At 46.5% G+C, this 275,844-nt stretch overlaps 2 protein-coding genes across 8 annotated transcripts; one reads left to right on the top strand and one right to left on the bottom strand.

Annotated features, from left to right (window-relative positions):
• Positions 1-24,365: 24,365 nt before the first annotated feature.
• FAM149B1 (family with sequence similarity 149 member B1) lies at positions 24,366-169,891 on the bottom strand. Of its 5 annotated transcripts, XM_063961474.1 has the most exons (16): positions 169,760-169,889; positions 166,851-166,935; positions 160,515-160,622; positions 147,651-147,774; positions 127,608-127,750; positions 125,153-125,272; positions 98,841-99,005; positions 96,219-96,406; positions 58,083-58,216; positions 56,196-56,249; positions 55,775-55,887; positions 51,592-51,807; positions 45,847-45,967; positions 43,081-43,153; positions 35,598-35,717; positions 24,366-25,214 (listed from the first exon to the last, which is right to left on the bottom strand). In XM_063961474.1, the coding sequence occupies exons 2-16, from the start codon at positions 166,895-166,897 to the stop codon at positions 25,141-25,143; spliced, it is 1,800 nt and encodes a 599-aa protein (XP_063817544.1). In that variant the 5' UTR covers positions 166,898-166,935; positions 169,760-169,889; the 3' UTR covers positions 24,366-25,140. The 5 variants fall into 5 exon arrangements, 3 of the variants coding, with proteins under 3 accessions (XP_063817544.1, XP_063817545.1, XP_063817546.1); XM_063961475.1 differs by lacking the exon at positions 56,196-56,249 and having other exon boundaries at positions 169,760-169,886; XM_063961476.1 differs by lacking the exon at positions 24,366-25,214 and having other exon boundaries at positions 35,630-35,717; positions 43,081-43,149; positions 169,760-169,891.
• ECD (ecdysoneless cell cycle regulator) lies at positions 169,824-238,930 on the top strand. 3 transcript variants are annotated; one of them, XM_063961473.1, is made up of 14 exons: positions 169,824-169,961; positions 170,987-171,203; positions 172,074-172,191; positions 182,519-182,606; positions 191,580-191,755; positions 208,893-209,085; positions 209,218-209,346; positions 209,706-209,831; positions 210,634-210,719; positions 211,074-211,180; positions 236,320-236,506; positions 237,003-237,070; positions 237,824-238,029; positions 238,232-238,930. In XM_063961473.1, the coding sequence occupies exons 2-14, from the start codon at positions 170,999-171,001 to the stop codon at positions 238,475-238,477; spliced, it is 1,935 nt and encodes a 644-aa protein (XP_063817543.1). In that variant the 5' UTR covers positions 169,824-169,961; positions 170,987-170,998; the 3' UTR covers positions 238,478-238,930. The 3 variants fall into 3 exon arrangements, with proteins under 3 accessions (XP_063817543.1, XP_063817540.1, XP_063817542.1); XM_063961470.1 differs by lacking the exon at positions 169,824-169,961 and adding an exon at positions 169,968-170,238; XM_063961472.1 differs by lacking the exon at positions 169,824-169,961 and adding an exon at positions 169,968-170,238 and having other exon boundaries at positions 238,235-238,930.
• The last annotated feature ends 36,914 nt before the right edge of the window (positions 238,931-275,844 follow it).

Here is a 275,844-nt window from a genome sequence, read left to right on the forward strand (position 1 = left end):
TTTTTTATTTTTCAGTGAGACCTGCTGGCAACAGGCTCACTGCAACGAGGGACTAAGGGGAGAAGAAGCGAACCTACCTGCTTGCAGCTAGCTTGGGCTTCTTAGGCTACTGGACACCATTAGCTCCAGAGGGATCGACCGCATGGAACTGGCCTTGGTGTTCGGTCCCGGAGCCGCGCCGCCGTCCCCCTTACAGAGCCAGAAGCAAGAAGAAGTCCGGAAAATCGGCGGCATGAAGACTTCTGTCTTCACCAAGGTAGCGCACAGCACTGCAGCTGTGCGCCATTGCTCCTCATACACACTTCACACTCCGGTCACTGAGGGTGCAGGGCGCTGGGGGGGGGGGGCGCCCTGAGCAGCAATAAACACACCTTGGCTGGCAAAACAATCACAATATATAGCCCCAGAGGCTATATATGTGATAATTACCCCTGCCAGAATCCTTAAAAAAGCGGGAGAAAAGTCCGCGAAAAAGGGGCGGAGCTATCTCTCAGCACACTGGCGCCATTTCTCCCTCACAGTTCCGCTGGAAGGAAGCTCCCTGGCTCTCCCCTGCAGTCTACACTACAGAAAAAAAAAGAGAGGGGGGGCACTAAATTTAGGCGCAGTAAATATTATAGCAGCTATAGGGGACATAATTCAGTTAGTCCCTGCATTATATAGCGCTCTGGTGTGTGCTGGCATACTCTCTCTCTGTCTCCCCAAAGGGCTTCTGTGGGGTCCTGTCCTCTATTAGAGCATTCCCGGTGTGTGCGCGGTGTGTCGGTACGGCTGTGTCGACATGTTTGATGAGGAAAATTATGTGGAGGCGGAGCAGATGCCCATAGAAGTGATGTCACCTCCTGCGGGGCAGACACCTGAGTGGATGGTTTTATGGAAGGAATTACGTGCAAGTGTCGACTCCTTACACAAAATTTTTTACGACATGTCAAATGCGGGACAGCCGGCTTCTCAGCTTGTGCCTGCCCAGGTGTCTCAAAGGCCATCAGGGGCTCTAAAACGCCCGCTACCTCAGATGGGAGACGCAGCTGTCGACACGGATACTGATACCAGTGTCGACGACGATGAGTCAAATCTAATGTCCACTAGGGCCATTCGTTGCATGATTGAGGCAATGAAGGAGGTATTACACATTTCGGATATAAACCCAGGTACCACTAAAAAGGGTATTATGTTTGGGGAGAAAAAACTACCCGTAGTTTTTCCCTCATCTGAAGAATTAAATGAAGTGTGTGAAGAAGCGTGGGCTTTCCCCGATAAAAGATTGGTAATCCCTAAAAAATTACTAATGGCGTTCCCTTTCCCGCCAGAGGATAGGGCACGTTGGGAAACACCTCCTAGGGTGGATAAAGCGCTCACATGTTTGTCTAAAAAGGTGGCACTTCCGTCTCCGGATACGGCCGCCCTAAAGGAGCCTGCGGATAGAAAGCAGGAGGCGATCCTGAAGTCTGTATATACACACTCAGGCATTATACTTAGACCAGCTATTGCGTCAGCATGGATGTGCAGTGCTGCCGCTGCATGGTCAGATTCCCTGTCAGAAAATATTGACACCCTAGACAGGGACACTATTCTCCTAACCATAGAGCATATAAAAGACTCAGTCTTATACATGAGAGATGCACAGAGGAAGATCTGCCGGCTGGCATCTAAAATAAGTGCATTGTCCATTTCTGCTAGGAGAGGCTTATGGACTCGGCAGTGGACAGGGGATGCAGATTCCAAAAGGCACATGGAAGTTTTGCCTTATAAGGGTGAGGAGTTATTCGGGGATGGTCTCTCAGACCTAGTTTCCACAGCGGAAGCTGGGAAATCAGCATTTTTACCCCAGGTTCCCTCACAGCCTAAAAAAGCGCCATTTTATCAAGTACAGTCCTTTCGGACCCAGAGAAACAGGCGAGGAAAAGGCGGGTCCTTTCTGTCCAGAGGCAGAGGTAGGGGAAAAAGGCTGCAACAAACAGCAGGTTCCCAGGAGCAAAAGTCCTCCCCCGCTTCTTCCAAGTCCGCCGCATGACGGTGGGGCTCCACAGGCGGAGCCAGGTACGGTGGGGGGCCGCCTCAAAAATTTCAGCGATCAGTGGGCTCGCTCACAGGTGGATCCCTGGATCTTGCAAGTAGTATCTCAGGGGTACAAACTGGAATTAGAGGCGTCTCCCCCCCGCCGTTTCCTCAAATCTGCCTTGCCAATGACTCCCTCAGGCAGGGAGGCTGTGCTAGAGGCAATTCACAAGCTGTATTCCCAGCAGGTGATAGTCAAGGTGCCCCTACTTCAACAAGGACGGGTTACTATTCCACACTGCTTGTGGTACCGAAAGCAGACGGTTCGGTGAGACCCATTTTAAATTTGAAATCCTTGAACACATACATAAAAAAGTTCAAGTTCAAGATGGAATCGCTCAGGGCGGTTATTGCAAGCCTGGACGAGGGGGATTACATGGTATCCCTGGACATCAAGGATGCTTACCTGCATGTCCCCATTTATCATCTTCACCAGGAGTACCTCAGATTTGCGGTACAAAATTGCCATTACCAATTCCAGACGCTGCCGTTTGGACTGTCCATGGCACCGAGGGTGTTTACCAAGGTAATGGCGGAAATGATGATACTCCTTCGGAAAAAGGGAGTTTTAAGTATCCCGTACTTGGACGATCTCCTAATAAAGGCGAGATCCAGGGAGCAGTTGTTGGTAGGAGTAGCACTATCTCAGGAGGTGCTACACCAGCACGGTTGGATTCTGAATATTCCAAAGTCACAGCTGGTTCCGACGACACGTCTACTGTTCCTGGGAATGATTTTGGACACAGTCCAGAAAAAAGTGTTTCTCCCGGAGGAGAAAGCCCAGGAGCTGTCATCTCTAGTCAGAGACCTCCTGAAACCAAAACAGGTGTCGGTGCATCACTGCACGCGAGTCCTGGGAAAGATGGTGGCTTCTTACGAAGCAATTCCTTTCGGCAGGTTCCATGCCAGAATCTTTCAGTGGGACCTGTTGGACCAATGTTCCGGATCGCATCTTCAGATGCATCGGCTAATAACCCTGTCTCCAAGAACCAGGGTGTCTCTGCTGTGGTGGCTGCAGAGTGCTCATCTCCTAGAGGGCCGCAGATTCGGCATACAGGACTGGGTCCTGGTGACCACGGATGCCAGCCTTCGAGGCTGGGGGGCAGTCACACAGGGAAGAATCTTCCAAGGACTATGGTCGAGTCAGGAGACTTCCTTGCACATAAATATTCTAGAACTAAGGGCCATTTACAATGCCCTAAGTCAGGCAAAACCCCTGCTTCTACACCAGCCGGTACTGATCCAGTCAGACAACATCACGGCGGTCGCCCATGTAAACCGACAGGGCGGCACAAGAAGCAGGACGGCAATGGCAGAAGCCACAAGGATTCTCCGATGGGCGGAAAATCACGTGCTAGCACTGTCAGCAGTGTTCATTCCGGGAGTGGACAACTGGGAAGCAGACTTCCTCAGCAGGCACGACCTCCACCCGGGAGAGTGGGGACTTCATCCAGAAGTCTTCACACTGATTGTAAATCGTTGGGAACGGCCACAGGTGGACATGATGGCGTCCCGCCTAAACAAAAAACTGGAGAGATATTGCGCCAGGTCAAGGGACCCTCAGGCGATAGCGGTGGACGCTCTAGTGACACCGTGGGTGTACCAGTCAGTTTATGTGTTCCCTCCTCTGCCTCTCATACCAAAGGTACTGAGAATAATAAGAAAACGAGGAGTAAGGACAATACTCGTGGTTCCGGATTGGCCAAGAAGAGCTTGGTACCCGGAACTCCAAGACTTACCGCGGCTGCGTTTGACGGCATGGCGGTTGAACGCCGGATCCTAAAGGAAAAGGGCATTCCGGAGGATGTCATTCCTACGCTGATTAAAGCCAGGAAAGATGTAACGGTAAAACATTATCACCGCATATGGCGGAAATATGTTGCTTGGTGTGAGGCCAATAAGGCCCCAACAGAGGAATTTCAGCTGGGTCGATTTCTGCACTTCCTACAGGCAGGAGCGACTATGGGCCTAAAATTAGGCTCCATTAAGGTACAGATATCGGCTCTGTCGATTTTTTTCCAAAAAGAACTAGCTTCACTACCTGAAGTTCAGACATTTGTAAAAGGAGTGCTGCATATTCAGCCTCCCTTTGTGCCTCCAGTGGCACCCTGGGATCTCAACGTGGTGTTGAATTTCCTAAAATCACATTGGTTTGAGCCACTAAAGACCGTGGATCTAAAATATCTCACGTGGAAAGTGGTCATGTTATTGGCCTTGGCTTCGGCCAGGCGTGTATCAGAATTGGCGGCTTTGTCATTTAAAAGTCCTTATCTGATTTTCCATATGGATAGGGCAGAATTGAGGACTCGTCCCCAGTTTCTCCCTAAGGTGGTATCTGCTTTTCACTTGAACCAACCTATTGTAGTGCCTGCGGCTACTAGCGACTTGGAGGATTCCAAGTTACTGGACGTAGTCAGGGCCTTGAAAATTTATGTTTCCAGGACGGCTGGAGTCAGGAAAACTGACTCGCTATTTATCCTGTATGCACCCAACAAACTGGGTGCTCCTGCTTCTAAGCAGACTATTGCTCGCTGGATTTGTAGCACAATTCAGCTGGCGCATTCTGCGGCTGGACTGCCGCATCCTAAATCAGTAAAAGCCCATTCTACAAGGAAGGTGGGCTCATCTTGGGCGGCTGCACGAGGGGTCTCGGCTTTACAACTTTGCCGAGCTGCTACTTGGTCAGGGGCAAACACGTTTGCAAAATTCTACAAATTTGATACCCTGGCTGAGGAGGACCTTGAGTTCTCTCATTCGGTGCTGCAGAGTCATCCGCACTCTCCCGTCCGTTTGGGAGCTTTGGTATAATCCCCTTGGTCCTTTCGGAGTTCCCAGCATCCACTAGGACGTCAGAGAAAATAAGAATTTACTCACCGGTAATTCTATTTCTCGTAGTCCGTAGTGGATGCTGGGCGCCCGTCCCAAGTGCGGATTGTCTGCAATACTTGTACATAGTTGTTGTTCACAAAAGGGTTATTGTTATGAGCCATCTGTTGAGAGGCTCAGTTAAATTTCATACTGTTAACTGGATATGGTATCACGAGTTATACGGTGTGATTGGTGTGGCTGGTATGAGTCTTACCCGGGATTCAAAATCCTTCCTTATTGTGTCAGCTCTTCCGGGCACAGTATCCTAACTGAGGCTTGGAGGAGGGTCATAGTGGGAGGAGCCAGTGCACACCAGGTAGTCTAAAAGCTTTCTTTTAGTTGTGCCCAGACTCCTGCGGAGCCGCTATTCCCCATGGTCCTTTCGGAGTTCCCAGCATCCACTACGGACTACGAGAAATAGAATTACCGGTGAGTAAATTCTTATTTTAAATTGCATTATTAGCATGTCAGCATGCTGTGTACAACATGCTGTAAATATTGCAATTCTGATTAAGAATGTTATTTACATACTGAATCTGAAAACGTATGTCAAGCTAATAGCCACTTGTATAAGCCCCAGTATCCTGCGACTGGTACATCCAGAGCAGAGTATGTAGGATTAGTGACAGATAGGCATAAAAACAGACTCGTAGGGTCCTCAATATGAATAAAATGAAATTTGTTCTCCTTTCCCTTTACACAGAAAAAGACTTTGATAGGCTATGCTAGCAATAGTTCTGAGAGCTCTTCAGAGAGCAGATAGTGAACTTAATTATTGCTTTCTATGGGGACCTGTTTGCAAGGGTTTTTAGTAATGGCTTTCTGCTTGACACACTTTACATTACAAAATGGCACTTGGCAGGATTGCCCACTTTCCCTTTTAATTTTTGTTTCGACACCCTTTGCAGACAAAACTCTGCCTCTGTGAATTACTTTTGATGGTCTTTTAAAAATTACGTTTAAAATTTGTAGACCTCTTTTTGTATGTTACTAAAGGGGGGTACATAGGGAGGGGGATACATGGGGAGATGTGTGCTGAGCGATCTATTACAGACCACTCAGCACGCATCTCTCTCCCCACTCAGCACAGCACGATGTGTGCTGAGTGGAGGAAGGGGCGGGGGGGGGCACTCACTTCACACAGTGGTGAAGTGAGCAATGTACTAGATTGGCCAATCTAGTACCGGCGATAGCGACGCGTGGGGCCGCACATCTAGTCAGATTGCTTAGAAATTAAACACGGATCTCTCCTTGTGTACCCCCCTTAATCCAGAGACATCACAGACAGACTTGCATGTTTTGTTTGACAAGTACTCTCTATAACTCAATGCTTCCAAATGTGAAGTTATCCAGATTAAAGATTATTTCCAACCATCCAACTAGTTAGTAATGTATGAGAGCAAATTACAATCAGCCATTTAAACCCCGGAAAACAGACAAAAACAGTTGTTCAGACAAACTGGTTAAATCAAACAGATGGGAGCAAATTCATTTGTGTGTAGTCCCATAGACGCTGCCTCTACTATTTACTTTAGATACAGACAGATCGGGGCCTGCAGGACTCTGCTCCGACACTCTGGAATTCACTTCCCGCACTCTCGTTTTCATTACCCTTGCTCATCTTTTACTAGGCTCTCTCATCGGCGAATTTGGTAGAAAACAGCCATGCAATGTCTCTTTGACAACATTGCAACTCTAACCATCTAACACAGACAGCAAAACGGCTACTTTATCTCCTACATACTTTGTTTATATAACATCAATTATAGAACTCTGATACACTTGCAATTCCTGACTGCCATCATTCTGCTAATAAGATGTTTTAAATACTTTGATCTTAATAGTATTTATTATTACTGCTTTATTTCTCTTGACCGTTCATCTTTGGTAATAAGGCCGCTCAAAGTTAATTTATGTATGTATTGGACACATTGTCAAAGTACAGTTTTGATACAAGATACCTGACACAATCTGTTACTGACCATTGTATTTACTGTATAACAGGGCTACCATTCTTCACTCTAACACTAAGGGGTCAAATCCAATTAGTCGCGATGATCTCACGGGTGTAATTCATCGCAGCAGCGGCCGCACTTTACGGCAGTCCGAATTCACACAAAAGTGCTCGCCGTCCTATAGAGGTCAGAGCAGTTTCGAGTGAAACCAGGAAGAATCCAGGCTGCGAAGGGTGCGAGATCGAGCACTTTGCACCCATCGCAGCTAATTGGATTGACCCCCATCAGTGCTGCATCATCTCTCTTAACCCCTTAATTGGGTTATAAGGCTGTATTTATACAACGGTCTAAGGTGAATTTATTCATCTATTTATTAACCATCTCGGCATAGCAGTGTCTTCAGCTCTACGTTTTCATATACCTGACACAGAATCTGTTATAGAACATTGAGGCAGATGCATTACGCCTTGAGAAGGGATAAAGAAGTGATAAGTGCAAGGTGATAATGCATCAGCCTATCAGCTCCTGTCATTTTTCAAATCCATAATGACTGGTTGGTGCGTTATCACCTTGCGCTTATCACTTCTGTATCCCTTCTTCAGGTTAATACAACTGCCCCAATGTATCAACAGTGTTACTGAATTAACTTGCTGTAAGTATGAGCTTACCAACTTCAGCTAAGAAACTTTCTGACGCTATCATAGAATTTGATGCATCAAATTATTATTATTGATTAATATTATCTATTTTGCGTCATTGGAACTGGGTGCGATCGGATCCCTATACATCCATTTTAAATATGTCGAATTATTGTTGTTTCTTAAAATGTCTGGTCTCAGCCAGACTACACAAATCAGTGCCTATTCAGTATCAGTATATATAATATTGACACAAGATCAGTGTGGTAATTGATTACTATTTATATGTATTGATATTCCTTTCTTTCGAACGTTGGTCCACAAATTATACTATATAATATATCTATCTAAAGATCTAAAGGGTTTCCTCTTTTTAAATAAAAGTTGATTTAAACTTTTCCATTACGCATGTCTGAATATATTACTTTTTAAACTTAGGAGTGCCCCCCAAAAAGAGTATTATTCTCTCTCTATTGTATATCATAGTAAAGTAACAAAACATCTTAAGATATTCAGAATAAATAACTTTTTAGCTGGACAAAACTTCAGAATGTTGTGTGATGCTCCTGGTCTGTATCACCACCAGATGTCACTGTTGCTACAGGTGTAAACACTGTCACATGAAAGTATATCTAGTCTAAAGTATTTTTTAGCTAAATATTCTGCAGGGTCCAATTATGCCTATATTTATACATTTTGAAAAACACATTCAGACAGTTATACCATCTGTTTAACTAAAGTTCACTAATAGAGTTTCTTTTTAATGTATTTTTCTGTACATTAATAAGCAACACTGCTTCCACAAAAGGAAAGCTTCATTTGTCTGCATATTTGTATATTTCAGGGTTTGTGGGAGGCATCAAATTGTCAAAGACAAACGATATAAGCCACAAATAGTGAAACAGCACCATGGGCAGGCAAATAATGTTGAATAATGCCTTTGGAAGGCAATAAACTATGAGGAAAGCATATCAGCGATGGTTTGGCACTTTTTTCATTCTGGAAAAAGTGAGCTCTATAAAACAAGTTGTAATGTTTAAATAGGATTTTAATTACCTACCGGTAAATCCTTTTCTTGTAGTCCATAAGGGATAGTGGGGAGACTTAGGGACATATGCAATTGCGGTCGAATTGCCGCAAATGTCAGAAAACGGGGCATTTTCGACACAAAAAAATGATTCGACAATACAGTCATTCAGTACTTTTTGACAGAAAAACGGCCGTTTCAAATTCGACTTTTTGCAATTCGACAGTTGTCAAATTCGACATGTCTGCAATGGTAAAAATGCGGCTTTTCGACAAAAGTATATTCAATTGAAGAATGTCGATTCGACAATAGTGCTTTTCGACAGTCATTTCTTCAATTTCAGTCTGCCTCATTTTGCTGGCGGGATCTAATAAAATTTTTTAAAAACATGTTTTTTTTTTGTTTTTTTTTTAAATTGCTAATAGCATATCTATTTATATTAGAAGGGATTATCTACTTGGTTTGTCTATTAGGAGCCACAAGTATTATTGAATATATTTTATACCATATATTTTTTAAAAGAATATTATTTTTTTTACTGACTAAAATAATATGGAGAGATCAGAGCATGTTTTTCAGTGGGAAGGGGTGGGAATGGGTTAAAAATCATGAAAAAAATGCGTGGGGTCTCCCCTCCTAAGCATAACCAGCCTCGGGCTCTTTGAGCCGGTCCTGGTTGTAAAAATACGGGGGGAAAAATGACAGGGGATCCCCCGTATTTTCACAACCAGCACCGGGCTCTGCGTCCGGTTCTGGTGCCAAAAATACGGGGGACAAAAAATTTAGGGGTCCGTCGTATTTTTAACACCAGCACCAGGCTCCACTAGTCAGAGAGATAATGCCACAGCCGGGGGACACTTTTATATCGGTCCCTGCGGCCGTGGCATTAAATCACTAAGTAGTCAACCCTGGCCGGGGGACCCCTTAAATCAAGGGGTCCCCCCTCTCCAGCCACCCAAGGGCCAGGGGTGAAGCCCGAGGCTGTCCCCCCCATCCAAGGGCTGCGGATGGGAGGCTGATAGCCAAGTGACAAAATAAAGAATATTGTTTTTTGTAGCAGAACTACAAGTCCCAGCAAGCCTCCCACGCAAGCTGGTACTTGGAGAACCACAAGTACCAGCATGCAGGGGGGGGGGGAAACGGGCCCGCTGGTACCTGTAGTTCTACTGCAAAAAAAATACCCAAATAAAAACAGTACACACACCGTGATGGTAAAACTTTATTACATACATGCACACAGACACACACATACCTATGTTGACACGCCGACTCGGTCCCCTTCTCCACGTAGAATCCATGGGTTGTAAATAAAATTATACTCACAAAAATCCAGTGTAGATCTGTCCTCTTCTTGTTTGTAATCCACGGACTTGGCAAAATAATAAAATGCAAAACACGGACCACGCACTGAAAGGGGTCCCATGTTTACACATGGGACCCCTTTCCCCGACTGCGGAGACCCCCCGTGACTCCTGTCACAGAGGGTCCCTTCAGCCAATCAGGGAGCGCCACGTTGTGGCACTCTCCTGATTGGCTGTGCGCGTCTGAGCTGTCAGGCGGCGCATAGCACTATGCCGCTCCATTATAGTCAATGGTGGGAACTTTGCGGTCAGCGGTTGACCGCGAGTAACCTCAACCGCTGACGCAAAGTTCCCACCATTGAATATAATGGAGCGGCATAGTGCATCTTAGCTTAGCAGAATAGCGAACGAAAGATTCGCAGAATTGCGAATAGAAAATTCTTAGCAGTTTCTGAGTAGCTCCAGACCTACTCACAGATTGCGATCAGCTCAGGCCATTTCATTCCTGGTTTGACTTCACACACACGCCCAGCGTTCGGTCAGCCACTCCCCCGTTTCTCCAGACACTCCCGTGTTTTTCCCTGACACGCCTGCGTTTTTCTGCACACTCCCTGAAAACGGTCAGTTTCCGCCCAGAAACACCCACTTCCTGTCAATCACACTACGATCACTTCAACAATGAAAATTCTTCATTCGGACGCGAGTAAATCTACTAAGTTTTGAGCAAAAATACTTAGCGCATTCGCACTGTGTACCATGCGCATTTTTGCCTTAATCGCTCCGTTGCAAAAATCGGCAACGAGCGAACAACTCGGAATGACCCCCATTGGGGAGACTTAGTACGATGGGGACGTCCCAAAGCTTCCAGAACGGGCGGGAATGTGCAGATACTGCTGCAGCACCGCCTGCCCAAACAGGGTATCAAACTTGAAGAACTTCACAAAGGTGTTCTTCCCTGAGCAGGTAGCAGCTCGGCATAGTTGCAAGGCCGAGATTCCTCGGGCAGCCGCCCAGGAAGAGCCCACCGTTCTTGCAGAGTGGGCCTTCAGAGACTTAGGAACAGGTAAGGCTGCCGATACATAGGCCTGTTGGATAGTTGGCCTAAGCCAACGAGCAATGGAATGCTTCGAAGCAGGACAACCCTTCTGTGTATCATAAAGTACGAACAAGGAATCAGTCTTTCTGATCTGAGCCTTCCGCTTGACATAGATCTTCAAGGCTCGTACCACATCCAATGCCTCCGGAGGAGCAGAAGTGTCAGAACTGGACGGAACCACAATAGGCTGATTCAGGTGAAACGCAGAGACAACCTTCGTCAGGAATTCTGCCTAGTCCTGAGCTCCGCTTTGTCCTCGTAAAAAAACAAGTATGGACTTTTACACGATAAGGCCCCCAATTCTGAGGCACGTCTAGCAGAAGCCAGGGCCAGTAAAATCACTGTCTTCCACGTGAGGTACTTATCTTCTACCATAATCAGAGGCTCAAACCAGGAGGACTGTAGAAATTCAAACACCACATTCAAATCCCAGGGCGCCGTAGGCGGCACAAAAGGAGGTTGTATGTGGAGTACCCCTTGCAAGAAGGTCTGAACTTCTGGCAACATGCCAATTTCTTCTGGAAGAAAATGGAGAGAGCTGAAATCGACCTTAATGGAACTCAGACGCAAGCTCTTATCCACACCAGCCTGCACAAAATGTCCCAAGTGGAACTCTGCAGGTGGACAGGTGCGTTCCTCGCACCAAGAGACATATCTTCTCCAGATATGATGATAAGTGTTTTGACATCACAGGTTTCCTGGCCTGAACCATGGTAGCAATAACCTTTTTGGAAATGCCCTTGCGAGCTAGGATGTTCCACTCAACCTCCATGTCGTCAAACGAAGTCGCCGTAAGTCCGGGTAGATGAACGGTCCCTGTTGAAGAAGATCGCTTCTTAGTGGTAGAGACCAAGGGTCTTTGACGGACATGTCCAGAAGATCTGCGTACCATGACCTCCGTGTCCAATCTGGGGCAATCAGAATTGCCAGGACTCCCTTATTTCTGATTCGCTAGAGCACCCTTGGGAGCAATGGAATTGGAGGAAACAGGTAGACCAGCCGGTAAGGCCAAGGCGACGTCAGTGTATCCACTGCCCTCGCCTGAGGGTCCCTGGTTCGAGAGCAATACCAGCAAAGCTTCTTGTTGAGATGAGAAGCCATCAAGTCTATCTGCGGCCAGCCCCACCGGTGGGTGATCTACTGAAACACCTGAGGGTGGAGTCCCCATTCTCCCGGGTGGAGGTCGTGACGACTGAGGAAATCCGCTTCCCAGTTGTTCACTCCCGGAATGGAGATTGCTGACATTGCTCTTGCATTCCTTTCCGCCCAGAGGAGTATCTTTGACACCTCTCGCATGCAGGCTCTGCTTTTTGTCCCTCCTTGTTGATTGATGTACGCTACTGCTGTGGCGTTGTCCGACTGAACTTGGATTGCGAGATTCGCGAGCAGAGGAGAGGCCTGAAGCAGAGCATTGTAGATCGCCCGAAGTTCCAGAATGTTGATCGGAAGGAGGGCTTCATGGGATGACTACCTGCCCTGGAACTGCGCCCCCTAGGTGACAGCATCCCATCCTCGCAGAATCACACCTGTCATGAGTAGGGTCCAATCCTGAAGCCCGAAACTCCGGCCTTTCAGGAGATTGGAGGACTGCAGCCACCACAGGAGGAAAATCCTGGCCTGAGGTGACAGCCGAATCATCCGGTGCATCTGTAGATGTGATCCGGACCATTTGCTCAGGAGATCCAATTGAAATGTTCTGGCATGGAACCTCCCATATTGTGATCATCTTTCCCAGCAATCTGATGCAAAGATAGATGGATACACGAGCAGATCGGAGCCCCATGTGGACCATCTCCTGAAGTGTTCTCGCCTTGTCCTCTGGGAGGAACATCTTCTGGGCCACCGATACCAGTAACATCCCCAAGAACAAGAGCTGCTGAGTCGGTTCCAGGTGGGACTTCTGTAGATTGAGAATCCACCCATGGCGTGACAGAAGTTGGATACTGTGGTCGATATGGAGCAATAAAAGCTCCTTGGATCTTGCTTTTATCAGAAGATCGCCCAGGTAAGAGCCAACATTGACCCCCTGGACCCGGAATTGGAACATCATCACTGCCATCACCTTCGTGAACACCCTCGGAGCCATGGACAGGCTAAAGGGTAATGCCTGGAACTGGTAGTGATCATCCAGTAGGGTAAACTTCAGAAAAGCCTAATGAGGTGGTCAAATTGGAATATGAAGGTAGGCATCCTTGATATCCATGGAAACCATGAACTCCTGTTCTTCCAGACTCGCAATCACTGCCCTCAGGGATTCCATTTTGAACTTGAAAACCTTTAGGTAAAGATTCAGGGACTTTAGGTTCAAAATGGACCGTACCGAGCTGTCCGGCTTTGGAACCACAAACAGGTCAGAGTAATAACCCCTGCCTCGTTGTGGTAGCAGTACTGGGACAATGACATGGGACTGGACCAACTTTCGGATGGCCTGTTGCAACTTAACCTGCATATCCTCCAAAGCTTTGACTTACCTCTGGTGCCTCTATTTGCATTAGAGGCACCTCTGGCCCTAGAACGAAATCTGTTAGACCGAAAGGACTGAACTGACGGCCCCGGGTAGGAACGCCTAGCCAGCGGGGCCCCAGAGAGGAGAAACGTGGATTTCACAGCAGTGGCTTTGGAAATCCACGTATCCAACTCAACCGCAAAGAGCCACTCCCCTGAAAGAGAGAGGGATTCCACACTGCGTTTGATTCTGCATCCGCTATCCACTGAAGCAACCCACAAAGCCCTGTGCATTAATATTCCCCATCTCCTTGAGTGAATCACACAGGACAGGTGCAGTGTCCTGAATGTGCCTTAGGAGGGTCACTGTAGTGACCAGAGGCATAGCCCCAGAGAGGCCCTCCTGAATTTGAGTGGCCCATAAATGTATAGCATGGGTCATCCAGCAACCCGCTATGACCGGCCTTTGCAATACACCTGCTGCCATGTAAATAGATTTGAGTGTAGCCTCTATTTTTCTGTCCCGAGGATCTTTTATAGTAAAGGAGCTCGGGGAAGGTAGCACCGCCTTTTTGGACAGTCGAGAGACTGATACATCAACCCAATTCTTCCCAAAATTTCCTACCTTCAGGAGCAAATGGGAAACTGCGCAAAAACTTTTTTGACACTTGGAATTTTTTGTCTGCATTTTTCCAGGCTAATTTGAATAAGTCATCTATAGGGCCCCATACACTAAGCCAATTTTGCCCGATTTCTGCCCAATTCTGGCATTTGGCCCGATATATTGGATGAAATCTGGCATTTTTGGGGTGCTTGAAAAGCCGTTCCGATCCGATGCGCGTTCCCGTGTGCACTGGATCAGAACCCCCTAGATCGGACATATCACAAGTGCTGCACTCGCTATATGTCGGATCCCGCAGTAAATAGATAGGATAGTAAAAGATACATCGTATGCAAAAAAAACTGCATACGATATATCTAAGACTATCCAGCCAACAGGGAGGCTGCCGGGAGGTTGGACGAAATTTTATATGACATGACGGACCGTCATGTCGTATAAGTGTATGGGGCCCTTAACTCTACAGAATCAGGGAAAGTTCCATTAGGCTGTTTTGTGTAAAGAAAAATGACTGCTGTAACGCAGCGTCCTCTAGAGGGAGCTTTAACACGTCCCGTATAGCCAGTATGAGGGGTTCAACACCCTGAGCAGAATCGGAATCCCCACTAACGGTATCCAAGTCCTCCCCATCTTCCTGTATTTCCTCATCTGAATCAGTGAGTAGAGCAGGCAAACCACGCTTCTGTGGTGCTGCATTGGAGGGGGGGAGGGGGCTGTGTAACATCTGCCCTTGAAGCTAAATCTGCAATAGCCTGTTGTAGTAGCTGAGTTTTCTGTACATTTGCAGTGAGCTGGGATGACATAACCGGCGGACCTCCCTAGCGGGGCCCCTGGTTTGTACTCACCACAGTCGTCACCTTCAGGCATATGTTAGGGGTGCTGCGGTTGTGATAGCTAAGGCGCAGTGCCCCGCTGAACAACAACCCTGGTGGTCCTGCAGCATGGAAGCAGCTCTGCACCTCGCAAGGCCGGTGACCGCCCCCCCCCAACTCCCAAGGTGCAGGTATGCTGATGCCCAAAGAGCATACCGAAATAACAAATGTTTAGAAGAAATAGAAGAAACTCACTGGAGCTGCAGAGATGTGCATCTTCTCCTGAGAGCACTTTTTTTTTTTTAAACTGCCTGTGGGAGGGGGCATAGAGGGGAAGAGCCAGCACACCCAGTGAAGAAATTTAAAGTGCACCGCCTCCTTTGGAACCCGTCTATACCCCATCGTACTAAGTCTCCCCAATATCCCTTATGGATGCTAGAGAAAAGGAGATTTATGGTAAGAACTACCTTTGTTAAATCTCTTTCTGCGAGGTACACTGGGTTCCACAGGGATAACATTGGGGTGTAGAGTAAGATCTTGATCCGAGGCACCAACAGGCTAAAAGCTTTGACTGTTCCCAAGATGCTCAGCGCCGCCTCCTCTGTAACCCCGCTTCCATGCACAGGAGCTTAAAATGCACATCGTCTCCCTGTTTCTACAAACGCCTTTATTTCTCATTATAGTCAGGTGTCCAGACCTGTTAGGTGGCAAAACTATGTAGTTTCTGCATAGAGCCCCAATACTTGCAACAGAGCATGATCATTCCTCCACATGCTTGACCACACCCCTGTGTGTCAGCCCTGACTGCAGTGACACAATACAGGGAAAGCTAAGCAGGTTGGCAAATATTATCTAACTATATATATTATAGATTATATGACAAAAGACAGCAATTTGATTTGCCACACTAGAGTAAAAAGTAAGCAATTTAAGGTCAGCTGTACAATACTAAAGCCATCCATGTGCTGTGTAAGTTTAAGACTGCCAACATACCACTCCATGCTGTCTCCCTAGTGAAGAGTTCGCAGGACAGCACCTGTGTTGCCATCATGGAAATACATTGAAGCTGCCATCAGCAAGAAGGTTTTGTTAGTGACATCAACACTTAGCCACCTTTTTATCCAGCACAGAGACTGTAGCATCTCTGCGGCTTTCAAGACCCTCAATGTATTTTTATAGTGCCATTATATATCCAATAAAAGTTAACTTTGAATCTTGTAAACCTGCAAGTGGATATATAGGGCACCTTGTTTCAGTACTGTACTGTGCATTTTTACATTACCTTTTCATTTTGAGACCAATTATTGTAACTCGTGTTCCCACCCCCTCTCCCCTACTACATATTATGAATATATTATACAGGGAGGGATCTTCCTTAGTTGGAAATGAGACGGACTCCGAGACACTAGTTTTTGCTGGATCGAACCCTCAACTTTAAAATACCACATGGTCCGTATTTATTGCTTTATAGTAGATTATAAAAACTGTCATCCTGTATTTGTATATGTAATTGTTACTTGCTTTCTCCATCCCTCTTGTTTTCTGTAACCCTACAGGTGTGTCCTCATACACCGTGGCTTCAGTTGCGCCAAATAGCCGCTCTTGGTGCACCAGGTACTGGTCGACTTGGCCGCACCAATAGGATCTCTCACTCTCTGTGCACTAATTCCTGGGTGTTGGCCGCACCAATAGCCTCGATCGCTCCCGGCGCACCAGGTCCTGTGACTCAGCCGCACCAATAGTATCTCTCACTCTCGGTGCACCAATTCCTGGGCGCTGGCCGCAACAACAGTCTCTCTCGCTCCCGGTGCATAAATAAAAACAAGAGGAAGCAACTAAACCACACCGCTAGATTACATTGATCAATTTGATGTGCAACATGGGTACATCTGTGTGTGACTTGAGTCTGAATCTGTGCAAATAGGGCACTGATACGAGCAGCCGCGGCTTCTCACACCAATCTCTTTTGTGTTTAATCTGGGACTTGGTACATGTGTGCCCAGCATCTCCAGTACACATAGTGGCCTTGTGCTACATATAAAATACAAAATATAAAGAAAAGTACAGTAACCTACTCCTATCGGGGTGTCTCAGGGCATATGGCGTATATGTGCTAGGTGTATGAGGACACATCTGTAGATGATTGATGTTAAAAAGCAAAAAATAGGATTTTAATACCTACCGGTAAATCCTTTTCTCCTAGTCCGTAGAGGATGCTGGGGACTCCAAAAGGACCATGGGGTATAGACGGGATCCGCAGGAGCTTGGGCACACTAAAAAGACTTTGACTGGGTGTGAACTGGCTCCTCCCTCTATGCCCCTCCTCCAGACCTCAGTTATAGGAACTGTGCCCAGGAGAGACGGACATTTCGAGGAAAGGATTTTTGTTTAAACTAAGGGCGAGAAATATACCAGCCCACACCACAAACATACCGTACAACCGGAGTAGCAGCAAACCAGAATTAACAACAGCAACAAGCTGAATATAACTAATACACAACCCACATGTAATCAAATATAACCAGTAATAATACAACTGCAAGTAACAGTCCGCAGTGGGATGGGCGCCCAGCATCCTCTACGGACTAGGAGAAAAGAATTTACCGGTAGGTATTAAAATCCTATTTTCTCTTACGTCCTAGAGGATGCTGGGGACTCCAAAAGGACCATGGGGTCTATACCAAAGCTCCAGAACGGGCGGGAGAGTGCGGACGACTATGCAGCACCGATTGAGCAAACATGAGGTCCTCATCAGCCAGGGTATCAAACTTGTAAAACTTAGCAAAGGTGTTTGAACCCGACCATGTAGCTGCTCGGCAAAGCTGAAGTGCCGAGACCCCTCGGGCAGCCGCCCCAGATGAGCCCACTTTTCGGGTAGAATGGGCCTTTACTGACTTCGGCAACGGTAGCCCAGCCGAAGAATGAGCTTGCTGAATCGTATTACAAATCCAGCGAGCAATAGTCTGTTTAGAAGCAGGATTTCCAATCTTGTTGGAAGCATACAGGACAAACAAAGCCTCTGTTTTCCTGGTAAGAGCCGTTCTGGCGACGTAAATTTTCAAAGCTCTTTCAACATCAAGATACCTTGGAACCGCCACAGCATCCGTAGCCACAGGCACCACAATAGGTTGGTTAATGTGAAACAAAGAAACCACCTTCGGCAGAAATTGTTGACGAGTTCTCAATTCCGCTCTATCCGAATGGAAGATCAAATAAGGGCTCTTGTGAGACAAGGCCGCCAACCTCTGACACTCGCCTGGCAGACGCCAGAGCCAAAAGCATGACCACTTTCCAAGTGAGAAACTTTAACTCAACCTTACGCAAAGGTTCAAACCAGTGAGACATAAGGAACTGCAACACCACTTCAAGATCCCACGGCGCCACAAATGGAGGATGGATATGCAGCACTCCCTTCACGAAAGTCTGAACCTCTGGAAGGACGGACAATTCTTTCTGAAAGAAAATAGATAAAGCCGAAATCTGCACTTTGATGGAACCCAATTTCAGGCCTGCGTCCACGACTGCCTGCAAAAAATGGAAAAACCGACCCAAGTGAAACTCCTCCGCAGGAGCTGCTTTGGTTTCACACCACAAAACATACCTTCTCCAAATACGGTGATAATGTTTCGCCGTAACCTCTTTCCTAGCTTTAAGGAGAGTGGGGATGACCTCCCCGGGAATACCTTTCCGAGCTAAGATTTGGCGCTCAACTTCCACGCCGTCAAACGCAGCCGCGGTAAGTCCAGAAACACGCAGGGCCCCTGCAGTAACAGGTCCTCTCTTAGAGGAAGCGGCCAAGGATCTTCCACAAGCAATTCCCGAAGATCCGGATACCAGGCCCTGCGTGGCCGATCTGGAACGACGAGAATCGCCTGAACCCTTGTTCGACGTATGATCCTCAGCACCTTTGGAATGAGAAGAAACAGAGGGAACATATACACCGACTGAAACACCCACGGAGTCACCAGGGTGTCCACTGCACTGGCTTGGGGGTCCCGTGACCTGGAACAATACCTTGGAAGCTTCTTGTTGAGGCGAGACGCCATCATGTCTATCAGAGGAATTCCCCAACGCCTTGTCACTTCTGCAAATACCTCTTGATGAAGGGCCCACTCTCCCGGATGGAGATCGTTTCTGCTGAGGAAGTCTGCTTCCCAGTTGTCCATGCCCGGGAGGAAGACTGCCGACAGGGCGCTCACGTGCTGTTCCGCCCAGCGAAGGATTCTTGTAGCCTCCGCCATAGCCGCCCTGCTCCTTGTTCCGCCTTAGCGGTTTACGTACACCACCGCTGTTATGTTGTCCGACTGGATCAGGACAGGAAGACCCTGAAGAAGGTTCTTCGCTTGCAGCAGGCCGTTGTAAATGGCTCTTAACTCGAGAACATTTATGTGGAGACATGATTCCTGGTTTGACCATTTTCCCTGGAAATTTCTTCCTTGCGTGACTGCGCCCCAGCCTCGGAGACTTGCATCTGTTGTCAGCAGGACCCAGTCCTGGATTCCGAATCCGCATCCCTCTTGAAGGTGAGAGCTTTGCAGCCACCACAGGAGAGAAATCCTGGCCCTGGAAGATAGACTTATTTTCCAGTGCATGTGCAGGTGAGACCCGGACCATTTGTTCAGCAGATCCCACTGAAACACCCGGGCATGAAACCTGCCAAACGGAATGGCCTCGTAAGCCGCAACCATCTTCCCAAGAACCCGAGTGCATTGATGAATCAACACACTTGCCGGCCTCAGAAGCTCCCTGACCATTGTCTGGATTTCCAGAGCTTTGTCTTCCGGAAGAAACACACTCTGTAGCTCCGGGTCTAGAATCATGCTCAGAAAGGGTAGCCAAGTGGCCGGGATCAACTGAGACTTTGGCAAATTTAGAACCCAACCGTGTTGTCGCAGAACGGACAGGGAAAGATCCACATTTCTTAACAACTGTTCCTTGGACCTCGCCTTTATCAGGAGATCGTCCAAGTATGGGATAATTGTAACCCCTTGCTTGCGAAGGAGAACCATCATTTCTGCCATGACCTTGGTGAAAACCATTGGGGCCGTGGAAAGCCCAAACGGCAACATCTGAAATTGGTAATGACAATCCTGCACCGCAAATCTCAGGAAGGCCTGATGCGGAGGATATATCGGGACGTGTAAGTAGGCATCTTTTATGTCGACAGACGCCATAAAATCCCCCCCTTCTAGGCTAGAGATCACAGCTCGAAGAGATTCCATCTTGAACTTGAAAGTTTTCAAGTATGGATTGAGAGATTTTAGGTTCAGAATTGGTCTGACCGAACCGTCCGGCTTCGGTACGACAAAGAGGCTTGAATAGAACCCTTCCCCCCGTTGGGACGGGGGAACGGGAACAATGACCCTCTGTTGACACAACTTTTGTATCGCAGCATTTACCACTTCTCTTTCCGGAAAAGACACTGGCAAGGCCGAAATGAAAAAGCGGTGAGGGGGCATCTCCTGAAACTTCAGCCTGTACCCCTGAGACACTATGTCTAAGACCCAAGGATCCAGGGCTGATTGAACCCAGACCTGACTGAAGATCCGGAGACGGCCCCCCACCGGCCCGGTTTCCCGCACTGGAGCCCCAGCGTCATGCAGTGGACTTGGTAGAGGCGGGGGAGGACTTTTGGTCCTGGGTGCCTGATCCTGCAGGCGACCTCTTTCCCCTTCCTCTACCCTTTGAAGCGAGGAAGGACGCGCCTTTTCCTCTTTTGTATTTATTAGGTCGAAAGGACTGCATCTGTTGATGTGGTGCCTTTTTCTGTTGTGTGGGAACATAAGAAAGAAAAGATGACTTACCCGCAAGTAGAGGTAGACACCAGGTCAGCCAGGCCGTCACCAAACAAGACACTACCTTTGAAGGGGAGAGCTTCCATATTTTTCTTGGAGTCGGCATCAGCATTCCATTGATGGATCCACAGCGCCCTCCTGGCCGAGACCGCCATGGCATTGGCTCTTGATCCAAGAGGCCAACAGCCCTCGCCGCATCCTTGAGGTAATCAGCAGCGTCCTTGATATAACCAAGAGTCAAAAGAATATTATCTTTATCAAGGGTATCCATATCAGAAGCTAAATTATCAGCCCATTTAGCAATAGCACTACTCACCCATACCGACGCCACAGCAGGACGTTTCCAGCTTGCGATCCGCCGGATCCTTGAGAGCCGCCGTGTCAGGGGACGGCAGCGCCACCTTCTTGGACAAACGGAAAAGAGCCTTGTCGACATTCGGAGACGACTCCCATTTTTCCCTGTCATCAGAGGGGAAAGGATACGCCATAAAAATTCTCTTGGGAATCTGCCACCTATTATTCGGCGACTCCCAAGCTTTTTCACAAAGAGCATTCATTTCATGAGAGGGGGGAAACTTCACCTCAGGTTTTTTCCATTTAAATAGGCAAATCCTTAGTATTCATGTACTGAATACTCTTAACTACCCTTGGGTGTAAAGTAGCCTCATTAAAATCGACATCGGAATCTGAGTCCGTGTCGGCCTCTGTATCTACCATCTGGGTAAAAGAACGTTTTTGTGACCCTGAGGGGGTCTTGCACCTGAGCCAAAGCATCCACCATGGATTTTCTCCATGTCTGTGTCTGAGAATCAGATTTATCCAACCTCTTAGACAACAAAGCAACATTAGCATTAAGTGTACTCAACACAGCAACCCAATCAGTAGTCGACTGTGTCGACAGAGCCATTTCCAGCTCCTTTTCTGCGCCCCCAGTAACTTCATCCGGGGAGGAACACTCAGCCTCAGACATGCCGACACGAAGTACCGACACCCAACACATACACTGGCCAATAAAGGGGACAGCCTACAGGGAAGCCCAGAGAGAGAAACACAGAGGAAGTATGCCAGCTCACACCCCAGCGCCCATATATTACACCACACTAATATATGTCAGCAGCGCTGTACCAATAATAAGAAAAGCACCAAAAAATTTGTCCCCCCCCCCCCCGTTTTGCACCCTTTTACGTGTGAGGAGCCTGGAGGTCCGGGCCAGCGTTCTCTGCAGCGGCTGTGGAGAGAAGAAAATGGCGCTGGTGAGCTGTGCGGCTAAGCCCCGCCCCTTCCCGGCGTGCTTCAGTCCCGCCTGAATTTGAATTTTTTATACTGGCGGGGGTTTGCTATATGGTGCCCGGGCACCGAATAATGTCTTTTACCAGTCTAAAACACTTCAGTAACTGCTGCCCAGGGCGCCCTCCCCAGCGCCCTGCACCCTGTGAGTGCCGTTAGTGGTATGTGTGGGAGCATGGAGCGCAGCGCTGCCGCTGCGCTGTACCTCCGTTACTGAAGTCTTCTGCCGTCTGAAGTCTTCGGTTCTTCTAATACTCACCCGGCTTCTGTCTTCTGTCTTCTGTGAGGGGGGTGACGGCGCGGCTCCGGGAACAAGCAGCTAGGCGATCCAAGTGATCGAACCCTCTGGAGCTAATGGTGTCCAGTAGCCTAAGAAGCAGAGCCCTTAACTAAGCAGAAGTAGGTCTGACTTCTCTCCCCTCAGTCCCTTGATGCAGGGAGCCTGTAGCCAAGCAGGTCTCCCTGAAAATAAAAAACCTAACAAAAGTCTTTTTCCAGAGAAACTCAGTAGAGCTCCCCTAGTGTGTGTCCAGTCACTCCTGGGCACAAAGTCTAACTGAGGTCTGGAGGAGGGGCATAGAGGGAGGAGCCAGTTCACACCCAAAGTCTTTTTAGTGTGCCCAAGCTCCTGCGGATCCCGTCTATACCCCATGGTCCTTTTGGAGTCCCCAGCATCCTCTAGGACATAAGAAAAATATTGATACAGTGATTATTACTCAGTGTGAGTGCAACAATTGGTGCTATGGGGTTTGTGTTTAGAGTCCTTGGAATACCTCCACTTGGCATATACTCTGATTTTTTTTCTAGGAATATAGGTTCAGGAACTGGGAGCGGGACAGAGGTAGGCGGTGATATGGGTGTAGCTACCACAGAGGTCAATTGGCGCATAAACTTTTTTTTTTTAATCACAGTTTCGGCTATGTGGATGGCACCCCTTGATAGTAGGTGACTGGGGAGGCAGGGGTGACAGGGAGATATAGGGTGACTGGGGGAGGCAGGGGTGACAGGTAGATAGTAGGTTACTGAGGAGGCAGGGGTGACAGGGAGATAGTAATAATAATATATAATAGCCAGGCAGGTAACAGTTAACAGTGTGGATGCTCACACTGTAACTCTGTGTCCTCACGCTGTACCCCCATCATTTTATAGCCACCAATAGTGGCCATTTCTTTATAACTCTGTCGCCAAGCAACATAGGCCCTCATTCCGAGTTGTTTGCTCGGTAATTTTCTTCGCATCGCAGCGATTTTCCGCTAATTGCGCATGCGCAATGTTCGCACTGCGACTGCGCCAAGTAAATTTGCTAAGAAGTTTGGTATTTTACTCACGGCATTACGAGGTTTTTTCTTCGTTCTGGTGATCGTAATGTGATTGACAGGGAGTGGGTGTTTCTGGGCGGAAACTGGCCGTTTTATGGGAGTGTGTGAAAAAACGCTGCCGTTTCTGGGAAAAACGCGGGAGTGGCTGGAGAAACGGGGGAGTGTCTGGGCGAACGCTGGGTGTGTTTGTGACGTCAAACCAGGAACGAAACTGACTGAACTGATCGCAGTGGCAGAGTAAGTCTCGAGCTACTCAGAAACTGCAAAGAAATTTCTAATCGCAATTTAGAGAATCTTTCGTTTGCAATTTTGCTAAGCTAAGATACACTCCCAGTAGGCGGCGGCTTAGCGTGTGCAATGCTGCTAAAAGCAGCTTGCGAGCGAACAACTCGGAATGAGGGCCATAGTCTTGCTCAGCCGCACCTCCTCCTTTTCTAGAGGATCAGTATGAAATACCTTCAATCGAAATCCCGACAGCAATTGACCAACGGTCAAAATCTCGACAAGATCAAAATCCCGACATGTAAAATGCTGACAGGTCAAAATACCGACATGTGTTTTTCATTGTTTTTTTTTGTGTGTCGACATGGACACCATATAAGTGTACCGTGTCCCCTCGCATGGCTCGCCATGCTTCGGGCACGGTGCGTCGCTGCGCTCGACACACTATTGTATTCCCCCTCCAGGTCCACTGGGATGGTAAAGTATGAACAAGTCGGTTTCAATGAAAAAATCACGAAAAACTCATGTCGGCATTTTCCATGTCAGTATTTTGATTGGAGGTAAACTGACTGCATCCCCTTTTCTAGGGCTGCTGGGAGCATGGTGGCATCATCATGCTCCCTCGGCTGGTGCGAAGAGGACCCTGGGGGCTGGGTGGCGTTGGTGCACTACTCTCGTCTCCTGTCTGCGCTGAGAAACCGTGATGGTGACAGTTGCTGCTCATTACAAAGCATCTAGCCCAGGTTTGAGATACTATATATATCAAATTTAATTTTATAATTCTTGCGGCCCACGCATTCTTAGACCTTAAATATTCGGCGTGGTGGGGATCTTGAGTTTGACAAGACTGGCATAGAGACTGAAGTGTTTACCACTAATAAAAATGTTTTTTTGTTGTAAACAGGTTCCAGTAATACAACGAATTCTGAAGCATTTTCTTTAATCTTAATGTACAAAAATACATATTTACAGAGATGAGGGTACAAAACAATGTTTTTAAATTGTCAAAAAATAAAAGAATGACAAGAATAATAAAGGAGCGACATAAGTCTGACATTGCTTTCTGTTTGTAATGTGGCAGACATTACTTGGCTTGAATATGAAGTTTTACTACAGTAATAGTAAATGGCAGGTTACATGAAAGCCCGTCCATTTAATAGGATGAGGGCTCCCACAATTACACAACAGTTTTGTGTTGGGTGGCAATGGGCATGTGTTGTTGATTTTGTAGCAATATTAGGATATAACCTGAAATACCATTTGCCTTTGATTTCGGAGCAGTCTGTGATTGCGATTCCTAGCATCCCTCAAACAAGTAATTACATTTTACACTGGCATTAGATGACACTATTGTTAAGGTAAATGTACAACTGAATATAAAATGTAAATTAAATATAAAAAAAGCTAATCTAGGTGGCCCATATTGCTAATGTTTTCTAACTTTGAAAATATACCTTAACTTCACCTCCCTGAAACTACCGACATACCTGAGTACATACCTGAGTAATGCAGCTAGTGGTTGAGGTTTGTGATCAGAGAGGCTTTCTACAATAGTCCTGGTTCAACATTTCAGCCAATAACAGACAATGTTGTAGGCCACAGATTAGGTGTCACAGTCCTAGAAATTTCTTGTATTACAACCTGTACACATTATCCTCTGAAGGACTTTCACCACATACTGTAACATACACAAACATTTTAAAGTACATGTCTGCTTCTTGAGAAGGCTCCACCACGACTATGGGATTTTAATGTTGAATGTAGTAATATACCTAAACAAAGAGGCATACAAAAATATGTTAGATTGCGGATTACATACGTTACCCTATCGGACGGGATTCCGGCTGCCCATATCCTGACAGCGGCATCCCGCCCGCGAGAATGCCGGCAACGGGGCAATCGGTAAGAGTCCCCTTGTGGGCTTGTTGCGCTTGCCACGCTGCACGGCTCGGTGGCTTGCTGCGCTAGCCACAGGATCTATTCCCACTCTATGGGTGTCGTGGAAACAAGTTTGTCCACCTGGCAGACTACAGAAAAATGAATGTGTGAAATCTGTGTAATGCTAGTCACTAACTATGGTTGTAGAAAGTATGTTTGGGAGAGTGTGGAAAACTGACCCTAAGAGAATTCTTTATAGATAAAACTGGCTATATGCCGTTGTCTGACCAGGGCACATTATATAACATTAAAAGGTGTTTGTACATTTGCAGAAAAATATTAGCATTGCAATTGGTTGCTTCGTTTTGGAGTTATGTAGCAAAACGACCATCTGCCATTTACAATGCATCTTCATTGTGCTCTTTGAAAAGATGACAGTTGGTAAACTCTCCCTGTGCACCTGCAGGTTGACCTGGAACATGTGACCTGCTGGGTGGTCTGAAAACTGTGACCGTTATTTGCAGCCACCCACTAAGCATGGATTTTTCGACTCATAAAGGGGTGTAAAGGGGTATAATGTTCCACCCAGCAAGACTGACACATCAGCTAGCATGGCTTTATTCACAAAGGGCAGTACAATTTTGTTATATGTAAAAAATCTTACGTAGGGAATAGTAAGTAATAAGTTTAGGATCCAGACAGCCCTATTGTATCCTATTGGTTATGCTTGTAAGATAGAAACATATAACTTAATGGCAGGTAAGAACGACTTGAACCATCTAGCCTGCCCTACACACATATACATGCACACGCTTACAGACTAGGATTGGGAGACAGTTTTTGGATTATGGAAGGAAACCGGTTTCCCTGGAGGAAACCCATGCAAACATGTGGGGAACATACAAACTCCACACAGTTAGGGCCATGGTGGGAATTGAACCCATGATCTCAGTGCTGTAAGAAAGTAATAATAACCATTACATCAGATTGTAATATCGGAGCCATTCCACGTTGTAGGTCTGTCATATATCATCTTCACCTTTGCCTCATATTCTTCTATTACATTTATGTGACTCTTAAAATGTATTATTTCCATGTCATGTATTCTTAGTTGTATTATCCCACTGAAATTTTTTATCATTGTCTTACATTGCCTGCAGTATGTAATGTATTGTTCTATTTTTGACTGGCTACTGCTGCATTACATGTTACTTCAATAGAAATGTATTTAAAAAAAAAGGTAAAAGGTTTGCCCTATTACACTCTTATCAATTATATTGCAGATGATTCCTGCGATCTAGTGCATGCACATGCCGCATTTACGTTAGCTCCAAGATCATGTATTTTAACATGTCCCTTATGGGGCTGCAAACAAAACTATGCAATTTCAGGACGATTCAGTGTGCTGTTGCAGGCATTCCAATGCTGTTGCGATGACACATTGTGTCAATTGAATTGTGGATGCTGCCAACAAAGTGTTCTTGGTACACCATTATATATTTGCACTCCGTTGCTGAAATGAGAGTATATTACTATACACCACCCTTAGAGCCCTTAAAGAGCCAGGGTTCGCAAACTAGGGGTATAACTTAACGTTCACTTAGAACAGGGTTTTTTCTGTGAGGAGAGTAAATTAATATTTGAGATTGACCAATATATAAGAGAGAGAATATCTAAAAGTTTATTTATATAGTTCTGCAACATCTGGGTGTTAAGTAGAGATGTGCACTTGAAATTTTTCGGGTTTTGTGTTTTGGTTTTGGGTTCGGTTCCGCGGCCGTGTTTTGGGTTCGACCGCGTTTTGGCAAAACCTCACCGAATTTTTTTTTGTCGGATTCGGGTGTGTTTTGGATTCGGGTGTTTTTTTCAAAAAACACTAAAAAACAGCTTAAATCATAGAATTTGGGGGTCATTTTGATCCCAAAGTATTATTAACCTTAAAAACCATAATTTCCACTCATTTTCAGTCTATTCTGAATACCTCACACCTCACAATATTATTTTTAGTCCTAAAATTTGCACCCAGGTCGCTGGATGACTAAGCTAAGCGACCCTAGTGGCCGACACAAACACCTGGCCCATCTAGGAGTGTCACTGCAGTGTCACGCAGGATGGCCCTTCCAAAAAACCCTCCCCAAACAGCACATGACGCAAAGAAAAAAAGAGGCGCAATGAGGTAGCTGTGTGAGTAAGATAAGCGACCCTAGTGGCCGACACAAACACCGGGCCCATCTAGGAGTGGCACTGCAGTGTCACGCAGGATGTCCCTTCCAAAAAACCCTCCCCAAACAGCACATGACGCAAAGAAAAAAAGAGGCGCAATGAGGTAGCTGTGTGAGTAAGATAAGCGACCCTAGTGGCCGACACAAACACCTGGCCCATCTAGGAGTGGCACTGCAGTGTCACGCAGGATGTCCCTTCCAAAAAACCCTCCCCAAACAGCACATGACGCAAAGAAAAAAAGAGGCGCAATGAGGTAGCTGTGTGAGTAAGATAAGCGACCCTAGTGGCCGACACAAACACCGGGCCCATCTAGGAGTGGCACTGCAGTGTCACGCAGGATGTCCCTTCCAAAAAACCCTCCCCAAACAGCACATGACGCAAAGAAAAAAAGAGGCGCAATGAGGTAGCTGTGTGAGTAAGATAAGCGACCCTAGTGGCCGACACAAACACCGGGCTTATCTAGGAGTGGCACTGCAGTGTCACGCAGGATGTCCCTTCCAAAAAACCCTCCCCAAACAGCACATGACGCAAAGAAAAAAAGAGGCGCAATGAGGTAGCTGTGTGAGTAAGATAAGCGACCCTAGTGGCCGACACAAACACCGGGCCCATCTAGGAGTGGCACTGCAGTGTCACGCAGGATGTCCCTTCCAAAAAACCCTCCCCAAACAGCACATGACGCAAAGAAAAAAAGAGGCGCAATGAGGTAGCTGTGTGAGTAAGATAAGCGACCCTAGTGGCCGACACAAACACCTGGCCCATCTAGGAGTGGCACTGCAGTGTCACGCAGGATGGCCCTTCCAAAAAACCCTCCCCAAACAGCACATGACGCAAAGAAAAAAAAGAGGCGCAATGAGGTAGCTGTGTGAGTAAGATAAGCGACCCTAGTGGCCGACACAAACACCGGGCCCATCTAGGAGTGGCACTGCAGTGTCACGCAGGATGTCCCTTCCAAAAAACCCTCCCCAAACAGCACATGACGCAAAGAAAAAAAGAGGCGCAATGAGGTAGCTGTGTGAGTAAGATAAGCGACCCTAGTGGCCGACACAAACACCGGGCCCATCTAGGAGTGGCACTGCAGTGTCACGCAGGATGGCCCTTCCAAAAAACCCTCCCCAAACAGCACATGACGCAAAGAAAAAAAGAGGCGCAATGAGGTAGCTGTGTGAGTAAGATAAGCGACCCTAGTGGCCGACACAAACACCGGGTCCATCTAGGAGTGGCACTGCAGTGTCACGCAGGATGGCCCTTCCAAAAAATACTCCCCAAACAGCACATGACGCAAAGAAAAATTAAAGAAAAAAGAGGTGCAAGATGGAATTGTCCTTGGGCCCTCCCACCCACCCTTATGTTGTATAAACAGGACATGCACACTTTAACCAACCCATAATTTCAGTGACAGGGTCTGCCACACGACTGTGACTGAAATGACGGGTTGGTTTGGACCCCCACCTAAAAAGAAGCAATTAATCTCTCCTTGCACAAACTGGCTCTACAGAGGCAAGATGTCCACCTCATCATCATCCTCCGATATATCACCGTGTACATCCCCCTCCTCACAGATTATCAATTCGTCCCCACTGGAATCCACCATCTCAGCTCCCTGTGTACTTTGTGGAGGCAATTGCTGCTGGTCAATGTCTCCACGGAGGAATTGATTATAATTCATTTTAATGAACATCATCTTCTCTACATTTTCTGGATGTAACCTCGTACGCCGATTGCTGACAAGGTGTGCGGCGGCACTAAACACTCTTTCGGAGTACACACTTGTGGGAGGGCAACTTAGGTAGAATAAAGCCAGTTTGTGCAAGGGCCTCCAAATTGCCTCTTTTTCCTGCCAGTATAAGTACGGACTGTGTGACGTGCCTACTTGGATGCGGTCACTCATATAATCCTCCACCATTCTTTCAATGGTGAGAGAATCATATGCAGTGACAGTAGACGACATGTCCGTAATCGTTGTCAGGTCCTTCAGTCCGGACCAGATGTCAGCATCAGCAGTCGCTCCAGACTGCCCTGCATCACCGCCAGCGGGTGGGCTCGGAATTCTGAGCCTTTTCCTCGCACCCCCAGTTGCGGGAGAATGTGAAGGAGGAGATGTTGACAGGTCGCGTTCCGCTTGACTTGACAATTTTCTCACCAGCAGGTCTTTGAACCCCAGCAGACTTGTGTCTGCCGGAAAGAGAGATCCAAGGTAGGCTATAAATCTAGGATCGAGCATGGTGGCCAAAATGTAGTGCTCTGATTTCAACAGATTGACCACCCGTGAATCCTTGTTAAGCGAATTAAGGGCTCCATCCACAAGTCCCACATGCCTAGCGGAATTGCTCTGTGTTAGCTCCTCCTTCAATGTCTCCAGCTTCTTCTGCAAAAGCCTGATGAGGGGAATGACCTGACTCAGGCTGGCAGTGTCTGAACTGACTTCACGTGTCTCAAGTTCAAAGGGCATCAGAACCTTGCACAATGTTGAAATCATTCTCCACTGCGCTTGAGACAGGTGCATTCCACCTCCTATATCGTGCTGAATTGTATAGGCTTGAATGGCCTTTTGCTGCTCCTCCAACCTCTGAAGCATATAGAGGGTTGAATTCCACCTCGTTACCACTTCTTGCTTCAGATGATGGCAGGGCAGGTTCAGTTGTTTTTGGTGGTGCTCCAGTCTTCTGTACGTGGTGCCTGTACGCCGAAAGTGTCCCGCAATTCTTCTGGCCACCGACAGCATCTCTTGCACACCCCTGTCGTTTTTTAAAAAATTCTGCACCACCAAATTCAAGGTATGTGCAAAACATGGGACGTGCTGGAATTTGCCCATATTTAATGCACACACAATATTGCTGGCGTTGTCCGATGCCACAAATCCACAGGAGAGTCCAATTGGGGTAAGCCATTCCGCGATGATCTTCCTCAGTTGCCGTAAGAGGTTTTCAGCTGTGTGCGTATTCTGGAAAGCGGTGATACAAAGCGTAGCCTGCCTAGGAAAGAGTTGGCGTTTGCGAGATGCTGCTACTGGTGCCGCCGCTGCTGTTCTTGCGGCGGGAGTCCATACATCTACCCAGTGGGCTGTCACAGTCATATAGTCCTGACCCTGCCCAGCTCCACTTGTCCACATGTCCGTGGTTAAGTGGACATTGGGTACAACTGCATTTTTTAGGACACTGGTGAGTCTTTTTCTGACGTCCGTGTACATTCTCGGTATCGCCTGCCTAGAGAAGTGGAACCTAGATGGTATTTGGTAACGGGGGCACACTGCCTCAATAAATTGTCTAGTTCCCTGTGAACTAACGGCGGATACCGGACGCACGTCTAACACCAACATAGTTGTCAAGGCCTCAGTTATCCGCTTTGCAGCAGGATGACTGCTGTGATATTTCATCTTCCTCGCAAAGGACTGTTGGACAGTCAATTGCTTACTGGAAGTAGTACAAGTGGGCTTACGACTTCCCCTCTGGGATGACGATCGACTCCCAGCAGCAACAACAGCAGCGCCAGCAGCAGTAGGCATTACACTCAAGGATGCATCGGAGGAATCCCAGGCAGGAGAGGACTCGTCAGAATTGCCAGTGTCATGGCCTGCAGGACTATTGGCATTCCTGGGTAAGGAGGAAATTGACACTGAGGGAGTTGGTGGGGTGGTTTGCGTGAGCTTGGTTACAAGAGGAAGGGATTTACTGGTCAGTGGACTGCTTCCGCTGTCACCCAAAGTTTTTGAACTCGTCACTGACTTATTATGAATGCGCTGCAGGTGACGTATAAGGGAGGATGTTCCGAGGTGGTTAACGTCCTTACCCCTACTTATTACAGCTTGACAAAGGCAACACACGGCTTGACACCTGTTGTCCGCATTTCTGTTGAAATACTTCCACACCGAAGAGCTGATTTTTTTGGTATTTTCACCAGGCATGTCAATGGCCATATTCCTCCCACGGACAACAGGTGTCTCCCCGGGTGCCTGACTTAAACAAACCACCTCACCATCAGAATCCTCCTGGTCAATTTCCTCCCCAGCGCCAGCAACACCCATATCCTCCTCATCCTGGTGTACTTCAACACTGACATCTTCAATCTGACTATCAGGAACTGGACTGCGGGTGCTCCTTCCAGCACTTGCAGGGGGCGTGCAAATGGTGGAAGGCGCATGCTCTTCACGTCCAGTGTTGGGAAGGTCAGGCATCGCAACCGACACAATTGGACTCTCCTTGTGGATTTGGGATTTCGAAGAACGCACAGTTCTTTGCGGTGCTTTTGCCAGCTTGAGTCTTTTCATTTTTCTAGCGAGAGGCTGAGTGCTTCCATCCTCATGTGAAGCTGAACCACTAGCCATGAACATAGGCCAGGGCCTCAGCCGTTCCTTGCCACTCCGTGTGGTAAATGGCATATTGGCAAGTTTACGCTTCTCCTCCGACAATTTTATTTTAGGTTTTGGAGTCCTTTTTTTACTGATATTTGGTGTTTTGGATTTTACATGCTCTGTACTATGACATTGGGCATCGGCCTTGGCAGACGACGTTGCTGGCATTTCATCGTCTCGGCCATGACTAGTGGCAGCAGCTTCAGCACGAGGTGGAAGTGGATCTTGATCTTTCCCTAATTTTGGAACCTCAACATTTTTGTTCTCCATATTTTAATAGGCACAACTAAAAGGCACCTCAGGTAAACAATGGAGATGGATGGATACTAGTATACTTATGGATGGACTGCCGAGTGCCGACACAGAGGTAGCTACAGCCGTGGACTACCGTACTGTGTCTGCTGCTAATATAGACTGGATGATAATGAGATGAAATCAATATATATGTATATATAATATCACTAGTACTGCAGCCGGACAGGTATATATTATATATTTATTATGTAATGACTGATGACGGACCTGCTGGACACTGTCAGCTCAGCAGCACCGCAGACTGCTACAGTAAGCTACTATAGTAGTATGTATAAAGAAGAAAGAAAAAAAAACAACCACGGGTAGGTGGTATACAATTATGGATGGACTGCCGAGTGCCGACACAGAGGTAGCTACAGCCGTGGACTACCGTACTGTGTCTGCTGATAATATAGACTGGATGATAATGAGATGAAATCAATATATATGTATATATAATATCACTAGTACTGCAGCCGGACAGGTATATATTATATATTTATTATGTAATGACTGATGACGGACCTGCTGGACACTGTCATCTCAGCAGCACCGCAGACTGCTACAGTAAGCTACTATAGTAGTATGTATAAAGAAGAAAGAAAAAAAAAACAACCACGGGTAGGTGGTATACAATTATGGATGGACTGCCGAGTGCCGACACAGAGGTAGCTACAGCCGTGGACTAACGTACTGTGTCTGCTGATAATATAGACTGGATGATAATGAGATGAAATCAATATATATGTATATATAATATCACTAGTACTGCAGCCGGACAGGTATATATTATATATTTATTATGTAATGACTGATGACGGACCTGCTGGACACTGTCAGCTCAGCAGCACCGCAGACTGCTACAGTAAGCTACTATAGTAGTATGTATAAAGAAGAAAGAAAAAAAAAACAACCACGGGTAGTTGGTATACAATTATGGATGGACTGCCGAGTGCCGACACAGAGGTAGCTACAGCCGTGGACTAACGTACTGTGTCTGCTGATAATATAGACTGGATGATAATGAGATGAAATCAATATATATGTATATATAATATCACTAGTACTGCAGCCGGACAGGTATATATTATATATTTATTATGTAATGACTGATGACGGACCTGCTGGACACTGTCAGCTCAGCAGCACCGCAGACTGCTACAGTAAGCTACTATAGTAGTATGTATAAAGAAGAAAGAAAAAAAAAACAACCACGGGTAGGTGGTATACAATTATGGATGGACTGCCGAGTGCCGACACAGAGGTAGCTACAGCCGTGGACTAACGTACTGTGTCTGCTGATAATATAGACTGGATGATAATGAGATGAAATCAATATATATGTATATATAATATCACTAGTACTGCAGCCGGACAGGTATATATTATATATTTATTATGTAATGACTGATGACGGACCTGCTGGACACTGTCAGCTCAGCAGCACCGCAGACTGCTACAGTAAGCTACTATAGTAGTATGTATAAAGAAGAAAGAAAAAAAAAACAACCACGGGTAGGTGCTAGGTGGTATACAATATTATATAAATATTATATACAATTATATATATATATATATATATAATATATATTAAACTCATAAACTGGTGGTGATTATTAAACTGGTGGTCAGGTCACTGGTCACACTATCAGCAACTTGCAAGTAGTACTCCTGAGTCCTAAGCAGACAATCACAATATATATTATACTGGTGGTCAGTGTGGTCACAAACAATGGCAGTGTGGCTGGCACTCTGGCAGCAAAAGTGTGCACTGTACGTTATATGTACTCCTGAGTCCTGCTCTCAGACTCTAACTGCTCCCCACTGTCAGTGTCTCCCCCACAAGTCAGATAATACAGTCACACTATCTCTCTCTATCACTTCAGCAAGTACTAGTAGTAGTAGTACTCCTCCTAATGCTCCCCAAATTACTACTGTGTCTCTCTCTGTCTCACTCTCTTCTCGAATCTCTATAAACGGAGAGGACGCCAGCCACGTCCTCTCCCTATGAATCTCAATGCACGTGTGAAAAATGGCGGCGACGCGCGGCTCCTTATATAGAATCCGAGTCTCGCGATAGAATCCGAGCCTCGCGAGAATCCGACAGCGTGATGATGACGTTCGGGCGCGCTCGGGTTAACCGAGCAAGGCGGGAAGATCCGAGTCGCTCGGACCCGTGTAAAAAAAACTGAAGTTCGGGCGGGTTCGGATTCCGAGGAACCGAACCCGCTCATCTCTAGTGTTAAGTCCTTCACTCCAGAACAGTTGGTATAATGCTTTGTCTGCTGAGTGTTAATTTCCTGACTTGAAGAACAAATACACATTTATATAATTAGTGGGAATAATTAATTGCAAAGATATAAGGTAAAACAAAGATGTTTATACATCTAAAAAATGCTTGTGAACTTGCTAAATATCTAGCAGCATCCAGAAATACAAATTTAAATAGTTATAAATAGTCACATACAATAAAAAAAAAAAACTTTTGCTGAAGAAAATTGCAGAACTCTTTCCCTTTCCAATGGGCACGCTCAACATTTACATATTTACGTATCAACATCCCTGTCAACCTGTTCAATATCCGTACAGTTAATTTTCACAGTTTAACAGGCAGCATCTTGGCTATGTAGGTATCATTTGGTTAAGATGATCTCCTTCCCAAGGTTGTTATACACAATTCAAATGCTGCCTTTATTGTTTTAAGATGCAGACTTAAAGATGATAAACAGGGCTATTAGACTCATGTGGGGGATAAAAAGCCTAGAATATCCTTGCTTAAATTATGCCAATCTCCTACATTAGGAGGAGGCAATCTTCCCTGTATCAAAACGTACGCATTAGCGGAAAATTACTGTTATGCTATTGGCTGGCTCAGAAATTTGGAGCAATTTGCTAATACAGCGTTGGTACAAGCTTTTTGCCCTGATGTACCCTTGAATGCGGAACACTCAGTGTTTGCCTGCTGAGAAAATGAACAATGAGCAGACAGACAAAGCATTATACCAACTGTTCTGGAGTGAAGGACTAAACAAAAGGATATTGCTGAACTATTTAAATTAACTTTTATATACTCTCTCTTATGTCTTGGTCAATCATAAATATTTGTTTACTCTCCTACACAAAATGAGAGTATATCACTATTCACCACCCATAATTAGAGCTCCTAATAAACCCGGGTTCGCAAACTAGGGGTATATCTTAATGTTCACTAAGCACACAGGCATTTTTTCCAGCTCCATAATACAAATATCTCATCCACCAGCATTACTTGGAAGGTTCCTTATTTTCCAGGCTGCAGGATAATTTAACCTCCACACCTACCACATGGTTTCACTCTAAAAGGCGCCAGTCAGACCATTTGCGGTCACTGTTCCTGGTACAGTTGCAACCCTAAGGGGGTGTTATTACTTACCCGAGTGCTGATCTTCCCTGTCTTCTTTCCTTTCACTCAGTGGATGGGCCAGATGAACTGAACTGGCTGATGAGCTGGCAATACTTAAACCGATTCCAGTCACACCAATAATAATGGAGTCTGCATGCAGAAGAAGATTCAAAACAACATTATTATAATCCAGTATTATATGATTTATTGTATGCCACTTACATTTAAACATATTTTACTGTTTTGACCTCTCGATTTGTGGAAATAATAATTTTCTGCTGTCATGGCCAAATTTAAAGTGTAGACCAGAGGTTCTCAAAAGTGGTCCTCAAGACACCCCAATGGCCCAGGTTTAAGGTATATCCATGGCTGAGCACAGATGGTTAAATAAAATTGACTGAGGTGCTAATTAAGTCCCCTGTGGGGGCGTGGCCTAGCGGGACATGGAGTAGCAGCTCGGCGTGAGTGCTCTCCGCTCTCATCCATCCGATTATAATATCCTGTGGGGTCCCCCCCGAGCCCAATCTACCTTGTCTGGTGTGGGAAGGAGCCGAGCCGCCGTGGAGCTATAGCGGACCGCCGGACGGGTCCTGACCGCGGAGGATTTGAGCGCCGCGTCTCCTCTCCCCTGGCCTCCTAAGATGGCGCCGTGACTTACGGTCCCGGCTCTCCAGCGCGCCCTTACAGTGCACGCCGCGCGGGACCCGTTCTCTCACTGGGAACTGCTGTACAAGCCTGCCGGAGCCTGCACACCACTCTCCCACACTAACCCAGCGCTGCTGTGAGCTGTAACACCCGCGACTCCCCCTCTCCTGTGCTGCCTGTATGCAAAAGGACCTGGGGCTGCCTGGGGGCCCTATATAAACTAGGGGTCGTGCTCCTTCTTTCTGGGTCCCTGTTATACGTTCTCCTGGATCTGCTCTGGACTGTTATATGGTCTTATGAGGGGCTGTGATTGTATCCTCCTGCTTTGAGTGTGTGCATACATCTATATCATTCTGGGCTCTACAATTTCTGTGCTGCTGACTGGTCTTCACTGAGCTACCGATCCTGATTTATTCTAATAAATCTAAAAATGGTGAAGAATCACCACAAATCTGCTGCTTGCCCGGTACTCGCATACCCCTGGAAGGCATGCAGCGTCGCCAGCTGGGGGTGAGGATACCCCTCCACCGGTGTCCCCCAGTCAATCATCCTCCTCTGGTGATGCTTCTGATGATGTGCTGCAAAAAGTGTTGGAAGCCCTGGCGGCTAGCGACTCCCGTCTCTCTGACAAGATTGGCCAGGTACAGGCTGACCTGACCATAATCCATCACGATATCCAAAAGGTTAGAGAACGGGTCGGGGAAGTCGAGACCTGAACATCCACGCTGGAGGATAAGATCTCTCCGCTTAGCTCCCGTGTTACTGCCATTGATGGTCAGCTGTCCGCTATAAAAGGCAAGATGCTGGATATGGAAGGCAGACTGAGGAGGAATAATGTCCGCTTTGTGGGGCTCCCGGAGAAGGAGGAGGGCACTGCCCCGGAGCAGTTCGTTGAATCTTGGCTGAAAAATTCTTTTGGGGCTGACTCCTTTACGCCTTTCTTCACAGTTGAACGGGCTCACAGAATCCCTTTCAGGCCGCTGCCGCCGGGTGCGCCACTGCGCACAGTCATAGCGAAATTTCTCCACTACCGAGATCGGGATGCTGTTCTATCTCTGGCGCGCACCAAGGGTCTCCTGTTGTGGAATGGCTCCAAAATTTCCGTGTTTCCTGACTTTACGCTGGAGGTGCAAAAGGACCGTGCACAATTTGTTCCGATTAAAAGACGCCTCAGGGAACTTAATCTACAGTATGCAATGCTTTTTCCTTCTAGGCTACAGGTGGTGGCGGACGGAGAAACAAAATTCTTTGCTACACCTCGGGACGCTGCCCTGTGGCTGGATCGATGGGCCCCGGCCAGGCGGGCGCTTGCTCCTGATCCTTAATGTCTGATATATTCTTACGTTTAGGCTGGTATTTCTTGCTGATATCCGCGTTGCAGTATGTTACCCGGATAATACTACATTGCCTCTGCTAATGTTTATTTTTTCACTTAACTGATGTTTATATTTAGGGCTCGGGGTGGGGTCTCCTCACTTTTCTTAGGTGAGGGTGGGGGACCTACGCCTTTTGTCTTTGGGTCATTTTATTCATTGCCCTTTTATGTTGGTATAGTTTGTTTTTTCTTTGTTAAAGGGGAACAGTTTATTGGGATAAGGTATGCCTCAGTTCGGGTGGGTATACAGGGAGGGGGGGCAGGATGGGAGGGATTGTATTTTGTTGTTTGTTTTCTTTTTTTCTTTTCTTGCATGTGTTGCAGACGCTATGGGTTCATTGATTTTTTTCAACTACATCTAGTGTTGGTGCTGATGGCCTGTCAGGGATACGCGGGACCGATCATATATTTTTGTTTTGTCTTGACTTATGGCCTCTAATCAACTTAAATTTTTATCCTGGAATGTCCGGTGGCTGAACGATAAAGTCAAACGTTCACTAGTGCTTCGTCACTTTAAACAATATGGTGCAGATATTATTTGCCTCATGGAGACCCATCTGGTGGGGGCAAAAGTCCTGGCTCTTAAGAAACCATGGGTGGGCTGGGCTTACCACTCCACCCATACGTCGCATTCACGGGGTGTGTCAATTCTAGTTAGAAGATCGGTCCCGTTTGTCCTTGATCAGGTCCAATTGGACCAGTGGGGCAGATATGTTTTTCTAAAATGTCAAGTTTATTCTATGTCTTTACTTATCCTGGCTGTTTATATACCGCCCCCTTATTCCCCGGAGGTTCTCAGAAAGGCTGCCGAGTTTATCACGTTATATCCAAATGTTGCCATAGTTTGTCTTGGTGACTTTAATAACGTCATCGACCATGCTTTAGATAGAACTAGATGGTCCCCTGATGCCCCGGTGGTGCGCAGGAAGGACTTTGCACTGCTGGTGGACAGTCTGCGCTTGGTCGATGCGTGGAGGGTCCGTCATCCTGGCATACGACAGTATACATGCTTTCTCCTACCTACTTATCCTTCTCCAGGATAGATTTGGCCCTCACCTCTAAAGGCTTGCTGCCAAGGTTGGTTGATGTTCAGTATGCTACTAGGGGCATATCAGATCATTCCCCGGTAATTCTCTGTTTAGACATGGGAGATGTTAGGGGGGCACGGTTTTAGAGGTTTAATTCCTTTTGGCTGACTCAGATGGGCACCGGTGCGGAGTTGGTGGAGATGTGGGAGGCCTTTTTGCTGGAAAATCAGGGCTCGGTGTCTGACACAGTTTTATGGGATGCCTTCAACGCATACGTCCGTGGGACCCTCATCAAAACAGTGGCTGGCTTGAAATTTGGTTATGCCCAGGGTGAGCGTGATCTTGAGTCAGGATGTAGGAGGCTGGAGCTGCAGTATATGGCCGATGGTCTTGACACTTCGAGGGAGAGGTGGTTGCTTGCGCAGGCTGAATGGCGTGATTGCTTGGCTATTAAGGCTAAGTACCGTCTACTTTATGCTCAACACACGTACTATGCAACGGGTGATAGGCCTGGTAGCTTTATGGAAACATTGGCGGGTGCGGACAGGGCATCTAATACGGTGCCTGCAATTTGTACCAATGACAATGTGACTCATTTTAATACTCCCGATATCGTGGGGGACTTTGTAGATTACTATAGACAGCTGTATAGTTCTAGGCTTACTCACACTGAGACGGAAATAGAGATGTACTTAGCTGATATTCCATTGCCCACGCTGTCCCAGGACGCTATAACGTTTTTGGACTCCCCCTTAACGCTGACTGAGGTGGAATCCGCTGTTAACTCTTTTCCTGGAGGCAAGACTCCGGGTCTTGATGGAATGCCCCTGGAACTTTATAAAAAGCACTTACCTTTTTATGGCCCTAAACTCCTTGATATATATAATAATTTATTTGCGCAGGGTAGGCTGCCTGACTCTATGGCTGAGGCCCTAATTATAGTTCTCCTTAAGCCGGATAAAGACCCAACACGGGTCGAATCTTTTCGTCCGATTTCCTTGTTAACAACTGACGTTAAGATTTTAGCTAAAATACTAGCGACAAGGCTTATCGCTGTGATTCTACAATTGATACATGAGGACCAATCAGGGTTCATGCCGGGCCGGTCCACTTTACCTAATCTACGTAGACTCTATACGCATCTCCAGGCCCCTCACGAGGAGTCCTGCTCCTCAGCTATAGTTTCCCTGGATGCTGCTAAGGCGTTTGATTCTGTGGGGCTTCTTGTGGGGGACACTGGACCGATTTGGTATTGGATCTATTTTTAAATAGTGGGTCCAACTGCTTTATTAAGCACCCCAGGCTAGGGTTTCTGTTAACGGCCATATATCCTCCACTTTATCTCTACAGAGAGGGACGAGACAGGGTTGCCCGTTGTCCCTGATCCTATTTGCTCTGGCCATACAGCCTTTGGCCTGTATTGTTAGATCCTCCTCGCGGGTGGCGGGCTTCCGGTTGGGTGGCAGGACAGACAAAATTGCTCTTTATGCAGACGATATTCTGTTGTTTGTACCTGATTACTTTACCACTATGCCTCATATCTTGGAAGTAATTGACACTTTTAGGGGATTCTCTGGTTTGTCCATCAACTGGGACAAGTCCTGTGTCCTTCCGCTTAGAGGCCTATGTCCTGTCTGCCCTCCCGGGGACCTGCCGCTTCGCTGGGTGGACTCCTTTAAATACCTGGGGATATGGGTTACCAACCGGTCCTCGCAATTTATTGATCTGAATATACGCCCACAAATGGACTATCTACGGTCTCGTGTCAGGGTGTGGAGTAAACTGCCACTTACTGTTACGGGTAGGATAAACCTAATTAAAATGGTTGTATTACCTAAAATGCTGTATGTCCTCCAACATTCCCCTGTCTATCTCCCCCAGAGATTATTTGGTATCATAGATGGTCTCTTGTCCACACTGGTTTGGTCCAACCGTAGAGCTCGGATTAAACTAGATACTCTAACTAGACCTCGGGACTCGGGTGGTCTGGCCCTCCCTAAACTTAGATTCTATTACTTAGCGGCTCAGTTATTCCATCTAATTCCTTGGGTCTCCAACTCGTCTGGGGATTTATTAATCTCTACTGTATTACTAACATCTAAAATCAATTTGTCACCCCTCCAGCTCCTACTTAGTGATAATGTTGCACTCCTTAAGATGCCGTTGGTTAAACAAGCGATTATGGTTTGGAGGCAGATACATTCTATGTTGGGGGGGGGGGGGAGGGATAGGATCCTAACACCCCATTGATGCACACTCGTGCTCTCACTCATTTCACGTCCCTACAAATGGGATCGGTGTGGGGACGCTGGGGTGTTTGTTCCCTCAATCAATTGTACTCCTCGGGCACGTTTATTTCTTTTGGACAAATGCAGACTGAGTTTAATATACCCGCATCCTATTATTATAGATATATTCAGCTTCGCCACACCTGCGCGTCTCAGTTTAGTGATGCTCCACCTCTCCTTCGGAAGTCACCGGTTCACCTGCTCCTGAATGATACGCTAGGCTCCGGGACTGTTTCTGCTCTCTACTCCGCTCTGCTCGGTGCCCATCACTCTGACAGTCTCTCACACCTTAAATCTAAATGGGAGGCTGACTTGGGACCGGTCTCCCTAGATGTATGGGAGGAGGCCTTGGGGACTTCACGTACCGCTACCACCTCGGCTCGTTTTCAACAGATACACTTGTTTATATTACACCGAGTCTACATTACTCCCACCCGTCTTGTCAACATAGGGGGACGGAGTGACTCTAGGTGCCCAAAGTGTGCCTCTCTGTACGGTTCCTTCTGGCATTTATTGTGGGCCTGTCCGGTGGTGCAGGACTTTTGGCAGGCGGTGATACGGATAATAGCATCTACGGGAATCCCCTTTGACGTGTTTACCCCCCTTGTGTGTATCCTTGGGGTCATAGATGAGGAGATATTGGATGCTCATTCTAGAAGATATATTCTTAATTTATGCGCTTTGGCCAAAGTATTGATAGCACGCTCATGGATGGCGACTGCAGGCCCTGACATTAATAAATGGATCCCGTTAGTGAACTCTGTTGTGTCCCATGAAAAGTTTGTTTACATTTCTAGGAAAGCCCCGGATACATTTTTACAAGATATGGGATAGGTGGTTATCGTCTCCTCCATACCAGTGTACCCGTGCTTCTGCCTCGCATTGATATCTGGTCATTTCATGTACCACCATTGTATGAACAAATGAAAAGAAATCACGACACTCGTTATGTATAACTTGTAGCTGTTCGCAACTTTATTTATGTTGTTCTGTTGATTCATACAACATTCGTTGGTTTTGTCTCTGTGTACATATAGTGCATACCTTTTTATTCAATGTTATGGTTTGTCTGTTTGTCTAGAAAACTCAATAAAAACGTATTGAAATTAAAAAAATAAATAAAAATTATGTCCCCTGTGGCCAAGCATGGATATGCTTAAAACCTGGACCGTTTGAGTGCCTTGAGGACCGCGTTTTTAGAACCTTTGGTGTAGGCCAGTGGTTCTAAAACGCAGTCCTCAGGACCCCACATTGTCCACGTTTTCTATGTCACCCAGCAGGTGCACTGTGTATCATCAACTGTCACATTTTATAAATCTGCAGGTGACCTGCAAAACATGTACCATGTGGGGTCCTGAGGACCGAGTTTGAGAACCTGTGGTGTAGGCGTACAGTCCCATAACTTGGACTAAGGCATGTGCTCCCAAATGGTACTAGGATAGTAACATTATTTCTAGGCTAGTGTTTCTCAAACTTGGTCCCTAAAGAATCCTAACAGTGCATGTTTTCAAGGTATCCTCAGAAATAATTACTGCCACCTGTATATCTATTGTGTTCATAGGGGTATCTATAATGGGTGCATTGTGTGCAGTGCACACTGGCCCCTGGGTCCAAGAGGGCCCACACATTACATTAATGTTCAATTACTTACCTCTCCGGAGTCCCATGTCAGCGCTACTGCTGCAGCAGAAATCAATGGGAAAAAGGCACGGTGGCCATTTTCCTGGTGATTCACTCGTGCACAGTAGTGATCTGTTGCCGGGAACATAGCGAGCGCCATGTTTCCAGAGACCTGCTCTCGCGCATTAGAGATTAGTTGCCAGGAACATGGTGGGCACACTGTTTCTAGAGACCTGCGCATCAGCAGAGACTACTGCACCGCAGAGAAGTGACACACACGAAGTGTGGACACAGACCCCCTCCTCCCTTATACTGCCCCTGATTGTGTTGGTCTACTAACACACCTGTGCTCCAGCCAGATGATCTGGAAAACATGCGCTGTTAGGGCTCCATGAAGGTCGGGTTTTAGAAACACTGCTCTAAGCCATAGATTGTGCTGGTACTTAGTGAATAAGACATCCCACACATGAAAACATAATACTGATATCTAAATGCAATAGATCTGAGTGATAGATCTGCAATCATTCAGGCACCCTGGGATGTGCGTTTTACATTACCTATTCCTTCAGACCCTCTTCTATATCGAAGCTGTTCCGAAATGACAAAGGATCTTCCAAGGGGGTTATCTGGCTGAAAGATATATATAGTATGTTACAATTTATGGACTGTATAATGGTGTAAATGCTTGAAATCACAACAGTGACAGGACACATACATCAGAGCTACTACATGCACATGTAAAGAACACATTCCAAATGAGAAAGTGGGAATGGAAAGACACACATGCACACACCTTTGTACTGAGACTCCGAAAACGCAAAAAGTTGTAGCCAGCAGCTGTGCATGGGGAGGAATCTTCCTCCCAGCCTGTGAAAGGTTCAATAAATCTGCCTATGGATATCCCTGTGTGAACACGTGAGTCAAAGATTAATTAGTCGCAAATTAAGAAGTATCTGCAAAACTTCATGAAATTCCATGAAATCACGTCAGCTAAAAATAACCCTATCATGGTAACAGAGTCAGTTGTGTTCAAGCAGGTATACCCATAACTGTACACCCCTGTAATAGTCATTAGACAGAGTGACCATGTGATTCTCTGCAGAAGTGTTCTTTACTGTGTGAATGGCACAAGTGACAATTACAGATATTAGCTACTAGTTGTGGCATGCCTATATAAATTATATTTACACACTTTGTAGCAGTGCTCCTCACAGTGACTGTAGGAGGTATTCTGTGTGTATGACATTATCACATAGAAATTTCAGTGCATGCGTTTCTATATGGAAATGCTCACCTTTAAAATGACATACAATGGGCCGGATTCAGTTAGGAACATATTAATAAAAAGAAGCAAATCGGAAGCAATACTTTAGCAAGCAGGGAAAACACGGTCAGCTTTTGCATGTAGCAAATAAATACTAGTCAGCTTTACTTTTACAATGAAATTTAGAATTCGGGTTGGGCACATCTCTTCCCAATCATAAGTCTCTGCATATGTTACATCTGCACCACCGGCAGTGCAACATGGTTTTTCCATTGTGTACAATGTATACATTTCTCCTTTTTTAGTTCCAATGCCAGAAAACCCATGAAGTATTCTCTTCTCAGTCCTCCTGTGGGGACTTAAATATTTTATTTTTTTCACCAAGATTTGTATTACTTATCTTTATGTCAATGAAATATCTTCTCCTTGGTTATAAAGATAAGTCCCATGAATCATTTGCATATGAACAGTTCTATGCATTTTATTATGCTAAACCTCACACAACATACAGAAAGACTGCATTGGTAGGCATGTGACCTGCAACAGAATTTAGACTTCTGGGAGATTTATTTACTAAGCATCGGGTTCTAAAACCTGGCGCTTCCGATCGTGTTGTGCTCAAAATCTAAAAGGGCAATGCTTTTACTAGCCGTGCTAGTAACATTTTTACCCTTTTAAACTCCTGGCATAAATGCAATAAATGCAATCAAAAGCTCAGGGTTTTAGAACCTAACGCTTAGTAATCGAAACCCCCAGGAATCCAAACAATAGATCATAATTAGTTTCTATGCACATCCACTAAAGCATCTTATTCTTTAAGATGGGGAAAGGGGGCAGCATACCTGGGGGGTTACCCTGCTGGTTACTTAGGGGATCATCAGCATTGTGTGTAGCATCCAGGATTTTCTTCTCTTTCCTGTGATACACACAGCGGTGCTGATCCTTGGGATGACCAGCCAGCACATATATTACATACAGCATAACATGAATGTTTATATGTGCTATGCGCCTCCCCCTGCACTGTCTGGTTAGCGCTGCAGCCACCGCTGTTTACAACCACAGGACTGCAAGGGGACACATGAGAGCAGCAAGTCCTTCTGGGGCCAATACCAAGATCCCACCAACACCCTACATGGTGCTGGTGGCTTACAGCAGAACCCATATAAATAACGAGTACCAAGCTTAACGTGCTTGTTTCATTCCATATTTGCGGCTACTTCAGCTGCAAGTTTTAGGTAACACCCAAATGTAAGAAGGTGGAACCATAGCAGGTACCCTCCATTCCCGCAGCAGACGTTTCCCCCATAGGTTTCTATGGGAGATGTGATGCTGCCCGATTTACCAATATCAGGAATGCAAATTGGTCCACACAGCTACTGTACCATTGTAGCCTATGGGCTACACATCACAACTGTAGCCGGCGGTGGGTTCCTCCGGAACCTTCCCCAGAAGTGGCCACCCGGCAGCCCTCCCAGCACCTCCTTTCATAGTCCCTGTCCCTGCCTGTGCTGCATGATACATCAGCACAATCTGATCGCATATTGCAATGCAATCCTGGGTGATAAGATCCCCTCCAGACCACATTGAATATGTGATCAATGATAAATTCAAATGTTTGAAAGGCAGTTGGGCATCTGTTTTTTCCTATCTAGTAGACAGGAAATAACAGACACCCAACTGACTTTTCAAACATTTGAATTCCCCCTTAAATGTCTTTACCTTTCTCTTCTATATCCCTAGCGGGTATGGGTCATTAGGTCGACATGTACTAGGTCGACAGTCATTAGGTCGACATGTACTAGGTCGACATGAGTTTTTTTTTACTTTAGTGGTCGACCTAATGACTGTCGACCTATCTCTTGTCGACCTAATCAGTGTAAGCCTCCCTAGCAATGGGGGACGTAATTATTAAAACCTGGTGTTTTACATTTCAAACATTAATATCTTGTCAACTGCACAAATGGCATTATTAGAGATGGGTTTTCCCTAAGAGATACAGAGCCATTTCCAGCAGCTTTAGCCAAACAATAAAAAGTGAACGGAGCGCTTCATTATTTACCGTTTGTCTCTGTGAGCCAGGCAAGTAGTGGTATTCTGTGTCTGAGGTACCAATAGGTGGGAGGAGATTGTTGCGGTTGAATGGAACAGGGGAGCAGGATAGCTGGTCATTTGCAGTCTGTCTGTCCGCACCAAAACAGAAAAAGCTGGTCTTACTAACAGTGACAACACTACAAATGGATGCACTCACCCAATCAAATTATAAATGATAGTTGTTCATTAATATTGCTGGCAAAACAAAATCTCCTACCTAAAATAAAATGCCTCTGGCAAGATTGTATTTTAAAGCTACTATTTTGGTAAATTCACTAAATTGGTCGCTATAGGGGGCCAATAATAGGATTTTAATACCTACCGGTAAATCCTTTTCTCTTAGTCCGTAGAGGATGCTGGGGACTCCGTAAGGACCATGGGTATAGACGGGATCCGCAGGAGACATGGGCACACTATAAGACTTTGAATGGGTGTGAACTGGCTCCTCCCTCTATGCCCCTCCTCCAGACTCCAGTTAGAGAACTGTGCCCAGGGAGACGGACATTTCGAGGAAAGAATTTATTGTTTAAACACGGTGAGTGTCATACCAGCTCACACCTCGAACATACTGCAGAACGTGGCATTCAATAGAATACCAGCCAACGGCATGAACAATACACAGCCACATGCTGAGAGAATATGTAACGCAACTTGTGTTTCAACACAACCAATAATAAGACACCGCATGCCATGGCATGAACGTCAGCAACAGCCTGACAGAAAAGAAACACCACAAGAGTATAACCATAACCAATAACTGCAGACACAGTACGCACTGGGATGGGCGCCCAGCATCCTCTACGGACTAAGAGAAAAGGATTTACCGGTAGGTATTAAAATCCTATTTTCTCATACGTCCTAGAGGATGCTGGGGACTCCGTAAGAACCATGGGGTTTATACCAAAGCTCCAGACCGGGCGGGAGAGTGCGGACGACTCTGCAGCACCAAATGTGAGCAAACATGAGGTCCCCATCAGCCAGGGTATCAAACTTGTAGAGCTTAGCAAAAGTGTTTGAACCAGACCAAGTAGCCGCTCGGCAAAGTTGAACTGCCGAGACTCCTCAGGCATCCGCCCAAGAAGAGCCCATCTTTCTAGTAGAATGGGTCTCCACCGACTTCGGTAACGGCAATCCAGCCATAGAACGAGCACACCGAATCATATCACAGATCTAGCGTGTAACAGACTGCAGAGACGCAGGCGCCCCAATCACGCTGGGAGCATACCGGACAAACAGAGCCTCTGTTTTCCCAATCTGAGCCAAATTGGCGACATAAATATTCAAAGCCCTGACTACTTCGAGAGACTTTGAATCAGCCAATGCTTAAGTAACCACAGGCATCAAATAGGCTGGTTTCTGCGAAACACCGAAACCACTTTTGGCAGAACTATTATCCGAGTTCTCAATTCCGCAGTATCCACCTGGAAGATCAAACAGGGGCTCTTGTGAGACCCAAGCCGCTACTTCCAACATCCGCCTTGCGGACGCCAAAGCCAAAAGCATGACCACTCTCCAAGAGAGAAATTTTAACACAACCTTTCATAAAGGTTCCAATCAGTGTGACACAAGAAAACGCAACACCATGTCAAGGTCTCACGGTGCCAATGATGGCACAAATGGAGGTTGGATGTGCAGTACTCCTTTCACGAAGGTCCGAACTTCCGGAAAGGTTGCCAATTCTTTCTTGAAAGAAAATTTATAAGGCCAAAACCGCACTTAAATGGAGCCTAACTTTAGGCCTGCACCCACACCTGCTTGAAAAGAATGGAGAAGAAAGACCCAGCAGAAAGTCTTCCGTAGTAGCCTTCTTGGATTCACACCAAGACACATATTTTCTCCATACACGGTGGTAAGGCTTTGTCGTTACTTCTTTTCTAGCCTGAAGAAGTGTGGAAATGAGTTCACTGGGAATACCCTTTCTGGCTAGGACATTGCGTTCAACCGCCACGCCGTCAAACGCAGCCGCGGTAAGTCTTGATACACGCCCGGATCTTACTGTAACAGTTCCTCACGTAGAGGAAGAGGCCAGGGATCTTCTATGAGTAAATCTTGAAGAACTGGATACCAAGCCCTCCTTGGTTAGACCAGAACAATGAGGATTGCCTGAACCTTTGTTCTTCTTACGTTTATCACCTTCAGAAGAGTGAAAACGGAGGGGACACATAGTCCGACTGAAAACACCCAAGGTGTCCCGAGGACGTCCACTGCTATAGCTTGAGTGTCCCTAGACCTGGAACAATATCCCTGAGATCTCTCGTTGAGGCGAGGCGCCAACATGTCCAATTGAGGCACTCCTCAAAGACTTGTCACTTCAGTAAAAACTTCTCGATGACGACTGTATTTCTCCCGGATGGAGATCGCGTCTGCAGAGGAATCTATTTCTCCGTCGTTCACATCCGGAACGAAGACTGCTAATATAGCGTTTACCAGTTTTTCCACCCAGCGGAAAACTTTTTTGGCTTCTGCCATTGCGGCTTTGCTCCTTGTTCCGCCCTAGCGGCTTACTTACACCACTGCTGTCAAATCGTCCGACAGACTTAACACGGGCAGATCATGAAGCATATGTTCATTGAAAATAGCTCTTAATTCAAGAAAGCTTATTGCAGACAAGCTTCCCAGCTTGACCTTTTCCTCTGGAAACACTTCCCTTGCAAGGACTGATCCCCAGTCTCGGAGATCTGCATGCATGGACACCAGGATCTCATCCTGGATTCCGAACCTTCGTCCCTCTAGGAGGTGAGAACTGAGCAGACACCACAGGAGCGATATCCTGCCATTAGGATTATATTCCGGCGTATGTGCAGGTGAGACCCGGACCACATTTCCAACTGGTCCCGTGAAAACCACTTTGACCTGCTCACCTAAAAGGCCTCTTAGGCCGCACCCATCTTCTTCATCAACGGAACATATTGATGGATTGTGACTGCAAATCTGAAAACGACATCCGCTTCTGCGAACCTAACAAGGCTGCAGAACTCTTACCCTTTCACCTTCCACTATCTGCACCGAAAGGGAAAAAAGAACGGTATCGAACCGGTTAAAATTACTGCATCCCACAACAAAATGCGTCACCAACCGTTGTGAGGGAATCTAACTCACGAAGTTAGATTTACCAGTGGTATCCACCGAGATTGACTGAACTGAGGCCTCCCCAAACAGCGGTACACCGTCCCAGGGAAACACTCCAGTATCTCTCGGGAGTCAGCTCAGCATTACCCCGGCTACAACTCCTGCCGTCGCACGGCAGCTTGCCGCAATGTTATAGAGAAGAATCAACATAGGAAACATCCCCTACTCTCTTTAGGGTAATTCTATCGGATGCCATTCCGAATACAAACTCTCCCCCATGTGCATGTAATACAAACAACTCCAAAGCATATAAATAAAATATCACTTAGCTTCCTGTGTACAATCCTTTGTGACAGGGCCCCGTGTCGACCAGGAGTTGACTTTCACAGTATTCTATCCGCGGCGGGAAAAGAATAAACATTCGGACTCCTTGTGAGGATCTGAGACCAACTCGTCACGGCCGACCTAGAGCTTTATCAACAGAGCGACCAGCACATGAGAAGGAATACTTTTACTTCAGCATTAATTAGAAATCGTAATATGAATATACATAATGTAATACACATATACACCATATCCTATATATATATATATATATATATATATAGCCCACAGTCGGCGGCACTCACGGCTCCCTCAGCGGGGAATAAGACGAGACCAAGTCACGTAGGAAGTCAACGTTTCAATGTTATAAATAAAACATTTTCATCAGGACATTGTCCTGATGAAAATTTTTTATTTATAACATTGAAACGTTGACTTCCTACGTGACTTGGTCTCGTCTTATTCCCCGCTGAGGGAGCCGTGAGTGCCGCCGACTGTGGGCTATGTTTGGAGACATCCTTGTTGGGGATGCCATACGGAGGGCACCGGCCTAATAGACTTGTACTACATAGTATGGAGTGCTGCTGATTACTATAGAGATTATATATATATATATATATATACACACACACACACACACACACACACACACACACACACACATAATCGGATTGTCCGGAACCGTCGGGTCCCTAGTGACATTAATGTGTTCTGAATGTGTATGACCATGTACTGAATACCCCAGTTGTGGATCTAGCAGGAAACCTTATGGTCGACAGAAAACCTAGTATTCGTCGACAGCAGGAAGTAGTAACCAGGCAAAATAACATTCTTGCGACCCCGAGGGGTCCGAGGGAAGTATATATATATATAATTTTAATAACACTCCCCCACACATACTACCATGTCTGTGCTCGAGCTACAGGCCCATGGAACCGTACCATACATATACATATAAATATATATACCGGCATAAGGCAGTTACAGCATGTTAATTTACACCCAGTAATAACAGTTGGTGCTGACAGGGTCACCCACATACTACTGTGTCTCCCATACAGTGTTTACTTTTGAAAAGCATAAAAACTACCGACCTGCTGACACTGCATCTACTGAATCAAGTACCAACAGGCGTCGGCGATGCCGACAGGGATCCCCATAGCTGTTTGTGACAGAGCACTCCCGCATGTCGACACGTGGACTAAAAAGCTATAGTGGGTATATCTGACAGGGAACACACAGACATATATGCACAACACCATGATTACATGCCCATTATCTAAAATAGTGCTATATTTCCCTCTATATAGCACTAAAACACTGTGCCCCCCCTCGTTTGCACTATACACATGCTTTGGCGGGGACATGGAGAAAATGGCACTGAATCCTGTTGTGAGGGCTAAGCCCCGCCCCTTCTCGGTGCGCTTCAGCCCCGCTATTAATCTAGCTTTTTATGCTGGCAGGGGTCCGTATACAGTGCTTATGCACGGTATACATGTTTAGCCAGACTCACTTGAGGTATATATTGCTGCCCAGGGCACCCCGCCTGCGCCCTGCACCCTTGTAGAGCCGTTGGTGTGCGGTAGCAATGGCGCGCAGCGCGACCGCTGCGCGGTACCTCTGAGACTCGGAAGTCTTCTGCCGTCACTGAAGTCTTCTATTCTTCTCATACTCACCCGGCTTCTTTCTTCTGGCTTCTGTGAGGGGGTGACGGCGCAGCTCCGGGAACAAGCAGCTAGACGCACCAAGTGATCGAACCCTCTGGAGCTAATGGTGTCCAGTAGCCTAAGAAGCAGAGCCTTTAACTCACAGAAGTAGGTCTGACTTCTCTCCCCTCAGTCCCACGAAGCAGAGAGCCTGTGGCCAGCAGGTCTCTCTGAAAATAAAAACACAAACATAAAGTCTTTTAGAGAAACTCAGTAGAGCTCCCCTAGTGTGTGTCCAGTCAGTCCTGGGCACAGAATCTAACTGGAGTCTGGAGGAGGGGCATAGAGGGAGGAGCCAGTTCATACCCATTCAAAGTCTTATAGTGTGCCCATGTCTCCTCCGGATCCCGTCTATTCCCCATGGTCCTTACGGAGTCCCCAGCATCCTCTAGGACGTATGAGAAATCTCATTAACAGAGCAATATTAAAAGGGCTATCATTAGATAAAAGCATACACAAGTCCTTCTGTTACACTGGAGAGAGTGGGTTAGTTTCTTGATAAAGACATTTAATTGAATTTCAAACTGATGAGCCAAACACTGGTAATTCCTACTAAAAACTCATCAGTAACCAAATCACAAAATCAGAATAAAAGTAGTACGATTCATACGTACAGTCGTGTTCCCCTGATGACTTCTTCCATCTTTGGTGTCCCAGAGCGAGAGGGATTGTTATTGATAGGGTGCAGCGTACGTGGGGGGTTACGTCGTCTCGCAGAAGGAACATTATGAGACAATGAGGAGGAACTGTGCTCCAGTGATCGGCCTGGCCATGGTTTCCCAGAGAGTAGGGCAGACGTGGGCCTCATGGGTGACTTGTCACCAGAATCTCTTTAGGACAGTTAAAAGAAAATAATAAAATTTTATATCCAGCATGGAAGATACCTAGCATGCAGTGACATTACCATCTGCACCACTCTTCTCAACACAAATGTTTACATGCAATAGTGTACCTAGCATCAGGGAGTGCCTCGGTGCAGTATCTGCTCCCGCCCCCCTCCCCCCCACACCCTTCCATGGGGGTAATTCCAAATTGATCGCAGCAGGAAATTTTTTAGCAGTTGGGCAAAACCATGTGCACTGCAGGTGTGGCAGATATAACATTTGCAGAGAGAGTTAGATTTGGGTGGGTTATTTTATTTCTGTGCAGGGTAAATACTGGCTGCTTTATTTTTACACTGCAAATTAGATTGCAGATTGAACACACCACACCCAAATCTAACTCTCTCTGCACATGTTATATCTGCCTCCCCTGCAGTGCACATGGTTTTGCCCAATTGCTAACAGAATTCCTGCTGCGATCAACTTGGAATTACCCCCCATGTGTTCTACTGAGAGCAGCTATATGGACAGTGGGCCTGACTCAGACCATACTTGCCTACCTGACCCTCTCCATGAGGGAGAAAATGCTCTGTTTCTGGACTTTCCTGGTAATGTATGATTGCCATCACCTGTGGTGAAACACCTTTCTTATCAATTAACTAGCTCACCACAGGTGATGGCAATCATACATTACCAGGAAAGTCCAGGAACAGAGCATTTTCTCCCTCATGGAGAGGGTCAGGTAGGCAAGTATGACTCAGACCTGATCGCAGCAGCAAATTTGTTAGCGAACGGGCAAAACCATGTGCACTGCAGAGGGGGCAGATATAACATTTGCAGAGAGAGTTAGATTTGGGTGGGTTATTTTGTTTCTGTGCAGGGTAAATACTGGCTGCTTAATTTTTACACTGCAATTTCGATTTCAGTTTGAACACACCCCACTCAATTCTAACTCTATCTGCACATGTTATATCTGCCCCCCTGCAGTGCACATGGTTTTGCCCGTTAGCTAACAAATTTGCTGCTGCGATCAGGTCTGAATTAGGCCCAGTGTCCCTAGCATAGCATTGTAATTGTCAGATTCATTTTGCTGCAGGACACAAGATGATACCCCATGAAGCTGCCATCGATGTAGCACAGTGGTTAGCATGGTTATCTTGCAGCACTGGAGTCATGAGTTTGATTCCAACCTGGGATATATGTGTAGATTACATGTTCTCCCAATGGGTTGTGTACATTACATTGATAGTCACTATGTATATACATACACTGGGATCCGGTCTGAAGATCGACAGTGTCTAGGTCGACAATGTTTAGATCGACCACTATAGGTCTACAGTCACTAGGTCGACAGGGTCAGAAGGTCGACATGCTCTAGGTCGACAGGTCAAAAGGTCGACCTCTGGGGCCATCATCCCTGTCCAATACAGCCGGAAAAAACGGTGGATCCTTCCTACTGTAAAGCCCTGCAGATTTACTTTTACGAGTCAGGGGATCACACTTATAGGCTGATTGGACACAGCCAACATTTCAGATCTGTCAATAATGAACTGATGGCAACAAGTATACTTGTGTATAAGGTTACAATAGCTCTCTAGCTAGATATTATTCCATTATACGACTGGTATACTTTCCTCTGATATATGTGCAACAGTGTATTACCATCGAGAAACAACTATCTCAAGTACCCCAGCCTAGTGGATATTTTATCCTATGTGATGGGAGATATAAATATTGAGAATTTTATATTTCCATGTTATTTTATTTCCAAACATCATTAGGTTCCCATTTTATGATTCAAGATATCTATCAAGTGCAACTCTGCTACACCACCATTCTCCTGCTAATGACCCAATTGGTCATTTTGATAATGGCAATCACTAGCAACAGTAACTATTGCTCATCCAATAACATGCCTCACCAGAATGCCTCCCAAATATAAACAATTTTACCCTGATCTATCCCTTTGAAATACAACTATCCCTATATAAAACATTGCAGTATACTTGTAAAGGTAGCTAGGAGCTCCGTCTCTCAGTACACTGGCTTTATGCTCATCACTAAACAATAAACAGGTGTGAGACCTCAAGTGACATCTAATGCAATGGTAGTTATGTTCCTCACTGGAGCCTTACTAGAACTCCGTTACAAAGAAGCAACTGACCAGTTTCACCTTTATGCCTTCTCTTCTCACTTCATCCAGTCTCAAGCATTATTATCTTTCCAAATCTCCCTACATGATTTTTGACTTTCCAACCCTCCCCATACGCTTCTGATCTTTCCAATCCTCCCTACACACTTCCTGGCCATATGTAATAGCCTGCAAGGTTCTGTGAGTCTGCCTGTATTTTTAAAGCGACAATCATTTTCAAGGCAAAACCAGGTCGCTTTTGCCTTGTGAATGATTGCCACTTTAAAAATAAAGGCAGACTCACACAAATTCCCGAAGAGCCTGCACCTTGCAGGCTATTACATATTGTCCCTGATCATTCCAAGCTTTCACACACGCTTCTTGTCTTTCCAACCCTACTAACACACTTTTCTAAACCTTACAACATGTTTCTGGTATTTCCAACCCTCCCAATATGCTTCCTTTACAAACCTCAAAATACATTTGTTATCTTTTCAACCCTCCCCATAGGAAGCAGAATCAACTTCTAGTAACCTGGAACAACTATTTTAAGACCTATAGGGGTATATTTAATAACATTCGGAAGCTGTCGTCTTGTTGGAAAGATGGCAGCCTCCGACAGTTTTAGGTCGGAAGGGGTTCCGACCTATTCATTACGGCCCCGTTTTTTCCGACAAGTCGGGAAACCCAACTTGTCGGAATGCACGCTGATCAGCTACTTCAGCCGCCGATTAGCGTGCATTGTCGGAAGCTGGGTTTTAGCCCCGTTTCCGACAAACTCAATCCGACTTGAAAACAAGTCGGATTGAGGTGAGGAGACGGGGATCAGTGCGGCGGGTTACGGGGATGAGAGGTACCTTGACAGCCATCCCCTGGCCAGGCACCGCTCTTCCTGCAACACCTCCCCCGCAGACATCACCTCCCGCCGGCCGTCGTGGCAGCTCCCCTCCGCCGCATGCTGCTGCCAAGCTCCCCCCGCCGCCACAGACATCACCTCCACCGCCCGCCGTGGCAGCTCCCACCACCGCACGCAGCCTCCCAACTCCCCCCTCCGCTGCTGTCAGCGCACCCGCGGCAGCACAGGACCCCCGGTACGGCCAAATCCGACAGTCGGATTTTGCCGTCCATTGAATATGGGTTGTCGGGTCCATTCCGACAACTGCATGTCGGAATGGACCAGACTCTTATTGAATATACCCCATAATCACTTTTTGAATCTCTTTGTTGAGTCTTAACTATTTCTTATACTGTAAAAGAGCTAAATAGCCTTAAGAATCAGTCAGCAGTATTAACATAAAGCCATAAACAAAATCAGTCTTTCTATTCAAAGGGCCTTCTGCTCCTAAACTTACTAACCATGTCTTTAAAGGGGCTTAAATTCTTAACACAAACTATGGTAAGGCTAAAGAGGTAGCCGTCCTCCTTGAAAATGAGTGTCAAAGAGTATACTGGCTGTCTTATGCTTAAAGGTTAAAATAACTTGAGAACACATATCTACCTAACACAACTGAAATTATCTTTCTTTATTCCTTTCCTGAATGGGTAAATGAAACTAGGTGGTAACCTCCTAGTTACATTTACTAAAGCTGGTAATGTAGCTTTAAGTGACATTAGGACTTGGATTGTTGAACTATGAGTTGGTACTCATGCCATGAAATTTCCCTTTCTTGCATATGCAGAAGCAATAGTGTTCTTGAATATAAAAAGCAATGCAATTAAATAGAAGTTCTATTTTAAAAACAGAGCCATGGTTTGCAAGACCATATATGTAATCTGAGTCTTGGAATAGAAAAGGTTAAAATATTCTGTTGTAGAAGAAAGCCAAACCTAGCAATTCACACTCACAGCACTTTCTCCATCAGATGTAGATTCCTCTGTTGTAAGGGTATTCCATGAATCATCATCAAGTCATTCAGATTCCGCTGCGTCACAATGTTTCCCCCTTGGGAACGATTTGCCTGCGAAACCATTGATGTGAAAAATAAGAAATAAAAAAATGAATACTCTTCCAAGAAACCAAGGAGTTTTCTATTTCAGCAGGTGGAAACAAACTGTAGGGTGAATATTAGAAAATATCAGTGTAGGAAAAAATTAGATAGTATATAAGGAATATGTTGAAGTGATATATACTGTACAGGTTACTTTGAAGTGTGTGTGTACGTCCTTTATGAAAAATATATGGAAGAAAAATTGCACATTGGTCAGTCTATCATATGGGAACAGTCTCCAATTAACGAGACTACATAATTTTTTCACTTATACGTACGTGAATGAGTTTTCCTCTCTTTTTATTCTTGAGGAGGTGGTTGCATTTTAAGCACTAGCAGATTTAAGAACCCAAAGTAAAGACAGTAAGTAGGAAAAGAACAGAAGAGATTAGAGTTAAAAAAAAATTATAGGGGAAGGAAGAAAAATAAGAAGAAACAGTACCAGATTGTTGTCACGAGGGTCTTTTTTGTTGCAAAAAAGATGTAGACCTCTGAGGCCATACTAATAACAATCATTCAACCATTAACCTACAGAAGATCTGTATGTAAGATTATTATATATTAAAAACCAACGGTTTGTCCTATTGGAAAATAAACTAAACTATTAACTGTCCCAGCAGTTTAACAGCATAGATTGTGCCCCTGCATTTAATGGGAATCTTTATGAAACGTTATTAAACAGTCTAAAAAACAGACAGGACAAGTAGGACTTGTCCTTAGCATCTCTGAAGGCTACAATGGTGGCAGTGTAATTGGTTAAAACATTAAAAGCTTAACTACACTCTGGGCCCGATTCTGCGCTGGGAATAAAGTTAGAAAAAGCAGGTAACCGTGCACCTGGACAAACCATGTGCAATGCAAGGTGTGCCAATACATACATTTTTTGCATGCAGGGTAAATACTGGCTGATTTTCCATGTAGCCCCAAATGCTGGACAGCTTAATTTTTACACTAATTTACATATCGGTTAGGATACGCCCCTCTGAAATCTAAATCTCTCTGCACAATTTAAATCTGTGCCACCTACAGTGCAACATGGATAACCCAGGGTGCACAGTTACTTACTCTTTTTTACTTTATTCCCAAACCAGAATCAGGACCATTATATAAATAGGTTTTCTAAATGCATTGACACTGCAAGTCATTTCTATACATTTCTTATAGTTATCACTCTTTATTGTATTTAAACTGTAAATGTTATTAGTCACTGTTTCTATAAGGCATTTAGGGGCAGATGTATTAAGCCTGGAGAAGTGATAAAGCAGTGATAAGTGGAAGGTGATAACGCACCACTAAATCAACTCCTAACTGTCATTTTTCAAACCCGTAAAACCCGATTGGCTGGTGCGTTATCACTTTCCACTTATCACTGCTTTATCTCTTCTACAGGCTTAATACATCTGCCCCATAAGGTTTAAGGGCATTAAGATTCTTTAATAACTGCTTAGGTAAAGTGTAACTCTGAACTGGACACACTATAGTGAGAGAAGTAGTTACTAGTCTCATCTGTTATTGTAAGTAGAACATAAAACTACTAGATTAAGAGCTTGGTTTCTGATTTTCCCAATATTAATTTTATAGCAAGACACGCCAATACAGTGGTCCAAAGTTTAAACAGGTTGGGAATGGAAACAGTTGGGGGCTCTATCCCAAGGGCTACAACCAGAGGACAGCCCTGCAGCGCAATTGCTGACAGTGAGGTCATCATAAGGAGAACCACTGACCCTCAATGAGGGTCAGACCACTTTGGTCAATGGCAAGACCAAAGTGCATTAGAGTCTGAGACATGAATAACCTGTCGGAAGGCCTTCTGTGTGCCTAGAGGTAAAAGAATGGAAGGACTTTTCTTGATGCACAGAATGTGAATAAGGTCAATAGTTCTCAGTTTATTGTCCCGTGCCTGGCTACCTGGGATGAAACCTACAGGGTCATAGTGGTCCAGAAAGGGAAGTACAGAATTAAATCTGTTAGCTAGGATCTTGGCATAGATCTTAACATTGCAACTGAGCAGTAACTGGAAAACTACAGAGTCACCAAGAACTTATAAATAATGAAATATGTAACAAATAATAAACAAGAAATTAGTCCTAAAGGAGTATTAAAATTAAGATGAATGCTCAGAACAATTTAGTTACTTGAAGGGAACCCAAAAGGTCATTATTTACCAGGTTAGGCGAGAGGACAGGAATTTTGGAATGTAGAACAGGAGGTAGACCCAATGGAAGGCGCTGGAGTGGTGCATATGGATTGAGAGACTCCAATCTAGTGGTTTTAATGGCTATATCATGCCGGTTATCATCTGAAAAAGAAAATATATTGTCTATTATACATATATATATATATATATCCTGTTATATGTTTACAGAGGACATATCCCTAATAAATAAAGCCTTTCCCTACACAGAGACATTGTATTATAATGGCTCATTTATTATACTGCAATAGTCAATAAAGCGTATATATGTAATGTAACGGAGCAGATTTCCATGTTACACTTCTAATTATTTGGTCCCAATACCCTGCATCTACCTAATCATGTAATAATAGGCATTAAAGGAACCATGACAAAATACAACCAGTACGCAACACAACTATTATACAATGCATGCATTTACTTCTGTACGTTATTAAATGTGTTTTTGTTTTTAGTTAACTGTTTTTTTAATCCTATATAATAAAAGACTAACACTGCTCCTCACCTCTATGAAGGTAATTAAAGTCTCTTGCGAGCCGGCGGCCACTAGATGGCTTTGACGGAGCAATTAGAGAGTTGCTCCGTCCGTGCGCGCATGCTGTCAGAGCGGACATTACTGTTATGTTGTTCCAGTATTTTGATAGCCTGGTAACTAGTGGGAGTATAAACACTGGGTTTCTCAGGCTATTTCTTTAATATGGAAGGCTATTAATGGCCCTATAAATAAAAGGTAAAAGGTCTGATAGTCTATCAACTGATTACTCTATATTCTGTATCATTTTTACTGTAATCAACCCAAGACAATCTAGCTGAAGCAGACATGTGTCCTACTCATACCAATCTGCTGGCTGCCATGTCACACTTCAGCTAACAGCCTGGAGAGACTAGAAATTAATCCAGTTTACTTCCAAAGAAGTAACATTTTGGGGGGAATTCAAATGTTTGAAAAGTCGGTTGGGTGTCTGGTTTTCCCTATTAGATAGGAAAAAACAGACACCCACCTGACTTTTCAAACATTTGAATTCCCCCCACTGAACTGCAATTCATAGACTGGAAGCATACAGTCCTCGTCTACTACGAGTTGTGGAATGATATAGGGAATTCCTTTAATGTATGGCAATCCTGGCTAGAAAGTGCATTTATGGTCTTCCATCACCTCATCTTTATCTTGAGCAGTGTACTGTATATCACTGTCCGCAAAAAGTAAGTAGTAGAGTTTATAGTTTCACTGGCTGTACTAGCTCTATATAGCATTTTTTCTATATGCGGAGCTGCTATGCATTGTTATATATGAAAAATCAAGAAAAGGTAATGTCCTAATTAAAACGCTAATACCAATTACAAATTAACTATATTTTAGCAGGTTTTATAAAACAATTAAAATCTGGCATTTATTTCACAAGTGTTCTATATTTTTCTTATGTTTACTGTCAAATACAGACTGTATAATGAGAGAGCAAAAGGATCAATGATGCTTCCAGACTACAGTATAGCATTGGTGGGTTAGGTACGAAATCCCGGGAGTCAAGATCTCAACAGTCAGAGGACAGACAGAGGAAACCCGAAAGATACTGGTAAGTATTTGAACCCTACTTCTAAGACTAATCCATTCTTCCCGCAGCCTAACCATAACTGCCCCCTCCCACAGCCTAAGCCTAGCCCCCCCCCCTAGTGCCTAACTCCAGTGCTTACCAATGGGATCTGTCGGGACTCTGTCCATCGGGATTGCGTTGTTGGTCTTCTGACTGTTGGTATCCCGACTGAGGTTTTTGACTTTATCCTGTATAGGCTAACTGTACTGGTTTGTGCATAATGTTTAACATGGATATAGCAAGCATTAACATGGAACTCTGTACATAATGCTGTTATTATGTAAGACACTGTGATGCTTCATGGAAACACATGCATGGTGTTGTCGAAGGTTTTGCAAAGAATTACAATTCTATTAAATAGATAATAGGCAATACTCTAAAGCTATGTACACAAACAACGATATCCGCACGATGCAACATCACTTGCGACGGGACCCCGGCACGCAGGCGCCGCCACAGACGACCCGCGGAAGTGCGTATAGTGTGATATATCGTCTGTACACAGTAGATTATATCGTTCTGAAACTGCAGATATCGGCCAGATTGTATACGCACCCTTAAGGCCAGTACACACTATATATATTGCGGGTCCGTTGGCCAGTGTGTACGGCCGATACGTCTGTGATCTCCGTTGTTCACAGACGTATCGCGTCGGTCCCGCAGCACAGCCGACGGCCAATATATCTACCGATATATTGGCGCGTCGCTGTGTGTGTACAGGCGGTCGGCCAACCACCCGTACACATGCTGCGGCGACCGGCGGTGATTGACAGCTGAACTGGGCGGGCGTGCCAGTTCATGACGTCAGTCCCCGACGGATCAGGCAGTGTGTACGCTCAACACACTGCCCGATCCATCCATAGATATATCTGCCGATCAATTGATCGGCAGATATATCTTCCAGTGTGTACCCACCTTTAGTCTAGCGACAGATGTGCAGATGACGGGAAACACACTCATTATAGGGATGGCCATCAAAGAGACTATCATCGATGGTCCCATTGGTGGTTTACATGAACAGCAATAAATCATTGAATGGTAACTATCGTTGCGCATCTATGCTCTCGGTTATGGAAAGATGGTAGACCAATTAGGGAAGTGGTTGGCTGCTATGCAACTGATGGGGAGCAGGCTGTGGGTTTGGGGAGTGAGGAACTAGCTCATCTCTAAGACCTCTGGCATCTATAGCAAACCAACTATTCTGGATAGAACGTTTAAATGGTGGAGGAGTCCTATAAGATTAAGAACAGGTGCAGTCTTCTGGAAGAAAATATTCAACACACCATATAAGCTCTCTGACATCCTTCTTGGTGTATGTATTCCGTGTGCCTTTTATAAATAAAAGTGTGCGTTTAAATATACTATGAGGATTTGTTTTGTTTTTACCTGTGATAAGATGTAGATGACATCACCTCTGAATATATATTATTACCAGTTATTTATATAGTGCACACATATTCCGCAGCGCTTTACAGAGAAAATTTGGCCATTCACATCAGTTCCTGCCCCAGTGGAGCTTACAATCTATATTCCCTACCACATGTATACACACACACACACACACACACACACACACACACACACACACACACACATTCACGCTAGGGTTAATTTTGTTGAGAGCCAATAAACTTACTGGTATATTTTTGGAGTGTGGGAGGAAACCGGAGTGCTCAGAGGAAACCCATGCAAGCACGGGGAGAATATACAAACTCCACACAGTTAGGGCCATGGTAGGAATCAAACACTTGACCACAGTGCTGTGAGACAGTAATGCTAACCATTACACCATCCGTACTGAATAGGTTTGATAAGGACCCCAAGTAAAAATCACATAAGCAAAACTTTCAAATTACTCTTGTCCGCAGTTTGTCACATTGTGATTACAATTTAAACATATCTTGATTGAACCCACTTTTATGCAGTATCACATTATTCTATGCCACTCTTTTGGGAATGACAAGGATATACTGCATTTCTGACTTCCAATCATACATATTATTCTGTGAAGGGCTAATAAATCAACATGAACAGTTTTTCTTTTTTTGAATATATGGTGCTTATCACTTTAGATATACCTAAAAACGATATACTCAGGCACTTGTCCCTTCCCATTTTTTCGTTTTAAACACATACATCATATAAGTGTGAGTGTGTGTACTTACTGTATATATTACACATTGGGAACTTAATAGGTATAAATTAACTGTAGAATTGCATAATGTGTATCCTGGATACACCTTCAAAATGTAAGCGCACTATATATTTATATATATTTGGTTGGGTGTGTGAAAGTATTTCATATGGCTGGATGAGGCTCCGCTGTCCTCATGAGCTGGCAAAGAATGTGGGACTATGCCAATGCAATAATAAAAAACAAAACAGAATTTGCTATTGGTCATTGATATCAAAGGTTCCATGAAGTTCTGTAATAAATAGCACTTGCACATTACAGTGGGTATAATTTACCCTCTCATTCATCTCTTGGATACAAAATACAAAACCGACGGAAAACTTGATCTATAAATAATATCTACCAGTACTTGATTAACTTACAGGGCCAACTGGGGGGCAGCACTAAAGCTGCTAGCACAGTAATAATGATGTCTCCGAAAGAGACTTTCTTATTTTACTTAAGACTGGCGGCTATGGATTCTATAAGCTGTGGTCGCCATTCTCGTACTTGTCAGACTGTGACATGTCTTATGTCTCAGTCAGACAGCAACTGATAAGTGCAGAGCAGCCAGCAGTAGCAGTACTTCATGCCCACCCCTTTCCCTCTGTATGCTGGCTGCTCCCTCCCCCTGGAACCAACCACCAATGTACTGTTGTTTTTCTGTCCATTCTCCCTCCCCTCCTGAGGCTCCACTCATTTCTGCTCCTCTGCTCATGTGCATATCTGGTTCCTTCCCAGCCATCTCCATGAGGTGAAACGGGGAATATGAAGAGACCACAACCTCCTGTAATCACAGGTATCTGTGGAGGGATGGATGCTTTTTAGTGTTATATGGGGGTGTATTAATGCAGCGCTGCTCCCGGGTGTCACCCTTCCAGGGGGTGACACCAAAATGCTGACTCCGCAGCGAGAGGAGCAGAGTGCTGCAGTGTGACATTAACCTGCAGCACTCGGCTCCCGTCACCGATAAGGAGCAAGTAGTGCTGGAATAGTCTCCGATAGGGCAGCCAACACACTCCTGGAGAGAGGAAACAGAGGCCTTTCCCCTCAAAGACACACTCTCTTTAGAGATGTCAGTGGTGCTCCATGAGGCTATGCCCATTATGTGAAGCCGCGCCTCCTATTAAGCCGCACCAGCCGTCACGTCCTAGCTTCAGTCCCTTGACAATGAATTTGTCTATGCAGTAATAGATGCCTTGGTGTACCATTGGAACAAATGCTTAGACAAATATGGGGACTATGTGGAAAAATAATCTGTACCGATATCATACTATTGACTATATGTATATAGGTTTGAGCTGAATAAAGTTATGCAATGAGAGGTCTTGTTACCTTATTAACAGCACCACCCTCTCATATAAATAATAGGATTTTATTTACCTACCGGTAAATCCTTTTCTCGTAGTCCATAAGGGATATTAGGGAGACTTAGTATGATGAGGGTATAGACGGGGTCCAAAGGAGCCGGTGCACTTTAAATGACTTCACTGGGTGTGCTGGCTCCTCCCCTCTATGCCCCCTCCCACAGGCAGTTATAGGTAAAACAGTGCCCGAAGGAGAAAGGACATATATGAGTCTCCCCAATATCCCTTATGGACTACGAGAAATGGATTTACTGGTAGGTAATTAAAATCCTATTTTCTCTAGCATCCATAAGGGATATTGGGGAGACTTAGTACGATGGGGACGTCCCAAAGCTTCCAGAACGGGCGGGAATGTGCAGAGACTGCTGCAGCACCGCCTGCCCAAACTGGATATCCTCTTTGGCCAGGGTAACAAACTTGTAGAACTTCACAAAGGTGTTCTTCCCCGACCAGGTAGCAGCTCGACATAGCTGCAAAGCCGAGACTCATCGGGCAGCCGCCCAGGAAGATCCCACAGATTTTGTACAGTGGGCTTTCAGAGACTTAGGAACAGGTAAGGCTGCCAATACATAGGTCTGTTGGATAGTAAGCCTAAGCCAACGAGCAATGGACTGCTTCAAAGCAGGACAACCCTTTTTCTGCGCATCGTAGAGCATGAACAAGGAATCCGTCTTTCTGATCCGAGCCGTTCGCTTGACATAGATCTTCAAGGCACGCACAGCATCCAATGCCTCCGGAGGAGCAGAAGTGTCAGAACTGGACGGAACCACAATAGGTTGATTCAGGTGAAACGCAGAGACAACCTTCGGCAGGAACAGCTGCCTAGTCCTGAACTCCGCTCTTTCCTCGTAAAAGACCAAGTATTGACTTTTACACGATAAGGCCCCCAATTCTGAGACACGTCTAGCAGAAGCCAGGGCCAGTAACATCACTGTCTTCCACGTGAGGTACTTATCTTCTACCGTCATCAGAGCGTGCGTTCCTTGATGATAGTGTTTTGATGTCACAGGTTTCCTGGCCTGAACCATGGTAGCAATAACCTTTTTGGAAAGGCCCTTGTGAGCTAGGATGTTCCACTTAACCTCCATGCCGTCAAACAAAGTCGCCTTAAGTCCGGGTAGACGAATGGGCCTTGTTGAAGAAGATCGCTTCTTAGTGGTAGAGGCCAAGGGTCTTTGACGGACATGGCCAGAAGATCCGTGTACCATGCCCTCCGAAGCCAGTCTGGGGCAATCAGCATTGCCTGGACTCCTTGATTTCTGATTCGCTTGAGCAGCCTTGGTAGCAACGGAATCGGAGGAAACAGGTAGACCAACTGGTAAGGCCAAAGCGACGTCAGTGCGTCCACTGCCCTCGCCTGAGGGACCCTGGTTCCCTGGTTTGAAAGCAATACCAGTGAAGCTTCTTGTTGAGATGAAAAGCCATCATGTCCATCTGCGGGCAGCCCCACCGGTGGATGATCCGCTGGAACACCTGATGGTGGAGTCCCCACTCTCACGGGTGGAGGTCGTGACGACTGAGGAAGTCCGCTTCCCAGTTGTCTACACCCAGAATGAAGATTGTCGACATTGCTCTTGCATTTCTTTCTGTCCAGAAGAGTATCTTTGACACCTCTCGCATGCAGGTTCTGCTTTTTGTCCCTCCTTGCCTATTGATGTACGCCACTGCAGTGGCATTGTCTGACTGAACCTGGATCGCGTGTTTCGTGAGCAGAGGAGAGGCCTGAAGCAGAGCATTGTAGATCGCCCGAAGTTCCAGAATGTTGATCGGAAGGAGGGCTTCGTGGGCTGACCACCTGCCCTGGAACTGTGCCCCCTAGGTGACAGCATCCCATCCTCGCACACTCACACCTGTCATGAGTAGGGTCCAATCCTGAAGCCCGAAACTCCGGCCTTCCAGGAGATTAGAGGACTGCAGCCACCACAGGAGGGAAAACCTGGCCTGAGGTGACAGCCGAATCATCCGGTGCATCTGTAGATTTGATCCGGACCACTTACTCAGGAGATCCAATTGAAATGTTCTGGCATGGAACCTCCCATATTGGATCGCATTGTAGGAGGCGACCATCTTCCCCAACAATATGATGCAAAGATGGATGGATACACGAGCAGGTCGGAGCACCATGCAGACCATCTCCTGAAGTGTTCTCGCCTTGTCCTCCGGGAGGAACACCTTCTGGGCCACCGTATCCAGTAACATCCCCAAGAACAGGAGCCGCTGAGTCGGCTCTAGGTGGGACTTCTGTAGATTGAGAATCCACCCATGGCGTGACAGAAGTTGGATAGTGTGGTCGATACGGAGCAATAACAGCTCCCTGGATCTTACTTTTATCAGAAGATCGTCCAGGTAAGGGACAACATTGACCCCCTGGATCCGGAGTTGGAACATCATCTCCGCCATCACCTTGGTGAATACCTTCGGAGCTGTGGACAGTGCAAAGGGTAGTGCCTGCAACTAGTAGATATCGTCCAGTGGGGCAAACCTCAGATAAGCCTGATGAGGTGGCCAAATTGAAATATGAGGGGTAGGCGTCCTTGATATCCAGGGAAACCAGGAATTCCTGTTCTTCCAGACCCGCAATCTCTGCCCTCAGGGATTCCATTTTGAACTTGAAAACCTTTAGGTAAGGATTCAAGGACCTTAGATTCAAAATGGGCCGTACCGAGCCGTCCGGCTTTAGTACCACAAACAGGTTGGAGTAATAACCCCTGCCTCGTCGTGGGATCGGTACTGGAACAATGAAGTGGGACTGGACCAACTTTCGGATGGCCTGTTGCAACGTAACTTGTGTATCCTCCAAAGCTAGTAAGCTGGATTTGAAAAATTGTTGGGGAGGAGCACCGTCGAACTCCAGCTTGCAGCCCTGAGAAATGAGGTCCCTTACCTAGGTATCCTGGCAGGAGCTTTCCCAGATGCCGCTGAAGTGATGGAGTCGAGCTTCCACCTCAAGATCCCCTCGGGGTGGGTGGGCACAGTCATGCTGAGGACTTAGTGGAAGCAGACCTGTGCGCTGTTCCTGAGAACTGGTGGTTGCAGGTCTTTTTTGACTTACCTCTGGCGCCTCTATTTGCATTGGAGGCACCTCTGGCCCTCGAACGAAATTTGTTAGACCGAAAGGACTGAACAGACGGCCCGGGTAGGAACGCCTAGCTGGCGGGGCCCCAGAGGGGAGAAAAGTGGATTTCCCAGCAGTGACTTTGGAAATCCTCGTATCCAACTCAACCCCAAAGAGCCATTACCCCGAAAAGGGGAGGGATTGCATACTGCACTTTGATTCTGCGTCCGCTACCCACTGACGCAACCACAAAGCCCAAATATGCCATGGCGTGTAGTGTCCTGAATGTGCTTGAGGAGTCACCACCATAGTGAACAGAAGCATAGCCCCGGAGAGGCCCTCCTGAATCTGAGTAGCCCACGTATGAATGGCATGGGTCATCCAGCAACCTATGACCGGCCTCTGCGATATACCAGCTGCCATTTAAATATATTTGAGTGTAGACTCTATCTTTCTGTCCCCAGGATCCTTCATGGTAAAGGAGCCCGGGGCAGGCACTACCGCCTTTTTGGACAGTCGAGAGACTGCTACGTCACCCCCCCGGGGGTTCTTCCCAGCATTTCCTACCTTCAGGAGCAAATTGCAAAGAGTGCAAAACCTTTTTTGACACTTGGAGGTTTATTTACTAAGATGGGAGTTCTATTTAAGATGGGATGTTGTCCATAGCAACCAATCAGATTCTATTTCTCATTTATCTAGCACCTTCTAGAAGATAATACCTGGAATCTGATTGGTTGCTATGGGCAACATCCCATCTTAAATACAACTCCCATTTTAGTAAATTTACCCCTTGGATTTTTGTGTGTGTATTTTTCCAGGCCAACTTAAATAGGTCATTTAACTCTGCAGAATCAGGGAAAGTGACAATAGGCTTATTTTGTGTAAAGAAAAATGACTGCTGTGACGCAGCGTCCTCTAGAGGGAGCTGTAACACGTCCCGTATAGCCATCCTCCTGTATATCCTCCTCAAAATCAGAGAGTAGGGCAGGTAAACCACGCTTTTGTGGACCTGCATGAAAGATGGAGGGCTGTATAACATCTGCCCTAGCAGCTAAGTCTGCAACAGCCTAGTAACTGAGTTTTCTGAACATTAGCAGACAGTTGTGATGACATATCAGACATCATAGTTTTAAAAGCCCCCAGCCAAGAGGGATCTGGACCTTCTCCCCCAGCCCCTTCACGGAGTTGTAAAGATTGGCTGCATTGTTGACGTGAAACAGAATCAGTAGATAAGGGAGAGAATCTAGTGTGGCATACACTGCAGAGCTTGTGTTTACAGTAATCACGACATACACATACACACAGACAGTAATACTGATCAAGCCTGCCCTTACTGTATGTGAGAGGAGACACAGAGAGAGAGAGACACCAGCACACCCCTAGCTGTACAGCCCCAGTGAGGCTGTCAGCTAATTATATTACAGTGAAACACTAGTAAATTCTGTCCTGTAGAGGATCCAGTTTGTGTACAATAGCGGCTCTCCCCCTCTGCTAAACCCTGTACCAGTTTTCCAGCGTGTCTTTGGGAGTCAGGAAGAGCTGTGTGTGCTGATAGCTGCTGCAGTAAGCAGACTAAGGCGGCAAAATGCCTCTGGTCCCGCTCTGAAGTAGCTTCGCCCACCCCAATGGCGCCGGAGCTACAGCATTTTTTATACTGGCAATGTCTCTAATCCAGCTTAAAAAATAGGATTTTAATACCTACCGGTAAATCCTTTTCTCTTAGTCCGTAGAGGATGCTGGGGACTCCGTAAGGACCATGGGGTATAGACGGGATCCGCAGGAGACATGGGCACACTATAAGACTTTGAATGGGTGTCAACTGGCTCCTCCATCTATGATCCTCCTCCAGACTCCAGTTAGAGAACTGTGCCCAGGGAGACGGACATTTCGAGGAAAGAATTTATTGTTTAAACACGGTGAGTGTCGTACCAGCTCACACCTCGAACACGCCGCTGAACGTGGCATTCAATAGAACACCAGCCAACAGCATGAAAAAAAACACAGCCATATGCTGCGATAATATGTAACACAACCTGTGTGTCAATACAACCAATAAGAAGATACCACATGCCATGGCATGAACAACGTCAGCAACAGCCTGACTGAAAGGAAACACCACAAAAGTGTATCCATAATCAATAACTGCAGATACAGTACGCACTGGGACGGGCACCCAGCATCCTCTACGGACTAAGAGAAAAGGATTTACCGGTAGGTATTAAATTCCTATTTTCTCATACGTCCTAGAGGATGCTGGGGACTCCGTAAGACCACGGGGTGTATACCAAAGCTCCAGACCGGGCGGGAGAGTGTGGACGACTCTGCAGCACCGATTGAGCAAACATGAGGTCCCCATCAGCCAGGGTATCAAACTTGTAGAGCTTAGCAAAAGTGTTTGAACCCGACCAAGTAGTCGCTCGGCAAAGTTGAACCGCAGAGAGTCCTTGGGCATCCACCCAAGAAGAGCCCATCTTCCTAGTAGAATGTGTCTCCACCGACTTCGGTAACGGCAATCCGTCCGTAGAAACGAAGAAACCGAATCGTATCACAGATCCAGCGTGTAACAGACTGCATAGAAGCAGGTGCCCCAATTTAGCTGGGAGCATACAGGATAAACAGAGCCTCTGTTTCTCCAATCTGAACCGATCTGGCGACCTAAAAAAAATTCAAAGCCCTGACTACCTCAAGAGTCTTTGAAACAGCCAATGCTTAAGTAACCACAGGCATCAAAATAGGGAGGTTTTCTGTGAAACACAGAAACCACTTATGGCAGAACTATTTTCGGAGTTCTCAATTCCGCTCTATCCACATAGAAGATCAACTAGGGGCTCTTGTGAGACAAAGCCGCTACTTCCGACACCCGCCATGCGGACGCCAAGGCCAATAACCTGACCACCATCCAAGAGAGAAATTTCAACACAACCTTTCATAAAGGTTTCAACCCTTATGACAATAAGAAAACTGCAACACCACGTTAAGGACCCACGCTGCCAGTGGAGGCCCAACAGAGGGTGGATGTGCAGCACTCCTTTCACAAAAGTCTGGACTTCCGGAAAGGTGGGCGATTCTTTTTTTTTTTTTGAAAGAAATTTTATAAGGCCGAAAGGTGTACTGAAATGGAGCCTAACTTTAGGCCTGTATCCACACCTGCTCGCAAAGAATGGAGAAAACAGAGCCAGCTGAAATTTTTCCGTAGGAGCCTTCCAGGATTCACACCAAGACACCTACTCCCTCCAAATATGGATATAAAGCTTCACTGTTACTCCTTTCCTAGCTTGAAGCCAAGTGGAAATGACATCACCAGAAATACCCTTTCGGCTAGAATATGGCGCACAAACGCCCAGTCATCAACCGCAGCCGCGGTAAGTCTTGATACACGGCCGGTCCCTGCCGCAACAGGTCCTCTCGTATGAGAAAGAAAGCCACGGATCTTCTATGAGTAAGTCTTGAAGATCTAGATACCAAGTTATCCTTGACTAGACCGGAACAATGAGTATCGCCTAAACCCTTGTACTTCCTATGTGTATCACCTTCGGAAAGAGTGAAAATGGAGGGGACACATAGACCGACTGCAAACACCCAAGGTGTCACGAGGGCGGCCACAGCTGTAGCTTGAGTGTTTCTAGACCTGGACCACTATCCTTGAGGTCTCTCGTTGAAGCGAGACGCCATCCTGTCCCATTGAGGCACTCATCAAAAATTTGTCACTTCTGTGAAAACTTCTCGATGACGACAACATTTCTCCCTGATGGAGATCGGAGCTGCAGAGGAAATCTATTTCTCCGTCGGTTACATCCGGACCGAAGACTGCTAAAATAGCGTTTTCCTGCCCTTCCGCTCAGCGGAAACTTATGCGACTTCTGCTATTGCGGCCTCACTCCTTGTTCCGCCCTAGTGGCTTACTCACGCGACTGCCGTTAAGTCGTCCTACAAAACTAAAATGGGCAGATGTCGAAGAAAATATTCATTGAAAATAGCTCTTAATTCAAGAATGCTTATTGCCGACAAGCTTCCCAGCTTGACCTCTTTCCCCCTGGAAATTCTTCTCTCGGAAAGACTGCTCCCTAGCCTTGGGAGACCTGCATGTTCGGACACCAGAATCTAAACCTGGTTCGCGAACCTTCGACCCTCTAAGAGGTTAGAATGCAGACACCACAGGAGCGATATTTCCCGGTTCTTAGGATTATTTTCCGGTGCATGTGCAGGTGATACCCAGAACACGTCCAACTGGTCCCGTGAAAACCTTGACATTTGACCTGCTCACCGAAAAGGCCTCGTAGGCCGCAACCACCTTCTTCAGCAATGGAACCTATTGATGGTTTGTCACTGCAAATCTTATCTGATTCTGGATCCTCAGATCTCTTTCCACAGGAAAAAACAAACTCTGAACAGTTCAGTATCTAACCTTATACCCACACAGACATCTGCGTCGTTGGGAGCAACAGCGATTCCTTGTGTTCAACAACTGTTAGAGAGAACCATGATTTGTACCACTTGTTTCTTAACCTCGACGTAGTCAGGAGAGCGTCTCAGTACAGAACAATAATGGCTCTTACTATCGCAGGAAACCCATCATCCTGCCATCACTCCGGTGAAATGGCCAAGACAATCCTGGATAGCAAAACCAGGCAAGGTTAATGCAGATGAACCTCACTTAAAATAAGAATTTACTTACCGATAATTCTATTTCTCATAGTCCGTAGTGGATGCTGGGACTCCGTAAGGACCATGGGGAATAGCGGCTCCGCAGGAGACTGGGCACAAAAGTAAAAGCTTGAACTAGCTGGTGTGCACTGGCTCCTCCCCCTATGACCCTCCTCCAAGCCTCAGTTAGGATACTGTGCCCGGACGAGCGTACATAATAAGGAAGGATATTGAATCCCGGGTAAGACTCATACCAGCCACACCAATCACACCGTACAACCTGTGATCTGAACCCAGTTAACAGTATGATAAACGAAGGAGCCTCTGAAAAGATGGCTCACAACAATAATAACCCGAATTTTGTAACAATAACTATATACAAGTATTGCAGACAATCCGCACTTGGGATGGGCGCCCAGCATCCACTACGGACTATGAGAAATAGAATTATCGGTAAGTAAATTCTTATTTTCTCTAACGTCCTAAGTGGATGCTGGGACTCCGTAAGGACCATGGGGATTATACCAAAGCTCCCAAACGGGCGGGAGAGTGCGGATGACTCTGCAGCACCGAATGAGAGAACTCCAGGTCCTCCTCAGCCAGGGTATCAAATTTGTAGAATTTAGCAAACGTGTTTGCCCCTGACCAAGTAGCTGCTCGGCAAAGTTGTAAAGCCGAGACCCCTCGGGCAGCCGCCCAAGATGAGCCCACCTTCCTTGTGGAATGGGCTTTTACAGATTTTGGCTGTGGCAGGCCTGCCACAGAATGTGCAAGCTGAATTGTACTACAAATCCAACGAGCAATCGTCTGCTTAGAAGCAGGAGCACCCAGCTTGTTGGGTGCATACAGGATAAACAGCGAGTCAGATTTCCTGACTCCAGCCGTCCTGGAAATATATATTTTCAGGGCCCTGACTACGTCCAGTAACTTGGAGTCCTCCAAGTCCCTAGTAGCCGCAGGCACCACAATAGGCTGGTTCACGTGAAACGCTGAAACCACCTTTGGGAGAAATTGAGGACGAGTCCTCAATTCTGCCCTATCCGTGTGAAAAATCAGGTAAGGGCTTTTATAAGATAAAGCCGCCAATTCTGAGACACGCCTGGCTGAAGCCAGGGCTAACAGCATTACCACCTTCCATGTGAGATATTTTAATTCCACAGTGGTGAGTGGTTCAAACCAATGTGATTTTAGGAACCCCAAAACCACATTGAGATCCCAAGGTGCCACCGGGGGCACAAAAGGAGGCTGTATATGCAGTACCCCTTTGACAAACGTCTGGACTTCAGGCACTGAAGCCAGTTCTTTTTGGAAGAAAATCGACAGGGCCGAAATTTGAACCTTAATGGACCCTAATTTTAGGCCCATAGACAGTCCTGTTTGCAGGAAATGTAGGAAGCGACCCAGTTGAAATTCCTCTGTAGGGGCCTCTTTGGCCTCACACCACGCAACATATTTTCGCCAAATGCGGTGATAATGTTTTGCGGTTACATCCTTCCTGGCCTTTATCAGGGTAGGGATGACTTCTTCTGGAATGCCTTTTTCCTTCAGGATCCGGCGTTCAACCGCCATGCAGTCAAACGCAGCCGCGGTAAGTCTTGGAACAGACAAGGTCCCTGCTGGAGCAGGTCCTTTCTTAGAGGTAGAGGCCACGGGTCCTCCGTGAGCATCTCTTGAAGTTCCGGGTACCAAGTCCTTCTTGGCCAATCCGGAACCACGAGTATAGTTCTTACTCCTCTCCTTTTTATGATTCTCAGTACTTTTGGTATGAGAGGCAGAGGAGGGAACACATACACTGACTGGTACACCCATGGTGTTACCAGAGCGTCCACCGCTATTGCCTGAGGGTCCCTTGACCTGGCGCAATATCTGTCTAGTTTTTTGTTGAGACGGGACGCCATCATGTCCACCTTTGGTTTTTCCCAACGGTTTACCATCTCTTGGAAGACTTCTGGATGAAGTCCCCACTCCCCCGGGTGAAGGTCGTGTCTGCTGAGGAAGTCCGCTTCCCAGTTGTCCACTCCCGGAATGAACACTGCTGACAGTGCTATCACATGATTCTCCGCCCAGCGAAGAATCCTTGCAGCTTCTGCCATCGCCCTCCTGCTTCTCGTGCCGCCCTGTCTGTTTACGTGGGCGACTGACGTGATGTTGTCCGATTGGATCAATACCGCCTGACCCTGAAGCAGGGGTTTTGCTTGACTTAGGGCATTGTAAATGGCCCTTAGTTCCAGAATGTTTATATGAAGAGATGTTTCCATGCTTGACCACAAGCCCTGGAAATTTTGTCCCTGTGTGACTGCTCCCCAGCCTCTCAGGCTGGCATCTGTGGTCACCAGGATCCAATCCTGAATGCCGAATCTGCGGCCCTCTAGTAGATGAGCACTCTGCAGCCACCACAGAAGAGACACCCTTGTCCTTGGCGACAGGGTTATCCGCTGATGCATCTGAAGATGCGATCCGGACCATTTGTCCAGAAGATCCCACTGAAACGTTCTTGCATGGAATCTTCCGAATGGAATCGCTTCGTAAGAAGCCACCATTTTTCCCAGGACCCTCGTGCACTGATGCACTGACACCTGGCCTGGTTTTAGGAGATTCCTGACTAGCTCGGATAACTCCCTGGCCTTCTCCTCTGGGAGAAACACCTTTTTCTGGACTGTGTCCAGAATCATTCCTAGGAACAGGAGACGTGTCGTTGGAATCAGCTGCGATTTTGGAATATTTAGAATCCACCCGTGCTGACGTAACACTAACTGAGATAGTGCTACTCCGACTTCTAACTGTTCCCTGGACCTTGCCCTTATCAGGAGATCGTCCAAGTAAGGGATAATTGAAACGCCTTTTCTTCGAAGAAGAATCATCATTTCGGCCATTATCTTGGTAAAGACCCGAGGTGCCGTGGACAACCCAAACGGCAGCGTCTGAAACTGATAATGACAGTTTTGTACTACAAACCTGAGGTACCCTTGGTGAGAAGGGTAGATTGGGACGTGGAGATAAGCATCTTTGATGTCAAGAGACACCATATAGTCCCCTTCTTCCAGGTTTGCTATCACTGCTCTGAGTGACTCCATCTTGAATTTGAACCTCTTTATGTAAGTGTTCAAGGATTTTAGATTTAAAATTGGTCTCACCGAGCCGTCCGGCTTCGGTACCACAAACAGCGTGGAATAATACCCCTTTCCCTGTTGTAGGAGAGGTAGCTTGATTATCACCTGCTGGGAATACAGCTTGTGAATGGCTTCCAAAACTGCCTCCCTATCGGAGGGAGACTTTGGTAGAGCAGACTTCAGGAACCGGCGAGGGGGAGACGTCTCGAATTCCAGTTTGTACCCCTGTGATACTACCTGCAGAATCCAGGGGTCCACTTGCGAGTGAGCCCACTGCGCGTTGAAATTTTTGAGATGGGCCCCCACCGTGTCCGAGTCCGCTTGTAAAGCCCCAGCGTCATGCTGAAGACTTGGCAGAAGCAGAGGAGGGCTTCTGCTCCTGGGAAGAGGCTGCCTGGTGCAGTCTTTTTCCTCTTCCTCTGCCCCGGGGCAGAAATGAGTGGCCTTTCGCCCGCTTGTACTTATGGGAACGAAAGGACTGAGTTTGAAAAGACGGTGTCTTTTTCTGCTGAGAGGTGACCTGGGGTAAAAAGGTGGACTTTCCGGCCGTTGCCGTGGCCACCAGGTCCGATAGACCGGCCCCAAATAACTCCTCCCCTTTATACGACAATACTTCCATATGCCGTTTGGAATCCGCATCCCCTGACCACTGTCGCGTCCATAACGCTCTTCTGGCAGAAATGGACATAGCACTCACTCTTGATGCCAGGGTGCAAATATCCCTCTGTGCATCACGCATATATAGTAATGCATCCTTCAAATGCTCTATAGTTAGTAATATACTGTCCCTATCCAGGGTATCAATATTTTCAGTCAGGGTATCCGACCACGCCACTCCAGCACTGCACATCCAGGCTGAGGCGATTGCTGGTCGCAGTATAACACCAGTATGTGTGTATATACCCTTCAGGATATTTTCCAGCCTTCTATCCGCTGGTTCTTTGAGGGCGGCCGTATCAGGAGACGGTAACGCTACTTGTTTAGATAAACGTGTGAGCGCTTTATCTACTCTAGGGGGTGTTTCCCAACGCGCCCTAACCTCTGGCGGGAAAGGGTATAGTGCCAATAATTTATTAGAAATTAGCACTTTTTTATTGGGGGAAACCCACGCTTTATCACACACCTCATTTAATTCATCTGACTCAGGAAAAGCTACTGGTAGTTTTTTCACTCCCCACATAATACCCTTCTTTGTGGTACTTGTAGTGTCAGAAATGTTCAATGCCTCCTTCATTGCCGTGATCATGTAACGTGTGGCCCTACTGGACATTACGTTTGTCTCCTCACCGTCGACACTGGACTCAGTATCCGTGTCTGGGTCTGTGTCGACCCACTGAGGTAACGGGCGTTTTATCGCCCCTGACGGTGTCTGAGACGCCTGGACAGGCACTAATTGATTTGTCGGCTGTCTCATGTCGTCAACAGTTTTTTGTAAAGTGCTGACATTGTCACGTAGTTCTTTAAATACAACCATCCAGTCAGGTGTCGACTCCCTAGGGGGTGACATCACTAACACAGGCAATTGCTCTGCTTCCTTTTCCTCATTTTCCTCCTCATACATGTCGACACAATCGTACCGACACCCAGCACACACACAGGGAATGCTCTGATAGAGGACAGGACCCCACTAGCCCTTTGGGGAGACAGAGGGAGAGTTTGCCAGCACACACCAGAGCGCTATATATATATATATATATATATAGGGATAACCTTATATAAGTGTTACTCCCTTTTATAGCTGCTGTTTATAATTTAGCTGCCAATAGTGCCCCCCCTCTCTCGTTTTTACCCTGATTCTGTAGGGACTGCAGGGGAGAGTCAGGGAGCCGTCCTTCCAGCGGAACTGTGAGGGAAAATGGCGCTTGTGTGCTGAGGAGATAGGCTCCGCCCCTTCACGACGGCCTTATCTCCCGCTTTTTTCTGGAAAACTGGCAGGGGTTAAATACATCCATATAGCCCAGGAGCTATATGTGATGTATTTCTTTTGCCATCCTAAGGTATTTCTGTTTTTATTGCGTCTCAGGGCGCTCCCCCCCAGCGCCCTGCACCCTCAGTGACCGGAGTGTGAAGTGTGCTGAGAGCAATGGCGCACAGCTGCAGTGCTGTGCGCTACCTTAGTTGAAGACAGGAACGTCTTCTGCCGCCGATTTCACCGGACCTCTTCGTTCTTCTGGCTCTGTAAGGGGGCCGGCGGCGCGGCTCCGGGACCCATCCAGGCTGAACCTGTGATCGTCCCTCTGGAGCTAATGTCCAGTAGCCTAAGAAACCCAATCCACTCTGCACGCAGGTGAGTTCGTTTCTTCTCCCCTTAGTCCCACGATGCAGTGAGCCTGTTGCCAGCAGGACTCACTGAAAATAAAAAACCTAAAATAAACTTTTACTCTAAGCAGCTCAGGAGAGCCACCTAGCATGCACCCTTCTCGGCCGGGCACAAAAATCTAACTGAGGCTTGGAGGAGGGTCATAGGGGGAGGAGCCAGTGCACACCAGCTAGTTCAAGCTTTTACTTTTGTGCCCAGTCTCCTGCGGAGCCGCTATTCCCCATGGTCCTTACGGAGTCCCAGCATCCACTTAGGACGTTAGAGAAATTCTAATTATATGTGTTGGAGATCCCAGGCCTGAGAGATTCCACCATGTAGGTCAACATTGACAGGAACAGCAGGACAATGTCCTGATCCCAACGCAACTCTGGTATGGCGTCGCATACTACCTCCCCTTCCCGGGGAGAATCGGTAAGATCTATCTGAAAAAACAGAGCGGGGTATCATCTGGAACTACAGTATGTCCCCCCTTTGGATTCTATTAGTAACTCACTGTTCCAAGTCCATAGCAGGACTGACTGAAGAGCACCAGACGAGTTCCCACCGAAGTGGGCTCCAGCAAGATAGAACATGTGTAGGATGCGGTAGAAACAGAAGACGATATCTGCTTCTGCAACCTTGAAAAGGCTGCAGACCTCTTACCTTTCCACCTTCCACTATCTGCAAAGAAAGGGAAAAAACAAACGGTATCCAACTGTTAAAACGACTGCATCCCACTAAAGGATGCGTCATCAAACGTTGTGAGGAAACCTATCTCTCAAGAAGGTAGACGTACCAGTGGTATCTGCCGAGAGTAACTTAACCAAGGCATCCCCAAACCCCGGTTACACCTTCATAGGGAAGATACTCCAGTATCCCTCAGAGTCAACTTCAGCATTCCCTTGGTGAATCCACAATGCCCTCCCAGCAGAGAGAGCCATGGAAGTGGTCCTTGCACCCAAGAGTCCTAGTCTCACGGCAGCCTGTCGTAATGTTATAGAGAAGACCCAACCTAAGAAACGTCCCCTCTCTCTAGGGTAATTTTATCGGATGCCAAGGTAACCGACCATTTCTGAATACAAGCACTCCCCCATGCGTATGCAATGCAAATAACATCAAAGCATATAATTAAAAAATCACTTAGCTTCCTGTATACGATCCATTGTGACAGGGGTCGACTCTCACTGTATTCTGTCCGCGGCGGGCAAAGAATAAACACTCGGACTCCTCATGAGGATCTGAGGCCATCTCGTCACGGCTGACCTAGAGCTTTATCAACAGAGCGACCCGCACATGAGAAGGAAAAATTTTACTTCAGCATTCATTAGGATTTGTAATATGAATATACACATTTAAATACACATATACACACATATCCTATATACAGATGTAGCCACCTTTATCTTGACCGATTCTCCACCTAGATAGGCGTTTAGTCACGCTAAGGCGATAGCTTAGCTTGCTGAGTTTAATCACAGGCAGGCGCGTTGAGGCGATTCTAGATACTCAGCATGCATTACACATCTCCACCACTGGGTGGCTTATGCTCCACTAATCAAGTACTTTCGATCGTATAGCGGCGGATTGATCTACAGCTCTGGCAAATGGTCAGTGAGGACTGTAATGTTAATAGATGGTGACCAATGGTCAGACGGTGAGAGTTCTCAATATGTATAAAAAGTTTATACAGACACAAACGAACATGTTAAAAAACTTGTGTATGCAGACGCAAGATTGTGTATGGAGACGCAACTAGTTGTGTAAAATGAAGTATGTACAATGCATAAACACCGTGCTTTTGAAATACATGTACAGTATGAGCGTAAGAGTTCCCGTGACATTCACTTTATTATAATATTTTACTTTGTTATACATTCAAAGGAAGGGTGCACACAGGTTTCACATAAATCTTGCCTTGTAACCTGATCGGAACTCCCTACCTGTCTACTGCATGAACTGTGCAGGCTCCCAGGGGAAAAGGGGAAAGTGGGATGGGGGTAGGGCGAGGCAGTGGAAAATACCGCGTTCAAAGAACGGGCCAATGCTGAAGGAGTGTCAGAATCCCCTAGCTAAAATACACAGGGTCGATAGGGATAAGCGAGGTTTATGCACATAACGGTACACCAGACCCCATCGCATCACAAAGTGACAAAATGTCTGAGGCACATGAACCCCCGCCTTGTAGCATTATCTGCATAGACCTTGCTTAACCCTATCGCCCCTGTGTATTTAGCTAGGGGATTCCGACGCTCCTTCCGCACTGCCCCGTAGCCTGCAAAACCTATGCCGTCACTCGCTCCATAGCTGAGTGCTGACACAAGGCGGATGTTCATGTGCCTTGGACATTTTGTCAGTTTGTGATGCGATGGGGTCTGGGGTATCGTCAAGTGCATAGACCTCGCTTATCCCTATCACCCCTGTGTATTTTAGCTAGGGGATTCTGACGCTCCTTCAGCATTGCCCTGTGACCTACCAAATCAATGCTGTTACTTGCTCCATAGCCGAGGGCCTCCATTGGGCGAGAAGTCACAGGCGGTAGCCATTTCAATTGAGTCTGCCCTGCTACAGAATTGTATGTATACCGTATGGTGCATAGAACCTTAACAGTACAACCGCTCCTGCAGCTTTGCCCTGGTTTATGTGAATAACTCCCTCCATGTCTACTGCATGACCTGTGCAGGCTCCCAGGGGAAAAGGGCGATGGGCTAGCGGGAGGCGGTTGAAAATACTGTGCTTTTGAAATGCAAGTACTGTATGAGTCCAAGTCCCCAGTATGTTCTACTAGTGTACTAATTAGCACAAACAGCTTGTAACGTACAGTGGCAAGTTTAATCTTTCTATGTAAAATGGAGAGATAAAAGCTCCTCCCTAAGTTCCTGGATGCCAAATCACCGTCCTTAGTATCTCTGTACAATGGTGGTCATTCCGAGTTGTTCGCTCGCAAGCTGTTTTTAGCAGATTTACTCACGCTAAGCCGCCGCCTACTGGGAGTGAATCTTAGCATCTTAAAATTGCGAACGAAAGATTCGCAATATTGCGATAAGACATCTCTGTGCAGTTTCTGAGTAGCTCGAGACTTACTCTGCCAGTGCGATCAGTTCAGTGCTTGTCGTTCCTGGTTTGACGTCACAAACACACCCAGCGTTCGCCCAGACACTCCCCCGTTTCTCCAGCCACTCCCGCGTTTTTCCCAGAAACGGTAGCGTTTTTTCCCACACGCCCCTAAAACGGCCTGTTTCCGCCCAGAAACACCCACTTCCTGTCAATCACATTACGATCAACAGAACAATGAAAAAACCGTGAGTAATATTCCTAACTGCATAGCAAATTTACTTGGCGCAGTCGCAGTGCGAACATTGCGCATGCGCATTAAGCAGAAAATCGCTGCGATGCGAAGAAAATTACCGAGCGAACAACTCGGAATGACCACCAATATGTTCTACTAGTGTACTAATTAGCATGAACAGCTTTTAACTGGATGCCAAATCACCGTACTTTGTATCTCTGTACAGTATGTTCTATTAGGGTACTAATTAGCACGAACAGCGGCAAGTTTAATCTTTCTATGTATAATGGAGAGAGATAAAAGCTCCTCAGTAAGTTCCTGGATGCCAAATCACCGTCCTTAGTATCTATGTATAGTATTTTCTATTAGGGTACTAATTAGCACGAACAGCTAATTAGTACCCTAATAGAATATACTGTACAGAGATACTAAGTACGGTAATTTGGCATCCAGGAACTTAGGGAGGAGCTTTTATCTCTCTCCTATATACATAGAAAGAATAAACTTGCCGCTGTACGTTACAAGCTGTTCGTGCTAATTAGTACCCTAATAGAACATACTGTACAGAGATACTAAGTACGGTGATTTGGCATCCGGTAAAAAAGCTGTTCATGCTAATTAGTACACTAGTAGAACATACTGTACAGAGATACTAAGGATGGTGATTTGGAATCTAGGAACTTCCAGAAGAGCTTTTATCTCTCTCCATTATACATAGAAAGATTAAACTTGCAACTGTACGTTACAAGCTGTTCGTGCTAATTAATACACTAGTAGAACATACTGTACAGAGATACTAAGGACGGTGATTTGGCATCTAGGAACTCACAGAGGAGCTTTTATATCTCTCCATTATACATAGAAAGATTAAACTTGCCACTGGACGTTACAAGCTGTTCGTGCTAATTAGTACACTAGTAGAACATAGAGTACAGAGATACTAAGGACGGTAATTTGGCATCCAGGAACTGAGGGAGGAGCTTTTATCTCTCTCCATTATACTTCGAAAGATTACAATGGAGAGATTAAAGCTCCTCCCTAAATTTGTGGATGCCAAATCACTGTACTTAGTATCTCTGTACAGTATGTTCTACTAGTGTACTAATTAGCACGAACAGCTTGTAACGTACAGTGGCAAGTTTAATCTTTCTATGTAAAATGGAGAGATAAAAGCTCCTCAGTAAGCTCCTGGATGCCAAATCACCGTCCTTAGTATCTCTGTACAATATGTTCTACTAGTGTACTAATTAGCATGAACAGCTTTTAACTGGATGCCAAATCACCGTACTTCGTATCTCTGTACAGTATGTTCTATTAGGGTACTAATTAGCACAAACAGCTTGTAACGTACAGTGGCAAGTTTAATCTTTCTATGTATAATGGAGAGAGATAAAAGCTCCTCAGTAAGTTCCTGGATGCCAAATCACCGTCCTTAGTATCTCTGTATAGTATTTTCTATTAGGGTACTAATTAGCACGAACAGCTAATTAGTACCCTAATAGAACATACTGTACAGAGATACTAAGTACGGTGATTTGGCATCCAGGAACTTAGGGAGGAGCTTTTATCTCTCTCCTATATACATAGAAAGAATAAACTTGCTGCTGTACGTTACAAGCTGTTTGTGCTAATTAGTACCCTAATAGAACATAGTGTACAGAGATACTAAGTACGGTGATTTGGCATTCAGTTAAAAGCTGTTCGTGCTAATTAGTACCCTAATAGAAAATACTATACAGAGATACTAAGGACAGTGATTTGGCAACCAGGAACTTAGGGAGGAGCTTTTATCTCTCTATATTATACTAGAAAGGTTAAACTTGCCACTGTACGTTACAAGCTGTTTGTGCTAATTAGTACACTAGTAGAACATACTGTACAGAGATACTAAGTACAGTGATTTGGCATCCAGGAACTCAGGGAGGAGCTTTTATCTCTCTCCAATGTAATAGTATAATGGAGAGAGATAAAAGCTCCTCCCTAAGTTCGTGGATGCCAAATCACTGTCCGTAGTATCTCTGTACAGCATGTTCTTCTAGTGTACTAATTAGCACGAGCAGCTTGTAACGTACAGTGGCAGGTTTGATCTTTCTATGTATAAAGTAGAGAGATAAAAGCTCCTCCGTAAGTTCCTGGTTGCCAAATCACTGTCTTTAGTATCTCTGTATAGTATTTTTTATTAGGGTACTAATTAGCACGAACAGCTAATTAGTACCCTAATAGAACATACTGTACAGAGATACCAAGTACGGTGATTTGGCATCCAGGAACTTACTGAGAAGCTTTTATCTCTCTCCATTATACATAGAAAGATTAAACCTGCCATGTACGTTACAAGCTGTTCGTGCTAATTAGTACCCTAATAGGACATACTGGCCCTCATTCCGAGTTGTTCGCTCGGTATTTTTCATCGCATCGCAGTGAAATTCCGCTTAGTGCGCATGCGCAATATTCGCACTGCGACTGCGCCAAGTATCTTTGCTATGAAGAAAGTATTTTTACTCACGGCTTTCTCATCGCTCCGGCGAACGTAATGTGATTGACAGGAAATGGGTGTTACTGGGCGGAAACACGGCGTTTTATGGGCGTGTGGCTGAAAACGCTACCGTTTCCGGAAAAACCGCAGGAGTGGCCGGAGAAACGGGGGAGTGGTTTGGCGAACGCTGGGTGTGTTTGTGACGTCAAACCAGGAACGACAAGCACTGAACTGATCGCACAGGCAGAGTAAGTCTGGAGCTACTCTAAAACTGCTAAGTAGTTTGTGCTCGCAATATTGCGAATACATCGGTCGCAATTTTAAGATGCTAAGATACACTCCCAGTAGGCGGCGGCTTAGCGTGTGTAACTCTGCTAAATTCGCCTTGCGACCGATCAACTCGGAATGAGGGCCACTGTACAGATACTAAAGACGGTAATTTGGCACCCAGGAACTTAGGGAGGAGTTTTTATCTCTCTCCATTATACTTAGAAAGATTACAATGGAGAGAGATTAAAGCTCCTCCCTAAGTTCGTGGATGCCAAATCACTGTTCTTAGTATCTCTGTACAGTATGTTCTACCAGTGTACTAATTAGCACGAACAGCTTGTGTACAGTGGCAAGTGTAATTTTTCTAAGTATAATGGAGAGAGATAAAATCTCCTCCGTAAGTTCCTGGTTGCCAAATCACTGTCTTTATTATCTCTGTATAGTATTTTTTATTAGGGTACTAATTAGCACGAACAGCTAATTAGTACCCTAATAGAACATACTGTACAGAGATACTAAGTACGGTGATTTGGCATCCAGGAACTTACTGAGGAGCTTTTATCTCTCTCCATTATACATAGAAAGATTAAACCTGCCATGTACGTTACAAGCTGTTCGTGCTAATTAGTACCCTAATAGGACATACTGTACAGATACTAAAGACGGTAATTTGGCACCCAGGAACTTAGGGAGGAGCTTTTATCTCTCTCCATTATACTTAGAAAGATTACAATGGAGAGAGATTAAAGCTCCTCCCTAAGTTCGTGGATGCCAAATCACTGTTCTTAGTATCTCTGTACAGTATGTTCTACTAGTGTACTAATTAGCACGAACAGCTTGTGTACAGTGGCAAGTGTAATTTTTCTAAGTATAATGGAGAGAGATAAAAACTCCTCCCTATGTTCCTGGATGTCAAATTACCATGCTTAGCATTTCTGTACAGTATTTCCTATCTAGCCAGAAACCCTGCATCCTGTGCAAGCTAGGCGGCCAACAGGAGGGGACCCGAAGCACGGTTGATTCCCATTTCCCTTTCCAGTGTCACATAAACTAGTGTTTGGTCTGCCCCGAAAGCCAAGAGTCTCCTCTTGTGTATGGTACCAGTCCTGAGTCTCTGGGACACGCAGAACCAGAGATATCAGTACGCAAGGTGGACCCATTTTCCCATAGACTATAATGGGCCCGTTAATTTAGACCCACCATGGGTTCCGACGCTTGCCATGAGCCTTGTGGGGGTCACAGAAACTTGGGGTTGGTACCCTCTGGTAGCTAATTGTCTCCCCTTCCATACCAACCTAGCGATGAAGGCTCCCACCTCCCATGCTGAGAGTCCCAAAGTGCCAACCTTTTTTTTTTTTATATGTTCCCGTGACATTCACTTTATTATTTTTTTTTCTTTGTTATTCATTCAATGAAAGGGTGCACACAGGTTTCACATAAATCAAAGTAAATCTGCAGCAGCGATTCATTCCGCTATATACAAATACACAGCGGTAATGTGTATAAATTAGTGTATTCCGACGCAACTAACTGAGCAACACAGTACTGTAGATCGTCGGCATTTGTGTATTGTACCTGACCTGAACTCCCTCCCTGTCCACTGCATGACCTGTGCAGGCTCCCAGGGGGGAAGGGCGATGGGGGTAGGGAGAGGCAGTGGAAAATACCGTGCTCTTGAAATACAAGTATTAGCGTCCGAGTCCCCTAAGGCATAAACCAACACCAATGGGAAGGAAGTGCCAACCTTTTTTTAATGTGTTCCTGTAACATTCACTTTATTATTATTATTTTTCTTTGTTATACATTCAATGGAAGGGTGCACACAGGTTTCACATAAATCAGAGTGGGCTGTTGCACATGTCTTATAACCTGATCGGAACTCCCTCCCTGTCTACTGCATGTACTTTGCAGGCTCCCAGGGGGGGGAAGGGGAAAGTGGGATGGGGGTAGGGCGAGGCAGTGGAAAATACCGTGTTCAAAGAAAAGGCATAATCAAAACCATGGGGAACTTTGCAGTGTATCGTTATGTGCATTGACCTCGCTTATGCCTATCACCCCTGTGTATTTTAGCTAGGGGATTCTGACGCTCCTTCAGCATTGCCCGTAGCCTGCAAAATCTTTGCTGTTACTTGCTCCATAGCCGAGTGCCTCCATGGAGCTAGGAGTCACAGGCGGTAGCCATTTCAATTGAGTCTGCCCTGCTATAGAATTGTATGTGTACCGTACGGTGCATAGAACCTTGACAGTAGAAACTCTCCTGCAGCTTTGCCCTGCTTTATGTAAAACTTGTGTTTTGTCAGTTTGCTATGTGATCGAGCCCGGTGTAACGTAATGTGCATAGACCTCGCTTATCTCTATCGCCCCTGTGTATTTTGGCTAGGGGATTGTGACGCTCCTTCAGCATTGCCCCGTAGCCTGCAAAACTTATACCATCTCTCACTCCATATCCGAGCGCTGCCTGCCACATGGTGGGGGTTCAGGGGCGGTGGCCATTTTGCCAGTGTGCTATGCGATCGAGTCTGGTGTACCGTAATGTGCATAGACCTCACTTATTCCTATCGCCCCTGTGTATTTTAGCTAGGGGATTGTGACGCTCCTTCAGCATTGCCCCATAGCCTGCAAAATCTGGACTGTTACTTGCTCTGTAGCCTAGGGCCTCCATGGGGCAAGGAGTCATAGGTGGTAGCCATTTCTATTGAGTTTACCCTGCTACAGAATTGTATGTGTACTGTACGGTGCATAGAACCTTAACAGTAGAACCGCTCCTGCAGCTTTGCCCTGGTTTATGTGAATAAAAAAAATAATAAAGTGTCTGGAAAAAACTAACATGCATTCGTACTTTAGGAATCGAACCCGGGACTCTGAGTATAGGAAGTGGAACACTTCACCACTTTGCCGCAGACAGATGAATAAATCCATTGGTTTTGATTATGCTGTAATGGCTACGGGATTAGGACGCTAACATACTGTACAAAATTCCTAATCTCCAGAGGCAATAGTGAACTTCTAACACGTTCATTTGCGACAGTGTACACTACTGGTTTTATGTTGTTTTGTCTGCGGGACTTGGACGCTCACATATTAATAAAGTACTGTAGATGGATCATATACTGTATGCTGTACTATTTGCATCTGTACCGTATATACTGTATTAAATAATGCAGCGTAATGAGTATTTACTGTATTAAATAATGCAGCGTAATGAGTATTTACTGTATGCAGCGTAATGAGACGCCTTAGTAAAGTAGTCCTTATTATATATTTCAGTATTGTATTTTACGGGAGACCACACGCATGCGCAGTGGTGATTGTAAAAAGCGACATCTGGTGGATGATCACAGGTATTACATGTAAAGGTAACGCCAAAGGCTCTCCATGCGTTTAGGTACGCCTCTTTGTGACTAGGCGCACCTCCCTACACCCCGGGACGCTGCGTATGCTCGATCGGGACAAACGCCTCAGCCAGTCAAGATAAAGGTGGCTACATCTGTATATATAGGATTTTGTCTAGAACCCCAGGGTCCCTAGTGACATTAATGTGTGCTGAATGTGTACGACCATGTACTGAATGCCCAAGTTGTGGATCTGACCAGGAAACCTTAAGGTCGACATAAAACAGAGTATTCGTCGACAACAGGGAGTAGTCACTAGGTAAAAATAACATGCTTGCGACCCCGAGGGGTTCGAGGGAAGTATATACACATAAATTTAATATCATTTCCCCACAAATAAAACCACGTCTGTGCTAGAGCTACAGGCCCATGGAACCGTATCCTATACAAGTATAGGTTATTTACTTCATGTTAATTTACACCCAGTAACAACAGTTGGTGCCGACAGGTCACCCACATACTACTGTGTCACCCATACAGTGTCTACTTTTGAAAAAAGCATACAACTACCGACCTGCTGACACTTGATCTACAGACCCAAGTACCATCAGGAGTCGGCAATGCCTACAGAGGGATTCCCATAGCCATTTTGTGTCAGAGCACTCACACATGTCGACACGTGTACTATAAAAGCTATAATGGGTATATGTGACAGGGAAAACACAGAGCACAATCACCACTCATCAACTAACACGCACATTATATATATATATATATATATATATATATATACAAACAAAAAACCCAGCACTCACCAAAGTAAGCTCACTTATCCTCAACAATTCAATAAATAAATGATGGGGGTTTAGTTAGTGGATTGGCCAATGCACGGAAGCCTGCATACCGATCTCCAAGGTACCCCACCTTCATGCAGGTCCTACACTATCACAGAGTCTCAAAACCTGACTACTTCACTGCTGTTACACACATCATCTGCCTGCTAATTTAAGGTGTACCTGCCACACCCTTTATGGCTTTTAAAGGTACACTAGTCACCTTGCACTGGCTCAGAGATGATTGCTAAGGAACAGCTGAGACAGGTTCAGGATAATAGAGTCCACACAGGGGTGCATGAGAAAGCTAGTGGCCACGGTTAATAAGAGTTAACCATAGATTAACCCCATCGTATACACACAGAGAGAAAACCACAGCACTCGCCACCCCAGAAGCGGGCTACATGCACCCCGCCCTGTGAGTGGTAAGTACGGCTGTGTACCCCGCTTTTGTGGTGGAGAGTGCTGTGTTACATGCACCCCACCCTGTGAGTGGTAAGTGCATAGCTGTACCCCGCTTCTGGGGTGGCGAGTGCTGTGGTTTTCTCTGTGTGTGTGTGTGTATATATATATATATATATATATATATATATATATATATAGTGCTATATATTACTATTTAGCACTAAAATCACTGTGTCCCTCCCTCGTTTTTCACTTTTAGCTGCCTAACAGTGCTTTTGGCGGGGACAGGAGGGAAAATGGCGCTGTAACGAGTAGTGAGGGCTAAGCTCCGCCCCCTTTCTGCACGCTTCAGCCCCGCTAATAGATTTCATATTTATACTGGCGGGGGTCCGTATACAGTGCCTTTGCCAATGTCAGGAAGAGGTATATTGCTACCCAGGGCGCACCACCTGCGCCCTGCACCCTTGTAGTGCCGCTCGCGAGTGGGAGCAATGGCGCGCAGCGCGACCGCTGCGTGGTACCTCCGGGACCTGAAGTCTTCTGCCGTCACTTGAAGTCTTCTTTTCTTCCAATACTCACCAGGCTTCTTTCTTCTGGCTTCTGTGAGGGGGTTGACGGCGCAGCTCCGGGAACAAGCAGCTAGGCGCACCAAGTGATCGAACCCTCTAGAGCTAATGGTGTCCAGTAGCCTAAGAAGCAGAGCCTTTAACTCACAGAAGTAGGTCTGACTTCTATCCCCTCAGTCCCAAGAAGCAGAGAGCCTGTAGCCAGCAGGTCTCTCTGAAAATAAAAAACCTAGCATAAAGTCTTTCCAGAGAAACTCAGTAGAGCTCCCCTAGTGTGTGACCAGTCTCTCCTGGACACGGAATCTAACTGGAGTCTGGAGGAGGGGCATAGAGGGAGGAGCCAGTTCACACCCATTCAAAGTCTTTTAGTTTGCCCATGTCTCCTGCGGATCCCGTCTATACCCCATGGTCCTTACGGAGTCCCCAGCATCCTCTAGGACGTATGAGAAACATTGCACCAGTGCTAGTTTAAGCCATCCTGAGCCAGTTTACATGAGAGGGTCTAGCGAGTCGCCCCAGGAGGGTCCCGTATGCCGCACCCGCATTCAGCCGTACTTTGAGCCGGGGGACCCCCCTAGTGGGGCCCCCGGATTGTACTCATCACAGACGTCACCTTCAGGCTAGTGTTAGGGGTGTGCGGCGTGCTGCGATTGCGACAGCCAAGGCGCAGTGCCCCGCTGAACAAACAACCTCTCAGGACGGTGGTCCTGCAGCGGGGAAGCGGCTCTGCACCTCGCAAAGTGTGCATCCTCTCCTGAGGGCACTTTTTTCTAAACTGCCTGTGCGAGGGGGCATAGAGGGGAGAAACCAGCACACCCAGTGAAGAAATTAAAAGTGAACCGGCTCCTTTGGACCCCGTCTATACCCCCATCGTACCAAGTCTCCCCAATATCCCTTATGGATGCTAGAGAAAGTATAGATTGTAAATTTAATTAAGCCGTCTCTATGTATTTGTTGGTACCTTTTCATGCATTTTACCATGTACAGGGCAGATTTTAGAACTATTTTTCTACTTGACTGAATCCTCCCTATGCCTTGAATAGAAAACGTAATGAATTTGGTGGCATTACAGCTATTAGTCAGAGCTACGGACAGCTCTGAATAGGGAAACTTAAAATGATGGCCACATTATACCTTATTTAAATGGAGTATTTAATTGAGATTAGTACAAGGACAACAAGTTTTAGAGTTATGTCATATTAAAGCTGTACTGCCATGTGCAGCTTATTAGCCATGCACCCTTTCTAAAGACTGGACTTTGCTCCTTAAGAACATTTTTCCTTGGCTGCTGTAGTTAGTGTCATGGCTGAAAACCATGTTTCTATGGCTGTCATTTTCGGGACAAGCAATATCAATTTGCAATAATAGATTATAGGGAGCGCTTGAATAATAAATTAACAACTGTGGATATATGCAGTAAATGTGATGTATATAGGGTTAATATCTACTGCAATACCTGTAAGGAAAAAAAGGTTGTTTAGTAAAATGTTTATGCTCCTTTAGGCGTGTTTAGTGATAGCAGTCCGTGCGGGTTAAATGACAGCGGCGGGTCCCGGTAATTGCCGGTGACTGGAGCCGCAAAGGTAGTAGCTAAGTCCAGTGCTCTCTGTCTGTCCCTAGCTGACTAACCTTTGATTGTAGATCCTGTCCTCTCCGGCCGGCTGATTCCCTTGATGTTTCCTATGGGCAGGTGCTTCACCGCGCGCTGCTTGAAAACTGCGGCGCTGGTGTTTGAAGTCACTTTCTTCTGTCTCCACAACGGGCACAGCTATCAGAGCGACCAACGCGTTTTGGGCTATTTCCAGCCCTTTGTGTGGGTTCTCTCCCCAACGGAGCTCCAGACCAAGTAACAATGAAGACGCCAGCAGCGTGTAGGGGGCAGGCTTGGTCCACTTGTCAGGAGAGAGCAGCAGCTTCAAACACTAGCGTCGCAGTTTTCAAACAGCGCGTGGTGAAGCACCTGCCAGTAGGAAACCCTATTCGTTTGATAGATAGACAGTGTCTAGTTAGACAGTCAATAGATAGACACCATATATTAGACAGACATTAGGTCGACAGGGTCAAAAGGTCGACAGGGTCAAAATGTCGACATGGAAAAGGTCGACATGGTCAAAAGGTCGACATGAAAATGGTCGACATAAAAAAGATAGACAAATGTTGTTTTTTTTAAATGTAACATGTTTTTGGATTATTTCATACTTTCTCTATCCATGTCGGCATAGAGCTGGTTATAAACCTTGTGGCGAGCGCAGCGAGCCACCGTGCCCGAAGCGTGGCGAGCGAAGCGAGCCCCGCGAGGGTATGCCTTTCTACAATTGGGGGTCCCAGATGACAAAACTATCCACACAAACCACAAAAATGCAAAAAACATGGTGTCTACCTTTTTCATGTCGACCATTTTCACGTCGACCTTTTGACCCAGTCGACCTTTTGACCTGTCGACCTTTTGACCCTGTCGACCTTTTGACCTTTTGACCCTGTCGACCTAATGTCCATCTAACATATGGTGTCTATCTATTGACTGTCTAACTAGACACTATCTATCTTTCATACCGGAACCGTAGGAAACATCAAGGGAACCAGGCGGCCGGAGAGGACAAGATCTACAACCAAAGGTTAGTCAGCTAGGGACAGACAGAGAGCACTGGACTTAGCTACTACCTTTGCGGCTCCAGTCACCGGTAATTACCGGGACCCGCCGCTGTCATTTAACCCGCACGGACTGCTATCACTAAACACGCCTAAAGGAGCGTAAACATTTTACTAAACAACCTTTTTTTTCTTACAGGTATTGCAGTAGATATTAACCCTATATACATCACATTTACTGCATATATTCACAGTTAATAATTTATTATTCAAGCACTCCCTATAATCTATTATTACTATTATCTTTTTAATATGAGCTGCTAAAATAAGAATTTACTTACCGATAATTCTATTTCTCGGAGTCCGTAGTGGATGCTGGGGTTCCTGAAAGGACCATGGGGAATAGCGGCTCCGCAGGAGACAGGGCACAAAAAGTAAAGCTTTCCGATCAGGTGGTGTGCACTGGCTCCTCCCCCTATGACCCTCCTCCAGACTCCAGTTAGGTACTGTGCCCGGACGAGCGTACACAATAAGGGAGGAATTCTGAATCCCGGGTAAGACTCATACCAGCCACACCAATCACACTGTACAACCTGTGATCTGAACCCAGTTAACAGTATGATAACAGCGGAGCCTCTGAAAAGATGGCTCACAACAACAATAACCCGATTTAGTTAGCAATAACTATGTACAAGTATTGCAGATAATCCGCACTTGGGATGGGCGCCCAGCATCCACTACGGACTCCGAGAAATAGAATTATCGGTAAGTAAATTCTTATTTTCTCTATCGTCCTTGTGGATGCTGGGGTTCCTGAAAGGACCATGGGGATTATACCAAAGCTCCCAAACGGGCGGGAGAGTGCGGATGACTCTGCAGCACCGAATGAGAGAACTCCAGGTCCTCTTTTGCCAGGGTATCAAATTTGTAGAATTTTACAAACGTGTTCTCCCCCGACCACGTAGCTGCTCGGCAAAGTTGTAATGCCGAGACCCCTCGGGCAGCCGCCCAAGATGAGCCCACATTCCTTGTGGAATGGGCCTTAACAGATTTAGACTGTGGCAGGCCTGCCACAGAATGTGCAAGTTGAATTGTGCTACCAATCCCACGAGCAATCGACTGCTTAGAAGCAGAAGCACCCAGCATTGTTGGGTGCATACAGGATAAACAGCAAGTCAGATTTCCTGACTCCAGCCAACCTGGAAACTATATTTTCAGGGCCCTGATAACATCCAGCAACTTGGAGTCCTCCAAGTCCCTAGTAGCCGCAGGTACCACAATAAGCTGGTTCAGGTGAAACGCTGACACCACCTTAAGGAGAAACTGGGGACGAGTCCGCAGCTTTGCTCTGTCCGAATGGACAATCAGATATGGCTTTGTGAGATAAAGCCGCCAATTCTGACACTCGCCTGGCCGAGGCCAGGACCAACAGCATGGTCATTTTCCATGTGAGATATATCAAATCCACAGATTTGAGTTGTTTAAACCAATGTGATTTTTTAGGAATCCCAAAACTACGTTGAGATCGCCCAGTGCCACTGGAGACATCAAAGGGGCTGTATATGCAGTACTCCCTTAACAACTTCTGGACTTCAGGAACTGAAGCCAATTTCTTTCTGGAAGAAAATCAACAGGCCGAAATTTGAACCTTAATGGACCCAATTTGAGACCCATAGACACTCCTGTTTGCAGGAAATGTAGAAATTAACCTAGTTGAAATTCTTCCGTGGAGCCTTCCTGGACTCACACCCTGGCACATATTTTCACCTAAGTGGTGATAATGTTGTGCGGTCACCTCCTTCCTGGCTCTGACCAGGGTAGGGATGACCTCTTCCGGAATGCCTCTTTCCCTTAGGATCCGGCGTTCACCCGCCTTGGCGTCAACGCAGCTGCGGTAAGTCCCGGAACAGACACGGTTCTTGCCGAATCAAGACCCTTCTTAGTATCTCTTGAAGTTCCGGGAACCAAGTCCTTCTTGGCCAAACCGGAGCCACGAGTATAGTTCTTACTCCTCTCCTTCCTATCATTTTCAATACATTGGGTATGAAAAGCAGAGGATGGAACACATACACCGACTGGTACACCGACGGTGTTACCAGAGCGTCCCAGCTATTGCCTGAGTGTCTCTTGACCTGGCGCTTCAGGTGGGACGCCATCATAACCACCTTTGGTTTTTCCCAACGGTTTACAATCATGTGGAAACTTCCAGATTAAGTTTCCACTTTTCCGGGTGGAATTCATTTATGCTGAGGAAATCTTCCCAGTTGCCCACTCCCGGAATGAACACTGCTGACAGTGTTATCACATGATTTTCCGCCCAGCGAAGAATCCTTGCTGTCATTGCCCTCCTGCTTCTTGTGTCGCCCCGTCTGATAACGTGGGCGACCGCCATGATGATGTCCTACTGGATCAGCACCGGTTGACTTTGAAGCAGGAGTCTTCCTAGGCTCAGAGCATTGTAAATTGCCCTTAGCTCCAGTATATTCATGTGGAGAGAAGTCTCCAGACTTGACCACACTTCCTTGGAAATTTTTTCCCTGTGTGACTACTCCCCAGCCTCTCAGGCTGGTATCCGTGGTCCCCAGAACACAGTCCTGAATGCTGAGTGTGCTGCCCTCTAAAAGATGAGCACTCTGCAGCCCCCACAGAAGAGACACCCTTGTCCTTGGAGACAGGATTATCCGCTGATGCATCTGAAAATGCGATCCGGACCATTCGTCCAGCAAATCCCCTGAGATCTGCCGAATGGAATCGCTTCGTAAGAAGCCACCATTTTTCCCAGGACTCCTGTGCATTGATGCACTGATACTTGGCCTGGTTTTAGGAGGTTTCTGACTAGGTCGAATAACTCCTTGGCTTTTTCCTCCCGGAGGAACACCTTTTTCTGGACTATGCCCAGAATCATTCCTAGGAACAGCAGACGTATCGTCGGAAAACAGCTGCGATTCTTGGAATATTTAGAATCCAGTCGTGCTGTCGTAGAACTACTTTAGATAGTGCTCTTCCGACCTCCAACTGTTCTCTGGAACTTGCCCTTTTCAGGATATCGTCCAAGTAAGGGATAATTTAGATGCCTTTTTTCTTTGAAGAAACATCTTTTCGGCCATTACCGTGGTAAAAGGCCCGGGGTGCCGTGGATAATTCAAACGGCATCGTCTGAAACTGATATTGACAGTTCTGTACCACGAACCAGAGGTACCCTTGTTGAGAAGGGCAAATTTGGACATGGAGGTAATCCTTGATGTCCAGGGACACCATATAGTCCCCTTTTTTCCGGTTCGCTATCACTGCTCTGAGTGACTCCATCTCGATTTGAACCTTTTATGTAAGTGTTCAAAGATTTCAGTTTAGACTATGTCTCACCAAGCCGTCTGGCTTCAGTACCACAATATAGTGTGGAAAAATAATACCCTTTTCCTTGTTGTAGGAGGGGTACTTTGATTATCACCTGCTGGATATACAGCTTGTGAATTGTTTCCAATGCTGCCTCCCTGTCGGAGGGAGCCGTTGGTAAAGCAGACTTCAGAAACCTGCGAGGAGAAGATGTCTCGACTCTCCAATCTGTACCCCTGGGATAATACTTGTACTATCTAGGGGTCAACCTGCGAGTGATCCCACTGCGCGCTGAGACTCTTGAGACTACCCCCCCACCTTGAGTCCGCTTGCACGGCCCCAGCGTCATGCTGAGGACTTGGCAGACGCGGTGGAGGGCTTCTTTTCCTGGGAAGGGGCTGCCTGCTGCAGTCTACTTCCCTTACCTCTATGTCTGGGCAGATATGACTGGCCTTTTGCCTGCATGCCCTCATGGGAAAGGAAGGATTGAGGCTGAAAAGACGGTGTCTTTTTCAGCTGAGATGTAACTTGGGGTAAAAAGGTTGGATTTCCCAGCTGTTGCCGTGGTCCCCAGGTCCGATGGACCGACCCCAACTAACTCCTTCCCTTTATACGGCAATACTTCCATGTGCCGTATGGGATCTGTATCACCTGACCACTGTCGTGTCCATGACATCTTCTGGGTGATATGGACAACGTACTTATCTTGATGCCAGAGAGCAAATATCCCTCTGTGTATCTCACGTACATATATATAGAATGCATCCTATTAAATGCTCTATATGAATAAAATATTTTCAGTCAGGGAATCCGACCAAGCCAACCCAGCACTGCATCTCCAGGCTGATGGCGATCGCTGGTCGCAGTATAACCACCGTATGTGTGTATATACTTTTTAGGATATCTTTCCAGCTTCCTATCAGCTGGCTCCTTGAGGGCGGCCGTATCTGGAGACGGTAACGCCACTTGATAAGCGTGTGAGCGCCTTATCACCCTAAGGGGTGTTTCCCAACGCGCCCTAATTTCTGGCGGGAAAGGGTATAACGCCAATATTTGCTATCGGGGTAACCCCACGCATCATCATCACACACTTCATTTTATTTTATCTGATTCAGGAAAAACTACAGGTAGTTTTTTCACTCCCACATAATACCCTTTTTTGTGGTACTTGTAGTATCAGAAATATGCAACACCTCCTTCATTGCCCTTAACGTGTGGCCCTAATGAGAAATACGTTTGTTTATTCACCGTCGACACTGGATTCAGTGTCCGTGTCTGTGTCTGTGTCGACCGACTGAGGTAAATGGGCGTTTTTAACGCCCCTGACGGTGTTTCTGAGACGCCTGGACCGGTACTAATAGTTTGTCGGCCGTCTCACGTCGTCAACCGACCTTGCAGCGTGTTGACATTCTCACGTAATTCCCTAAATAAGCCATCCATTCCGGTGTCGACTCCCTAGAGAGTGACATCACCATTACAGGCAATTTCTCCGCCTCCTCACCAACATCGTCCTCATACATGTCGACACACACGTACCGACACACAGCACACACACCGGGAATGCTCTGACAGAGGACAGGACCCACACTAGCCCTTTGGGGAGACAGAGGGAGAGTTTGCCAGCACACACCAAAACGCTATAATTATATAGGGACAACCTTATATAAGTGTTTTCCCTTATAGCATCTTTATATATATCTCAATATCGCCAAAATCAGTGCCCCCCCTCTCTGTTTTAACCCTGTTTCTGTAGTGCAGTGCAGGGGAGAGCCTGGGAGCCTTCTCTCCAGGCTTTCTGTGAGAGAAAATGGCGCTGTGTGCTGAGGAGATAGGCCCCGCCCCTTTTTCGGCGGGCTCGTCTCCCGCTATTTAGTGAATCTTGGCAGGGGTTAAATATCTCCATATAGCCTCTGGGGGCTATATGTGAGGTATTTTTCGCCAAAAAAGGTTTTCATTTGCCTCCCAGGGCGCCCCCCTCCCAGCGCCCTGCACCCTCAGTGACTGCCGTGTGAAGTGTGCTGAGAGGAAAATGGCGCACAGCTGCAGTGCTGTGCGCTACCTTTAGAAGACTGCAGGAGTCTTCAGCCGCCGATTCTGGACCTCTTCTTACTTCAGCATCTGCAAGGGGGCCGGCGGCGCGGCTCCGGTGACCATCCAGGCTGTACCTGTGATCGTCCCTCTGGAGCTGATGTCCAGTAGCCAAGAAGCCAATCCATCCTGCACGCAGGTGAGTTCACTCCTTCTCCCCTAAGTCCCTCGTTGCAGTGATCCTGTTGCCAGCAGGACTCACTGTAAAATAAAAAACCTAAGCTAAACTTTCTCTAAGCAGCTCTTTAGGAGAGCCACCTAGATTGCACCCTTCTCGGCCGGGCACAAAAATCTAACTGGAGTCTGGAGGAGGGTCATAGGGGGAGGAGCCAGTGCACACCACCTGATCGGAAAGCTTTACTTTTTGTGCCCTGTCTCCTGCGGAGCCGCTATTCCCCATGGTCCTTTCAGGAACCCCAGCATCCACAAGGACGATAGAGAAAACATTTTTCTCAGCGCAGCACTAGTCTATATTTATTATTAATATCAATTTGCCATCACCAACATCATAACTTCTGTTAGACCTCCTTCTGCAGCCAATGTAGCAATTTCCTTGTACAGTACAGAGCTCTACATCTATCCATCACACTCATGCAATGCTCATCATATCAAGTATATATATTATAGCTACTATAGAACTGGAATATTGTTGAAATATTTGTATAGTGTTTTGGTGTCACTGCTCTTACCTGTGATTGACTCTTCCCAGTGTCGGCAAATGAGTTCCTCCAGACACCCAACGACTTCTCTCCACACATCATCAAACACACAAGCCACCACAGCCTCCTTCTTGCAGTACTGTGGAGAAATTGGGGGATAGCCCATCTTCAGGCTGTCCAAGGACATAGCCCTAGTCCACTCAAAGAATTCATCATCTCTATGAAGACAAAGGTGTCATTTTGGCAAGTGTAACAAATGCAAAAGTCAAATCACTATTAAATTGTCCGTTCAATATGTACAGAATGCCGTCATTTACTTGGTGAGCAGGCTATAAGTTAATAGATTAATCAAACAAATGTAATTCTTCACACACCTCTGGATGCTGAGAATCTTTTTCTCTGATTCTCAAGTCTTTAATTAGTTGTGAAAGGCAATATTATTCATACTTATTTTTAAGCATAGTGTATACTATTATATTATACTAGCATATGGGAAAACAACGCGATATGAATGGAATACATTTTAACAGCTAGTTAAGAGAAAAAATATATATACAGCAAGCTTCCAGCGGTCAGTGGTTACATGTACTGTACAACACTCAATCACACTAACAACACTACTGCTGGCTTCATTTTAATAGTGATATTATCGGGTTCGGTATGGGATCCCAGCTGTCAGGATGCCGGCGGTCACATGACCGACACCCCGACATTAAGAATGCAGCCTGGTGGTGGGGTAACTATTTTACCCCTCCCCTGTACCCTACCCTAACCCTCTTGGTGTGGCGGCTAGGGCTAATACTCCGGGGCTGTCGGATAGGGTTAAGACTCAGGGGTGTCGGCTACAGCTAACCCCCGTATAGTGCCTAACCCTAAACCCCCCGTCCTGGGCCCTAATCCTAACAGTGACCCAGATACTTACCTTCGTATGTTGGCAGTCAATGTTCCAGCGCCGGGATTCTGAGTGGTGCCGGGATTCCAGCGCTGGTCACATGACCGCCGGGATGCTAAATGCATCCCGTATTACCTAGTGTAGATTATATTGCTAGCATTGGTGTTTAGTAACATAAACCCCTTAAGTGTTCCTTATTAGCAACACTGCTACAAGTGCTAGAAGGATTATAATAGATTGTGACCTTTATTGTATCACTTAGTCTGTGGTCTTAACCATACAATGGTCACAGCAATCCTTTGTGACTGGGAAAGGATGAGCTCAAGCCTCTACCCTGCTTACAGCCACCAGTTTCCTTCATTGTCATTATGGACCTCTCCTACCGGCTGTACTCCACCACCAGACACACAATGACTGGGACTGCCAAATGCGCACTAGCTGTAGGAGAGTAGTCGCTGCTGCTACTACTAGAATTTTTCCTGGGATATGGACCTGCTTATGTCTGAGTGAGGCTGGGTATAGGTGACTGGTGCTCGGGATCCCACTGGTCACCATACCGACGCCGGGATCCTGGGGAGTAGTATGCCGGAGCAGGGGGGGGGGGGGGGTAGTCATGAGCACAACGAAGCCCCTTGTGGGCTCAGCGCGAGCGCTCCTTGGGTGTCGTGTGGAAACAGTCCCTGTTAGTCGGCATGCCAACTGTCGAGACTTAGAGGGGGGCGGGAAGTAGCCATCGGTACTGTGGAGACCACCGGTCACATAACTACATCCCATTGAATGTGTTTGGTATAGCTTCTTCTGCTGCGTCTCTTTGCTGGTAACTGTTGCCGATTCCTTCTGACCACTTCTCATCAGGAGTGCAGGGCAGAAGGCAGAGTGTGAATAGGGATGCAGAGTTCCACACAGACGGTTGGGGAACAAATTACAGCGTTAGGCCTTATTTGTGGTGACATGTTATAGCAGACAATATGAAGTATATTGAAGCAGAAGATTTGTGATACTGGCGATAATCCAGAAGTGAAGATGATACAGACTCATGTGGGCTCTACTGCATGGTTTTTATGCTGTTTTCCCACACTGGGAATCCAGTCCTTTGATCTGATATTGCTGAGCTGGGGTATTATAAAATAGCACTAATATGTGACAGGAATTCATGCACATTAGATAAATACATTCTTCTCTACACTCCGCACAGTGACGTGACTTAACACTTTATGGCGCCACAGCGTTGGGCATTGGGCTTATTATATTTATTATTTTAAGACTTTTGTATATTTAAAAATGTATTCCTTTTCTTTTCTTTATGGTTTTCTAGGCTCACTTAGGCTAGGACACTACTGTCGTACTTTTACGTCCATTCCACTCTACCTCCCTATTCTCTCCCTGCTCATTCTATTTCATTGGACTAAATTATTTACTTGTACATTTTTGTCCAAATCTACTAGTATTGAATCTTTTGTGATGGTATCCATTTCATCATCTTGGCCACATACAGGAAGACTCCAGGTCTGCAACGTCATTCCAGACATCATTCTACACTCTGGTATGTGTGTTCCCACAAGTTGACAGCCAAGAGAATCTTCTTTACTTGTTACATATGTGAACAACCCTGTTATCATAAAGATTGCTCTCATAGTAGACATCACGAGTATCACACTTGTGAGGAAGGTGATTTACTAATGAAGTTGATAATTGGATTTTTACAGGTTTTTAATCAATCAGTTGCAAATACATCTTTTTTTTCAAATATGACGACTCACTTATCCCGGCTGTCAAAAGCCAAGTATTCCTCCATGACACCATCTGACAAGATTACACTGACGCCATCTTTTACTTCATCCTCGTCACCATAGAGGGAAAAGGAGACTGCAGCGCTGGCTTCACTCGCTGCGGAGAGGGGAAATCTTGTACCAAAAATGCCCATCCTGTTAAATACATAATAACTACTGAGTAACGGAAATATATAAACCCAGAGACTCTTGCACTAAGCCAGGCATGTCCAAACTGCGGCCCTCCAGCTGTTGTGAAACTACATATCCCAGCATGCCCTGACACAGTTTTGCTGTCAGAGAATGCTAAAGCTGTGTCAGGGCATGCTGGGATGTGTAGTTTCTCAACAGCTGGAGGGCCGCAGTTTGGACATGCCTGCATTAAGCAAACAATTAAATATGTTGTTACTGGTCCAGAAGCTGTGGTCACATGTGGGGGGAGGTTGCTGGACTGCACACCCTAATTCTAAACATAATAAGAGATGCTACCAGGCTGCCAACACTAAGGGCTCAGCAATCAGAACAATTATAATAAACTCTGCAATTTAACATGGGAGTAAAATTGAGGTTCTTAGCATAAGTTTTGGCATAAAATATGCACCCACCTACCACTCCCAGGTGACCTAGGGTCCCTAATAGTCCTAATGTTCAAGTCCAGAGAAAAGGAGCCCCCAGGCCAGTACAACCCAACGGCCCCAAGGCATCACACTAGTGAGAAGTAGAAAACTGTGGTCACAGGAAAAAGATAATACCCTACTTATAGTTGACCTCATTCACAGTATTTACTGTGAATGTAGTACTGTAAATACTATGTAGATGTATATACAGTCATTTTCTACAATCTAAATGTATAATAATCCATAGCTAATTTAACCAAAATCCCAAAAGGGGGCTATATAAGTGTGTTTCAAAATTATTTGGAGCCATACTCTCTTGTGAAGCAGGATTGTACTGGAGAAAACAGTTATACTGTCTGGAGTTATAACATCAGTATCTGCAAGTTTACATTTGTGGTGCCTGGGACAGGGCATGTCTGTAACTGTTCCCAGACTGCTGGGGGAATTTATATATACATACCTCCCAACATTCTGTGGGCTCAAATAGGGACTCCTGCGCGCGTCTGAAAAGGGGGCGTGGTATCGCGGCACTGCCGCGATCGCGAGTCACGCCCCCGTTTTTCATCACTAAAGGGGGCATGACCAGCACTCTGTGAGCCGCTGGCATGCCCCCTCTCCTTGTCTTCACTGAATAGACGCTGTGCGCACGCGCACAGCGTCTATTCAAGCGATGACAGGAGCCTCCCAACTTCCCCTTCCACACCGCGGGACACTGCGGCCCGCGGGTGGGACAGCGGGACAGTCCCAAAAAAACGGGACTGTTCCGCGAAAATCGGGACAGTTGGGAGGTATGTATATAGTCTGTGGTTTTTGGTGAAAATCCTTATTTAATTGGACATCCAAACATTTGTACCGCTAGAACCCTTTAATGCCAGAATTACCGACATTCTAAATGCTTTGGGTTCTAAATCTTAAAAACTAAATATTTGCAGTTTCATAAGTAGTTTCTGCTTTATTTTTCCTCAGATACTCAAACACTTTAAATGTATATGTTATTCTACATATATATCATTATTCCCAGCATTTTTGCCTCAAAGGGATCAATCATATCTATTGATCAGCCAATACTTCAAACTAAACAACAGTATAAAACCATGAAATATGAAGTGCGCTGTCAATTATACCGCTTTCACACTACACAAATAACCCGGTATCGACCCGGCATATCTCATCTCCCAGCGCCGCCTCCACCTCCGCCCCCCACTGCTATGGCAACCCACCCGGCATATTGCCGGGTCGGGGAAGCCTGCAGCAGCGGCCAATGCCGGATCCCACCCGGGAAGGACCCGTTTCCAATTCCCGGGTGGGATCCGGCATTGGCAGTGTGAAAGGGGTATTAGCAGCTGGTATAAGAGTTGCCAGGCCCTTAGGTTATTAAACCAGAATATAAATAATAACAATGTGTATACCAGTGCTCGCTGTATTAAATTTATATACAAAATTGGACAGTTTTGAAAATGATAAAACAAACTATTAATACAATAAGAAATAAATGAAAAATTAGCTAATTCATATATATATATATATATACACAGCCACATTCATATAAAATCAATAATTGATGCAGAAGTGTGTATTGTCAGAATTCATGTGGCATATATCCGAGGCGTCATGCGCTGGAGGAGACGTAAGGCTAACCAAAATCTGGAAAACAACTACGGCTCCAATAGGATATGAGGCTATCAGGAATAGCAAATGGGAAGAGGTAATAGGATTAATGTTTTTATTTTTATTTTATATATTCTCACATTATGCGTTTCGATGTTGTGTAGCTGTTCTCTCAAAGCTCCTGTGCACCCATTGTCACACATGGCAGTCAACATACCTGCTAGCACCCAGCATTTTCAACCTTCTGTTACACCCAACTAATGCACCCTTTTTCTCTTTGGTCTCCCCCTCACCCACCTCTATATGCATGTAATTGTGATTCTGCTTAGAATTAGGAATTGGTTAAACCTACTGTAAGTTTAAACTGTTTGCATCATTGCTCTGCATGCATTTGTGGGACTTTACGGTGCCTTATAAAAAATAGGAATTTAATACCTACCGGTAATTCTTTTTCTCGTAGTCCGTAGGGGAATACTGGGATGTCCTTAGTACCATGGGGTATATATGGGTCCTTTGGAGCCTTGGCACATTAAACTCTTCAGAGTGTGTGCTGGCTTCTCCCCTCTATGCCCCTCCTAGCAGACTCAGTCTAGGAAACTGTGCCCGAGGAGACGGACATACTTTGAGAGAAAGAAAATAGCAGAGTAAAGTGGTGAGGCTCCGAACCAGCACACAACAAAACAAGAGGATAACAATGCTAACCACAACTTGAAAAATAGGGACAGCAACAGCTGACCCAAACAACAAAGCTACAAGAACTTGCAGTAAAACCGAATCACAGAGGCAGGCGCCCAGTATCCTCTACGGACTACGAGAAAGGAATTACTGGTAGGTATTAAATTCCTATTTTCTCTAACGTCCTAGAGGATACTGGGATGTCCTTAGTACCATGGGAAGTCCCAAAGCTCCCAAACTGGGTGGGAGAGTGCGGAGACTCCTGCAAAACTGAGAGACCAACTGAAGGACCTCAGCAGCCAAGGTATCGAACTTGTAAAACTTAACAAACGTATTCGAACCTGACCAATAGCAGCTCGGCCTAGCTGTGAAACAGAAACTCCAAGGCAAGCCACCCAGGAAGAACCCACCGACCTAGTGGAGTGGTCTTGAAGTGACTTAGGACTCTGTAAGGCTGTAGAGGAATAAGCCTGTTGGATAGCAAGCCTGATCGACTGCTTTGAACGTGCAATCGACTGCTTCGAAGCAAAGCAACCAATCTTGTTGGCCTCACACAAGAACAGAAAGTCCGACTGTCTCGGCGAGCAGCAGTCCTTTCGACATACATCATCAAAACCCATACGACATCCAAGGACTTAGGAGTAGCGGACGTGACAATAATAACCGGAACCACTATTGGCTGGTTGATATGAAACGCTGATACCACCTTAGGCAGAAACTGCTGACGAGTCCTGAGCTCCGCTTTGTCCTCATGAAATACAAGGTAGGGGCCCCTTACAAGAAAAGGCCCCTAGCTCCGAAACAAGTTATGCCGAAGCCAAGACCAACAGTGTGACAGTCTTACAAGTAAGATACTTTACTTCAACCGCGTGTAATGGTTCAAACCAGTCAGACTGGAGGAAAGTTAGAACCAAATTGAGAACCCAAGGTGCCGTGGGAGGCATACAGGGTGGTTGTATATGAAAGACACCAATCAAGAATGTCCGGATGTCTGGGAGAGCAGTCAATTGTCTCTGAAGGAAAACAGACAAGGCTGAAATCTGAACTTTTATGGAGCCGAAACGTAGGCCCATATCCACTCCTGACTGAAGGAAGTACAAGAAACGTCACAGCTCAAATTCCACAGTGCAATATTGTCGAATTACACACCAAGAAACATATCCCATCCAAATATGATGGTAATGTATAGACGTGACCACCTCCCGGCTTGGATCATAGTTGACATAACCTTGCCCGGAATTCCTTTCCCTGGCTAAAAACTCCCCTTCAACTTCCATGCCGTAAACCGTAGCCGTAAGTCAGGATAGACGAACAACCCCTATTGGATAAGATCTTCCCGTAGGGACAGAGGCCAAGGATCTTCGATTGACAAGGCCAGGAGGTCTGCATACCAGGCTCTGCGTGGTCAGTCTGGGCAATTAGGATTGCCAGAATTCTGTCCCTTTGTATTCTTTAGAGAACTCTGGGAATTAGAGGATTTGGAGGGAACAACTACACCAACTTGTAAATCCACGGCGCCATCAGAGCGTCTACTGCTGCGGCCAGTGGATCCCTTGTCCTGGAGCAATAGCGCAGGAGCTTCTTGTTGAGTCGAGAAGCCATCATGTCGAACTGCCGACAACCACACTGACATGTTATCAGATGAAACACTTGCAGGCGGTGGCCCCAGTCCCCTAGGCACAGATCGTGTCTGCTGAGGAAGTCTGCTTCCCAGATGTCTACTCCCGGGATGAAGATGGCCGATATGGCTTTGGCATTCTGCTCTGCCCAGAGGAGTATCTTGGACACCTCTCTCATTTCCGCCCTGCTTTTAATTCTCCTCCTTGACGGTTTAAGTACGCCACTGTCGGTGCGTAGTCCGACTGTACCTGTATGCCGGATCCTGAAGCAGGTAAGAGGCCAGCAGAAGGGCATAGTAGATCGCCTTGAGTTCCGGGACATTTATTGGAAGGGTGTCATCTTGATTTGACCACCTTTCCAGGAACGGAGCCCCCTGGATTACTGCTCCCAACCTCCGAGGTTTGCATCCATGAAGTGTAGAATCCAAATCAAAAAACCCAAAGGTTCGAGCCTCCACCAGGTGAGAAGTCTGTAAACCCCACAGCAGGGATATTCTGGCTTTTGGCGAGAGGCGAATCGTCTGATGCATGTGCAGATGAGACCCTGATCATACGTCCAACAGAACTAGCTGGAAAGGTCAGGCATGGACTCTTCCGTACTGAATTGCCATCATCTTTCCCAGAAGGCGTAGGCAAAGATGTACTGAGATCCTGATTGGCGTCAGGATGGAATGAACCATTGTCTGAATTGTCTTTGCTGTTTCCAGAGACACTTTACTGAGACACTGTGTCCAGTAGCATTCCCAGGAACTGAAACCTCTGTGTCGGTTCCAGGTGGAATTTCTACCGAATTAGAACCAGCCCTGAGACATGAGTAGTCAAGGCGTGAGGCTGATGCTTACCATCAACTGTTCTCCGAACATAGCCATTAGCAGGAGATTGTCCAGGTATGGTACGAAGTTCACTCCCAGATTGCGGCATAGTAGCATCATCTAAGCCATCACCTTTGTGAACACAGTCAATGTCATTGAGAGACCGAGTGATAGGGCCTGGAATTGGTAGTGACTGTCCTGCACTACAAACCGTAGATAAGCCCGATGAGGCGGCCAGAGAGGGATGTGAAGTACGTATTCCTAACGTCCAGAGACACTATATGCAAAAAGGAAATAAGAGCGGCTAAAGTAGAAACTGAAAAACTAGTAGCAAAGGAAAGCAAAGCGAATCCCAAAAAATTCTTTAAATACATTAATAGCAAGAGATTAAGGAAGGAGAGTATAGGCCCTTTAAAAGACAAGTTGGGAGTCTTAAGCAAAAATGATAATGACATAGCGGACACACTAAATGAGTTTTTTCAACAGTATTTACTAGAGAGGACCCAATTCAGGGACTAACACATAATCTCAATAATGAGAATATCCAACTGATAGGTACTTATTTATGCGAGGAAGTAGTCTGTGACCGATTAAAACATTTAAAGATTAATAAGTCACCAGGTCCCGATGGTATTCCCCCAAGGGTTCTAATGGAGCTTCACTCTGAACTTGCAAAACCGCTATTTTTGATCTTTAAGGATTCAGTAATATCAGGTATGGTTCCCAAAGACTGGCGTATAGCGGAAGTAGTGCCTATATTCAAAAAGGGAAGTAAAGCTGAACCAGGTAATTATAGACCAGTTAGTCTTACATCTATAGTGGGGAAAGTATTGGAAGGTATTCTAAGAGATAGTATTCAGAAGTTCCTTGAAGTCAATAAGGTCATTAAAAGGAATCAACATGGGTTTATGAAGGACAGATCCTGTCAAACCAATTTACTTGGCTTTTATGAAACAGTAAGCGCAAACCTAGATCAGGGTAAAGAGGTGGATGTAATCTTTTTAGATTTTGCCAAAGCATTCGACACTGTACCACACATGAGACTTATCTACAAGCTACAAGAATCAGGGCTAGGAAGCACAATATGCACTTGGGTCAAAAACTGGTTAGATAATAGGGAGCAGCGCGTTGTGGTTAATGGATCTTTTTCAACTTGGCTGAAGTGCTAAGTGGTGTGCCGCAAGGCTCAGTATTAGGACCGCTATTGTTCAATATTTTCATTAACGACCTAACAGAAGGTCTAGAGAGCATGGTGTCAATTTTTGCAGATGATACCAAATTGTGTAAAGTTATAAATGCGGGGGGGGGGGGGGGGGATGCTGAGTCGCTTCAGAGCGACTTCGTTAAGTTAGAAGCTTGGGCAGCGAAATGGAGAATGCGCTTCAATACAGACAAGTGTAAGGTAATGCACTGTGGTAACAAGAACAAAAGTAACACCTACCTACTAAATGGGGTAAAATTAGGGGATTCTGTACTGGAAAAGGACTTAGGTGTCCTCATAGCAAACTAAGCAGTAGTACCCAAAGTAGGACTGCAGCAAAGAAGGCTAATAAGATATTAGCATGCATAAAACGGGGAATTGATGCTAGGGACAAGAGTATTATACTCCCGTTATATAAATCACTTGTGAGGCCACACCTTGAATACTGTGTACAATTCTGGGCACCTTACTACAAAAAGGATATCCTGGAGCTAGAAAAGGTTCAAAGGCGGGCGACCAAACTAATTAAGGGTATGGAGACGCTGGAATACGAGGAAAGGCTTGCAAGACTAGGCATGTTTACACTGGAAAAGAGGAGATTAAGAGGGGACATGATCAAAATTGACAAATATATAAGGGGACATTATACAGATCTTGCGCAGGACCTGTTTTTGGTTAGATCAACACAGAGAACTCGTGGACACTCGCTCAGGTTAGAGGAGAGGAGATTTCGCACAATACGGCGTAAAGGCTTTTTTACGGAAAGGACGATACGTGTTTGGAATTCCCTGCCTGAGGGAGTTGTAATGGCAGACTCAGTCAACACCTTTAAGAATGGGTTAAATAAATTCCTAATGGATAAGGATATCCAGGGTTACGGGGCATAGTCACGCACTATGGTTATTATAAAAAAGAGGGGTAAAACGTAAAGGCAGTCATCAACTTCAGTCAAAATTTTCTACAAAATAATCGTGCATAGGAGACCACAAATAGGTTGAACTCGATGGACAATTGTCTTTTTTCAACCTTAGATACTATGTTACTAGGAATTCCCCTTTTTTAGACCCGAGACCACCACTCTCAGAGACCCCAACTTGAAGTTGAACACTCGTAAGATTGGGTTCAGTGATTGGAGGTATAAGATTGGTCTTACCGAACGTCTGGGTACGACACCACAACAGGCTGGAATAATAACCCCTACTTTGGGGTCGAGACAGGACTGGAACAATGACCGGAGTCCGTAACAGTTTTTGAATAGCTTCCTGTAAGGTTACTCAAGTTTCTAGTGCAACTGGCAAGCCTGACTAGAAGAATCTGAGAGGTGGGAGATATTGGAACACTGACCTGTAGCCCCAGGATATCATTATTGACCCAGGAGTCCTGGCAGGAAACCTGCCAAGACGTGGCAGAAATATTTTAGGCAAGCTCCCACCAGCAGGTCCCCCCCAGCCATTGCGGCTAGCTGTCATGTGGAGGCTGCGTTGCAGCTCAGCTCCTATAAACGAGCGGCTGCTGGTTTGCAAGGTTTTCCTCTTTTTCCCCAGCAGCATCCCCCCCATCAGCGTCTGCTGTCCACTGACGTAGCCATAAACCACTGCGTGCTGACCCTGCCCTAGTTGTAGAGTGTGCACAAATTATGTGTGTGTCTCTTGGGAATAGAACCTAGGGTCCAGTGTGTGTACTTTATGTATATGCTGCAGGAGGGTGACCATTTTGTCCTGATACACAGTGATAAAACCTGTGAGTAGAGGACCTGACCATGTAGTGATGGCTCCAGTAACCCAACCACATGCTAAAATGTGGGCCCCTGAGCAACTCCAACTGCCGTATAAGCGATTTGAGAGTACACTCAATTTATTTGGTCGGCAGAGTATTTTAGGGCGATCGCACCAGGTACAGATAGTACCATCTTCTGTGACAGCCTGGACACAGAAGTACTCTCCGCATCTACATCACCTCCCCTCCTACCAGATCTGGCCTCTCCCCTGAGTCATATTGGAGGCGTTCTTGTGGAATAAGAAGGGAAGTTGAGACGCTGGGCCGTGGTCTGATAAATTATCATAAAATCAGCCATAGAATTCTTAAGTCCTGCGTCACTTGCTTGGGCGCAGCCAGCTCAGTTTGGAAGCATTAATGGAGTCCAGCCACGCTTGTTCCCCTGTACTGCCCCCCTCCCCCTGAGAAGGGACACTGCACTATGTACACACTAGTGATCCCCCTGTTGCCACATTTTCCATCTGTTTGGAATGTGGAATTTTGTGTCAGGATTACCCACGGATGTGTAAAAAGCAGGCGAGTCCATGCGTTTGCAGGGAGTGTTACTGACGTCAGTTCCGGTTCGGGACAGGCTGATGTGATCGCAGCAGCTGAGTAAGTCCTGGGCTGTTTGTACAGCTGGAATGTGGCAGTATATTTTGGCTTTATTGGAAAAACATTCTCTTGCTGTATTTTTCTCCATATCAGGGATATTGAAGATCTCTTTGATAAAGAATAACAGATCTTCCACACTCTGAGACAGAGTACCATCACCCATATGTTCCCTCCACCAAGATGAAAATAGGATTTTAATACCTACCGGTAAATCCTTTTCTCTTAGTCCGTAGAGGATGCTGGGGACACTTCATAGACCATGGGGTATAGACAGGATCTGCAGGAGACATGGGCACTCTAAGACTTTTACTGGGTGTGAACTGGCTCCTCCCTCTATGCCCCTCCTCCAGACCTCAGTTATAGGAACTGTGCCCAGGGAGACAGACATTTCCAGGAAAAGGACATGGCATTTGTAAGTAAACCCAGTCAACAGCATGAACAAAAAACCAGCAACAGGCTGATTATAACCAAACACAACCAATGTGTAAAACAACCAAAACCTACAACCACTACTGCAGATAGAGTCCGCACAAGGACGGGCGCCCAGCATCCTCTACGGACTAAGAGAAAAGGATTTACCGGTAGGTATTAAAATCCTATTTTCTCATACGTCCTAGAGGATGCTGGGGACACTTCATAGACCATGGGGTTTATACCAAAGCTTCAGATCGGGCGGGAGAGTGCGGATGACTCTGCAGCACCGAATGACCAAACAAGAGGTCCTCATCAGCCAGGGTATCAAACTTGTAGAACTTCGCAAAAGTGTTTGAACCCGACCAAGTAGCCGCTCGGCAAAGCTGTAACGCCGAAACCGCACGGGCAGCAGCCCAAGATGAGCCCACCTTCCTGGTAGAATGGGCATTAACCGATTTCGGTAACGGCAATCCAGCCGTAGAATGAGCCTGTTGAATCGTGTTACAGATCCAACGCGCAATAGTCTGCTTGGAAGCCGGTGTCCCAATCTTATTGAGAGCATATAAGACAAACAGAGCCTCCGTTTTCCTAATCTGAGCCATTCTGGCCATATAGATTTTCAAAGCCCTGACCACATCCAGAGACTTTGAGTCCACGAGGGCGCCAATAGCCACTGGCACCACAATAGGTTGGTTCATGTAAAAAGCTGAAACCACCTTTGGCAGAAACAGCTGCCGAGTCCTCAACTCTGCTCTATCTTCATGGAAGATCAAATAGGGGCTCTTGTGAGACAAGGCCGCCAACTCAGATACTCGCCTTGCTGACGCCAAGGCCAACAAAATGACCACTTTCCAAGTGAGGAATTTTAATTCAACCTTCTGTAAAGGTTCAAACCAAGGAGATTGCTGGAATCGTAACACCACGTTGAGATCCCACGGTGCCAACGGGGGCACAAAAGGAGGCTGGATATGCAGCACCCCCTTCACGAAAGTCTGAACCTCAGGGAGGGAAGCCAATTCCTTTTGAAAAAATATTGATAAGGCCGAAATTTGTACCTTAATGGAGCCTAGCTTAAGGCCCGCATCTACACCAGCTTGTAGGAAATGGAGAAAACGCCCCAGCTGAAATTCCTCCGTAGGGGCCTTCTTGGATTCACACCAAGACACATATTTTCTCCAAATACGGTGGTAATGCTTCACCGTTACTTCTTTTCTAGCCTGAAGTAGAGTGGGGATAACTTCACTGGGGATCCCCTTTCGGGCTAGAATACGGCGTTCAACCGCCATGCCGTCAAACGCAGCCGCGGTAAGTCCTGGAACACGCACGGACCTTGCTGTAACAGGTCCTCTCGCAGAGGAAGAGGCCACGGATCTCCTATGATCAACTCCTGAAGATCCGGATACCAGGCTCTCTACGGCCAGTCTGGGACAATGAGTATCGCCGGAACACTTGTTCTTCTTACGATCCTTATCACCTTCGGTATGAGTGGAAGCGGCGGGAACACGTAGACCGACGGAAACACCCACGGTGTCACCAGGGCGTCCACCGCTATTGCTTGAGGGTCCCTTGACCTGGAACAATACCTCCGAAGTTTCTTGTTGAGGCGAGACGCCATCATGTCTACATGAGGAATTCCCCAGTGACTTGTCACTTCTGCAAAGACCTCTTGATGAAGACCCCACTCCCCTGGATGGAGATCGTGTCTGCTGAGGAAATCTGCTTCCCAGTTGTCCACTCCTGGGATAAAGACCGCCGCCAGAGCGCTTACATGTCTTTCCGCCCAGCGGAGAACTTTTGTGGCCTCTGCCATTGCCGCTCTGCTCTTTGTTCCGCCCTGACAGTTTATGTACGCCACTGCTGTTATGTTGTCCGACTGAATCAAGACGGGCAGATCTTGAAGAAGATTTTCTGCTTGTCGAAGGCCGTTGTAAATGGCTCTCAACTCCAGAATGTTTATGTGCAGACAAGCCTCCTGACTTGACCATTTTCCCTGGAAATTTTCCCCTTGTGTGACTGCTCCCCATCCCCGGAGACTTGCATCCGTGGTTACCAGGACCCAATCCTGGATCCCGAACCTGCGTCCCTCTAGAAGGTGAGGACTGTGCAGCCACCACAGGAGAGAGATTCTGGTCCTGGAAGATAGGACTATTTTCCGGTGCATGAGCAGGTGAGACCCGGACCACTTGTCCAGCAGGTCCCACTGAAACACCCTGGCATGAAACCTGCCAAACGGAACGGCCTCATAGGCCGCCACCATCTTTCCCAGCAACCGAGTGCACTGATGAATCGACACTCTCGCCGGTTTCAGAATCCCTTTTACCATGTTCTGGATTTCCAGAGTTTTCTCCACCGGCAGAAAAACTCTCTGTAACTCCGTGTCCAGAATCATGCCAAGGAACGACAGCCACGTTGTCGGAACCAACTGTGATTTTTGCAAATTTAGGAGCCAACCATGTTGCTGTAGAATCTTCAGGGAGAGCGCGATGTGTTCTAATAATTTCTCCCTTGATCTCACCTTTATCAGGAGATCGTCCAAGTACGGGATAATTGTGACTCCTCACTTGCGCAAGAGGACCATCATTTCCGCCATCACTTTTGTGAAGATCCTTGGAGCTGTGGAAAGCCCAAACGGCAACGTCTGAAATTGGTAATGACAATCCTGAACCGCAAACCTCAGGTACGCCTGATGCGGAGGGTAAATGGGGACGTGTAAGTACGCGTCCTTTATGTCTACTGATACCATAAAATCTCCTCCCTCGAGACTGGAGATAACTGCCCAAAGAAATTCCATTTTGAATTTGAATCTCTTCAGATAGAAATTGAGAGACTTTAAGTTCAGAATCGGTCTGACCGAGCCATCCGGCTTCGGTACCATGAACAGGCTTGAATAAAAGCCTTTTCCTTGTTGTGACAGTGGTACTGTGACAATGACCTGATGTAGACACAGCTTTTGTATGGCCGCGCATACCACTTCCCTTTCCGGGAGAGAAGCTGGCAAGGCTGACTTGAAAAAAAATTTAAGGGGGCACGTGACCTTGGGTTACAATGTCTAAAACCCAAGGATCTAGGCCCGAGCGAACCCAGACCTGACTGAAGAGCTTGAGACGTGCCCCCACTGGAGCGGACTCCTGTAGAGGAGCCCCAGCGTCATGCGGAGGGTTTTGCAGCAGCCGTGGAGGGCTTCTGCTCCTGGGAACCTGCCACCGCAGGGGAGATCTTTTTCCCCTTCCCCTACCTCTAGTAGTGAGGAAGGAGCCCCCTCGCCCTCTTTTGTACTTATTGGGCTGAAAGGATTGCATCTGATAGTGAGGCATTTTCTTCTGCTGTGCAGGGACATAGGGTAGAAATGATGACTTACCGGCAGTAGCCGTGGATACCAGGTCCGCGAGGCCGTCACCAAACAAGACACCACCTTTATACGGCAGAGTCTCCATATTTTTCTTTGAATCAGCATTCCATTGTTGAATCCACAATGCCCTCCTAGCCGAGACTGACATGGCATTGGCCTTTGATCCCAAAATGCCAATATCCCTTGCAGCGTCTTTCAGATACCCTGCAGCGTCGCTTATGTAACTTAAAGTTACGAGAATGCTATCCCTGTCCCTGTTCAGAGGATAAATTATCCGCCCATTTTTCAATAGCGCTACTCACCCATGCCGATGCCACGGTAGGTCTGAGCAGCGTACCTGTAGCGACATAGATCGATTTCAATGTGCTTTCCTGTCGACAATCCGCAGGATCCTTCAGGGCTGCCGTGTCCAGACGCGGAAGAGCCACCTTTTTGGACAGTCGGGATAAGGCCTTGTCCACAGAGGGGGTTGATTCCCACACTTTCCGGTCCCCCGAGGGAAAAGGATGTGTCAGCAGAATTCTCTTGGGAATCAAAAACTTTTTGTCAGGATTTTCCCAAGCCTTTTCACAAAGAGTATTCAGTTCATGAGAGGGAGGGAACGTTACCTCAGGTTTCTTTCCCTTATACATGCAGACCCTCGTATCAGGAACCTCAGGGTCCTCCGTGATATCCAACACGTCCTTTATCGCCACAATCATATACTGAATATTTTTAGCCAGCTTAGGATTCAATCTGGTATCATTATAGTCGACACAGGAATCAGAATCCGTGTCGGTATCTGTGTCCACCAATTGGGCAAATGAACGTTTCTGTGACCCCGAAGGGGTTTGTGACAATGCATCCTCCATGGACCTTCTCCATTCTCGGTGCTGTGATTCAGATTTATCAAATCTCTTATTTAACAAAGCCACATTAGCATTCAAAACACTCAACAAATTCATCCGATCAGGAGTCGGCGGTGCCGACGGGGTCACACCCACAGCCTGTACTGTCTCCACACCTACTTCCTCCTGGGAAGAGCATTCAGCCTCAGACATGCCGACACCCGTGCACCAACACCACCAAACACACTGGGCTATAGGGAACAGACCCACACTAAGCCTGTCAGGGAGACACAAAGGGAGTTTGTCAGCACACACCCCAGCGCCAACTATGGGGGTCATTCCGAGTTGTTCGCTCGCTAACAGATTTTAGCAGAATTGCACACGCTAGGCCGCCGCCCTCTGGGAGTGTATCTTAGCATAGCAGAATTGCGAAAGAAAGATTAGCAGAATTGCGAATAGAAAATTCTTAGCAGTTCTGAGTAGCTCGAGACTTACTCCTACACTGCGATCAGCTCAGCCCGTTTCGTTCCTGGTTTGACGTCACAAACACGCCCTGCGTTCGGCCAGCCACTCCCCCGTTTCTCCAGACACTCCTGCGTTTTATCCTGGCACGCCTGTGTTTTTCCGCACACTCCCAGAAAACGGTCAGTTTCCGCCCATAAACACCCACTTCCTGTCAATCACACTCCGAACACTTCAACGATGAAAATTCTTTGTTCGGACGTGAGTAAATCTACTAAGTTTTGAGCTAAAATACTTAGCGCATGCGCCCTGCGTACCATGCGCATTTTCACCTTAATCGCTCCGTTGCGAAAATCGGCAACAAGCGAACAACTCGGAATGACCCCCTATGTTCTGAAGTGTGCAATACACAGCCCCAGAGATGTCAGCGCTTTTCTTATCAGAAATACAATAATAAGCACCAAATAAACTGTGTCCCCCCTGTTTTTTCCGTGTTACTTGTGACAGTGGAGAGGAAGGCTCAGCGTCTGCAGCTCTGTGAAGAGAAAAATGGCGCTGGTTAGCGCTGTGAGGGCTAAGCCACGCCCCCTCAATGGCGCGCTTCAGTCCCGCTTCCTGTGAAAATACATTTAAACTGGCGGGGGTATAATATGTGCCCAGGCACCCATATGTCTTTTGCCAGTGCCAATCTGAGGTTTCCTGCTGCCCAGGGCGTCCCCACTGCGCCCTGCACCCAACAGTGCCGCTGTGTGTGTATGAGCCAGGCGCGCAGCGCGACTGCCGCGCGGTACCTCAGTCAGCATCTGCCGTCTCTGAAGTCTTCTTCACTTCTGTACTCACCCGGCTTCTTTCTTTTGGCTCTGCAAGGGGGTGTAGACAGCGCGGCTCCGGGAACGAGCATCTAGCACGGCTAGCGATCAGACCCTCTGGAGCGAATGGTGTCCAGTAGTCTAAGAAGCAGATCCTTTGAACTCATTAGAAGTAGGTCTGCTTCTCTCCCCTCAGTCCCACGAAGCAGGGAGCCTGTTGCCAGCAACGCTCCCTGAAAATAAAAAACCTAAGTCTTTTTCAGAGAAACTCAGGAGAGCTCCCCTGTTAGTGTCCAGTCTCTCTGGGCACAGAATCTAACTGAGGTCTGGAGGAGGGGCATAGAGGGAGGAGCCAGTTCACACCCAGTAAAAGTCTTAGAGTGCCCATGTCTCCTGCGGATCCCGTCTCTACCCCATGGTCTATGAAGTGTCCCCAGCATCCTCTAGGACGTATGAGAAACATTGTATTACAGCACCTGCACTCAGTTTTATGGCCTGTCATTTTGAACAGCAGAGTATACACACACAAGAATAGGTTAACATACAATAACCCAAGGAAAAGCCTTATCAGGAGAGAGAGACAGAGAGTGGGGAACCAGCACACTGTGGGGTAGATTTACTAAGGTCCCGATTTTGACCGAGATGCCGTTTTTTCATCAAAGTGTCATCTCGGTAATTTACTAAGCAATAATCACGGCAGTGATGAAGGCATTCGTATTTTTTTGGAAGTAGTTGTAAAAAAATACGAATGAATACACCATCGGTCAAAATACGCCAGCAAATTAGTAGAACTCGGTAATTTACTAAAAAGTGCAAGTCTCCAAAGAGGAAAACACTGCCGTGAAAAATTACAAATCGCAAAAAAGTGCTAAAAAAAAGCAGACCTGCTTTTTATATTCGTGATTGCATAGGCATGCAGGGATCCATGAGATCCGTGCATGTCTATCAGTGGGAAGGGGTGGGAAAGTGGTTTTTTTCCCAAAAAAAAATTGCGTGGGGTCCCCCCTCCTAAGCATAACCAGCCTCGGGCTCTTTGAGCCGATCCTGGTTGCAAAAATATGGGGGGGAAAATGACGGGGGTTCCCCCATATTTAAGCAACCAGCATCGGGCTCTGTGCCTGGTCCTGGTTCCAATAATACGGGGGACAAAAAGAGTAGGGGTCCCCCGTATTTTTAAAACCAGCACCGGGCTCCACTAGCTGGACAGATAATGCCACAGCCGGGGGTCACTTTTATATAGTGCCCTGCGGCCGTGGCATCAAAAATCCAACTAGTCACCCCTGGCCGGGGTACCCTGGGGGAGTTGGGACCCCTTCAATCAAGGGGTCCCCCCCCCCCAGCCACCCAAGGGCCAGGGGTGACGCCCGAGGCTGTCCCCCCCCATCCAATGGGCTGCGGATGGGGGGCTGATAGCCTTTTGTGATAATGAAAAGATATTGTTTTTAGTAGCAGTACTACAAGGCCCAGCAAGCCTCCCCCGCATGCTGGTACTTGGAGAACCACAAGTACCAGCATGCGGCGGAAAAACGGGCCCGCTGGTACCTGTAGTACTATTACTAAAAAAATACCCAAAAAAAGACAAGACACACACACCGTGAAAGTAAAGATTTATTACATACATGCACACAAACATACATACATACTTACCTTATGTTCACACGCAGGTCGGTCCTCTTCTCCAGTAGAATCCAAGGGGTACCTGTTGAATAAATTCTACTCACCAGATCCAGGGTCCCAGGGTCCTCGGGGCAACCATTTGTAATCCAGGTACTTGATTAAAATAACAAAACGGATACCCGAGCCACGAACTGAAAGGGGCCCCATGTTTTCACATGGGACTCCTTTCCCCGAATGCCAGAAACCCACTCTGACTTCTGTCTAAGTGGGTTTCTTCAGCCAATCAGGGAGCGCCACGTTGTAGCACTCTCCTGATCGGCTGTGTGCTCCTGTACTGAGTGACAGGCGGCACACGGCAGTGTTACAATGTAGCGCCTATGCGCTCCATTGTAACCAATGGTGGGAACTTTCTGCTCAGCGGTGACGTCACTTTAGGTCAACCGCAGGGCAGAAAGTTCCCACCATTGGTTACAATGGAGCGCATAGGCGCTACATTGTAACACTGCCGTGTGCCGCCTGTCACTCAGTACAGGAGCACACAGCCGATCAGGAGAGTGCTACAACGTGGCGCTCCCTGATTGGCTGAAGAAACCCACTTAGACAGAAGTCAGAGTGGGTTTCTGGCATTCGGGGAAAGGAGTCCCATGTGAAAACATGGGGCCCCTTTCAGTTCGTGGCTCGGGTATCCGTTTTGTTATTTTAATCAAGTACCTGGATTACAAATGGTTGCCCCGAGGACCCTGGGACCCTGGATCTGGTGAGTAGAATTTATTCAACAGGTACCCCTTGGATTCTACTGGAGAAGAGGACCGACCTGCGTGTGAACATAAGGTAAGTATGTATGTATGTTTGTGTGCATGTATGTAATAAATCTTTACTTTCACGGTGTGTGTGTCTTGTCTTTTTTTGGGTATTTTTTTAGTAATAGTACTACAGGTACCAGCGGGCCCGTTTTTCCGCCACATGCTGGTACTTGTGGTTCTCCAAGTACCAGCATGCGGGGGAGGCTTGCTGGGCCTTGTAGTACGGCTACTAAAAACAATATCTTTTTATTATCACAAAAGGCTATCAGCCCCCCCATCCGCAGCCCATTGGATGGGGGGGGGACAGCCTCGGGCTTCACCCCTGGCCCTTGGGTGGCTGGGGGGGGGGGACCCCTTGATTGAAGGGGTCCCCACTCCCCCAGGGTACCCCGGCCAGGGGTGACTAGTTGGATTTTTGATGCCACGGCCGCAGGGCACTATATAAAAGTGACCCCCGGCTGTGGCATTATCTGTCCAGCTAGTGGAGCCCGGAGCTGGTTTTAAAAATACGGGGGACCCCTACTCTTTTTGTCCCCCGTATTTTTGGAACCAGGACCAGGCGCAGAGCCCGATGCTGGTTGCTTAAATATGGGGGAACCCCTGTCATTTTCCCCCCCATATTTCTGCAACCAGGATCGGCTCAAAGAGCCCGAGGCTGGTTATGCTTAGGAGGGGGGACCCCACGCAATTTTTTTTTTGATTTTACACTGTTTAATTTAAAAAAAAAAAAAATGAACCCCAGCACGGATCACACAGATCCGGCCGAGATTCATTTTTAAAAAGTCGGCAGTGTTTTGCTAATCACTGCCGTTAAAGAAAAAAAAAAAAAAACACGAATGACATCGACATCGGAACAAAAGAAAAACCCGAATACGACAGCTTAGTAAATTAGTCGTAATAAATTCAAAAAGTTGCAGTTTTACACTTTCGATGTCATTCGTGATTGAACTTTGACCTGAAACGGGAAAATACGAATGTTAGTAAATTTACCCCTGTGTCTCTATTGCATTGTTGGGCAGTGGATGAAGTCCCCTTTGTATGGACTTAGGGGGTAATTCCAAGTTGATCGCAGCAGGATTTTTGATAGCAATTGGGCAAAACCATGTGCACTGCAGGGGAGGCAGATATAACATGTGCAGAGAGAGTTAGATTTGGGTGGGTTATATTGTTTCTGTGCAGGGTAAATACTGGCTGCTTTATTTTTACACTGCAAATTAGATTGCAGATTGAACACACCCCACCCAAATCTAACTCTCTCTGCACATGTTATATCTGCCTCCCCTGCAGTGCACATGGTTTTGCCCAATTGCTAACAAAAATCCTGCTGCGATCAACTTGGAATTACCCCCTTAGTACACACAGAGACTAGGGGTCTAATTCAGACCTGATCGCTAGCAAGCGATTTTTGCACTGCTGCGATCAGATAGTCGCCCTCTACAGGGGGAGTGTATTTTCGCTGTGCGCGAACGCATGTGTAGCAGAGCTGTACTAACAGCCCAGGACTTACTCAGCTGCTGCGATCACATCAGCCTGTCCGGGACCGGAACCGACGTCAGTAACACTCCCTGCAAACGCATGGACTCGCCTGACGTCAGTTCCGGTCCCGGGCAGGCTGATGTGATCGCAGCAGCTGAGTAAGACCTGGGCTAGTTGTACAGCTCTGCTACACATGCGTTCGCACACACGCGCACAGCGAAAATACACTTCCCCTGTAGGCGGAGACTAACTGATCGCAGCAGTGCAAAAATCGCTTGCTAGCGATCAGGTCTGAATTAGACCCCTAGTCTCTGTGTGTACTAAGTCCATACAAAAGGGACTTCATCCACTGCCCAACAATGCAATAGAGACAGTGTGCTGGTTCCCCCTCTCTGTCTCTCTCTCCTGACAAGGCTTTTCCTTGGGTTATTGTATGTTAACCTATTCCTGTGTGTGTATACTCTGCTGTTCAAAATGACAGGCAGTAAAACTGAGTGCAGGTGCTGTAATACAATGTTTTATCTTGGTGGAGGGAACATATGGGGGATGGTACTCTGTCTCAGAGTGTGGAAGATCTCTTATTCTCTATCAAAGAGATCTTCAATATCCCTGATATGGAGAAAAATACAGCAAGAGAATGTTTTTCCAATAAAGCCAAAATATACTGCCACATTCCAGCTGTACAAACAGCCCAGGACTTACTCAGCTGCTGCGATCACATCAGCCTGTCCGGGACCGGAAATGACGTCAGTAACACTCCCTGCAAACGCATGGACTCGCCTGCATTTTTCCAGACACTCCCTGAAAACAGTCAGTTGACACACACAAACACCTTCTTCTCTCAATCACCTTGCGATCGCCCGTGCAAACGGATCTGTCGCACAAACGCATCACTGACCGGCGATCCGCTTTGTGCCTGCACATTGCGGTGCATGCGCAGTTTAGACTGAATACCCGCTGTGCGAAAACGCACAGCAATCAGGTCTGAATTACCCCCTAAAATCCCTAGTTAAGGATTTAATACTCATAATTTTAACTAAACCCTGCTACAACCCTCCGGCATCGAATAGGTGCTTTTGAGGGTCGTGGAATAGCAGCTCTTCCCTGCAGTCAGCATTTGTTGATGCAGGCAGAATGTCTGAGCATGCTGGTTCCGCTCTCAGTGAAGCACCGCCTCTTCAATGGCACGCAGTCTTCCCGCACTTTTTTTTACTGTTAAGTCTCTATTTCACATGAAAACAGTGTAAAAATAAGAATTTACTTACCGATAATTCTATTTCTCGTAGTCCGTAGTGGATGCTGGGGACTCCGTCAGGACCATGGGGAATAGCGGGCTCCGCAGGAGACAGGGCACATCTAAAAAGCTTTTTAGGTCACATGGTGTGTACTGGCTCCTCCCCCTATGACCCTCCTCCAAGCCTCAGTTAGGTACTGTGCCCGGACGAGCGTACACAATAAGGAAGGATCTTGAATCCCGGGTAAGACTCATACCAGCCACACCAATCACACCGTACAACTTGTGATCTGAACCCAGTTAACAGTATGATAACAAAACGAAGTAGCCTCCGAAAAGATGGCTCACAACAATAGTAATAACCCGATTTTTGTAACAATAACTATGTACAAGCATTGCAGACAATCCGCACTTGGGATGGGCGCCCAGCATCCACTACGGACTACGAGAAATAGAATTATCGGTAAGTAAATTCTTATTTTCTCTAACGTCCTAGTGGATGCTGGGGACTCCGTCAGGACCATGGGGATTATACCAAAGCTCCCAAACGGGCGGGAGAGTGCGGATGACTCTGCAGCACCGAATGAGAGAACTCCAGGTCCTCCTTAGCCAGAGTATCAAAATTTGTAAAATTTTACAAACGTGTTCTCCCCTGACCACGTAGCTGCTCGGCAAAGTTGTAATGCCGAGACTCCTCGGGCAGCCGCCCAGGATGAGCCCACCTTCCTTGTGGAATGGGCATCTACATATTTCGTCTGTGGCAGGCCTGCCACAGAATGTGCAAGCTGAATTGTACTACAAATCCAGCGTGCAATAGACTGCTTAGAAGCATGAGCACCCAGCTTGTTGGGTGTATACAGTATAAACAGCAAGTCAGACTTTCTGACTCCAGCCGTCCTAACTATATATATATATATATATATTTTAGGGCCCTGACCACGTCTAGTAACTTGGAGTCCTCCAAGTCCCTAGTAGCCGCAGGCACCACAAGAGGTTGTTTCAGGTGAAAACGCTGACACCCCTTCATGAAGAAACTGGAGACGAGTCCCAGTTCTGTCCTGTTCAAATGGAAAATTTTAATATGGGCTTTTGTAAGACAAAGCCGCCCATTCTGACAATCGCCTGGCCGAGGCCAGGGCTAACAACATGGTCACTTCCCATGTGAGATATTTGTCAACAGCAAGGTCACTTTCCATGTGAGATATTTCAAATCCACAGATTTGAGCGGTTCAAACCAATATGATTTTAAGAAATCCCAACACTATGTTGAGATCTCACGGTGCCCCTAGGGGCACAAAAAAGCTGTATATGCAATACATCCTTTACAATCTGGACTTCAGGAACTGAAGTCAATTCTTTCTGGAAGAAAATCTACAGGGCCGAAATTTAAATGTTAATGAACCCCAATTTGAGGTCCAAAACACTCCTGTTTTCAGGAAGTGTAGAAATCGACCTAGTTGAATTTCCGTCGTGGAGCCTTCCTGGCCTCACCCACGCAACATATTTTCACCACATGTGGTGATGACGTTGTGCGGTCACCTCCTTCCTGGCTTTGACCAGGGTAGGTATGACCTCTTATGGAATGCCTTTTCCCCTCAGGATCCGGCATTCAACCGCCATGCCGTCAAACGCAGCCGCGGTAAGTCTTGGAATAGACATGGTACTTGCTGAATCAAGTCCCTTCTTAGCTCCCCAGGCCCTTAGTCCTCTGTGAGCATTTCTTGAAGTTCCGGGTACCAAGTCCCTCTTGGCCAATCCGGAGCCACTAGTATAGTTCATACTCCTCTATGTCTTATAATTCTCAATACCCTGGTTATGAGAAACAGAGGAGGGAACACATACACAGACTGGTACACCCACGGTGTTACCAGAACATCCGCAGCTATCGCCTGAAGGTCTCATGACCTGGCGGAATACCTGTCCCGTTTTTGTTCGGGCGGGACGCCATCATGTCCACCTTTGGTCTTTGCCAACGGTCCACAATCATGTTGAAAAACTTCCCTATGAAGTTTCCACTCTCCCGGGTGGAGGTCATGCCTGCTGAGGAAGTCTGCTTCCCAGTCGTCCACTCCCGGAAAGAACACTGCTGACAGTGCTATCACATGATTTTCCGCCTAGCGAAAAATCCTTGCAGTTTTCACTGCCCTCCTGCTTCTTGTGCCGCCCTTCTGTTTACGTGGGCGACTGCCGTGATGTTATCCCACTGGATCAATACCGGCTGACCTTGAAGCAGAGGTCTAGCTAAGTTTAGAGCATTATAAATTTGCTCTAAGCTTATTTATGCGGAGAGAATTCTCCAGACTTAATCACACTTCCCTGGAAATTTTTTCCCTGTGTGACTGTTCCCCAGCCTCTCAGGCTGGCCTCCGTGGTCACCGGCATCCAATCCTGAATGCCGAATCTGCGGCCCTCTAGAAGATGAGCACTCTGTAATCACCACAGGAGAGACACCCTTTTCCTTGGATATAGGGTTATCCGCTGATGCATCTGAGGATGCGATCCGGACCATTTGTCCAGCAGATCCCACTGAAGAGTTCTTGCGGGAAATCTGCCGAATGGAATTGCTTCGTAATAAGCCACCATTTTTACCAGGACTCTTGTGCAATGATGCACTGACACTTTTCCTGGTTTTAGGAGGATCCCGATTAGCTCGGATAACTCCCTGGTTTTCTCCACTGGGAGAAACACGTTTTTCTGGACTGTGTCCAGAATCTTCCCTAGGAACAGTAGACGTGTCGTCGGAAAAAGCTGCGATTTTGGAATATTTAGAATCCACTCGTGCTGTCGTAGAACTACTTAAGATAGTGCTACTCCGACCTCCAACTGTTCTCTGGACCTTGCCCTTATCAGGAAAGCGTCCATGTTTCTTTTAAGAAAAATCATCATTCCGGCCATTACCTTGGTAAAGACCCGGGGCGCCGTGGACCATCCAAACGGCAGCGTCTGAACTGATAGTGACAGTTCTGTACCAGGAACCTGAAGTACCCTTGGTGAGAAGGGCAAATTTGGACCTGTAGGTAAACGTCCCTGATATCCAGTGACATCATATCGTCCCCTTCTTCCTGGTTCGCTATCACTGCTCCGAGTGACTCCATCTTGATTTGAACGCTTGTATGTAAGTGTTCAATTATTTCAGATCTCACCGAGCCGGTTGGCTTCAGTACCACAATATAGTGTGGAATACTACCCCCTTCCTTGTTGTAAGAAGGGTACTTTGATTATCACCTGCTGGGAATACAGCCTGTGAATTGTGTGAGGGGGAGACGTCTCGAATTTCCAATGTACACCTGGGATATTACATGTAGGATCCCGGAGTTCCCTTGCGAGTGTTGCTGAAACTCTTGAGATGACCCCCTACCGCACCTGAGTCCGCTTGTACGGCCCCAGCGTTATGCTGCGGACTTGGCAGAAGCCGTGAGGAGCTTCTGTTCCTGGGAATGAGCTGCTTGCTGCAGTCTTCTTCCCTTTCCTCTCCCCCTGGGCAGATATGACTGGCCTTCGCCCGCCTGCCCGTATGGGGACGAAAGGACTGAGACTGAAAAGACTGTGTCCTTTTCTGCCAATATGTGACTCGGGGTAACAAAAGGTGGATTTTTCAGCTGTTGCCATGGCCACCAGGTCCAATGGACCGCCCCTTTATACGGCAATACTTCCATATGCCGTCTGGAATCTGCCTCACCTGACCACTGTCGTGTCTTCGTCTGGCAGATATGTACATCACATTTACTCTTTGATGCCAGAATGCAAATATGCCTCTGCGCATCACACATATATAGAAATGCATCCCTAAAATGCTCTATAGACAATAAAATCCTGTCCCTGTCAAGGGTATCAAAATTTTCAGTCAGGAAATCCGACCAAGCCCCCTCAGCGCTGCACATCCAGGCTGAGGCGATTGCTGGTCGTAGTATAACACCAGTATGTGTGTATATACTGTTATGATATTTTTCAGCTTCCTATCAGCTGGCTCCTTGAGGGCGGCCGTATCTGGAAACGGTAACGCCATGTTTTTTATATGCGTGTGAGCGCCTTGTCCACCCTAAGGTGTGTTTTCCAACTCGCCCTTACTACTGGCGGGAAAAAGGGTATACCGCCCATAACTTTCTGTCGGAGGAACCCCACGTATCATCACACACTTCATTTAATTTATCTGATTCAGGCAAAACTACAAGTAGTTTATTCCCACCCTACAAAATACCCTTATTTGTGGTACTTGTGGTATCAGAAATACGTAACACCTCCTTCATTGCCCTTAACATGTAACTTGTGGCCCTAAAGGAAAAATACGTTTGTTTCTTCACCGTCGACACTGGGGTCAGTGTCCGTGTCAGTGTCTGTCGACCGACTGAGGTAAATGGGCGTTTTTACAAGCCCCTGACGGTGTCTGAGACGCCTGGACCGATACTAATTTGTCCGCCGGCTGTCTCATGTCGTCAACCGGCTTGCAGCGTGTTGACATTATCACGTAATTCCATAAGTAAGCCATCCATTCTGGTGTCGACTCCCTAGAGAGTGACATCACCATTACAGGCAATTTTCTCCGTCTCCTCACCAACATTTTCCTCATACATGTCGACACACACGTACCGACCTACAGCACACACATACAGGGAATGCTCTGATAGAGGACAGGACCCACTAGCCCTTTGGGGAGACAGAGGGAGAGTTTGCCAGCACACACCAAAAGCGCCATAATGTATATAACAACCCTAGAAGGTGTTGTTTCTATATATGGGCTCTTAATATATAATTATATCGCCAATTTATGCCCCCCTTCTCTTTAACCCTGTTTCTGTAGTGCAGGGGAGAGTGGGAGCCTTCCTCACCAGCGGAGCTGGTCAGGAAAATGGCGCTGAGTGCTGAGGAGAATAAGCTCCGCCCCTTTCACGGCGGGCTTTTCTCCCGGTTATTAGGAAAACTGGCCTGGGTTAAATACATACATATAGCCTTAATGGCTATATGTGATGTATTTATTTGCCAAATAGGTATTTATATTGCTGCCCAGGGCGCCCCCAGCAGCGCCCTGCACCCTCCGTGACCGTGTCAGTGAGCCGTGTAGCAACAATGGCGCACAGCTGCAGTGCTGTGCGCTACCTCTCTGAAGACTGTGAAGTCTTCTGCCGCCTGTTTCCGGACCTCCGTTCCGCCGTCTTTCTTCAGCGTCTGTAAGGGGGATCGGCGGCGCGGCTCCGGGACGAACCCCAGGCTGACCTGTGTTCCGACTCCCTCTGGAGCTCAGTGTCCAGTAGCCTAAGACTTCAATCCTCCTGCACGCAGGTGAGTTGCCAGTCTCTCCCCTAAGTCCCTCGTTGCAGTGATCCTGTCGCCAGCAGGAATCACTGATTAGAAACCTAAAAAAAAACTTTACTAAACAGCTCCTTAAGAGAGCCATCCAGTTTGCACCCTTCTCGGACGGGCACAAAAACCTAACTGAGGCTTGGAGGAGGGTCATAGGGGGAGGAGCCAGTACACACCATGTGACCTAAAAAGCTTTTTAGATGTGCCCTGTCTCCTGCGGAGCCCGCTATTCCCCATGGTCCTGACGGAGTCCCCAGCATCCACTAGGACGTTAGAGAAAACCCCTTTTCTGCACCAGTATGGGTACTGTGTACACATGCTGTGTACTGCTTTTCCTGAGACCCAGCCACCCTTTTGTGGAGCCGTGTGTCTCAGTACCCTTAAGCCGCCATTGTAACCAGCGATCCGCTAACTGGGACGCCTACTGTGTACTCACCACTCTTTAGCTCTTTTAGGGGTGGCTGCATGCTGCGGGAATGTACTTCGCTGCTGCGGGCTTGCGAATAGTTCCCTCAGGACTGTGTACTGTCAGCGGGGATCGGAACCATTAACTCTATAAGAGGTTGGTATCGTTCCCCCCCCCCCCCCCCCCCTTCCTTAAAGCAGGCAGGCTGGTGCCAATCAGCCTGCCTGAAAATAACAATTAGAAAGTAAATTGAAGAAAAAATCTCTGGAGCTCCAGAGGATGTGACCAGCTAAACTGAGTCTGCTAGGAGGGGCATAGAGGGGAGGAGCCAGCACACAATCTGAAGAATTTACAGTGCCAGGGATCCAAAGCACCCATCTATACCCCATGGTACTAAGGACATCCCAGTATCCCCTAGGACGTTAGAGAAAATGCTAATAACTACTACTAAATCCTGTAGACATTCACGTAATGTTCCTTTGCCATGCCTATAATTCCTTGTCAATTCACATGACTCTATTTGTAGCAAATACCCTTGCAAAAGCATATACTGTACTCTGGCACAAATGTTTCAACAGAGATTAGACATGAGTTAGGAGTTATTGAGGTACATGTGGATGTTGGACACCTAAATATATTTTCAGTTATCCATTTATTACATATGTTATAAAACAAAACAAAAAACCTTTGCCAACCAAATACTCACTCACTGGGATCCTTTACATGGGTAACATTGAGTGGCACAGAAGCAGCAGCTTCAGAGGCCTGGCTGGAATACCACCTGTATCCATCATCTACAGGAGGGACAATCTGTTTGCCTTGGAGTCTGTAGGGTTAACAAATGAATGCAATATAACCATAGTGATATATTAACTAGTAATCCCCACACCATATGCAATAATTCCTTAATTTACTTCCAGAGCTACTTACAATGTTCCCATTTATCTAGCACACTTAATTTATTTACAGTTCAGTAATCTGAAATGTTATACTTTATTCTATATATGATCTATAAACTACACATATATGGTCAGGTGAAAATAGACGCCTTGTCTACTTGATAAAGTCTGGACATCCCAATGTAACGGCTATCATCAAAGATGGGAAGAAATATATATGATCAATATCTTATTATTGTTATATTATCATCATTATCACTTGTACAGTTTGTGGTTTTTGAAGAAGAATGGTCTTATGGTATCTCATTAACAATGTCAGGGTTACGGTTAGGGCTCTTGTCTGAATGTCAACATTTCATACCACACCCGAAAAGCAGACCTGTCAGTAAGGTGTAAATCCAAGTGCAAAACAGTTGGTTGAACATGAATCATACTTGACATGTAAGTATTACATTTATATGTTTATGTGTGTCTATTCTTTTTGTATATATTGTTTGAGCTCATGCCTTGGTTTGAATTTTTTTTTCCTGTTTTATTTATAAACCTGTAAGTTAAACCAATGCCGTTCTTGTGTATGTGATGCTACATTGTGTACTTAGAACGCAGCGCTTTCACTGTAAATATGAAAAATAATCATAAAGTCAGTTCTTGGAGCTCACAGGTAAAAAAGCAGACAGTCCTTCTAGTCCGTGTCTAGCATGTCACATGCATGGACTAAAATCACATACTAACTACATGATAGGCAGTACTGGTTCACTCAGGTCAGGACTCTGTGGTTCTTCTGAGGAGAGAGCAGCCCTTACATAATTTAAAATTGTGGACACATTTGTATTGCTAGATTTTCCTCTTATGTAACCTCCTTTATACTAATCCAAACCTCTCTTGAAACAACCTGACCTATTTTAATGATAACCCCCCCCCCCAATACTGCATCTTGTAGAAACCCTATCCCTACACCTCTGTCTTTGCTAGTAAAAACCATTCAATGCACAGTGTATGTTGCTGTTATTAGTCAAGCAGTTACAGGAACCTCCTACATATCCTGTTAATTCAAGAGCCTCTGATCTGAATTGTGGGAAAATAAGAACTACGGCCAATAGTGGGTTGGAAAAAAAGGAGGACTGACCTGGAAAGAGAAACCTATAAAGCCATAATGATGTCCATTGTATGATAAGTGATCGACAGCCGAGTCCAGATTAAAATGTCATTTAATGGCTATTACACAGTATATTATTCACGTACAGTATGTATATCACCTAATGCAACTTCTAAGTATCTGCTTTGGATGCCGCTCTATTCTAGTTTAGTACAGGGTGGGCCAAAGTAGGTATACAGTAATGATCTAATCATAATTTTGTTGCTGCAGAATTGGAATGAGGAACAAAGAAATACACTATGTATTGTAAATATATTATAAATAGAATATAATCAAAGTAATTTATACCTACTTTTGGGCCACCCCGTATATGACTATCATGTATCTGTGTAGATCCTGCAATTGGACTATATTCGAGTGTAAGCCGATTTCTTCTATGTCATTATGAGTGGAGAAATGCAAATCTGTAATAAGTATATTGTTTATGGCTGTAATTCTGTTTTGTTTTTTTTGACAAAAATAATAAAAAAAAAATACTCAATTTAAAAAAAAAATGCCATTTAATGTTGCTTTCAGGTTGCAGTTTATGCAAAATACACTGCTATAGTCGAATTCCAACGTCTATCTTGGGATCGGTTTCACATGTATAATGCCTTTATTTCATAGTACAAGACATGCAGTACAAAGCAAAGTTTCCTGGTATAGCAGCCACTCTGTAAATTAATGATGTGTGTATAGGTGTGTGGAGCAATTTACAGAGTTCAAGAGCCGATCTACAGTAGGTCCTTTAAAGAGCAATTAGTGTCTATTATGTATTGTGGCCACTGTAATTTACCCTTTGTTCTGCCTACCATATATTTTTTTTCCTGACTTTGAACAGTACCCTAGCTGTATAAACCCCAATACAGCAAAGGTGTGCAAGATACTGTCTTCTTTAATTCCCTGAGTGGATCCATTCTGTGTTCTGATATGCCTTTCCATAGAATATAATCAGTCTCATCTACTGAGGTCTGTCAGGTTCCAGAATACGCCCAAACATATCTGCAAATTTTTGTTCCGCCTCCTATGACGGATTACAAATGGCAAAGGTCCATGACCATCTGTCACCGTAATGAGTTATGGATTTGAAAAGCTACCACCTTAAATATGCAATGAAAGTGAAATACCGCAGATGTGGGAAGGATGACGTCCATTCGTGGCACTCTTCCTTTAGTCCCTCTACCAGTGTACTAGCTTTCTGCTCATACAACAGCTCATCAATCTGCTTGAAAATCTTCTGCACCTGTCGTGTTGCGGCCTGGTCAAACTCCTGGGAGTAACAAGCAAGATTACATGTCACATGAATTACACCAAGTATAAATGTTATTTACGTGTTTAAATAGATAATTGTTACAGGTTGAATCTCCCATATCCAAAATGCTTTGGACCAGAAGTATTTTTTTTTCTAATACCTAAATACCATAATAATATATCCTGGAAATCAAATCTAAACGCCGAATGCATTTATGTTTCATATACACCTTGAACCAAGTCTAAACGCAGAATGCATTTATGTTTCATATACACCTTATACATATTGGGGAGTATTCAATTGTAGTCGGAAACTGCCGTCTTGTTGGAAAGACAGCAGTTTCCAACTTTTTAAGGACGGAAATTGTTCCAACCTATTCAATCCTTTCCGACAAGTCGGCAATTCCAACTTGTCGGAAAACATGTGGATTGGCGGATTAGACGCGGATCCACGTGTTCCGCGGCCAAATCCGACAGGTTTTGGCCCCGGTTCCGACCATGTCAATCCGGGACAAAGTCGGACTGACATGGTCGGAACCGGGGAGATGAGACGGGGGAGCGGGGACACGTCATGCGGGTGAGCGGGGACAGGGACCATGTGAGGAGAGGAGCGGGGATAGGTGAGGAGAGGGTCAGTGACGGGAACCACCGAGACAGCAGCACCATGGACGGGACACCGGCGCTCAGCATTAGAGGACCCGCCCGCCGGTCGGGTCAGAATTAGGTGACAGCACGGGGTATTAGTGGCGTCTGCCTCCCCAGGAACTTGTGTTGTCGGGAACGGCCAAATCCAACAGTCGGATTTGGCCGCTCATTTAATATCGCATTGTCAGAGCCTTTCCGTCGGAAAGGATCCGACAAGCATGGAATACACCCCGTAGACTGAAGGTAATTTTATATAATATTTCAATAATATTATGCATGAAACAAAGTTTGTGTACACTGACCAATCAAAAAACAAATCTCAGCCACGCTAAAAAAATTCTGTATTTTGGAATATTTTATATTTGAGAAATTTGGATATGGGAGGCTTTTTTCCTAAGTTACTGTGGTCAAGCCCACAACAGTTTGGGGCATGCTTGTCTCTAACCGGTAAGAGGATCTTCTGCTCTGAACATTAAAAACAGTGTGGGAGTAGGTAGGTCGAAGGAACACAGGTAAGTAGGCTTTTCTATTTTGTTCACTTAATTCTAATTATCCATTCTTTCCTATGCCACTGTCATAGCTTTATGAAAAACTGGAGCATCATTGTTCCTCTTCTGTGTCCTAAGCAGCCCACATATATGAGAGACCCAAAACACGGGCTATGTGTCAGTTCTGAGAATGTGTGAAATGCATATAAAAAAAACTGGGAAATCGCAAACAAAAACAGAATTATCATCAGATTTTATTTATATTTTATTTATACGGCAATAGCAGGACAGTACAGGGTACACATTACAGTAGCCAAGACAAACAGAGCAGAGGTAACAAATAGCAACACAATTCTCAGTACACAATACAGCTGGGAAGCAAGGTGAGTGAGGGAGTAATCAGCGAAGGGTGGAACCTGTCTCCAATAGTGACGGCAAAAATAATAAGAATTTACTTACCGATAATTCTATTTCTCGTAGTCCGTAGTGGATGCTGGGGACTCCGTCAGGACCATGGGGTTTAGCGGCTCCGCAGGAGACAGGGCACAATAATAAAAGCTTTAGGATCAGGTGGTGTGCACTGGCTCCTCCCCCTATGACCCTCCTCCAAGCCTCAGTTAGGATACTGTGCCCGGACGAGTGTGCATAATAAGGAAGGATATTGAATCCCGGGTAAGACTCATACCAGCCACACCAATCACACCGTACAACCTGTGATCTGAACCCAGTTAACAGTATGATAACAACGAAGGAGCCTCTGAAAAGATGGCTCACAACAAGAATAACCCGATTTTTGTAACAATAACTATGTACAAGTATTGCAGACAATCCGCACTTGGGATGGGCGCCCAGCATCCACTACGGACTACGAGAAATAGAATTATCGGTAAGTAAATTCTTATTTTCTCTAACGTCCTAAGTGGATGCTGGGGACTCCGTCAGGACCATGGGGATTATACCAAAGCTCCCAAACGGGCGGGAGAGTGCGGATGACTCTGCAGCACCGAATGAGAGAACTCCAGGTCCTCCTCAGTCAGGGTGTGCCCCTGACCAAGTAGCAGCTCGGCAAAGTTGTAAAGCCGAGACCCCTCGGGCAGCCGCCCAAGATGAGCCCACTTCCTTGTGGAATGGGCTTTTACTGATTTTGGCTGTGGCAAGCCTGCCACAGAATGTGCAAGCTGAATTGTACTACAAATCCAGCGAGCAATCGTCTGCTTAGAAGCAGGAACACCCATCTTGTTGGGTGCATACAGGCTAAACAGCGAGTCAGATTTTCTGACTCCAGTCGTCCTGGAAACATATATTTTCAGGGCCCTGACAACGTCAAGTAACTTGGAGTCCTCCAAGTCCCTAGTAGCCGCAGGTACCACAATAGGTTGGTTCATGTGAAAAACAGAAAACACCTTAAGGAGAAATTGAGGACGAGTCCTCAATTCTGCCCTGTCAGAATGAAAAAGTAAGTAAGGGCTTTTATATGATAAAGCAGCCCATTCTGACACACGCCTGGCTGAAGCCAGGGCTAATAGAATCTTCACCTTCCATGTGAAATATTTTAATTCCACAGTGGTGAGTGGATCAAACCAATGTGACTTTAGGAAACTCAAAACAACATTGAGATCCCAAGGTGCCACTGGGGGCACAAAAGGAGGCTGTATATGCAGTACCCCTTTTACAAACGTCTGAACTTCAGGCACTGAAGCCAGTTCTTTCTGGAAGAAATTCGACAGGGTCGAAATTTGAACCTTAATGGACCCTAATTTTAGGCCCATAGACAGTCCTGTTTTCAGGAAATGTAGGAACGACCCAGTTGGAATTCCTCTGTAGGGACCTTCTTGGCCTCACACCACGCAACATATTTTCGCCAAATGCGGTGAAAATGTTTTGCGGTTACATCCTTCCTGGCTTCGACCAGGGTAGGGATGACTTCATCTGGAATGCCCTTTCAGGATCCGGCGTTCAACTGCCATGCCGTCAAACGCAGCCACGGTAAGTCTTGGAACAGACAAGGCCCCTGCTGGAGCAGGTCCTTTCTTAAAGGTAGAGGCCACGGTTCTTCCGTGAGCATCTCTTGAAGTTCCGGGTACCAAATCCTTCTTGACCCATCCGGAACCACGAGTATCGTTCTTACTCATCTCCTTCTTATGATTCTCAGTACTTTTGGTATGAGATGCATAGGAGGGAACACATACCCTGACTGGTACACCCACAGTGTTACCAGAGCGTCCACCGCTATTGCCTGAGGGTCCCTTGACCTGGCGCAATATTTGTCTAGTTTTTTGTTCAGGCGGGACGCCAACATGTCCACCTTTGGTTTTTCCCAACGGTTTACAATCATGTGGAAGACTTCCCGCTGAAGTCCCCACTCTCCCGGGTGGAGGTTATGCCTGCTGAGGAAGTCTGCTTCCCAGTTTTCCACTCCCGGAATTAACACTGCTGAGAGTGTTATCACATGATTTTTCGCCCAGCGAAGAATCCCTGCAGTTTCTGCCATTTCCCTCCTGCTTCATGTGCCGCCCTGTCTGTTTACGTGGGCGACTGCCGTGATGTTGTCCCACTGGATCAATACCGGCTGACCTTGAAGCAGAGGTCTTGCTAAGCTTAGAGCCTTGTAAATTGCCCTTAGCTCCAGTATATTTATGTGGAGAGAAGCCTCCAGACTTGATCACACTCCCTGGAATTTTTTTCCTTGTGTGACTGCTCCCCAGCCACTCAGGCTGGCATCCGTGGTCACCAGGACCCAGTCCTGAATGTCGAATCTGCGGCCCTTTCATAGATGAGCACTCTGCAGCCACCGCAGAAGAAAACACCCTTGTCCTTGGAGACAGGGTTATCCGCTGATGCATCTGAAGATGCGATCCGGACCATTTTCCCAGCAGATTCCACTGAAAGGTTCTTGCGTGAAATCTACCGAATGGGATCGCTTCGTAAGAAACCACCATTTTTCACAGGACCCTTGTGCAATGATGCACTGATACTTTTCCTGGTTTTAGGAGGTTCCTGACTAGCTCGGATAACTCCCTGGCCTTCTTCTCCGGGAGAAAACATCCTTTTCTGGACTGTGTCCAGAATCATTCCTAGGAACATTAGACGTGTTGTCGGAAAAAGCTGCGATTTTGGAATATTTAGAATCCACTCGTGCTGTCGTAGAACTACTTGAGATAGTGCTACTCCGACCGCCAACTGTTCTCTGGACCTTGCCCTTATCAGGAAAGCGTCCATATTTCTTTTAGGAAGAATCATCATTTCGGCCATTACCATGGTAAAGACCCGGGGTGCCGTGGACAATCCAAACGGCAGCGTCTGAACTGATAGTGACAGTTCTGTACCACGAACCTGAGATACCCTTGGTGAGAAGGGCAAAATTTGGACATGTAGGTAAGCGTCTCTGATATCCAGTGACACCATATCGTCCTGGTTCGCTATCACTGCTCTGAGTGACTCCATCTTGATTTGAACCCTTGCATGTAATTGTTCAAATCTTTTAGATCTCACCGAGCCGTTTGGCTTCAGTACCACAATATAGTGTGGAATAATACCCCTTCCCTTGTTGTAGGAGGGGTACTTTGATTATCACCTGCTGGGAATACAGCCTGTGAATTTTTTCCCAATACTGCCTCCCTGTCGGAGGGAGACGTTGGTAAAGCAGACTTCAGGAACTTGTGAGGGGAAGACGTCTCGAATTTCCAATGTACACCTGGGATACTACGTGTAGGATCCAGGAGTCCACTTGCGAGTGAGCCCACTGCGTGCTGAAACTCTTGAGATGACCCCCCACCGCACCTGAGTCCGCTTGTATGGCCCCAGCGTCATGCTGCGGACTTGGCAGAAGCTGTGGAGGACTTCTGTTCCTGGGAATGGGCTGCCTGCTGCAGTCTTCTTCCCTTTCCTCTAACCCTGGGCAGATATGACTGGCCTTTTGCCCGCCTGCCTTTATGGGTACGAAAGGACTGAGACTGAAAAGACTGTGTCCTTTTCTGCTGAGATGTGACTTGGGGTAACAAAAGTTGATTTTCCAGCTGTTGCCATGGCCACCAGGTCCGATGGACCGCCCCTTTATACGGCAATACTTCCATGTGCCGTCTGGAATCTGCATCACCTGACCACTGTCATGTCTATAAACATCGTCTGGCAGATATGGACATCACATCTACTCTTGATGCCAGAATGCGCATCTCGCATATATAGAAATGCATCCTTAAAATGCTCTATAGTCAATAAAATATTGTTCCTGTCAAGGGTATCAATATTTTCAGTCAGGAAATCCGACCAAGCCCCCCCAGCGCTGCACATTCAGGCTGAGGCGATTGCTGGTCGTAGTATAACACCAGTATGTGTGTATATACTTTTTAGGATATTTTTCAGCTTCCTATCAGCTGGCTCTTTGAGGGCGGCCGTATCTGGAGACGGTAACGCCACTTGTTCTTATAAGCGTGTGAGCGCCTTATCCACTCTAAGGTGTGTTTCCCAACTCGCCCTCACTTCTGGCGGGAAAGGGTATACCTCCAATAATTTTCTATCGGAGGAAACCCACGTATCATCACAAACTTTAATTTATCTGATTCAGGAAAAACTACAAGTAGATTATTCCCACCCTACATAATACCCTTATTTGTGGTACTTGTAGTATCAGAAATATGTAACACCTCCTTCATTGCCCTTAACATGTAACGTGTGGCCCTAAAGGAAAATACGTTTGTTTCTTCACCGTCGACACTGAAGTCAGTGTCTGTGTCTGTGTCGACCAACTGAGGTAAATGGGCGTTTTTACAAGCCCCTGACGGTGTCTGAGACGCCTGGACAGGTACTAATTTGTTTGCCGGCCGTCTCATGTCGTCAACCGACCTTGCATCGTGTTGACATTATCACGTAATTCCTAAATAAGCCATCCATTCCGGTGTCGACTCCCTAGAGAGTGACATCACCAATACAGGCAATTTTGCTCCGCCTCCTCACCAACATCGTCCTCCTACATGTCGACACACACGTACCGACACACAGCACACACACAGGGAATGCTCTGATAGAGGACAGGACCCCACTAGCCCTTTGGGGAGACAGAGGGAGAGTTTGCCAGCACACACCAAAAACGCTATAATTATACAGGGACAACCCCTTATACAAGTGTTTTCCCTTATAGCATTTTCACATATGTAATCATATCGCCAAATAAGTGCCCCCCCTCTCTGATTTAACCCTGTTTCTGTAGTGCAGTGCAGGGGAGAGCCTGGGAGCCTTCCTCACAGCAGAGCTGAGCAGGAAAATGGCGCCGTGTGCTGAGGAGAATAGGCCCCGCCCCCTAAAACGGCGGGCTCTTCTCCCGGAGTTTGTGAGATCTGGCAGGGGTTAAATACATCCATATAGCCTCAAGGGCTATATGTGATGTATTTTAGCCATAAAAAAGGTATAATACATTGCTGCCCAGGGCGCCCCCCCCAGCGCCCTGCACCCTCAGTGACCGCTGCTATGAAGTGTGCTGACAAAAATGGCGCACAGCTGCAGTGCTGTGCGCTACCTTATGAAGACTGAAAGTCTTCTGCCGCCTGTTTCTGGACCTCTGGACCTCTTCAACTTCGGCATCTGCAAGGGGGGTCGGCGGCACGGCTCCGGGACGAACCCCAGGGTGAGACCTGTGTTCCGACTCCCTCTGGAGCTAATGGTGTCCAGTAGCCTAAGAAGCAAATCCATCCTGCACGCAGGTGAGTTTACTTCTCTCCCCTAAGTCCCTCGTAGCAGTGAGCCTGTTGCCAGCAGGACTCACTGAAAATAAAAAACCTAACTTAAACTTTTATTTTAAGCAGCTCAGGAGAGCCACCTAGATTGCACCCTTCTCGGCCGGGCACAAAAATCTAACTGAGGCTTGGAGGAGGGTCATAGGGGGAGGAGCCAGTGCACACCACCTGATCCTAAAGCTTTTATTATTGTGCCCTGTCTCCTGCGGAGCCGCTAAACCCCATGGTCCTGACGGAGTCCCCAGCATCCACTTAGGACGTTAGAGAAAGCAAGATTAAAACCATTGAAAGAGACATACAGCAGCGTGAAAGAGGAATTTTGGTCTAAAAGACCACTGCGCAGGTGAAGTGCTAGAGAAGAGGTCTGTGAGAACAGGAGGGAGGAGAACCCTGCTCCCAGGAGCTTACAATCTAGGAGAGGGGAGACTGACAGATGACAAGAGGGGTGAGTATGTGGATCAGAGGGCAGGAAGTAGGCGAGGTAGAGATGACTGAGGTAGGAGGGTGGGGTGAGTGATCTGGTGACAAGGTTATGTGGTGGTAGGCTACACTGCTATGAACAGGTAAGTTTTTAATGCGTATTTGAAGATATGCAAGGTCTGGGAGAGCCTGATGGAGCAAAGGAGCTCATTCCAGTGAGAAAGGGCCGCATGGGCAAAGTCCTTGTTTAAGCAGGTTACAATTTTCTAAGAGTAGTGCGTTTACCAATAGACACAGTTAGATTAACCGGATTTCTAAATATGTTACTTCTGAGCTTTTGGACCTATTAACATTTAGGTTGAACATTGACTTATTACAGAGCAAGAATTTATAATAGACAAAGAATTTACTACACAGAGGTATTACACCTCTATACATTTAATATATTTTTTACCCAAAACAGCAGTGGTCAATCTCGTATGACACGGATTCTTTTACTATTTTAAAAAGCAGAAGTTACGGTAGATTTACCATCGATAACTCTGTTTCTCTGAAGTCTACTGGATCTACCTTGAGATTTTAGGTAGTGACAGCGAAATGGGCACCAAACAGTTAATAATAATAATAATTTTATTTATATAGCACTTTTTCTCCAATAGGACTCAAGGCGCTTAACAGATACACAGCATAATATAGTACAGAAAATAATGAAGCACAGAACAGTTTTTCATAAAATACAGAAGTATGAAGATACTAAAAGGACATTATGGAAATGCTTGAGTAAACAGGAAAGTCTTGAGTCTACTTTTGAAGGATTCTATAGTTGGGGCCTCTCGCACTGTGCGGGGAAGCGAGTTCCATAGAGTCGGAGCCACGTGACTAAAAGCTCGACCTCCAGATGAATTACGGGAGATACTAGGTACTGCTAAAAGTCCTTCATCTACAGATCACAGTAATCGAGTGGGGCAGTATGGGATCAGAAGCTGCTTCAAGTACCTTGGGCCCTGGTCATGTAGTGCTTTGAAACTCAGTAAGCCAATCTTGAAGATGATTCGTCATCTTACAGGCAGCCAGTGAAGGGAGTAGAGGATTGGTGTTATGTGGCTAGAAAGGGGCTGGTTGGTTAACAGCCTGGCAGCTGTGTTTTTAAGCGGTGCAATTCTATTGCTGGGAGAGGTAGAGGGCATTACAGTAGTCTAATCAAGATGGTACAAATGCATGTATGACTTTTGGCAGATCATCTGAGGGAATTAAGTGCTTGATTCTGGCTATGTTCCTCAGGTGAAAGAATGAGGATTTGATTGTGGCTGATGTTTAAGTGTCAAGCCACCATCCAGAACAACGTCAAGGATTCCGCACACGATCAGTGGTTTATAATTCTGAATTCCTGAGTGTAAGTCCAGTTGGTTGGCTATGATGCAGTCTTGTCCTTTGATGTTGCGGTCCTATCATAAGGACCTCTGTTTTATCTGGGTTCAGTAGCAGCCAACTGGTGCTCATCCACTCCTGGAGCTCAGCTAGACAGCCATTTAGGGTTCCTATTGGGTTATCAGTGCCTGCAGCAAAGGACAAGTACAGTTGTGTATCATCTGCATAGCAGTGGTAGACCAGGACATGGCGCCTGATTATTTCACCCAGCGGGAGCACGTATACTGCAAAAAACATGGGAGATAGTATAGAATCTTGTGGGATACTACATGGCAATGGCACTGATGGTGATGAGTATACTCCAGACGATACTCTCTGTGACTTGCCCATGAGAAATTATTTGAACCAGTTTAGGATTGTGCCATCCAGTCCACAAAAATGTATCAGTCACTCAATCAGGAGCCCATGTCCACGGTATAAAATGCTGCAGAGAGATCCAGAAGGATTAATATTGAACAGTTACCTATGCCTCTTGCCATCAGAAGATCATTTAACACACACCCCAGGGCTGTTTCAGTGCTATGTATTCTCCTGAATCCTGATTGGAATGGATCATAAGTATCATGGGTTGTCAGGCGGGTTTCCAGTTGATTTGCAACCACTTTCTCAATAACCTTCATAGAAAAGGAAGGTTTGATACCGGTCTGTAGCTGGTCATGCAGTCGGGATCTAAAATAGTTTTTTTTAAGAAGAGGTCTAACAATTGCTTCCATTAGGGGTCCAGGAAAAATGCCTGTCTGCCAAGAGCACTGAACAATTTTTGCAAAGACAGGACCGATTATATTCACGCAACCAATTAGAAGCTTGGTTGAGGACGGGTCCAGATCACAGATGGTGGGACGCAAAATCCGAGCAATTTCAGCAGTGTCCTTTACATCCACTGGGTCAAAGCTGGTCCATGAAGGCAGGTGGCTTATATTGGCAGGCTTTGTGTTTGGCACTCTTTTGATGGCACTGTGGGGATTCCAGCCCGGATGGTGGATATTTTATCTGCAAAGAAGTTTGCAAACTTGTTGCATCTTGCCTGGGAGAGGGTTTCATCAGTCTGCAGGCATGCTGGCTTGCAAAGCATCTCCACTGTGCGGAAAAGTTGAGCTGGCCTATTGTTTGCTGCCGTGATCTCATTTGACAAGAACTGTGATTTCTTACGAGTGATTGTCAATTGATATTCTTCATTATGCTTTATTAGTTTTATTTTGTCAACCACTACATTAGTCTTCCTCCATCGTCTTTCCAATCTACGCCCCCTTTTCTTGAGCTCACTAACACTGTTGTCAAACCAGGGAGCTCGACGTTGTGGTTTACGAGGTCTTATACTCACAGAGGCGATATTATCAATTGCGGCCATAACATCCCTATTATAATAACGGACTAGGGAACAGGGATCTTCACAGGCACCCAGTATAGCAGAGAGATCCAGATTTGCTGCAAGAGCCTAGGGGAGTCATACCCCTCCTTGGACGATACCTGGTCAACTCCACAGGCAGAGATCTTAATTGAGGGGTTGCAACTGACAACCAAAGGGAGCGGTGGCCTGACCAGATGACTGGGTTTATGTTTAGGTCAGTGACTTCTAATCCAATCTGAAAGACAAGATCAAGAGTGTGATCACTTTTATGTGTGGCAGAAGGAATGACCTATGTGAAGCCCAGACCATTCATTGTGCACAGGAGGTCTTGGCCAAGGCGTGAGAGCTCATCATCCACCCATGCATTGAAATCCCCGAGGATGAGCCATCTTTGATGTTCCAGAACCAGGCCAGCAACAATGTCTGCAATTTCTTGTAGAAATATCTTTCCATCTCCAGGGGGCTGGTAAATGAGAAATACTCTGAAACCTAATCCTGACGAACTCCGGGCAGCAATACACTTGAATGAGCGAGTAATTTCAATAGGGTGGACCCAAAGTTTAAGTTCTTTTTTGAAGCAGCTAGCCACCCCGCCAACCCTGCGGTCCAGTCTTGGGTTGTGGATGACAGTAGTTTGTTGGGACCGCAGCTTCCAACATAGGTGCTGCATTTTCATCTAGCCAGTTAAACTTTTCAGACTCCCAGGATGCAACGGGCCAGCCCCCTATATCCCCACCTTCCGGCTCTGGAAATTCAGTTGGTGCCAAAGCTCAAGGTAGGAGCAGATTTGAGAGGGAGACCTATTCAGGCGAGATGAACATACACACACATCGGTACCAGAGGAAAGGAAGAAGTTAGTAAGTGTAAAGATTCTCAAATCAGGTGTGTCAGGATGGGATCCCTGAGGATACTATGGACTTCAGAGAAGCAGAGTTATCGACGGGAAGTCTACCATAACTTCTGATTTCTCTATCAGGGTCCACAGTAGTCGACAGGATCCACCTTGGGATGTCCCAAAGAAACAACTAAAGGGAGGGGACGCTCCTGATTGGACAGGAGAATCCTTCGCCCAAATGCAGCTTCCTGAGAGGCAAAGGTATCAAAGAATAATGTCTAATGAATATGTTAATTGATGACCATGTGGCTGCCTTGCAGAGTTGTTCAGCTGAGGCGCCACGGTGGGTTGCCCATGAAGGACCTATCAAACGAGTAGGGTGGGCAGAGACATTATCCGGGATCGGGAGATCAGCTTGAGAGTACGCTTCTGAGATAGTCATCCGAAGCGATCTAGCTAGTGTTTGCTTATTGGCAGGCCATCCCCTCTTGTGAAACCCATACAAGACGAAGAGAGTGTCTGTCCTTCTCAAGACACTGGTACGATCCACGTAGATCCTTAGAGTACAAACTACGTCCAATGATGCATCTCCCGCAGAGAAGTCAGATTCCAGAAAAGCCAGAACTACAGTTTTTTCATTAAGGTGGAACTTAGAGACCACCTTAGGAAGATATCCAGATTTAGTTTGTAGAATTTCTCTGTCTGGTTGAAATACCAGAAAAGGAGGACGACACGATAGCACCCCTAAATCTGATACTGTTCTAGCTGAAGCAACTGCCATAAGAAACAACACTTTAGCTGTTAACCATTTGAGATCCACATGATTCAGTAATTCAAATGGGGCAACTTGAAGTACCCTTAGAACTAGCTCTAGGTCCCACGGAGCTGTAGGGGGAACAAAAGGAGGTTGAATGTGAAGCATTCCTTGGAAAAACATGCAAACATCTTGTAGGTTTGCAATTTTTTTTTGGAACCATACAGTCAATGCAGACACTTGTACCTTCAAGGAAGCTAGCCTGGAGACCTTTGTCCATTCCTGCTTGAAGAAAAGCTAGAATTCTTGAAATTTTAAAAGACTTTGGATGATATTTCTTGGCAGCGCACCATTAAAAATATGGAGGATGGTTTCCTTGCTTTAAGCATCGTCTGGATTACCTCTTGCGAGAAGCATTTCGCTTTTAGGACAGATTTTTCAAGAGCCACCCCGTCAAAGTCAGTCGATCCAGGTGTTTGTAGAGACAAGGATCCTGAATCAGAGGATCCAGACGTTGAGGCAGCCTCTGCAGACCTGTGTATAAGCTTCTTCTGGGCCACGTCGGAGCTATTAATATCACGACACCCCTTCCTGTTTGAATTTTCAAATCACCCTGGAGAGAGATTGGTGGAAACTCGTATGCCAGATGAAAATTCCAACTCCTGACGAGAGGCCATGAGGTGCACTTCTGGCAGTCCCCGTTAACCAGAATCTGAAAGACTTCTGGGTGTAAAGGCCTATTCGTTTGCATGAATCTCGCACCAGCTGAGAAAGTCCGCCTCCCAATTTAGGACTCCTGGGGGGAGATTCAAATGTTTGAAAAGTCGGTTGGGTGTCTGTTTTTTCCTGTCTAATAGATTGTTTTTTCCTATCTATTAGACAGACTTTCTTTCTTGTTCTAGTGTCTCTGGAACGAGTAATGTTCTGTCACGGCTCCCCAGCCCTGAAGACTGGCCTTAGAACTTCCTAATCTGAAATCCAAAAGAATCGACCTTTGTCAAGATGGGCCGTTTGTAGCCACCAGGCTAATGATCGATGCATTTCCTATGGAAGAATTATTGTCTGAGTTTTTATCGTCTGATGCTGTCCGTTCCAATTGGAGAGAATCAGATGTTGAAGTGGTCTTGAATAGAATTGAGCATATTCTACCAAATCGAATGTCGAGACCATTAACTCCAGAATTCGCATTGCTGCATGGATTAACACCCTCCGACTGTGTTAACAAAGCTTGTGGCTGCAATTAAAAAAATTAGCAGCCCAACCGTTCACAGTGGTCCGGCTCCTGCCGCACCAAACAAAAAACTGAATTTCCTGAGCTGGGAGGCGGGGATCTAGGGGGCTGACCCATTGCATCCTGGGAGTCTGAAAACCATAACTGTTTGGTGCCCGTTCCGCTGTTGCTACCTAATATCCCAAGGTAGATCCTGTGGACCCTGATAGAGAAATATGTAATTAAGAAGTTATGTTTTAATATGTGATTCATATTGAACATAAAAGTGTGATAATAAAAATAGTTATTTTGCAACACTTATTCTGAATATGAAATATATTGGGCCGGATGTAATGCCGCCCGAGTTCGGCGGCCGTGTGGGATGCTGGCAGTTGTGACTGGTTTATAAATGAAACAAATAATAGGATTTTAATTACCTACCGGTAAATCCTTTTCTCATAGTCCGTAGAGGATGCTGGGGTCCACATTAGTACCATGGGGTATAGACGGGTCCACTAGGAGCCATTGGCAGTTTAAGAGTTTGAGAGTGTGGGCTGGCTCCTCCCTCTATGCCCCTCCTACCAGACTCAGTCTAGAAACTGTGCCTAAGGAGACAGACAACTTCGAGGGAAGGATATTACAAAGATAGTGGCGAGATTCACACCAGCTCACACATACAAGGCAAACTAGCTTGAAACATCAGCAACGGCTGAACAATATTACTTAACCAAGTAACAAAACAGTACTAAACTGAGAACTAAGCAGTACTGAACAAAGTAACCACTGCAAGATCACGAAGCGCTGGGCGGGCACCCAGCATCCTCTACGGACTACGAGAAAAGGATTTACCGGTAGGTAATTAAAATCCTATTTTCTCTTACGTCCTAGAGGATGCTGGGGTCCACATTAGTACCATGGGGATGTACCAAAGCTCCAAGAACGGGAGGGAGAGCGCGGAGGCTCCTGCAGAACTGATTGACCAAACTTCAGGTCCTCAGCGGCCAAGGTATCAAACTTGTAGAACTTTGCAAACGTGTTCAACCCCGACCAAGTAGCCGCTCTGCAAAGCTGTAAAGCCGAGATACCACGGGCAGCCGCCCAGGAAGAACCCACCTTACGAGTAAAGTGGGCCTTAACAGACGTAGGATACGGCAATCCTGCCGTAGAATACACATGCTGTATAGTGAACCTGATCCAGCGAGAGATCGTCTGCTTAGAAGCAGGACACCCAAGTTTCTTGGGATCATACATGACAAACAGAGAGTCTGATTTTCTGTGACGAGTAGTCCTCTTCACATAGATTTTAAGAGTCCTTACAACATCCAAGGACTTTGATGAAATTGAGGAGTCAGCAGCAACTGGCACCACAATAGGTTGGTTGATATGAAATGCAGACACAACCTTCGGAAGGAACTGCTGAAGTGTCCAGAGCTCAGCTCTATCTCCATGGAAGATCAAGTAGGGGCTCTTCCAAGACAAAGCCCCCAGCTCTGACACACGTCTAGCAGAAGCTAAGGCCAACAAAGTGACAGCCTTCCATGTAAGAAACTTGACCTCAACCTCCTGCAGAGGCTCGAACCAATCCGATTGGAGAAACTTGCAGCACCCATGGTGCGCAGCACAAAGGGAGGCTGGAAGTGCAGAACCCCTTTCAAAAAGGCCTGAACCTCCGGGAGGGAAGCCAGCTGTTTCTGGAAGAAAATGGAGAGGACCAAAATCTGGACCTTTACGGATCCAAACCTCAGGCCCATATCCACACCTGCTTGCAGGAAGAGGAGAAACCGTCCCAGTTGAAACTCCACCGCAGGAAACTTCTTGGACTCACACCAAGATACATATTTTTTTTCCAAATACGATGGTAATGTTTAGACTTTACTCTTTTCAAAGCCTGTATCAGGGTGGGAATAACCTTGTTCTGAATGCCCTTCCGAGCTAATATCTGGCGTTCATCCTCCATGCCGTCAAATGTAGCAACGGTAAGTCTTGATAAGCGAACGGCCCCTATTGCAGCAGGTCCTACCGAAGAGGAAGAGGCCTTGGCTCTTCTAGCAGTAGATCCAGAAGATTCGCGTACCAAGCCCTTCTTGGCCAGTCCGGAGCAATGAGGATAGCCTGAACTCTTGTTCTCCTTATGAGTTTTAGAACTCTTAGGATGAGTGGAAGTGGAGGAAACACATATACCGACTGGAACACCCATGGAGTCACTAGGGAGTCCACCGCCACGGCTTGCGGGTCCCTAGACCTGGAACAATACCACCGAAGCTTCTTATCGAAGAGGCCATCATGTCTATTTGAGGTACACCCCAAAGATCTGATACCTCGGTAAACACCTCCGGATGGAGTCCCCACTCTCCTGGATGGAGATCGTGTCTGCTGAGGAAGTCCGCTTCCCAGTTGTCTACTCCCTGAATGAAGATTGCTGACAGCGCCAACGCGTGTTTTTCTGCCCAGAGAATGATTCTTGTTACCTCTGACACTGCAGCTCTGCTCTTCGTTCCGCCCTGTCGGTTTATGTAAGCCACTGTCGTTACATTGTCCGACTGCACTTGAATGGCTCGATCCCGCAGAAGATGGACCGCTTGGAGAAGACCGTTGTAGACGGCTCTCCGTTCCAGAATGTTTATTGGTAGGCCGGCTTCCAGACTTGACCACCTTCCTTGGAAGGTCTCCCCTTGAGTGACTGCGCCCCAGCCCCGGAGACTTGCATCTGTGTTTAGAAGGATCCAGTCCTGAATCCCGAACCTGCGGCCCTCCAGAAGGTGAGGAAATTGGAGCCACCAGAGGAGTGAAATCCTGGCCTTTGGCGACAGACGTATTCTCTGGTGCATGTGTAGATGAGATCCCGACCACTTGTCCAGGAGATCCAGTTGGAAGGGCAGAGCATGAAACCTCCCGTACTGCAGAGCCTCGTAGGAGGTCACAACCTTCCCCAGAAGGTGAATGCACTGATGAACTGACACCCAGGCTGGCTTCAGGACATCCCGGACCATTGTTTGTATCACCAACGCTTTCTCCCCTGGAAGAAACACCCTCTGCACTTCCGTGTCGAGGATCATTCCCAGAAAGGACAACCTCCTGGTCGGTTCCAAATGTGATTTTGGAAGATTCAGGATCCAACAGTGTTCCCTGAATAGATGGGTCGTGAGAACAATAGACTGTAACAGCTTCTCCTTGGACGATGCCTTTATCAGCAGATCCTCCAGATATGGAATTATGTTCACCCCCTGTCTGCGGAGGAGAACCATCATCTCCGCCATCACGTTGGTGAATACCCTCGGTGTTATGGAGAGGCCGAATGGCAGGGCCTGGAACTGAAAATGACTGTCTAACAGTGCGAATCGGAGAAAAGCTTGATGCGGCAGCCAAATCGGAATGTGGAGGTACGCATCCTTGATATCCAGGGATACCAGGAACTCCCACAGAAAGGGGTTTAGCGATTTTAAGTTCAAAATGGGCCTGACCGAACCATCCGGTTTCGGTACCACGAAAAAGGTTCGAATAGTAACCTTTGTTTTGCAAATGGGGTGGAACTGGTACAATGACCTGCAACTCCACCAACTTCTGGATGGCTTCCTGTAGGATAGCCCTGTCTGCCAACAAAGCTGGCAAGCCTGATTTGAAGAATCGGTGAAGAGTGAGAGCTTGAAACTCCAGCCTGTACCCCTGGGACACAATATCTTGCACCCAGGGATCCAGGCCGGACGACACCCAGACGTGGCTGAAATGCCTGAGTCTCGCCCCCACCAGCCCCACCTCCAGGCCGCGCTGTCCACCATCATACTGAGGACTTTGGCGTACCTGAAGCAGGCTTCTCTTCCTGGGAACCCGCAGCAGCAGGTTTCTTGGATTTTGGCCGACCTCCTCTAAACAAGGTGTTGGACGGCTTGGCCTTTCTTGTGTTAGCAGTTCGAAAGGACTGCGATGTCGCTGAAGAAAAAGGTTTCTTCGTAGCAGGTGCAGCTGAGGGAAGAAAAGGTGACTTACCCGCTGTAGCCATGGAAATCCACGCATCCAACGCTTCCCCAAAGAGAGCCTGACATGTGTAGGGTAGGGTCTCCACACCTCTCCTTTATTCCGCGTCGGCAGACCACTGGCGCAGCCAAAGTCCTCTACGAGCTGAGACAGACATGGAAGATATCCCTGCAGCCATCGAACCCAGGTCTTTCATGGATTCCACCATAAATCCTGCAGAATCCCGAATGTTACGTAAAAACAATTCAACGTCACTTTTATCCATTGAATCCAAATCCTCAAGTAACGTGCCTGACCACTTAACTATAGCTTTGGAAATCCATGCACAGGCAATAGTAGGACGTAGTATCGCCCCTGAAGCTGTGTATATGGATTTGAGCGTAGCGTCAATTTTGCGATCAGCCGGTTCTTTTAACGCGGTAGATCCAGGGACAGGTAAAACCACCTTTTTTGAGAGTCTGGATACAGACGCGTCAACTATGGGTGGGTTTTCCCATTTTTTCCTATCCTCCTCAGGGAAAGGAAAAGCAACCAGAACCTGATTTTTTTTCTCCGGGTTTTCCCAGGCTTTCTCAAATATAGCATTTAATTCCTTAGACGCAGGGAAGGTTAGCGAGGCTTTCTTATTGTCAGTGAAGTAAGCCTCCTTAACCTGCTCAGGTATTGTATCAGTAATATTCAACACATCTCTAATGGCCTTTATCATCAACTGCAACCCTTTTGCAAGAGATGCCGCCCCCCGCAGCACATCCCCATCACCGTCTGCCGTGTCAGAATCGGTATCCGTGTCGTCTTGCATTTTCTGGGCAAGAGCACGTTTTTGGGAGCGTACATCAGGGGGCCCTGAGGTACCAGAACCGGACCAAACTGCCATAAAGTTCTGTAAAACCTGAGTTGCAGACTCATTTTGTGCAACTCTAAATATCTGAGAAATCATACTTTTAAGAGAGGCTAACCACTCAGGCTCCCTTGCTGGGACCTGCTCTAACACAGTGCAATCCTGATTACATGGAATGGGATCATCCTGAGAGGAATTATCCTCTGCAGCATATGACACAGAGTCCCTGGACATAGCTTAATGGAGACCACAAACACTCCACACACACACACACACACACACACACACACACACACACACACACACGGAAGGGCAGACAGAGTTTCCCCCCAAGAATGGCGAGAGACACAGAGATTGGAGCCAACCCACACACAGCGCTACAAAATAGGGAGACCCCTAACCAGCGCTTACTGTGTACCTTAATAGGTTGCACAGTACAGATATACAGCCTCCCCCCCTTCTTCAACCCCCTGGTACCGTACAAGATAGCTGGAGTTGATTTGGAAGGACAGCTCTCACTGACAGCGCTTCTGCATGCAGGAAAATGGCACTGAACGCTGCTGGGTCCGCTCTGAGGAGAAGCTTTCATGGCGCTGCTTCCCGCTCTTCTGAAGATTATACTGGCCTGAGGAAAAGTGCTGGCAGCGATCCTGGGACACTGACAGGCTTGAAGGTCAGTGTAGGCGCTGGCTCAGGCGCCCCTCACAGCGCCGCACTATGTACCGCTGAGCCCCGGAGCGCAGTTAGTATTGCGCTCCCTACCCTGTTGCCGCCATCTTCACACCAGCTCCCCGCTTGCCAGGGGGGCCGGTGACTAACTCGCCACTGATCTTCTGGCTCTGTAAGGGGGTGGCGGCATGCTGCTGGGGTGAGCAATCCCCTGTGGCGTGGAACGTTCAATTCCCTCAGGAGTACAGTGTCCTGTCAGTGGAGATAGTGGCTCAGACCCCGCAGGGCGGACACTAGTCCAGACCTTAGTCCCTCGAAGCAGGGAGGCTGTTGCCAGTAGCCTCCCTGTGCCTAAACTCTATTTAAAATAATAAAACTAAAAGAACTCCTATGGAGCTCCCCTAGCTGTGACCGGGTTCTCCGGGCACATTTTCTAAACTGAGTCTGGTAGGAGGGGCATAGAGGAAGGAGCCAGCCCACACTCTCAAACTCTTAAAGTGCCAGTGGCTCCTAGTGGACCCGTCTATACCACATGTTACTAACATGGACCCCAGCATCCTCTAGGACGTAAGAGAAAACATGTATGAATATGGTTTACAGCCCTGGTTGCCTATAATTATGCCTTATCCCTTGCTGAAAGGGGAGATCTCTGTGACTTTCAGAGAGGGGAGATTGTTAGCAATACTTTCTTAATGTATGGCCACTCTGGGCAGCCGCCAACAGCACGACAATTCTAGCTGTCATCATGCAAGGGCGGGCTGGGCTGGTGGCATCCGGAGCTTCTTGAGAGGCAGCTAGAGAATGCTGCCCAGCTGCTCTGATTGTTTATAGTCCACAATCAGAGTGGCCGGGTAGCATCTTTCCCAGCATGCCTCTCAGCTGGCAGCCCAAAGCACGGACTGAGCGGACACACACTACAGGTCCTACACCATAGCGACTTCCTACTGGGATTTTTGTCCACTAACTGTAACTACTTATGTTTCATCATACAATAATACATTTTACTCAACCTAATATCTTATATGCAAGACTGGTTTCTGTTTTTGCTCTGTACTCTCAAATAAATTGAAACAGTATGGATTTGCGGCTGTACAATTTAATAAAAATGCTGGTATTTTCAGAATATAAGTCAGGATATAGTCTTTTCATTGGAACAAGTACATTCACTTTCTCAACAAAAAGAAATGAGGTTGGACCTGTACTTTAAAAGTGGCGTGCCACGGTTGTAACAAACTTCTCACGTGATAACATATGGGAGAGATGTAACAGTACATTCATGGGGCTGATTCATTCATAATGGAGCTGACTGATGGGCTGCCCAGCCTGTCTAATCGGGTGTATTAAGAAGGATTCAGTGACCTTTATTTACTTTCTAACCTATCAGCCATGGAGAGCTATTCGTTACAATGCCAGCAAGAAAGAGTAACCCTGACTAACGGGAGTCTGTGGGGCCCCTACAGTTCTACAAGCTAAGAAACGACTATTATTGAGCAAATGCTACATTTACAGATTATTAGACATTTCCACCTGTAACCCAAGTGAAACAAACAGCAAAGCAGACCATTAATAAATAAATGTCTTACATCAAAGCCCCAAGATATAATGGAACTGTTGTCAGAAGAAAGTCCGGCACAGCTCTGAATCTCTGAAGACAAAACATCTGCGTCACTTTTTATGAACTCCGATTTTCCAGAGACATCTGATTTACTGAAAACATAGAGAGATGTTTTTATGGTTTCACTCAGTACAAAGCACACATATTTACATAGAAAATGCACTATTATACAGTTGCAAGTAAAAGTATGTGTACCCTTTGGAATTTCCTGGATTTGTGCATAAATTGGTCATAAAATGTGTTCTGATCTTCATCTAAGTCACAACAATAGACAAACACAGTCTGCTGACACTAATACCACACAAACAATTATATGTTCTCATGTTTTTATTGAACACACCATGTAAACATTCACAGTGCAGGGTGGACAAAGTATGTGAACCCAAGGCTAATGACTTCTCCAAGAGCTAATTTGAGTCAGCCAACCTGGAGTCCAATCAATGAGACGAGATTGGGGGTGTTGGTTAAAGCTGCTCTGCCCTATAAAAAACACACACTAGTTTTGAGTTTGCAATTCTCAAGAAGCATTGCCTGATGTGAACCACGCCTCGCAAGAAAAGAGCTCTCAGAAGACCTATGATTAAGATTTGTTGACTTGCATAAAGCTGGAAAGGGTTACAAAAGTATCTCTAAAAGACTTGATGTTCTTCAGTCCACGATAAGACAAACTGTCTATAAATGGAAAAAGTTCAGCACTGTTGCTACTCTCCCTAGGAGTGGGCGTCCTGTAAAGATGACTGCAAGAGCACAGCGCAGAATGCTTAATGAGGTGAAGAAGAATCCTAGAGTGTCAGCTAAAGATTTACAGAAATCTCTGGCACATGCTAACATCTCTGTTGACGAATCTACCATACGTAAAATACTAAACAAGAATGGAGTTCATGGGAGGATACCATGGAGGAAGCCACTGCTGTCCAAAAAAAAAAAAAAAAAGCACTGCTGCACGTTTGAAGTTTGCAAAAGAGCACCTGAATGTTCCACAGCACTACTGGCAAAATATTCTGTGGACAGATGAAACCAAAGTTGAGTTGTTTGGAAGGAACACACAACACTATGTGTGGAAAAAAAAAAAAAAAAAGGCACAGCACACCAACATCAAAACCTCATCCCAACTGTGAAGTATGGTGGAGGGAACATCATGGCTTGGGGCTGCTTTGCTGCCTCAGGGCCTGGACAGATTGCCATCATCAACGGAAAAATTAATTCCCAAGTTTATCAAGACATTTTGCAGGAGAACTTAAGGCCATCTGTCCACCAATTGAAGCTCAACAGAAGATGGGTGATGCAACAAAACAATGACCCAAAGCACATAAGTAGATCAAAAACAGAATGGCTTCAACAGAAGAAAATACGCCTTCTGGAATGGCCCAGTCAGAGTCCTGACCTCAACCCGATTGAGATGCTGTGGCATGACCTCAAGAGAGCGATTCACACCAGACAACCCAAGAATATTGCTGAACTAAAACAGTTTTGTAAAGAGGAATGGTCCAAAATTCCCCCTGACCCTTGTGCAGGTCTGATATGCAACTATAGGAAACGTTTGGTTGAGGTTATTGCTGCCAAAGGAGGGTCAACCAGTTATTAAATCCAAGGGTTCACATACTTTGTCCACCCTGCACTGTGAATGTTTACATGGTGTGTTCAATAAAAACATGAGAACATATAATTGTTTGTGTGGTATTAGTTTCATCAGACTGTGTTTGTCTATTGTTGTGAATTAGATGAAGATCAGAACACATTTTATGACAAATTTATGCACAAATCCAGGAAATTCCAAAGGGTTCACATACTTTTTCTTGCAACTGTAACTACTATTTTACTCTAATATATATGCATACTAATATATATGCATACTTATATATATATATATATACACATATATATATATATACACACATACATAGGCAGTTTCATATGGATCCTTTGATTTCTTAAAATCTTTCCCGTTAAACACTGCACTATGTTAACAAATCTAAACTTTTTAGTATCTCCTGACCAATGAAAAGATGGGGTAAGGTATAATTTACCGGCGGTCAGGATCCTGGTAGTCAGAAGACCGACGCTGGATTCCCAACATCCAGAATGCCGGCAGCGAGCCCCCTCGTGGGCTTGCTACGCATCGTGCCCGGTAGCAAGCTTCGCTCACCACACTATAATATTCCTCCACGGGTGGTGGCATGGACCACCACCTGAGTGGGAAAAGCGGGCTTCGGCATATCACCGGTTGTCGGGATTCCGGCGTTGGTATACTGAACACCGGGATCCCGACAGCCAGTAAATTCACTGCATCCCAAAAGATGTACCATGGCTCGGAAAGGTATTCACCCCCTCGGGCGTTTTCACATTTTGTTTTGTTATAACATAGTACCATGATGAATTTCAATTTTATTTCCCACTGATCAATACAAAGTACTTTAATATGAGCCAAAACAAACATTTTTTATCCAAGTCTGACAAAATGAATTAGGAATACAAATAAAATAAATATTATATATATATATATATATATATATATATATATATATATATATGGGGAAAAGGGGGGGGGGGGGTAGGGGGTATCAGCGACTTACAGTGTCTAATATATTGATATAAAAGTGAAGAATATTGCTGGATACGGTTTAGAAAAAAAATTTGACAATATATTTATTCATCAATGAAGTCTGATGGACGAAACGCGTTGGGTGTACCTCTACTGACTCTCCATTTTTACAGATAAGCATCACTCTCTTATCTTAAAATAGCTTTTATCAGTATTATATTGCTTTTACTGGTTTTATGTGATTCTGGGTTCTAGCTAAATCATAAATTTTTTATCTATTCTTTTTGGTATTTTTTAAGCTTTACCTTCTATTTTTATCCCATTACTATGTTTTAAATTGTACAAATAAATATATTGTCAATTTTTTTTCTAAACCGTATCCTGCAATATTCTTCACTTTTATATCAATATATTAGACACTGTAAGTCGCTGATACCCCTACCCCCCCTTTTTCCCCCACATTTTAACTCTAAAGACAGCATATCCCTGCCGAGTATTTAGGGGTTAGCTGACACCTTATATTACAGGTTGAGTATCCCATATCCAAATATTCCGAAATACGGAATATTCCGAAATACGGACTTTTTTGAATGAGACTGAGATAGTGAAACCTTTGTTTTTTGATGGCTCAATGTACACAAACTTTGTTTAATACACAAAGTTGTTAAAAATATTGTATTAAATTACCTTCAGGCTGTGTGTATAAGGTGTATATGAAACATAAATGAATTGTGTGAATGTACGCACACTTTGTTTAATGCACAAAGTTATAAAAAATATTAGCTAAAATGACCATCAGGCTGTGTGTATAAGTTGTATATGAAACATAAATGTATCCTGTGCTTAGATTTAGGCCCCATCACCATGATATCTCATTATGGTATGCAATTATTCCAAAATACGGAAAAATCCGATATCCAAAATACCTCTGGTCCCAAGCATTTTGGATAAGGGATATTCAACCTGTATTAAAAGGAGTGTCTTTAACTGAAGTATTTTACTGTATTAATCTATCTGCTCATATACACCTGCGGCGCCATACCCCCACTGCCCATATATATATATATATATATATATTATATAATATATATATAGTGATTGTATTAGAAATATTTTCTCATAATGACCGTATTTAAGAAAAAGGGAAAAAGATTGTACCAGTCTGTAAAATATAATTGTACGATGCTGTAATAAAATAAAGTCTTCAGCAGAATCCCAGGTCTTTTTTGCAGCGGGACGACTCTGATGGCTGACATTTGTTATATAGGGGTATATTCAAGTAGCGTTGGATCCATTCCGACATGCATTTGTCGGAATGGATCCAACAACCCCTATTCAAATCTCATCTCAATTCGACTTTAAGTCGAATTGAGATGAGGGACCCAGAGGAGGAGAGGGGGAAGGGGGGGGGGGGGGGGGGGGGGGGGGGGGGGTTTGAGACCAGCGGGGACAGCCGCCAGCAGATGGAGGAGATCAGCGCCCGACCTCACGGCAGTGTCCACCCGGCTCCAGCAAGCATGACATCACTTGCTGGAGCCGGGTGGAAGCTGCCGTGAGCGGCGCGGCTGTGTGACATCCTGCTGCAGAGCTGTGCTGTAGCGCTGATCTCCCCTATATGCCCGCGGCTGTCCCCCGTCTCCCTGCGGCTCTCCCCCCTCTCCTGCTCTGGGTCATTTTTTTATGTCGGACTGAGATGGTCGAAAAGGGGGCCAAAACCGCACAAGCATGTGGACCGGCAGCTATTCCGCCGATCCACGTGCTTTTTGACAAGTCGAATTCATCGACTTGTTGAAAAATTTTGGGATATATTGAATAGGTCGAATCACGATTCGACCTTAAAAAGTCGAAAACTGCCGTCTTTTCGACAGACTGCAGCTTTCGACTTCAATTGAATATACCCCATAGTGTTCCCACTAGGAAGCGGGCAGGGCACAGAGATGCAGTGACAGTATTGTCACGTGTGCATTCCAAAAGGGGGCGTGTCCCCACTGGCATCACTATTGGGGGGGTGCGGCCCCATCAGCTTCACTAATGGGGGTGTGCACATCTTGGGGGCATGCCAGCAGTTATGGAGGCGCTGGGCTTCCCCAAACGGTCTCCTTAATTAGAATAGATGCTGTGCACATGCGCACAGCATCAATTCACACAGCAGTACCACGGCACCAGGCAGGCTGTTTAAGTAGGGAGCATTTTACCATATAAAAATCAGGCAGGGTGTGGAGCCCTGCTAAAAAAGCCCAGCATGAAGACTATAATACGTACATCGCAGAAGCCAACCTCACCTGCAGTATGTACCTGCATTCTATGCATGGGGTTCGGTATGTATATACCGGCAGACGGGATGCTGCCTGTCCATATCAAGACAAAGGCATCCCGCCCGCCAGAATACCGGCAGTAGAGCGAGCACTAAGAGTTCCCTTGCGGGCTCAGTGGCTCGCAAAGGATCTATTTCCACTCTACGGGTGTTGTGGACACCCACAAGTGGGTACAGCCCTTTTGCGACGGGATTCTGGCTAGCGACACTGTCCACAAAACTCTGCCCCCCCGATCGGAGTACGAGGGAGGAGGAGCAGTGGCACGCCCTGGAAATCTTCAGGGATAGCCAGTCTCCCCAGTGATTTTCTGGGCATGCCACTTAAGCGGTTAATGGATCCACATATTGTCATGACAGATAAGATTGAAGATATAGTACAGTATGTGAATAAAATGTGCCCCTTTACAGAATAAAAATAAACCACACCTGAAACAAACGGATAAACGGTTTATTGAGAATATAAAGACTGCATATTTACATGACATTGTACTAGGGAAGACCTTTTATATAATGGAACTTTTTTGCTGAAATCCTACAAGTGACAGAAGTACTTATTTCTACTTATTTACTTAAACAATAGGGTCATTCCGTGTCAAATCAACACACTGATTTTACTTCACCAGCTCAGATTTTGATAAAATTTGGTATATGGAGAGTATATATATGTAGTCTAAGAAAAATCCAAAATATTATTTAAATATCTCATGTCGTTTCCAAATTATGGCCATGTAAAGTTTTAAAAAATCTGTCAAAAACGCACAACCAGCATATTTTCAAATCGCAATAGCAGCTCTCCTAATTAGAGAGGTGGGAGTGGTGTCATTTTACTGTGTTTTATGCCCTTTTCTGTGATATACAACACAATAGGAGAGGAAATTTTTTGGATTATTATCATCTTAAAAAGTGCGCCAACAAAAAATTTAAAAAAATTTCAGGAAATAGTCTATACTAATGTTAAATGTTTGTCAAAATTAAAAAGTGGGAAGATAATGGGTTCATAGTTAAAATAAGATTTTAAACCTACCGGTATATCTTTTTCTCCTAGTCCGTAGAGGATGCTTTGGACTCCGTAAGGACCATGGGATATAGACGGGCTCCGCAGGAGACATGGGCACTATAAAGAACTTTAGAATGGGTGTGCACTGGCTTCTCCCTCTATGCCCCTCCTCCAGACCTCAGTTAGAGAAACTGTGCCCAGAGGAGACGGACAGTACGAGGAAAGGATTTTGTTAATCTAAGGGCAAGATTCATACCAGCCCACACCATATAACATGGAATATACGAACCAGTTAACAGTATGAACAAAACAGCATCAGTCCGAGACTGATCCAAACTGTAACATAACCCTTATGTAAGAAAAAACTATATACAAGTCTTGCAGAAATTTGTCCGCACTGGGACGGGCGCCCAGCATCCTCTACGGACTAGGAGAAAAAGATTTACCGGTAGGTTTAAAATCTTATTTTCTCTTACGTCCTAGAGGATGCTGGGGACTCCGTAAGGACCATGGGGATTATACCAAAGCTCCAGACCGGGCGGGAGAGTGCGGATGACTCTGCAGCACCGATTGAGCAAACAGTAGGTCCCCATCAGCCAGGGTATCAAACTTGTAGAACTTTGCAAAAAAGTGTTTGACCCCGACCAAGTCGCCGCTCAGCAAAGCTGTAACGCCGAGACATCTCGGGCAGCCGCCCAAGAAGAGCCCACCTTCCTAGTGGAATGGACCTTTACCGAATTTGGTAACGGCAATCCAGCCGTAGAATAAGCCTGCTGAATCGTGTTACAGATCCAGCGAGCAATAGTCTGCTTAGAAGCAGGAGCGCCAACCTTGTTGGCTGCATACAGGACAAACAGAGCCTATGTTTTCCTAACCCGAGCCGTCCTGGCTACATAAATTTTCAAGGCCCTGACTACATCAAGGGACTTGGAATCCTCCAAGTCCCCGGTAGCCACTGGCACCACAATAGGTTGGTTCATATGAAACGATGAAACCACCTTAGGCAAAAATTGAGGACGAGTCCGCAATTCTGCTCTATCCACCTGGAAAATCAGATAGGGGCTTTTGTGAGACAAAGCCGCCAATTCAGACACCCGCCTTGCAGATGCCAAGGCCAACAACATGACCACCTTCCAAGTGAGAAATTTTAATTCCACAGTTTGAAGAGGCTCAAACCAGTGAGATTTCAGGAACTGTAACACCACGTTAAGGTCCCATGGTGCCACTGGAGGCACAAAAGGAGGCTGGATGTGCAGCACTCCCTTTACAAAAGTCTGGACTTCTGGGAGAGAAGCCAATTCCTTCTGAAAGAAAATTGATAGGGCCGAAATCTGCACCTTAATGGAGCCTAATTTTAGGCCCATATCCACTCCTGCCTGTAGAAAGTGGAGAAAACGTCCCAGATGGAAATCTTCCGCAGGAGCATTCTTGGTTTCACACCAAGATACATACTTTCCCCAGATACGGTGATAATGCTTTGCCGTCACCTCCTTCCTAGCCCTTATCAGAGTAGGGATGACTTCTTCCGGAATGCCTTTACCAACTAGGATTCGGCGTTCAACCGCCATGCCATCAAACGTAACCGCGGTAAGTCTTGGAACACGCAGGGCCCCTGCTGCAACAGGTCCTCCCTGAGAAGAAGAGGCCATGGATCTTCTGTGAGCATCTCCTGAAGTTCTGAATACCAGGCCCTTCGAGGCCAATCTGGAACAATGAGTATCGTCTGCACTCTTTTTCTTCTTATGATTCTCAATATTTTGGAGATGAGAGGAAGAGGAGGGAATACATAGACCGACTGAAACACCCATGGTGTCACCAGGGCGTCTACCGCTACTGCCTGAGGGTCCCTTGACCTGGCACAATACCTCCGAAGCTTCTTGTTGAGGCGTGACGCCATCATGTCTATTTGAGGAAGTCCCCAAAGACTTGTTATCTCTGCAAAAACTTCTTGATGAAGTCCCCACTCTCCTGGATGGAGATCGTGTCTGCAGAGGAAGTCTGCTTCCCAGTTGTCCACTCCCGGAATGAAGACTGCTGACAGAGCGCTTACGTAATTTTCCGCCCAGCGCAGAATCCGTGTGGCTTCTGCCATTGCCACTCTGCTCTTTGTCCCGCCTTGGCGGTTTACATGAGCCACGGCTGTGACGTTGTCTGACTGAATCAGAACCGGTAGGTCGCGAAGAAGATTCTCCGCTTGAAGCAGGCCGTTGTATATGGCCCCTTAATTCCAGTACGTTGATGTGTAGACAAGCCTCCTGGCTTGACCATAGTCCCTGGAAGCTTCTTCCTTGTGTGACTGCTCCCCTTCCTCGGAGGCTCGCGTCCGTGGTCACCAGAACCCAGTCCTGAATGACGAACCTGCGACCCTCTAGAAGGTGAGCACTCTGCAGCCACCACAGGAGAGACACCCTGGCCCTGGGGGACAGGCTGATTTTTTGATGAATATGCAGATGGGACCCGGACCACTTGTCCAGAAGGTCCCACTGAAAAGTCCTCGCATGAAACCTGTCGAAGGGAATGGCCTCGTAGGACGCCACCATTTTTCCCAGTACTCGAGTGCATTGATGGACCGACACACTTTTCGGATTCAACAGGTCTCTGACCTTGTTCTGGAGTTCCTGGGCTTTTTCCATCGGGAGAAAATCCATCCTTTGTTCCGTGTCCAGAATCATGCCCAAGAAAGTCAACCGGGTCATTGGAACCAACTGTGACTTTGGTAGATTGATAATCCAGCCGTGTTGTTGCAGCACTCTTAGGTAGAGCGACACGCTTTGTAGCAACTGTTCTCTCGATCTCGCTTTTATCAGGAGATCGTCCAAGTACTGGATAATTGTGACTCCCTGCCTGCGCAGGAGCACCATCATTTCCGCCATTACCTTGGTGAAAATCCTCGGGGCCGTGGAAAGCCCAAACGGCAACGTCTGAAACTGGTAATGACAGTCCTGTACAACGAATCTCAGGTACGCCTGATGAGGAGGATATATGGGGACATGAAGGAATGCATCCTTTATGTCTAGTGAGACCATAAAATACCACCCTTCCAGGCTGGAGATAACCGCCCTGAGTGATTCCATCTTGAATTTGAACCTTTTCAAGTACAGGTTTAGGGATTTTAAATTCAGAATAGGTCTGACCGAGCCATCCAGTTTCGGGACCACAAACAGGGTTGAATAGTACCCCTTCCCCTGTTGAAGTAGGGGAACCTTGACAACCACTTGTTGATGACACAGTTTTTGAATTGCAGCGAAAACTATCTCCCTTTCTGGGGAAGAAGCTGGTAAGGCCGATTTGAAAAACCAGCGAGGAGGCACGTCTTCGAATTCCAGCTTGTAACCCTGGGATACAATTTCCATTGCTTAGGGATCCACCTCTGATTGAACCCAGACGTGGCAGAAGAGTCGAAGACGTGCCCCCACCGGGGCGGACTCCCTCAGCGGAGCCCCAGCGTCATGCGGTGGATTTAGCAGAAGCCGGGGAGGACTTCTGCTCCTGGGAACTAGCTGTAGCCGGCAGTTTTTTCCCTCTACTCTTACCTCTGGCGAGGAAGGAAGAGCCCCGACCTCTTCTGGACTTATGCAACCGAAAGGACTGCATCTGATATTGTGGCGTTTTCTTTTGCTGTGAGGAAACATAAGGCAAAAAAGTAGATTTACCTGCAGTAGCTGTGGAAACCAGGTCCGTGAGACCTTCCCCAAATAAGTCCTCACCTTTGTAAGGCAAAACCTCCATATGCCTCTTTGAGTCGGCATCACCCGTCCATTGGCGGGTCCACAGGGCTCGCCTAGCAGAAATCGCCATGGCGTTGGCTCTCGAACCCAGCAGGCCAACGTCTCTCTGAGCATCTCTCATATATAGGACTGCGTCCTTAATGTGACCCAAGGTCAATAACATGGTACCCCTATCCAGGGTATCAATGTCAGCTGACAAGGTATCCTGTGGCTCTGCTGCTGCTGCTCTGTATCTGTGTTGTTGTGGGTCTGCTGCTCACACTGGATGCTACAAGATCCCCTTCTCAGGTCGGAGAGGGAGAACACACGATTCCGGACATACTTCGTCTTCTCACGTGACCCAGCACGTGACGCCGATACCAGAAAAGTAGCAGACGGGACCCGCGAGCAGGAGAGAGACAGCAGCGCCTGTGATCGAGATGGGGACCGGAGCTACAGACAGGACTCACGGAGGCAGCGTAGGACGCGGGACGGGACTGCAGACACCGGCGGTAGGCGCGCCAGCCTGTCCCCGGCGGTAAGTGAGACTTACACAGCCACACACCCGCTACCTCCAGCTGAGCACAACAGCTAGAGTCTGACAGGCGGGACGCCGCAAACTGTCACACTCACTTACATCAAACAGACAGAGATTAATCGGAAGTACATAGGCATACCACACCTATACTAAAGGTGACCCACACCAGGGTACACCCGACATTAACCCCAGCCGGGGTCCTTCCGAGTAGGGTATACCATCAGGAGGGTATACTTATTAAAAGTGGTCTGCAAGACACACCTGATAGTGGTAATTGGACATATTGACTGTAGGGGTCTGGGTACAAGTGTACTATTCAGGAGGGTACACTCAGAAAGGGTGGTCTGCACGACACACCTGAAGAGGGACTCAAAAAAGCTAATAATCAATAAATATACACAACCCATTCTGTCTCACGATTATCATTGTACACACAGTGAATATAGTTATTATTGACACTCCCCATACAAAAAAACAGACATCCCCCCCCTTTTTCATCCATTCCTTCCCCCCGATATCCATACCCCCAGAGTGCGCTGACCATTTTCTTTCAAGGTATCCGTCCAAGCCGCCACAGCGCTACAAACCCAAGCCGACGCTATTGCCGGTCTGAGCAAGGCACCCGTATGTGTATAAATTGACTTCAAGGTAGTTTCCTACCTGTGATTAGCAGGATCCCTGAGGGCTGCTGTATCTGGAGACGGCAGTGCCACCTTTTTGGACAAGCGCGTTAAAGCCTGGTCCACCCTGGGCGAGGTTTCCCACCGTACCCTGTCCTTTGCCGGGAAAGGATACACCATAAGAATTCTCTTGGGAATCTGCAGTTTCTTGTTTGGAGTTTCCCAAGCTTTTTCAAATAACTCATTCAGGTCATGAGATGGGGGAAAAGTTACCTCAGGTTTCTTTTCCTTAAACATGTGTACCCTCATGTCAAGGACAGAGGGGTCATCTGTGATATGCCAAACATCTTTTATTGCAATAATCATATAATGAATAATTTTGGCCACCCTTGGGTGTAACCTCGCATCATCGTAGTCGACACTGGAGTCAGAATCCGTGTCGGTATCAGTGTCTGCTACTTGGGACAGTGGACGTTTCTGAGACCCAGAAGGGCCCTGTGACACAGTCAAAGCCATGGATTGACTCCCTGTTTTATCCCTGGACTCTTTGTCCAATCTCTTATGTAATAAAGCCACATTTGCATTTAAAACATTCCACATATCCAACAAGTCAGGTGTCGGCGTTGCCGACGGAGACACCACAATCATCTGCTACATCTCCTCCCTAGAAGAGCCTTCCGCTTCAGACACACACGTACCGACACCCCCACACACTCAGGGAAATAACTATATGGAGACAGTTCCCCAATAAGGCCCTTTGGAGAAACAGAGAGAGAGTATGCCATCACACACCCAGCGCCACCAGCCCCTGAAATAAAATCCCAGTGTGGACAGCGCTTTTATATAAATATATATATAATAACACTCACTGCGCCAAATACATGTGCCCCCCCCCCTCTTTTTTGCCCTCTGTGACCGTGTTCAGCAAGGGAGAGTCCGGGGAGCCAGCTTCTCTGCATGTGCTGTGGAGAAAATGGCGCTGGTTAGTGCTGGAGGATCAAGCCCCGTCCCCTCAGCGGCGGGCTTCGGTCCCGCTCAAATAATCAAAAAACTGGCGGGGGTTAATAATATACTGCCTCCGCAGTATATTTACATCTGCCAGTGTCCCTTGAGGCTATTAATTGCTGCCCAGGGCGCCCCCCCCCCTGCGCCCTGCACCCTTACAGTGCCCGCTGTTGTGTGTGTGTGCGGGAGCAATGGCGCGCAGCGTTACCACTGCGCGTTACCTCACTGAAGAACTAAAGTCTTCTGCCACCTTTGAAGTCTTCTTTCTTCTTCTACTCACCCGGCTACTATCTTCCGGCTCTGTGAGGAGGACCGCGGCGCGGCTCCGGGACGAATGGCGAGGGTGAGACCTGCGTTCCGACCCTCTGGAGCTAATGGTGTCCAGTAGCCTAAGAAGCAGAGCCTATCACTTAAGTAGGTCTGCTTCTCTCCCCTCAGTCCCACGATGCAGGGAGCCTGTTGCCAGCAGTGCTCCCTGAAAATAAAAAACCTAACAAAATTCTTTTTACAGAAAAACTCAGGAGAGCTCCCTTGTAATGCACCCAGTCTCCTCTGGGCACAGGATCTAACTGAGGTCTGGAGGAGGGGCATAGAGGGAGGAGCCAGTGCACACCCATTCTAAAGTTCTTTATAGTGCCCATGTCTCCTGCGGAGCCCGTCTATACCCCATGGTCCTTACAGAGTCCCCAGCATCCTCTAGGACGTAAGAGAAAATTAATTGTAAAGCAAGGAAGTTTATTCAAAAAATCTGAGTGTATTACAAGTAATTAGTAATAATAGTTTGATGGCTTCATTAGTTTAATTATATTAAACAAGTTGAACAGAAATACTTGACATTGTATTAGTAAGTCAACAATGTTAGCTGAAGATAGTTTGACAATGCCTCGGTGGTTTTTAAAGTGTCATCAGAAGACATGTCAAATTCTTAAAGTTGGAGTTACAGGGTCAACGAAAAGTGTGTTGATTTGACAATATTAAAATATAAAAGTTTGGTGAAGATATAAACAGTGGGTTTTCATAACATAGTTTCTCTCCAGTATATATATTCCTATTGTACTTTTTATCATAAACTCATTGTACTCAAGTCCAGCTCATGGAATCATCTGTACCTCTCACAATCAGATGCCTCTTCATATTGGTCACTGTGAAGAGTTGGGGATAATGTGTCTAGTCTGTCTGGCAGGTGATTTTCTGCAGCTTTTGTAACAGTCTGAGCACTGGAAATATAAACAAATACTTCATGTCAAATTGATGGATTGATCTGATGACAAAGATTACATGGATCCTATTATTATGAAATAAAAGCTTAGTATTAGATGTGGTTGGAAATTCTTTAATCTATAGAACAAAACAAGAGTAGCAAAAGGTAAAATAAGCCAGCACACATATAAATAAAATACTGTTGTTCCATTTGCATGTACCTTCAACAGGGTGGTATTTGCAATTGATACTGCCCAAAACATTGTGAGTCAATAGGGAGACCCCATATGGTAGACATGGTCAAAAGGTCGTTTTTACATTTTTTAACTTTTGCTTCATTTACCATCCACGTATAGAATGATTGGGAATAGTAACCTTGGCCGAATCGTGATGAGCAAAGTGAGCCCGCGAGAGTCTACGTTTATACCAGTCATGGCCAAACACTGTAAAAAGAACAAAATTAACAAAAACTTGTGTTGACCATTTAACCTTTTCACTGTCGACCATATCGGGTTGACCTATTGACTGTTTTATGTAGATCTATTATACCACACCCCATAAATGCTATTGAGGGTAAAAAAATAAGAATTTACTTACCGATAATTCTATTTCTCGTAGTCCGTAGTGGATGCTGGGGACTCCGTCAGGACCATGGGGAATAGCGGCTCCGCAGGAGACAGGGCACAAAAGTAAAAGCTTTAGGATCAGGTGGTGTGCACTGGCTCCTCCCCCTATGACCCTCTTCCAAGCCTCAGTTAGGATACCGTGCCCGGACGAGCGTACACAATAAGGAAGGATTTTGAATCCCGGGTAAGACTCATACCAGCCACACCAATCACACTGTACAACCTGTGATCTGCACCCAGTTAACAGCATGATAACAGCGGAGCCTCTGAAAAGATGGCTCACAACAATAATAACCCGATTTTTGTAACAATAACTATGTACAAGTATTGCAGACAATCCGCACTTGGGATGGGCGCCCAGCATCCACTACGGACTACGAGAAATAGAATTATCGGTAAGTAAATTCTTATTTTCTCTGACGTCCTAAGTGGATGCTGGGGACTCCGTCAGGACCATGGGGATTATACCAAAGCTCCCAAACGGGCGGGAGAGTGCGGATGACTCTGCAGCACCGAGTGAGAGAACTCCAGGTCCTCCTCAGCCAGGGTGTGTCCCTGACCAAGTAGCAGCTCGGCAAAGTTGTAAAGCCGAGACCCCTCGGGCAGCCGCCCAAGATGAGCCCACCTTCCTTGTGGAATGGGCATTTACATATTTTGGCTGTGGCAGACCTGCCACAGAATGTGCAAGCTGAATTGTACTACACATCCAACTAGCAATCGTCTGCTTAGAAGCAAGAGCACCCAGTTTGTTGGGTGCATACAGGATAACAGCAAGTCAGTTTTCCTGACTCCAGCCGTCCTGGAAACCTATATTTTCAGGGCCCTGACAACATCTAGCAACTTGGAGTCCTCCAAGTCCCTAGTAGCCGCAGGTACCACAATAAGCTGGTTCAGGTGAAACGCTGACACCACCTTAGGGAGAAACTGGGGACGAGTCCGCAGCTCTGCACTGTCCGAATGGACAATCAGATATGGGCTTTTGTGAGACAAAGCCGCCAATTCTGACACTCGCCTGGCCGAGGCCAAGGCCAACATCATGGTCACTTTCCATGTGAGATATTTCAAATCCACAGATTTGAGCGGTTTAAACCAATGTGATTTGAGGAATCCCAGAACTACGTTGAGATCCCACAGTGCCACTGGAGGCACAAAAGGGGGTTGTATATGCAGTACTCCCTTGACAACTTCTGGACTTCAGGAACTGAAGCCAATTCTTTCTGGAAGAAAATCGACAGGGCCGAAATTTGAACCTTAATGGACCCCAATTTGAGGCCCATAGACACTCCTGTTTGCAGGAAATGCAGGAATCGACCGAGTTGAAATTTCTTCGTGGGGCCTTCCTGGCCTCACACCACGCAACATATTTTCGCCACATGTGGTGATAATGTTGTGCGGTCACCTCCTTCCTGGCTTTGACCAGGGTAGGAATGACCTCTTCCGGAATGCCTTTTTCCCTTAGGATCCGGCGTTCAACCGCCATGCCGTCAAACGCAGCCGCGGTAAGTCTTGGAACAGACATGGTACTTGCTGAAGCAAGTCCCTTCTTAGCGGCAGAGGCCATGAGTCCTCTGTGAGCATCTCTTGAAGTTCCGGGTACCAAGTCCTTCTTGGCCAATCCGGAGCCACGAGTATAGTTCTTACTCCTCTACGTCTTATAATTCTCAGTACCTTAGGTATGAGAAGCAGAGGAGGGAACACATACACCGACTGGTACACCCACGGTGTTACCAGAACGTCCACAGCTATTGCCTGAGGGTCTCTTGACCTGGCGCAATACCTGTCCAGTTTTTTGTTCAGGCGGGACGCCATCATGTCCACCTTTGGTCTTTCCCAACGGTTCACAATCATGTGGAAGACTTCCCGATGAAGTCCCCACTCTCCCGGGTGGAGGTCGTGCTGAGGAAGTCTGCTTCCCAGTTGTCCACTCCCGGAATGAACACTGCTGACAGTGCTATCACATGATTTTCCGCCCAGCGAAGAATCCTTGCAGTTTCTGCCATTGCCCTCCTGCTTCTTGTGCCGCCCTGTCTGTTTACGTGGGCGACTGCCGTGATGTTGTCCCACTGGATCAATACCGGCTGACCTTGAAGCAGAGGTCTTGCTAAGCTTAGAGCATTGTAAATTGTTCTTAGCTCCAGTATATTTATGTGGAGAGAAGCCTCCAGACTTGATCACACTCCCTGGAAATTTTTTTCCTTGTGTGACTGCTCCCCAGCCTTTCAGGCTGGCATCCGTGGTCACCAGGACCCAGTCCTGAATGCCGAATCTGTGGCCCTTTAGTAGATGAGCACTCTGCAGCCACCATAGAAGAGACACCCTTGTCCTTGGAGACAGGGTTATCCGCTGATGCATCTGAAGATGCGATCCGGACCATTTTCCCAGCAGATCCCACTGAAAAGTTCTTGCGTGGAATCTGCCGAATGGAATCGCTTCGTAAGAAGCCACCATTTTTCCCAGGACCCTTGTGCATTGATGCACTGACACTTGGCCTGGTTTTAGGTGGTTCCTGACTTGCTCGGATAACTCCCTGGCTTTCTCCTCCGGGAGAAACACCTTTTTCTGGACTGTGTCCAGAATCATCCCTAGGAACAGCAGACGTGTCGTCGGAGACAGCTGCGATTTTGGAATATTTAGAATCCACCCGTGCTGTCGTAGAACTACTTGAGATAGTGCTACTCCGACCTCCAACTGTTCTCTGGACCTTGCCCTTATCAGGAGATCGTCCAAGTAAGGGATAATTAAGACGCCTTTTCTTTGAAGAAGAATCATCATTTCGGCCATTACCTTGGTAAAGACCCGGGGTGCCGTGGACAATCCAAACGGCAGCGTCTGAAACTGATAGTGACAGTTTTGTACCACGAACCTGAGGTACCCTTGGTGAGAAGGGCAAATTGGGACATGGAGGTAAGCATCCTTGATGTCCAGGGACACATATAGTCCCCTTCTTTCTGGTTCGCTATCACTGCTCTGAGTGACTCCATCTTGATTTGAACCTTTGTATGTAAGTGTTCAAATATTTCAGATTTAGAATAGGTCTCACCGAGCCGTCTGGCTTCAGTACCACAATATAGTGTGGAATAATACCCCTTTCCTTGTTGTAGGAGGGGTACTTTGATTATCACCTGCTGGGAATACAGCTTGTGAATTGTTTCCAATACTGCCTCCCTGTCGGAGGGAGACGTTGGTAAAGCAAACTTCAGGAACCTGCGAGGGGGAGACGTCTCGAATTTCCAATCTGTACCCCTGGGATACTACTTGTAGGATCCAGGGGTCCACTTGCGAGTAAGCCCACTGCGTGCTGAAACTCTTGAGACGACCCCCCCACCGCACCTGTTTGTACGGCCCCAGCGTCATGCTGAGGACTTGGCAGAAGCGGTGGAAGGCTTCTGTTCCTGGGAATGGGCTGCCTGCTGCAGTCTTCTTCCCTTATGGGGACGAAAGGACTGAGGCTGAAAAGACGATGTCTTTTTCTGCTGAGATGTGACTTGGGGTAAAAAGGTGGATTTTCCAGCTGTTGCCGTGGCCACCAGATCCGATGGACCGACCCCAAATAACTCCTCCCCTTTATACGGCAATACTTCCATGTGCCGTTTGGAATCTGCATCACCTGACCACTGTCGTGTCCATAAACATCTTCTGGCAGATATGGACATCGCACTTACTCTTGATGCCAGAGTGCAAATATCCCTCTGTGCATCTCTCATATATAGAAATGCATCCTTTAAATGCTCTATAGTCAATAAAATACTGTCCCTGTCAAGGGTATCAATATTTCCAGTCAGGGAATCCGACCAAGCCACCCCAGCGCTGCCCATCCAGGCTGAGGCGATCGCTGGTCGCAGTATAACACCAGTATGTGTGTATATACTTTTTAGGATATTTTCCAGCCTCCTATCAGTTGGCTCCTTGAGGGCGGCCGTATCTGGAGACGGTAACGCCACTTGTTTTGATAAGCGTGTGAGCGCCTTATCCACCCTAAGGGGTGTTTCCCAACGCGCCATAACTTCTGGCGGGAAAGGGTATACCGCCAATAATTTTCTATCGGGGGAAACCCACGCATCATCACACACTTCATTTAATTTATCTGATTCAGGAAAAACCACATGTAGTTTTTTCACACTCCACATAATACCCTTTTTTGTGGTACTTGTAGTATCAGAAATATGTAACATCTCCTTCATTGCCCTTAACAAGTAACGTGTGGCCCTAAAGGAAAATACGTTTGTTTCTTCACCGTCGACACTGAAGTCAGTGTCCGTGTCTGTGTCGACCGACTGAGGTAAAAGGACGTTTTAACGCCCCTGACGGTGTTTGAGACGCCTGGACAGGTACTAATTGGTTTGCCGGCCGTCTCATGTCGTCAACCGACCTTGCAGCGTGTTGACATTATCACGTAATTCCTTAAATAAGCCATCCATTCCGGTGTCGACTCCCTAGAGAGTGACATCACCATTACAGGCAATTGCTCCGCCTCCTCACCAACATCGTCCTCATACATGTCGACACACACGTACCGACACACAGCACACACACAGGGAATGCTCTGATAGAGGACAGGACCCCACTAGCCCTTTGGGGAGACAGAGGGAGAGTTTGCCAGCACACACCAAAAACGCTATAATTATACAGGGACAACCTTTATATAAGTGTTTTTCCCTTATAGCATTTTATTATATATATACATATCGCCAAATAAGTGCCCCCCCTCTCTGTTTTAACCCTGTTTCTGTAGTGCAGTGCAGGGGAGAGCCTGGGAGCCTTCCCACCAGCATTTCTGTGAGGGAAAATGGCGCTGTGTGCTGAGGAGAATAGGCCCCGCCCCCTTTTCGGCGGGCTTCTTCTCCCGTTTTTCTGAGACCTGGCAGGGGTTAAATACATCCATATAGCCCCCAGGGGCTATATGTGATGTATTTTTAGCCAGAATAAGGTACTATCATTGCTGCCCAGGGCGCCCCCCCCAGCGCCCTGCACCCTCAGTGACCGCTGCTATGAAGTGTGCTGACAACAATGGCGCACAGCTGCAGTGCTGTGCGCTACCTTATGAAGACTGAAAAGTCTTCTGCCGCCGGTTTCTGGACCTCTTCACTTTTCGGCATCTGCAAGGGGGTCGGCGGCGCGGCTCCGGGACGAACCCCAGGGTGAGACCTGTGTTCCGACTCCCTCTGGAGCTAATGGTGTCCAGTAGCCTAAGAAGCCAATCCATCCTGCACGCAGGTGAGTTCACTTCTCTCCCCTAAGTCCCTCGATGCAGTGAGCCTGTTGCCAGCAGGACTCACTGAAAATAAAAAAACCTAACAAAACTTTTACTCTAAGCAGCTCTTTAGGAGAGCCACCTAGATTGCACCCTTCTCGGCCGGGCACAAAAATCTAACTGAGGCTTGGAGGAGGGTCATAGGGGGAGGAGCCAGTGCACACCACCTGATCCTAAAGCTTTTACTTTTGTGCCCTGTCTCCTGCGGAGCCGCTATTCCCCATGGTCCCGACGGAGTCCCCAGCATCCACTTAGGACGTCAGAGAAAAGTAAATAAAAATATAATCAATCCCCTTTGTGATGCTCTTGGAAAGGTGCATTCCTAGAGTGCTTCTACATCAAACATACCGAATGTACAACATACTTACATTTGTAGAGTCTGTGATACTGGTTTCCTTTTGTATCTGGAAATCATCCTAGTACACAAGTCACTCTTTCAGTTCTGCTTGATGCCTGTAATTCACAGAATTGTGCAGAACCTAATCATTATCACTTCTATCCCACTTTACATTCCCTACAGCCTCATAAAAGACAACTGTATTTTATAAACAGGTTCTCTTTCTTCATTAATTTACCAGTTAGAATTTCTCAATAGATTATGATATCCTCAGTTAAAACAGCAATCACACATAGATTTTTTTAAATAGAAAGTTAAGTACATTTTAAGCATACACAGTCATATTTATTAGCTATCCACGTTCTATTTATTATCTCTTTTCAACATCTCTGTGGGGGGAAAACAGATATGGCTGCCAAACAGACTCACACAGCTTGAAGTATGTAATGTGAAGGCAGATGGCAAGGAAGGAGAGGGAGGATGTCACATATAAAATAAAGTACAGATGAGCATTCCAAAGCATCTCTGCTAACTACATCATGTTATCTGTGATTGCCATGGCAGACACATTACATTATTAAGCATGACTATTAAAGAAAAAAAACACAAAGCCGGGAGAAATGGTAAATATCAAAATTATTCTTACAGTCTGGAAAGGATTATTGCTTAAAAAAATAATTCATGGGATTGATGCTTTTATTACACTGTGGCAACAGTGACAGTGTTTGTGATGTGAAAAATGTCAGCATGTGAAGGACGAACATGACATTGAAAACTCGCAGTTATCTCTCAATTCCTGAGCTATAGCCCATTTATGTGGATTTAGTATAGGGGTAATTTGTTAAAGCTGGGATCCCGGCTGTGAGATGGCTGGCTGTGGGGAGCGAGCGTAACGAAGCCCCTTGCAGGCTCACTGCGCTCGCCACAGGTGCTATTCCCACTCTATGGGTGTCGTGGACACCCACGAGTGGAAATAGTCCCTTTTGGTTGGCATGCCGACCAGCGGGATTGTGAGCGGGCAGGATGTAGTGTTCGGTATCGTGACCGTCGGTCACATAACTACATCCTATTAGATACTAGGGACTTTTGGCATCTAGAGATTACATAGATTGACAAACCTCAATAGAGGAATGCTAAGTAATAACAGGTCATGTTTTCTTTATTGTCTGTTGAAGGTTGCATCAATTGAAGGTTAAGAGTGATGTTTCTTTCATTGGTTACATTTTATGGCCATAATTTGCATGAAAAGCCGGGATGACACGTAAATGTGTTAACATTGCTGACGCTTTTTGTTGATTGCGTGGTGATGTGACATGGCTGAGCGATTCTACAGTTATGGAAGGAATCATAGTTGTTCCACAAAGTCGTCAACTTCTAAAGGATGAAAACTTTGACCAAGTCCTATAGGTTAATAAGAAAGGTGTTGTGCATGGCTTCTTGGGTAACAGCAGAGCTGGAAATGATGCTGACATTGTGAACAACAGTCTACAAAAGTATCATCAATTAGGCTGAAACATGTCACTCAAAATCCATTTTCTACAATCTCATCTGGACTTCTTCCCTGACAGCTGTGGTGCAGTGAGTGACAAGCACGGTGAGGGATTCCACACAGACATTCCAGCAATGGAAGGAAAATATCGGGGTAGTTGGAACACTTCTATGCTTACTGACTACCGGTGACAGTGACAAGAGATGCCCCAGAAGAGGAGTACAAGGGACAAGCAAAGAGAAAGTGCTCTTATGAATAGGCCCCTATTTGAGACAGTTCTTTCAATTGGTGTATGCTGTTTTGTGTTCTTATTTGTGATTGACTGAAATGAAACAACTGTCATTTATGTTGCGTCAAGAAAATATCAGATTATTTCAAATTGACTTCTCACTGTCCCAATATTACTTAAGTACATATAGCGTAAGTACAGTAGTGTAGCTCAAAACTAGATCTAGTAAACATTCTGAAATCATATTTATTTTTCTTGCCCTCAAATAAGTGAGACTTTTTTTTAGAAAGAACACAATTTAAAAGTATTGCTTTGTTCTACAGGGTTACCAATCCTTTATAAGAAATAACACTTCGGGCTCGGTAGCGATCTTAGCTTGCCACACTAATTTATTCCCCCTTGGGAGGTGGTGTGGACCCATCCCCCAAGTGGGGATTCCGGTGTCTGTATCTTGAACTGCTTCCCATCCTGAGAGTGGAGTCGGCACTACAGGCGCCTTGGTATGAGCTTGGCAGACTATAACAATGCACAGGCACAAATCCAAAGCATTACACAGTGTACAATAGATGTACTGAGTAACTACCTCCTCTCAGGTCATTTACAATTCTGTAGATATAAACCTTCATTTTAACCCTAATTTCAAGTGGAATTAAAAGTTGATATATCCTGACATGTAGTGGTAGATGTTTTATATGAATGTTTCTTACTCTTACGTCAGAACATGTCTGTGTAGCGCCTGTTTCACGCACTGAATTACATATATCTTCTATATGATAGATATAATTGGGATCCATGCAGAATCCTCTTCCATGCTTAAACAAACAGCAGCGCACTGGTTACCAGTCCAGGAGTGGCACCTACCGCCAGCAGGTAGTGACGTTTTGGCGTACTCTCTTATTAACGTATTGCCCACCCCAAGGCTCACTCACACTCACTGCCAACTGCCCACTCCTCCTACCTGAGGAATGTAATAATGAATCCCTATTGCTCAGATGCTGGCAACATGCGGGGGTGTTTATACTCGAGCTACTGTGGAACCATAACTCCCAGCATGTAAGTGCTGCCGGCGGAGCATTCAGGGACTTCTAGTTCCACAGCAGCAGCATGCTGCTCAGCCTGCCCAGTGTCACCCTATACAGATACTGCAGCCACTGCCCCGCTTCTCTCCCAGCACTGAGCCCGTTAGGTCCCTTAGGCCACTTGTATCTAGCATCAACCTTACCTTCCAGCCATCATCCGCTGATCCCAGCAGGCCGCAGTGCGGACGCCCCATCGTCGTCATGGCTCCCGCATACGTCACAGGATGCGCCGGCCACCCCCATGTGCGAGGGACTGAGGCGCTGAGTAATGACGGCATCACTGTAGACAGATGCGAGTGACTACTGCAGCCGGCTGTCAGCGCTGCTGAGACCAGGGCACCGCCGGTAACGTCTCCGCCTCCCGTTCATGCACTGACGCGTTCCTCTCTATCTCACCGAGGTTACACTGTAGTATAGCGGCAGAAACCAGTTATTCTATTCTATTCTATCTATCTATCTATCTATCTATCTATCTATCTATCTATCTATCTATCTATCTATCTATCGATCGCTGCAGTGCCTGGCATGTCCTTTATAGCATGAGTAATTGGTGAGCTATGTTTGTTATATACAGAACATGGGGAAGGCCTGGAGGCCAGTGAGATCTGACTATTACTCAGAGGTAACATAGACACAACCATTACTCATAAATTCTGATTTATATTCCTCAGGTACTGTCTCATAGTTTATAGATGGGCAACATTATCATGAATGTTAGTTGAGCCAAAACAATGGCTGCCTCCAGTACATGCAGCTGACACATCCATTTTATCATTTTCATACATTATAAAAAAAATAATGTTCTCTTTAGTTATTTCTCCTTTTTATACTCTTGTGATTATTTTTATTATTGCCAATGTCTAAATCGAATAAAAGCTGAGCCGTTACTTGTCAGAAAATATATGTGTGCTGCTCCAAGAATTATTTTTAGACCTTCAGCAACAAAGTACATTAAATTGGTTTTAATAATTTTACAGATATTTAAGTTAATGGTGCCCATACACTTGTGAGAGAAATCGAAGGATTGTATGCACATTTAAGGTACGATGAGACGCGATGCGTGTGCACGTCGCTCGACTGTCGCGTCTCATGATAGTATGTGCTGCACATATTTCTCACATCGCAGTGCGATCGCATGTGTTTTTTTAACACATGCAATATATCGCACTGCGATGTGTGATGGGCACCCGCCGGGAGAGGCCCCTTGGCGGTGATGTGTCCATCACGTGATTACCATGTGATCTATCGCATGGTAATCACTTTGGCAGTTCAGGTGCGATGACGTGTCGCACAAGTGTATGGGTACCATAACAGTTGAGACAAAAAGTGCAATACAATTGCCAGCTGAGGTTATATGTTTTATATTTTAGAAACTGTACAGTATGGATAAGAAGAATAAAATGGTTGTTGTGGAAGACTTTGTAGAATACAATCTTTTCCTGGTGCCGAATGATCCAATCGATGCTGAGAAGCACAAACAAATCCTGCAGCTGTACACAGAGCAGATACTGGCAAAGCTCGCTCCTCTACTAGCCGGCTATATCTGGCAAAAGCAGCAGTTTAACCTCGTATTCAACTCACAAAAAGGTAATGAAATGGATTTATGCTCATTTACACTTTAGTTATGCATTTTCACTGTAGTGACTCGTGTATACAATCTATAATATAATATAATGTGCTTTCAGTAAGTTACAAGTCACTTGCAGAAATGAGAAAGACATAACGTAGTGATGGGCATCAAAGATTATTCTTTTGGAAAGCTCGATCCTCGTGCTCAATTCGTCATGAACATTGTTGTGATCTTCCTGCTTGTTCAGTGGCATCTCTTCGTTTGGGCATGCACAACAGTATCCCTTTTACTGGGCGTGTACAACCTTCCATTCTCCGACAACAGATGCACAAACATCTCAATCCTGGAAATGATCAATATTATTGTCATGGTTGTTCCCTTTGTAGCTGATCCCAAATTCATCCAAAAGATCGATACTGGACCACTGATTGGCCATCACTTACATGATGTTGTTCTGCTTGCTTAAATGTTTTGATCAAAATAAGAACTAAATCCCTCATGCTTTCCCTCTGCTAACTACACAAAGATTTGCAATGGGGGTAAAAACCGAAAGCATTTGTTGTTCTCTTATGTGTGTACATACGGCATTATTGCCCTGCAGATGGTAGTGTGTATAATATAAGTGAAAACTGAGCACTGGCACATTTGTTTTTATATTTTTGTTACAAATCCGTTAAAGACTGGTATCTACCCAGATAAAAGTGCAAAGAACCTTATCAAGTTTTGAAAACATTGGAAAAGCCTTAAGCATTTATGTGTGGTAGAGAAACACAGATGCTGGGGTTTCAGCTGCAGTGTCCAATCATTTTGCACCTCCTATATAAGTCATTATGTCAGTATGTATATAGTTATTTTTTAGAAACCTTTTCCTTTTCTCCACTGTTCAGGTGATGTTCCTGTTCATATTGGAGGCGGAACATGTTTTGGTGATAACATAGAGGACGAGTGGTTTATTGTTTACCTTATTCAGCAGATTACCAAGGAGTTCCCGGAGCTAGCAGCAAGGTACTGTAGCTTCTATGTATTAAGGGCCGTATTCACGGCTCGATTTGTGGAGAGATTTGTGCTGAGCGAACCGCTCAGCACACATCTCTCCCCCAGCTCAGCACAGCGCGATGTGTGCTGAGAGTGCGGGGGGGGGGGGGGGGGCGCTCATTTCACCCAGTGGGTGAAATGAGCGACCTGCTAGATTGACAAATACAAAAACAAAGGAGTAGTCCACAAGCGCCTCTAAATAAAAAACAATCTCCAGAGGATTTCCTCCCAGGTTTAGTCACTATATTCGGAAATAGAGTCTCCAATTTCTAGGGATAATTCCTTCCTCCACAATAAGGTTTGCACCTCGAACTGACCTCCACTCAGTATGGGATGTACATCAAAAGGTATCTTTAGATAATCTTCCACATCACTTCACAATCTATCAACTGGACATCATCCCGTCTCTTGTAATGGACACTCACCTCTGGTCTGTTCCCTATGTTCCATGAAAGGTTTCTTTATCACCACCCTGGTCTCATCCAGATTCCCACTACCGGTCACGATAACAGATACTTGCAGTGGGTGCAGTAACTCAGAGGTGCAAAAAGGAATTTTTCAAGTGGAATTTCTTTTAGCTCACCACAAGGTGATGTTTTTTATTCCATAGTAAAATTATTAAAAATACAAAACAAAAACTTAAAAACACAATCTAAAAGATCTCCACTATTTTCAGTTTGTTCTGTTATATCCCTTCAGGAACAGATTGAATTAATCGGCATGCCCTGAGGAAGGATAGCTACATCCGAAACGCGTTGGTACCTATTTTAAAACTCCCTATCTGTAAGTTGTTCTTAATTGTTTGAACCCTGTGCGTGGTCCGTGAATTCAAATTAATTGATATAGTATCAGAATTCAATCGGTTCCTGAGGGGATATATCAGAACAAACTGAAAATAGTGGAGATCCTTTAGATTGTGTTTTTAAGTTTTTGTTTTGTATTTTTAATAATTTTACTATGGAATAAAAAACATCACCTTGTAGTGAGCTAAAAGAAATTCCGCTTGAAAAATTCCTTTTTGCACCTCTGAGTTACCGCACCCACTGCAAGTATCTGTTACCGTGACCGGTACTGGGAATCTGGATGAGACCAGGGTGGTGATAAAGAAACCTTTCAAGGAACATAGGGAACAGACCAGAGGTGAGTGTCCATTACAAGGGACGTGATGATGTCCAGTTGATAGATTGTGAAGTGATGTGGAAGATTATCTAAAGATACCTTTTGATGTACATCCCATACTGAGTGGAGGTCAGTTCGAGGTGCGAACCTTATTGTAGAGGAAGGAATTATCCCTAGAAATTGGAGACTCTATTTCCGAATATAGTGACTAAACCTGGGAGGAAATCCTCTGGAGATTGTTTTTTATTTAGAGGCGCTTGTGGACTACTCCTTTGTTTTTGTATTTGTGTATTTGTGAAGAAGTTGTGCTCTTGAGAGTATAGTACAAAGCTGCCACTAGGGCGCGGGATACATTTCTCTTTTCTCTAACGTCCTAGTGGATGCTGGGGACTCCGTAAGGACCATGGGGAATAGACGGGCTCCGCAGTAGACTGGGCACTCTAAAAAAGATTTAGTACTACTGGTGTGCACTGGCTCCTCCCTCTATGCCCCTCCTCCAGACCTCAGTTAGAATCTGTGCCCGGACAGAGCTGGGTGCATTTTAGTGAGCTCTCCTGAGCTTGCTAATAAGAAAGTATTTTAGTTAGGTTTTTTTATTTTCAGAGAGTTTCTGCTGGCAACAGACTCTCTGCTACGTGGGACTGAGGGGAGAGAAGCAAACCTACTAACTGAGGCTAGGTTGCGCTTCTTAGGCTACTGGACACCATTAGCTCCAGAGGGATCGAACACAGGAACCTAACCTTGGTCATCCGAAGCCGCGCCGCCGTCCCCCTCGCAGAGCCAGAAGACAGAAGCCGGCGGGTTGAAGCAAGAAGAAGTCAAAATCGGCGGCAGAAGACTCCTGTCTTCATATGAGGTAGCGCACAGCACTGCAGCTGTGCGCCATTGCGCCCACACTAACCCACACTCTCCGGTCACTGTAGGGTGCAGGGCGCAGGGGGGGGCGCCCTGGGCAGCAATTAAGTACCTCCTGGCAAAAGCAGCATATATACAGTTGGACACTGTTATATGCATGAGCCCCCACCATTAATTTCACACAAAATCGCGGGACAGAAGCCCGCCACTGAGGGGGCGGGGCCTTCTTCCTCAGCACTCACCAGCGCCATTTTCTCTCCACAGCTCCGCTGAGAGGAAGCTCCCCAGGCTCTCCCCTGCAGACTCACGGTAGAAAGGGTAAAAAGAGAGGGGGGGCACATAAATTTAGCGCATTAATCATATATACAGCAGCTACTGGGTAAACACTAAGTTACTGTGTGATTCCTGGGTCATATAGCGCTGGGGTGTGTGCTGGCATACTCTCTCTCTGTCTCTCCAAAAGGCCTTGTGGGGGTCCTGTCCTCATATAGAGCATTCCCTGTGTGTGTGGTGTGTCGGTACGCGTGTGTCGACATGTTTGACGAAGAGGGCTATGTGGAGGCAGAGCAAGTGCAGATGAATGACGTGTCTCCGCCGACGGCGCCGACACCTGATTGGATGGATATGTGGAAGGTGTTAAATGATAATGTAAACTCCTTGCATAAAAGGTTGGATAAAGCTGATGCCTTGGGACAGTCGGGGTCTCAGCCCATGCCTGATCCTACAGCGCAAAGGCCATCAGGGTCTCAGAAGCGCCCACTATCCAAAATTGTTGACACAGATATCGATACGGATTCTGACTCCAGTGTCGATGAGGATGATGCAAAATTGCAGCCTAAAATGGCTAAAGCCATCCGCTACATGATTATAGCAATGAAGGATGTTTTGCACATATCAGAGGTAAACCCTGTCCCTGACAAGAGGGTTTATATGTATGGGTAGAAAAAGCAAGAGGTGACTTTTCCCCCTTCACATGAGTTAAATGAATTATGTGAAAAAGTGTGGGATTCCCCCGATAGGAAAGTGCTGATTTCCAAAAGGTTACTTATGGCGTACCCTTTCCCGCCAACGGACAGGGTGCGCTGGGAATCCTCCCCTAGGGTAGATAAAGCTCTGACACGCTTATCTAAGAAGGTGGCCTGCCGTCACAGGATACGGCCGCCCTAAAGGATCCTGCAGATAGGAAGCAGGAAAGTATCCTGAAGTCTGTTTATACACATTCAGGTACTCTACTGAGGCCGGCAATTGCGTCGGCCTGGATGTGTAGTGCTGTAGCAGCATGGACAGATAATCTGTCTGAGGAAATGGATACCTTAGACAAGGATACCATTTTACTGACCCTGGGGCATATAAAAGACGCTGTCCTATATATGAGGGATGCCCAGAGGTACATTTGCCTACTGGGCTCTAGAATAAATGCAGTGTCAATTTCTGCCAGAAGGGTCCTGTGGACTCGGCAATGGACAGGTGATGCCGACTCCAAAAAAGCACATGGAGGTTTTACCTTACAAGGGTGAGGAATTGTTTGGGGACGGCCTCTCGGACCTAGTTTCCACAGCTACGGCTGGGAAGTCAAATTTTTTGCCATATATTCCCTCACAGCCTAAGAAAGCACCGTATTACCAAATGCAGTCCTTTCGATCACAAAGAAGCAAGAAGGTCAGAGGTGCGTCCTTTCTTGCCAGAGGCAGGGGTAGAGGAAAGAAGCTGCACCATACAGCTAGTTCCCAGGAACAGAAGTCCTCCCCGGCTTCCACTAAATCCACCGCATGAGGCTGGGGCTCCACAGGAGCCGGGAGCGGTGGGGGTGCGTCTCCGAAATTTCAGCCACCAGTGGGTTCGCTCACAGGTGGATCCCTGGGCTATACAGATTGTGTCTCAGGGATACAAGCTGGAATTCGAAGTGATGCCCCCTCACCGTTGCCTCAAATCGGCCCTGCCAGCTTCCCCCATGGAACGGGAAGTAGTGTTAGCGGCAATTCACAAGTTATATCTTCAGCAGGTGGTGGTAAAGGTTCCCCTCCTTCAACAAGGAAGAGGATACTATTCCACAATGTTTGTGGTTCTGAAACCGGACGGTTCGGTCAGACCCATATTGAATTTAAAGTCCCTGAACATTTATCTGAAAAGATTCAAGTTCAAAATGGAATCGCTCAGAGCGGTCATTGCAAGCCTGGAAGAGGGGGATTTTATGGTGTCTCTGGACATCAAGGATGCTTACTTGCATGTCCCCATTTATCCACCTCATCAGGAGTACCTCAGATTTGTGGTACAGGACTGTCATTACCAATTCCAGACGTTGCCGTTTGGGCTCTCCACGGCACCGAGAATATTTACCAAGGTAATGGCAGAAATGATGGTGCTCCTTCAAAAGCAAGGAGTCACAATTATCCCATACTTGGACGATCTCCTCATAAAGGCGAGGTCCAGAGAGCAGTGCTGATCAGCGTAGCACACTCTCAGGAAGTGTTGCAACAGCACGGCTGGATTCGGAATATCCCAAAGTCGCAGCTGATTCCTACAACGCGTCTGCCTTTTCTGGGCATGATTATGGACACGGACCAGAAGAAGGTGTTTCTCCCGGCGGAGAAGGCTCAAGAGCTCGTGACTCTAGTCAGAGACCTCTTAAAACCGAAACACGTGTCGGTGCATCGCTACACGCGAGTCCTGGGAAAGATGGTGGCATCATACGAAGCCATTCCCTTCGGCAGGTTCCATGCGAGGATCTTTCAGTGGGATCTGTTGGACAAGTGGTCCGGATCGCATCTTCAGATGCATCGGCTGATCACCCTGTCCCCGAGGGCCAGGGTGTCTCTTCTGTGGTGGCTACAGAGTGCTCACCTTCTCGAGGGCCGCAGGTTCGGCATACAGGACTGGGTCCTGGTGACCACGGATGCGAGCCTCCGAGGGTGGGGGGCAGTCACTCAGGGAAGAAACTTCCAAGGGTTGTGGTCAAGTCAGGAGGCTTGTCTGCACATAAATATCCTGGAACTAAGGGCCATATACAACGCCCTGAGTCAAGCGGAGCCTCTGCTTCGCAACCAACCGGTGCTGATTCAGTCAGACAACACCACCGCAGTGGCTCATGTAAACCGCCAGGGCGGCACAAGAAGCAGAGTGGCGATGGCGGAAGCCACCAGGATTCTTCGTTGGGCGGAGAATCACGTGCAAGCACTGTCAGCAGTGTTCATTCCGGGAGTGGACAACTGGGAAGCAGACTACCTCAGCAGGCACGACCTCCACCCGGGAGAGTGGGGACTTCATCACGAAGTCTTCACTCAGATTACAAATCGATGGGAACTGCCACAGGTAGACATGATGGCGTCCCGTCTCAACAAAAAGCTACAAAGGTATTGCGCCAGGTCAAGAGACCCTCAGGCGATAGCTGTGGACGCACTGGTAACACCGTGGGTGTTCCAGTCGGTCTATGTGTTTCCTCCTCTTCCTCTCATACCCAAGGTACTGAGAATCGTAAGAAAAAGAGGAGTGAGAACAATACTCATTGTTCCGGATTGGCCAAGAAGGACTTGGTACCCGGAACTGCAAGAAATGCTCACAGAGGACCCATGGCCTCTGCCTCTCAGACAGGACCTGTTGCAACAGGGGCCCTGTCTGTTCCAAGACTTACCGCGGCTGCGTTTGACGGCATGGCGGTTGAACGCAGGATACTAGCGGAAAAAGGCATTCCGGAGGAAGTTATTCCTTCGCTGATAAAGGCTAGGAAGGACGTGACAGCAAGACACTATCACCGTATATGGCGAAAATATGTTGCCTGGTGTGAGGCCAGGAAGGCCCCTACAGAGGAATTCCAGCTGGGCCGGTTCCTGCACTTCCTACAGTCTGGAGTGACTATGGGCCTGAAGTTGGGGTCCATAAAGGTCCAGATTTCGGCCCTATCCATTTTCTTTCAAAAGGAACTGGCTACTCTTCCTGAAGTTCAGACGTTTATTAAGGGAGTGCTGCATATTCAGCCCCCTTTTGTGCCACCAGTGGCACCTTGGGATCTCAACGTGGTGTTGGGTTTCCTGGAATCCCACTGGTTTGAGCCACTTAAGACCGTGGAGCTAAAGTATCTCACGTGGAAGGTGGTCATGCTATTGGCCTTAGCTTCGGCTAGGCGTGTGTCAGAATTGGCGGCTTTGTCATGTAAAAGCCCCTATCTGGTTTTCCATATGGACAGGGCAGAATTACGGACTCGTCCGCAATTTCTGCCGAAGGTGGTGTCATCTTTTCATTTGAACCAACCTATTGTGGTGCCTGCGGCTACTCGTGACTTGGAGGATTCCAAGTTGCTTGATGTAGTCAGGGCTTTGAAGATCTATGTAGCCAGGACTGCTGGAGTCAGGAAGACTGACTCGCTGTTTATCCTGTATGCATCCAACAAGCTGGGTGCTCCTGCTTCAAAGCAAACCATTGCTCGCTGGATCTGTAGCACGATTCAGCAGGTTCATTCTGCGGTTGGTTTGCCGCATCCAAAATCAGTGAAAGCCCATTCCACAAGGAAAGTGGGCTCTTCTTGGGCGGCTGCCCGAGGGGTCTTGGCATTACAGCTTTACCGAGCAGCTACTTGGTCGGGTACAAACACATTTGCTAAGTTCTACAAGTTTGATACCCTGGCTGAGGAGGACCTTGTGTTTGCCCATTCGGTGTTGCAGAGTCATCCGCACTCTCCCGCCCGTTTGGGAGCTTTGGTATAATCCCCATGGTCCTTTCGGAGTCCCCAGCATCCACTAGGACGTTAGAGAAAATAAGATTTTACTCACCGGTTAATCTATTCTCGTAGTACGTAGTGGATGCTGGGCGCCCGTCCCAAGTGCGGACTTTCTGCAATACGTGTACATAGTTATTGCTTAATAAAGGGTTATGTTATGTGGGCATCCATTGTTGATGCTCTGTTGTGGTTCATACTGTTGACTGGGTAAGTTTATCACAAGTTATACGGTGTGATTGGTGTGGCTGGTATGAGTCTTACCCTGGATTCCAAAATCCTTTCCTTATAATGTCGGCTCTTCCGGGCACAGTATCCTAACTGAGGTCTGGAGGAGGGGCATAGAGGGAGGAGCCAGTGCACACCAGTAGTACTAATTCTTTCTTAGAGTGCCCAGTCTCCTGCGGAGCCCGTCTATTCCCCATGGTCCTTACGGAGTCCCCAGCATCCACTACGGACTACGAGAAATAGATTTACCGGTGAGTAAAATCTTATTTTTTTGCTTGTGACCTGCTAGATTGAGCCTACATGCAGGCCAGTCTAGCACCAGCGATAGCGATGCACGGGGCTGCGCATCGCTATCACTGTGGGGGGTATACACGGAGCGATCATGCTTAAAATCGAAGCAATCTAGTCAGATTGCTTAGATTTTAAGCAGCGATCGCTCCGTGAGTACCCCCCTTTACATTCATTCTTGGCTACTGATCAGCAGCCCTGTTCTCACAGTGATGTAATCACACACAGCAGATGTGATAGAGAGGAGAAAGAAACCGTTAGATTAGTAAATCCACCTACAGTGGCCACTACACCATACAGCACATTTCTAATGAGGAACACATAGAAATGTACAATGTAGATTATTAATGTCCAAAAAGACATACTGAGCCTTACATACTAATGGCCCATTCTTAGGGCAGGTGTTTTGATCTCAAGCTTGTTTACATTGGTATTACTAACATATTTTGCTACATGTGGTAGCATCTTGTTTCAGCAGAGGAAGAGGTATGATCCCACACAGCCTGTCAAATGTAATCGCTTAAATACTTGTGTATCTAATTTATGCAACCAGCAGTAATTAGTTGATCCCTTATTCTCGGTCTAAAAACATTCATTGGTGGGGAACACATATGTTTTACCGGTGGCCAGGATCCCGGCTGTCATGATCCTTAGTTGATCCCTTGTCTCGGTCTACACCAGGCATGTCCAAACTGCGTCCCTCCAGCTGTTGTGAAACTACACATCCCAGAATGCCCTGACACAGTTTTGCTGTCAGAGAATGCTAAAGCTGTGTCAGGGCATGCTGGGATGTGCATTTTCACAACAGCTGGAGGGCCGCAGTTTGGACATGCCTGGTCTACACGCTCGGTATACATTAACATAAGGTATCATCCATTCCATTTAGCCAGCCAGTAATATCATCAAATATTGCATGAAGGGTTGAAAATTACAATTTTTGTAACAGCCCATGTTTCAGTGGTAACAATGGTTTTGTATAGGAAACTATCCTGCAAATCACTGTAGTTAGTGGCTGTATTTAAGAACAGAAAAGGTGTGTAAATTTCCAAAAAAAACAATAAATGGAATAAACATCCAGTGATGTATTATGGCAATCCGGCAAAATATAAGTGTGTAATTTTCCTTTATTTTAGGATTAAATACCCAGCATAATGTGTCTCCCTAAGAACAATTATCCTGGTAAGACCATCCATGCTCCTAACACATATCAATACATTTGTGTGTCATTGTCATAAAGGTATTGGTTTGAAATTTGAATGCACAGGGAAATAAAGTATATCAGAAATCATCACTCCACAAATCTACTTCCCACCTGTCTGCTGGGTAGCAGTGAACAGATGGGTGAGAGCAATGAAGATGGGATTGATTTCTGAAAAGAAAGAAGATAAAACAGTTGAATCTGCTTTTATGTGTATAATGTGGTGTAATTACCACTAGAGTAAACATTGGCTGTTACAATTATAATTTTCAACCCTTCATGTAATCTTTGATATTACTGAAGGATGGATGATACCTTATTTTAATGTATATAAATAAATGTAATTTTTATTAATACATATTAATTAACAGTGCCACAACACAAATCCTTCTTTTCCTCTGTACTTTGACAGCATCTGTTTCAGACAGTTACTGTTATTTCATTAAAGGAGAGCTCACATTCACATACAGGACATGGGGGTTCTCCCCCCCTGCCCCTCTCTATTAACTGGGGCTAAGCGTCCTCCAGGGCCAGATTAACAATGGGGTGGATGGAGCTACAGCTCCAGGCCTCCAAATAAAAATAGGCCCATCATCATGGAAGCATGATGATGATCACCATCTGCCTACTACAGCTGGCCACATATCATATATTTCTAGTTTTATCACAAAATTCTGCAAGTTTTACTATTTTTATTTAGTTAGGGAGACAGTGGGGCTGATAGTGTATGGGGTGTACACACCCACATTGCTCACTTGGACACACCCACACAGCACTGGTCACATCACCCACCCTTCTCAGTATTGGCCTATGAGCACTTTCAGACCCAGGCACATGTGTCCCTTAATCCGGCACTGGAGACCTGAATTGCGTTTTTGGCGGATATAATACCGTTTTAATGTGCTTAAGTTGAGTCAGTCTCTCAATTTTGTTTCCTTTAAACTGTAGACCGGCCTGAAACGATAACTACAATCCAATAAATTGGCGAGCAATTTATATACAATAAGAACGACACTATAGTGAACCTGAGCACAGTCATACAAATCAGAATGTTGGAAGTTTATGTTAAATTCCACAATGATGTCATCTGAAGTATTGTAATGAATCTAAATGTTGTATGTGAATAAAAAAGCAAAATAGTGTGATACTGTTTGGTCACTTGGTAAAGGAGCAGAGATAACTGGTGCACTCCAGATGACATTATTATTAATCCTATTCATAATATATTGCAGATCTTATTTTTGGTACAGGTTGACTCTCCAATATCCGAAATGCTTGGGACCAGTAGTCTTTCTGATTTTTATGGATACACTCACTCAGGGAAGCGTGTAGCAGCCGGGAGGCAGACAGCTCAGGAGTCCAGGTGCTGTAGGGTCGGCGCTGGGTCATAGATACAAATGCCATTGAAAGATGGCTGTGTGGGTCAGCGTTGGGTCCAGTAACCAGAAGCTTCACAGACATGGCTGCTGGGTCAGCGCTGGTTGCAGGAATTGGAGGCCACCGGGAGACTGCTACAGGTTCCAGGATCTTGAGGCTGCCGGGAGCTGCTGATAGTAGGTGTCAGCTCGACCAGGGGAGCAGAGGCGGTGACAGCTAGAGAAGGACCTGGGAACCACAGCAGGGAGGAGAGCAGGCATGGGAACCGGAGAAAGGGGCATGACAAAGTCTTCTAAATAGTCCTGTGAAATGGGTATCGGGTCACATGTCATGGCTCCCAAAAACCTACGGTTTATGTAATATTTCAGTTTTCGGAATAACGGATATTGGAGACTCAACCTGTAAATCTATACTGACTGCCAGATAGTTGGGAAATAAAAATAGAATCAAGATCTGGAAAAGTGAAAACTCGCCTATTTAGTAACTGACACGGAAATTCACGTTTGCTGTCCTTTGTCATGCAGGGTTGAAGACAACGATGGAGAATTTTTGTTGATAGAAGCAGCTAATTTTCTACCCAAGTGGCTGAAGCCAGAAAATAGCTCCAATCGGGTAAGGACATTTCTGTGTGGTCTGTACTGGAAGTACAGGGACTTTTTAAGAAATGATGGGGGCCGGGAGTTACTCTTCAAGTACAAAAGCATCGCCGCTGTGCAATGATTTTGTACTTGTGCAGATCGGGGAAGGCTGCCTGACATGCGGGGCGGACTAGCCCTGTGCTGGGCGTCCCCCCGCATGTCAGTGTAAGTGTTCGTAGCTGTGTTAAATTTAGCACAGCTACGATCAGGTCGGAATGACCCCCGATGTCCGGGATGGAGCTGTCATGCTGAATACAGCATTCCAGTACATTAGGGGTTAAATCCATGTTTGGGGATATTCTGCAGAAATCCGGAAAATATAACTATATTGTGCGCAGTTGGGAAAGTCAGCGCAATGTCTTCCAAGTATCATTTCTTTTGACAGAGAGAGAATTGTTTTCTTCAGTTCCATAGGTCACTACAGGACCAGTTCAGCTGTTTTGAATCCGTTTTAGATTGTGACATTACCCTGTGACGCAACGAAATTTGGATGTTTCTCATTTAAATACTATGTATACTCTAGTCCTCTTATGAAGCTTTTCTCTCAAAAGATAATTCCATCCATTCTAAAGAACAGAGACCAATAAATAATGACACATCCGAATGCTACTCTATGCATGGGATGAAGATGGCTCGTCCCTTCCTTTTATCTTCCAAAGTTAGGACTTCTATATCCATAACAATAAGTGAACTAACAATGGACTCACCAACCTCCAAAACCTGTTTGAAGACTTAAATCTACTCTTCTTTCTCTTTCATCCACTAGGGGACACTGGAGTCCTATACAGTAGGGGTGTGAAGCTTGCAACCGGAGGTGTGGCACAATCTAAAATTAGCATTGTGTGCACAGCCGGCTCCTCCCCCTTCACATCCCTCCTCCCTCAGTTTGGAAAATTGTGCCAGGAGGAAGAAGCACAAGATGGGAGCTCCTGCTCCATGAAGACAATTTACTTATTTTATTTATTTCTAATTTTAATTTTTATTGTTTTATACTGGCCCAATCCCTCCTAACTAAAAGGAGGGTGCAGGCTTTTTCCTAAGGAAAGCTGCCCAATCCCACCTAAATGGAAGGAGGGTTCAGGCTTAACAAAACGAATAAAGGACTCCGTCCACCTAGTAAAAGGAGGACAAGTGTCTGCAGTGTGGAGAGACAAGGATCCCAGCTAAAGGGATCTAGATCTCTCAACGGGAGGAGGACTCAGAGGTGTCGTGAGTACTGGTAGTAACAGAAGCCCCAGTTTCTTAACCCCACACCACGCTGCTGCCATCTGACTATTTATTACAACAATAGCAGCGCGGCGTCCCCCGCTCTCCCTCCCTCCCTCCCTCCCTCCCTCCACAGCTTTATCCAGTACCTTCAGCCAGCTCTCCCTGCGTCCCCTCTTCAGTGAGCGCTGCGTCATTTTTTTTTTTTACACACTGATCTCCCCTGTTAACAGCGGTGGGGAGATCAGTGTAGCCGCAGCAGGGGTAGCAGAAATTAGCGGACGTAAGAACGAGGCACATGCGATCATCCCCCTCCCACCGCCTCACGGAGACAGTGTCAGTCTTCCAGCCTCCCGGCCAGCTGCAGCCGTCCCTTCCCACTTCTAAGCTGCACACGCGGCAAGGTAACTCCGCGGTGCAGCATATGGAGGAGATCGGGAGAGACTGTGTTGTGTGAGCGGCGGGGTGGAGGGTGACTCATGCAGCAGAGGCGTCTCGCTATGGGACGCGCTGCGAGGACGGCAAAGCCAACTAGCGCTGAGACATTAGGGGCTCCGGGGCCACAGGGTACCGTTTGTAAATGTAATTGAGGTGTCACAAAATGTTCAAATGCGGCCATTTTTCGGGACTCAGAGGCGCCAAACGTCACTGTTAGCAAGAACACGCCCCTCTTCGTGGGGACATGAGGTCTGGCCAGTCAGAATAGGGGGTGGGGTCTTATATTAAAATATGAGTGCTCCCTCTATTTATGAGAAATCTGGCCTGGTAAAAATACAGAGGATTTGGCTCCCTCTTCTGGTGAATAGTGGTCACTGCTGCAAAGGATCCTCCTGTATATATTAATCATAGATCTTTATGCTTTATATTTTCAAGGACTTCTATTTAAAAGATCCCGTGAAAATAAAGGGATGCAACTGAACATCAACCCCACTCATAAAAGCTGATTCACAGTTGGAGGTGCAAGGGTTGTAAGACGGCTGTTATATGGAAGATAATAATAATAATTTAATTCTGAAGACACAGACGGCCAGGTAAAGGCTATTGTTTGCATCATCCCTACGGTCTTTCTCTACCTAATTAAAAGGGTGAAAGTACCGCTGAATATTCTATATGTGTGTGTCTGCTGTTTCAGTCAAAAGCACCAGCCAAGCACGCTAAACCAGATTGCGGTTGCAGAAAGCGTGAAGGAAGGGAACATGCTCAACTTTGCAAATAGAATAAAACTAAGATTGGTGGAGGAATCTCTCATCAGGTTAACGCCACCCACACATACAGAAACTAATGTGCGCAAGGCAGTTAAGAGACCTCTTCCTATTATATCGGAAGGAGGAAGAGGGTATTCTCCTTAATACAGAGGAAAGTGAGTTCATTGAATCTAACCTAAGCGCCGATTTTCCAGAAAAGGACACGGCAATCTCAGGTCTTGAGTCTTTATTTGAAGCGGTAATGGAAGAAAAATTCGAATTGTTCGAATCCCAAAAGCCGCGTTCAGTAGTGTTTGCCATTCCTAAATCCCTCCAATCTCAAATGGAAGAGGCTTGGGAATCCCCTGACAAACATTTTCAATTTCTGGAAGAAAAAAAAAAAAAAAAAAAGAAAGGGGTCTCAAGTAACTTATCCCCTGCCTATGGGTGTAATGGTTAAGTGGGAGAACTCACCAGTAGTGGATGCTTCCCTAGGAAGGTTGTCGAAGAAGACAATCTTACCAATACTTAATGTGACGATTTTGCAAGGCAAAGTTTTGGTAGCACCAGGTGCAACACAGAAACCTGCGATCATCTGAACTTGGGTCTACAGGGCCATGGGAGCATGGTCTGGACGTATTGTACAGGCTATTTATGAAAAATAGCTTAGGAAAGATTACCCAACGGGCGGAACACAGTTATGAATCTGTTTCATGCTTGTGTCAAGCCTCAAAGGATATTAGAAGGATAGCATCGCGCATCTCCGCATCGGCCATATCGGTTAGACGGATTTTATGGCTCAGAGAATGGCAGGGAGACTGACACCATGAAGGCGGTAGAATACACCCCCTTTCGGTCTACAGTTGGACAAATGGATTTTGCAGGCTACTACAGGGAAATCCACCTTTATGCCTTCACCTTATACAGGAACCAAGGTTCGGAGAGGTTATTTGGGACCAGTTTTTCATTTCATTCATTTAGATCACGGTCCTTTTTGAGCCCGGGGAAGAGGTTTCGGTACACAAGTACGTGGGGGCAGAGGAGAGGCCGCTCACAGGCAGCAACCAGAAAGCAGGATAAACCTGCTGACAAAACCGTGGCATGACAGCCTAACAGCTCACCTGGGGTCCCCGTTGGTGGGCTCACGTCTGGAAGGTTTTCGGGACATCTGGGCCACAACCTCACCAGACCTTTACATAAACAACATAATCTCCCAACAAACTGGATTTTCGCAAAGACCTCACAGTCAGTTTGTTTACAACGGGATTGCCCCACTGCCCTCAGAAAGCATACAGGATGCATGTCTGCATATCCAAATCTGGGCTCCTCACCAGGCTGAGTAGGGTTCGCACTGGTGATGGATCGCTGCCAATGCTGGGCCTTGCCATTAGGTCTTTCATCACAAATTTTTACGAAGCCCATGGCAATCATGGTTGCAGGATTGAGTTTGTTGAGTGTCACGATTGTACCGTCTCTAGACGTTCTCCGGATCAAGGCATGGGAACAGTTGATCAAGGATGTTCAGACATCTCATCTATTTCTCATACAACATGGGTGGATTGTAAATTTCCAGAAACCCATCCTCATGCCAACTCAACAGACTCAATTCCTCAGTCTCCTCTTGGACACGGTACACTTGGGAGTGTTCCTACCAGAGTGCAAGGTCCCGGTCCTGCAGAGCTTAGTGGCTCAGGAACTGCGGATACACACACGGTTTCGCTACACCTCTGTATGCATCTTCTCGGAACAATGGTGGCATCGTTCGAGGCTCTCCAATACAGCAGACTTCATTTTCAACAATTCCAGATAAACGCATTGCTTAGGGAGCAAGTTCGCGCTGGGTTCTATATCGAAGAATCCGGTTTCCACCGTGCATACGAACCTCCTTAATTTGGTGGTTGTTACATAGGAATCTCGCAGCTGGCAAGAGTTTCGGCATTTGGGATTAGAGGATCCTGACAACAGACGACAGTTTCAGAAGTTTGGGTGTCGTCTTAGAGGAACATCAGTTTCAGGGCAGATGGACGTTACTGGAGAGCAGCCTGCCCATGTACATTCTCGAACTGAGAGCGGTGTACTTAGCCGAAGACCTAGTCATGGGTCAACACGTCAGGATACGGTCGGACAATGGCATGACGACTGCTTGCTTAAACCGTCAAGGAGGAACAATGAGCAGGAAGGCGCCAAGGGCTGACACAAGGTTCTTGTTGTTGGCAGAAAGGCGACGCATCATCCTCTTGGCAGTGTTCATTCCAGGTGATGAATACTGGGAAAGCAGATTCTCTCATGTCGCCAGGACATACATCCGGGAGAGTGGTGCCTACACGTATGTCCGACATTGTGGTATGGAGATGGGGTCTACGTCAAGTGGACCTAATGACGTCTTGACAAAACCATCAGCTACCCAGATATGTGTCCAGGACAAGGGATCCAGCAGCAGACGGAGTGGGCGCATTAACGTTTCCTTGGTGTTGCAGGAGGGTTTACATTTTTCCTCCTTTCCCACTCATACCCAGGTTTCCGAAAGGGTTGAAAAGAGAACGAATGTGGGCGATCCTGATCGCACCAGACTGGTCCCGCAGTTGTACTCAGAACTGCAAGGATTACTAGGGGAAGATCCTTGGCGGTGGCCTCGGAGGGAGGACCTGTTATATCAGGGACCGTTTCAACACCCAGTCCTGCACAGGTCGAGTTTAACGACGTGGCTCTTGAAACCCGGATCTTAAGAGACAGAGAGATACCAAGAACGGCCATTTCTACGATGTTTATCGCTAGGTAGCTGGTCACAATCATGTACTACTACATAGATTGGAAGAGATATATGGCTTGGTATCAAGTACGTGGGTGGAATTCGACGAACTTCCACTTATCCAGACTTCTATTTTCCTTCAGGCCGGTCTAGAGGTAGAACTGATACTGGGCGTTCTGAAGGTTCAACTTTCAGCTCTCTCCATCCTATTTCTACGGCGGTTGGCATCCTTGCCAGAGGTCAAACCTTTTTACTGGGGGTTCTGAGCATACGTTCCCCTTTTCGTCCTCCCACTGAGCCGTGGGACTTCATTTTGGAGTTGGAGTTTCGGAGAACTCCGACTTTTGAGCCGTTTGCAAGAAAGACCTGAAATATCTCTCTTGGGAGATCACATTATTGCTTGCCTTGGTTTCGGCCAGGCGGGTTTATGAGTTGGGAGCCTTATAGGGTAGACGTCCCTTTTTCATCTTTCATGCGGATAGGACGGAATTCCGTACAGGAACAGATTTCCTTCCTAAGTTTGTTTCGGGGGTTCACGTAAACCAGCCATGCATGGTCCCGTCTTCCTAGGGTCTTGCAGATGGGTCTTGCAGATGGGGACGTGTCTTTGCATGTTGTCCGCGTTTTTAGTGGTATACGTGTAGGTTACATCGACTTTCCGAAGGTCGGACCATTTGTTTTGTTTTTAGATGGGCCACGGAAGTTTTGGCCTGCACCTATGCAGTCTTTGTCTAGACGGATTTGACTTGCCATTCGGCAAGCTTATATTTCCTGTAACACAGTTTCGGTTCAGGCGGGTGCTCTTACCACCCGATCAGTGGGTGCCTCATGGGCGGATGCCAGAGGTGCTTCCACTACTCAATTTTGCAGAGTGGCAACGTGGTCTTTAGCCCACACGTTCACAAATTATTACAGGTTTGATAACTTTGCGTCCGGAGAAGTTCGGACGTTTAGTTTTGCAGGCCACCGACAGCACTCCCTCCCTTGGGGATAACTTTGGGACGTCCCCTACTGTATAGGACTCCAGTGTCCCCTAGTGGATGAAAGAGAAAAGGGGATTTTGGTACTTACCGATAAATCCATTTCTCTGAATCCTCTAGGGGATACTGGACGCCCGCCTCGGTGCTGTCAGCCTGCTGTGTTCGAAGTTCTTGATTAAACAGTTCGTACAAACGGCGTTCGTTTTTCGGTTAACCGTTTCTTGGATACTGTTTGACATGTTGTACGGTTCGGTTCCTCGCCAGGTGCTATAGAATCATGTCCTATTCTCTCAGTCAAATTTTCCAAACTGAGGGAGGAGGGATGTGAAGGGGGAGGAGCCGGCTGTGCACACAATGCTAATTTTAGATTGTGCCACACCTCCGGTTGCAAGCTTCACACCCCTACTGTATAAGACTCCAGTGTCCCCTAGAGGATTCAGAGAAATGGATTTATCGGTAAGTACCAAAATCCTCTTTTTCCCCAAGTTCAAACTAGTTTTAGATACTCTCTCAGGACCTTTATAAATATGTGCAGGTGAGACACTAAGCATCACTTCCAAATGAAACGCCAATACCAAAATCAAACATATTGGTATAGATTTATGTTGATTCACAAACAACTTTTTGTGTATCAGCTGAAATGCATTTTTGTGACAGACTTGCAGCACAAACCAGGTGGGAAGAAGACTTACAAAGCATGTTTACTCCATGTGTGTAGACTGCCCTCCAATATTACATAGAATATGTCAGAATCGGACCAGATACTGTGGGTGAAGTTGTGTCTGTGAGAGGACCTACTCTACCTTCTGGCGTTATCTGATAATAAAACCGGTAGCTGTGATTGGATGTAATCCTTGCCTAGTGCAGATTGCAGAAGGTGCAGTGATCCACCACTTCACTCAGCACTTCCCCTCACATATAGATATGCTGCAGGCCACATCCTCATAGCCATCTGAGTAACAATTGTCTATATCCTGGCTAAATTACAGAAAATTAAAACCTCTGTGTCTAGTCCTTCGTTAAGAGGCATGTATGCAGCACTGAGAATGATCCTAGCCCAGAGTCTGGAAAATGGCATGCTGTTTAGGTAGGCTTGCCATAATATTCCTTTAATTTGCAACACCTATAATATACACAGGTTCTGTGCCTGGCAAAATTCAAGCCTGTATTTCACCTGGTTTTAATCAGCCACAGAACCTGTGTAAATCATAGGTGTCCCAGATTAAATGAATATTAGGATGGAAAGCCTATGTTTGGGTGACTCTTTTCATTAACATCCAATTCTTTCAAATGGAAGAGGATGATTGGTGAGGAACAGGAGGGCTATGGTTTGATGCAGCCCTCACTGTGGTCACAGATTGTCTCCTTCCTGCTAAGCTCACCAGTGATATTGCTGTGAGTACAGTGCATACCATCTAGTAGAGCGTGGCCAACCTGTGGCTCTTGAGCCGCATGTGGCTCTTTCTTTATTCAAATGTGGCTCCCAACACTCTAAATCATGTGACCACAACGGATACAGAAACCGCTGCACTCCTTCCAGATAAGCAGCAGCACTACAGGGACTGAAAACTGAAGGAGTCAGATACTAGAGGTGAGACACCCACAAGCAAACAGAGGACACATTAGGGACTGCTGCAATGGCATGAGTTGATGGGGGGGCTGTAGTGATACATGAGGGTGGGCTAGAGTGACACATGGCAGAGCTGGCTGGAGAGACACAGGAGGGTGCTGGAAGTAGTGACACATGGCAGAGCTGGCTGGAGAGACACAGGAGGGTGCTGGAAGTAGTGACACATGGCAGAGCTGGCTGGAGAGACACAGGAGGGTCCTGGCAGGAGTGACGCGGGAGGGTGCTGGAAGTAGTGACACATAGGAGAGCTGGCTGGAGTGACATAGGAGGGTGATAGCAGGAGGGACACATGGGAGAGCTGGCTGGAGTGACAGGAGTATGTTGGCTGGAGTGACACATGGGGGAGCTGGCTGGAGTGACACAGCAGGGTCTTGGCAGTAGTGACACATGGTAGACCTGGCTGGAGTGACACAGGGGAGCTGGCTGGAGTGACATAGGAGGGTGCTAGCAGGAGGGACACATGGGAGAGCTGGCTGGAGTGACAGGAGTATGTTGGCTGGAGTGACACATGGGGGAGCTGGCTGGAGTGACACAGCAGGGTCTTGGCAGTAGTGACACATGGTAGACCTGGCTGGAGTGACACGGGAGCTGGCTGGAGTGACATAGGAGGGTGCTAGCAGGAGTGACACATGAAGGAGCTGGCCTGGAGTGACACATGGGGGAGCTGAAGTTTATTATGTGAAAGTGGCTTTTTCGATGGATTTGGCTTAAAAAATTATTTTATGTCGTTCTGGCTTTTTCAATGTATTTTATACCAGGTGTGTGGTCTAGCAGACACAAGGCCACATTCCACTTTTGCATGCACGCCATCGGCTCGATGACTGCTCTTTGACATACCTAACAAGGTTTTTGGCTCTTTGTCACTGACTGGTTGGCCACCCCTGATCTAGTAGTTTAATCTATGTTTGGGTGGTGAGGTACCACTAGCCATAGGTTAACCCAGTGGTTCCCAAACATGGTACTCAAGTCACCCCAATAGCCCAGGTTTGAGGGATAACCCTGCTTGTGCAGAGATGGTATAATTTTACTGACTAAGGTACTAATTAAGTAACCTGTGCCTAAGCATGTATATCCTTGAAACCTGCTAATCCATAAAGGCAGTGTACTGTACAGCTGCATTTTCAGACCAAAAAATATATTTAAAAAAATGTTCTGTTGTCCAATAAATAGTGACCAATGCATGAGTCTCACTCTCCAGGTTTTCTTCTACCGTGGAAAGTTGTGTGTCATCCCATTGCAGCAGAAGGAAGAAGACCTACATGACCAGTCTTCCAGTATAACTATATCCCAAGCTCTGCAGCTGCTCTCCGTGTGTCCAGAGATGTGTGTAGCAACAGGATCTGTCTCAAAAGCTATTGAGAGGCGTCTTCAGGGGTACGTTCAGTCTATGTATTATATTATATAGTATGTGTGTGTGTATGTATGTATGTGTGTATATGTATATATATATATATATATATATATATATATATATATATATATATATATATATATATACACATCTCTCTTACGTCCTAGAGGATGCTGGGGACTCCGTAAGGACCATGGGTATAGACGACTCCGCAGGAGACATGGGCACTTTAAGACTTTAGAATGGGTGTGTACTGGCTCCTCCCTCTATGCCCCTCCTCCAGACCCCAGTTAGATCCTGTGCCCAGTGGAGACTGGATGCACTGCAGGGGAGCAATACAAAGAAAAAAGGTGTAAAGATGGCGCTTCAATACAAAGGTGCAGCAACCAACAGACAGGACAGTCACCTCAGTCCTTTACAGTTTCTAGAAATATTCTTGGGGTTGCTGTGGTGCGCTCCCTGGGTCAGATCACGACAATTCACAATAAGCTCCAAAGGCAGGATATATGTTCATCAAACTTGACCAGCAAAAGTCCGACAGACGTGGGAAAATTCAGACAGACGTGGGAAAATTCATATATCTTCCTTCTGAACACTCCACCAATTCACCATCACAGGTAATCCCCAAAAAAGAAGTTATAAATCCGCATATAGTGAAGTACAATTTTATTCTATTCGGTGTGCAAATTAAGCATAAAATATTAAGTGCAAATGAAATATTCAGTGCAAATAAAATTCATGGGGTATAGCTTCCCATATATTACATAAAATAGCAGCAAAAGATAGATAATTTCAATACATCTAGGGTTAATTCAAGGGATAATGCTTCCCACAATAAATAGTATACCACAAAGGATATATGTAGCAGCAATCAATGAAACAAAATATATAAAAAAATCCACCACTGATTAGGCGGACCTGCGTACCAGATTTCGTGGGGTGTCAACTAGCCCACCCAAATTCGCATGGAAGGTTGCCTCCCGGGATTAACAGCAACAATCAAGACATGCAGATTCAAGGCTGATTTTGCTCCCCTCTGGTCATGGAAGGTCCCTCCAATCAATCACCTATAACGCATTTCAGAAGGCTTATATACAGAGCTGAAACGCGTTATAGGTGATTGATTGGAGGGACCTTCCATGACCAGAGGGGAGCAAAATCAGCCTTGAATCTGCATGTCTTGATTGTTGCTGTTAATCCCGGGAGGCAACCTTCCATGCGAATTTGGGTGGGCTAGTTGACACCCCACGAAATCTGGTACGCAGGTCCGCCTAATCAGTGGTGGATTTTTTTATATATTTTGTTTCATTGATTGCTGCTACATATATCCTTTGTGGTATACTATTTATTGTGGGAAGCATTATCCCTTGAATTAACCCTAGATGTATTGAAATTATCTATCTTTTGCTGCTATTTTATGTAATATATGGGAAGCTATACCCCATGAATTTTATTTGCACTGAATATTTCATTTGCACTTAATATTTTATGCTTAATTTGCACACCGAATAGAATAAAATTGTACTTCACTATATGCGGATTTATAACTTCTTTTTTGGGGATTACCTGTGATGGTGAATTGGTGGAGTGTTCAGAAGGAAGATATATGAATTTTCCCACGTCTGTCGGACTTTTGCTGGTCAAGTTTGATGAACATATATCCTGCCATTGGAGCTTATTGTGAATTGTCGTGATCTGACCCAGGGAGCGCACCACAGCACTGCAGGGGAGCTCTACTGAGTTTCTCTGAAAAGACTTTTGTTAGGATTTTTATTTTCAGGGAGCACTGCTGGCAACAGGCTCCCTGCATCGTGGGACTGAGGGGAGAGAAGCAGACCTACTTAAATGATAGGCTCTGCTTCTTAGGCTACTGGACACCATTAGCTCCAGAGGGTCGGAACGCAGGTCTCACCCTCGCCTTTCGTCCCGGAGCCGCGCCGCCGTCCTCCTCACAGAACCGGAAGATAGAAGCCGGGTGAGTATGAGAAGAAAGAAGACTTCAAAGGCGGCCAATATAAAGAAATTGAGCGGGACCGAAGCCCGCCGTTGAGGGGGCGGGGCTTGATCCTCCAGCATTAACCAGCGCCATTTTCTCCACAGCATGCTGCAGAGAAGTGCTCCCGGACTCTCCCCTGCTGAACAATAACGGGGCAAAAACGAGAGGGGGGGCACATTTATTTGGTGCAGATTGTATGTATGTATGTATGTGTATATATATATATATATATATATATATATAGGCAAAAAATGGGAGCACTCACCAGTCTTCATTTAAGCAGAGTTTTAATTTATAATTTCATACCAGACAGAGTAATCGACGTTTCGGTCCTCACTTGGACCTTTGTCAAAGACTGGTGAGTGCTCCCATTTTTTGCCTATGTATTGTACTGGTGACTTCCAATAGGTCTCCAGTTTTGGACGGCACCCCAGCAGAAGACCTTGAAACGTGAGTGTGGACCCAACGCTTGATATATATATATATATATATTTCTATTTAGGCTGGGACCTTGGTTTCAGTGTATTGTGGCGATGGGTGTGTGCTGGCATACTCTCTCTCTGTCTCTCCAAAGGGCCTTATTGTGGGTCAGTCCCCATATTTATTTATCCCAGTGTGTGTGGGGGTGTCAGTACGTGTGTGTCGACATGTCTGAAGCGGAAGGCTCGTCTAGGGAGGATGCAGAGCAGATGGTGGTGGTGTCTCCGTCGGCACAGCCGACACCTGATTGGGTGGACATATGGAATGTTTTGAATGCTAATGTGGCTTTATTACAGATTGGACAAAGCAGAGTCCAAAGACAAGCAGGGAATTGACCCATGACTTTTACTGTGTCCCAGGACCCTTCAGGGTCACATAAACGTCCCTTTACCCAGTTAGCAGACCCTGATACCGACACGGATTCCGACTCCAGTGTCGACTAGGATGATGCAAGGTTGCACCCATGGGTCGCGAAAGTATTCAATATATGATTATTGCAATAAAAGATGTTTTGCATATCACATAGGATTCCTCTGTCCCTGACACGAGGGTCGGCATGTTTAAAGGAAAGTAAACTAACTCATCTCATGAGCTGATTTTTTTATTTAAAAAAAGCTTGGGAGACTCGTGACATTAGACTGCAGGTTCCCAAGGGAATTATTATGGCGTATCCTTTCCCCTCAAAGGACAGGTTACGGAGGGAATCCTCGCCCACGCTGGACAAGGTGTTAAAGCGCTGGTCCAAAAGGGTAGCATTACCGTCCCCTGATAACGGCGGCTCTATAGGATCCTGCGGATCGTAGGCAGGAATCTACCTTAAAATCAATTTATGCGACTACGGGAGCCCTATTTAGACCAGCAGTAGCGTCGGCAGGGGTAGGTAGCGCAATTACAGCTTGGGCTGATAACTTGTCTTATGACATTGACACCCTAGATAAAGATAGTAGGGTGTTGACCTTAGGTCACATCAAGGACGCAGCACTATATATGAGAGAGGCTGCGAGAGATATTGGGCTTTTGGGTTCAAGAACTAATGCCATGGCAGGTTCTGCTAGTAGGTCCCTGCGGACCCGTCAATGGACAGGTGATGCTGGCTCAAAGAGTCATATGGAGGCTTTACCTTGCAAGGGTGAAGTTTTATCTGGGGAGAGCCTCGCGGACCTGGTTTTCACAGCTACCGCAGGTAAGTCGTCTTTTTTGCCTTGCGTTCCCCCACAGCAAAAGGAAACACCCTAATAACAGATGCAGTCCTTTCGGTCGCGTAAGTTCAGAAAGGGGTGTGGTTTTCTTTCCTCGCCAGAGGTAGAGGGAAAAGAACACCGGTTACGGCTAGTTCACCGGAAAAATGTCCTCCCCGGCCTCTACCAAATCCATAAAAGAGGTGCTTCTACACCGATTTTCAAATCGGCCTTGCCAGCTACTTCCCCGGAGAGGAAAATAGTTTTGGCTGCCATACTAAAGCTTTGTCAACAGCAAGTGATTATCATGATTCCCCTAGTGCAACAGGGAAAAGGGTTTTATTCAACCCTATTTGTGGTCCCATAGCCGGATGGCTCGGTCAGGCCAATTCTGAATCTAAAATCCCTAAACCTATATTTAAAGAGGTTCAAACTCAAGATGGAATCTCTCTAGGCAAGGATATCCAGCCTGGAAAGGGGGGGATTTTATGGTGTCACTAGACATAAAGGATGCATACCTTCATGTCCCCATATATCCTCCTCATCGGGCGTACCTAAGATTCGCTGTACAGGATTGTCATTACCAGTTTCAGACGTTGCCGTTTGGGCTTTCCACGGCCCCGAGAATTTTCACCAAGGTAATGGCGGAAATGATGGTGCTCCTCCGCAAGCAAGGGGTCACAAGTATCACGTATTTGGACGATCTCCTGATATATGCGAGTTCAAGGGAACAGTTATTAAAAACCGTGTCGCTCTCCCTGAGAGTACTACAACAGCACAGCTGGATTCTAAATCTACCCAAGTTGCAGTTGGTTCCGACAACTCTGCTGTCTTTTTTGGGGAGCATGATTCTGGATACGGGAAAACAAAGGGGTTTTTCTCCCGATGGAAAAAGCCCAGGAACTCCTGAACATGATCAAAGACCTGTTAAAGCCAAACAGAGTGTCAGTTCATCAATGCACTCGAGTATTGGGAAAGATGGTGGCGGCCTACGAGGCCATTCCATTCAGCAGGTTCCATGCAAGGACTTTTCAGTGGGACCTTCTGGACAAGTGGTCAGGGTCCCATCTGCGGATACATCGGAAGATACCCTGTCCCCCAGGGTCTCTCTCTCCCTCCTGTGGTGGCTCCAGAGTACTCCCCTTCTAGAGGGTCGCAAGTCCGGCGTTCAAGATGGGGTTCTTGTGACCACGGACGCGAGCCTCCGAGGATGGGGAGCAGTCACACGGAAACAATTTTCAGGGAATATGGTCAAGCCAGGAGGCTTGTCTACACGTCAATATACTGGAATTAAGGGCTATATACAACGGCCTTCTACAGGCGGAGAATCTTCTTCGCAACCTACCTGTTCTGTTACAGGCAGACGTCACAGCCGGGGCGCATGTAAACCGCCAGGGCGGGACAAGAAGCAGAGCAGCAATGGCAGAAGCCACCAGGATTCTTCGCTGGGCGGAAAATCATGTAAGCGCTTTGTCGGTGGTCTTCATTCCGGGAGTAGACATCTGGGAAGCAGACTTCCTCAGCAGACACGATATCCATCCAGGAGAGTGGGGACTTCATCAAGAAGTCTTTGCATAGGTGACAAGTCGTTGGGGACTTCCTCAAATAGACATGATGGCGTCACGCCTCAACAGAAAGCTTCGGACGTATTGTTCCGGGTCAAGGCAGTGGACGCCCTGGTGACACCGTGGGTGTTTCAGTCGGTCTCGGTGTTCCCTCCACTTCCTCGCATCTCAAGAATATTGAGAATCATAAGACGAACAAGAGTGCAGACAATACTCGTTGTTCCAGATTGGCCTCGAAGGGCCTGGAGTTCAGATCTTCAGGAAATGATCACAGAAGATTCGTGGCCTCTTCCTCTCAGGGAGGATCTGTTACTACAGGGGCCCTGTGTGTTTCAAGACTTACCGCGGTTACGTTTGGCGGCATGGCGGTTGAACACCAAATCCTAGCTAGGAAAGGTATTCCGGATGAAGTCGCCCCTACTCTTATTACAGCTAGGAAGGAGGTAATGGCGAAACACTATCACCGTATTGGGAGAAAATATGTTTCTTGGTGAAGCCAAGAATGCCCTAAGGATGATTCTCAACTGGGTAGTTTTCTCCATTTTCTGCAGTCAGGTGTGGATATGGGCCTGAAATTAGGCTCCATTAAGGTGCAGATTTCGGGTTTATCTATATTCTTTCAGCAGGAATTGGCTTCTCTCCCAGAAGTCCAGACTTTTATAAAGGGAGTGTGGCTCATCCAACTTCCTTTTGTGCCTCCAGTGGCACCGTGGGACCTTAACGTGGTGTTACAGTTCCTTAAATCACACTGATTTGAACCTCTTCAAACAGTTGAATTGAAGTTTCTCACTTGGAAAGTGGTCATGGTATTGGCCTTGACATCTGCAAGGCGGGTGTCCGACTTGGCAGCTTTGTCTTACAAGAGCTCCTATCTGATTTTCCATGCGGATAAAGCAGAGTTGAGGACTCGTCCTCATTTTCTTCCTAAGGTGGTTTCGTCATTTCATATGAACCAACCTATTGTGGTGCCTGTGGCTATGGGTGCCTTGGAGGATTCCAAGTCCCTTGATGTAGTCAGGGCCTTAAATATTTATATCGCCAGAACGGCTAGGGTTGGGAAAACAAGCACTGTTTGTCCTGTATGCAGCCAACAAGGTTGTCACTCCTGCGTCTAAACAGATTATTGCTCACTGGATCTGTAACACAATTCCGCAGGCTCATTCTACGGCTGGATTGCCGGTTCCAAAATTCGGAAAAGGCCCATTCCACTAGGAAGGTGGGCTCTTCTTGGGCGGTTGCCCGAGGCGTCTTGGCATTACAGCTTTGCCGAGCTGCTACTTGGTCAGGTTCAAACACTTTTGCAAGTTTGATACCCTGGCTGATGAGGACCTCATGTTTGCTCAATCGGTGCTGCAGAGTCATCCGCACTCTCCCGCCCGGTCTGGAGCCTTGGTATAATCCCCATGGTCCTTACGGAGTCCCCAGCATCCTCTACGACGTAAGAGAAATTAAGATTTTAAACCTACCGGTAAATCTTTTTCTCCTAGTCCGTAGAGGATGCTGGGCGCCCGTCCCAGTGCGGTTGAAATCTGTAAGGCTTTTATATAGTTGTTGCTTACATAAGGGTTATGTTACAGTTGAGATCAGTCTCGGGCTGATGCTGTTGTTCATGCTGTTAACTGGTTTAGTATATACCATGTTGTATGGTGTGGGCTGGTATGTATCTCGCCCTTAGATTAACAAAAATCCTTTCCTCGTACTGTCAATCTCCTCTGGGCAGAGTCCTAACTGAGGTCTGGAAGAGGGGTATAGAGGGAGGAGCCAGTGCACACCCATTTAAAGTCTTAAAGTGCCCATGTCTCCTGCGGAGCCGTCTATACCCATGGTCCTTACGGAGTCCCCAGCATCCTCTACGGACTAGGAGAAAAAGATTTTATTTATATATATATATATAGATATAGATATAGATATATATATATATATATATATATATATAGATAGATAGATAGATAGATAGATAGATAGATAGATAGATAGATAAAAATCAGAGGGGGCACTCTCCAGACTTTTTTAATATAAACAACTGTTCATTTATTTGTGATATACTTTGCATGATCAGCATAATGGCAAGAATTTCCTCAAGCGCTTTCGGCCCAACGAGGGCCTTCCTCAGGAGGCACTGCACATCAATCACAGCTTCCAACAAACAAGAGCAGAAATTCAGACATCCAGCAATAACGCTGATCCTGCCTGACTGGCTCTAAATACCCTCACCACTTAAAAAAGGCGCCAAAAGTATTGTGATGTCATCAAACAGGGACAAAATATTCTCCTTAATAGATTACCACATATTCAAAGAATATAAAACACCACACTAGTCCCCATCCGAGAGCACAAGTAGCTAAAGTCATAATCGGCAAGTAAGGGACGATGGGGCCGCAGCAACCCATCTCTGACACTCGCCGCGTCCCGGCGCGGAGCACTTCCGGTCTGTGGAACGCAAACGTCACCCGGCCGGAAGTGCCCAGATGCCACTTGGAACGCAAACAGGAAGTCAGGCGCTAGTCCCCTTTTAGTAGAGGTTGTAACTTAAACAAAACACCATAAAACATCAGTTAGGCGGACTGTCATTAAAATACACCAGCCTTGTACCTCACACCCATATAGGGCAAGTGTGCAAATATATCAAAGTGCAAGTGGCAATGTGCATATAAATTGCAAAAACGAGGATAGTAGAGCCAGACAGGGCAGTTAGAACATTCCCCAACAAACTCCCATCCCTCCATAATTAGCTAGATCCTCAGAGTGCAATGGCTGAACGACACCGAGCCGCTGTATACGAATAACCCAAATTCTAAAGCAATCTGCCACTATTCACTTAGGCCGGTTCAGCGTACCTCCATTACACTCTGGGGATCAAGACAATAAAACACACAAAATATAACTCAAATAATATACAGATAGCAGACAAAGGCAAAAACACTAAAGGGTGCATCGGGCAAGAAAAGCTTCCTAGATTTCACAGAAAAAATTATCAGCGTAAAAAAACGTTTAACGGGTTTGACTCATTCAGACCATTGGGTGTCACTGAACCCAATCTATGTATCCACCTTGCTTCTAACTTTTTTTAGGAGAAGTGAACGATCACCCCCTCTATTGGGGACAGGGACCCAATCAATAATCCTACACTTCAAGGTTCATTTAATGATATGTTAGAGTACTTGAATAACTTGGATTCTACTGTACGGTTTACGGGACACTCTGACACAAAGTCTATTAATTTCTTGGACTTGACTATTTTTCGTGATGGCACTAACCTGGGGACTACCCTATTTAGAAAAGAAACGGATCGCAATACGATCTTGCATGCCACGAGCAACCATCCACCATCTTTGAGATCTAGTCTGCTGATCTCGCAATTTATGCGAGTCTTGAGGAATAACACAGATTCAACTACTGCTGAGAAGCAGATTGTGGAGATGAAAGCTCGCTTTACTCAGAGGGGGTACAGTATGTGCACTATCAATAAATGCCTGGATAAAGCACGATCAAGAATGGTTGAGGTGAAACCGACCAAAGAACCGCGGATGATATATGTCACACAATTTGATGCAAAATCGCCTGCTGTCAGAGCGTCAATAAGGAGGCACTGGCCTATATTGAATTCAGACCCAAAATTCAAAAAGACACTTGAACATCCACCCATGTTGGCCTATAGACGTGGGCGCAACTTGAAACAATTGCTGATGCACCCAGCTAGACAAACGGCTGGGACTGAAAACAACTGGCTAAACAAGATAAGAAAAGGCTGCGTCAAATGCTTGGGTTGTGTGACATGTCGCTCGATGTTGGTCGGTGAGAAGTTTCCACACCCACTCAGTGGAAAACCAATCACTATTCGATACCGATTACATTGTCGGATGGACCATGTTATTTATATGCTACTATGCCCCTGTGGGCTTCCGTATGTGGGGATGACCACCTGTTCGTTCAGAGAGCGGATGGCAAACCATCGCAGTTCAATTCATCAAGCACTGCAAACAGGTCGCACTGACAAACCGGTGGCTCAGCATTTCCTAAATGAAGGACACCAAGTAGCATCCTTGAAGTGTAGGATTATTGATTGGGTCCCTGTCCCCAATAGAGGGGGTGATCGTTCACTTCTCCTAACAAAAAGTTAGAAGCAAGGTGGATACATAGATTGGGTTCAGTGACACCCAATGGTCTGAATGAGTCAAACCCGTTAAACGTTTTTTTACGCTGATAATTTTTTCTGTGAAATCTAGGAAGCTTTTCTTGCCCGATGCACCCTTTAGTGTTTTTGCCTTTGTCTGCTATCTGTATATTATTTGAGTTATATTTTGTGTGTTTTATTGTCTTGATCCCCAGAGTGTAATGGAGGTACGCTGAACCGGCCTAAGTGAATAGTGGCAGATTGCTTTAGAATTTGGGTTATTCGTATACAGCGGCTCGGTGTCGTTCAGCCATTGCACTCTGAGGATCTAGCTAATTATGGAGGGATGGGAGTTTGTTGGGGAATATTCTAACTGCCCTGTCTGGCTCTACTATCCTCGTTTTTGCAATTTATATGCACATTGCCACTTGCACTTTGATATATTTGCACACTTGCCCTATATGGGTGTGAGGTACAAGGCTGGTGTATTTTAATGACAGTCCGCCTAACTGATGTTTTATGGTGTTTTGTTTAAGTTACAACCTCTACTAAAGGGGACTAGCGCCTGACTTCCTGTTTGCGTTCCAAGTGGCGTCTGGGCACTTCCGGCCGGGTGACGTTTGCGTTCCACAGACCGGAAGTGCTCCGCGCCGGGACGCGGCGGGTGTCAGAGATGGGTTGCTGCGGCCCCATCGTCCCTTACTTGCCGATTATGACTTTAGCTACTTGTGCTCTCGGATGGGGACTAGTGTGGTGTTTTATATTCTTTGAATATGTGGTAATCTATTAAGGAGAATATTTTGTCCCTGTTTGATGACATCACAATACTTTTGGCGCCTTTTTTAAGTGGTGAGGGTATTTAGAGCCAGTCAGGCAGGATCAGCGTTATTGCTGGATGTCTGAATTTCTGCTCTTGTTTGTTGGAAGCTGTGATTGATGTGCAGTGCCTCCTGAGGAAGGCCCTCGTTGGGCCGAAAGCGCTTGAGGAAATTCTTGCCATTATGCTGATCATGTAAAGTATATCACAAATAAATGAACAGTTGTTTATATTAAAAAAGTCTGGAGAGTGCCCCCTCTGATTTTTATCTACAAATTTGGATACCGTGGTATTCGAGTGGACACCCCAGTGTTTGCTTATCATGAAGATGTGAGTGCTACCGTTTATAGATAGATAGATATATATATATATATATAAATCCAACAATCTATAGACCCTATAATTAAAAAATTGCTTATTTTCATTAATGCTTTAAACTCAATTGCAACTAGTCATGCAAGTAATGTAATACTTTATGCATTCTGTTTAATTTCTCATACGTCCTAGAGGATGCTGGGGACCACATTAAGACCATGGGGTATAGGCGGTTCCGCAGGAGCCATGGGCACTCTTAAGACTTTTCAATGGGTGTGAACTGGCTCCTCCCCATATGCCCCTCCTCCAGACCTCAGTTTTAGAAATGTGCCCGGGCAGACTGGATGCACTACTGAGTTTTTCTGAAAAGACTTATGTTAGGTTTTTTATTTTCAGGGAGATCTGCTGGCAACAGACTCCCTGCTTCATGGGACTGAGGGGGCAGAAGCAGAACCAACTTCCTAAAGAGTTTCATGGCTCTGCTTCTGGCTGACAGGACACCATTAGTTCCTGAAGGGAACTGAACGCTAGCCGCGTCTAGATGCTCACTCCCACAGCACGCCGTACGCCGTCACCCCCCTCGCAGTGCCAGAAGACAGGTGAGTATAAGAAGAATGAACTTCTATCAAGTAAGTGACGGCTGAGGTACGGCTCGGCTGGCGGGAGCGCATCGCGCCATTGCTGCCCACACACACAGGCACTGCAGGGTGCAGGGCTCGGGGGGGGGGGGGGGGGGGGAGCGCCCTGGGCAGCAAAAATATACCTCAAAACCGGCTAAAAGGGGGCATAAGGTGCCGCTGGCACAGCCCTACCCCCACCAGTATAAATATTGCAGTGATTACTGAGTGTAAGGATACGCCATTGCGGGGGCAGAGCTTCTTCCTCAGGCAGCCAGCACACTGCTCAGCGCATTTTTCTCTCTCTCCTCAGGCTGCAGAGAACACGCTGGTCCTCTCCTCCACTTCTGACAAGTACAGGGTGATATTTGGGGGGCCACAAGGCGTTGTGGTGCATTTTATAATGTGATTATCTGTATAAAAGCGCTATTTGGCTGTGGGCATTCTGTGTTCACACTTATTACATACTGGCGCTGGGATTGTGAACTGGCTGCTCCTATACTGTGTCCCTCTGAAAGATTTTACTGTGGGTCTGTCCGTCCCCAAATTAGTCTCAGTGTGTCTGTGAGTGTGCTGTACACGTGTGAGGCATGTCTGAGGCAGGGAGTTCCTCCCCGGAGGAAGCCATTTTAGGGACACAGAGTTGTAATGTGGTGGCACTACCGGCACACCAAGAGCCTGCATGGGTGAAAGAGATACGTGACAATATGCATCTGATTAACCAAAGATTAGATACGTCTGAATCTAAGGCTGCATACTGTAGAAAATCTGTGGAAGATGTGATTTTTCAGGATTCTGTCATTCCTTATGCAGGCGGCCCCTCTGGGTCACATAAGAGACCATTTGCTAATGTTGTAAACACTGATACCGAAACGGACTCTGATTCTTGTGTCGACGATAGTGATTCCAGAGAGAGAGATCATAAATTGTCGAAAAGTATACAATATATGATTGTGGCTATAAGGGATGTGTTGGAGGTTACAGAAACCACTCCTGTACCTCAGGAGAAGGCTTATTTTTATAAGGAAAATAAATCAAAAGTCACGTTCCCTCATTCACACGAACTGAATGCTCTCTTTGAGGGGATGTGGGTGAGTCCTGATAAGAAGTTTCGTATTCCTAAAAGGATTCAGATAGCTTACCCTTTCCCGGCTGAGGACAGGAAAAAATAGTTATCACCCCCTGTGTTAGACAGTGCACTTTCCAGGTTGACAAAGAAGGTAATTCTCCCTGCACCTGGCACGGCTTCACTTAAGGAGCCGGCAGACCGTAAAATGGAAACGACATTGAAATCCATTTATGTAGCCAATGGTACTGCTCAGGCCCACTATTGCCTGCGCATGGGTGAGTCGCGCTATTGAAAAATGGTCAGAAAGCGTGTCATCAGAAACTGACACGATTGATAAAGATGAGATACTCCTTAAGTTAGGGAATATCAAGGATGCTGCCGCCTACATGCTGGAAGCAATTAAGGATATTGGACTCTTGAGTTCACAAGCCGCTACCATGGCAGTATCGGCTAGGCGGGCGTTGTGGATTCGCCAGTGGAACACGGATGCAGATTCCAAAAGAAACATGGAGGCTCTCCCATATAAAGGTGAGGCCTTATTTGGCGATGGCCTGGATGTGTTAGTCTCGGCGTCTACCGCAGGTAAGTCGACATTTTTGCCCTCTGCGCCTGCACCGGCAAAAAAGACCTATCACCCGCACATGCAGTCCTTTCGGCCCAATAAATACAAAAAGACGAGAGGTTCCTCCTCCTTTGCAGGTAGGGGAAGGGGAAAGGGAAAGAAGTCCCTAGCGGCTTCCGGTTCCCAAGAGCAGAAGTCTACCCCTAAACCTGCCAAATCTTCAGCATGACGCTGGAGCTCCCTTGAGGGAGGCCGCTCGGGTGGGGGCACGTCTCAAACTGTTCAGCCAAGGTTGGATTCTGTCTGGCCTGGATCCCTGGGTATTGCAAATAGTATCCCAGGGATACAAGCTGGAGTTTCAAGACGTTCCCCCATGACGATTTTTCAAATCGACCTTGCCAGTTTCTCCGCCAGAGAGAGAAGCAGTAACAGCGGCAATCCAAAAATTATGTCAGGACCAGGTCATAGTCCTGGTACCGTTGTCACAACAAGGGCGGGGTTTTTATTCAAGCCTCTTTGTTGTTCTGAAGCTGGACGGCTCGGTCAGACCGATCCTAAACCTAAAAGATCTGAATTGCTACCTGAAAAGGTTCAAGTTCAAGATGGAATCACTTCGGGCGGTGATTTCCAGTCTGGAGGAGGGGGACTACATGGTGTCGGTGGACATAAAGGATGCTTACCTGCATGTTCCCATTTATCCTCCTCACCAGGCTTATCTGAGATTTGCGGTTCAGCATTGCCATTACCAATTCCAGACGTTACCTTTTGGCCTCTCCACAGCGCCGAGGGTATTCACCAAGGTGATGGCAGAGATGATGGTCGTCCTCCTTCGTCAGAAAGGAGTCAATATAATTCCTTATCTGGACGATCTCCTGATAAAGGCGAGATCCAGGGAGCAGTTGTTACAAAACATCTCACTCTCTCTGTCAATACTCCAGCAACACGGGTGGATCATAAATTATCCAAAGTCACAGTTGGAACCGACGACAAGGTTGTCTTTCCTCGGGATGATTCTGGACACACAAGTTCAGAGAGAATTTTTGCCGGTGGAAAAGGCTTTGGAAATACAGAAAATGGTAAAACAGATACTGAAACCATCCTGTGTGTCGATCCATCAGTGCATTCGGTTGTTGGGGAAGATGGTGGCGGCCTACAAGGCCATACAGTTTGGCAGGTTCCATGCCAGAGTATTCCAGTGGGACCTGTTGGACAAGTGGTCGGGGTCACACCTGCACATGTACCGAAAGATAATCCTGTCGTCAAAAGCCAGGATTTCGCTCCTGTGGTGGTTACACAGCTCTCACCTACTAGAGGGACGCAGGTTCGGGATTCAGGACTGGGTCCTGGTAACCACGGATGCAAGTCTCCGAGGCTGGGGAGCAGTCATTCAGGGAGAAAACTTCCAAGGACGTTGGTCACAACAGGAAGCCTGCCTTCACATAAACGTGCTGGAGCTGAGAGCCATTTACAGCGGCCTTCAACAAGCGGTACATCTTCTTCAAGACCGTCCCGTGCAGATCCAGGCGGACAATGTAACAGCAGTCGCGTACATAAACAGACAGGGCGGAACGAAAAGCAGAGCGGCAATGGCAGAGGCGACAAAAATCCTCCGCTGGGCAGAAATACATCTACAAGCTCTGTCTGCAATATTCATTCCGGGAGCAGACTTCCTCAGCAGACACGATCTCCATCCAGGAGAGTGGGGCCTCCACCAAGAAGTCTTCGCAGAGGTGACAAGTCTTTGGGGAATTCCTCAAGTAGACATGATGGCATCTCGTCTCAACAAGAAGCTTCAGAGATACTGTTCCAGGTCGAGAGACCCTCAAGCAGTAGCAGTGGATGCGCTAGTGACCCAGTGGGTTTTCCCGTCAGTGTATGCCTTCCCTCCACTTCCGCTGATCCCAAAGAATACTCAGGATCATAAGAAAAACAAGGGTTCGAACAATCTTCATTGCCCTAGACTGGCCAAGGAGGGCTTGGTACCCAGATCTTCAGCAGTTACTCATAGAAGATCCTCGGCCTCTTCCTCCTCGCGAGGACCTGCTGCAGCAGGGGCTGTGCGTGTATCAAGACTTACCGCGGCTACGTTTGACGGCATGGCTGTTGAGCGCCGGATCCTAGCCAGGAAGGGTATTCCCAAGGAAGTCATCCCCACTCTTATTCAGGCCAGAAAGGGAGTAATGTCGAAACATTACCACCGTATTTGGAGAAAATATGTGTCTTGGTGTGAATCAAAGAAAGCTCCTACGGAAGAGTTTCATTTAGGACGTTTCCTCCATTTTCTACAGGCTGGGGTGGAAGCGGGCGCTCCGATTGGGATCAATCAAGGTCCAGATTTCGGCATTGTCAGTGTTCTTCCAAAGACAATTGGCCTCTCTTCCAGAGATTCAGACCTTCGTGAAAGGGGTTCTGCACATCCAGCCTCCATTCGTGCCCCCAGTGGCACCATGGGACCTTAACGTGGTGTTGCAGTTTCTTCAGTCGGATTGGTTTGAGCCTCTACAAGAGATAGAGTTGAAGTTTCTCACTTGGAAAGTGGTGATGCTTTTGGCTTTGGCATCGGCAAGACGCGTGTCTGAATTGGGGGCCTTGTCTCACATGAGCCCTTACCTGATCTTCCATGAAGATAGGGCAGAGTTGAGGACTCAACAACATTTTCTTCCTAAGGTGGTTTCATCTTTCCACATAAACCAACCTATTGTTGTGCCAGTAGTTACTGACACATTCACTGAGTCAAAGTCTCTAGATGTGGTTAGAACTTTGAAAACCTATGTTGCTAGAACGGCTCGTATACAGAAAACAGAGGCCCTGTTTGTCCTGTATGCTCACAACAAAATTGGGTGTCCTGCTTCCAAGCAGACTATTGCACGTTGGATCAGAAATACGATTCAGCAAGCTCATACTACGGCTGGATTGCCGTTACCGACGTCTGTAAATGCCCACTCCACTAGGAAGGTGGGCTCATCCTGGGCGGCTGCCCGGGGGGTCTCGGCATTACAACTGTGCCGAGCAGCTACTTGCAAAATTCACATTTGCTAAATTCTACAAGTTTGACACCTTGGCCGATGAGGACCTAAAGTTTGGTCAATCGGTGCTGCAGGGTCATCCGCACTCTCCCGCCCGTACTGGAGCTTTGGTATAACCCCATGGTCTTGATGTGGTCCCCAGCATCCTCTAGGACGTATGAGAAAACAGGATTTTAATACCTACCGGTAATTCCTTTTCTCCTAGTCCGTAGAGGATGCTGGGCGCCCGTCCCAGTGCGTACTTTACCTGCAGTTTAGTTATTAGAGTTACACAAGTTGTGTTATCTCAGTTCAGCATGTTGCTGCAATTAGTTCATGCCTGTTGGCGTGTGTTATATTGAATGCCATGTGTGCGGCATGGTTGAGGGTGTGAGTTGGTATGTATCTCACCGATAGTATTAAAATAAGTCCTTCCTCGAAATGTCCGTCTTCCTGGGCACAGTTCCTATAACTGAGGTCTGGAGGAGGGGCATAGGGGGAGGAGCCAGTTCACACCCATTGAAAAGTCTTAAGAGTGCCCATGGCTCCTGCGGAACCGCCTATACCCCATGGTGTTGATGTGGTCCCCAGCATCCTCTACGGACTAGGAGAAAAGGATGTACCGGTAGGTATTATAATCCTGTTTTCAAATATCTTCATACATCACAAACTACAGTATAATGGTCCTTATCTCTGGTTGTCTGTGCTGATCAGCAGCAGTTTGCTAACGAAGGCTTCACTCTGCGACTAAATTATGGGACAGTGTGGGCCTCATTTACAGTTAGAATCAAATCCGGCTAAAGAATGCAAATTTTCACCTGGACAAGCCATGTTGAGGTGCAATGCGAATGCAATTGATATATTTTTCTAATGCTTGCAGCATGTAAATACTGAGCAACTTTTACACTGCAATTTAGGTTGAGCTAGGACTTGACTCCTTCCATATAATCAAACCTATCCCACCTCCGTGCCGCACACCGCCCTTGCATCATATGGTTATGACCAGAGGTAAAATAATTAGTGATGAGCGGATTCGGTTTTACTCGGTTTTACTCGGTTCTCAAAACCGAATCTTATTGGCTCACTGATGTCACGTGTTTTGGATAGCCAATAAGATTCGGTTTTGAGAACCGAGTAAAACCGAATCCGCTCATCACTAAAAATAATAGCTTCTGTCTGGGTTTTCTCCTAATTTTTAATGAGTCTTTGTGTTGGGCACAGGCAAGTTTATTGGGACTGTGCCATATGAAATCAGTGCTGTTGCAAATGTGCATTATTAAAAAAAAAAAAAAAAAAAAAAAGCTTTATGTAATTAAGCTTTGTTTTTTAATGAAAAAAAAAAGGCTTAATATTCTGCTTTCTGATAAAATGTCAGCAGAAGATAATGACAGAAGAAAATATTCCTGTTTTCAGTGATTAATGCCTATTCATATGTTCTTTAGGTTCCCTGATAAACTGAAGGATTCCCTCCACCATGCCCATTGCTTTGTTCCTGCTGGAATTGCGGCTGTGTTACAGGAGCGACCACAGTTGGTATCGGCAGCAGTGGAAGCATTTTATCTCCGAGACCCTATCGACCTAAAATCTTGTCGCACTTTTCATCATTTCCTACCTGAAACCCGTGTTTTCACCTCTGTAAGAACCCTTCATATTATGTTATTATCATGGTTGTATTTATATTCCCCCAACTAGTCTTATTCTCCTTCACGTCACAGACTCTGCATTGATACGTACTTCTGAATATGTACCCTGATCTGTCTTTCTCAGGTGACATTTACAAAATGTTTATATGCTCAGCTCAGCCAGCAGAGGTTTCACCCCGACAAGCGCAGTGGATATGTCCTGCCTCCTCGATCACATCCCAAGTACAAAGCGCATGAGCTGGGAATGAAGCTGGTAAGTTGAATCCAGCCATCGAGTTACTGACATAACTGTTGGACTAATAAAGATATTAAAGTCTAAGGTTTATGGCTCTATAATCGGCATAGGATTATATTGTTGATGACCGTGGCCAGGACTGTTGCCGGTGAATTGTCAGTCAGCAGGGACATTGTGTGTAGATGGCAGGTACACTGTCATGAAGATGCAGGATGTGGCTGTCGTTATTTCCCTCTGATGCTGTAGGTTGGCGGATGTATTGGCTTCTTACTCTTCCGGCACAAGATGTCATGGACCTGATCCTAATAATACAGAGGTAGTTTTTTCAGTGGTGTCTGATATATAACTTCTTCCTAATCTACCCTGTTCTCCCTCAGGCACACGGCTTCGAGATACTGTGCTCCAAATGTTCTGGATCTGCCACAGACTTCACAAAGAGACCCTTACAGTGCCCACTGTGGGCTGGATTTTTAAATGCCTTGAAAAAAAATGATTTCTTTCAGGTATACTATTTAATTGGTTACAAGTTTAGCTTTCCTCTTCTGTTTTATTTCTATATTGTTGTTGTTTTTGTTGTTGTGTTGTATATACATGTTTAGGGCCAAATGTATTAGGTCCCATTTTGCAAAAGTGACACATTTAATGTGATTTTGAATTTAATAATGTAATCAAGTGTTAACTCATCAGGCGGATTAGTAGAGAGCAGTAGGTATTGTGTGTAGCTGAAACGTTAGGCAGGAGCAGTCCCGACAGCTGATCAGCACTTGTTTGGTACCTGCCCATTACGCAGGAACCAGTGATGTCATCATCACACTGCCTGGATGGCCCCCGGATGAATTGTGTGTCCTGGCAAACGGATACAGATGCACTGTGATTCAGGGTATGCATTTATATCCCAGTGCACCAAGGGTTTGAGAAACAAAGAACGTGTTCTTAGAACCTCTTGATGTTGCAAATCAGCCATATGAGCATAAGTTAGGAGTCTGCTGGGGGCAGAATTTGCACAACCTTGCGTAGGATCTATGCAGTACAGCTGTGCCAATCTCATGTTGTATTTGGTTGGTGACATTTTGGGATTTCCAGGGCTTCTTAATAGTCATTGTCAGGAAAGGACGCAGTATATCATACTATCATCAGTGCACAACTTTTAAATCAGTGAATAAGTGAAACCTAAAGGGAGGAATGGGATGTCCTGGAAGACAATGTTGTGGAGTTGAGTCTGTATGACGTCATAGCCTTGACCCTGCTATTTAAAACCTCTTGTTATGTTAAAGAACATTAATAGTGGTGGATATTCACTTTTAGGGTGAAATGGAGGGATCTGCACGATATTCTGAACTCTTGAAGAGAGCGGAGATTTACTTCCAGCAGTCCGTATTTAAGCCAGACAGGTAGGCATTGTACAGAAACTATAAATGACCATGATGTATAAATTATAGTGTGTGTATATGTATGTATGTGTGTGTATGTGTATGTATATATATATATATATATATATACACACACACACACACACACACACACACACACACACACACACACACACGAAGTAGAAAGGCTGTTTTACCATCAGAGACCACTGCATCCGTCTAATCTCCCTTGTAGCCTTCTGTGGTGGTGCTAGTCTCCACAGTGAACCCCCTGCTATTATATATGAGAGCACTGTGAATCCCCTAAAACAACACATATGTAAATAACAGGAGATGCTATGAGTGTGTTTCACCCAGGATTATTTCTTGTCTTAGTTCAGTAACGCTGAGTCCTGGTGAAGAAGTCTTGAGATTGCTTAGCACTGTGCCTATTAATTTGGAGGAGCTAAAGAAAGGGGAGGCTCATCTTCCTGCAGATGAAGGTAAATGGATTATAGTCAAAATCTTCCTATCTCCCACCCTCTGAGGAAGTAATCTTTGAGCACTTGTACTGTAATTATATTCAAATTACTTGTATTACCATACAGTTCCTTAAAATAGCAAAAGAAAACTTTGGCTTCTTAACAAATTTGAAAAAAAAATGCAGGCTTACACGTTTCATTCCTATGCATTAGATCGGCTACTTGTCCATTCAGCCCGTGTAAAGTTGCGTGTCCACTGTTTGGTCTTATGCAGGAGTTTCCAGGAACCAGTCAGCCTGCATTTTGGTGGTCACAGTTACTGTGGAAACGGTAGAAACACCCCTCAGTGTCCAGACTACCACTACTTAAGGCACGGCCCCTTCATTCATTATTCACTGTTCAGGTTTCTTATTAAAATTGCAGTTTTCTCCTGCAGGGTCCACAGGTTATCCACAGGATAAACATTGGGATATGAGGTAGCGACAGCAGATTGGCACCAACGATCAAAGCTTTTGGCCTCCCAGAATGCAACGGGCCAGACCCCTATATCCCCACCTCCTGGCTCAGGCAATTCAGTTTTTTGTTTGGTGCTGCAGGAGCCGGACTGTGGTCAGTGGCTGCTGGTTTTTAGCACCCATAAGCTTTTTATTTAATTTTTATAATCTTACTCTTTTTTTTGAGCGATCTTTCTAAAAAGCTTCTTATACGTACCTTAGAGAGAGTCACTCCAAAAACTCCCCACCGGTTCGCGACAACTCTTACCCATGTGTACAGTGCTGTTTCGGCGGGCGTCTTTGTAGGATGTACTAGCAAGTCCAGCTGACATTAACAGGCTGTGGCCAGAGCACGGAGAGGAGGTAAGGCATCGGTTCCGCTTAGCAGGGGAGACGCAAGACACAGCCACACTGTTTTGGGATGGAGACTTACCAAACAATCGCTGACGCGGCTTCCACCTCGGGTGCACCAGCGCTAGGCCTCAGGGATCATAGGCTCCAGGGGTAGTATGAGGCTGCGATCCCTGGGGTTGATGTCAACAGTGGGGATTAAGACGCACCCCTGGTTCATTACTAGTTTCCTCAGAGTTTCCCGCCATGAACTGATTTCCCGCTTCAGTCTGAGATGCTGTGTATCTAAAAGGACCCAGTCGCAGCATAGGCGGCTGTATGATTGGTGTGTCGGTGTTCACTTGGGCGTCTGTGTTTACTGTAGGATCACAGGTGGTTGTGTACACTAATAGCGTCTGGATCCACTCAGCGTTCACTAACGTTTCGATCGATCCTGGAAGCGGGGTGATACAGCACTAAGTCTCTATCTACCATTGAGTATGAATAGTTTGATAAGTGCCTGATGCATATTAGTCTGTAAACTATTGCTGCTGTTTCTTTTGCTGTGTGACTGAATATGTTTAAAGTCCTATATAAAGTAATGCAGTAATATGTTTCTCCTACATACTTGAAATGTATCTGTAGTTGAATATGTGCTCATATTGTTTATTATAGTAATGTATAACCTGTGACTGATTGCTAGTGTGATTACTGACTATTTTCTGTCAGTTTGTGTATTCCGATCCTCAATGCTGGTGCAAAGCAGTGAGGGATCGGATTGTATTTCACCTTAACAAGTTTTAAAGTGATTTCAGTCACAAATTGTGTAGTAAACACTGTACAGGTGTGTGATTTGTTTATCATGTCTAAGAGAGTATGGGCTTAGAGGGGTTGGGGGCAGCACTGGACTTATTTATTTGAAGGTTAGTGTAGAGAAATCGAAAACAATCCCCTGAGTGGGGTATCTGTCATAAATATATAGGTTGGTGGTGCTCTCAGAGTCAATAACACAAGTGGTAATTTTTCTGAGGGAAAAGAGAGAGACTGTGTTGGGGCACTCTTTGTATAATATAAATTGTGTTAAAACTTAGTGCCGCACACCAGCGAGATTACCGCCATCACCTCCTGCGGCTGCTGTGTCCATGCTGAACAGTCACTTCCGCGTGTGAATGAAGGCCAGGGCTTTGCAAGGGGCAGTTCAGAAATTGCTTCAGTCAGGAGATATAATTCCAGTTCCTCCTGCACAACGAGGACAAAGTTTTTATTCCAACCCGTTTCTAGTCCAGAAGCCAAATGGGTCGTTCCGGCCCATACTCTATCTCAAAGTGCTGAACGTACATTTGGGTGCCTCGGTTTCATATGGAGACTTTACATTCCATTATTTTGGCCATGAAGCTGGAGGACTTTATGGTATCCCTGGATATCCAGGATGCTTACCTACATGTTCCTATAGCACTGTCCCATCACTGCTATCTCAGGTTTGCTATCCTCCAGCAACATTTTCCATTTCAGGCCCTACTATTTGGACTGGCCACAGCTCCCAGAGTATTCACCAAAATTATGGTGGTAATGGCAGCCTATCTCCGTCAGCAGGGGATAAAGATTTTTCCATACCTCGACAACTTATTAATTGTGGCACAATCTCAGGAATTGCTTCAGTGTCATCTGTAACAGACAATAGCTTGTTTGCAGAGACACGGTTGGCTCATAAATTGGGCAAAGTCGTTCCTGGTTCCGTCACAACGGATGACTTACTTGGGGGCTGTGTTGGATTCGGGTCTTCAGAGAATAATTTTACCTCTGAACAAAATATCCAAACTTCAGTCAAGGATTCAGGAGCTGCTACACAGTCAAAGGATATCTATTCACGCAGCAATGCGTGTGATGGGATTGATGGCGTCGACATGGTGGAGTATGCTCAGTTCCACTCAAGGCCTCTTCAACGTCTGATCCTTTCCAAATGGAATAGTTTTCATCAGACAATAAAAATGCAAACTATTGTCCTTCCTCTGGAAGTAAGGCGGTCATTTGCCTGGTGGCTGCACACATCCCATCTGGACAAAGAGACCCTTTTGGATACCAGATTGGGAAAATCTGACAACAGATGCCAGTCTTCAGGGCTGGGGAGCAGTGTCAGGAAGAAGTTGCTTCCAAGGACAGTGGACCAAGGAAGAAAGTTGCCTGCCAATAAATATATTGGAACTTCGGGTCATTTATATGGCACCCATTCAGGCAAAGGACATTCTTCAGGGGAAACCAGTTCAAATTCACTCGGACAATGCAACAGCAGTAGGTTCCTCAATCATCAAGGAGGAACTCACAGCCAAAAAGCAATGAAGGAGGTAAACCGCATGTTAAGGTGGGCAGGACTTCATCATCCAGCCTTGTCCGCAGTGTTTATTCCGGGAGTCCTAAAGTGGGATTTCCTCAGTCGCTATGCCATTCATGCAAACGAATGGGCTTTACACCCCGAGGTCTGCCAGACTCTGGTAGAAAAGTGGGGGTTACCGGAGATGGATCTCATGGCGTCCCGTCAAAACAACAACGTTCCCGCATACGGGTCAAGAACAAAGGATCACAGAGCGACCTTTGTGGATGCCCTGTCAATGAGATGGGAATTTTGTCAGGCCTATGTGTTTCTACCGATCGCCCTGTTGCCCAGGGTGATGCGAAAGGTAAAACAAGGAAAGGGCGCCATGATACTAATAGTTCCGGCTTGGCCCAGAAAACATTGGTACACAGATCTGCAAAGGCTGTTGATGGATGCTCCATTTCTACTCCCTCAACGTCCAGATCTACTGTCCCAGGGTCCTGGCTATTACAAGCACCTGGATCGACTGTCTTTGACGGCGTGGCGCTTGAGACTTCCATTCTGAAAGCAAGAGGATTCTCACAACAGGTATTTCAAACAATGTTCAGAACAAGGAAACCATCCTCAGCTCACATTTATCACTGAATATGGCAAGCCTATATTCAGTGGTGCAGTGACCGGAAATTTGACCCTAGGTCTTTGAGATTTTCCGGAGTCCTAGAATTCCTTCAGGCAGGAATGGACAAAGTTCCATGGGAGGCTTCTTTGAGAGTGCAGGTGTCAGCATTGACTGTATGGTTCCAAAAGAAAATTGCTAACCTATAGGATGTTCGCACTTTCTTCCAGGGAATGCCTCACATCCAACCTCCCTTTGTTCCTCCTGCAGTGCCTTGGAATTTAAGTTTAGTCCTAAAGGCGCTTCAAGTTGCTTCACTAAAGCAAGTGATTCTTAAATGGTTGACAGCTAAAGCTCTCTTTCTACTGGCTATTGCTTCAGCTAGAAGAGTTTCAGATTTAGGGCCATTATTATGTCTCCCTCCTTTTCTGATTTTTCATCCAGATAGAGCGCTTCTTCGAACTAAATCTGTGTATCTTCCTAAGGTGGTGTCTAAATTCCACTTTAATGAAGAAATTGTTGTCCCGGCCTTCCAAGGGCCGGACCTTTCTGCGGGAGATGCATCATTGGACGTAGTCCGTGCCTTAAGTATCTACGTGGATCGTACCAGTGCCATCAAAAAGAAAGACATTCTCTTTGTTCTCTACGGATTTCACAAGAGAGGATGGCCTGCTGATAAGCAGACACTGGCGAGGTGGCATCGGATGACTATTTCAGAAGCATATTCTCAAGCTGATCTCCCTGTTTCGGCTAATGTCTCTGCCACCTCTACTCGTAAGGTAGGTCCGTCATGGGCAGCACAACGTGGTGCGTCAGCTGAACAGATATGTAAGGCAGCCACATGATCTTCCATTAACACATTCATTAGACATGCCTTTGATACCTTTGCCTCTCAGGATGCTGAATTCGGGTGAAGGATTCTCCTGTCCAATCAGGAGCGTCCCCACCACTAAATTTGCTTTGGGACATCCCAATGTTTATCCTGTGGATAACCTGCAGGAGAAATAATAGTTATGGTAGACTTACCGTTGATAACTCTATTTCTCCTAAGTCCACAGTATCCACAGGGATCCCACCGTGACACACCCGATTTGTGGATTCTTTCACCTACTAACCTCTTCCTTCTTGTACGGAAGGGTGTGCATGTGTGTTCTTCTCGCCTGATTAGGGCTCTCTATGATGCTCCTGTCATAAGCTTTGGAAAACATCTGAATTGCCTGAGTCACGAGGCAGGGATATAAGGGGCTGGCCCCTTGCATTCTGGGAGGCCCAAAGCTTTGATCTTTGGTGCCAATCTGCTGTCGCTACCTCATATCCCAATGTTTATCTTGTGGATACTGTGGACTTAGGAAAAATAGAGTTATCAACAGTAAGTCTACCATAACTATTATGTTTTGTGATATAAGCCATGAAATCAAGGTCATATCAGACCTTTTCGCACATTTAGGGGTCTATTCATGAAGCAGTGAAAAGTGTGTAGAAGTGAACCAGTGGAGAAGTTGTCCATGGTAACCATCAGTGTTGAGGTAACATTTATAAAATGCATTCTATAAAATTTATAAGTAGCAGCTGATTGGTTGCCATGGGTAACTACTCCACTGGCTCACTTCTCTACACTTTTCACTGCTTCATGAATAGACCCCTTTTATTATTATTATTATTATTATTATTATTATTATTATTATTATCATCACCCTATATATGGCGCCACAAGGGTTCCGCATCGCCCGGTTACAGAGTACATAAATAATCAAAACAGGAAAACTGCAACTTACAGTTGACGATAATATAGGACAAGTACAGGGTAAATAAACATAGCTGCATCAGCAGATTACACTGGAATAAGTATCAGGTGGCAGAAGACTGCTGGATTTGGTGCAGTTGAAGATTATTACAGTAAGAAAAAAGATAAGCACATGAGGGAAGAGGGCCCTACTCGTGAGAGCTTACATTCTAAAGGGCAAGGGTAGACAGACAGTGGTGACACAGACGGGGTACATAGAGAGCGTGGAACAGAGGGTTAGGATGAGATTTGGCTGGGTTTGGTGAAGTGGGTCTTGAGAGCACGTTTGAAGTTTTGTAGAGAGGTGGAGAGTCTGAAGGGGAGAGGTAGGGAATTCCAGAGAAATGGAGCAGCACGTGAAAAATCTTGGCGGTAGGCGTGGGAGAAAGTAATCAGTAGGCAGGAGAGTCAGCGTGCATTAGCAGAGCGAAGAGGACGGTTGGAAGTGTAAAGGGAGATAAGGTCAGAGATGACCTTAATGTGTATAGTACAAATAACCAATTTATAGGAAAATAGGTGAATGGGTATACCCCTAAGCTAATACGTTGTGGGGCTTTTATTACAGCATTGAGTCTTTTAAATAAGTCTCACATTCATTTTGTACACATGAACTTTGAAATTCTGCCCCATTCTTTCCTCCAGAAAATTTCAAGGTACATCAGTTTGCGAGTTCTCCTGTGCACGGCCTTTCTTTGGTAACTCAGCAGGTTTTCAAGGGGATTGAGAGCTGGACTCTCACTGATATACCTTTTCTATAGCAATTCCTTAGTTGACTTGAATGTGTGCTTTGAATCATTACCATGTTGGATGGGGAAATTCCAAAGTATCTTAAGATTTGGAGCTATTCATTATGACTTCTATCCTGACAAGAACCACCTCTTGAGTCTTCAAAGAATGATGCTGGCACCACAGTTAGTTACCTCAATACGTTTGGTGTTCTTTGGTTGATGAGCTGTGACATCTTCCTGCCAAATGTATCTTTTATCATACGTCCTAGAGGATGCTGGGGACACCATAAGAACCATGGGGTATAGATGGGATCCGCAGGAGACATGGGCACTTTAAGACTTTGAAAGGTGTGTGAACTGGCTTCTCTCTCTGCCCCTCCTTCAGACTTCAGTTTAGAATATGTGCCCAGGCAGACTGGATGCACACTAAGGCAATAGTCTCCCTGCATCGTGGGACATAGGGGAGAGAAGTCAGACCTACTTCCAGTGAGTTTAAAGGCTCTGCTTCTTGGCTACAGGACACCATTAGCTCCTGAGGGTTTGGAACATTCCCAGAGCCCGCCGTCACCCCCCTTGCAGAGCCAGTAGTCAGAAGACAGGTGAGTAGAAGAAGTTAGAAGACTTCAGTGACGGCTGCGCGCCATGCTCCCACTTACAGCGGCACTACAGTGTGCCGGGGGGGGGTGGAGGGGGGGGGGGTGTCCTGGGCAGCATAAAACTCCTCATTTGAGACTGGCAAAGTGTGATTGAAGTGCCTAGGCACTAAATCCTTACCCCCGCCAGTATAATTATTTTGAAAAATAGCGGGGCTGAAGCGCGCCATGAAGGGGGCGGGGCTTAGCACTCACAGCTCTCATCAGCGCCATTTACTCTTCACAGAGCTGCAGAGACGCTGGTCCTTCCTCACCACTGCTGTACAAGTGACAGGGTGCAAAACGGGGGGGGGGGGGGGGGGGGCACAGTTCATTTGGTGCTAAAATAAGTTATAAGTTCTTATAAAGGCGCTGCAGGGTCTGAGGCATTATATTATAGTTTCAGGACCGGGATAAGCGCTGGGTTGTGAGCTGGCAAACTCCCTCTGTGTGTCTCTGACAGGCTTTACTGTGGTTCTGTCCCCTTTTTGCCATGTGTGTCGGCATGTCTGAGGCGGAGTGCTCTTCCCAGGAGGAGACTGTGTTAGGGGCAGAAACGGCTGTGGGAGTGACCCTGTCGGCGCCGCCGACTCCTGATTGGGTAAATGTGTTGAATGCTTTGAATGCTAATGTGACGCTTATTAATAAGAGATTAGATAAGTCTCAGAACCAGACATGGAAGAAATCTGTGGAGGATGTGTTATCACAGGTCCAGACCCCCTCGGGGTCACATAAACGTTCGTTTGCTCAGTTGCCAGACACAGATACCGACACGGACACTGACTCCAGTGTCGACTATAGTGATACCAGATTAGACCCAAAATTGGCAAAGAGCATTCAGTACATGATTGTGGCAATAAAAGACGTGTTGCATATCACTGAGGACCCTGCTGTTCCTGATAATAGGGTCTGTATGTATAAGGGAAAGAAACCTGAGGTAACGTTTACTCCCTCTCATGAACTGAATACCCTTTTTGAAAAAACGTGGGAAAATCCTGACAAAAAGTTTCTGATTCCCAATAGGATTTAGATGGCGTATCCGTTCCCCTCTGGGGATAGAGAAAAGTGGGAGTCACCTCCCATTGTGGACAAGGCTCTATCACGGTTGTCTAAAAAGGTGGCTTTACCGTCTCCTGACATAGCAGCCCTTAAGGATCCTGCGGATCGTAGACAGGAAAATACATTAAAATCCATTTACGTCACCACAGGTACACTACTCAGACCAACCATTGCATCTGCGTGGGTGAGTAGTGCTATCGAAAAGTGGGCAGATAACTTGTCATCTGATATAGATACCCTAGATAGGGATAGCATCCTTTTAACGCTGGGTTATATCAGGGACGCTGCAGCCTACCTAAAGTAAGCGGCAAGAGATATTGGCCTTTTGGGATCAAAAGCCAATGCCATGGCGGTTTCAGCTAGGAGGGCATTGTGGATTCATCAATGGAATGTTGATGCCGACTCAAAGAAAAATATGGAATCTCTCCCATATAAATGTGGTGTCTTGTTTGGTGAAGGTCTCGCTGATTTGGTATCTATGGCTACCGCGGGTAAGTCGTCATTTTTGCCTTATGTCCCTCGACAACAAAAGAAAGCTCACCACTTGCAGATGCAGTCCTTTCGGCCAAATAAATACAAAAAAAGGACGAGGTTATTCCTTCCTTGCTAATAGAGGAAGAGGAAAAGGTAAAAGATCTCCGGCCGTGGCAGGTTCCCAGGAGCAGAAGTCCTCCCCGGCTTCTGCCAAATCCACCGCATGACGCTGGTGCTCCTCTGTGGGAGTCCGCAACGGTGGGGCCATGTCTCAAGCTCTTCAGTCAATTCTGGGCTCGTTCGGCCCTGGACCCATGGATTTTAGAAATAGTGTCCCAGGGGTACAAACTGGAGTTTCAAGACGTTCCCCCTCGACAATTTTTCAAATCGGCCTTACCAGCTTCTCTTCCGAACAGGGAGGTAGTATGCGATGCAATACAAAAGATGTGTCTGAATCAAATCATTATCAGGGTTCCCCCATCACAACAGGGAGAAGGCTTTTATTCAAGCCTATTTGTGGTCCCGAAACCGGACGGCTCGATCAGACCAATTCTGAACCTAAAGTCCCTAAATACCTAAGAAAATTCAAATTCAAGATGGAATCTCTCCGAGCAGTGATCTCCAGTCTGGAGGAATGGGATTTCATGGTGTCGGTCGACATAAAGGATGCCTACTTACACGTCCCCATATATCCTCCGCATCAGGCTTACCTGAGGTTTGCTATTCAGGATTGTCATTACCAGTTTCAGACGTTGCCGTTTGGTCTGTCCACGGCTCCGAGGATTTTCACCAAGGTAATGGCGGAAATGATGGTTCTCCTTCGCAAGCAAGGAGTCACAATTATCCCTTACTTGGACGATCTCCTGATAAAGGCGAGATCCAAAGACAAGTTGGAGCAGGACATTGCGCTCTCCCTGACAGTTCTGTTACAACATGGTTGGCTCCTAAACTTGCCGAAGTCACAGTTGAATCCGACAAAATGGCTGTTGTTTTTGGGAATGATTGTGGACACAGAATTACAGAGAGTTTTTCTTCCAGAAGAGAAGGCTCTGGAAATTCAGAGTTTGGTCAAACAAATTCTGAAACCAGCGAGAGTATCAATACATCAATGCACTCGATTGCTGGGGAAGATGGTGGCAGCCTACGAGGCCATTCAATTTGGCAGATTCCATGCCAGAGTGTTTCAGTGGGACCTATTGGACAAGTGGTCCGGATCCCATCTGCACATGCACCGGAAAATAATCCTGTCCTCCAAGACCAGAATCTCGCTCCTGTGGTGGCTGCACAGCTCTCACCTCCTAGAGGGACGCAGGTTCGGGATCCAGGACTGGATCCTAGTAACCACGGATGCGAGTCTCCGAGGCTGGGGAGCAGTCACACAGGGGGAAACCTTCCAGGGAAAATGGTCAAGCCAGGAAGTTTGTCTACACATAAACGTTCTAGAGTTAAGGGCCATTTACAACTGCCTTCTTCAAGCGGAATGTCTTCTTCGCAACCTGCCCGTCCTAATACAGTCGGACAATATAACAGCAGTAGCGCACATAAACCGCCAGGGCGGAACAAAGAGCAGAGCGGCATTGGCAGAGACCACAAAAGTTCTCCGCTGGGCGGAAAGACATACAAGCGCTCTGTCAGCAATCTTCATTCCAGGAGTGTACAACTGGGAAGCAGACTTCCTCAGCAGACACGATCTCCATCCAGGAGAGTGGGGTCTTCATCAAGAGGTCTTCACAGAAGTGACAAGTCTTTGGGGAATTCCTCAAATAGACATGATGGCGTTTCGCCTCAACAAGAAACTTCAGAGATATTGTTCCAGGTCGAGGGACCCTCAAGCAATAACAGTGGACGCGCTGGTGACACCATGGGTGTTTCAGTCTGTGTATGTGTTCCCTCCGCTTTCACTCATTCCAAAGGTGCTAAAGATCATAAGAAGAACAAAGGTTCAGGCGATCCTCATTGTTCCGGACTGGCCAAGGAGGGCTTGGTATCCAGATCTTCAGGAATTACTCATAAGAGATCCCTGGCCTCTTCCTCTATGAGAGGATCTGTTACAGCAGGGACCGTGCATATATCACGACTTACCGTGGCTACGTTTGACGGCTTGGCGGTTGAACGCCGACCCCTAGCCCGAAAGGGTATTCCCAGTGAAGTCATTCCCACTCTTCTTCAGGCTAGAAAAGGAGTAACGTCTAAACATTATCACCGTATTTGGAGAAAATGTGTCTTGGTGTGAATCCAAGAAGGCTCCTACGGAAGAATTTCAGCTAGGGCGTTTTCTCCATTTCTTGCAAGCAGGTGTGGATGCGGGCCTAAAGTTAGGCTCGATTAAAGTACAAATTGCAGCCTTATCGGTTTTCTTTCAAAAACAATTGGCCTCCCTTCCAGAAGTTCAGACTTTCATGAAAGGCGTTTTGCACATCCAACCTCCATTTGTGCCCCCAGTGGCACCATGGGATCTTAACGTGGTGTTGCATTTCCTTCAATCAGATTGGTTTGAACCTTTGCAGAAGGTGGAGTTGAAATTTCTCACTTGGAAAGTGGTCATGCTATTGGCCTTAGCATCCGCAAGGCGGGTGTCTGAGTTAGCGGCTTTGTCTCACAAGAGCCCTTATTTAATCTTCCATGAAGATAGAGCAGAGTTGAGGACTTGTCAACAATTTCTGCCGACGATGGTTTCATCGTTCCACATGAACCAGCCTATTGTGGTACCGGTGGCTACTGACGCCTTCGCGGAGTCAAAATCTCTCGACGTTGTCAGGGCCTTAAAAATTTAGGTCACCAGAACGGCTCAACTTAGGAAACCGGAAGCTCTGTTTGTCCTGTATGCTGCCAACAAGATTGTGACGCCTGCTTCCAAGCAGACTATTGCGCGCTGGATCTGTAATACGATTCAGCATGCTCATTCTACGGCTGGATTGCCGTTACCGAAATCAGTGAAGGCCCACTCTACCAGAAAGGTGGGCTCATCCTGGGCGGCTGCCCGGGGGGGTCTCGGCATTACAACTTTGCCGAGCAGCTACTTGGTCGGGTTCAAACAAGTTTGATACCCTGGCTGATGAGGACCTCATGTTTGGTCAATCGGTGCTGCAGAGTCATCCGCACTCTCCCACCTGTTCTGGGGCTTTGGTATAAACCCCATGGTTCTTATGGTGTCCCCAGCATCCTCTACCGGTAAATCCTTTTCTCTTAGTCCGTAGAGGATGCTGGGCGCCCGTCCCAGTGCGGACTCTATCTGCAGTTATTAGTTATGTTTACACACGGGTTGTGTTATGTTATAGTCAGCCTGTTGCTGACATTGTTCATGCCGTTGACTGGAGTTCTGTTAATTGCCATGTTGTACGGCGTGTTTGAGGTGTGAGCTGGTATGTATCTCACCTTAGTTTAACAATAAATCCTTTTCCTGAGGAGGGGCATAGAGGGAGGAGCCAGTTCACACCTCTTTCAAAGTCTTAAAGTGCCCATGTCTCCTGCGGATCCCGTCTATACCCCATGGTTCTTATGGTGTCCCCAGCATCCTCTATGGACTAAGAGAAAAGGATTTACTGGTAGGTATTAAAATCCTATTTTTAAATTGAGGCAGAATGTTCAGATTTGGCTGCTCAGATCAAAATACCTCTTGCCCCATGGTTTGGAGGTGAGTATTTTATTGAAAAAATTGCCACCTTAGCCCAGACACGCACAGAAACAGGAGACCATTGTCTCCTCTAGGGAGGGACCAGTTCCAGGCAGAAATTTCTGCAGCTCCTTTCTATACGCCTCTTGGTAGCCTCCCTGATAAGTCTTCTCCATGTCCTGTCACCAAGTTGGGAGTTGCATCCAGATATTGTAATGTAAATTGCAATCCTGCAAATAATTCTAAAAGGAAAAGTTTGTTTATATAATAGATGATACTATGAATGATATCAGGAGACTGGTAAATGTCAAAAGGAATAGTAGGACCTATGTATTTATTATAAAACAATAAGACAGTAATAACATTTGTTGCCAATAGCTGTCAGAAATGGGTTCAGTATGCAATACCGGCGGCCGGGATGCTGGCCTTCTGTATACCAACACCGGCCACCAGTATGCAGGCATTGGGGCGAGTGCTACCAAGCCCCTTGCAGGCTTGCTGCGCTCGCCATAGGTTATGTTCTCCCTCTATGGGTGTCGTGGATATCCATAGAGGGAGAATCACCTACCTCGCTGGTATTCCAGCGGTGGCATTTTACCGCTAGTCGGGATTCTGGCATCGGCATTGTGACCGCCGTGATCCCGAGTAGCGGTATTTTAACCGATTCCTGTCAGAAATATGTAAATGAGCTGAACAAAATACATAGTGACCAAACAGGGAGCAAGTTTAAAATGTAGTTCTATTTAGATACCTAGGGGTAAATTTACTAAGATGGGAGTTCTATTTACGATTGGTTGCTATGGGCAACATCCAATCAGATTCCAGGTATTATCTTCTAGAACACAGGTTCTCAAACTCGGTCCTCAGGACCTCACACAGTGCATGTTTTGCAGGTCTCCTCACAGAATCACAAGTGAAATAATTAACTCCACCTGCGGACCTTTTAAAATGTGTCTGTGAGTAATTAATACACCTGTGCACCTGCTGGGTTACCTGCAAAACATGCACTGTGTGGGGTCCTGAGGACCGAGTTTGAGAACCACTGTTCTAGAAGGTGCTAGAGAAATAAGAAGTAGAATCTTATTGGTTGCTTTGGGCAACATTCCATCTTAAATAGAACTCTCATCTTAGTAAATTTACCCCCTAGTAAGGAACAAATACAGTCCCAAGAATCCATATAAAGGCCAGTAGTACCAAGCAAACATATAATTCAATCCTTTAGGAACAAGCTCAATACCAATAAATTATTTTCTCTTACGTCCTAGAGGATACTGGGGTCCACATTAGTACCATGGGGTATATACAGGTCCACTAGGAGCCTTGGTCACTTTAAGAAATCAATAGTGTGCACTGGCTCCTCCCTCTAGGCCCCTTCTACCAGACTCCGTTTAGAAAATGTGCCCAGAGGAGCCGGACATGCTGAAGGAAGCTCCTGAAGAGTTTTCTGCATTTATTTTATATGTTTGTTATTTTCAGGCAGAGCTGGCTGGCACCAGCCTGCCTGCTTCTTGGGACTTAGGGGGGGAACGGCCCAACCTCTTGAAGGGTTAATGGTCCCGTTCCCCGCTGACAGGACACTGAGCTCCTGAGGGAACCATTCGCAAACCCACCAAGGCGAGTGTACATTCCCGCAGCACGCTGCCACCCCTAACAGAGCCAGAAGATAGAAGAGTGGTGAGTACAGTGCCGGCGTCCCGGTTAGCGGGTCGCCGGCGGGAATGGCGGCACAAGGGTAGGAGCGCAGCACTGCTGCAGGCTGCGCTCCGGGGGCTCAGTAAGGTGATACACTTGGATGTATCCATGCTGTGAGGCAGGTGCGTTGAGCCACCAATGAAACCCAAATCTTGCCACTTACCTAACAGAGGGTTTTAACCCTCTGTTAGTTACAAAAGGTCCTCAGGCCAGTACAAAAAAATGCGTAAAGCCGGGTGCCGTTACGGGGGCGGGGCTTCACTATGACCGGATCCAGTAGCTCACCAGCGCCATTTACCCTCTGCAGCTTGTACTGACAGGATACACAGGGAAGTGCAGCTCCTCCACAAGGACTCCACGTCTCCTCAGCGGAACCAGGGGGTCTTAGTAAGGGGGAGGAGGGAGCAGTGTTAGAATACTAAGCCCTATTAAGGTGCTTAGTTTGCGACCCAGCTGAGTTTTACTTAAGCTAAAAGGGTGCTGTGTGGCTGGCTCCGGCTTCTGTATCTCCCTGCGGGCACTGTGTGGGTTAAAACTGCGTTTTCACCTTGTGTGTGTGTGTGTGTGTGTGTGTGTGTGTGTGTGTGTATCCCAGTTGCCGTGTTAAGACAGTCTATGTATGACCTGATCAATAGAGATTCAGTTCCCATGACAGCGTCTCAGGTCCCTGCCATTTGTCCACAAAAGTGTACTCTTGCCCAGCTCATGCAGGCTGATACTGATGACGATACATCAGACACAGAGGAGGGTGAGGTGGATGCAATTGGGGGGATACTGTCCTGTCACAGGGCATACAGGCTCTGATAGAAGCTATCAGAAATGTCCTGCACATTCCTGACAGGGTGGCGGAGGCAGAGGAGGAATCTTATTTTCTCTAACGTCCTAGAGGATGCTGGGACTCCGTAAGGACCATGGGGAATAGACGGGCTCCGCAGGAGACATGGGCACTTTAAGAAAGACTTTAGACTCTGGGTGTGCACTGGCTCCTCCCTCTATGCCCCTCCTCCAGACCTCAGTTTTAGACTGTGCTCAGAGGAAGATGGGTGCACTGCAGGGAGCATTTTGTTAGGGTTTTTTTTCTTATTTTAAGGGAGCTCTGCTGGCAACAGGCTCCCTGCATCGAGGGACTGAGGAGAGAGGAGCAGACCTACTTAAATGATAGGCTCTGCTTCTCGGCTACTGGACACCATTAGCTCCAGAGGGAGTGGAACACAGGTTTGTCCTGGGCGTTCATCCCAGAGCCGCGCCGCCGTTCTCCTCACTGAGCCCGAAGAAAGAAGACTACTGAGGCGGCAGAAGCCCTCGGGTGCTTCACTGAGGTAGCGCACAGCACTGCAGCTGTGCGTCATTGCTCCCATACACTTCACACACTCCGTTCACTGTAAGGGTGCAGGGCGCAAGGGGGGCGCCCTGGGCAGCAATAGAATACTTCTCCTGTGGCAAATGACTATATACATGTACAGGTGGGCACTGTACATGTATATAAAAGAGCCCCCGCCATATTTTATTAAGTTTGAGCGGGACAGAAGCCCGCCGCCGAGGGAGCGGGGCTTCTCCCTCAGCACTCACCAGCGCCATTTTCTCTCCACCGCACCGCTGAGAGGAAGCTCCCCGGACTCTCCCCTGCTTGACACACGGTGAAAGAGGGTTTTAAAGTAGAGGGGGGGGGCACATAATTGGCGATTATACATTACAGCAGCGCTACTGGGTAAACATTCTGTGTTTTTCTCCGGGGTCATATAGCGCTGGGGTGTGTGCTGGCATACTCTCTCTCTGTCTCTCCAAAGGGCCTAAAGGGGAACCTGTCTTCAGAAAAGAGTTTCCCTGTGTGTGTGGAGTGTGTCGGTACGCGTGTGTCGACATGTTTGACGATGAAGGCTCGCCTAAGGAGGAGGGGGAGTGCATGATTGTCAGGTCGCCGTCGGCAACGCCGACACCGGACTGGATGGATATGTGGAATGTCTTGAATACTAATGTAAATTTATTGCATAAGAGATTAGACAAGACTGAGGCTAGGGATCAGTCAGGCAGTCAGAACATGCCTGTCCCAGTGGCACCGGGACCTTCTGGGTCTCAGAAACGCACATTATCCCAAATCACTGACACAGATACCGACACAGATTCAGAATCCAGTGTCGACTAGGAGGATGCAAAATTACAGCCAAAAGTGGCTAAAGGTATTCGTTACATGATCATTGCTATTAAAGAGGTTTTGCATATTACTGAGGAACCCCCTGTCCCTGACACGAGGGTACACATGTATAAAGAGAAAAAGCCTGAGATCACCTTTCCGTCCTCATTTGAGCTAAGCGAATTGTGCGAAAAGGCTTAGGAATCTCCAGACAGGAGACTACAAGTTCCCAAAAGGATTCTTATGGCGTATCCCTTCCCACAAAAGGACAGGATACGATGGGAATCTTCGCCTAAAGTAGACAAGGCGTTGACACGCTTATCCAAGAAGGTGGCACTGCCTTCCCAGGATACGGCTTCCCTCAAGGATCCTGCTGATCGCAGACAGGAAATTACCATGAAGCACATTTACACTCATTCCGGTACTATTGTTAGACCGGCTATGGCGTCGGCCTGGGTTTGTAGTGCTGTCGTGGCATGGGCAGATTCCTTGTCTACGGAGATTGAGACCCTAGATAAGGATACCATTCTAATGACCCTAGAGCATATCAAGGATGCTGCGTTATATTTGAGGGATGCTCAAAGAGACATTTGTTTACTAAGCTCCAGAATAAATGCTATGTCTATTTCTGCTAGGCGACTCTTGTGGACTCGACAGTGGACAGGGGATGCCGACTCAAAGCGGCATATGGAGTCGTTGCCTTACAAGGGGGAGGAGTTGTTTGGAAAAGGCCTCTCAGACCTTGTCTCTACTGCTACGGCTGGTAAATCGAATTTTTTACCTTATGTTCCCCCACAACATACTAAGAAGGCACCTCATTACCAAATGCAGGCCTTTCGTTCAAATAAAAGCAAAAAGGTACGGGATCGTCCTTTCTTGCCAGAGGTAAAGGCAAGGGAAAAAAGCTGCACACAGCTAGTTCCCAGGAGCAGAAGTCCCCCCCTACGTCTGCAAAATCCACCGCATGACGCTGGGGCTTCCCTGGGAGGGCCAGATCAAGTGGGGGCACGTCTTCGATTTTTCAGCCACGTCTGGGTTCACTCACAGGTGGATCCCTGGGCAATAGAGATGGTTTCTCAGGGATACAGGCTGGAATTCGAAGAGATGCCTCCTCGCCGGTTTTTCAAATCGGCTCTGCCAGCTTCTCCGTCAGAAAGGGAGTTAGTGTTAACTGCAATTCAAAAATTGTACCTTCAACAGGTGATAGTCAAGGTTCCTCTTCTCCAGCAAGGAAAGGGGTATTACTCAACCCTGTTTGTGGTTCCGAAACCGGACGGTTCGGTCAGACCCATTTTGAATCTGAAATCCCTGAACCTGTACTTGAAAAAGTTCAAGTTCAAGATGGAATCACTCAGAGCGGTCATCGCCAGCCTGGAGGGGGGGGATTGGATGGTTTCCCTGGACATAAAGGATGCTTACCTTCATGTTCCGATTTTTCTTCCTCACCAGGCGTTCCTGAGATTTGCGGTACAGGACTGTCATTACCAATTTCAGACGTTGCCGTTTGGGCTTTCCACGGCCCGAGAATTTTCACCAAGGTAATGGCGGAAATGATGGTGCTTCTGCGCATGCAGGGTGCCACAATTATCCCATACTTGGACGATCTCCTCATAAAGGCGAGATCTCGAGAGAAGTTACTGGACAGCGTGTCACTGTCAGTGAGGACGTTGCAACAGCACGGCTGGATTCTCAATATGCCGAAGTCCCAGCTGGTTCCTACAATGCGTCTGACCTTTTTGGGCCTGATTCTGGACACAGAACAGAAAAAGGTTTTTTCTCTCTGATGGAAAAGGCTCAGGAGCTCATAGCTCTGGTCAGGAACCTATTAAAGCCAAAAAAGGTTTCAGTGCTTCACTGCACCCGTGTCCTGGGGAAGATGGTGGCATCGTACGAGGCCATCCCCTTCGGCAGGTTCCATGAGAGGACTTTTCAATGGGACCTACTGGACAAATGGTCCGGGTCTCATTTACAAATGCATCAAAGAATCACCCTGTCTCCCAGAGCCAGGATATCTCTCCTGTGGTGGCTGCACAGTGCTCACCTCCTGGAAGGCCGCAGGTTCGGCATTCAGGACTTGATCCTGGTGACCACGGACGCGAGCCTCCGAGGTTGGGGAGCAGTCACACAGGGAAGAAATTTCCAAGGACTTTGGTCAAGTCAAGAGACTTGTCTTCACATCAACATCCTGGAACTAAGGGCCATATACAACGCCCTACGTCAAGCGGAGATCTTACTTCGCAATCGACCAGTTCTAATCCAGCAGACAACATCACCGCAGTAGCTCATGTTAACCGCCAAGGCGGCACAAGGAGCAGAGTGGCAATGGCGGAAGCCACCAGAATTCTTCGCTGGGCGGAGAATCATGTAAGCGCTCTGTCAGCAGTGTTCATTCCGGGAGTGGACAACTGGGAAGCAGACTTCCTCAGCAGACACACGATCTGCATCCGGGAGAGTGGGGACTTCATCAGGAAGTCTTCGCGCACATTGCAAGTTGGTGGGGACTACTCCAAATAGACATGATGGCATCCCGTCTCAACAAAAAGCTACAAAGGTATTGCGCCAGGTCAAGAGACCCTCAGGCGGTAGCTGTGGACGCCCTAGTGACACCGTGGGTGTTCCAGTCGGTATATGTGTTTCCTCCTCTTCCTCTCATACCCAAGGTGTTGAGGATAATAAGAAGAGGAGTGAGAACAATTCTCATTGTTCCAAATTGGCCACAAGGACCGGGTATCCGGATCTGCAAGAAATGCTCACAGAAGATCCGTGGCCTCTTCCTCTAAGACAGGACCTGTTACAACAAGGTCCCTGTCTGTTCCAAGACTTACCGCGGCTGCGTTTGACGGCATAGCGGTTGAACGCCGGATCCTAGCGGAAAAAGGTATTCCGGATGAGGTCATTCCTATGCTAATAAAGGCTAGGAAGGACGTGACGTCTAAACATATATTATTTTATATATTACCAGTTATTTATATAGCGCACACATATTCCGCAGCGCTTTACAGAGAATATTTTGCCCATTCACATCAGCCCCTGCCCCAATGGAGCTTACAATCTATATTCCCTACCACATGTACACACAGACATATTTACGCTAGTGTTAATTTTGTTGGGAGCCAATTAACCTACCAGTATATTTTTGGATTGTGGGAGGAAACCGGAGTACCCGGAGGAAACCCACGCAAGTACGGGGAGAATATACAAACTCCACACAGTTAGGGCCAAGGTGGGAATCGAACCCATGACCTCAGTGCTGTGAGGCAGTAATGCTAACCATTACACCATCCGTACTGCCCGAATATGGCCATTATCACCGAATATGGCGAAAATATGTTTCTTGGTGTGAGGCCAGGAATGCTCCTACGGAAGAATTCCATCTAGGCCATTTTCTTCACTTCCTACAAACTGGAGTGAATTTGGGCCTAAAATTAGGCTCCATTAAAGTTCAGATTTCGGCCTTATCCATTTTCTTTCAAAAGGAATTGGCCTCTTTACCTGAAGTACAGACTTTTGTGAAGGGAGTACTGCATATTCAGCCTCCTTTTGTACCTCCGGTGGCGCCTTGGGACCTTAACGTGCTGTTAAGTTTCCTTAAGTCACATTGGTTTGAACCACTTAAAACAGTGGACTTGAAATATCTCACTTGGAAGGTGGTCATGTTGTTAGCCTTGGCTTCGGCTAGGCGAGTTTCGGAATTGGCGGCTTTATCACATAAAAGCCCCTATCTGGTTTTCCATAGGGATAGAGCGGAGTTGCGGACCCGTCCTCAATTCCTACCTAAGGTGGTCTCATCCTTTCATATGAACCAACCTATTGTCGTGCCTGTGGCTACACCTGACTTGGAGGTTTCTGAGTCCCTTGATGTGGTCAGGGCTTTGAAAATTTACGTGGCCAGAACGGCTAGGTTCAGAAAAACAGAAGCACTGTTTGTCCTGTATGCAGCCAACAAGGTTGGCGGCCCTGCTTCAAAGCAGACTATTGCTCGCTGGATCTGTAACACGATTCAGCAGGCGCATTCTACGGCAGGATTGCCGTTACCGAAATCGGTTAAGGCCCATTCCACTAGGAAGGTGGGCTCGTCTTGGGCGGCTGCCCGAGGGGTCTCGACACTACAGCTGTGCCGAGCTGCTACTTGGTCGGGTTCAAACACTTTTGCAAAGTTCTTTAAGTTTGATACCCTGGCTGAGGATGACCTCCTGTTTGCTCAATCGGTGCTTCAGAGTCATCCGCACTCTCCCGCCCGTTTGGGAGCTTTGGTATAATCCCCATGGTCCTTACGGAGTCCCAGCATCCTCTAGGACGTTAGCGAAAATAAGATTTTACACTTACCGGTAAATCTATTTCTCGTAGTCCGTAGAGGATGCTGGGCGCCTGTCCCAAGTGCGGACTTCTTCTGCAAGACTTGTATATAGTTATTGCTTACATAAGGGTTATATTATAGTTCATTGGTTTGGACCGAGACTATGTTGTTTGTTCATACTGTTAACTGGGTAGTTTATCACAAGTTATACGGTGTGATTGGTGTGGCTGGTATGAATCTTGCCCTTGGATTAACAAAAATCCTTTCCTCGTACTGTCCATCTCCTCTGGGCACAGTTTCTCTAACTGAGGTCTGGAGGAGGGGCATAGAGGGAGGAGCCAGTGCACACCCAGAGTCTAAAGTCTTTCTTAAAGTGCCCATGTCTCCTGCAGAGCCCGTCTATTCCCCATGGTCCTTACGGAGTCCCAGCATCCTCTACGGACTACGAGAAATAGATTTACCGGTAAGTGTAAAATCTTATTTTAATGTAAAAAAGAAATCCTCGACAACTTTTCCTGCATCCAAGGAATTAAGTGCCCTATTTGAGGAAACTTGGGCTAATCCTGATAAAGTTTCAGATCCCTAAAAGATTGATTACATCTTTTCCCTTTTCTCTGGATGATAGAAAGAAATGGGAAAACCCGCCGATTGTGGACGCATCGGTGTCTAGGTTATCACGTAAGATAGTCTTACCTGTTCCTGGGACAGCATCCTTAAAGGATATGGCTGACCGCAAGATTGAGACCACTCTTAAATCTCTATACACTGTTGCGGGGGTGGCCCAAAGACCCGCTATTGCTTGTGCATGGATCACTAAGGCAATTGCTAAGTGGTCAGATAACCTAATTGACGAATTAGATTCCTTACCCAGGGGGTAAATAATTTTACTCCTACAGCATATTCATGACTCTGCTAACTTTATGGTGGAGGCCATAAAGGAAATTGGTTTGCTCAACGCACGCACCACTCCCTTGGCAGTGTCAGCACGCAGGGGCTTGTGGCTCCGCCAGTGGACTACGGATGCGGATTCCAGGAAAGGCGTGGAAAGCCTACCATTCACAGGTGAGGCCCTTTTTGTTGATGAACTGGATAAGTGAATATCCAAGGCTACGGCGGGTAGGTCTGCGTACCTGCCTTACGCAGCACCCCCAGCTAGGAAAACCTACTCTGCTCCGACTCTGCAGTCCTTTCGGACAGCGAAATGTAAAAACAAACCCAAGGGTTCTTCTACAGCATTCAAAGGCAATACGGGTAAACCCAGAAAACCAGCAGCTGCAGGTTCTCAGGAACAGACCTCCGGATCTGCTTCCTCAAAGCCTTCAGCATGACGGTGGACCGCACTGCCTGGAAGACAGGCAGGTGGGAGCCCAGGTACGTTCAGTCACATTTGGGCAGCATCTTGCCAGGATCCCTAGGTCACAAACCTTGTCACCTTGTCACCCAGGGATACAGACTGGAGTTTAAGGAACCTCCCACCTCACAGATTCTCAAATCAGGCTTACCAGCTTCTCCAGAAGCAAGTATGACTTTACAGGCAGCCATTCAAAAACTGGTACAGTCTCAGGTCATTGTCCCAGTTCCACCTCCACTACAAACCAAGGGTTATTACTCCAACCTGTTTGTGGTTCCGAAACCGGACGGTTCGGTAAGGCCCATCTTAAACCTCAAATCACTGAACCCGTACTTGCTGGTTTTCAAGTTCAAGATGGAGTCTCTGAGAGCGGTGATCTCAGGTCTGGAGGAAGGGGAATTTCTGGTGTCTCTGGACATCAAGGATGCGTACCTTCATATTCCGATTTGGCCTCCTCATCAGGCTTATCTAAGGTTTGCAGTACAGGACTGTCACTACCAGTTCCAGGCACTGCGATTTGGCCTCTCCACAGCTCCGAGGGTATTTACCAAGGTGGTGGCAGAAATTGTTATTCCTCCACAAGCAGGAAGTGAACATAATACCGTACCTGGACGACCTGCTGATCAAAGCACCATCCAGGGAGAGGTTGGACAGCAATGTCCTCTCAACCCGACTACTCCAGGATCACGGGTGGATTCTGAACCTGGCCAAATCTCACCTGGAACCAACACGGAGGCTTCCGTTCCTGGGGATGATTCTGGATATGGAGGTACAGAAGGTATTCCTTCCGCTGGAAAAGGCGCTGGTAATCCAGTCGACGGTGTGGGATGTTCTCAAGCCAACCCGGATATCAGTGCATCTCTGCATTCGCCTTCTGGGGAAGTTGGTCGCCTCTTACGAGGCTCTGCAGTACGGAAGGTTTCATGCGAGGCCCTACCAGCTGGATCTGTTGGACAGGTGGTCCGGATCGCATATTCATATGCACCAGAGGATACGCCTGTCGCCAAAAGCCAGGATTTCTCTTCTGTGGTGGCTTCAGACTTCTCACCTGACCAAGAGTCGAAGGTTCGGGATTTAAAATTGGATTCTGCTGACCACAGACGCAAGCCTCAGAGGTTGGGGAGCGGTTACCCAGGGAGAAAGGTTCCAAGGAAAATGGTCAAGTCAAGAAGCCATTCTTCCGATCAACGTTCTGGAACTAAGGGCCATATACAACGCCCTTCTACAGGCAGCATTTCTTCTTCACGCCATTCAGGTTCAGTCGGACAATGTGACGGCAGTAACGTACATAAACCGACAGGGCGGTACGAAGAGCCAGAGCAGCAATGTTGGAGGTAACATGAATTTTCCTCTGGGCAGAAAGACACGTGGTGGCGCTGTCGGCAATCTTCATTCCGGGAGTAGACAACTGGGAAGCGGACTTCCTCAGCAGACACGATCTCCACCCAGGAGAGTGGGGCCTTCACCCACAGGTGTTTGAGTCCTTAACGCGTCAGTGGGGGATTCCACAGATAGACATGATGGCCCCTCCTCTTAACAAGAAGTTAAAGCAGGTTTGTTCCAGGTCGAGGGACCCACAAGCAGTTGCGGTGGACGCTCTGGTGTCTCCATGGGTCTACCAGATGGTTTACGTGTTCCCACCTCTTCCATTGATCCCAAGAATTCTCAAAAGAATAAAAAGGGAAAAGGTTCAAGCAGTTCTCTTTGCTCCGGATTGGTCAAGAAGGGCCTGGTACGCGGATCTACTGGAGATGCTCCTGGAGGATCTGTGGCCTCTGCCTCTTCGAGAGGATCTTCTACAACAGGGGCTGTTCGTCTATCACAACTTACCGCTGCTACATTTGGCGGCATGGAAGTTGAGCGTCAAATTCTAGCCCGGAAAGGCATTCCGGACAGGGTTATTCAAACCTTGATCCAAGCCCGGAAAGGGGTAACGTCGCAACACTACCACCGTATTTGGAAAAATTATGTCTTGTGGTGTGAACACAGGAAAATTCCTGCTGTGGAATTTCATCTGGGACATTTTCTCCTTTTTCTATAGTCAGGTGTGGATGTGGGCCTACGTTTGGGCTCCTTGAAAGTCCAGATTTTGGCCTTGTCCATTTTCTTCCAGAAGCAATTGGCTTCCCTCCCTGAGGTTCAGACGTTCTTGAAGGGTGTTCCTGCACATCCAACCGCCCTTTGTGCCTTCCACGGCACCTTGGGATCTAACGTGGTGTTGCAGTTCCTACAATCGGAATGGTTTGAGCTTTTACAGGAGGCTGACGTAAAGTTTCTTACGTGGAAGACTGTTACACTGTTGGCCTTAGCTTCCGCAAGGCGTGTGTCCGAACTGGGGGCGTTGTCTCACAAAAGCCACTATTTGATTTTTCATGAGGATAGAGCTGAACTTAGAACTCGTCATCAATTTCTTCCTAAGATGGTGTTTGCATTTCATACCAACCAACCTATTGTGGTTCCGGTGCTTACTGACACCTCTGCTACCTCAAAAACCTTGGATGTGGTGAGGGCTTTGAAGATCTACGTGAAGAGGACAGGTCGTCACAGGAAATCTGACTCGCTGTTTATGATCCCAAGAAAATTGGGTGTCCTGCTTCAAAGCAGTCTATTGCTTTCTGGATCAGGCTTACTATCCAGCATGCTTATTCTACGGCAGGATTGCCGGTTCCTAGAGTACATGCCCACTCTACCAGGTCGGTGGGTTCTTCCTGGGCGGCTGCCCGGGGTGTCTCGGCTTTACAGCTCTGCAGAGCAGCTACTTGGTCAGGGTCGAACACGTTTGCTTAGTTCTACAAGTTCGATACTTTGGCCTCTGAGGACCTTCAGTTTGGTCAGTAAGTTCTGCAGGAACCTCAGCACTCTCCCACCCGGTTTGGGAGCTTTGGTACATCCCCGTGGTACTAATGTAGACCCCAGTATCTTCTAGGACATAAGAGAAAATAGGATTTTAATTACCTGTTAAATCCTTTTCTCGTAGTCCGTAGAGGATACTGGGCGCCCGCCCGGTGCTTCGTGTTTCCTGCTCTGTTACTTTAAGTGTTGTGGTTGCTTCAGCTGTTGCTGTTCCTGTTCAAGTTTGGTTAGCATGGCTTTCCTCTTTGTGTGTGCTGGTTCGAATCTCACCACTGTTCTGTTAAATCCTTCCTCAGGATATGTCCGTCTCCTCGGGCACAGTTTCTAGACTGAGTCTGGTAGGAGGGGCATAGAGGGAGTAGCCAGTGCACACTGATTTCTTAAAGTGCCCAAGGCTCCTAGTCGACCCGTCTATACCCCATGGTACCAATGTGGACCCCAGTTTCCTCTACGGACTACGAGAAAAGGATTTACCGGTAGGTAATTAAAATCCTATTATTATAGTACTGGCTCCAAAATGGTAGATGGCTGCAATATTATTAATGTCCGTAGTAGCGCACTAAAGAGAGTAGGTTCCACATGTACACCCGTATCTGTGGCCCTCTAAGTGGTAGTTGACAGATAATTGAGTTTATCTTATTCATGTTGCTTACAGATATAGAAGTTTAGTGGCAGCCAGCGTGTTTTTAAGGGTGAACTATTATCAGCCCAACAATAGTGCACAGTATTGGTATTCATTATTAAGGTTATTGGGTTATTTCTCTCCTGTGATTCTACCACACCTGTTTGGTTGCAGATGACAGCTGGTTGGACATATCAGCAGATAAGTTGGAACAGCTATTACAGGATGCTGCAGGTCCACAGGAAGCTACTCCCCCATCATCATCTGAGGCTGAGGAAAAATACACCTTGTCTGAAGTGACCGACAGCATGAAGGCTTTTATATCAACGGTGTCCTCGCACGAAGGAGCAGAGGTGCCCTGGTAGGCGTTTAATCACTTATATATGGGACACAGTCATTCTTAACTAGGATTTTATTTCTCACAGTATGGCTATCATAACTTTGATTTGAGAACTACTGTACCAGATTATTGTAATAAGAGAAGGAACAATTTATATACAAAGTATAATATATATTAATAGCAAGAGAATTGACGTTTGTGAATGGAACATATATCTTGACTCAAGTTTGTGGCCATAAAAGCTATTAACCAATAAAAGACTGTGGTTGGAATACTAAAAGTTATTGTAATGATCATCCACTTCAGTGATGTCGGTCCTGCTCTCTGTTAAGTGCACTGTGGTCTGTTGCATTCATGTGACGATTTGTGAAGGTCATACACTACTCTTTTACGAGTTACAAGTAATCCTGTCCATTTGATGACTGTACTGTTTAAACTTAGACTAGTTTTTGTATCAGGAAGATATTGGATTCAGTATAGGCACTCTTACAAGCCACTCTCTGTATGTCACATTCAGGCAATCCCCTGAAGCACCAATTACATTTGATGTCGAATCTTTCACAAGTGCTTTGGAAAAAATTCTCGGTGAGTTTATTTTCTTTTGAATTATATTTATGAACCTACTTTAAACTCCAATGATGAATCTTATTGATTAGGGATTGAGATATCAAAGCCTTAACTTTGATATTGCCATGGACACATGATCATGGACGTGTGGAATTTCATCTTTGACTGCAGAACCCTGTGTCTACATTCACACAATTCATTTATGTTTCATATACACCTTATATGCACAGTCTGTAGGTCATTTAATACAATATTTTTAATAACTGTGTGTATTAAAAAAAGTTTGTGTACATTGAGCCATCAAAAAACAAAAGTTTCACTATCTCACTCTCGCTCAAAAAAGTCTGTATTTCGGAATATTCCGTATTTCGGATATTTGGATATGGGATACTCAACCTGTATTACCTTGTGGGGACTTGAACTCCTGATGAGTGATTTCTATGGAATAATGCAATGAAAGTCGTGGTACATCTACTTATGTGATACCCATAGCTCCGAGTTCTGTGTTATTATGTGTACGGTGACTTTGTCAGCATAGGGGGCAGGTTTCTTTCCTTTTAATACTGCCACCACGTCCTGTCTATAAGAAGCGGGGAATTTTGCTTGAAATTTGTATTGTGTTCCAACAGACTATTATAAACGGCAGGGAGAGTGCTATGATTTGGAAGCCATGGTTATTCCTATTAATATTTTCAATGTTTACCAATAATTTAGGAAGTTAACTTCGATTTTTATTTTCCTCCCCCATGATATGTGGATTCTCTTGCACAGGTCCAAGTCTAGATGAACTGGATTCAGATGATCTAGACTCTGAGGAAGACTTTGAGTTGTTAGACAGCGATGAAGACCTAGATGGTGATCAGGCCCCTCCTCTGAGTGCAGATACACTAGGAAGCCTGCGCTCTTATATGGATGTTATGGACCGAGAACTGGCTCAAACAAACATTGGGAAAAGTTTCACCAAAAAGAAAAGCGTGGTAAGGTCATAACAGATAACAAAATAATATGATGGTTACTGCAACAGCTAAATAACCAGCTAAAGTACCTTTACAAGGTGCAGGTGGAGGTTGTAACTGTAAAACTTGTTTTTTAATTAATATACGGATGCCCATTTGTCAATAGCAGGAATATGTTGAGGTCACCTGTACAAATTCTACCAAATGTTCCTTTCCTTCCAAGCAGGGTGGTTCTGCCCTTCCTGTGCCCCCAGATGTCGACGACTGTAGCTCTGAAGAAGAGATCAGTGTGGACGAGGCAGACCTGGCCCCTGTTGATGTGGATTTAAATCTAGTGACAAATATCCTTGAATCATATAGTTCTCAGTCTGGACTTGCTGGACCAGCTTCCAATTTATTACAGAGTATGGGGGTACACCTTCCTGACAACACTGACCAGGAGACATTTGATAATCCATCACAGCAGTGAGATTAACCTTGAGGTCTTCAGCTGTCCACGTCAGGGATTCTGCCCTGAATACTCTTTGTTTTAGAGCTGGGAGGAGTGAGTGACTAAACATGCTTATCTGCCCGTCTCTGCATGACTCGCATATTGTCCAGTTTATTTTCAATATCTGTGGCTGCTTTACCTTATAGCACATTCATTATTCATTACATGAACGTTTTATATAAGATGTTAATTTCCTAGTGTAATTACTGCCCCTCAAATCATAGATTTATTTGTATTGTTTCAAAAGTAAAATATGCGGCACACATAAGATAAACAAGGGCTTTGAAGGTATTTTCTGAGACTTGAAATAGATGATAGAAAATTAATAATTATTTAGTTCACTCCATTTGAATATTGTTGTTTTTTGTCAATTGCAAAAAAAAAATATTTTTCTAACAAACCTAATAAAATCTCCAATTTTAGCTAAAAGTACCTGTTTGCAGTTTGTCTCATGCATTAGATAAGACATACTGAGCTATTTCACCCAAAGTCATGCTTCAAATCAAGAAAATCTCTCTCTGGACTGTACTCAAGACACATCACGAATGTTAATATGCCCATAGTCTTTAACTGCACAAAAAGTTCTTGTAGGACAGGTTACACACTTATGTTATGTAATAGGTTCCAAGATTACAAAACTGGTGTGATTTCGTCACGTTTGCCGCTAAATTTACAGCACCAATCAATTATAAAGCAAATCCAGTCTTGTAACTGATTGCCACTTTTAATTTAGCAGAGAACTCTCTGAAATCACACCAGTTCCGTAATCTTGGAACCTGTAAAATTACCTCTTTAGACTGTTGTGTAGACTCTTTGAGAGACTCATTTTGTAATTTTAATATTTTACTCTTTCAGTTAACAGTTCCGTATTTGTTTAATTGCTACATATTCTCACCTGCCCCAACCCTTTTATTATTGACTAAAGCAGTGCTGTAATTAGTCTTCTCATTTTAATTAGCGGTAGGTACTTCAGCACTTACATTTTCTACAAAAAAAAAAATACTATATTTTTTTTATCTGAAGTAATGCCTAAAGAATTTCATACCTACTCCTACTTACAGCAGCTGGGATTCTGAAACCAGTCTTGCCTGCTATTTATGTACAGTGGATAAGGGTGCAAAGGTACAGTAAAAGACCTGTACCTAGCCAGCCTTTTTAAAGCTAGGGGAACTAGGAGAATGCCTTAGTGCACAGGTGTCCAAACAGTCAATCGCAATTGGCCAATCCCACAGCATTTAGTAAGAATCAGTGAAATTCTTATTGAATGCTGCGCTGACATTACTGGTAGGTGCAAGGTGATTCCTATTGGCCTCTGCAGTCATGTATGTGGTTCAGCGCCAGCCAATAAGAATCAGGGTGATTCTTATTGGCTAGAGCAGTCAGCATAGCCACAGTGGCTGTTTAGTATACCTGTCTCAGCGGTACTGCCCGCCATTTGCTAGTAACGCTGACAGAGAGCAGACACGTTAGGAGAGCTCTCCGTGTGGCACCTTCTTGGGGGGGGGGGGGGGAAATAATAATTCTGGGGGGTTGTGGGGGCTTGATTGAACAGCAGCTGTAGCTGCATAAATCATGTGCCTGCTTTAACATTTATCTGCAAAACTGCAGAGTGCTGTGTGCTATTTAGCAGCATTAAATTAATTGTCCTGTACCTGCTTAATATCTATCCATAAAACACAGGGTGCTGTGTGCTATTTTAAAAGCAGCATTGATGTTTAGTACATTTTATGTGTTCAATGCCTCATAGACCCCAAAAAGTATTGCCTTCTGATGATTTTGTACTATGGTAGATCACAATAGATTTTTGAAATCTAGAGTAAATCCCCAAGTCCGAAAGTCTGGCCACCCTTGCCTTAGTTACATCACCTATACAATACTTGGCAAAAGAGCTGACAGTTGTCAGTGTAGAACTGACCCACTGAAAGTATAGTATGGAACAAACAGAGGCAAAACCTAGGTCTGGAGATCCAGGGCATCTGTCAGGAAGGAAGTACTACACAGCAGCCCTGAAACCACAGCCTAAACATAGGGTCAGCGTGTCAGGAAAGCCAGGAGACTCACTTCTTTCTCCACAAAGACCCAATCCAGCATGGCTAAGGATCGTCCCTGGAGGAGATGTTTGGAAACCAGCCACCAATGGAAACAATGGAGACGAGAGGGATGCTGAGCATCCTGTCCAATTCAGGAGAATCTTCCGCTGAAAGTCCTGTGCGTGGTATCTGGCATACGGAATGGTCTCAAAGGTGGAGACCATCGTGCCCAAAACTTCATGCACAACAAGATCAACTGACGAGGCACTGACCGCTTTGTTGTGACCAAGGGCTGTAGGGTCCGTGATATGGTCTCCGACAAGAAAACTCACTGGAGAGGTGTTGAAGACCATCCCCAGAAACTGAAGGCTCTGAAAAGTAATTAGTTAAGACATTTTGAAGTTTTAAATCCCGCCGTGATCCTGAAGTATGAGAACAAATGCGATGTAGGTTCTTTTGTAAATATGAAGCTGAATCAGCCTTTACTAGGAGATCGTTTAACCATGGTATGATTGGGATACCTTCCCTGCATGGCAAACTCATGCTCTTTGTGAAAACTCATGGAGCCGTGGCTATACCAAATGGTAGGGCATGATATCTATAGTGAGCGATGCAAAAGAGGGTGAAAATGATGACCTACTGGAAGTGGAACATGAAGATATGCGTCCCTAATGTCCAGTGAGGTCAAAAACCTGTTGGCATCCATGCTGTGGATCACTGATTTGAGAGATCCAACCGAAAAGGATCCACTCACAACATGGTGTTTAAATGAACAGCCGGAATGTTCCTTTCTGCTTCCGAACAAAATAATTAGTTGGAGTAAAACCCCAATTTTTGTTCCAGTGGTGGAACCGGAGCAATGACGCCCTACGAGAGGAGAGAATTGATAGCCTGGTCCAATGCCAGTGTTTTATCCGCATTGCAGGGAAGAATTGCAGTGATTAAAAACTGCTATGGTGTGGACCCCTGAAAATGTCCAGCACCATCCAACAGTCTGAACTGGAGCAGCTGCCCTCCAAGTAGCGAGAGATCTTTTGAAATGCTAGACTCCTTCAGAGCCTTGGCCCCCGAGTTCCAGTTTGCACCAGAAAATCTGCCCCTAGGAGCCGGACCTTTGCGGTAGAAGAAGCGATCATTAACAGACTGAACTCTAGTGGGTGCTACATCCCAAAAGATTGGGAAAAAAGCATGGAAAAATGGATTCCGCTATTTAGGGGCATCCACCAGAAGAAAAGTGCTTTGCCCACCGGTAGCCTGGGCGATAATAGTATCCAGTTCTGTGCCAAAGAAAAAAAAAACCCATCAAATGGAAGAGAGTCTAAGGAACATTTCAATCTTGAATCTGTATAACAATCACAGAGCCAAAGTGTCCTTCAAGACGGTCGTGGCTGAAACTCTGGAAGCCACCTGAGCACCATCTTACACAGCCTCGCACACGTATTCAGCGGCACTGCAAAACTATTCCGCTAAGTCGAGTAGGGAAACCCTAGAAGAATCACTGTGAAGCTCTCTAGTCTTTCAATGTAAGTGTCCGTTTTAGTGTAAGGTCGCCCGAGCCACCCTTGCTGAGACCAGTAAAGGTCAGAGAATGACTGCGGAGCCCATGAAAATAGGCTGAAAACCAAATTATTTGTCTAACGGATCCTGACAGGATGCCAAGCTTTCACAGAAAGCCATGTGTTAGCAAAACTTGCCAATGCTGCGTCAACTGTAAGAGGAACAGTTGGACACATGATACGCTGGATAAGGGCAAAGGGAAATTAATTTGTGAGGAACAGAGAATTACGCATTTAGGGGGTCATTCCGAGTTGATCGCTAGCTGAAAATGTTCGTTGCACTGCGATTAAGTAAAAAACCGGCACTTCTGCGCATGCGTATGCGGCGCAGTGCGCACGCGTAACGTACTTTCTCTGACGTCCTAGTGGATGCTGGGAACTCCGTAAGGACCATGGGAATAGCGGCTCCGCAGGAGACTTGGCACAAAAGTAAAAGCTTTAGGACTACCTGGTGTGCACTGGCTCCTCCCCCTATGACCCTCCTCCAAGCCTCAGTTAGATTTTTGTGCCCGAACGAGAAGGGTGCACACTAGGTGGCTCTCCTGAGCTGCTTAGTGAAAAAGTTTAAGTATAGGTTTTTTATTTTCAGTGAGTCCTGCTGGCAACAGGTTCACTGCACCGAGGGACTAAGGGGAGAAGAAGCGAACTAACCTGCGTGCAGAGTGGATTAGGCTTCTCAGGCTACTGGACATTAGCTCCAGAGGGACGATCACAGGCCCAGCCATGGATGGGTCCCAGAGCCGCGCCGCCGGCCCCCTTACAGAGCCAGAAGACAGAAGAGGTCCGGGAAATCGGCGGCAGAAGACGTCCTGTCTTCAATAAGGTAGCGCACAGCACCGCAGCTGTGCGCCATTGCCACTTCACACTCCGGTTACTGAGGGTGCAGGGCGCTGGGGGGGGCGCCCTGAGACGCAATAAAAACACCTTAGATGGCGAAAAATACATCACATATAGCTCCTGGGCTATATGGATGCATTTAACCCCTGCCAGTTTTTCCTTAAAAAAGCGGGAGAAAGGCTCCGCCCCCTTCTCGGCGGCCTATCTCCTCAGCACACAAGCGCCATTTTCCCTCACAGCTCCGCTGGAAGGACGTCTCCCTGACTCTCCCCTGCAGTCCTGCACTACAGAAACAGGGTAAAACGAGAGGGGGGGCACTAATTTGGCAGATTAATCAATACAGCAGCTATATAAGGGAAAAACACTTATATAAGGTTATCCCTGTATATATATATAGCGCTCTGGTGTGTGCTGGCAAACTCTCCCTCTGTCTCCCCAAAGGGAAGGTGGGGTCCTGTCCTCTATCAGAGCATTCCCTGTGTGTGTGCTGTGTGTCGGTACGTTGTGTCGACATGTATGAGGAGGAAAATGGTATGGAGGCGGAGCAATTGCCTGTAATAGTGATGTCACCCCCTAGGGAGTTGACACCTGACTGGATGGTCTTATGGAAGGAATTACGTGATAGCGTCGGCACTTTACAAAAGACTGTTGACGACATGAGACAGCCGGCAAATCAGTTAGTATCTGTCCAGGCGTCTCAAACACCGTCAGGGGCTCTAAAGCGCCCGTTACCTCAGATGGTCGACACAGACCCAGACACGGACACTGACTCCAGTGTCGACGGTGAGGAAACAAACGTATTTTCCAGTAGGGCCACACGTTACATGATCACGGCAATGAAGGAGGTTTTGAACATTTCTGATACTACAAGTACCACAAAAAAGGGTATTATGTGGGGTGTGAAAAAACTACCTGTAGTTTTTCCTGAATCAGATGAATTAAATGAGGTGTGTGATGAAGCGTGGGTTTCCCCCGATAAAAAACTGCTAATTTCTAAAAAATTATTGGCATTATACCCTTTCCCGCCAGAGGTTAGGGCGCGTTGGGAAACACCCCCTAGGGTAGATAAGGCGCTCACACGCTTATCAAAACAAGTGGCGTTACCGTCTCCTGATACGGCCGCCCTCAAGGAGCCAGCTGATAGGAAGCTGGAAAATATCCTAAAAAGTATATACACACATACTGGTGTTATACTGCGACCAGCAATCGCCTCAGCCTGGATGTGCAGTGCTGGGGTGGCTTGGTCGGATTCCCTGACTGAAAATATTGATACCCTGGACAGGGACAGTATATTATTGACTATAGAGCATTTAAAGGATGCATTTCTATATATGCGAGATGCACAGAGGGATATTTGCACTCTGGCATCAAGAGTAAGTGCGCTGTCCATTTCTGCCAGAAGAGGGTTATGGACGCGACAGTGGTCAGGTGATGCGGATTCCAAACGGCATATGGAAGTATTGCCGTATAAAGGGGAGGAGTTATTTGGGGTCGGTCTATCGGACCTGGTGGCCACGGCAACGGCTGGGAAATCCACCTTTTTACCCCAGGTCACCTCTCAACAGAAAAAGACACCGTCTTTTCAGGCTCAGTCCTTTCGTCCCCATAAGGGCAAGCGGGCAAAAGGCCACTCATATCTGCCCCGGGGCAGAGGAAGGGGAAAAAGACTGCAGCAGGCAGCCTCTTCCCAGGAACAGAAGCCCTCCCCCGCTTCTGCCAAGTCCTCAGCATGACGCTGGGGCCTTACAAGCGGACTCAGGTACGGTGGGGGGTCGTCTCAAGAATTTCAGCGCGCAGTGGGCTCACTCGCAAGTGGACCCCTGGATCCTGCAGGTAGTATCTCAGGGGTACAAATTGGAATTCGAGACGTCTCCCCCTCGCCGGTTCCTGAAGTCTGCTTTACCAACGTCTCCCTCCGACAGGGAGGCGGTATTGGAAGCCATTCACAAGCTGTATTCCCAGCAGGTGATAATCAAGGTACCCCTCCTACAACAGGGAAAGGGGTATTATTCCACGCTGTTTGTGGTACCGAAGCCGGACGGCTCGGTGAGACCTATTTTAAATCTGAAATCCTTGAACACTTACATACAAAGGTTCAAATTCAAGATGGAGTCACTCAGAGCAGTGATAGCGAACCTGGAAGAAGGGGACTATATTGGGTCTCTGGACATCAAGGATGCTTACCTCCATGTCCCAATTTGCCCTTCTCACCAAGGGTACCTCAGGTTTGTGGTACAGAACTGTCACTATCAGTTTCAGACACTGCTGTTTGGATTGTCCACGGCACCCCGGGTCTTTACCAAGGTAATGGCCGAAATGATGATTCTTCTTCGAAGAAAAGGCGTCTTAATTATCCCTTACTTGGACGATCTCCTGATAAGGGCAAGGTCCAGGGAACAGTTAGAGGTCGGAGTAGCACTATCTCAAGTAGTACTACGACAGCACGGGTGGATTCTAAATATTCCAAAATCGCAGCTGATTCCGACGACACGTCTGCTGTTCCTAGGGATGATTGTGGACACAGTCCAGAAAAAGGTGTTTCTCCCGGAGGAGAAAGCCAGGGAGTTATCCGAGCTAGTCAGGAACCTCCTAAAACCAGGCCAAGTGTCAGTGCATCAATGCACAAGGGTCCTGGGAAAAATGGTGGCTTCTTACGAAGCGATTCCATTCGGCAGATTCCACGCAAGAACTTTTCAGTGGGATCTGCTGGACAAATGGTCCGGATCGCATCTTCAGATGCATCAGCGGATAACCCTGTCTCCAAGGACAAGGGTGTCTCTCCTGTGGTGGTTGCAGAGTGCTCATCTTCTAGAGGGCCGCAGATTCGGCATTCAGGACTGGGTCCTGGTGAACACGGATGCCAGCCTGAGAGGCTGGGGAGCAGTCACACAGGGAAGAAATTTCCAGGGCTTGTGGTCAAGCATGGAAACGTAATTTCACATAAATATCCTGGAACTAAGGGCCATTTACAATGCCCTAAGTCAAGCAAGGCCTCTGCTTCAGGGTCAGCCGGTGTTGATCCAGTCGGACAACATCACGGCAGTCGCCCACGTAAACAGACAGGGCGGCACAAGAAGCAGGAGGGCAATGGCAGAAGTTGCAAGGATTCTTCGCTGGGCGGAAAATCATGTGATAGCACTGTCAGCAGTGTTCATTCCGGGAGTGGGCAACTGGGAAGCAGACTTCCTCAGCAGACACGACCTCCACCCGGGGGAGTGGGGACTTCACCCAGAAGTCTTCCACATGATTGTGAACCGTTGGGAAAAACCAAAGGTGGACATGATGGCGTCCCGCCTCAACAAAAAACTAGACAGATATTGCGCCAGGTCAAGGGACCCTCAGGCAATAGCTGTGGACGCTCTGGTAACACCGTGGGTGTACCAGTCAGTGTATGTGTTCCCTCCTCTGCCTCTCATACCCAAGGTACTGAGAATCATAAGAAGGAGAGGAGTAAGGACTATACTCGTGGCTCCGGATTGGCCAAGAAGGACTTGGTAACCGGAACTTCAAGAGATGCTCACGGAGGACCCGTGGCCTCGACCTCTAAGAAAGGACCTGCTCCAGCAGGGACCCTGTCTGTTCCAAGACTTACCGCGGCTGCGTTTGACGGCTGAACGCCGGATCCTGAAGGAAAAAGGCATTCCGGATGAAGTCATCCCTACCCTGATCAAAGCCAGGAAGGATGTAACCGTGCAACATTATCACCGTATTTGGCGTAAATATGTTGCGTGGTGTGAGGCCAGGAAGGCCCCTACAGAGGAATTTCAACTGGGTCGTTTCCTGCATTTCCTGCAAACAGGACTGTCTATGGGCCTAAAATTAGGGTCCATTAAGGTTCAAATTTCGGCCCTGTCGATTTACTTCCAGAAAGAACTGGCTTCAGTTCCTGAAGTTCAGACGTTTGTCAAGGGGGTACTGCATATACAGCCTCCTTTTGTGCCTCCAGTGGCACCTTGGGATCTCAATGTAGTTTTGGGGTTCCTAAAATCACATTGGTTTGAACCACTCACCACTGTGGACTTAAAATATCTCACATGGAAAGTGGTAATGCTGTTAGCCCTGGCTTCAGCCAGGCGTGTCTCAGAATTGGCGGCTTTATCCTACAAAAGCCCTTACCTAATTTTTCATACGGACAGGGCAGAATTGAGGACTCGTCCTCAATTTCTCCCTAAGGTGGTTTCAGCGTTTCACTTGAACCAGCCTATTGTGGTACCTGCGGCTACTAGGGACTTGGAGGACTCCAAGTTGCTGGACGTAGTCAGGGCCCTGAAAATATATGTTTCCAGGACGGCTGGAGTCAGAAAATCTGACTCGCTGTTTATCCTGTATGCACCCAACAAGCTGGGTGCTCCTGCTTCTAAGCAGACTATTGCTCGTTGGATTTGTAGTACAATTCAGCTTGCACATTCTGTGGCAGGCCTGCCACAGCCAAAATCTGTAAAAGCCCATTCCACAAGGAAAGTGGGCTCATCTTGGGCGGCTGCCCGAGGGGTCTCGGCTTTACAACTTTGCCGAGCAGCTACTTGGTCAGGGGCAAACACGTTTGCTAAATTCTACAAATTTGATACCCTGGCTGAGGAGGACCTGGAGTTCTCTCATTCGGTGCTACAGAGTCATCCGCACTCTCCCGCCCGTTTGGGAGCTTTGGTATAATCCCCATGGTCCTTACGGAGTTCCCAGCATCCACTAGGACGTCAGAGAAAATAAGAATTTACTTACCGATAATTCTATTTCTCGTAGTCCGTAGTGGATGCTGGGCGCCCATCCCAAGTGCGGATTGTCTGCAATACTTGTACATAGTTATTGTTACAAAAATCGGGTTATTATTGTTGTGAGCCATCTTTTCAGAGGCTCCTCTGTTATCATGCTGTTAACTGGGTTCAGATCACAGGTTGTACGGTGTGATTGGTGTGGCTGGTATGAGTCTTACCCGGGATTCAAAATCCTTCCTTATTGTGTACGCTCGTCCGGGCACAGTATCCTAACTGAGGCTTGGAGGAGGGTCATAGGGGGAGGAGCCAGTGCACACCAGGTAGTCCTAAAGCTTTTACTTTTGTGCCCAGTCTCCTGCGGAGCCGCTATTCCCATGGTCCTTACGGAGTTCCCAGCATCCACTACGGACTACGAGAAATAGAATTATCGGTAAGTAAATTCTTATTTTCACAACGGCCAATGTATTTTTACGCAAGGTCTAGCGAAGCTTTTCAGTCGCAATGGCCGCCGCAGAGTGATTGACATGAAGTGGGTGTTTCTGGGTGTCAACTGACCGTTTTCAGGGAGTGTTCAAAAAAACGCAGACGTGCCAGGAAAAATGCAGGCGTGGCTGGGCGAACGCAGGGCGTGTTTGTGACGTCAAATCCGTAACTGAACAGTCTGAGTCCAGCGCTGAGTAGGTCTGGAGATAGTCTAAAACGGCACAATTTTTTTTTGTAGCCGCTCTGCGATCCTTTCGTTCGCACTTCTGCTAAGTTAAAATACACTCCCAGAGGGCGGCAGCTTAGCGTTTGCAAGACTGCTAAAAACTGCTAGCGAGCGATCAACTCGGAATGACCTCCTTAATGCCTTACAGACCGATAAGAGTGGAGAGAACCGAAGAAGAAATGGAAGTAACAACCTTCTTAAGAGTGGAGAGAACCGAAGAAGAAATGAAAGTAACAACCTTCTTGTGGTGATGTTTGAATGAACCCTCAGTCTCCTCTTGGGAATTCACATACAAAGAGTGGCACACAGCAGCAATGAGGTCTTCCACTGCGTGCCTTGAGGAAGACTCAAAGGGCCTAATTCAGAGTTGATAGCAGCAGCAAATTGGTTAGCAGATGGGCAAAACCATGTGCACTGTAGGGGGGCAGATGTAACATGTGCAGAGAGAGAGTTAGATTTGGGTGGGGTGTGTTCAAACTTAAATCTGAATTGCAGTCTAAAAATAAAGGAGCCAGTATTTGCCCTGCACAGAAACAAAATAACCCACCCAAATCTAACTCTCTCTGCAAATGTTATATCTGCCCCCCCCCCCCCCCCAGTGCACATGGTTTTGCCCCTGGGACGAAGTCAGTCTTTGAGTACACCCTTCTCCTGGGTATCTGAAATGTAATGGAGCCCTGGAAAAATGAAAATGCTTATGCGCCTCTCACAGCTTAGGATCCACAAAAATGCATTACAAATAAGTGGAAACTTTTTCAAACTCTGACGCCATATGTTCAATGGTACGGAGCCAGGGCCCACTGGGGAGTCGCACTGCCCAGGGCCAGCAACTCAGACACATCGAGGAAACAGATGCCACAGCTGCCTTAGCCTGATTTGTCATGCTGAAGGGCCACAAGCTTAATAAAGTAAGATCTACCGACCTAGAGCCTGTGCCCACGCCGACTCCCGAAGGGCAGATGCAGCAGCCTTGGATGCCTGTGCGACACTAGACCCCGCCCGACAGCCTGTCCACAATGCCCTAGAGCAGATGTTCTCAAACTCGGTCCTCGGGGGCCCACACAGTGCATGTTTTGCAGGTAACCCAGCAGGTGCACAGGTGTATTAATTACTCACTGACACATTTTAAAAGGTCCGCAGGTGGATCTAATTATTTCACTTGCGATTCTGTGAGGAGACCTGCAAAACATGCACTGTGTGGGGTCCTGAGGACCGAGTTTGAGAACCTCTGCCCTAGAGTCTAAGATGACACAGGGAACAAGTGAGAAATAAAGCCATAGCACCTTGTGACGGTTTGGGCTAAATCCAACATAATCTCCACTCGTCTCAGTAGATATAGCGGATGAAGGGATGCGTACGCGACAGTACAGGAAAATAATACACAGGTTACTGATAAAAGGGCCTTATTCAGGTTTGCTAGCCAACCAGAAAAGTTAGTAATTGGGCAAAACCATGTTGCACTGAAGGTGGATCAGATGTAAAATGTGCAGAGATTTAAATGTGGGTGGGTTGTGTTCAAACTGAATGTTACATCTGCCCCACCTGCAGTGCAACACGGTTTTGCCCAATTACTAACTTTTTTGCCTCCGTAGCCATCAGCACTCACACCGTAGCCGTAAACAGAGTAGAAAGAAAATATAAATCTTCCAAAAAATAATAATAAAAAAATAATACAGGTTGAGTCTCCCTTATCCAAAATGCTTGGGACCAGAGGTACTTTGGATATGGGATTTTTCCGTATTTTGGAATAATTGCATACCATAGTGAGATATCATGGTGATGGGACCTAAATCTAAGCACAGAATGCATTTATGTTACATATACACCTTATACACACAGCCTGAAGGTCATTTTAGCCAATATTTTTTTATAACTTTGTGCATTAAACAAAGTGTGTCTACATTCACACAATTCATTTATGTTTCATATACACCTTATACACACAGCCTGAAGGTAATTTAATACAATATTTTTAATAACTTTGTGTATTAAACAAAGTTTGTGTACATTGAGATATCAAAAAAATAAGAATTTACTTACCGATAATTCTATTTCTCGTAGTCCGTAGTGGATGCTGGGGACTCCGTCAGGACCATGGGGATTAGCGGCTCCGCAGGAGACAGGGCACAAAAATAAAGCTTTAGGATCAGGTGGTGTGCACTGGCTCCTCCCCCCATGACCCTCCTCCAAGCCTCAGTTAGGATACTGTGCCCGGACGAGCGTACACAATAAGGAAGGATCTTGAATCCCGGGTAAGACTCATACCAGCCACACCAATCACACCGTACAACTTGTGATCTGAACCCAGTTAACAGTATGACAAAACGTAGGAGCCTCTGAACAGACGGCTCACAACAATAACAACCCGATTTTTTTGTAACAATAACTATGTACAAGTATTGCAGACAATCCGCACTTGGGATGGGCGCCCAGCATCCACTACGGACTACGAGAAATAGAATTATAGGTAAGTAAATTCTTATTTTCTCTAACGTCCTAAGTGGATGCTGGGGACTCCGTCAGGACCATGGGGATTATACCAAAGCTCCCAAACGGGCGGGAGAGTGCGGATGACCCTGCAGCACCGAATGAGAGACTCCATGTCCTCCTCAGCCAGGGTATCAAATTTGTAGAATTTAGCAAACGTGTTTGCCCCTGACCAAGTAAATGCTCAGCAAAGTTGTAAAGCAGAGACCCCTCAGGCAGTCGCCCAAGATGAGCCCACTTCCTTGTGGAATGGGCTTTTTCTGATTTTGTCTGTGGCAAGCCTGCCACAGAATGAGCAAGCTGAATTGTACTACAAATCCAGCGAGCAATCGTCTGTTTAGAAGCAGGAGCACCCATCTTGTTGGGTGCATACAGGCTAAACAGCGAGTCAGATTTTCTGACTCCAGTCGTCCTGGAAACATATATTTTCAGGGCCCTGACAACGTCAAGTAACTTGGAGTCCTCCAAGTCCCTAGTAGCCGCAGGTACCACAATAGGTTGGTTCATGTGAAAAACAGAAAACACCTTAAGGAGAAATTGAGGACGAGTCCTCAATTCTGCCCTGTCAGAATGAAAAATTAAGTAAGGGCTTTTATATGATAAAGCCGCCCATTCTGACACACGCCTGGCTGAAGCCAGGGCTAATAGAATCTTCACCTTCCATGTGAAATATTTTAAGTCCACAGTGGTGAGTGGATCAAACCAATGTGACTTTAGGAAACTCAAAACAACATTGAGATCCCAAGGTGCCACTGGGGGCACAAAAGGAGGCTGTATATGCAGTACCCCTTTTACAAACGTCTGAACTTCAGGCACTGAAGCCAGTTCTTTCTGGAATAAATTTGACAGGGTCGAAATTTGAACCTTAATGGACCCTAATTTTAGGCCCATAGACAGTCCTGTTTTCAGGAAATGTAGGAAACGACCCAGTTGGAATTCCTCTGTAGGGACCTTCTTGGCCTCACACCACGCAACATATTTTCGCCAATTGCGGTGAAAATGTTTTGCGGTTACATCCTTCCTGGCTTCGACCAGGGTAGGGATGACTTCATCTGGAATGCCCTTTCAGGATCCGGCGTTCAACTGCCATGCCGTCAAACGCAGCCGCGGTAAGTCTTGGAACAGACAAGGCCCCTGCTGGAGCAGGTCCTTTCTTAAAGGTAGAGGCCACGGTTCTTCCGTGAGAATCTCTTGAAATTCCGGGTACCAAGTCCTTCTTGACCCATCCGGAACCACGAGTATCGTTCTTACTCATCTCCTTGATTCTCAGTACTTTTGGTATGAGATGCATAGGAGGGAACACATACCATGACTGGTACACCCACAGTGTTACCAGAGCGTCCACCGCTATTGCCTGAGGGTCCCTTGACCTGGCGCAATATCTGTCTAGTTTTTTGTTCAGGCGGGACGCCATCATGTCCACCTTTGGTTTTTCCCAACGGTTTACAATCATGTGGAAGACTTCCCGCTGAAGTCCCCACTCTCCCGGGTGGAGGTTATGCTGAGGAAGTCTGCTTCCCAGTTTTCCACTCCCGGAATTAACACTGCTGAGATTGTTATCACATGATTTTTCGCCCAGCGAAGAATCCTTGCAGTTTCTGCCATTTCCCTCCTGCTTCTTGTGCCGCCCTGTTTTCGTGGGCGACTGCCGTGATGTTGTCCCACTGGATCAATACCGGCTGACCGTGAAGCAGAGGTCTTGCTAAGCTTAGAGCCTTGTAAATTGGCCTTAGCTCCAGTATATTTATGTGGAGAGAAGTCTCCAGACTTGATCACACTCCCTGGAAATTTTTTCCTTGTGTGACTGCTCCCCAGCCACTCAGGCTGGCATCCGTGGTCACCAGGACCCAGTCCTGAATGCCGAATCTGCGGCCCTTTCATAGATGAGCACTCTGCAGCCACCGCAGAAGAAACACCCTTGTCCTTGGAGACAGGGTTATCCGCTGATGCATCTGAAGATGCGATCCGGACCATTTTCCCAGCAGATCCCACTGAAAGGTTCTTGCGTGAAATCTACCGAATGGGATCGCTTTGTAAGAAACCACCATTTTTCACAGGACCCTTTGTGCAATGATGCACTGATACTTTTCCTGGTTTTAGGAGGTTCCTGACTAGCTCGGATAACTCCCTGGCTTTCTTCTCCGGGAGAAAACATCCTTTTCTGGACTGTGTCCAGAATCATCCCTAGGAACATTAGACGTGTTGTCGGAAAAAACTGCGATTTTGGAATATTTAGAATCCACTCGTGCTGTCGTAGAACTACTTGAGATAGTGCTACTCCGACCGCCAACTGTTCTCTGGACCTTGCCCTTATCAGGAAAGCGTCCATATTTCTTTTAGGAAGAATCATCATTTCGGTCATTACCTTGGTAAAGACTGGGGTGCCGTGGACAATCCAAACGGCAGCGTCTGAACTGATAGTGACAGTTCTGTACCACGAACCTGAGATACCCTTGGTGAGAAAGGCAAAATTTGGACTTGTAGGTAAGCGTCCCTGAGATCCAGTGACACCATATCGTCCTGGTTCGCTATCACTGCTCTGAGTGACTCCATCTTGATTTGAACCCTTGTATGTAATTGTTCAAATCTTTTAGATCTCACCGAGCCGTTTGGCTTCAGTACCACAATATAGTGTGGAATAATACCCCTTCCCTTGTTGTAGGAGGGGTACTTTGATTATCACGTGCTGGGAATACAGCCTGTGAATTTTTTCCAATACTGCCTCCCTGTCGGAGGGAGACGTTAGTAAAGCAGACTTCAGGAACTTGTGAGGGGAAGACGTCTCGAATTTCCAATGTACAACGGGGATACTACGTGTAGGATCCAGGAGTCCACTTGCGAATGAGCACACTGCGTGCTGAAACTCTTGAGATGACCCCCCACCGCACCTGAGTCCGCTTGTATGGCCCCAGCGTCATGCTGCGGACTTGGCAGAAGCTGTGGAGGACTTCTGTTCCTGGGAATGAGCTGCCTGCTGCAGTCTTCTTCCCTTTCCTCTAACCCTGGGCAGATATGACTGGCCTTTTGCCCGCCTGCCTTTATGGGTACGAAAGGACTGAGACTGAAAAGACTGTGTCCTTTTCTGCTGAGATGTGACTTGGGGTAACAAAAGTGGATTTTCCAGCTGTTGCCATGGCCACCAGGTCCGATGGACCGCCCCTTTATACGGCAATACTTCCATGTGCCGTCTGGAATCTGCATCACCTGACCACTGTCGTGTCTATAAACATCGTCTGGCAGATATGGACATCACATCTACTCTTGATGCCAGAATGCAAATATCCCTCTGCGCATCTCGCATATATAGAAATGCATCCTTAAAATGCTCTATAGTCAATAAAATATTGTTCCTGTCAAGGGTATCAATATTTTCATTCAGGAAATCCGACCAAGCCCCCCCAGCGCTGCACATCCAGGCTGAGGCGATTGCTGGTCGTAGTATAACACCAGTATGTGTGTATATACTTCTTAGGATATTTTTCAGCTTCCTATCAGCTGGCTCCTTGAGGGCGGCCGTATCTGGAGACGGTAACGCCACTTGTTTTTATAAGCGTGTGAGCGCCTTATCCACCCTAAGGTGTGTTTCCCAACTCGCCCTCACTTCTGGCGGGAAAAGGTATACCTCCAATAATTTTCCATCGGAGGAAACCCACGTATCATCACACACTTTAATTTATCTGATTCAGGAAAAACTACAAGTAGATTATTCCCACCCTACATAATACCCTTATTTGTGGTACTTGTAGTATCAGAAATATGTAACACCTCCTTCATTGCCCTTAACATGTAACGTGTGGCCCTAAAGGAAAATACGTTTTTTTTTCTTCACCGTCGACACTGAAGTCAGTGTCTGTGTCGACCAACTGAGGTAAATGGGCGTTTTTACAAGCCCCTGACGGTGTCTGAGACGCCTGGACAGGTACTAATTTGTTTGCCGGCCGTCTCATGTCGTCAACCGACCTTGCATCGTGTTGACATTATCACGTAATTCCTAAATAAGCCATCCATTCCGGTGTCGACTCCCTAGAGAGTGACATCACCCATACAGGCAATTTGCTCCGCCTCCTCACCAACATCGTCCTCCTACATGTCGACACACACGTACCGACACACAGCACACACACAGGGAATGCTCTGATAGAGGACAGGACCCCACTAGCCCTTTGGGGAGACAGAGGGAGAGTTTGCCAGCACACACCAAAAACGCTATAATTATACAGGGACAACCCCTTATACAAGTGTTTTCCCTTATAGCATTTTCACATATGTAATCATATCGCCAAATAAGTGCCCCCCCTCTCTGTTTTAACCCTGTTTCTGTAGTGCAGTGCAGGGGAGAGCCTGGGAGCCTTCCTCTCAGCAGAGCTGAGCAGGAAAATGGCGCCGTGTGCTGAGGAGAATAGGCCCCGCCCCCTAAAACGGCGGGCTCTTCTCCCGGAGTTTGTGAGATCTGGCAGGGGTTAAATACATCCATATAGCCTCAAGGGCTATATGTGATGTATTTTAGCCATAAAAAAGGTATAATACATTGCTGCCCAGAGCGCCCCCCCCAGCGCCCTGCACCCTCAGTGACCGCTGGTATGAAGTGTGCTGACAACAATGGCGCACAGCTGCAGTGCTGTGCGCTACCTTATGAAGACTGAAAGTCTTCTGCCGCCTGTTTCTGGACCTCTTCAACTTCGGCATCTGCAAGGGGGGTCGGCGGCGCGGCTCCGGGACGAACCCCAGGGTGAGACCTGTGTTCCGACTCCCTCTGGAGCTAATGGTGTCCAGTAGCCTAAGAATCCAATCCATCCTGCACGCAGGTGAGTTGAAATTCTCTCCCCTAAGTCCCTCGATGCAGTGAGCCTGTTGCCAGCAGGACTCACTGAAAATAAAAAACCTAAAAAACTTTTTCTAAGCAGCTCTTTAGGAGAGCCACCTAGATTGCACCCTGCTCGGACGGGCACAAAAACCTAACTGAGGCTTGGAGGAGGGTCATGGGGGGAGGAGCCAGTGCACACCACCTGATCCTAAAGCTTTATTTTTGTGCCCTGTCTCCTGCGGAGCCGCTAATCCCCATGGTCCTGACGGAGTCCCCAGCATCCACTTAGGACGTTAGAGAAACAAAGGTTTCACTATTTCACTCTCACTCAAAAAAGTCCGTATTTCGGAATATATGGATATGGGATACTCAACCTGTATAACTAACTACTCAATGGCAGCCCACCAAATTGTGCCCTATCTCCTGAGGCACCTTAAGAGGACTGGAATTAGAGATTGAGATTGATGGTCTATGAACAATGGTAACTACTTTTACCAGTGAGGGAGAACCAGATGGTTTCCCACCATCGATGCTACAGAGTTACTGAATTAATTTTTTTCTCTAAAATGTCTAGACACAGAGCATAGCTTTGACACCCATAAAGATGCGCCCCTAGGCCCTGATTGGCCTGTAACTCCATAAACACTAAAGCAGGTATGACCAACGGTGGGTGAAACCATCGATGGTTTCTTTGCAAATGGTTTCACATCATCGAGGTGAACCATCAATGGTTCCATCTAAGGATAACCCATTGATGGCCATCCCTAACTGACATTGTGGGGTTGCAGGAGGTAGGAGCTTACTTTTTAAAGCTATAGTTTAATATAAGTGCCAGCTCCATCCCCAACCTGCAATCCCATGTGTCCCCCAGCCTTGCTGCAAGAGAAACATATGTGAAAGGGTTAACTTGAAATGTGTCCCTCTGAATCTAATAACACGTGCCACCTTTAATAATATTTTCCCTTTAGTTTTTAAATGCAACTTAAATAAAAATATAATATGAGCTACCTTTTTGTGTTTTTATATATTGTCACCCGTCTCTACTGTAGTGTACTGGATGTTCTTTCCCATAGTGAATGCAATTTTCTGTAGTTTAGTGCATATACTGTACTTGTACTCCATCACAGAATATGGAAAACGTGCCCTGTTAGGGCTCCATGATTACTGGAGTTTGGAGACACTGATCTAGATCATGCAGGAAATTCCGGAAAATGCACATTCCAGAGATCTTTCCTAAAAAACAAACAAAAAAAAACAGGAGGCCGACAGGGCTCAAATTCTCTTTGATTTTAGTTACCTCAATAAGAATATGTACTTTCTGTACACTGGCAGGTGGCAGTAGCACGACACAGCAAAGGCTATTCTAGTATTTGTCCCAGCCAAAAGCAGATCTCATCTAGAAACACAGTGTTATTGGCCCTCATTCCGAGTTCGCTCGCTAGCTGCTTTTAGTAGCATTGCACACGCTAAGCCGCCGCCCTCTGGGAGTGTATCTTAGCTTAGCAGAATAGTGAACGAAAGATTATCAGAATGCAGTTTCTGAGTAGCTCCAGACCTACTCCTAGATTGCGATCAGCTCAGTCCGTTTAGTTCCTGGTTTGACGTCACAAACACGCCTTGCGTTTGGCTAGCCACTCCCCCGTTTCTGCAGACACTACCGCATTTTTCCCTGGCATGCCTGCGTTTTTTAGCACACACCCGAACAACGCTCAGTTACCACCCAGAAACGCCTCTTTTCTGTCAATCACTCACCGATCAGCAGTGCGACTGAAAAGCGCCGCACGAACACCAGCAAATCTACTAAGTTTTGTGTAAATTAATTTAGCGCATGCACGCTGCGTACCATGCGCATTTAGCAACAAATCGCAGCATAGCGAAAATCGGCAACGAGCGAACAACTCGGAATAAGGGCCATTGTGTCTTGTTTTCATGAACATTCAGGATTTACTATATATATGCTGAAGCATTGCAAATTTCTTGGAAAAGTGGCCTTTTATGTATGTTTATAAGGGTATGGATCATAGGGTGACCACACTTAGGTCGACAGTTGAAATAGGTCAACATGAGGTTTTATTTTTAAATTGGTGTTGTTTTCTTCGTACAGTGACTGGGAGCCCCTAATTAGTGCATGGTGTCCCCTCGCATGGCTCGCGGCTTTGGGCAAGGTGCCTCGCTGCGCTACCGCTATGGTTGGCACAGGTTACTGTTTCCAATTGTAGTGCACGTGGATCTTAAAGAAAAAGTAAAAAAATTGAAACAAATTGTGAAAAACTCATGTCGACCTAATGCAGGTCGACCTAAGTATGGTCGACCTAGAGACCGGATACCGTTTATAAAGATGTATATGTATGCAGGGGCATAATGAATCATTGACCACCTCTCTCATGGGGATGCGGTCAAGATCCCGCCGGACGGAATCCCGTTGGTCGAAATACCGACACCGGAATCCCGACCGGCACAATCCCGACATATTCTCCCTCCGTGGGTGTCCACGACACCCATAGAGGGAGAATAAATTAGTGTGCCGAGCGTAGCGAAGCACCGTGCCCGCAAAGTGCTGCGTTCCGCTCGCCAACCCTGTCGGGATTGTACTGGTCGGGATTCTAGTGTCTGTATTTCGACCGCCGGGATCCCGTCCAGCGGGATTTCGTGCTGATCCCCTCTTATGACAGTGAGCCCTCAAATTATAGAACATTTAAAAAAATGTTTTGCAGAATTTGATTTACAATCGGTTTGATAGAAAGTTTATGGTAAAGTGTGATGCCACCTTACAAACACAGTCCATGAGGCTATAATATACACTGTCTAGGTTTTTGTTTATCACAACAGCTGTTATTGATTTTCAAGCTCTAATAGGCCCTACACACTGGCCGATCCGCCGCCGGCGGATACGGCCTACGGGCTACCCGGCGGTGGGGGGGCAGTGACGGGGGGAGTGAAGTTACTTCACTCCCCCCGTCACTCAGCTCCATAGAACTGTAGGCAAATATGGACGAGATTATCCATATTGGCCTGCATGCACAGCCGACGGGACACCAGCGATGAACGAGCGCTGGGCCGCGCATCGTTCATCGCTGGTGCCTCCACACTGCACGATATGAACGTTATCTCGTTCACATCGTGCAGTCATGTCGGCCAGTGTGTAGGGCTCTTAAGCCTAATGGTAAAGTCAGCATTTTCCTTATGTCGACACCATAAGTTTTGTCATTCTGGTATCAACACTGTCAATGTCAACATACTGACTGCATACCAATTCTAAAACTGCAGTCATCTGCTTGTAAGCCATATAATTGATATAGGTTTTTACTATATACGGTAACAGTTGTGTGTCAAGAATTCGCAGGAGGTATGAAGGAATGGTAACATTCTAAATGGAACAATAATATAAGAACATCAAATACTCTCCTATGAAGTTCCTGTTACCTTCCATCCCCAGCACCTTAATAATGCACTGCATGCACATTGTCTAATTAACTATTTGCAACACCAGCATCCTAATCTGCTGTTTAAAAGTGTTCAGACTCAATCCATCAGATACCATCTCCCAAGTGCATAATTTTAATTTTTTTCCGCAATGGTTAACTAAAAGACTTTCTATCCTATTAGCCCTGATGCTGCTCAAATATCACGATGTATGGCCAGTGGTCATTATCGCAGTATCCAATTAGAGGTCGTTTTGATTGGCCGAAATTGGACCTGCAATCGCACAAAACACGTGGGATTGAGTGCACACTAAACATAATCCCCGATAAATACCGGCATCAATGCTAATAGGATAGCTCCCGGTGATCCCATTAGCAGCTGTAAAGCTTTGCAATTGCAATCCTTAGTGAATTAAGGGGTGATTCAGAGATAGACGCAGCCGCACATCTGTGCGCAGCGGCCGCGTTCATCTGGTCTGAGCACATGCGCCGACCGCAGTTCGTGACCCTTCTCTTTGTGGCCTCATCCTGGAGGGATGCGACCGCAAGGTGATTGACAGTGGCGGGCGTCCAGGGGGCGGCAAAAAACGGGGTCGAGCATTTTTGAGGCGGTTGCGTAACTTTATATGCTGTCGCTACAGTTAAAAAAAAAATGGTTGGGGACCGCCTGCCAGCGCAGGGGTCGACCTTAAATCGATGCGTTTGCAGTTAAATTGCGAACGCATCGTGATGCGGGCCACACATGCTGGGTGACCCCCAGCATGTGAGGAGATGGACACAGATCTTCCTGCGGGAAGCAAGTTATGCCTCCATCTCTGAATAACTCCCTAGGCCCTCTGTTCCACAAGCTATAGCTTTTAAACCCCGTAAAGGGCTGTCTGTTGTCCATTTAATAATTGTAGTATTATACCCAAATTAGTAGAACAAAAAGTTTGGTGTTTTCTGCATTTGCCCAATGTTATTCTTGTAAATGAACTTGGTTCTGTTCCTGGGTATTCAAGCAGAGGGATCTTGTACGCGTAACTAAACCCACTAATTTATCTGTCTTTGAAAACTAAAGGGCCCTACACATGTAACGATTCGCTGCCGAGCTGTGGGGGGGAAGTGACGGGGGGGGGGGTGAAGTTTCTTCATTCCCCCCGTCACACGGCTCCATAGAAGTGCAGGCAAATATGGACGAGATCGTCCATATTGGCCTGCATGCACAGCTGACGGGGCACCAGCGATGAACGAGTGCGGGGCAGCGCATCATTCATCGCTGGTGCCTCCACACTCAAAGATATGAACGGTATCTCGTTCAATAATGAACAAGATCGTCCATATCTTTGAGTGATATCGCCCAGTGTGTAGGGCCTATTAGGGCCTGATTAGTGTAGCCCACAGGTTCTCAAACTCTGTCCTCCGGACCCCACACAGTATATGTTTTGTAGGTCTCCTCACGGAATCACAAGTGAAATAATTAGCTCCACCTGTGGACCTTTTAAAATGTGTCAGTGAGTAATTAATACACCTGTGCACCTGCTGGGTTACCTGCAAAATATGCACTGTGTGGGGTCCAGAGGACCGAGTTTGAGAACCTATAGTGTAGCCTTTTAAACCTTGCGTTATAAAAAAAAAACTTGTTATTTATCACAATGTTTATAATATGAGTTTTGTAGCTTTTTATTATGTTTACATTTTATTATTATTATCAGTTATTTATATAGCGCACACATATTCCGCAGCGCTTTACAGAGAATATTTAGCCATTCACATCAGTCCCTGCCCCAGTGGAGCTTACAATCTATATTCCCTACCACATGTACACACACATTCACGCTAGGGTTAATTTGTTGGAAGCCAATTAACCTACCAGTATATTTTTGGAATGTGGGAGGAAACCGGAGTACCCGGAGGAAACCCACGCAAGTACGGGGAGAATATACAAACTCCACACAGTTAGGATCATGGTGGGAATCGAACCCATGACCTCATTGCTGTGAGGCAGTAATGCTAACCATTACACCATCCGTACTGCCCAGTGGAGCTTACAATCTATATTCCCTACCACATGTACACACACATTCACGCTAGGGTTAATTTGTTGGAAGCCAATTAACCTACCAGTATATTTTTGGAGTGTGGGAGGAAACCGGAGTACCCGGAGGAAACCCACGCAAGTACGGGGAGAATATACAAACTCCACACAGTTAGGGCCATGGTGGGAATCGAACCCATGACCTCAGTGCTGTGAGGCAGTAATGCTAACCATTACACCATCCGTACATTTAAAGTTAAAGAGTGGTAAATAATGATCCAGATACTGTTATTTCAGAATTACTACAATACTACCAATTAGATAATAAGAATTTACTTACCGATAATTCTATTTCTCGTAGTCCGTAGTGGATGCTGGGACTTCCGTAAGGACCATGGGGAATAGCGGCTCCGCAGAAGACTGGGCACAAAAGTAAAAGCTTTAGACTAGCTGGTGTGCACTGGCTCCTCCCCCTATGACCCTCCTCCAAGCCTCAGTTAGGATACTGTGCCCGGACGAGCGTACATAATAAGGAAGGATTTTGAATCCCGGGTAAGACTCATACCAGCCAACCTGTGATCTGAACCCAGTTAACAGTATGATAAACGTAGGAGCCTCTGAAAAGATGGCTCACAACAATAAACAACCCGATTTTTTTGTAACAATAACTATATACAAGTATTGCAGACAATCCGCACTTGGGATGGGCGCCCAGCATCCACTACGGACTACGAGAAATAGAATTATCGGTAAGTAAATTCTTATTTTCTCTGACGTCCTAGTGGATGCTGGGACTTCCGTAAGGACCATGGGGATTATACCAAAGCTCCCAAACGGGCGGGAGAGTGCGGATGACTCTGCAGCACCGAATGAGAGAACTCCAGGTCCTCCTCAGCCAGGGTATCGAATTTGTAAAATTTTGCAAACGTGTTTGCCCCTGACCAAGTAGCTGCTCGACAAAGTTGTAAAGCCGAGACCCCTCGGGCAGCCGCCCAAGATGAGCCCACTTTCCTTGTGGAATGGGCTTTAACAGATTTTGGCTGTGGCAGTCCTGCCACAGAATGTGCAAGCTGAATTGTACTACAAATCCAACGAGCAATCGTCTGCTTAGAAGCAGGAGCACCCAGCTTGTTGGGTGCATACAGGATAAACAGCGAGTCAGATTTTCTGTCTTCAGCCGTCCTGGAAACATATATTTTCAGGGCCCTGACTACGTCCAACAACTTGGAGTCCTCCAAGTCCCTAGTAGCCGCAGGCACCACAATAGGTTGGTTCATGTGAAACGCTGAAACCACCTTAGGGAGAAATTGAGGACGAGTCCTCAATTCTGCCCTGTCTGAATGAAAAATTAGGTAAGGGCTTTTATATGACAAAGCCGCCAATTCTGAGACACGCCTGGCTGACGCCAGAGCTAACAGCATGACCACCTTCCATGTGAGATATCTTAATTCCACAGTGGTGAGTGGTTCAAACCAATGTGATTTTAGGAACCCTAAAACTACATTGAGATCCCAAGGTGCCACTGGTGGCACAAAAGGAGGCTGTATATGCAGTACCCCCTTGACAAACGTCTGAACTTCAGGCACTGAAGCCAGTTCTTTCTGGAAGAAGATCGACAGGGCCGAAATCTGAACCTTAATGGATCCTAATTTTAGGCCCATAGACAGTCCTGCTTGCAGGAAATGCAGGAAACGACCCAGTTGAAATTCCTCTGTGGGGGCCTTCTTGGCCTCACACCACGCAACATATTTCCGCCAAATGCGGTGATAATGTTTTGCGGTTACATCCTTCCTGGCTTTGATCAGGGTAGGGATGACTTCATCTGGAATGCCTTTGTCCATCAGGATCCGGCGTTCAACCGCCATGCCGTCAAACGCAGCCGCGGTAAGTCTTGGAACAGACAAGGTCCCTGCTGGAGCAGGTCCTTTCTTAGAGGTAGAGGCCACGGGTCCTCCGTGAGCATCTCTTGCAGTTCCGGGTACCAAGTTCTTCTTGGCCAATCCGGAGCCACGAGTATAGTTCTTACTCCTCTCCTTCTTATGATTCTCAGTACTTTGGGTATGAGAGGCAGAGGAGGGAACACATACACCGACTGGTACACCCACGGTGTTACCAGAGCGTCCACCGCTATTGCCTGAGGGTCCCTTGACCTGGCGCAATATCTGTCCAGTTTTTTGTTGAGACGGGACGCCATCATGTCCACCTTTGGTTTTTCCCAACGGTTTACAATCACTTGGAAGACTTCTGGGTGAAGTCCCCACTCCCCCGGGTGGAGGTCGTGTCTGCTGAGGAAGTCTGCTTCCCAGTTGTCCACTCCCGGAATGAACACTGCTGACAGTGCCACCACATGATTTTCCGCCCAGCGGAGAATCCTTGCAGCTTCTGCCATTGCCCTCCTGCTTCTTGTGCCGCCCTGTCTGTTGACGTGGGCGACTGCCGTGATGTTGTCCGATTGGATCAATACCGACTGACCCTGAAGCAGAGGCCTTGCTTGACTTAGGGCATTGTAAATGGCCCTTAGTTCCAGAATTGCATGGAATCTTCCGAATGGAATTGCTTCGTAAGAAGCCACCATTTTTCCCAGAACTCTCGTGCATTGATGCACTGACACTTGGCCTGGTTTTAGGAGGTTCCTGACTAGCTCGGATAACTCCCTGGCCTTCTCCTCCGGGAGAAACACCTTTTTCTGGACTGTGTCCAGAATCATCCCCAGGAACAGTAGACGTGTTGTTGGAATCAGCTGTGATTTTGGGATATTTAGAATCCACCCGTGCTGACGTAGCACTACCTGAGACAGTGCTACTCCGAACTCTAACTGTTTCCTGGATCTTGCCCTTATCAGGAGATCGTCCAAGTAAGGGATAATTAAGACGCCTTTTCTTCGAAGAAGAATCATCATTTCGGCCATTACCTTGGTAAAGACCCGGGGTGCCGTGGACAATCCAAACGGCAGCGTCTGAAACTGATAATGACAGTTTTGAACCACAAACCTGAGGTACCCCTGGTGAGAAGGGAAGATTGGGACATGGAGATAAGCATCTTTGATGTCCAGAGATACCATATAGTCCCCTTCTTCCAGGTTCGCTATCACTGCTCTGAGTGATTCCATCTTGAATTTGAACCTTTTTATGTAAGTGTTCAAGGATTTTAGATTTAAAATTGGTCTCACCGAGCCGTCCGGCTTCGGTACCACAAACAGCGTGGAATAATACCCCTTTCCCTGTTGTAGGAGGGGTACCTTGATTATCACCTGCTGGGAATACAGCTTGTGAATAGCTTCCAATACCGCCTCCCTGTCGGAGGGAGAAGTTGGAAGAGCAGACTTCAGGAATCGGCGAGGGGGAGACGTCTCGAATTCCAATTTGTACCCCTGTGATACTACCTGCAGGATCCAGGGGTCCACTTGCGAGTGAGCCCACTGCGCGTTGAAATTTTTGAGACGGGCCCCCACCGTGCCTGAGTCCGCTTGTAAAGCCCCAGCGTCATGCTGAAGACTTGGCAGAAGCGGGGGAGGGCTTCTGCTCCTGGGAAGAGGCTGCCTGGTGCAGTCTTTTTCCCCTTCCTCTGCCCCGGGGCAGAAATAAGTGGCCTTTTGCCCGCTTGTTCTTATAGGAACGAAAGGACTGAGTTTGAAAAGACGGTGTCTTTTTCTGCTGAGAGGTGACCTGGGGTAAAAAGGTGGACTTTCCAGCCGTTGCCGTGGCCACCAGGTCTGATAGACCGACCCCAAATAACTCCTCCCCTTTATACGGCAATACTTCCATATGTCGTTTGGAATCTGCATCACCTGACCACTGTCGCGTCCATAACGCCCTTCTGGCAGAAATGGACATTGCACTCACTCTTGATGCCAGGGTGCAAATATCCCTCTGTGCATCTCGCATATATAGTAATGCATCCTTTAAATGCTTTATAGTTAATAAAATACTGTCCCTATCCAGGGTATCAATATTTTCAGTCAGGGAATCCGACCAAGCCACTCCAGCACTGCACATCCAGGCTGAGGCGATTGCTGGTCGCAGTATAACACCAGTATGTGTGTATATACCTTTTAGGATATTTTCCAGCCTTCTATCAGCTGGTTCCTTGAGGGCGGCCGTATCAGGAGACGGTAACGCCACTTGTTTTGATAAGCGTGTGAGCGCCTTATCTACCCTAGGGGGTGTTTCCCAACGTGCCCTAACCTCTGGCGGGAAAGGGTATAGTGCCAATAATTTGTTAGAAATCAGCAGTTTTGTATCGGGGGAAACCCACGCTTTATCACACACCTCATTTAATTCCTCTGATTCAGGAAAAACTACTGGTAGTTTTTTCACACCCCACATAATACCCTTTTTTGTGGTACTTGTAGTGTCAGAAATGTTCAATGCCTCCTTCATTGCCGTGATCATGTAACGTGTGGCCCTACTCGACATTACGTTTGTCTCCTCACCGTCGACACTGGATTCAGTATCCGTGTCTGGGTCTGTGTCGACCATCTGAGGTAACGGGCGTTTTAGCGCCCCTGACGGTGTCTGAGACGCCTGAACAGGCACTAACTGATTTGCCGGCTGTCTCATGTCGTCAACAGTTTTTTGCAAAGTGCTGACATTGTCACGTAATTCTTTAAATACGACCATCCAGTCAGGTGTCGACTCCCTAGGGGGTGACATCACTAACACAGGCAATTGCTCTGCTTCCACATCATTTTCCTCCTCATACATGTCGACACAATCGTACCGACACCCAGCACACACACAGGGAATGCTCTGATAGAGGACAGGACCCCACTAGCCCTTTGGGGAGACAGAGGGAGAGTTTGCCAGCACACACCAGAGCGCTATATATATACAGGGATAACCTTATTTCTCTGACGTCCTAGTGGATGCTGGGAACTCCGTAAGGACCAAGGGGGATAGCGGCTCCGCAGGAGACTGGGCACATCTAAAGAAAGCTTTAGGATCACCTGGTGTGCACTGGCTCCTCCCCCTATGACCCTCCTCCAAGCCTCAGTTAGATTTCTGTGCCCGACGAGAAGGGTGCACACTAGGGGCTCTCCTGAGCTCTTTGTGAAAGTTTTAGTTTAGGTTTATTATTTTCAGTGAGACCTGCTGGCAACAGGCTCACTGCATCGAGGGACTAAGGGGAGAAGAAGCGAACTCACCTGCGTGCAGAGTGGATTGGGCTTCTTAGGCTACTGGACATTAGCTCCAGAGGGACGATCACAGGTTCAGCCTGGATGGGTCACCGGAGCCGCGCCGCCGTCCCCCTTACAGAGCCAGAAGAGCGAAGAGGTCCGGAAAAATCGGCGGCAGAAGACGATCCTGTCTTCAGATAAGGTAGCGCACAGCACCGCAGCTGTGCGCCATTGCTCTCAGCACACTTCACACTCCGGTCACTGAGGGTGCAGGGCGCTGGGGGGGGGCAGCGCCCTGAGACGCAATAAATCGATAAAAAAACCTTATATGGCTAAAATAAATGCATCACATATAACTCCTGGGCTATATGGATGCATTTAACCCCTGCCAAAACATACAGAAAAAGGATGATAAGGACGCCGAGAAAGGGGCGGAGCCTATCTCCTCAGCACACTGGCGCCATTTTCCCTCACAGCTCAGTTGGAGGGAAGCTCCCTGGCTCTCCCCTGCAGTCACTACACTACAGAAAGGGGTTAAAAAAGAGAGGGGGGCACAAATTAGGCGCAGTACAATACAGCAGCTATAAAGGGAAAAACACTTATATAAGGTTATCCCTGTATATATATAGCGCTCTGGTGTGTGCTGGCAAACTCTCCCTCTGTCTCCCCAAAGGGCTAGTGGGGTCCTGTCCTCTATCAGAGCATTCCCTGTGTGTGTGCTGTGTGTCGGTACGTTGGTGTCGACATGTATGAGGAGAAAAATGATGAGGAGACGGAGTAGAGTGTCTGAAATAGTGTTGTCACCCCCTAGGGGGTCGACACCTGAGTGGATGTACTGTTGAAATTGCGTGACAGTGTCAGCTTTGTATAAAAGACAGTGGTTGACATGAGACAGCCGGCTACTCAGCTTGTGCATGTCCAGACGTCTCATACAGGGGCCCTAAAGCGCCCGTTACCTCAGATACAGACGCCGACAGGGGTACTGACTCCTGTGTCGACGGTGAAGAGACAACCGTGATTTCCAATAGGGCCACACATTGCATGATTGAGGCAATGGAAAAAGTTTACACTTTTCTGATAATATGAATACCACCAAAAAAAAAGGGGTATTATGTTTGGTGAGGAAAAACTTCCTGTAGTTTTCCTGAATCTGAGAAATAAAATGAGGTGTGTGATGATGCGTGGGTTTCCCCCCGATAACAATTGATATTTTCTAAAAAGTTATTGGCAGTATACCTTTTCCCGCCAGAGGTTAGGGTGCGTTGGGAAACACCCCCTAGGGTGGATAAAGCGCTCACACGCTTGTAAAAACAAGGGCTCTACCCTCTCCTGAGATGGCCGCCCTTAAGGATCCTGCTGATAGAAAGCAGGAGCGTATCCTAAAATGTATTTACACACATACTGGTGTTATACTGCGACCAGCAATCGCCTCAGCCTGGATGTGCAGTGCTGGGTTGGCGTGGTCGGATTCCCTGACTGGAAATATGATATCCTAGATAAGGACAGTATATTATTGCCTATAGAGCAATTAAAAGATGCATTTCTATATATGCAGGATGCACAGCGGAATATTTGCCGACTGGCATCAAGTATAAGTGCGTTGTCCAATTATTCCAGTAAAGTGGTCAGGTGATGCGGATTCCAAACGGCATTTGGAAGTATTGCCTTAAAAGAGGGGATGTACCCCAGGTCGCCTCTCAAAATAAGACGCCGTATTATCAGGCGCAGTCCTGGTTGGCAAGCGGACAAAAGGGTTCCTCTTTTCTGCTCGTGACAGAGGGAGAGGAAAATGGCTGCAGAGATCAGCCAGTTCCAAGGAACAGAAACCCTTTTCCGCCGCTGCCAAGCCCTCAGTATGACGCTAGGGCTTTACAAGTTCAGGCACGGTGGGGTCCCGTTCTCAATGAATTTCAGTGCGCAGTGGGCTCACTCGCAAGTAGACCCCTGGATCCTTCAGATTATATTTCAGGGGTACAAATTGGAATTCGAGACGTATTCCCCTCGCCGTTTCCAAAAGTCTGTTTTACCGACGTCTCCCGCTGACAGGGAGGCAGTTTTGGAAGCCATTCACAAGCTGTATTCCCAGCAGGTGATAATCAAGGTACCCCTCCTGCAACAGGGAACGGGGTATTATTCCACACTATTGTGGTACCGAAGCCAGACGGCTCGGTGAGACCGATTTTAAAATCTAAAATCTAAAATCTTTGAACACTTGCATACAGAGGTTCAAATTCAAAATTGAGTCACTCAGAGCAGTGATTGCAAACCTGGAAGAAGGGGACTACATGATGTCTCGGGACATCAAGGAGGCTTACCTTCATGTCAAAATTTACCCTTCTCACCAAGGGTATTTCAGGTTATGGTACAGAACTGTATCAGTTCGGACGCTGCCGTAGGGATGGTCCACGGCACCCCGGGTCTTTACTGAAGTAATGACCGAAATGATGATATTCCTTCGAAGGAAGGGAATTTTAGTTATCCTTTACTTGGACGATTCCCTGATAAGGGTAAGATCCAGGGAACAGTTGGAGATCGGTGTAGCACTATATCAGGTAGTGTTGCGGCAGCACGATTGGATTTTCAATATTCCAAAATCGCAGCTGGTTCCGACGACTTGTCTTCTGTTCCTAGGGATGATTCTGGACATAGTCCAGAAAGAAGGTGCTTCTCCCGGAGGAGAAAGCCAGGGAGTTATCCGAGCTAGTCAGGAACCTCCTAAAACCGAACCAAGTCTCAGTGCATCAATGCACAAGGGTTCTGGGTAAAAATGGTGGCTTCCTACGAAGCAATCCCATTCGGCAGATTCCACGCACAGTGGAACCTTCTGGACAAATGGTCCGGGTCGCATCTTCAGATGCTTCAGCGGATAACCCTGTCACCAGGGACAAGGGTATCCCTCCTGTGGTGGTTGCAGAGTGCTCATCTTCTAGAGGGCCGCAGATTCGGCATTCGGGACTGGGTCCTGGTGGCCACGGATGCCAGCCTGCGAGGCTGGGGAGCAGTCACACAGGGAAGGAATTTCCAGGGCTTATGGTCAAGCCTGGAGACATCTCTTCATATAAACATTCTGGAACTAAGGGCCATTTACAATGCCCTAAGTCAAGCGAAACCCCTGCTTCAGGGTCAGGCGGTATTGATCCAATCGGACAACATCACGTCAGTCGCCCACGTAAACAGACAGGGCGGCACGAGAAGCAGGAGGGCAATGGCAGAAGCTGCAAGGATTTTCGCTGGGCGGAAAATCATGTGATAGCACTGTCAGCAGTGTTCATTCCGGGAGTGGACAACTGGGAAGCAGACTTCCTCAGCAGACACGACCTTCACCCGGGAGAGTGGGGACTTCACCCAGAAGTCTTCCACCTGATTGTAAACCGTTGGGAAAAACAAAAGGTGGACATAATGGCGTCCCGTCTAAACAAAAAACTAGACAGATATTGCGCCAGGTCAAGGGACCCTCAGGCAATAGCGGTGGACGCTCTGGTAACACCGTGGGTGTTCCAGTCAGTGTATGTGTTCCCTCCTCTGCCCCTCATACCAAAAGTACTGAGAATCACAAGAAGGAGAGGAGTAAGAACTATACTCGTGGTTCCGGATTGGCCAAGAAGGACTTGGTATCCGGAACTTCAAGAGATGCTCACGGACGAACCGTGGCCTCTACCTCTAAGAAAGGACCTGCTCCAGCAAGGGCCTTGTCTGTTCCAAGACTTACCGCGGCTGCGTTTGACGGCATGGCGGTTGAACGCCGGATCCTGAAGATCCCTACCCTGGTCAAGGCCAGGAAAGACGTAACCGCAAAACATTATCACCGCATTTGGCGAAAATATGTTGCGTGGGGTGAGGCCAAGAAGGCCCCTACAGAGGAATTTCAACTGGGTCGTTTCCTCCATTTCCTGCAAACAGGACTGTCTATGGGCCTAAAAATAGGGTCCATTAAGGTTCAAATTTCGGCCCTGTCGATTTTCTTCCAAAAAGAACTGGCTTCAGTGCCTGAAGTTCAGACATTTGTAAAAGGGGTACTGCATATACAGTCTCCTTTTGTGCCTCCAGTGGCACCTTGGGGATCTCAATGTTGTGTTGAGTTTCCTAAAGTCACATTGGTTTGAACCACTCACCACTGTGGACTTAAAATATCTCACATGGAAGTGACGAGTTAGCCCTGGTTTCAGCCAGGCGGGTGTCAGAATTGGCGGCTTTATCATATAAAAGCCCTTACTTAATATTTCATTCTGAAAGGGCAGAATTGAGGACTCGTCCTCAAATTTTCTACCTAAGGTGGTTTCTGCATTTCACATGAACCAACCTATTGTGGTACCTGCGGCTACTAAGGACTTGGAGGATTCCAAGTTGCTTGACGTGGTCAGGACCCTGAAAATACATGTTTCCAGGACGGCTGGAGTCAGAAAATCTGACTCGCTGTTTATCCTGTATGCACCCAACAAACTGGGTGCTCCTGCTTCTAAGCAGACGATTGCTCGTTGGATTTGTAGTACAATTCAGCTTGCACATTCTGTGGCAGGCCTGCCACAGCCAAAAATCTTAAAATGCCCACTCCACAAGGAAGGTGGGCTCATCTTGGGCAGCTGCCCGAGGGGTCTCGGCTTTACAACTTTGCCGAGCAGTTACTTGGTCAGGAGCAAATACGTTTGTAAAATTCTACAAATTTGATATCTTGGCTGAGGAGGACCTGGAGTTCTCTCATTCGGTGCTGCAGAGTCATCCGCACTCTCCCGCCCGTTTGGGAGCTTTGGTATAATCCCCATGGTCCTTACGGAGTTCCCAGCATCCACTAGGACGTCAGAGAAAATAAGAATTTACTTACCGATAATTCTATTTCTCGTAGTCCGTAGTGGATGCTGGGCGCCCATCCCAAGTGCGGATTGTCTGCAATACTGGTACATAATTATTGTTACCAAAAAAATTCGGGTTATTGTTGTAGTGAGCCATCTTTTCTAGAGGCTCCTCTATTATCATGCTGTTAACTGGGTTCAGATCACAAGTTGTACAGTGTGATTGGTGTGGCTGGTATGAGTCTTACCCGGGATTCAAAATCCTTCCTTATTGTGTACGCTCGTCCGGGCACAGTATCCTAACTGAGGCTTGGAGGAGGGTCATAGGGGGAGGAGCCAGTGCACACCAGGTGATCCTAAAGCTTTCTTTAGATGTGCCCAGTCTCCTGCGGAGCCGCTATCCCCCTTGGTCCTTACGGAGTTCCCAGCATCCACTACGGACTACGAGAAATAGAATTATCGGTAAGTAAATTCTTATTATAAGTGTTACTCCCTGTTATAGCTGCTGTATTTATATATTAGCTGCCAATAGTGCCCCCCCTCTCTGTTTTACCCTGTTTCTGTAGTGCAGGACTGCAGGGGAGAGTCAGGGAGCCGTCCTTCCAGCGGAGCTGTGAAAGAAAATGGCGCTTGTGTGCTGAAGAGAAAGGCTCCGCCCCCTTCACGGCGGCCTTTTCTCCCGCTTTTTTCAGGAAAACTGGCAGGGGTTAAATGCATCCATATAGCCCAGGAGCTATATGTGATGCATTTTTTTAGCCATATAAGGTTTTTACAGTGTTTTATTGTGTCTCAGGGCGCTCCCCCCCAGCGCCCTGCACCCTCAGTGACCGGAGTGTGAAGTGTGCTGAGAGCAATGGCGCACAGCTGCAGTGCTGTGCGCTACCTTATTTGAAGACAGGAACGTCTTCTGCCGCCGATTTCTCCGGACCTCTTCGCTCTTCTGGCTCTGTAAGGGGGCCGGCGGCGCGGCTCCGGGACCCATCCAGGCTGAACCTGTGATCGTCCCTCTGGAGCTAATGTCCAGTAGCCAAGAAGCCCAATCCACTCTGCACGCAGGTGAGTTCGCTTCTTCTCCCCTTAGTCCCACGATGCAGTGAGCCTGTTGCCAGCAGGACTCACTGAAAATAAAAAACCTATTTAAACTTTTACTTCTAAGCAGCTCAGGAGAGCCACCTAGCATGCACCCTTCTCGTTCGGGCACAAAAATCTAACTGAGGCTTGGAGGAGGGTCATAGGGGGAGGAGCCAGTGCACACCAGCTAGTCTAAAGCTTTTACTTTTGTGCCCAGTCTCCTGCGGAGCCGCTATTCCCCATGGTCCTTACGGAAGTCCCAGCATCCACTAGGACGTCAGAGAAAGTAAGTTTAGAGGAATTAATTGGATGAGCAGTGGCCACTCTACCCTCTGTTTTCATGTCTGCATTTATTTTGTGCCCTTTTATGTACAGTAAGTCATGTTTCCTCCAGGCTCTGTGCTGCCTTACAAAGCAGTGACAATAATAATAATAATAATAATAAATTAACATACTGTAAATAGCCACTATAAGGGTGCTATCTCTAGACTTTGTGTGCAGTCATCATACACAACATGACTATGAGGAAAAGGGATCATTGGCACACAAGCACACCTGGCATGTATGTTGTATGCTAAACAAATCATAACCCTTTATTTTATTGCAGTCATGATTCATCCTGGGTTCAGTATAAATGGCAGGAATACATCATGGGGATCAATTCTTAAATCCCATATAATTGATGTTATCCAATGGCAAACACATGGTTTGAAGTTGCCTGGACTGCCAATTCCTATTTGCTCAGTGGCTCCAAACATACCCAGTGGCAGCGGCTTTTCCTACCAAGTCTATTGTGCGTGTGAATCTGAGCACTTAATTAGACTTGAGAGCAGCTACCAGTAAGAAACGACAGGCGTCTTAATATGAGGCACGAGATTGTGTGCTTGGAAAGCTCATTTCTGTGTCTTACTGGTTATAGTTTGTATGTATATTCCATAGACCAAAAACCTTACGGTTTCACATGTCCCATTAAGGCTTCTTAGACATGATCGAAATTTCAGAAACCTGTTGTAACTCTTCCACTCAAACTCCAAAAAGCAATGAAATTCCGCCTTAATGGACGTGTTCCTTGCGCAATACAGATATGGTATGCCATCACAGCCTGTGGGTAAGTGAAGATTCAGCACTCTCACAGAGTGAGATTGCTGTCACTCACACAATGGTGGAGCTGCTAATACACAGATTTGTGTGCTCATTGGAATACACACATGCAGTCTATGCAACTGAAGGTCTGACGGAAGACAAAGCTGCTCGGATGAGGTAAGAGTGTTGTTGATTGGAGGGAGGAGACAGAGCAGTGTGGATGGGGGAACAGAAGTGTGTGGATAGAGGGAACACTAAGCAGCACTGATGGGGGGGACAAAGAAACACAGGGGGTAATTCAGACTGCAGCGGCAGCGATCGCAGTCTGAATTAGTTTGTGGGGTGCGCGTGCGTACCCCGGGAGCCCAGTGAGATGCTATCAGATCACCCTGCCTGATTGATAGGCAGAGGTGGTTGCGTGGAAGGAGGGGGGCGTGGAAACAGCGTCAGAATGCCATTGGCGGGGCATGGTCTGCACAACGGAGGCGTTTCCGGACCATTGGGGGGGCGGGCTGCGGCAGTTATCCCCCTGCCAAGAGCGCAGGAGCTGCGCTGCCAGGGAGCTACTTGTCAGGTACAAAAGCATCGCCGCCATACAATGCTTTTATACCTGTGGGGGTGGGTGGGGGGGGGCCCTGACATGCGGGGTGGACTATCCCTGTGCTTCCCCCCCACATGTCAGGGTAAATGATCGTAGATGTGCTAAATTTAGCACATCTACGATCAACTCTGAATTACCCCCACAGATGGGGGGAGGTAAGACAGTGTGCAACAGATGGTGGGGAGACAGAGCTGTGTGGATGGGTGGACAGTGCCGTGTGGAAGAGGGGGAAAGAGCAGCACAGATGTGGGAGGGGTAAGAGCAGTCATATGGAAAGAATCGGCAGAGCAGCATGGATGAGGGGAATACAGTCCCAACATTGGAGGGGATAAGTATTTTTACCTTCCCTTGGGGGGGTGGCAGCTAGGCCTAATCCTTGGGTGGGTTGGATAGGGCAACCCCTCCGCCCCCCTAATAGTGACCCACGAAACTTACCTTCAGGATCTCAGCTACATGAATGGGGTAAGAGTGGTGTGGATAGGGGGTAGATTAAGCAGCAAGTATGGGAAGGGAGACAGAGTGGTACGGATGGGGGCAACGATGCAGATGGGTTGAAAACACTGGCACGGATGGGTAGAAAGCTGGTGCAGATGGGAGAGAAGACAGTGTGCCATGTATTGGAGGAGGCAGAGGGAAACACTGAGCAGCACAGAGAGAAGGAAACGGAGGTACAGACAAGGCACAGGTGCGGAAAGACAGATGGTACAGATAAGTTAGTACAGACAAGCACAGATGGGAGAACACAGCAGTAGGGATTGGGGAAGACAGAGCAGCATGGGGGTGTATAGGGGAAGTAAGTGTAAATGCATAGACCGTAGATGGGGTATTATAGTTTTAGCAATTAACCAAGATGTCTGAAGGAGCTAAATGTGTATACTAAGGGGCAGATTTATTAAGCTCGGTGAAGTGATAAAGTGGAAGGTGATAAAGGACCAGCCAGTCAGCTCCTAACTGTCATTTTTCAAACCCAGCCTGTAACGTGGCAGTTAGGATCTGATTGGCTGGTCCTTTATCACTTTCCACTTTATCACTTCACCAAGCTTAATAAATCTGCCCCTCTGTGAGATGGATGTATGGAGTGAGAAGGCTGTTGTAACAAGGTGGGATTGTTGTGGTGACAGAATGGGATGGCTGTGGGCACTGTGTGGGATGGGAGCACCACAAAACTGCTCAGACCTTCAGTTGCATAGACTGCATGGGGTAAATTTACTAAGGTGGGAGATTTTTAGAACTGGTGATGTTGCCCATGGCAACCAATCAGATTCTACTTACCATTTATCTAGCTGCTTCTAGCAGATAATAGATATAATCTGATTGGTTGCTATGGGCAACATCACCAGTTCTAAAAATCTCCCACCTTAGTAAATTTACCCCCATGTGTGTAGTCCAATGAGCACACAAATCTGTGAATTAGCAGCTCCACCATTGTGTGAGTGACAGCAATCTCACTCTGTGAGAGTGCTGAATCTGCATTTACCCACAGGCTGTGATGGAATACCATATCTGTATTGCGCAAGGAACACGTCCATTAAGGCGTCAGCCTTAATGATCGGAATTTCATTGCTTTTTGGAGTTTGAGTGGAAGAGTTACAACAGGTTTCTGAAATTTCGATCATGTCTAAGAAGCCTTAATGGGACATGTGAAACCGTAAGGTTTTTTGTCTGTGGAATTTCATAGCATTTTTTCAATTTATTTTTTTAATTCAGAAATGTAAAAATTTCACTGTAAGAATAAACATTTGATTTTTTAAATGTTTAATGAAAATGTTCACATAACATCACTGTTCTGTGCAAAATGAAAAAATAATTTTATTTACCAAACAGAATTGTTATACTTTTAACTTTGGTCAAAATACTTTGCTTCCTTTGCGGATGATGCAGGGAGGGGGTAGGTGGCAGCAGCCTGTGACTGAGGCTGGAGGCATGTGTGAAATGCATTGCGTGTACGTGAGGTGCCTTGTGTTTACGTGTGCCAGGTGCCATGTATATATGTGTTTGTCATGTGCTATGTGTATATATATATATCTGTGTGTGTCAGGTGCCGTGCGTATATATATATATATATATATATGCAAATTTGGAACGCACACACCTTCAATCGTTATGTCATGGTG

Source organism: Pseudophryne corroboree, chromosome 3 (genome assembly GCF_028390025.1).
Source record: "Pseudophryne corroboree isolate aPseCor3 chromosome 3, aPseCor3.hap2, whole genome shotgun sequence".
Taxonomy (NCBI): domain Eukaryota; kingdom Metazoa; phylum Chordata; class Amphibia; order Anura; family Myobatrachidae; genus Pseudophryne; species Pseudophryne corroboree.

Coding starts and splice junctions, on each gene's coding strand:
- ECD (XM_063961470.1), top strand. CDS start 170,194: ATGGGGAAGGCCTGGAGGCCAGTGAGATCTGACTATTACTCAGAG. Junction 172,192..182,518: donor TTCCCGGAGCTAGCAGCAAG/GTACTGTAGCTT, acceptor TTTGTCATGCAG/GGTTGAAGACAACGATGGAG. Junction 209,347..209,705: donor ATGAGCTGGGAATGAAGCTG/GTAAGTTGAATC, acceptor GTTCTCCCTCAG/GCACACGGCTTCGAGATACT.
- FAM149B1 (XM_063961474.1), bottom strand. CDS start 166,897: ATGATTTCCAGATACAAAAGGAAACCAGTATCACAGACTCTACAAAT. Junction 125,273..127,607: donor TCATCCTTCCCACATCTGCG/GTATTTCACTTT, acceptor TTAACCCTACAG/ACTCCAAGGCAAACAGATTG. Junction 96,407..98,840: donor GCTTTTGACAGCCGGGATAA/GTGAGTCGTCAT, acceptor TTGTCTTCATAG/AGATGATGAATTCTTTGAGT.